The 234,153-nt window shown below is 47.2% G+C and overlaps 5 protein-coding genes, 2 long non-coding RNA genes and 2 pseudogenes across 17 annotated transcripts; 5 read left to right on the top strand and 4 right to left on the bottom strand.

Annotated features, from left to right (window-relative positions):
• The first annotated feature begins 32,715 nt into the window (after positions 1-32,715).
• Positions 32,716-51,562, top strand: RNF34 (ring finger protein 34). The gene is made up of 6 exons (XM_059895110.1): positions 32,716-32,830; positions 44,626-44,844; positions 45,859-46,266; positions 47,704-47,802; positions 48,067-48,268; positions 50,626-51,562. Exons 1-6 carry the CDS (start codon positions 32,825-32,827, stop codon positions 50,814-50,816), a joined length of 1,125 nt encoding a protein of 374 aa, XP_059751093.1. The 5' UTR covers positions 32,716-32,824; the 3' UTR covers positions 50,817-51,562.
• A 668-nt stretch (positions 51,563-52,230) lies between these two features.
• Positions 52,231-56,168, top strand: LOC132348002 (uncharacterized). The gene is made up of 3 exons (XR_009497330.1): positions 52,231-53,698; positions 54,115-54,294; positions 55,433-56,168. It is a non-coding gene; the product is annotated as an uncharacterized LOC132348002 (long non-coding RNA).
• On the bottom strand, positions 54,403-177,941 carry KDM2B (lysine demethylase 2B). Of its 9 annotated transcripts, none has more exons than XM_059895100.1 (23): positions 177,741-177,941; positions 176,349-176,493; positions 173,313-173,391; positions 172,026-172,072; positions 150,574-150,752; positions 150,261-150,367; positions 139,715-139,808; positions 138,454-138,607; positions 130,469-130,584; positions 124,680-124,806; positions 121,702-122,183; positions 105,989-106,075; positions 74,248-74,472; positions 68,901-69,044; positions 67,602-67,688; positions 67,159-67,428; positions 66,869-66,982; positions 66,226-66,264; positions 65,416-66,095; positions 64,575-64,738; positions 64,324-64,485; positions 63,426-63,644; positions 54,403-55,890 (listed from the first exon to the last, which is right to left on the bottom strand). In XM_059895100.1, the coding sequence occupies exons 1-23, from the start codon at positions 177,810-177,812 to the stop codon at positions 55,709-55,711; spliced, it is 3,975 nt and encodes a 1,324-aa protein (XP_059751083.1). In that variant the 5' UTR covers positions 177,813-177,941; the 3' UTR covers positions 54,403-55,708. The 9 variants fall into 9 exon arrangements, with proteins under 9 accessions (XP_059751083.1, XP_059751084.1, XP_059751085.1 ...); XM_059895101.1 differs by having other exon boundaries at positions 67,159-67,419; positions 177,741-177,939; XM_059895102.1 differs by having other exon boundaries at positions 177,559-177,829.
• On the top strand, positions 87,197-89,662 carry LOC132348003 (uncharacterized). Its single transcript, XR_009497331.1, has 3 exons — positions 87,197-87,239; positions 88,505-88,621; positions 88,812-89,662. It is a non-coding gene; the product is annotated as an uncharacterized LOC132348003 (long non-coding RNA).
• LOC132348001 (ferritin light chain-like) lies at positions 156,049-156,489 on the top strand (annotated as a pseudogene).
• LOC132347821 (RNA guanine-N7 methyltransferase-activating subunit-like protein) lies at positions 166,053-166,622 on the bottom strand. Its single transcript, XM_059894682.1, has one exon. The coding sequence runs from the start codon at positions 166,511-166,513 to the stop codon at positions 166,157-166,159; it is 357 nt and encodes a 118-aa protein (XP_059750665.1). The 5' UTR covers positions 166,514-166,622; the 3' UTR covers positions 166,053-166,156.
• A 12,083-nt stretch (positions 177,942-190,024) lies between the features above and the next one.
• LOC132348315 (U6 spliceosomal RNA) lies at positions 190,025-190,120 on the bottom strand (annotated as a pseudogene).
• Positions 190,121-202,538: 12,418 nt separating this feature from the next.
• ORAI1 (ORAI calcium release-activated calcium modulator 1) lies at positions 202,539-216,775 on the top strand. Its single transcript, XM_059894355.1, has 2 exons — positions 202,539-203,098; positions 215,765-216,775. Exons 1-2 carry the CDS (start codon positions 202,796-202,798, stop codon positions 216,371-216,373), a joined length of 912 nt encoding a protein of 303 aa, XP_059750338.1. The 5' UTR covers positions 202,539-202,795; the 3' UTR covers positions 216,374-216,775.
• A 1,949-nt stretch (positions 216,776-218,724) lies between these two features.
• MORN3 (MORN repeat containing 3) lies at positions 218,725-233,056 on the bottom strand. 3 transcript variants are annotated; one of them, XM_059894357.1, is made up of 7 exons: positions 232,805-233,056; positions 230,236-230,408; positions 226,443-226,600; positions 224,691-224,850; positions 221,326-221,510; positions 221,006-221,089; positions 218,725-220,606 (listed from the first exon to the last, which is right to left on the bottom strand). In XM_059894357.1, exons 2-6 carry the CDS (start codon positions 230,378-230,380, stop codon positions 221,012-221,014), a joined length of 726 nt encoding a protein of 241 aa, XP_059750340.1. In that variant the 5' UTR covers positions 230,381-230,408; positions 232,805-233,056; the 3' UTR covers positions 218,725-220,606; positions 221,006-221,011. The 3 variants fall into 3 exon arrangements, with proteins under 3 accessions (XP_059750340.1, XP_059750339.1, XP_059750341.1); XM_059894356.1 differs by having other exon boundaries at positions 218,725-221,089; XM_059894358.1 differs by lacking the exon at positions 218,725-220,606 and having other exon boundaries at positions 221,000-221,089; positions 221,433-221,510.
• Positions 233,057-234,153: the final 1,097 nt, after the last annotated feature.

Below are 234,153 nucleotides of genomic sequence, written 5' to 3'. Positions count from 1 at the left end.
AGAGGCCCGCGCACCACGATGAAGAGAGGCCCCCGCTTGCCGCAACTGGAGAAAGCCCTCGCACAGAAACGAAGACCCAACACAACCAAAAATAAATAAATAAATAAAATTTAAAGAAAAAAAAGTAAGGTAGGAAACAGGTAGTTTCACATACTACTGGAAGGGATATAAGTTGGCACAGCCCTTCGATGTGTTCAGGCACGAAACAGATGCCTCTCCAGATGTTTCAAACACAGGTAAATTAATACAAAGAATTGACTCCACAGGTGATGGAAGATCTGAGAAGCCAAACGGGATAGAGGTTAGCAGTAACAACAAGATGCCACCGGGCTTCCCTGGTGGCGCAGTGGTTGGGAGTCCGCCTGACAGTGCAGGAGACACTGGTCCGGGAGGATCCCACATGCCGCGGAGCAGCTAAGCACGTGCGCCACAACTAGTGAGCCTGCGTTCTGGAGCCCATGAGCCACGGCTGCTGAGCCCGCGTGCCACAACTGCTGAAGCCCGCGCGCCTGGAGCCCGTGCTCCACAACAAGAGAAGCCACCACAATGAGAAGACCGCGCACCGCAACGAAGAGTAGCCCCCACTCGCCACAACTAGAGAAAGCGCGCTCCCAGCAACGATGACCCAACACAGCCAAAAATAAATTAATTAATTTTAAAAAAAAAAGATGCCACCACTCCCAGGAGAGAGGGCACAAAGGAAAGAGATGGTTACCAGAGCCCACAGTCTGAGGCCACTGAGTGGGAACCGGAACTGCAGGTAAATGCAACCACTGCAGGAGGATGTTGCTTGAGGAGGAGAGAGAGGGCAAGAAATACCATGGCCTCTCCCTCCAGTCTCCCTCCAGAGTCTCCTGTTCAACCCAGACAGTTGACCCAGGAGCTGGGAAAGGAAGCATGCAAGGGGATTCCCTGGTGGTCCAGTGGTTAGGACTCGGCACCTTCACTGCCAAGGGCCAGGGTTCAATCCCTGATCAGGGAACTAAGATCCCACAAGCCACGCAGTGTGGCAAAAAAAAAAAAAAAAAATATATATATATATATATATATACACATATATTCAATTGAAAAATAAAGAAGTGTGCAAGCATCACCACTGACTATTCCAGAACATTTTCATCACCCCAAAAAGAAACACCATACCCACTAGCCGTCACTCCCCATCCTGCCTCCCTCTAGCTGCTGGCAACTACTAATCTACTTTCTCTATGGATTTGCCTACCCTGGACATTGCATATCAGTGGAATCATACAATATATGGTCTTTTGTGTACATTTAGCATAATGTTTCTGAGGTTCATCCATGTTGTAGCATGTATCACTACTTCATTCCTTTTCACGTCTAAATGGTATTCCATTATATGGATAGACTATATTTTGATTATCTGTTCATCTGTCAGTAAACATTTGGGTTATTTCCACCTTTTGGCTATTGTGAATCATGGTACTGTGAACATCTGTTTATAGGTCTTTGTGTGAACATGTGCTTTCAACTTTCTTGGGTATATACCTAGGAGTGGAATTTCTGGATCATTTAACTTTTTGAGGAACTGCCAGACTCTTTTCCACAATGGCCGCATCATTTCACATTACCACCAGCAATGAATGAGGGCAGCCACATTTTAACGAGGATCAGGAACTCAGCTTGCTATTTAATCATGAATCATGATTAGCAATGTCATGATTATGAAAGAACTGAATAATCATCAAAGATGTTTAAGTTGTTCTGAGTAATGGATGACTATATCCATGATTTTATGTGTCTCTGAACACTGTCTTCCCCAAGTAGAATTGTGCCAGGTAGAACCAATTGTCCCCATTGCTCATTAGAGAGTACCTCACCAGCAGCTAAGTGCCAGCACGTCCTCTGCAGCTCCCAAGACAGATGGAAAAGCCAACAGTGTTACCAAATGCCTGCTTTACCCACTGATCAGATACAAAACTTCCAAAAATTACAAACCCTAATGGTGGTGGTTGTGCAATTCTAAGACATCATGTTAGAGGAAATAGATAATTGCTCTGATTGCTCTGAACAAGGAAAATATAATGTGTGAACCAGGTCTCCTGTGTGCATGCATAAACACTTTCTTTTGATAATTCAAGAAAATCCAGCTGAGAGGGAAGAAAATATCTCCTATTGAATAAAATGAGCCCCGACTTTGCAAGAGTCATGTAGAGTCTCAGGGCTCAATCAATATAGAAAGTTCTGGGTAATTAACTGAGCTGCTGGGGAAACTTGGCCACTAGCCTGACAAGCATCACTAAGTATTTCCAGACCCAAGGTAACATTCCAGCTTCTCAAAGCTCAGGAACTGAATTGACCTTGTTCCCTGGGGAAGGAAACTCTCCTTGTTTCCTCTGGACCTCCTATGTCCTCCAAAGTAGACATCACCACCTGCAGCTGGAGGGATGAATGGACTAATTAATTTGAGGGTGAGTTTACGTTTCTGTTGTCAACTCTCATCATTTGTTTGCTTGAACCCACTTTCCATATCTCTTAGTGCCAGTAAGCAAAAGATAATATACATTATGTAATTTTCACAAGTATATGAGTACATTTTACACTCACCATTTTCATTTCTTTGCAGATACCCTGACTCACTCCCAATACTCGACTTAACGGCAGTTTCTGGTAGAAGTGGCTGTTTTCAGTAACAGAAGCAGAAACTACATTGACTCATTGCTTTTCTTTCTTTACAGGATGATTAACTCCTTAGTTTGTAAAAACATTTTTATACATTTCAGTTTACAGGAATTTCTGGATCCGTAATGTCTGATGATCATCTAATGCCAAATAGTGGCAATGTGTATCTCTCTACTGTAGCAATAATGCTGTGTAACAATTACAAAACCTTGAAGGTATAACAAGAAGCATGTTTGCTTGCACATCTGGATGGTAGGCTAGGGAGCTCTGCTAATCTTGCTGGGGCTTGATCTCAGATGGCTGATTGGGTGATCTAGAATGGATATGACTGGGGACAACTGGAGTGGCTCTCTCTATGGGTCTCTCCTCCTCTCGCAGGCTACCCCAGAGAAATGTTCTCATGGTGGAGGCAGAGGTGCAAGAGAGAAAGTGGAAAGAAGTATGCCCTAGAGTCCTAAGCTAAGTGATGGCTCACATCAGTACTTCTGCTGCATTCTATTAGCTAAAGCAGAAGGCCAGCCCAGATCCAAGTGTCAGGAAATAGTGTCTCTTTGGCAAGAGGAGCTACATAGCATCAAGTGGGGACAGAAGGAAAGGTAAAGAATTGGAGCCAAAAGTGCAATTCACTAGAGGCTGTCCGTTCTCATCCCCTTAAACCTCAGCTTATTTAGGTAGAGTTGGGTCCAAGAGGAATAGATGTGACTGATTTTTGTGTGTTTAATCTCAACAAACATTTATATAAATAGATGCATGGGCTGTCTTAGTTTGCTCAAGCTGCCATAACAAAATACCATAGATTGGCTGGCTTCCACAACAGGAATTTATTTTCCCTCAGTTCTGGTGGCTGGGAAGTCCAAGATCAAGGTGCGGGCCAATTCAGTTTCTGGTGCTAGCTCTCTTCTTGGCTTACGGATGGCCACCTTCTCACCATGTCCTCATAATTGCAGAAAAAGAGAGCTCTCTGGTGTCTCTTCTTATAAGGATGCTTATCCCATCATGAGGGCTCCACCCTCATGACCTCATCTAAACCTAATTACCTCCCAAAGACCCATCTCCAAATACCATCACATTGGTGTTTCAACATATGAATTTGAGGGGGGACACAATTTAGTTCATAACATGAGCTAAACTTAATTTAAATTTGGTATCTTCATTCCTTTTTAATTCTTTCCCCCAAATGTATTTCTCACTTCAGCTGTGAATGAAACTTCCTAATATTAGAAATCAAAGTCAGAACTTAACTCTGGAGTCTCAGGGATTGATCAGAATATCATGGAATTTCTTAGTCTTTAAAAACATGTCTATCTCTACTAGAGTTAAGGATAAAATATGCACTTGATCTAAAGTTTCACTTGATCTGAAACTTGAGGGAATGATTAATCAGTCCTTGCCACGCCGGATTTATTGGAAAATTCAAAGTGATTTCATGCTTCCCAGCCAAAGCATTGGAGGTCATCCTTCCCATAAGCTTCTGGAACTTCCGAGCATTATTCATTCAATCTTAAAAACTGCATGAATCTTTCATTCTTTATTTTCAGGCTCTTAAAGGCCTTGAACCTTTTTTGAAAAGGTTGAAAATTGAAAGCAATTGAGTTGCCTGAGAACTTCTCTGATAGCCTGTTCATTTTAAGTTCTTTGGACAGGTATTTTATTCATTGTGTGTGTAGGAGAGAAAACAAGGAAACTCTTCTTCAGGATCTCAGTTTGTGCCTATCAATGAATTAAAGAATGGACATCTTGCTTTATTTGTTTATTTGGCTGCGTCGGGTCTTAGGCTCTTCGTTTCAGCGCGCGGGCTCAACACAGGCACGCGGGCTGTAGAGCGCACAGGCATAGTTGCCCCGCAGCATGTGGAATCTTAGTTTCCCCCACCAGGGATCAAACCCGTGTCCCCTGCATTGGAAGGCGGATTCTTAACCACTGGACCACCAGGGAAGTCCGAAGAATGAACATCTTTAAGAAGAGATAAAGGTTCAGAGAAGAAACCCATTATCCCAGAGAAAAGATGCGATTAATTTGTTCACAGAATGTCTTGAAGACAGATATATTCGTGATGTGTTTCTGGCCTGGCTACCCACGCTCCACACCTGGAAAGGTATAGCCCTTGGAACAGGAATTCAAGAAGGCTTTTGTTCAACCTAATGAATATCTCATGACAAGAGCATTATTGATAAATCATCAGTCAGCAAAAGAAATTTTAGAATTCTTCTAAAACCAGTATTAATAGCCCTGTATGAGGAATTTATAAAATAAAAACTAGATTTGGGGAGTTTAACACCAAAATTAATTCCTTTTATCAACTGCTTTCGGTTTAAAGATGTTTCTGACCAGCCCTGACAAAACTTATATATGCCAGAGGAAATAGGTAGGAGGATAACACAAAAATAACAGTGGTTATCAATTCTCTTATTCACCAGATATTTTGTTATCATCTAGTATGTGCTAGGTACCTAGCTAGACGCTGGTAAAATAGTGATGAATGAGACACTAGTTCAGACATAGACAAGCCATAAACAGGGACAACCACAATGAGACTCCACACCCACTAGGATATCTGTAATAAAAAAGATGGACGATAACAAATGTTGGAAAGGATGTGGAGAAATTGAAACACCCATGCATTACCGATGGGAATGGAAAAGTTTGACGGTGCCTCAAAAAGCTAAACTTAGATTTGCCATATGACACAGCAGTTCCACTCCTATGTACATACCCAAGAGAATACAAATATATATCCACGCAAAATTTGTACACAAATGTTCACAGTAGCAGCATTCACAATAGTCAAAAGATGGATGCAACCCAAATGTACATCAACTGATGAGTGGATGAACAAAATGTGGTATATCCATATAATGGAATATATTTCATCCATAAAAAGGAATAAAGCGCTGATACATGTTATAACATGTATGAACCTGGAAAACATTTTGCTAAGTGAAAGAAGGCAATGCAAAAGACCACACGTTGTCTGATTCCATTTATATGAAATGTCCAGAATAGGCAAATCCACAGAGATGAAAGCAGAGTAGTGGTTTCAGGGGTTAGGGGGTGGGGGAGAAAAGGCAGTACTGTTTAATGGGTATGGGGCCTCTTTTTAGGGTGATGAAATTGTTTTGGAAGTTAAATAGAGGTGATAGTTGCACAACATTGTGAATGTGCTAAATGCCACTGAATTGCACATTTTATTTTATTTATTTATTTATTTGTTTGTTTCTGGCTGTGCCGTGTGGCTTGTGAGATCTTAGTTCCCCGACCAGGGATTGAACCCAGGTCCCGGCAGTGAAAACGCTGAGTCCTGACCACTGGACTGCTAGGGAATTCCTGAATTGTACATTTTAAAATGATGAATTTTGTTATTTGTATTTTACCTCAATTTAAAAAATTAATTGAGTTGATTTATCTCATTTTGCAATCATTATGACTGCATATCTATGTATTTATACATGTAGAGTGTTATTGCAAATGAACCCGGCTGGGTTAAGGCACACATGGAAAAATCTGTCTCTTTAGTTCCTTCTTGTACGTACAAGATAGAGCCATACGGTCAATTTCCACTTTTTAATTGGTTTATCAGGTACATACTAATACTTACCCTTGTTATCCTGATCAGGATATATAGAACGTAAGTAGTTTTTCAGTAGAAAAACTGTAATAAAAGCATAGTAGTTTAACAGCTTTAAAAATCACTATCCTGGGAATTCCCTGGTAGTCCAGTGGTTAGGACTCTGCACTTCCACTGCAGGGGGCACAGGTTTGATCCCTGGTCGGGGAACTAAGATCCCGCATGCTGCACTGTGTGGCCAAAAAAAAAGTGTCAAAATAACTTAAAAAAATAAAATCACTATCCTACCTTCAAATTAAACTGATATTGAACATTACTATGACACTGAATTTATTTTTAAATGTTTACATAACCATATATTTTTCAGATTATAAAGTAATCCACGCTTATTGTAGAAAACTTGGAAAATATAGGAAAGGATAAAGCAGAAAAAGCAAAATTACCTATCATATCACAACTGAGTGATAATTTTAATGTCACCTCAGTATTTTCCTTATCTTTGGTCATTGCTGAATCTCCATACATATAGCAGCATCTGGCATATAATAGCCATACGATAAATATTTGTTAAATATATTAATGATTGGATCTTTGTTGAAAGTTAAACCAAGCAAATTTTACCGTGAAATTAATTAAAGTATGTGTATAATTTTGTTGGCTTGATATCTTTCAATTTTCAAGTTTGCAGTACTGAGGAAGTATTACAGACAGATCCAAATCACAGAGCAGAGATGGGTACTCTAGGCCAAGGAACAGTCTCTTTAAAACCATCCAATCAGAATTCACTTCATTCACTGAAACATTTTATTACTTGAATATACTCAGCCACATCTCACATAGGAAGGCGATCTCGTTTGCTGATTTGGAAGCTACGTTAACTTTTACTAGCCTCTGGTACGTGGTTTGGATTGTCAAGACTTATTCTTCCCCAAAGCTGAGCTCATCAAAAGTAATGGGGAAGTCTTTTGATGGTGGATAAATTTTCCAGTGCCTTAGGGGAGAATGCTAATGAAAGACTGGTGGAAAGGATTCAACATTCTAGATGCCAATAAGAACATTCCTGATTCATGGTAAGAGGTCAAAATATAAACATGAATAGGAGTTCAGAAGTTTATTCCAGCCCTCAAGGATGACTTTGAGGGGTTCAAGACTTTAGTAAAGGACGTCACTGCAGATATGGTAGAAATAGCAAGAAAACTAGAAATAGAGGTGGAGACTAAAGATGCGATTGAGTTACTGCAGTCTCATGATAAAACTTGAACGGCTGAGGAGTTTCTTCTCATAGTTTCTTTTTTATTTTTTAAGTGAGACCACGTCGCCTGGGCCTGAGATCGTTTGGTTTATTTTTTTTTTTTTTAAGATTTATTTATTCTTTTATTTATTTATTTATTTATTTTTTAGAATTTTATTTATTTTATTATACAGCAGGTTCTTATTAGTCATCCATTTTATACATATTAGTGTATATATATCAATCCCAATCTCCCAATTCATCACACCACCACCATCCCCCCGCGGCTTTCCCCCCTTGGTGTCCATACGTTTGTTCTCTACATCTGTGTCTCTATTTCTGCCCTGCAAACCGGTTCATCTGTACCATTTTTCTAGGTTCCACATATACGCATTAATATACAATATTTGTTTTTCTCTTTCTGACTTACTTCACTCTGTATGACAGTCTCTAGATCCATCCACGTCTCTACAAATGACCCAATTTCGTTCCTTTTTATGGCTGAGTAATATTCCATTGTATATATGTAACACATCTTCTTTATCCACTCATCTGTCCATGAGCATTTAGGTTGCTTCCATGACCTGGCTTTTGTAAATAGTGCTGCAATGAACATTGGGGTGCATGTGTCTTTTTGAATTATGGTTTTCTCTGGGTATATGCCCAGTAGTGGGATTGCTGGGTCATATGGTAATGTTATTTTTAGTTTTTTAAGGAACCTCCATACTGTTCTCCGTAGTGGCTGTTATCAATTTACATTCCCACCAACAGTACAAGAGGGTTCCCTTTTCTCCACACCCTCTCCAGCATTTGTCGTTTGTAGATTTTCTGATGATGCCCATTCTAACTGGTGTGAGGTGACACCTCATTGTAGTTTTAATTTGCACTTCTCTAATAATTAGTGATGTTGAACAGCTTTTCATGTGCTTCTTGGCCATCTGTATGTCTTTGGAGAAATGTCTATTTAGGTCTTCTGACCATTTTTTGATTGGGTTGTTTGTTTTTTTAATATTGAGCTGCATGAGCTGTTTATATATTTTGGAGATTAATCCTTTGTCCGTTGATTCATTTGCAAATATTTTCTCCCATTCTGAGGGTTGTCTTTTCGTCTTGTTTGTAGTTTCCTTTGCTGTGCAAAAGCTTTTAAGTTTCATTAGGTCCCATTTGTTTATTTTTGTTTTTATTTCCATTACTCTAGAAGGTGGATCAAAAAAGATCTTGCTGTGATTTATGTCAAAGAGTGTTCTTCCTATGTTTTCCTCTAAGAGCTTTATAGTGTCTGGTCTTACATTTAGGTCTCTAATCCATTTTGAGTTTATTTTTGTGTATGGTGTTAGGGAGTGTTCTAATTTCATTCTTTTACATGTAGCTGTCCAGTTTTCCCAGCACCATTTATTGAAGAGACTGTCTTTTCTCCATTGTATATTCTTGCCTCCTTTGTCATAGATTAGTTGACCATAGTGCATGGGTTTATCTCTGGGCTTTCTATCCTGTTCCATTGGTCTATATTTCTGTTTTTGTGCCAGTACTATATTGTCTTGATTACTGTAGCTTTGTAGAATAGTCTGAAGTCAGGGAGTCTGATTCCTCCTGCTGCGTTTTTTTCCCTCAAGACTGCTTTGGCTATTCGGGGTCTTTTGTGTCTCCATACTATTTATTTATTTTTTTAATTTAATTTTGGCTGTGTTGAGTCTTAGCTGCAGCACACGGGATCTTCGTTGAGGCAAACGGGATCTTTCCTTGTGGCACACCAGCTTCTCTCTAGTTGTGGCATGCAGGTTTTCTCTAGTTGTGGCATGTGTGTTCCAGGGTGCATGGGATCTGTGGTTTTTGGCACACTGGCTCTAGTTGAGGCACGCTTGCTCAGTAGTTGTGGCACGTGGGCTTAGTTGCCCCACGGCATGTGGGACCTTAGTTCCCTGACCAGGGATCCAACCCACGTCCCCTGCATTGCAAGGCGGATTCTTTACCACTGGACCACTAGGGAAGTTCCTCATAGTTTCTTGAGATGCAATCTACTCCTGATGAAGATGATGTGAAGATTGTTGAAATGATGACAAAGGATTTAGAATATTACGTAAATTTAGTTGATAAAGCAGTGGTGGGGTTTGAGAGGATTGACTCCAATTTTGAAAGAAGTTCTACTGTGGGTAAAATGCTATCAAACAGCACTGCATGCTACAGAGAAGTCGTCCGTGAAAGGAAAAGTCAACCAACGGGGTAAACATCACTGTTGTCTTATTTTAAGAAATTACCACAGCCCCCTAACCACCCTGATCAGTCAGCAGCCATCATCAAGACTCTCCACTAGCAAAAAATTACAACTCACTGAAGTGTAAGATGATGGTTAGCATTTTTTAGCAGTAAGGTATTTTAAAATTAAGGTATGTGCATTTTTTAGACATAAGGCTAACGCACACCTGATACACTACAGTATAGTGTTAATATAAGGTTGTTTTGTTTTGTTTTTGGCTGAGCTGAGGGGCTTGCAGGATCTCAGTTCCCTGAGCAGGGATTGAACCCAGGCCACAGCAGTGAAAGCACCGAATCCTAACCACTAGACCGCCAGGGAATTCCCTAACATAAGTTTTATGTGCACTGGGAAACCAAAAAATTCACATGACTGGGACTTCCCTGGTGGTCCAGCAGTTAAGATTCCGAGCTCCCAGTGCAGGGGGACCGGGTTCAATCCCTGCTCAGGGAACTAGATCCACATGCTGCAACTAAAGATCCCTCACTCCACAACTAAAGATCCCTCACGCCGCAACGAAGATCCTGCATGCCGAAACTAAAGACGCGGCGCAGCCAAATAAATAAGTATTTTTTTAAAAACTCACGTGACTCAGTTTTATTGTGGTGGTCTGGAATGGAATCTGCAATATCTCCAAGGTATGCCTGTATTACAAAGGAGTTAGTGATGATCAAAAAGAATGTTAAATTACTCCCCAAACTTAAGCCTTGGGGTTAGAGAGCCCTTTCATCAGCTGTGATATACAAGTTAGGAACGGTGCCAGTTTGAAGGATAAGGTGGTGAATTTCTTTGGTTTTACCTAAAGTGTCATTTGGTCTCAGTGTCTGCAGGAGAAGCCACGAGGACAGCTGTATAAACAAGCCTGGAGACACCAGATGGGTCAGGTTGTATCAGGATCTCCCCCAGAAACCTAGACATACTGGAATAGAAAACTTGCCTGGGGATTTCCCTGGTGGTCCAGCGGTTAAGGCTCTGCGCTCCCACCGCAGGCGTCTGAGGTTCAATCCCTGGTCAGGGAACTAGATCCTGCACGCTGAAACTAAAGATCATGAGTGCCACAACTAAGACCCAGTGCAGCCAAATAAATAAATAAATATTAAAAAAAAAAAAAAGAAAACTTGCCTGACCACCCCAGCTGAAGTGATTTCTTGGAGCAAGTCTTTGACACTCATTTGGCACATGTGTGTTCATTTATTTATTCATTCCAAATTATTTTATGAACACCCTTTGTTCAGTCTCACTCAGAGTGAGGTGGGAGTGAACCAAATCTGAGGAATGGGCAGGGAGTAGAGAGGATGTGCAGATGAGGAGGGAGTGGAGACTCACACCAAGCCGAGGGGCTTATCACCAAAGATTTTGGGATACCTTCAAAACTATACACCTGATTCCTGATATCTCTTGCACAAATGGTAAGTATTCCTGCTTCATGCTACACACACACACACACACACACACACACACACACACACACACAATCTCAGGATAAATATTAAAACAGGAAAAATACATTTGGCAAACAGGTGCCAAGCGCAAGTCTTGGAGAGATGATTGAATATTTCGTTTTTTCCCCTGTTGATAATGAATCCATTTTGGAATGTAAATTTCAACTAATCTCTTAACTCCTCTACAGCCACTCTAGAGTTATAGGGAGGAAAATGGTAAGTTTCAGATTTGATTCTTCCTTTCCAGGTACAAATTATCCTGAGAACATAAATTACATGATTTACTTCTTTTTTTTCCAGAGAAAGCCTTTAGGGAGGAAATTAAGAGGGAAAACATCATGCTAGTAATTTTCTACACATAAATATTAGTTATTAAGTAAGCATTGAGAGTAGAAATATGTTAGGGGAAAGAAGTAGTTTGAATATTATTTATGCCCCCAGTTATTAAAGTGCTTATAAAACCTGTGACAAGGCCAAAATGAAAAGAAAAACTAATTTTTTGCTAAAAAAAATTGAGATGACGTTAACCACCTTAAAGTGAACAATTCAGTGGCAGTTAGTACATTTATAATGTTGTGCAATCCCCCGCTCTACCTAGTTCCAAAACATCTTCATCATCCCTAAAGGAAATCTCATACCCATTAAGCAATTTCTGCCCAATCCTCCCTCCTCTCAGTCCCTGGAAACCACAAATCTGTGTTTCTACCTCTGTAGCTTTATCTATTCTGGACACTTCATGTAAATGGACTCATATAATAAGTGATCTTTTGTGTCTGGCTTCTTTCAGTTAGCATGCTTTTGACGTTCAGCTGCGTTATAACATGCATTAGTACTTCATTTCTTTTTATGCCTGAATTAAATATATATATATATGTATATACACATACATCTCACTATTTATCCAATCATCAATTGATGGACATTTGGGTTATACATAACTTTTGGCTATTATGAATAGTGCTGTTATGAATGCTCATGTATAAACATTTATTTGAGTACCTTTTCAATTCTTTTGGGTATATCCCTAGGAGTGAAATTGCTAATTCTTTAAACTTTTCCCACTGCGCATAGAATCCAGCGTAGCCCAACCCTGAGCTGCTAACTGAGGGTGCCTGTTTTGGGGGAGAAACAAAGCCATTAGCAGGGTAGAGGAACTCTACTTATTAAGAACTAGAGTCTGATATATTCATCACACAGTAAAAACAAAAAGATCTTAATGGGGAATTCCCTGGTGGTCCAGTGGTTGGGATCGGCACTTTCACTGCTGGGCCAGGTTTGATCCCTGGTCAGGGAACTAGGATCCTGACATGGCGCAGCCAAAAATAAATAAATAAATAAATAAAAGCAGTTTAAAAAAAATCTTAAGAGATGTATATACAATATGTTTTAGAAGGTATTTGAAAATATGGCTATCTAAGATTTGACAGTTATAGGATCTACCTTTTCATATTCAAGAGTCAGTTCCAAGCCAGTTAAGGCTGAAGGCCTGTTTATCTGTTACAAGATTCATCTGTCCCTAAAGCATATAGACACTGCAATATTTGGCTTGATGAAAAAATGTTAAACTCTACCAAAAGTAACAGAAATGCAGTCAAAACAAGAAAGCTGCCATTATTTAGATACAATATTAGCCAAGATTTAAATAAATTGATAAGTAAGTGCTAATTAAGGTGCAGGGAATCAGGGCCTTTCTTTACAAGACTGGTAAGAATGCAAATTGATACAGTATGTCAGTGGACATATTTAGGAATGCATATCAATGCCTTAAAAAATGTTTATATTCTTTGATTCTACTTTTCTCTTTCTGGGTATTTAACCTTAGAGAATAACCATGAATACTCATGATGATTTATTAATGTACTGTTCATTGTAGTGTTATTATAATGAAAAATTGAGAGCTACCTAAAGTTCATCAATAGAAATTAGACATAAGTTATGGTTCACGCATAGGAAGAATACAGATGCAACCAAATTATTTTGTAGAAAATATTTAATGACTTGGAATAATGCCCATGATATATTTTTAAATAGAAAATAATACATGTATACAATACCAAATTTCTAAAAATGGATATACATGCATAGAAAAAAGTCAGAAAAATTTCCCTCCTCTATAAAATGGGGATACTAATTAAGCATGCACTGCATGGAATGGTTATAAAGATGAAATTTAATGAGAACATTCATATTCCAATGCTCAGCATAGTGTCTAGCATATTTAAAGGCTTCAGTAAATGTTAATTGTTGCTATTGTAGCTGTCAAAGGCTATACATCAAAATGCTAGTCTTAGTTATCTTTGGGTAGTAGAATTATGAGTGATTTTAATTTCGTTAAGTATGCTTTTCCATATTTTCCACAATTAATGTGGGGGGGTTTTTTTTTCTGCAGGGGAAAAAAAGAAGGAAAGAAAACATTAAAAGAAAGAACATTGACTCTCTCCAAGCAAGATAAGTCTGCTCAAGATAATTCTTACTTCCCTGCCAGAGTGATTTGATAGCGGATAAAGGTTTTGATATTTTCGGAAAGGTATCCTAATCTTTGCTGCCTTCTCTTTTGATAAGAGTAGAGATGAACAGTGGTATCAGACAACTAAAAATAAATAAATAAAAAGCTTTCTATTAGGCCAGCTCTCCAGGATATTTCTATTCTTAGATATGAAATAAGATTTGGAGAGCAGTGCTTTAGAGGTTGGGCAAGAATTTTAAAAAGCCAGGGATTACAACAGAGGTCACTCATTTAAAGTCAATCAAACAATCAAACTTGGATTATGTCATTCACCTGCTAGCATTTTTCATAGCAACCCTTTGCCTAACTTAGAAACTATACATTACTCAGCCAGGCATTTGAAGCCATTTCAAAGATAATTTTCAGAGTGAATTAAAACTTTTTTTTTTTTTCTTAATCTAAGTTTTGGAGTTTCCAGCTTTCTACTTTGGGACTTTAAGGTCACACCCAGAGATAAAAGTGTCAAGATAAAATTCCAAGAACTGTTCTTTGGGCATTACTACCACATATATAGTTAAAAAGAAAACTTGAGAAGCTTTCAGAGAAGGATTCTTCTATGTAACAATCCTTAGATATGGTGGGAAATTCCCTGCCATGGGGTTGGGTAGGATTGGTCCCACTCTCAGCCAATGGATGTCTCCTACTCCTCAGCCATAGTGATTGGTTTAGTGATGGGCACATGACCCAAGTTAGACCAATCAGATTCAGCTCCTGGATATTTGTTTAAATTGTTTCCCACTAAGCAGAAAAGAGAAAAGGGTGAGGTCTGGGAGCTGGAGGATGCCTTCTAGAGATTTAAGTGGGAAAACCAGCTTGAAAATGAAGCCCACGTGAAGAATGTGGAGGTGAGAAATGATGAGAAATAAATCGTGCTCTGGTGCCAGTGTGAGAGCACTAGATTAAGCTCAGCCTATAGGAGTCTTGCTAGATTAGCCTGTTTAGTCGAGTTACTATATTACAGCATTTTTTGGGTGGCATATTGGGGTCAGTTACCTGAAACTAAACAATCCTGATTCAGGAGGAAAGAATATAAAAGTCAAGCAAGATCTTAAAAAGATCAAAAAGTGAAAGCCAAGGTCTTAATCATAATTAAAACTACAGTAGATTATAAGTAATTTAATATCAAATGCGACTCTTTAGTACTTTAGTCATGCACATATGTCTTCAATTGTGGCTCGTTAGACAAGATGCTGTATCTCAAATAATATAATATTCCTTTCTTAAATCTACCCTTTTGCCTTGTTTCTAACTTAACCTAGGATTCATCCTGCTTCACAAGAAAGTATTTTTTTCAAGTGTCAAATGATGAAATAACTATTTAAATAAAAGAGGCCATTCTAAATCAAGAGTTACCTGGAATTAGAAGAGATAAGAATCAAGTAGAATTGAGTTAGTTGAAACAAAAAAATCTTCAATTCAAGATCAAAAGAGCTGTTTGGGAAATCTTTCCAATAGTGCTCAAAAGAAAAGGCTGTTTAAAGACATGTGGGGGGCAGTGGTTAAGAATCCACCTGCCAATGCAGGGGACACGGGTTGGAGCCCTGGTCCGGGAAAGATCCCTCATGCTGCAGAACAACTAAGCCCACGAGTCACAACTACTGAGCCTGCGCTCTAGAGGCCATGAGCCACAACTACTGAATCCCACGCGCCTAGAGCCCATGCTCCGCAACAAGAGAAGCCACTGCAATGAGAAGCCTGCGCACTGCAACGAAGAGTAGCCCCTGCTCGCCGCAACTAAAGAAAGCCCGCACGCAGCAACGAAGACCAAACGCAGCCAAAAAAAATTAAATAAATAAAAAATTTTAAAAATAAAATAAAGACAGATGTGGGGACTTTGCTGGTGGCACAGTGGATAAGACTCTGCACTCCCAATGCAGGGGGCCTGGATTCGATCCCTGGTTGGGGAACTAGATCCCACATGCGTGCCACAACTAAGAGTTCACATGCCACAACTAAGACCCGGTGCAACCAGATAAATAAATAAATAAATATTGTTTAAAAAAAAAATACAGATGTGTGTTAGGGAATATCATTCGAAATCATGATCTATACAAAATTGCTACAAGCATCATGACCCTAGAAAGTGTAAGGGTTTTAGAGTAAGGGTGGACAAAAACTGACATTTCAGGGAACAATTATGAGGCACTTATATCTTCTTATATGATTGTCAATGAAGGTAGTGGTGAAGAGAAAAAAGTGCTAAGCCTGAACTTGGAATTTTTCAAGACGACTCTCCTTATCTCAGCATCTGAGTATCTCCGTCTCTGAATGTTGATCTTGTTCATTTATGAGTTGAGGATGTTTGTATTCCATTGTGTCTGTCCAGTTTGTCTGTAATGTGAATGAGCGTCAGCCTGTCTGCCTTGGATTGTAAATTGTTAGGGAGAAGAGGCAAGGCTTAGCTAATTCTCTCTGTAAATCATTTAGCACAGCAGAGCACCACATGCAATTAGAGATTTAATAACTGTGTTTCTTAAGGCCTTTGGAAGGAGGTTTAGTCCCATTTATTGCTTTCTTGATCCTGCTGGCACTTCTTAAGAGTGTGGGGAAAGTCGACTTGATTTATTACATTGTCAGCCTGGAAGCTTCTGCTGAATGTGATGACTGAGGCCTATTGCTGATATCTGTGGGTGAATGTCTGTGTGGTATAATAAATATATTTGGTCTTTATCCCCAGGTTCCTGGCACAGAGCCCTTAAAACCCTTGGGATTTCATGATTGATAGGGGTGTCTTTTGTATTCATAGGAGCCCCTTTTGAGCACACCTTAGTTTATGCTATGAGAGGACTTGGGGTGGGGGTCCCTAGATGGGTCTGGTCCCCAGAGAGATCAACTGATTAGAGGGTTGGGATTTTCAGCCCCATCTACCAACCTTTGGGAAGGTTGGGAAGGTACCCCTGCTTCCATGAGGACAGAAGCTCCTGTGCTCAGGACCCTTCTAGACCTTGCTCTCTGTACCTCTACATCTAGCTGTACATCTGCATTCCTTTACAATATCCTTTATAATAAACTGGTAAATGTAAATAAATGTTTCCTTTAGGTTTGTGAGCCATTCTAGCAAATTATCTGTCCAGAGGAGGGGATCATGGGAACCCCAGTTTATACCAGTACAGAAGTACAAGTGACCACCTGGACTTGCAATGGGCATCTGAAGTGGAGGCAGTCTTGTGGGACTGAGCCCTTAACCTGTGGCATCTGATGTTATTTCCAGGTAGACAGTGTCAGAATTATGTTAAATCTGTGGGACCTCCAGTCAGGGTCTACTGAAAATTGGAGTGTTGCTTGATGGTGTTAGAAAACACTCCAGTCTGAAATGTTATGTTTTCACATTTTTGTAGTTGTTTGATGTGATACTATTATACATATTTGGCAAGTTGACTGAAATATGTTTTAAAATTGTATTCACTTTAGTGTGAAATTCAAATCTTGTGGAATTCAAAGTTCTCTCAAATAAATGGAGAATTACAAAACTTTATTTTGACTTTAGCAACGGTTATTGGGGATGGGATGCTTAACCCTTGAATTTTAACTTTAACAAGAGAAGGCTCTCCTTACCAGCACAGGTGTAAAACCTGCGCAAAGGCCCAGGAAGACAAGGCACTTCTATTTTCTCCATTTGTTACTGACTCGATACAATAACATTTAGTTTTCCTTTATTTCATCTCATCCTATATGCTAATAAGTACTGTATGAGGTTTAACAAACATCTACAAAAGCATTTAATAATAAAAAAGTTTATCTTTTTTAGATTTTTTTTTATTTTTGATGCGGACCATTTTTAAAGTCTTTATTGAATTTGTTACGATATTGCTTCTGTTTTATATTTTGGTTTTTTGGCCGCGAGGCATGTGGGATCTTAGCTCCCCAACCAGGGATCAAACCCACACCCCCTGCACTGGAAGGTGAAGTTATAACCACTGGACTGCCAGGGAAGTCCCAATAAAAAAGTTTTTAAAAAATATCTAAGAAAGCAGGGGTCAGGAGCAGGAAAAAAAAAAATCTAAGAAAGCAGTCAGAGACCCTTGATTTTGAGTCCCTCTAAATCGGAATTAATGTTCTCACTAAGCGTGGGGGGGGTTAGCAGGAGTGAAAAGGAGATGGTCAGATCAAGAGAACAGCTGAAGTTAGCTATGGAACAGAAGGGAAATATTATTCCAAGAAAATTTGTAAACATTGTCGCAGGTACTATTGTTATTAAGGTTAGCAATGTTAACCCTCAAAATATCCAAATCAATCAACAATCACTCCTGTTTTCTATCCATTCTATCAATGTTCCATTTGTGGACCCTTATTTAATGAGGGCTTATTATGTGCTAGATTTTGAAATGTTTAAAGAAGGTAGACACAGTCATGGCCCTCATGGAGCTTACAGTCTATCCAGATAAGAAAGTTACACAGCGGGTTGCCTTGCTGGTGGGAGAGGGTGTTGACTAGAGAGGAACACAGGGGAACTTTCTGGGGTGATGGAAATGTTCTGTATATTGTGGTTGGTGATTACATGGGTGTATGCTGTCACCAACACACTGGATGAAACACTTAAGATCCATGCATTTTACTATATCTTAATTGTACCTCAATTTTGAAACAGAAGCAGCCATCTCCCCCCAAAAAAGCAGTTACAATACAATGTGACAAATGCTTTGACAGAGTGAATGTAGAGTGTTATGTGCACATACATTAGGGTACCTGGCCCGGTGTTAGGGGTTCAGAGAAAGCTTTCCTGAAAAACTATGCAGAGCTGGTATCTAAATGTTGATTAAAGGTAGCCAAGTGAGGAGTTCTTTCCAATAGCGAAATTGCATGTGCAAAGCCCCAGAGGCAGGAGAGAATGTGACCCATACTGAACTGTGCAAGCAGTTCATTATGGTTAGAGTGGAGGTTGTGAGGTGAGGTTGGTGGGAGGTGAGGCTGGAGAGATGAGCAGAGCACAGAACAGGAAAGGCCCTGTAAAGCTATTTTAACAAGTTTGGATGTTATCATGAAGCCATGGGGAAGCCCCAAAGGATTTTCAACAGGAAGAGACAAGGTCCAAGTTACAGTATAGAAAGACAGTTTATCTTTGGGGCAGAGAATGGATTGGAAGTGGGCAAGACTAACAGCAGGGAGGCAGCTGCGATAAAGTAAGAGCTGTGGCCTGAGCATGGGTCATGGCTGAGGGGTGAGAGAAGTGGATGGAGTTGAGCGGAAAGTAGGGCACAGAATTGGCTGGATATGGGATTTAGGGAGAAGTCAAAGTCAAGGATGACTCCCAGGTCTCTGATGAGGTGCCATATGCCAAGACAGGGACCCAGGAAAAGGAGCAGAGGTGGGAGGGAAGTGGGCAGTGAGTAGGAAGATTTGAGGGACATGGTGCAGATGTGCATGGTCTCAGGAGAATGGTTTGCAGGTCTACATGTGGAGTTCCTTAGAATGACCGTGGTGTCTGGAGTCACAGGGCTGGTTGGGGCCATTCAGGGAGAATCTGTAGAGTGAGAAGCGAAGAGACTCACAAGACTTTTAGGAACACCAGAGTTTGAGGGTGGGCAAAGGAGACTGAGAATAAACAGCTCAGAGAGATGGAAGGAAAACCACAGGAGTGGGACAAAATATCCAAGGGAAGAGAGTGGAGGTTCACATCTGTGACTTTTACATCGGTACTTCTCAATAATGATTTTTGATTGTCACAGCCTGGGGGAGGTGTTGCCACTGGCATTAGTCGCTAAAGGCCAGGGATGCTGCTAACATACTACAATGAGCAGGAAATTACCCCCAACAAAGAGTTTTCAATCCAAAATGTCACTGGTGAAGTCGAAAAACCCTTGTTAAGACGTTCACATTATTCTCTGTTTATTACAGTGCTATCCATAGCATTTACTCAGAACCGTATTTCCATGTAGCTACCAATGTATATTGTGCTAGGTACTGTTTAAAGCATTTTTAAAAACAAACACACATATAATTTAGTATTTACTATCATGTGAAGCACTGTTCTAAGCACGTTAATTAACCTTCACAACCTTATGAGATGAGTACTATTATTATGGCTATTTTTCAGATGAGAAAACAGAGTTTGAGTGATTTACCAAAGGTCACACACCTCAGAAGTGGGAAATCTATAATTCAAATCTGAGCTTTCTGTTTTCAGATTCTGGACTCTTAACCATGACACTGTATTGTCTCTCGTTTATGCAGTCTGTATTTCCTTCTGTATTAACTATCAGTTCATCTATTTTAATCAATTATTGAGTGATATATGAGTATTCACTTTATATATTTATATTTGGGGATTTTCCAATTATCTTTCTCTAACTGATTTCTAGTTTAATTCCATTGTTTTCTGAGAATGGACATTGTATGATTTCTACTGTTCACATTTGTTAAGGTGTGTTTTATGGCCCAGAATGTGGTCTGTCTTGGTGAATATTCTATGTGAACTTGAGAAAAATGTGTATTCTGCTGTTGTTGGCTGAAGTAGTATATAGATGTCAATCATATCCAGTTGATTTGTGGTGTCACTGAGCTCAACTATGTCCTTACTGATTTTCTGCCTGCTGGATATGTCCATTTCTTAAAGAGGGATGTTGAAAGCTCCAACCATGATAGTGGATTAGTCTGTTTCTCCCTGCAGTTCTATCAGTTTTTGCTTCGTGTAGTTTGTCAATGTTTTGTTAGGTGCATGCATGTTAATAATTGTTATGTCTTCTAGGAGAATTGGCCCTTTTATCATTATGTAATGCCCTTCTTTATCCCAGATAACTTTCCTTACTTTGAAGTCTGTTCTGTCTGAAATTAATAGAGCTTCTCCTGCTTTCTTCTGATAAATGTTAGCATGGTATATTTTCTCCATCCATTTACTTTTTTTTTTTTTCAAAATTTATTTATTTATTTTTAGCTGTGTTGGGTCTTCGTTGCTGCGTGTGGGCTTTCTGTAGTTGCGGCGAGCGAGGGCTACTCTTCGTTGTGGTGCGTGGGCTTCTTATTGCGGTGGCTTCTCTTGTTGCAGAGCACGGGCTCTAGGTGCGCGGGCTTCAGTAGTTGTGGCTTGCAGGCTCTAGAGTACAGGCTCAGTAGTTGTGGTGCACGGGCTTAGTTGCTCCGCAGCATATGGGATCTTCCCAGACCAGGGCTCGAACCCATGTCCCCTGCATTGCCAGGCGGATTTTTAACCACTGCGCCACCAGGGAAGTCCCAAGATTTTTTTTGATGTGGACCACCTTTAAAGTTGTTATTGAATTTGCCACAATATAGCTTCTGCTCCATGCCTTGGCCTTTTGGCTGTGAGACATATGGGATCCTGGCTCCCTGACCAGGGATTGAACCCGCACCCTCTGTGGAAGGCAAAGTCTCAACCACTGGACCGCCAGGGAAGTCCCTATTATAGTGTTCTTTATCTCTAGCATTTTGGGAGTTTTTTCTTAGGATTTCTGTCTCTCTGCTTACACTGCCCATCTGTTCCTGCATGCTGTCTACTTTATCCATTAGAGCCCTTACCATTTTAATCATAGTTGTTTTAAACTCCCAGTCGGATAATTCCAACATCCCTGTCGTGCCTGGTTCTGATGCTTGTTTTGTGTCTTCAAATTGTGTTTTTTGCCTTTTGGTATGCCTTGTAATTTTTTCTTGATAGCCAGTCAGGATGTACCTGGTAAAAGGAACTACTGTAAATAGGCCTTTAGTGAAGTGGTGGTGAGGTGTGGGGAGAGGGGAAGCCGTCTATAGCCCTGTGATCGGGTCTCAGTCCTTTAAGGAGCCTGTGCCTCTGGGCTGTGAACTTCACAAGTGTTTCTCAGTTTTTTTCTCCCACCTCCCGCAGGATGGTGAGAGTGGGTTGGAGCTGTGTGTTTCCCTGCCCCAAGTCAGTTAGGATCTGATGATACACAGTGGGTTAGGCTCTGGTTAACTAGTTTGTCCTGAGGACGGGCCTTATTAAAAACAGAGTGCTCTGGCTATTTCAAAGTGGTTCCTTTTCCTTGCCAGAAGCCTGAGGAGATTTTTCTTTGATATTTACTGTGGGAACCTTGTCTAACTCCTGGAGGTAAACCTCACGATATTATGGGGGCCCCCCATGACTGGGTTTCCCTGGAGTCTTAAACTCTCAGAATCAATTATAGTTCAGGTTTCCCTGCTCAGGCACTGTTGCCCACTGGCCCCCTCATCTCCTGGGTCTCTGCTCTGGGAAGCCTCCTTGTATTCCCTTGTCTGTCAGACTTGGGGGCAGTGGTTTGCTTTGTGCCCTCTCCTCTCTTGTGGATTCAGAAAGAGTTGTTGATCTGTCAGTCTGTTCTGCTTTTTACTTGTTAGGTAGGACAGAGTGGCAACTTCTAAGCTCCTTACGTGCAGACCTGGAAACCGGAAGCTCTGTTTATAATATTTTGATAGCTGTCGTAGTGCTCATCTTATGTATTTCTCTATGCTCTCACTTCATTTTTTGATTATTTTATTAACATATTTTGGTTTAAAAGTCTTAAGTGTTTATATATCCATAGATCCATAGATATATAAATATCCATAGATCTTGCCTCTGATAGCTTCCACATTGCTTATAATCCTAAACCTATTTCATGTTACATCTGGGGTAAATAAAATAATGCTTTCTCTTAGTTTAAAAAATATACATGTTTAGTTCTTTGTCTGATGTAGACTTTATTGTAGATTGGAGTATAAGATTTGTTCAGGCACAATTCCCAAAATCCACATCAAGCAAAGTCATCAGACAGCTCCAGATTCTGAGGCCTGGATTGTCTGCAAACTTAGAGCATAGATTGATCAGATTTTTTCTAAGTTGCCAGTAAAAAGCATGAACTTGGAAACTAGAGACTTGGCTTCCAGTCCCAGCTTTGCCTGCAGGTAGATGAGCACATTTGACTCTCTGAGACACAGCTTCTTCAACTATAAAAAGAGAAGGTGGGGCTTCCCTGGTGGCGCAGTGGTTGAGAATCTGCCTGCCAATGCAGGGGACACGGGTTCGAGCCCTGGTCTGGGAAGATCCCACATGCCGCGGAGCAGCTAGGCCCGTGAGCCACAACTACTGAGCCTGCGCATCTGGAGCTTGTGCTCCGCAACAAGAGAGGCCGCGACAGTGAGAGGCCCGCGCACCGCGATGAAGAGGGGCCCCCGCCCGCCGCAACTAGAGAAAGCCCTCGCACAGAAACGAAGACCCAACACAGCCAAAAATAAATATAAATAAATAAATAAAAATTAAAAAGAGAAGGGGGTATAAGGTCACCTTGAAGGGTCCTTGTGGCTCAAAAATTCCGTAGCAAACCTTGAAGGTCTCATTATTAAGTCCTGAATCTCTAGGCCATACATAGTAAGACTCTGTTCAACCTATACCATTCCATGAGATAACTGTTAAATAAATGGGATGGCTAAGGGTGGTGATAAAGTTAATTCATATATTGAGACCCACAAAATGGAGGCCACCCCAGTGGCCCAGCCCAAGTCACAAATCTAAACCTAAGTCAGCCTGCATTTATGGGAAATACCTGTCAAAAAAACCTACAATACACCAATCGCAATCCTCTAACTCAGCTTTAGCTACTTTACCTCACCCTAGAAAATAGGACCTGCTAACCTTAAAAGGAAATTCCCACCTCCTGGCCAGTCATGCCCTGTTTCCATGTTGCTGCTTATAACAGCTCTATAAAATTCACTCTCACTCAAAATCCTTTGGGAAGGGTGCTCCACTGCTTGTGAGGTCCTGTACGCCCCCAATCCACAGATTGTTTTCTCTTGAATTAGGGACAGTGAACTTCTTACTAAATTGTTTTAGTTTTGTCATTTGACAGTAGTCAAAAGGTACACACTTCCAGTTATAAGTTCTGGTGGGGACTTCCATGGCGGTCCAGTGGTTAAGAATCAACCTTCCAATGCAGGGGATGCAGGTTCGATCCCTGATTGGGGAACTAAGATTCCCACATGCCTCGGGGCAACTACTGAGCCTGAGCACCACTACAGAGAAGCTTGCGCGGCTACAACAAAAAATTCTGCTGGCCGCAGCTAAGACCCGATGCAGCCAAAAGTAAAGTAAATAAAATATTTTTTAAAAAAAGATAAGTTCTAGGGATGTAATGTGCAGCGTGGTGACTATAGTTAACAATACTGTATTGTATATTTGAAAGTTGCTAAGAGAGTAGATCTTAAAAGTTCTCATCACAAGAAAAAAATGTAACTGTGAGTGATAACTAAACTTATTGTGATAATCATTTCACTATATATATATGTATCAAATCATTATGTTGTACACCTTAAACTAATACAATATTACATGCCAATATCTCAAAACTGGAAAGCATAAAATTAGAAATGGGAGGGAATTCCCTGGCAGTCCAGTGGTTAGCACTCCGAGCTTCTACTGCAGGGGGCGCAGGTTCGATCCGTGGTTGGGGAACTAAGATCCTGCAAGCCCCCAGGCCCGGCCAAAAAAAAAGAAAGAAAGAAAGAAAGAAAAAGAAATGGGAAAATGGCTAACTTAAAAACAATTTTTTTTTTTTTAAGATTTATTTATTGATTGATTGATTACTATGTTGGGTCTTCGTTTCTGTGCGAGGGCTTTCTCTAGTTGCGGCAAGCGGGGGCCACTCTTCATCGCGGTGCGCGGGCCTCTCACTATTGCGGGCCTCTCTTGTTGCGGAGCACAGGCTCCAGATGCGCAGGCTCAGTAGCTGTGGCTCACGGGCCCAGCTGCTCCGCGGCATGTGGGATCTTCCCAGACCAGGACTCGAACCCGTGTCCCCTGCATTGGCAGGCAGACTCTTAACCACTGCGCCACCAGGGAAGCCCAATAATTTTTTTTTAACTCTGCTTAGCATGTTATTTTCTCTTGGTGGGTGTTCCTATTTCGTGCACTTAGTACAGAGCTTGCTACAAGTAAGCAAACCAAGAGTTCTCTTAAAACTTAGAAAGGCCAAGAAATAGACAACCAGAAAGAGCACACGGAATGAGACAAGTTTCACAGTGCGTGGGAAAGTCGTGCCCTTACACTCTGATCTGGATATGGGTTCATCTTCACTTGGTGAGTGATTGTACTTGTTTTCATGTTCAGTGCTACCATTTCACATACCTTCATTGCTGAAGGCCTTAAAAGTAACTGTCATCACCTGATGACATGACCATATTTAGCTGAATCACCACCAAGCATTGTTTCTCTCCAAATCCAATCTGTTTACCCCTCTCTGTTCCCCTTCTGCAAGTGTTCTTGGGCCCTTTGTCCACTGAGTCTCAGCTGAAAGCATTGGTTCTGATTTCCAAAGAACAAAAACAGAGATATTTTCTGTTCCAAAGAGTAACTTCTGTACTCTATCAGTCACACCTGGTGGGGGAGGAAATTGCTTTACTAGTCAAAGAAACCTTGTTCTCAAGGGCACCATGATGGTAAGGAGAATTACAGGATGTTTGAGGAGGCTCATTTCAAAGTACAGAGATGGAGAGACTTCTGGGTTTTTTTGACTGGGAAAGATATTTGCAACAACATGGCTGGACCTTGAGGATACTATGCTAAGTGAGATAAATCAGACAGAGAAAGACAAATACTGTATGATATCGCTTATATTTGGAATCTAAAAAAACAAAAATCATGGGGACTTCCCTGGTGCTCCAGTGGTTAAGACTCAGCACTTCCAATGCAAGGGGCACAGGTTTGGTCCCTGGTTGGGGAACTAAGATCCCACATGCTACGTGGCGTGGCCAAAAAATGAAACAAACAAACAAACAAACCCAGAACCATGAAAGCAGAGAGTAAAATGGTGGTTACCAGGGATTGGGGGTGGGGAAATGGGAGAGATGTTTAAGGGTACATACTTGCAAAGAGTAGATTAGTAAATCCTGGAGACCTAATACACAATTCAGTGACTGTAGACACGATTGTATTGTAGACATTAAACTTGCTAAGAGACTGTAGTCTCTTAATTGTTCCCAACACTAGCGAAAAGAGAATTATTTGACAGAAGTGTTAGGAAAGGCTACAATGGCAACCGTATTGCAATATAAATGTATCTAACCAATATGTTGTACACCATAAACTTATACAACGTTGTATGTCAAATATATCTCAAAAAAAAGACAAACACACTAGAGTATTTTAACACAGACATGATGAATAAAATTACTTCAGTTGTGTGGAATTTTGTCTTAAAACTGGAGAATGAATATTCAGTAGAATACTGAATATATATTTTTCTTTCTTTAGCAGGCTTGCCTTTTATAGTGGGTTGAATGGTGGCCCTCCAAAAGGTATGTCCACCCAGAACCTGTGCATGTGACCTTATTTAGAAAAGGATCTTTGTAATTAAGGATCTCAAGATGAAATCATCCTGGATTATACAGTTGGGCCCTAAATCCAATGACCAGGGTCCTTTTTTATTTATTTATTTATTTTGGCTGTGTTGGGTCTTCGTTGCTGCACACGGGCTTTCTCTAGTTGCCGCGAGCGGGGGCTACTCTTTGTTGTGGTGTGTGGGCTTCTCATTTTGGTGGCTTCTCTTGTTGCAGAGCACAGGCTCTAGGCGCCCGGGCTTCAGTAGTTCTGGCACATGGGCTCAGTAGTTGTGTCTCGTGAGCTCTAGAGCACAGGCTCAGTAGTTGTGGCTCACGGGCTTAGTTGCTCTGCGGCATGTGGGATCGTCCCGGACCAGGGATCGAACCCGTGTCCCCTGCACTGGGAGGCGGATTCTTAACCACTGTGCCACCAAGAAGTCCCTCCAGTGTCCTTTTTTGAGAAAAAATTGAGGTATAATTGAATATAACATTAGTTTCAGGTGTATAACAATGATTCGGTATTTTTTTAAATAAATTTATTCATTTATCTATTTATTTTTGGCTGTGTTGGGTCTTTGCTGCTGCGCGTGGGCTTTCTCTAGTTGCAGCGAGCGGGGGCTACTCTTCATTGCGGTTCACGGGCCTCTCATTGCGGGGCTTCTCTTATTGTGTGGGCTTCAGTAGTTGTGGTGCACGGGTTTAGTTGCTCCGTGGCATGTGGGATCTTCCCGGACCAGGGCTCGAACCTGGGTCCCCTGCATTGGCAGGCAGATTCTTAGCCACTGTGCCACCAGGGAAGTCCTAACTTATTTATTTTATAACTGGAAGTTGGTACCTTTTGACTCCTTTAACCCATATCACCCACCCCGCCACCCCAATGACCAGTGTCCTTATAAGAGGAGAAGATGTTGTACACCTGAAACTAATACAATGTTATATGTCAACTACATCTCAATTAAACTGAGAAAAAAAGTAAAGAAAAAGAAGAGAAAATACAGAGAAGGCCATGTGAAGACAGAGGCAGAGACTGGGGATGCATCCACCGCCAAGGAATGCCTGGGGCCACCAGAAGCTGGAAGAGGAAAGGAAGGGTCCACCCCTAGAACCTTTGGAGGAAGCATAGCCCTGCCATCACCTTAATTTAGGACTTCAGGCCTCCAAACCGTGAGAGAATACATTTCTGTTGTTTTAAGCTACCAAGCTTGTGGGGTTTGATATGGCAACCCCGGGAAACATAGATGCCACTTCAGACATTTTTCTCTCATCATGGCCATTTAAACTCTATGAGGAGAGGGGCTGAGTCCCTCTTTTCAATGCTTGGCACGTAGTGGGTGCTTAATATATATCAAATGATATGAGATATCAATACCAGTGGGAAATTGTATCGACTCCACATTTCAGTGGTAGGTGAATTGTTTCCCCAATACTGTATGATGTTTATAAAGAGGTTCTATGTGAACGCAAATCTAATGTACAAGAATTAATAAAGAATTAACTTGCTTTGCCAGGTCTGTCTCTTTACTAGAAGAATAGCAATACAGTTGAGCATAGTACTGGGCTGGGGATAGGAGACTTGGCAACTATTCTAACTTTCATCACTGCCTCATGAGCCTCAGGCAAGAGGGTTCACTTCTGTGACTCAGTTTCCCAAGCCATGAAAAGAAAATCCTGTCTCCTTTCTGCCTACTAAGGAGGATCATGGGGCTTCCCTGGTGGCGCAGTGGTTGACAATCTGCCTGCCAATGCAGGAGACACGGGTTCGAGCCCTGGTGTGGGAAGATCCCACATGCCGCGGAGCAACTGGGCCCGTGAGCCACAATTACTGAGCCTGTGCTCCGCAACAAGAGAGGCCGCGATAGTGAGAGGCCCACGCACCGCGATGAGGAGTGGCCCCCACTTGCCGCAAGTAGAGAAAGCCCTCGCACAGAAACGAAGACCCAACACAGCCATAACTAAATAAATAAATAAAAATTAAAAAAAAAAAAAAGAGGATCATGGGGGGCCAGGCTGGGCGGGGGTGGGGAGCCTGTAACGTGCTCCAGCTTAGTTAAGAGAAATATGAAATGGCCCTGCGTTATTTTACTCTCTGGAAACCAGTTTAAAGTTCTGTTCCTGTCTCACTTTCTATATCAGGATTCTTCAACCATTCAGCAGAGTGGAAGACAAAAGCTGCTCAGTTAGTAATCATTATCTCCTTTTTTACAGGTGGAGAAATTTAAGGCAGAAGAGGGTTACATGTTGAAGTCAGCAAAGTAATTCACCAAGAGAATTCCAAAAAGATTCTGAGTCCAGAACAAAATGATTTTGTGGAAACATCTGTTCTCCAGCTGCAAAGGTGGTTTGCTAAAGTGCAGTATTGTTGAAACCATTGTTACTGTAGCAGAAGTCGATCAGGCAATCAGGATTCAGATAAGGCCTGAATTAAGCATTCCAGTGAAGAGATGCTTTTTCATTCTAAAGGTGAGCAGATTTTATGACCTATCTACAACTTTGGCATTTGCAAACTCAGATTAAAAGAGGATGGAGATTCCCTTTGGTCTTTTAAGTCATGAAATTTAAGCAGTGGCCACAAAGAAGGTGGATTATCTTGACTGGCTGAAATAGTTATACTGTATTTGTGAAGGGGACCAAGAATAAACAACATAGCAAACCAGATACAAGGCTCAGTTACTTTTGTTTGGCTCATATCTAGGCAACTGGAGTCAGACACTAATCTAATGACGCAGCTTAACTCAGATGAGGGGTGAGGGTGGGGAGGTGGTGGAGAGATGCAAGTACTGGAAGTGAGACAAGAATGGCAGGATGCAGAGAATTGTTAAAACTGGGTGATGGATATATGGGAGTTCATTACACTATTCTGTTTACTTCATATATGTTTGAAACTTTCCAAAATAAGAAATGGCTTAGTACAGCAAGTGGCTAACCAACTCTGCGAAAGGTTCATATGGTCCTTCATGATTTACTATCTTTGAGACAGTCCTTTGCTAGAATAAAATTGCTATTCTTCTACCCTATTGTCTAAAGAGTACACGTGATGTTGAAAGAAATCATTTATTCAGTAACTTTTTTTTTTTAATTTTTTTTTAATATATATATTTTTTTAATAAATTTATTTATTTATTTTTGGCTGTGTTGGGTCTTAGTTTCTGTGCGAGGGCTTTCTCCAGTTGTGGCAAGCGGGGGCCACTCTTCATCGCGGTGCGCGGGCCTCTCACTGTCGCGGCCTCTCCCGTTGCGGAGCACAGGCTCCAGACGCGCAGGCTCAGTAATTGTGGCTCACGGGCCTAGCCGCTGCGCGGTATGTGGGATCTTCCCGGCCCGGGGCACGAACCCGTGTCCCCTGCATTGGCAGGCGGATTCCTAACCACTGCGCCACCAGGGAAGCCCCTATTCAGTAACTTTTAAAATTTTTAATAAACCTTATGCTGCTTCTTGAATTTGAGAAAGGTTTTTGAAATTATTTGACTTAAGAGTGCATTATGGGACTTCCATGGTGGCCCAGTCGTTAAGAATCTGCTTGCCAATGCAGAGGACACGGGTTTGAGCCCTGGTCTGGGAAGATCCCACATGCTGCGGAGCAGCTAAGCCCGTGCACCACAACTACTGAGCCTGTGCTCTAGAGCCCGCGAGCCACAATTACTAAGCCTGTGCTCCTAGAGCCCGTGCTCTTCAACAAGAGAAGCCACCACAATGAGAAGCACGTGCACCACAACAAAGAGTAGCCCCCGCTCACCACAACTAGAGAAAGCCTGCACGCAGCAACGAAGACCCAACGCAGCCCAAAAAAAAAAAAAAAAAAAAATCCTTTCAGCCTCTTATTCCAACCACTACTGCAGTGACCTTTAAAAAATAAATAAATAAAAGAGTGCATTGTGAATTCAATAAAAGAATTTTTTTGACGGATTAAAAAAAGACAAACTCAGAGATCAGCCCCATTACGTATTAAGCAAGTAGTTTAGCTGCAATAAATTATCCCACATGTCTTGGGAATACTTTTACTCTGAAATACAAAGTATTAGGCTGTTGATGATTATGTTAGCAACAGACCACATTTTCTTGAACCCCATTGGTACAGTTAGTACACAGTTGAAAGAAAGGTGTCATTATATAAAGTTTGAAACAAAGAAAAAATTTTGATCACATAATGTGTCTCTTTTACTGAAAAACTATGGTGTTTAAGCACAAAAATGCCTCTCAAGCTTCAGGACATTCCAATTGCAAGTATTTAGCAATAGTGAACTCATGTGTACCCTATTTACTTCCTTATTTGAAAAATTTTTTCTCCCTTATTTTTTTCAATATTATATTCCTTCTCAGTCTTCCAGAAGGAAGAATTCACTCAAACATTTATTGGGAGCTTTGCTTTAAGTTAGGCACAGAATAAGACAAGTCTTCCTCAAGAATTGCAGTTTTAAAATGGTCTTCAATACAATCTCTCCCTACTCCTGGTTTTTTTTGTTGTTTTTATTGCTTTTCTCTGGTCACTCTCCAGCTGCATTAACTCTTTTTTTTTTTTGGTGCTGATTCTCAATATCTTTATTATGATTACAGCTTTATTGAGATATAATTCACATACAGTTCACTCATTTAAATTGTACAGTTCAATAGTTTTTAGTGTATTTACAGAGTTGGGCAACCATCACCACAATAAATTTTAGAACATTTTCATTGCCCCCCCAAAGAAACCCCTGGGCCCATTAGCATTTCCCCCTAACCCCCTCAACCCTAAGCAACTACTACTCTACTTTCTGTCTCTCTGGATTTGCCTCTTCTGGACATTTCATATGCATGGAATCATACAATATGTGGTCTTTGTAACTGGCTTCTTTCACTTAGCATCATGCTTTCAAGGTTCATTCACATTATAACAGATATCAGTACTTCATTCCTATTTTGGCTAAATAATTTTCCATTGTATGGATAGACCATATTTTATTTATCTATTCATCAAATAATGGACACTTGGGTTGTTTCCACTTTTTGACTATTGTGATTATGCCACTATGAATGTTTACGTATAAGGCTTTTTGGTGGACATACGTCTTCATTCCTCTTAGGTTTTTACACCTAGGAGTAGAATTGTGGGGTCATATGGTAATTCTATGTTTAATATTTTGAGGAACTGCCAGACTGCTTTCCAAAGCAGATCCACCATTTTAGCGTTCCACCAGCAATATAATTAAGGTTCCAATTTCTCCACATCCTTAACAGCATTTATTATTATTATTTTTTTTAGCCATCCTAGTGGGTGTGGTGGTATCTCATGGTTTTAATTTGCATTTCCCTGATGGCTAATGATGTTGAGCATCTTTTCATGTGCTTAATCGTTAACTCTTCAGGTAGACCTGCCAGCTTCCTTTCTAATGAGGGAGAAACATGACTTTGTACCACCACCAAGTTTTTATTGAGTTTCTTTGTGCCTGGATCATTAGAAGGATTAGTGCTTTTTCTTCCGTTGAGGCTCAGCTGCTGCTCCCACATGGTGAATGAAAGGCTTTCTTTGCATTTTTCCAAAGAAGAAAATCCAGGACTGTAGATGTTATATTATCTGAGCAATGCTTGAAGCAAGAAAAATAAGTAAGCTAAAAAACAAGTATTGGGCTTCCCTGGTGGCGCAGTGGGTAAGAATCTTCCTGCCAGTGCAGGGGACACAGGTTCGAGCCCTGGTCCAGGAAGATCCCACATGCTCTGGAGCAACTAAGCCAGCACACTGCAACTACCAAGCCCGCGTGCTGCAACTACTGAAGGCCGCGCGCCTAGAGCCCGTGCTCCAAAACAAGAGAAGCCACCGCAATGAGAAGCCCACGCACCGCAAGGAAGAGTAGCTCCTGCTCACCGCAACTAGAGAAAGCCTGCGTGCAGCAACAAAGACCCAACGCAGCAGAAAAAATTAAAAAATAAAAATAAAAAAACCCCAAGTATTATTGCAGCCTAAGGAAGTGGGGTGGCTTTGTGTTTTAAACTGACATAGTACATATAAGCAAATCTATTCAAAAGGAATACAACAGTCAGGTCCTCATGAGACGTGAATTGACATCTTCATAACTCTTTCTCTACTTAAATATTTATTTAAGTACTGGTTGAGTTAGGAGAGGAAGAAGTATCGGAAAACCAACGGAGTGTCATCAAGTCAGGCTGAAGAAATCGATACTTTAATTTACAAACTAATTTTCTCTGTCCAAATGAAGTCAACTCCAAGGGCTCACCCTAATTCTCTCACCGTGCTAGGATTTGGTTATTTTGTATGTCGCTCTAAAAGAGCAGCTGGGATTTGAGAACCGTTGGTTCTTCAAGTGTCTTCAATAAAACGTTTTTTAAAGCCGCGTCCTTGCGTGCGCAGCTGTCACTGCTTATTGGATTCTCCAGAGAGGAGACCTGAGGTCATTACCGACTGTGAGAGGCTTGAATGTCTGGGGAGGAAATCCGAGGCCCTGCTTTGACCGTTATAGCAAAAAAGTTCCAACCCACCGGCGTTTTCAAATTTACCACGCCCTTTCCCGCCTTCATCTCCAGGGTAACTTGACCACCCAGCCCTAAACCCAAATTTCTGCTGCAGGTTCCTAAGGGGACGCTGACTCCGAGCTCAGCGATCCAGCGGAGAAAACAGCCCGGAGACTCCCGCCACGCCCAGACCCGCCCATCTCTGCTTGGGGCGGAACGGATTCTTTCTCGGCCTTCCAGGCTGCGACGGAGGCCCCGCCCCATTCCCGCCACTTCATTGGCTTTGGTGACCGGCCCCCCGAGTGTCGGCTCCGGATTGGCCGACTCGGCCGCCGCTCGGCGCTCTTCCCGGGGGCGCGCGGCGGGCGTGACCACGCCCCTTACGTCTGGACGCTGGGTCGCCTCGGGAGGCTCAGTATCGCCGCCCACAAGGAGGGAGGGTGGTTGTGCTAGGAGCTGCTATGGTGCTGAATTCTCCTGCAGAGCCGACCCAGACGCGGCGGTCGCGGCCATGAAGGTGAGGGGCCGGTGGGGCCGGGCAGTCTCTCCTCTCCTCTTCTATCCGGCCAGTGCGCCCGAAGTGCCTTCCTTTCGCCTCAGCGGTTACCCTGCCGGCACCTCGGAGAGCTCCGCGGAGGGGGGGGTCCCCCGCCGGCTTCTGGGGCCCTGACCCGCAGGGCGGATGTCGTGGGCTCCCGGACGTTTCCAACTCCCACAGCGCCTCCGTCAGCGAGCCCGAGGCCGGGGGAGAGGCCGGGCCCGCCCGCACTCACGCCTGGTGGGCCCCTCTCCGCGCTGGGCCCTGTCCGCGTCCTCGGGGGCCGGAGGCAGACCCCCTGGTGCTCGCCTCACCCTCCATGCCTTTGCCCACAGCGTGCCCTCTCCCGCCCCGAGTCCTTGAACTGACCCAAATGTCGGGAGCACCACGGGACTGTCGCAGGACGGAAACTGCAGGACGAAGGGAAAAGGAGTTGTGCGGGGAGTCGTGAGGCTGGGGCCCGGCTAACTGGTTAGAAATGTCTCGGGGCGGGGATCCCACCCTGAAGGATCTGTTTGCAGGCTTAACACTGGGGCCGTGACCTAGAGCTCTTAGCAAACCCGTTGTGTCTCCATCGCCGCTAGGTACGCAGCAAGTAATTTGACAGCTTGAGTCTTCAAGGTGGGTGTGAGAGCGTGGGAGCATCATTGAGTGAGAAGTTTAAGGAAGAGGGGGGAGGGGGGAGGTTCTGGCCTGCTTTTGGGAGCTGATTCTCTCAACTTGATCGCTGAGAGTTCTAAAGAGCTCTGGGTACAACAATCAATTCACGTATTGATTCAAACCAAGTGGGATGAGTCATAAGGTGATACTCTTTCAGACATAGATGATTTCATTAATCTCAGTGAAGAGGTGTGATTGGCGTGGGTAAGAAAAATAACAGAGTGAACTGCTAGCTTAAAACTCTACCTTCACAAAGCCCCAAGAAGATATTTTGTTGAGCATTTCCTATGTGTTAGCTAAGAGGGATATATCATGCGTAGAAGTAATTCAAAATACAATCCCACCCTTTAGGAGTTTGCCAACCAAAAGAGAAGAGACATTCTCAAGAAACCACATGATGAGGCAGAATTTGATGTAAGGTATCAAAAAAATACAAAACCCTCAGGAGCAGGAAAGGATTTTTTCTGGCTGTAGGAAGCAAGGAAGATTTTTGGAATAGGTAACTTCTGAACTGGGTTTAAAGTATGAGGATATTCAAAGAGCTTACTTTTTAACTTCCCAGTTCAGCTATAAAATATTTCAACTTAGAATACCTCTTAAAATATCTAAAACTAGCTTTCTTTCCTGAAAACCATCATCCCGCTCTGTGTTAAGATCCAAAAACAAATAAGGGATCTTTATACATAATGCCTCAAAGAATGTCAGTACCTTTATTAGTAAATATTAAATTTGTGACCCATCAAGAAACAAGGTGTAGAAGGAGAGAGAGAATTAGGGGCAAGTACAGTGTTGAAATTTTTTCAGAAGTGTTTTTGAATTTAGGTGGAGGATACTGCTTTCTGAGTTGAAATTTTAGAAACAAAGTTGGATGGGATTTGAAAATATAAAAAGGTATATTTTATGAAACAAAATGCAGACCTAAATAGACATCAGTCTGAACAAGATGACAATTATGAAGATACTGCTTTTCATTTAAGTTTTTGTGAAAACTGGATTCACAAAATTTAGGATTGGGGCTATTTATTAACTTTGTTTCATATTGAAATTGTCTAATTTTGCAGTATCTATAGATTTCTGGGCAGGGGCATTGATTTCTGATGTCATGGAATTCTAACATGTGAATGTTCATCTAAGCAAGTATTAAAATTAAATTAAAATTAAAATTTCAGTGGAATTAAAATTAATTTAAAAGCCAAGCAATCAGATAAGTACATCTTCACACAAACCCAGGAGCAGGAGCTGATTTTAGTATATGTGTAGAATGGGTATTTTCTTTACTTTCTTTCTTTAATTTTTTTTGTCTTTTTTTGTTATTGTTTAGAAACTGTTGTTTTGAAATAGGTTTGTCTCAAAGATTCAAGTAACCGTTTTACCTTAGAGTAGCATCTAATTAACTTCCTGTAACGGATTTAAAAAAAAATCCAAATTAGTGTCTTATGTTAATTTGATTTAATCTTCTTCCTGTTTTCCCATATTTATATTGATCTCACCCTTAATTGTACTAATCATGTTCATTCTTCCAAGCTCAAAACGAGACATCAAGAAGAAAGTAATCTGTTTAACATAATTTCCTTATCCTTTTTTTTTTTTCTCTTTTCTCTGAAAGATGGGGGAGTGATGCTAAGGGTCAAGTATACTGTTTTGTTTTTTAATTTTATTTATTTATTTTTGGCTGCATTGGGTCTTTGTTGCTGTGCGCAGGCTTTCTCTAGTTGCGGCGAGCAGGGGCTCTTCTTCGTTGCGGCGCGCGGGCTTCAGTAGTTGTGGCACATGGGCTCAGTAGTTGTGGTGCACGGGCTTAGTTGCTCCGCGGCATGTGGGATCTTCCCAGACCTTGGATCGAACCCGTGTCCCTTGCATTGGCAGGCGGATTCTTAACCACTGCGCTGCCAGGGAAGCCCCAAGTACACTGTTTTTTGTTTGTTTGTTTGTTTTAAGAAAAGAAAACAAAACCCAAACATGAAGAAGATAACATTTATGATCTCCAGAACACGTTATTTGTAAAAATCAATCAATTTGGCCAAATGTCTTACCTAAAAATATTACATTTTTAAGATTAGCATTTGTTTTTGCATCCTGCTTAATGTCCAAATGGTATGAGAGAAAGAACTTAGGATGTAGAATTTCCTCCTTTGTGGTATATAGCCTGATATTTAGTCATTAAGATCGCAGAGTTCCTGGTGTATTATATTTCAGTTGAAGCAGCAGTTTCAGTAAGAAATCCTTTCCCTTTTTAAGGAACTGTTGCTCCAGTGGCTCTAAATAGGGTAAAGATTTTTGCTTATTATCTTAATCGTTTCTTCTGGTTTGCTTTAATTTCTGTAGGGAAGTTTAACCTAATTGAAATTTAAACTGTAAAACTTACTCTCTTATATCACTGGTACTGAGATTTGAAACATCTTTTCATATTGTTTAACACAAGGACATTGAGTTTTAGCAAACTGAAGGTTGTTCAGAGTTTAAAGACAAAGCTTGTGGTGATTGAGTTCTCTGAAGAAGCTTCCACTGGTGGAAGAATTGAATCCCTGCCTGGTCCTTGTAGCTTCTTACAGCATCCAAGAAAATTAATGTTCTTGAAATTGAAACTTCTAGGTTTATCCTTAAAATAACTGTGTAAAATATTACCGTATTTAATTTAGAGTTGAGGCAAGCAACTCTTAGGAGCTGGCATTATGATTACTGCTGTTTACCTAGTTTAATCAAAAGCAAATGATTTAGACTATGATCATTTAGTTTTTTGCTGTTTTCAAACCCATCAACTTCCCTACTCCCCCTTCTCTCTCTCTCTCTCTCTCTCTCTCTCTGGCTGTCATTTAATCTTCATGGAAATCACTATAGCTTTTCTTAGTCTTCATTCTAGTTTGCCTGGCTACTATTACATTTGGTGTAATCATTAAAAGGGATCACATCCTGATGTAGTTTAGAATAGGATTCAAAGTTTGTAGTAAACTTTTTGTTAATTCTGTAAGTTGAGCATTTTGGAAGTCTCCCCGCCCCAACCCCCAGATATTCTAAAAAGCACATTAGATCTCACACAGACACACACACGCACAATCAAAGACAGCTGAACCTTGAGCCATTTGAAAACTGGCACTCTGCCAAAAAGAAGGCTGGGCTACTGCTCTTGCAAAGAAAGAATGCATTCCCTCTTGCTTTTGTTGACTGAAATGATGATTCAGAATGGGCCTCTATTGTGTGAATCTGACCGAGGAACCCAAGAGAGTGCTTAAAAAATTGGTGGTCTGCTATTGTGGAAATAAGTGTCACAGCACTGGAAACTGTCAGTCCCACTCTCCTGCAAAGTGTTTACATTTGTGGGTCACAGCCCCCTCCCCTCCTCTATACTCCTACAGAGGGGAGGGAATTTCTAATTCATTCTTTAGGAAGGAACAATACAGAAGGAACACGTTCAGCCTTTCTGCTACTAGAGAATGAAGAGGAACTTTTATGTTGGTGATTTTAGCAAAGGAGCTGAACATGCTTGCCTCAGTACTTTCCTGGGACCTTCTCAGATCTATCTTCCTGTGGGTAGGGAAGGGACTCTTGTCAACTAGATGGTAAGCTGCTGTTGGTCAGCAGTGCTGGTGGCTGGGTGGCATGTTATCAAGACCAGTTGGCTGCAGAGCTAAAGGCATGTTCTCCAATTGATGTTACCAGTAAAAAAGCAAATATTTAGATTTCTGTTTGTCTTATTTCTTTACTCAGTTTTAAAATGGGAGTGAGAAAAAAAGGTAGTGTTATTGGCTCCCTAAAATCTTGGTGCACTGTCTTTGAAAAAAACATGAAAACTGGCATTGGATACCAGAATAACATGAAGAGATCTAGGTGTCTGGGGCAGTCCAAACAGGAGGCTTTAGAATTTAATTTCTTAACTGTGGGCCATATAAGTTTTTAATATGAGATCTGGTTCTTAATTGATGCCAGGCAGGCCATGGTTCCATGGCTAATCTACTCAGGAACAGTTTTAGTCTGAGAGGGTGTGTAGGAAAGGGATTAGGTTTATCAAGAAAAAGTCATTTATTTTCAGTAGTCATTGATGGCTAGAAAGTCAACTACAAACACAGCTAAATTCTCTGAACTAGGAGTTTTGTATCAGACATAAGTAGATGGTTGCCTTATTTGGTTATTCTCTATGTTGTTTTTGAACTATATTCATGGTCAAGAGAGGAAATGTAGCCATCTTTACATCCTTCTCACCTCTTGGATTCATGTGGTTTAGTCTGTAGAGTCCTGCTGTCAACCATGGTCCCAAGTAGGGTTTAGAATTGTTAGTCACGTAAGCCCAGGTCATAGCAGAGATCCAGACTTTGGCTTTATTCGTGGAAGGGTAGTAGATTTTTTTTTTTTTTTTTTTTTTTTACAAAGCAAGCAACTGAAAGATGGATGGAGACCTTTATATAAGTAATACACCTCTTTCAAAGTGAGGCATAGCAACAACTCAGTGAATTTACTGCAAATCCAAAAACCAAAGGGCTGTGGATTGTGTACTGTCTGCCTAGGAATTGGATTCACTCAGAAAATTTAGGAGGAAATGGAGTAGTTTGGAAAATATGCTTCAATCTTACTATCAAAATGTGAGCAGAGTGTGAATAAAAAAATAACGGAATGCAGGCTGATTAAACTGGTGGAAGATCTTAGAGGATAGGGACTACGGAAGTAGAGAGAACATGAACTTGGGTCTCTAAAGCTTTTAAGGGGAGGGTGCAAAAAGGGGAAGCTTTTTGGTTATGACCCTACCAGGTACGGTAACTGGGCTCTAAGGAAATATAACAAAGACAGAGAGTCAAGAGCTCAGAGAATAAATTCATGTTCTCCTCCCCGCCCCTTTCCCAAGAGCACACATTCAATAAACTGTTGGGAAAACGCTCTCTTAAATTGTTCCCTAATTGCTTTTGTAGATTCTGTCACTTGAAAAATGGGACTGTTATATCAAGTATTAACAGAAATTTGGATAGATTTGAGAGGAGAAAGGTCAGTATAGGACACTTCAAGCATTATTAGGTGAAGGGCAAGGTAATAGTCCTTAGATAGGGATCCCTGTGCCCTGAGGGACACGCAGAAGAAATTCAGGCAATTGGGACTTTAAGGGAAAGTGCAAGAAGATGAAACATACTAACGGGAGGCAGGGAGATGGACCCTAAGTTTGGAAGATTCATCTTCTGGGTGGATTCTTCAACTTGGAGGTGAAGAAGGACAAAAATAGTTTGCCAAATGGCTTTTTGACAGACCCAGAAATCACTGTCTTTCTCCCAGTATTGGAGAGTTCACCCAAGCAAATATGTAGAGGAATAAGTTGGGAAGTAAGAAATCTGAGCCAAAAAGCAAAGAGCAAATAAAATGAAGGAGGGCACCAAATTTCAGCTTAACTTGCAGGCTAATATGTGGTAAAAGAAAGGAACTGATTGGGGACTTCCCTGGCGGTCTAGTGGTTAAGACTCCGAGCTTCCACTGCAGGAAGGTTCGATCCCTGATTGGGGAACTAAAACATGCGCGTGTGGTGCGGCCAAAAACATTAAAAAAAAAAAAAAAAAAAAAAGTTTTTTTAAAAAAAGGAAAGGAACTGATTTAAGAATCAGATTAAATTGTTAAAAACTCAGCTGAGGCTTTCTGAGCTAATCCTTTCTGAAAGGATTAGGGGAAACCAGAGTGGGAAAGGAAACACTAGAGGCAAATCCCACTACTTGGGGATGAGGGTGTGAAGGGGCGGTACGTACACAGGTAGTGAGGAGCACGTGCGGAGATGTAGGTCCTAGAACTCTAGAGGCACAGGCTTCAGAAGTAACCGCAGCCCCTTCCATTAGGGAATCTGAGTGATTCTCCAGCTGAAATGATGTAGGCAGAAAGGAGAAATCCCCTAGACCGAGCAGGTGTTAACCTTTTAACCTTGACTGTACATTCACATCACATGGGGAATTATAAAAAATTCTGAGGCCCAGGTTGTACCCCAGACCTGTTAAATCAGAATCTTGGGGCTGGGACCCAGGCACCAGTATCTTTTAAGGCTCTCCTGGTGAGTCCAACCACTGTCTTTCTTTTTTTTTTTTTTTTTCTGGCTGCGTTGGGTCTCCGTTGCTGCGCGTGGGCTTTCTCTGGTTGTGGCGAGCAGGGGCTACTCTTCATTGAGGTGCGCAGGCTTCTCACTGTGGTGGCTTCTCTTGTTGCAGAGCACGGGCTCTAGGTGCACGGGCTTCAGTAGTTGTGGCTCGCGGGCTCTAGAGCACAGGCGCCATAGTTGTGGCGCACAGGCTTAGTTGCTCCACGGCATGTGAGATCTTCCCGGACCAGGGCTCGAACCCATGTCCCCTGCATTGGCAGGCAGATTCTTTTTTTCTTTTTATTTTATATATTTATTTATTTTTGGCTGCGTTGGGTCTTCGTTGCTGTGCGCGGGCTTTCTCTAGTTGCGGCGAGCGGGGGCTACTCTGTTGCGGCGCGTGGGCTTCTCATTGCCGTGGCTTCTCTTGTTGCGGAGCATGGGCTCTAGGCGCACGGGCTTCAGTAGTTGTGGCGCACGGGCTCTAGAGCGCAGGCTCGGTAGTTGTGGCGCAGAGGCTTAGTTGCTCCGTGGCATGTGGGATCTTCCCGGACCAGGGCTTGAACCTGTGTCCCCTGCATTGGCAGGCGGATTCTTAACCATTGCGCCACCAGGGAAGTCCAACCACTATCTTAAGGGCAGTTTCACAGGCCTAGGCAGCTCCTTAGCAAGAGGCAGTGACAGCAGCCGCTGTGGTGCAGGACTAAAAATACATGCTCCGAAGTTGGGGAGGTCGAATCACTAAAGAGATCACCTTCATTTCAGCACTGGGGTGCCAGAAAACACAGTCTTAATAGGGGAATGGAAATTAAGTTTTTAAAATATGCTGGATGGGAAAGAAAGGTACATCGAATAAAACTGGTGACTGGGGCTTCCACTTTGAAATTTCTGAACTCTTTCAAGAAAGGCTGGAGTGTTGCAAATGCTACTGTCAGAGGGTAACAGTATACACAGGTGGATTTACCCTTCAGTATGATGCTAGGAATATTCTCTTATTGGGAGATTATTCTCTTATTGGGAGATTTTGTCCAAAATTAAATTTACAGCACTAATGAGGCTGAAACAGATTTTTCAGTGTTTCTTTTTTCCCTCTGTTATGGTCTCTGGCTGATTTGTACCAAATATTAGGTTATACAACATGTTTTTGCCTGGGACAACACTTTGGGAGTTGACTTGGGCTTTGTTTTTAAATTTTTATTTTATAATGAAATGGCTGAAAGAAGATGGAAGCATTCTTTTCATTATTTTCCCTTCTGGGGAATGAAGAGGAAATTCCCTCCCCTTTATAGAAACATGAGGAATTGGATGAAATAGTTACCCTCCAATATTGATGTCTACAAAGAGATTCACTTGTTTTCCCAAAACAAATCCTTCTATTCCCTTCACCAGAGCTGTGTATATTTTCAGCCTAGAATTTTAATGATCATACTCATTAACATGGTTTGAAAATTTGTATCCTTCCTTAACTCTCATTGTAAAACTGATTTCTGAGAGAAAGAACAAAATGTGTAACAGTGCTGCTTTTGAAAGGGAGTATCATTTGAGATTTTTGGCCTGCTAGGTTAGAATATTTTTTACCTTTATTACTCTTTATCTACAAGACACAATTTGAACTTAAAATTTAAGTTCAAAAACGAACAAAAAATTTAATTATGTTGCCTTTAAAGAGGTAACATAAAGAAACCTTTTACAGTTATTTTATTTATTAGTCATAATTATGGAACTAGATGCTGTGGAGGAAAGAAGTTCGGTCCACAAGGAACTTTCACTGAAGTTGAGGAGACAACATCACCCAGGCATCAAAAGGAGGATAAAAGCTAAAAGCAATTTAATTGTTCAGTAGCTAGGTCAGCAGGAAGCTGAAGCTTCTCAAAAACTATACTTCTTTAAACTCCTGGAATGAAAAAAGTTTCTCCTGGTGGTACTTTCTGTAGTTGAGGTATTCCCAAAAAAATATTATGCTCAAATTGAATTTTTAAAAACATTCTCAGTTGTTTTAAGAACTCACTGTTTAAAGCACTGCGGATGATTAATTTTTTTAAAAAATGGCACTGCGGATGAATCCTTTGCTAACAGAACACTCACTTTAAATGAACTATTAGTAAATCTGGATTTTAAAAAATAAATTTATTTTATTTATTTTGTTTTTGGCTGCGTTGGGTCTTCATTGCTGCGCGCGGGCTTTCTCTGGTTGCGGTGAGCGGGGGCTACTTTTCATTGTGGTGCGCAGGCTTCTCATTGCGGTGGCTTCTCTTGTTGCGGAGCCGGACTCTAGGCACCTGGGCTTCAGTAGTTGTGGCTTGCGGGCTCTAGAGCACAGGCTCAGTAGTTGTGGCGCACGGGCTTAGTTGCTCCATAGCATGTGGGACTTTCCCGGACCAGGGCTTGAATTCGTGTCCCCTGCATTGGCAGGCAGATTCTTAACCACTGCGCCACCAGGGAAGCCCCTAAATCTGGATTTTTATGCCTTTATGTTTAAACAAACCATGGCTTAGACCCTGAGGTATATATTTATTTAAAGGTATAAACTATTAATAATAACTTAACCTGACTTTTAAAGACATCACTATTTCTTGAGAATTACAGGGTTTGAAGCCATGTAATACTTAAGTCAGTGACTCTGATGCTTAAGAATGTTTGAACCTATATTGTGGTTTCATATTACTTTACCTTCTCCTTTCCCTACATTTAATATAGCATATTACTTCTGGGTAGTAGCAAGAATGGCCTGATCCTTCTATACCATTCCAAATAGACTTTTTTTTTTTTTTTTTTTTTTTATAAATTTATTTATTTATTTATTTATTTATTTATGGCTGTGTTGGGTCTTCGTTTCTGTGCGAGGGCTTTCTCCAGTTGCGGCGAGCGGGGGCCACCCTTCATCGCAGTGCGTGGGCCTCTCACTGCCGCGGCCTCTCCCGTCGCAGAGCACAGGCTCCAGACGTGCAGGCTCAGTAATTGTGGCTCACGGGCCCAGCCGCTCCTCGGCATGTGGGATCCTCCTGGACCGGGGCACGAACCCGTGTCCCCTGCATCGACAGGCGGACTCTCAACCACTGCGCCACCAGGGAAGCCCCCCAAATAGACTTTTTTTTTTTTGGCCGCACCAGGCGGCCTGTGGGATCTTAGTTCCCCGACCGGGGATCAAACCTGCAGTGGAAGCATGGAGTTTTAACCGTTGGACTGCCAGGGAAGTCCCTCCAAATAGCCTTTTTTTTTCTTTTTTAAAGAACTTGAGCTTTATGTATTTTTTTTTAATAAATTAATTTATTTTTGGCTGCATTGGGTCTTCATTGCTGCGCGCGGGCTTTCACTAGTTGTGGCGAGCGGGGGCTACTCTTCGTGGTGGGGCGCAGGCTTCTCATTGCGGTGGCTTCTCTTGTTGTGGAGCACGGGCTCTAGGCACGCGGGCTTCAGTAGTTGTGGCTCGCAGGCTCAGTAGCTGTGGCTTGCGGGCCCTAGAGCACAGGCTCAGTAGTTGTGGCACATGGGCTTAGTTGCTCCGCGGAATGTGGGATCTTCCTGAACCACGGCTCGAACCCGTGTCCCCTGCATTGGCAGGAGGATTCTTAGCCACTGTGCCACCAGGGAAGTCCCATTATTATTATTTTTTGATGTGGACCATCTCCAAAGTCTTTACTGAATTTGCTACAACATTGCTCCTGCTTCATGCCTTGGTCCCTTGGCCAAAAGGCATGTGGGATCCCAGCTCCCCAGCCAGGAATCGAACCCGCACCCCCCGCACTGGAAGGCAAAGTCTCAACCACTGGACCACCAGGGAAGTCCCTCCAAATAGCCTTTTAAGGTTGTTTAAAAAAAAATTTTTTTTTAAGAGCTCATTGGACAAGCAGTAAATGTTTGACAGAATTAGATAATAAAATAAATGGAACAGTGCCTTTGTTATGCCCTTTTAACTAATAGGACCTCACCTACCTGGACTTCCATTACTTATCACATTATCTAGAGTCTAGAATATGCTTAAGAATTAGGACAAGGGGCAAAAGCTCATTGGTTCCAAACAGTGTAGCTTTATATTTTAAGCATGGGAAAATGCCTTGACCCCTCACTGAAAATGTATTTTTATATACGCTTCTAACAAGCTTGGTTATCAGGTTTATGAATGCAGTAAAAAAGGAGAGACAGGTTGCTAGAGGTAGATATAGTGATAGCAGTGGTGATTCACAGAAAGGGAAGAGATGAGAGAAAAAAACATAAAAGGCAGCATATTAGTTTCAAGCCACTTAGTGGAGTGGCAAATAGCCCTTACACCTCAAAATGTCATTATGATTATCAGGTCATCAAAAATTGTGTTCGGTATTCTCAGTTTGCTTTTTTAAAATATTTTCCTTAATGCTAAATTAATATATTCCTTATAAAGATTTGGAAAGCAGGGGAAAACTCCAGAAAACAAATTATACGAGATATACATGAAAACCTAGAGAGCACTTCAGTTGGCATTTTGATGTTTTCCCAGTCATTTTTAAAAAATCAAAAAAGTTTTCACATGCCATAGTTTATTATGCCCAGATACAAATGAGAGGACAGAAGTTTAATGAAATTAAGTAATTTGAATTTATATTCTTTCTGCTAAATGATAGCTAGGAAAATCTGCCTCAGCCTATAGAACGGTGCTGTAGTCAACAGTCTAAGGTTGCCAGATAGAATACAAGACACTCAGTTAAATTTGAATTTCAGATAAACAATGAACAGCTTTTTTTGGTGTAAGCATATCTTAAATATTGCACAACACTTACTTCTATCTAGTCATTTTTTCTCTGTGTGCATGCACGTGTATCTCTAAGCGTATGTGTGTTTTTTGTTGTTTTTTTACGAAATTGGGTTCATATTGTATCTTCTCCTTTTGTTAACAATATATCATGAGTATCACCAAAGCCAAATATTCTTTGTAAATACCAGAAAATTATCCACTTCCAAATAGCTTAAAATTTTGATGCTTAAAAGAATAATCTCGAAATTATTTAGGGCTAACGTGCCTCTCCAGAATGGCATTCCCCGAGAATCCCAGAGAGCCCAGGTTCCAATCAGCTTTAAACTGGTGCCTATTTTTGTTCCTTTTCAGGCGGGTGCCACGTCTATGTGGGCTTCGTGCTGTGGGCTGCTGAATGAAGTCATGGGGACTGGAGCTGTCAGGGGCCAGCAGTCAGGATTTGCAGGAGGCACTGGTCCATTCAGATTTACACCGAACTCTGATTTTTCCACTTACCCACCAGCACCTACAGAAGGGCCTAATATAGTTTGCAAAGCCTGTGGACTTTCATTTTCAGTCTTTAGAAAGAAGGTGAGTTGGATGAAATGTTACATACAAAAAAACACATGTATCAGAATTCTTGATTGTATGTTATTTTGAGTACTAATGAATATTCATTTCTTCTTATACAAATATCAGAAAGTTAGTCCTAATAACCATTTCCCATTTAGAAAAGTACTGAGTTGCAGAGACTGTATCACTGCTCAGGTTTTCTGACTAGACATTGTCACTTCTCATGTTGCTCAGCCATCCTTTCTCCTGGACTCTGACCTGTTCGTACACTTTGATTCTTATGTTCTGAAGCAAGAGATTTAATTAGTCTGCAGTTTTGTTCAGAGAAGATTTACTATAACTTTGATCTCAAGTTTCAAAAAATGTATCCCCACCCACATTAACTCAAGTGAAGAAATGAGTATATTAACATTAGCTACTGTTTAAAGATTCAACATGCAAAATAACGGCTAAAACCGTTATTTTCTTTAGGACAGAAAGTTGTTCTTTCTGAGAACCATCATATTGCTGGGCCATCTCCCAGGCTTGTCAATTCAGTCCTTTGAAATACTTAACAAACAAGGTGTTAGCTTGTGGGAACAATGCCCGTGTCCCCTGCACTGGCAGGCGGATTCTTAACCACTGCGCCACCAGGGAAGCCCGCAGTCCCCCTTCTCTTTAAATGGGGAAATTTTCACATAGGCAAAGGGCAGGAAGAGAGTTTGTGGTTGTGCTTTCTGCTCTGTGTGGTTCAAGTCAGCTCTGTTTTGCTGATTACGTTTGCCCAAAGGGGTGGAAAGGTTTTAATTCATTAACACTAGAGTATGTTTTTCTTAAAGGTCTGTATTCGAACTTCTGTGACTCCAAACTGCCTCAGCAGTGACTGTTTTGATTTTCACCGCTTTTAGAACACGAAAATGCCCATGGGTCTGGTGCCATGGGGGACTTCATAAGAACTAAAATTTAATTTTATTAGAAGGCAAAAGGAAAACTAGTGCCTTCACAATGGCTTATATCTGGCTCTCATTAAATGCTTCTTTCCTGTTTCTTCAGCATGTGTGTTGTGACTGCAAGAAAGATTTTTGCTCCGTTTGTTCGATCTTACAAGAAAATCTCCGTAGATGTTCCACTTGTCACTTATTACAAGAGACAGCCTTTCAGCGCCCTCAGTTAATGCGACTGAAAGTGAAGGATCTACGGCAGTATCTCATTCTTAGAAACATACCGATCGATACCTGTCGAGAGAAAGAAGACTTGGTAGATCTGGTACTGTGTCACCGTGGGCTGGGCTCTGAGGACAACCTGGACACGAGCAGTCTGAATTCCTCAAGGTCCCAGACTTCTAGCTTTTTTACACATTCATTTTTTTCCAACTATACAGCCCCATCTGCTACCGTGTCTTCCTTTCAGGGAGAGCTTATGGGTGGAGACCGGACCTTAGGATCTGGAGTACTGGCACAGGTACGAGGGTGTAATTACCCTGAGGGCCTGGCATGTTGTCTGCTTTCGGCCAGTATGGAGGGGCTTTAGGGCTGAAGACTCCTTGCTGAGCCGGGGTTCCACGTGCTGCTGAGCTCTGCACTTGCAGGCTCTCCTGATGTGAGGCTCCAAGCTCAGATGCCGCCTGAAGGGCCCAAAAAGAGCTCATCAGTCTCTTGACCTTAGTTACCTCAGTTTCCCTATCTTACATAGTTAAATACTAGCTGTCGAAATAATGACTGTCAAATGTAGCATATAAACGTTTGCAGGACTATTTGTGTGTCAGTGACCGTGGAAACTATAAGTTAACCTAATGCCCAGTTGCCTTGCTACCGTAAAATTGTTCTAATTTAGATATTGGGAAACAGCCATCTGAATTAGTGACAGGATATGGTTATTTACTCATTGCAAAGAAACGCCAGTGCAGAATGTTGTCCCAGTGAGGTCCTTGGGCATACTAATTGAATAACATGCCAAGTCTTGTAATTAATACTCAATTTGTATATATGAATGATTCTAAAATGCTGAAAGAATTGTTTTGAACATTTATTTCCACATTTAATTTTCTCCTCTGAGGAAAGAGGTTAGAAGCAGAGGGAAATGTGGTCTAGTTGCTTTCTAAATAGTCATCAATTAGATAAGCCCAAGCTAGAAGTTTTATTATTTTCCCAAATGGCAGCTGGCATAATTATGATGCAAAGATAAGACACATCTGACTTTTGTGTCACTTTTGGGTATATGACACCACTTGGGAGATGTGGGTCTTTGGATGATACAATATGGTGTTTGTGAACTAGTGGGGTGGAATACTTGAAATTGGGCATTGTCCTAGGCTTTCTGTTCTCCTTAAAGAAAAGAGTATCTGATGGTTGAGAAATTTCTGAAAACTAGAAATAGCATCAACCATCAGTGAATTAGTCTAGAAAGCATCGTTTGGAATTAGAATGTCTAAGCATGAGGTAGTAGGATTGAGATCTTTGAAATCGATACCCTTGACACTAGGGCTGATCTTAGAGCTTTAGTTTCTACCTGCATCTTAGAGGCTCCAGTTAAACCAGCCAGCTGCAGGTCCTTTGCTAAGGACACAGTGCAATTCCATACACTTTTGGCTTTGACATTCTGTGATGGGACCTTCTTAACTTCTGGGGAGTTAATACTATGGTTAGATTTTACAAATTCACACACACATAGGAATTTGACTTTTGAGATAACTAGGGAAGGTAAATTGTTTATGGAATCATGTGGTGCCCAACTCCTTGGGAGGGGCAGCCGCACTCAGGATCCTAGGAAGGTGTGGAGTATGCCAGGCATTAGGGTCATTCTTGGGGAGGATCTATTGGAAGGGTTTTCTCCAGTGATAAATATGGGTTGGTGCCATTAGGAAAATGATTCCTGACCTAATACGCATTATGTGTGCAGGTGCGAAGTGAAATAGCTTCAGCAAACACAGAAGATGATGAAGAAGATGATGATGAAGATGATGACGATGACGAGGATGAAGAAAACTTGGAGGAGCGGGTGAGACTGCCTATAACATTTGGTTTCCCTGACACGTCACCTTGGTAGGCAGGGAAGATGCCCATGTGGACTGTCGCTAGATTGATTAGCACAGGATGTTTCTTCTGGTTTGAATGCAGCACAATATATAAAACACTTCAAGAACCGGTGAGAAGTCTGGGGAGAATATCCAGGGCCAGTGATGACTGTAGGGTGAAGGCAGCATGCTATTTTCCTTGCTGGATTTGCAGGAACAGAGGTAATGGACACACTCTGTGATTTCAGACATCTGGCCTCGCTAAGAAGAGAGTGAGAGCTTCTCTGTCTGACCTGTCAAGCCTTGAAGACGTGGAAGGGATGAGTGTGCGCCAGCTCAAGGAAATCCTGGCTCGGAATTTTGTCAACTATTCTGGCTGTTGTGAAAAATGGGAGCTAGTAGAGAAAGTAAACCGGTTATACAAAGAGAATGAAGAAAATCAAAAGTCATGTAGGTTTATTTTTCCTTTGTTTCCCTGTAGTAGCTTTCTTTAGGCCTTTCAAAACTGGCCTGTTTCTGTCAGTTAAGTCCACTTTATTTTTGAGAAACCTATGTATCCTTTTATTGAGTGTGAATTAGTTATATAAACCTGCTTATAGATCTGTTAAGCAGTAAGTTCATTATGTGATGTTGGCTTTGAGATCACCATTGCCAAAGAGTTAGATAATCTTTTGTTCAGTCTGGTTTTTCTGGTCATAATTTGTTAGAACTCTAATGAAACTCCTTGTATCTAAAAAAGGCTTGTTTTCTCACTAACCTGTCTGGCAGGCCAGTACTGAGGATTTAAAAGCTACCATTGAGATAATCAAACAGTGGGGGGAAAAAATTCCCTAGAGCCAAGATGTTAAGTAGTTCTTAGCATCAAGTATCAGTAGGTTTCTTTGTTAAGTCACAAAAAGCTAAGGTTAAGAACTTCTGAACTATTTATTGATGGAGCATGGAGCAGAAATCCTCAGCTGGTAACAGGGCCAAGCCACAGAGCATTTATAGGCAAGAAAAAAGAATTCAGGGCTTCCCTGGTGGCGCAGTGGTTGAGAATCTGCCTGCCAATGCAGGGGACACGGGTTCGAGCCCTGGTCTGGGAGGATCCCACATGCCGCGGAGCAACTAGGCCCGTGAGCCACAATTACTGAGCCTGCGCGTCTGGAGCCTGTGCTCCGCAACAAGAGAGGCCGCGATAGTGAGAGGCCCGCGCACCGTGATGAAGAGTGGCCCCCGCTTGCCGCAACTGGAGAAAGCCCTCGCACAGAAACGAAGACCCAACACAGCCATAAATAAATACATAAATAAAAATTAAAAAACAGGAGCTGTTGTTTAAAAAAAAAAAAAGAATTCAGTGGTGTTCAGACTGACAAATATTATGTTCTTATCTAGAAAACAGTCCTCCCATCATTAACGTGTATCATCTTGAGTTTTTTCTTTAAAACCTGGTTATAATACAGCATTTGTTGATAAACAGGTTTATGCCCAGAATATGCAGATAGTATTTTGGCACACCTATTTCTTTTCTTTCTTTTTTTAAAAAATACATTTATTTTTGGCTACGTTGGGTCTTTGTTGCTGTGCACGGGCTTTCACTAGTTGTGGAGAGCGGGGGCTACTCTTCGTTGCGGTGCGCGGGCTTCTCACTGTGGTGGCTTCTCTTGTTGCGGAGCACGGGCTCTAGGTACGTGGGCTTCAGTAGTTGTGGCTCGCGGGCTCTAGAGCACAGGCTCAGTAGTTGTGGCACACGGGCTTAGTTGCTCCGAGGCATGTGGGATCCTCCTGGACCAGGGCTCAAACCCGTGTCCCCTGCATTGGCAGGCGGATTCTTAACCACTGTGCCACCAAGGAAGTCCCACACCTACTTCAAAGATGATGCAACAGTAGCAGATACAGGCATCTTAATCATTGGAGCCTACAGAGGCTCATCTGTTATCTTATTCATGGATCCTTTCTCCCCACTCTCCAGTAATGGTATGGGCCAGGAACTAGGACCCCAGATGACAAGATTCTCTTGACACGACAGTGTTTATTTCCTTAAATCCAGGAACTATTGGCTTTTCAAGCTTGAATTCCTGTTTGGTTCTTTCTAACCTTCTTCATGATTCCCATTAATGCCTTCTGTGACCTGTAGAAAGGGAAGCCTCACTGTCCATAGCTCTATGGCCAAATCTCAGGCTGCAATGAACTTTTTAAACTCATTCTGAACCTTTCTTATTCAGAACCAGAACGTCCCATGCCTTTTGAGTTAGACAAACTCCCAACAGTACCATCGTAGCCAGAAACACAGATGAATTTTGAGATGATTCCAAGGCTCAGGGGGTGCCGTCCCTCAACTACAGGCTACTTGATGTATGACTCTATAACTTTCCCGTCGGTGTAGAAATAAAGCTCCTCCTCCTACTAAGATGAGGCTCTGGAGCCTGTGACTTTCCCAAGGCCACACAGTTGGGCTGGAAATTCGAATCGTGTTCTGACTCTGAGGCCCATATGTAGGACAGCCTAGGGCTTCTTCATTTTTATTTATAGAAGTAAGCTATCACAAAAACCTTGTATTATATACAGATGTAAAATAGAATTAAATAGGGGCGGGGGCGGGAAAAGAAAACGAATTAAATAGCTAACATGTGTTAGGCACTTCATCCCTGGTCCTGAGATAAGTATTTCTCATTTATTCTTCACAAAACCCTACGAGGTGTAATTATTGCCATTCCTAGTGGAAGGAATCGATGTGCCGAGAAGCGGGGACTATTTCTCTTACAGTGGGGTCACTCTGGGTCACTCAGAGGCTGTGTCCGCAGCCCCAGCTCTCTGTTCCCTTTCAGATGGCGAGCGGCTGCAGCTGCAGGACGAGGAGGACGACAGCCTGTGCCGGATCTGCATGGACGCCATCATCGACTGCGTCCTGCTCGAGTGCGGGCACATGGTCACCTGCACCAAGTGCGGCAAGCGCATGAGCGAGTGTCCCATCTGCCGGCAGTACGTGGTGCGCGCTGTGCACGTGTTCAAGTCCTGAAGCCGAGGACCCCCCAAGCTCGATCCCAGACGTTTCAGTGCACAGAAGGGACTGGAAACTTCCTGTTCAAAATTTGAAGCTATTTTTTAAAATTATTTTCACAACTAACTGGGGACGGGAAAGATTCATCCTAAGTTGGTCCATGCCGTATGCCTGTCAGCTGGAGGACTGGCTCAGTTTCCCAGTTTCTGCTGGGCTTCTTCACACATCTCTGATTACTAATCGCTGAAGTCAGACTGCTTATGGCATCAGCTACTGTTCTCTTTGGAGGACATTTATCCTGGTCTCTTATTTCTCCTTCATCCTATTTTTAACTTTAACTACTCAGATGTTTGAAACTTCTGCTCTCTTTGGATGAGGTCACTGTCTGCAAATGGCCGATATGGTACACGCCGAACAGGGGCACCTCTGAATGTTCATTTTATTAGTCATGTATATTTTAAATGCTACTATTTGATGAATGTAATTTTCCACATTGTTGCTATTTCTGCGTTTAAACGTAATTGGGAACAACTGACATTCTATAGTCAACTGCCAGGGCCTGAGACTAAACATGTCCATTTTTGTTCAGGTACAGCTTTTTATAGCAAGGGCTGCATCTAGCTTCCTTCATTAGAGAAGTGTGTGTGTTAAATTCTTTATTAACGTGTAATCAGTTTACACTGTTTTATATAGTGAAAGTGTATTTTCAGTGCTACCCACTAGCTAGTTTGAACTTTAGGAATAAAATTAGGTTTTAAAAAATGCTTTTGTTTACATTTGTCCTGGTCAGTTCCTAATTTACTTCGGTACAGCATGAATGGGTGTCCAGGCCTGGTCTAGCACATTCTTCATGAGAGAAAGGAGCACCTTCAAAGATGTTGTACCTGTCTACCTTGGCTGCTAATTTACCAGTAAATTTAACTACATGTTTGCCACATACTGTGACCAGGTATTGTGCCAGATGCTTTATGGTTACCTCCAGCATTCTGAAATAGATATTGCCTCACGTCACAGATGGGGAACTCGATATCTGAGAAGTTAAAGAACTTGTCGAAAATCTCACAGTTAAAAAGTCACCGTAGGGAATTCCCTGGCGGTCCAGTGGTTAGGACTCTACGCTCTCACTGCTGAGGGCACTGGTTCAATCCCTGGTCAGGGAACTAAGATCCCATAAGCCGTGTGGTGCAGCCAAAAAAAAAAAAAAGTCACCACATCAGAATTTGAACCTAGCTCTGATGACACTGTTTTTTTCTTAACTCTTCTAATACCACAACTGAGAAACCTGAGACATTAGCTTATGCTAAAAGGTTCTTGGGACATTAATGATCTGAAATCTCTTTTCTTTTAGGTCCAGCTCTAATCAGGGTGGTTTTTTGGTTTAGTTGAGACCAACTGTGGATTCATTCCCACGCCTTGTGGGCAGGTATGTTTTTAGGAAACTACGTAACTTCTTGGCTGAGTCCTGTAGGTTTTTTATCTTCTGACTCTGCAGTGGATAACACATGCCTTCAGGTGCTCAGGGTCCAGAAGTCAATCAACAAGACCTGAAAATTACAGCAAAGGAGGTAAACAGTCTTGCCCCGCTGTGCTTAAGGCAGAAAGTTTGGCTAGCTGTGAAAAAAGAGTTGCCTTTCTACATTTTCTGGTTTTGAGTGTCAGAGCATGTAAATCAAAGCCTTGTGGATATTCTCAAATACCTTTCTCCTCTGCTTGCCTGAAGAGCCCAGGGTGGGTACTGGCTACAGTTCACATGGACAGTAAAAGCTCAGCCCCTGCTGAAGCTTTAGGAGCACTTAGTCTGTACTTCTCCTGAGACAGTGAACTCCAGAAGTTCAACGTTCCCCACAAATCCCTAAATTGGTGGAGAGAAGTCTTCAAATCCAGGCCAGTGGGTGATGGTAAACACACCGAAATAGAAGCTGAGCAGCAGGTGTTGGTGTATCTTAAATTAGAAAATTGAGATTTATTTGCTCATAGTCTTAGCTTAGAACAGCTTGTTTACTGTTTCTTTTAGGACTTATATATAGTTTCAGGTGCTTGTTTCAGCAATGAACAAAAACTCTTAATGGTGGATCTTCTTAGGTAGCATTTTGAAATAACCATGGCTCAGTGATAAGCCAACAAATTTTTAGCCTAATAGGCTCAACACTTAGAATAACTGAATTGCAAGGGACTAACTTATCTGGCAGAGGGCAAACATTCCTACCTGGAATCTGCATTTTCTAGCTGCATGCCATGCCTCTTTTAATTTTCTGAATAGGTCATCTATCATATGGATGAAATTCTGGACGTTCACAATGGAATGCAATGACGTCTCTTTGTCCTTGTCCTCACAGGATGGAAGAATGTCATTCCATGTTTTGGATGGGCCGTGGTGCCTGCCTTTGTAAAGGCCAGGGTGCCTAGAGGAAGAAGGGTTACGGCCTCCCCTCTTCCTGGGTTAAGAAGCTGTGATCTCACACAGGAAGTGGTCCTTCTGGTTTATGGTCCTTCCATTGCTTCATCAGATACAGTGTGTGGGCTCAGAGCAGCTGTTTGCAGGCATCTAGCTTGCCCTGGCCTCATCTAAAGCTCATTTTCGAAGGAATCCGTCTGTTTGACACACCGTGGTGTATCCTTACGGTAACTCCGGCTGCTCAGCCCTGGCAGCCCTTCCTTCACCTCCTCTCTTGGCCGACCTGTGTGCTCCTGGAAACATTATGGGGGAAAGAGGGCCCTCTAATGCCGAGATTCCACTTGAAAACCACTGTCCTCCTTCAACGGTTCCCAAGGGAGAAGATGCCTTTATTGGACATCAGGGTAGCTCTTAACTCGGAGGCTCACAGCACTCAGGCTGCCAGGAAAACTGCAACTTGACCTCTTGTGTGGGCGCTCCACGATGAACGATCAGGCTTGCAAAGGTAAGCCACATTTTTGTAAATAAACCACAGGGTGTTAAACTAATCTTAACCTCTTTTAAATGCATCTCCTGAGTTAAATTCTGGGGTGCAACAGCTTCAGATGTCTCCAATTTGAGTCAGAAAGTATCTCTGGATTTAAATTAATAGGCGGTGGCACAAACTAGATGGGATGTAAAACCATTTCACCGTGGCAAAAAAAAAAAAAAAAAAAAAGGATGGGGGGCAGGGGCAGTATGAAACTACCATAGCAGGAAAGGCTAGTCCCATGCGTCCCAAGTCTGATGTTGCTGTTGATGACTGAGGAAGGAAGCTGGGTTATCTTCATTTTCAGATGACTAGAGCAGTTGTTCCAGTATAAAAATCCTGTGATCTAAAGTCTACTTCTCACTGGTTTCTATGTCTGCCACCTGGGGAAGTTACCACCTAACCAGGTGCCTCCAGCACCCCAGCCCCAGGTTACCAGTGCAGGATGTGGCCTCCTTGAGTTGCGTCCAGTGGCGGCTGAGGAGATGAACCCCTGTCCCCCTTTGGCAGTGGAAATGCCAAGTGGCTGTGGAAGTTATTTTATACAGGTGTGGTCAGCAGCACCCAAACAGGTAAGCCACCCTGCCCCTTAAGGCAGTTCGTACCTAATTCTTACACATGGACATTGGTGTAGCATAGTTCTTTCCTGTTATCTTTATTAGCTACAAACAGCAAGATCTCTTTCTGAAAATGGAAAAAACACGTACCAAGGGGCTGGCGCATTTCTCAGATGAATAAGAAATTATACCTTGTTTGCCTTCAAAACAGTATACACTGGCGTCGAGACTACTGCCTCTGGACTTCCTAGTCAAATTTCTAGTGCACCCCTAGAACAGAAACCCTCCAAGTCCAAGAGTGGTTTTTTTTGTACAATTGTTTATACAAATTCAACAAAGGTAAAACCGCGTCAGGGAAGGTCTAGGAAAACACCACCTTACAACAATGGCACTTATGAATGCATAACTTTACAACTAGGAAACAGCCATGTTATAAACCTTAAACGAGAACTCAACTCACACTTCAGAGAGAAAAAAGGAAAAGAAAGGCTATGCTGGATCATTTATTCAACTTCTTGACTCACTGTATAAATTAGATCTGTGTAGAGTACAAGAGCTCATATGCGGGAGCAAAACCCTCCTGAGTGCAAAGGCTGAAGTCTGAATTTTAAAATTTTGAGAGAAAGGTGAATTCTATACAGAGGAAATTTAGCAAAGTGTCTCACTTTGACTAAAATTTACACATATCCACAACATGCTTATGTAACTTCTTGACATACAAAGCAGGCTCTCAACTTCCAGTTAGACATGCTTTTAACTGGAAGGTCTTAGCCTGTTTTGCCAGATCTGGGCACGTGTGTAAATGGATTCATATGAAGTACAGGTTAAGTTCTCTCCTACCTTAAGGAAACCAGGAAAGTTGGCAATCTCAAAACAATAAAAACACTGGTATGCATTCAAACCTTGCATAAATAACTTTTAAACAATTTGTACAAAAATAGTTCTGCATAATGTAAGATGTAACAAAACCAAACAAACAAACATGTCAAGACGGCAGCTGTGGTGTGTGGTCCATTTTATGTTGACACCAAAACCCCCAAAGTTGCCAGGAATAAGGTGTCCAAAACAAAAAACACCACCACCAAAAAAAAAATTCCTAAGCTCATGCTTCCAGTAAGAGAATTTCTCCCAAGTCCATCCTCCTCTCCGACAGGAATGTCTTCTTGGTAAAGGCTGCCTTAGAAATGGTCCAGAAAGCAGTGCAGTTTTGTTTCAGAAAGACCAAAGGAAAGCGCCTGACTCACTCATCCCCAAAATGGTGGCGGACTGGCTTCTCCCTCAGCGAGACTTGCAAAATGGAATCGTTCTGTGGTCTGTTGTTCCAAGTTCCAAATTGAAAATAAAAGCCCTAGTTTTTGTAAAGTCTTTTACCCTCCCCTGCCGCGTCCCCTCCCCTCACCCACCCCATATTTACATACTTGTCCTTGGACTAACTCAGTTTTTGCAGGAGTTTTTCTTCCACTTGCCCGAACTGGACACTAACAGACATTTCAGCTATGAACTGCTCACAGCCTTCCTTGGTAACTTGCTTGCAGTACCTCAGGTCAATATGACAGATATTCCCACACCGTTTGAAGAAGGACAGGCACTGGTCAGTGACCTTATTGCAGTCTGCAGGGAAGAGGACACAAGGTGAGGTGGAGGAAGCGTGGAGCCGAGGGCCCTCCCCAAGCCCCAGGCACTCAGCAACAGAGCAGCAACTGTCCTTGCTGGAAAGCTCTCTTCAAATGCAGAATGGTTTCATCTACCACTTACAGAAGTTTCATATATGCTTGAAAAGCATCCACACATTCCAAGTGAAATTGCTTAGACTCTTACCCCATGGCCGCCTCTTATATGTATATATTCTCACATCAGTAGGTCCTGTCTATGTTGTTTTATAAAGATAGGATCACACAATATATGAAAATAGCTTGCTTCTCATGTCTACTCTACTGCTGAGAACACCTCTCTCTGCAGGTTCTTGTACGCTGTCTGCTTATTCACAGGGGAGAAGTGCTGGGGGAGTGAGGACACCTGTAAGGTCATCCTGGGATCCTCCCACTCCCCTGGGCACCAGCCCTTTAGACGGAGGCCCCGTGTGCTTGCCCGCCCTCTGTGGGACGTTTACCTCAAACCTATGCAGGAGACCAATGTGCTTGAAGGGGCCGGAGAGATTCTGTCCACAGGGAGCAAAACCAGAATTCAGAACCCTCCACCATGCCCTCACCGGTAGATGTGCTCTTCAACCGAGTATTTCTATCAATTTGGACTTTGCTTCTGTAGCACTGTTTGTTTTCTTTTAGAACTGAATCCTCAGTCAACGGGCTGCAACGCCAGCTCGCATCCAACTGAGGCTGAGTCCCCACCCTGAGCCCAATGATTCCTTCATCTCAGTGGTATATTAAGCTGGAGACCTTTCCTCATCATCACTAAAATTGGTTGTGTGGGGAATATTATGGATAGGCCCATGATGGGTTAAACAAAGTCTGTTTAAGAGTGAAAAATAGATGTCCAATGAAAGGACAATATGGGTTAAGAATTACAAACCTCAGGGCTTCCCTGGTGGCGCAGTGGTTGATAATCTGCCTGCCAATGCAGGGGACACGGGTTCGAGCCCTGGTCTGGGAAGATCCCACATGCCGCGGAGCAACTAGGCCCGTGAGCCACAATTACTGAGCTTGCGCATCTGGAGCCTGTGCCCTGCAACAAGTGACGCCGCGATAGTGAAAGGCCCGCGCACCGCGATGAAGAGTGGCCCCCGCTTGCCACAACTACAGAAAGCCCTCGCACGAAACGAAGACCCAACACAGCCAAAAATAAATAAATAAATAAATAATCCTTCCCTCTTAAAAAAAAAAAAAAAAAAAACTACAAACCTCAAACCATGTGGCCTATACCTCACAACAAAAATTCTAGACAGATCAAAGCATTAAATTTTTTAAAATGATACTTATGGAAAAGAAGTAAAAATATCTCTGCTTGCAGACAACATGATCTTAATGCGATAACTCTAAGGATTACACACACACACACACAAAACTAATTCAGCAAAGTTAGCAGGATATAAAATCAACACACAAATATTAGTAGCATTTCTAAACACTAGCAATGAACAATCTGAAAGAAAATTATGAAAATTTCATTTACAATAGCATCAAAAAGAAAACATTTAGTAATAAATTTAACGAAGAAAGTGAAAGAATTGTACACTGAAAACTAAAAACGCTGAAAGAAATTAAAAGATATAAATGGAAAGACAGCCGATGTTCACGGATTAGAAAACTTAATATTAAAATGCCAGTATTACCCAAAGCAGTCTACAGACTCAATGAAATTGCTATAAAATACCAAAAGCGGTTTTTTTTTGCAGAAAAAGAAAAATGCATCTTAAGAATCATGTAGAAATTTAAGGGACCCTGAATTGCCAAAGCAACCCTGAAAAAGAAAAATAAAGTCAGAGGACTCGCACTTCCTGATTTCAATACTACAAAGCCACAGCATGTGTTACTGGTATAAGGACAAACATATACACCAATGGAATAGAACTGAGAGCCCCAAAAATAAACCCTCAAATGGTCAAATGATTTTTGATGAGATGCCAAAACAATTCAGTGGGGGAAAAGACAGACTTTTCAACAAATGGTGCTGGGAAAACTGGGTATCCACATGGAACAGGATGAAGCTAGACCACCCCCCCCATCACACCATATACAAAAATTAAGATTATTCAAAGACTTAACATAAGAGCTAAAACTATGAAACTCTTAGAAGAAAACATGGGAGATCTTCATGACCTTGGATTTGTCAACGGTTTCTTAAACATGACACCAAAAGCACAGGCCACAAAAGGGAAAAGACCGAACTTCATCAAAATTAAAAACTTTTGTACAAAGGACACTATCAAGAGTGAAAAAACAACACAGAGAATGGGAGAAAATATTTGCAAGTCATGTATCTGTTAAGGAATTAATATCCAGAATATATAAAGAAATCCTACAATTCAACAACACCACAAACAACCTGATTAAAAAATGGGCAAAAGACGTGAATAGACATTTGTTCAAAGAAGATACACAAATGGTAAATAAGCAAACGAAAAGATGCTCAGTATCACGAATCATTAAGGAAATGCAAGTCAAGACCACATTGAGATCTTCATATGCATTAGCATGGTTTTCACTTAAACAGACAAACAAAAACCCCCAAACCCCAGAAAATGTTAGTAAGGATGTGGAGAAGTTGGATCCTTTGCACTGTTAGTAGGAATGTAAAACAGTGCAGCTGCTCTGCAAAACAATATGGTAGTTTCTCAAAAAAAAGTAAACACAGAATTACCATGTGATTCAGCCAGTCCATTTCTGGTTATATACCCAAAGAACAATGAATTTATACACCCATGTTCACAGCAGCATTACTGACAATAGCCAAAAGACAGAAGCAACCCAAGTGTCCATTAGCAGATGAATGGATAAATAAAATGTGGTGTATATATAATAAGCCAGTCCCAAAAGAAAAACTACTGTATGGTTCCACTTATGTGGGGTACCTAGAAGAGTCAAATTCAGGGACAGACAGTAGAATGGTGGTTGCCGGGGGCAGGAGAGGAAAGGGAGTGAGGAGTTAGTATTTAGTGGGTACAGAGTTTCTGACAGGGTGAAGAAGAGGTTCTGAAGACGGATGGCGGCGGCTGCACAACTACATGTCCGTACTTAATGCTAGTGAACTGGACACTTAAGAATTGTTAAAATGGTAAATTTTATGTTATGTGTATCTTACCACAATAAAAAAATTTTTTTTAATTTAGAAAGCTGGAGAAAAGGTAACAATTCACTAGACTTGAGAAAGCTTAACCCCAAACTGGCTGAAGGAAAAGCAGAGAAGCAGATTTCGTCTACAGAAGACCTCAAAGGTACAGGTACTGGAAGCAACAAGTACAACGAAAGTGGGGCTAAAGATGGGGTTAGAGACAGAAGGACTGGTTGAAAATCTATTTAAGGAGCAGTAAGAGGCTGAAACTCCCTTCCCCAGCAAAAGAGGGGAGTTTGTCTCTGATGGGCAAGAGAAAGTCTCTAGACCAGGCACCACCAGGCACCGTGGAAGGTAGGGGCACCCCATGAAAAATGGGGGTTACAGGGAAATTTACCTGCTGACTGTCGAGACCTCCAGACTCCTTCCCTGCCAAGCCCTAGAACCCTGGCAGCCCGGCCTGAGCCCTTCGGTTGGGAGGTCAAGGAAAAAGTGTCCTTTGGCAACCTTGACCAGCTTAAGAGGAAAGACTGACAGATGTCATGTCTGGGTTTCCCCAAAGAAAACAACCCATGCTGACCACCCAATGATACCCACAGCAGACCAGCTCCCACCGTGTCCCCAGAGCCTCCCATCACCTGAGCCGACAACCTCATGTTGACACTAAATCTGAGAAGGGCCCCTTAGGCAGGCCCACTGACTGCATCTGAAGGAATGTATGGTCTATGTGGAGAAGAAAATAAAACCATCAATATCCTCAGGATGGACAATATCTGGATCCAAGAAACAAGAACATGCCACTTTCCAAAAGTTCAGAGAACAAACTATAGCTGTAAAATTAAAAACACAGGCTAAACCATATGAAAACTGCCAATATTTGACTGTTTTCTGACCTACATAAAAAGCAGCTTCAGGGCTTCCCTGGTGGCGCAGTGGTTGAGAATCTGCCTGCCAATGCAGGGGACACGGGTTCAAGCCCTGGTCTGGGAAGATCCCACATGCCGCGGAGCAACTGGGCCCGTGAGCCACAACTACTGAGCCTGCGCGTCTGGAGCCTGTGCTCCGCAACAAGAGAGGCCGCGACAGTGAGAGGCCCGCGCACCGTGATGAAGAGTGGCCCCCGCTTGCCACAACTAGAGAAAGCCCTCGCACAGAAACGAAGACCCAACACAGACAAAAATAAATAAATAAATAAATAAACTTGAAAAAAGGCCACAAGCAAAAATTAAAAAAAAAAAAAAAAAAAGCAGCTTCATATGTTTGAACCTAAAAAAAAGCAGAAATGAAAAACTCACTACAGTTGACCCTTGAACAACACGGGTTTGAACTGTGCGGGTCCACTCATATGCTGATTTTTTTCAATAGTAAATATTACAGGCTACAAATTAGTGGTTGAATCTGAGTTTATGGAGGAGGTGCAGATACCAAGGGCCAACTGTTAAGTTATATTTGGATTTTCTACTGCAAGGAGGGCTGCACCCCTAGCCCCTAACTAGTTCAAGGGTCAGCTGTATATGAATTCTGTGATAAGTGGAGGAAAACCAGATACAGAGGTGGGAAAAAGGAAAAAAAATTAAAGGTATCAAAGGACTACTAAAGAAAGAAAACAGAAGGGAAGGAAATTAAATAATTCAAGGAAATTTTCCAGAACCAAATTGAGAGATTGAAAGCGCTCATGAATGCTCAGTATAATCCCTGAAAATGGACTCAAACCAAGGCTCATCATCAAAAACTGCAAAAAACTTTGAGATAAAGATCATGTCCTACACGGGACTTCCCTGGTGGTCCAGTGTCTAAGACTCCACACTCCCAATGCAAGGGGCCCAGGTTCGATCCCTTGTCAGGGGACTAGACCACATGCCGCAACTAAAGATTCTGCACGCCGCAACGAAGATCCTGCATCCTGCAACTAAGACCCGGCGCAGCCAAATTAATTAAATTTTAAAAATAAATTTTTTAAAAAATTAAATAAAAAGATCGTGTTCTACAAACTTCCAATGAGAGAAAATATTCACTGAAGGATGGAGAATCAAATCGTTTTGGATATCAACTCTGGAAGGCAGAAGCCAAAGGAGCAGTGCCTCCCACTTTGTGAAACAATATGGTTCCCAAACTAGGACTATATAACCAGCTAAGCTATCAATTAAACATGAAGGTATAATACAGCCATTTTCAGACATATAAGGTCTGGAAGATGTCCTCTACCAAATGAGTAGATAAACCAAGAAAGAAGATACGGGACCAAGGAAAGAAGGGTCCCTGCACAAGACAGAAACCAAGGAAGTCCCAGGACGGGAGCTGTGCAGCAGGCAGAGACAGCCAAGTTCAAGTGGGGGCAGGAGGAAAAGAAGTCCAGGAGGGTGGTTTCCTACACAGACTGGTTGAGGGCCTGATGAGTTCACGTGGGGAAAGAATAGTACTCAAGTCTGTTACAGAGTCTGTTTAGAAACTAACCAAACAAAAATGAGGCAATTATTAACTCTAGGGAAAACAAACCAAAAAAATGTGCAAGAAAGGAAACATACCCATAATACACACTTTGGCTCAACAGTGGACAATACTTACATGGCCATAATAAGGTAAATAATAGTGACTTAACCACAAATTGGGAAGATGAAGGGAGAAAAAGGAGCAGGGTAAGAGAATGTAAGAATGGTAATCCTTGTTCTCTGCATAGCAAGTTAACAAACACAGAGCATCTGAATAGGAAAAACAAACAAAAAACAACAAGAAATAGCAATGTAGGCTTGCTGTTTGGAAAAAATGGAGATAAACAGAAACAAAGAGCTCAAGAGTTGAAGGTGGTTGCCTCAAGGTGAGAATCAGGGGCAGGGAAGGGGAAGCCAAAGGGCCACCTCGAGCACCCAATTAGCACTTCTACACGAAATGCAGCCTGAATATCAAAAACTAGACAACCACGGCTTCACTCTGCCACTAGACCTGATCCTCCAACCACACTGAAGGATCTGGAAACATGTCAAGTGCCATCCATTTTGTGGCAGAGACTTATTTTATCATTAACTAGTTGTACTGACAGGAGGGGAAAACATTTTAAAAAGAACTGAATCTAGAAGAGACCGGGTATGAGAGAGATGGGCCTTCATATACATCACAGCTCTTAACGCAAACGCAGAGATCTGTACGTAGGTCCTGAGACAAAAAGATGACCTGAAAGGATTGTGGTGGAAAACAAAATGCAAAAAGATGATTTATACAAACACACATCATGGACTGTGCTGCAGGGGAGGGGGATTTATACTGGCATCTCTGCTACACATGCACGGTAACCAAATGAGAATAAGTGAAGAGTTCATTACTACCAGGCACTTTAGAACAAGATGCTCCCCAGGCCCTCCTCCACGGGGCGGCCCCAGCATCAATTCAAGACCACGAGCTGAGCCTGGAGCTGGGGTCTTGGTGAAAGCTCACCTCAGTGTGGCTCTCTGTTCTCTGCCTCCATGGAATGCAACACCCCCCTGCCCCCCACCTCGCCACCAATACTCCCCAGGGAGGAGGGTGGGCTCCCTAGGCACTAAGGTACAGCATCAGCTCCCACTCGGATGTGGCACTGGTAACAGGAAGGCCTTTCTCAGGCATGAACGTGGGATGGAGAGAGGGAAACAGCTAAACAGTATGTGAATCCTGACCAAGCCAGACATCAGATTGGATTGTGTCAAAATGTAATTTAAATGAGGTGAGGGTATCATTTATTACTTGGTAATTTCTGGAGGAAAAAAGTTTCTTTTCTCCTTCTTTTTTTTTTGGTCGCGTCCAAATCTTACACGCCCAACCTGACCATCCTGAGCGATCAGACGAGAACTGGGTTAGCTGGGCTGAGAACGGGCAGCGTTGCCTCTGTCCACCTCCCTGTTGGTTGTGCCCCAAGTCCTTAGGAACCAACTCCAGCCCCATCAGTAACTGGGGGGAGTGAGGACTCCCCTGTGGGGTTTCCTTCTTGTCAACAACAGGCCCCTTGATAGCAGGGTCAGGAGGGGGACACGTAAGCGACGACAACCATGGCAGAAATCAAGCTGCTTACTCCATTGGCCCGGCCTGGCCTCACTGCCGGCTACTCTCCCACACCCCCTGCTGCCAGGCGCCAGGTCGTCCACAGCACCCAAGGGAAGCTTTTCTAGCCCATATTTTGGGTCAAGATCCACTGCTATGTGCTCATGTGCTCTCACTGCTACTAGCACTATTTTTTGGTAGCAATTATTTAAAATCTAATAATGCTTATTTGTTTAATGTGTGTTTCCCCTCTAGACTAGGCCATGGGTCTGTCTTGTTCACTGGTGTGTCGTAGCGTCTAACACTGTGACCCTATAGCAACAGGCACACAAGTATTTCCTTTCGAATGCAGAATGCCCAGCCTGTCCCCCGGGGTCCTGGGCAGACCCCGATGGGTGCCCCTGACTGACCTGACAGGTTGATTTCGGTTAAGGAGTCTCGGGTGGTGGTGCCCACAGCAGTGAGCAGGTTGATGGACTGGTCAGTGACGTGGTTACAGTAACTAAGGTGGAGCTTGGAGAGCAGGGGCATGTGGCGAATGATAAGCCGCAGGGAGGCGTCTGTGATGTCCAGGCCGGCCAGACGCAGCTCCACAATGTTCCGGAGCTTACTCCGATTGTCCATCTGACCTGAGGGAGCAGGACAGACAGGCAACATGTCACCCTGACATGACACTTTACAAGGCCTACCAGCCAGGTGGAACACCTGGGTTTCATTTAGCCGTTGAGTGTCTCCCCCAAAAGATCAAAACTGGTTCCAACACTTAAAAGTCGGAATATTCCACATCAAGTTTTACACCTGTAGATTCTTTAAAAGTCAGAACACCTAGAAACACAGAGCCTGCATTCCACCCAGCAGTGCTCAGCCAGTTGGAGTACAGACAGCCCAGCACCTCTGGGTCACCACAGATTCCTCATTTAAGGTACTGGTGGGGAGCAGTGAGCCCTGCAACCCGACCTAGGAGGGCTTCATCCCGTGAGGCCCTGTCCGGCCACGCTGACCCCGATGCTTGAGGCTTAAAGCCAACGAAGGACAAATTAACATAGAAGCAGTGAGATGCACACAGAGTTCCCAAAGTGGCATCCTGGGAGCCTCTGCACTCTCACGGGTCCCCTCTTGTACCCAAAGCTAACTGAGAACAGCAGCTGGGACTCAGCTGGGACTTCAGCTCTGCTGAAGCCAGAGAAGGCTTGAAGACATGACTACCAGATGGGGTCTGGTAGTCAGACCAGATCCAATGGCACAGCTTGGTCATACCACCTTCTTGTGACCCCCAGCCTTGGGTACACCCCTGTCCCGGACACTCACCTGGCCTGTTATCTGTAGGCGGGGACAGGAGATCCCGCATCTGGGCGTCCTTTAGTCCTTCTACCCACTGGACATCCAGGGTCCGGAGCAGCGGACAACTGGAGCTACACAGGGCTGAGACTGCGATCCATGAGCAGCCGGACAGCACCAAGTCTCGGAGCCCTGGCAGGGGACAGAGAGGGGGTGGCAGGTCAGGTGATACACACCAGCCCCTGCTACTGCACACTGAGGGTCCCTGGCCCAGTGCTCACCAGGCAAGCGGTTGATGAGCCAGCTCAGCTGTTTCTTGGAGATATTGGTCCAGCTGAGGTCCAGGGAGACAGGCTGTCGCCGGATGATGCCGCTCAGCATCAGGGGTGTGATGGACTTGCAGTGGTTCAGGTCGATGCGGGTCCATAACCGCTTATCACAGCACCTGCGGGCCAGGCCCAGCAGAGGGGGCAACGTCAGAGTTGGGAGCTCTCCTGGGGAGCCCCCCTGCATGGCTGTGGTCAGTCCCCCACCTACCAAGCCCAGGGGGAGGCTCCTTAACTTCGTCCCCTGGACCCCTCTGTTTAGTTTCCGTCTCGCTGGCACCTGAGAGCCTCTGCTCTGATTGTCACAGCCCTTCCCCCCCACCCCTGTGGAAAGTACCAGAAGCTGTAAAGTATTTACTGGGGGCTTAATTACACCCTCCACAGGCCATATCTCAGAACAACCCTGCATCATGCCTGTTCACAGATGAAGGTAAGTAACTTGGCCAAGGTCAGAGACCGTTCCAGCTGGGAACTATCAAAGCAGGGATTAAGGTCAGGAACTGGCACGGCACTCATAACCTGGGCTAGCTCTTTAAGGACAAGGACTCCCCCTGGTCCTCAGTTCATCTTCCAAGAAGCTAAATCAGGAAAGCAAATAGGGTTCCCCTCTTTTGACAAGACCACACTGACTGTAGCTGCTAGACCTCTTTGAGGAGGACACTTAAGCTGGACGGGGCTTAGAAAGAAAGAGCATCACGAGCGACTCCAGTGGGGACGCATGTGCCATCCCTCGTCTAGCCTAAGCCTTAGCCTGACCCCCTGGTGCCCCCATCCGAACTCAGCCGGTGCCCCTCACCAGCGGTTCCAGGTCCTGCAGACCCGCATGCAGACACACAGGTCTTGGTGGCTGAGGTAGCTGAAGACGGCCATCCACACCTCCCTGTGCATAACGTGGGCCGCCCCATCATCCAGGGGCAGAGAGTCGGGCGGGGGGCTGATGGGGGGCGGCCGGATCACATGTCGCTCCATCTGGATGCACTTGGGCGGGGACACGGAGGGAGGGGGCCGGGAGATGACTCGGGGCGGGCTGCGCAGGCTGGGCCCCAGCTGGTGCCGCAGCTCCCGGGGGGTGCCGTTGGGCCCCTTGCTGAAGCGGTGAGGGCGCTCACAGAGGCCCAGGGGCCGCTTGGGCTCCTCGTTCTCGCTCTCAGGCTCCGACTTGATGGGCTGGTGGTTCTCGTGGGCCAGGCTGCTCTCCGTCTTCTGGATCTCCTGGTTGAGCTCCTTGCTCAGCTCCTTGCTCAGCTCCTTGTTGGGGAGTCGCCGCTTCCGGCGCATCTTCACCTTCCTCTTCTCCTCGGGGCCCTCCGCCCCCTCCGTGCTGGGGCCGGCGGTCGGGGAGCTGGAGCGGGAGTGGTCGCTCTCCCTCGTCTTGGGGGGCGCCTCGGGCAGGTCGTCCTCCGGCTCCTGCTTGAAGCGCCTGAGAGGCTTGTTGGCCAGAGCCATTCGGTCCTCAGCGTTCTTCCAGGACCGCCGCTGAGGGAGGAGGGGGAGCGTGGGGGGGTGAGCCCCTAGACCCGGGGCTGCGCCTACCCAGGCCTCCCACCCTCCACCCCAGGACCCATTGCCCCAGGAGCGGGCCTGGGGCGAGGGCGGAAGACGGTACCTTTTTCCTGAAAAGTTTATCTTCTTTGCCGGGTTTTAGCTGTCACAGGAAAGAAAGGATGCAGAGCTTGCTCCCAGGGTTCGTGGGATTTGGTCCCCTCTACACCCAGCCCCACCAACAGAGGCTGGAGGGTCACCTTCCCAACAAATCCCATCTTCTCTGCTCTGACAGATGGGTGGGCCCTGCCTGCTGGTTTTAAGGAAGAAGCTGGAACTGGCGGAGGGTGATCGAGCTGTCCCCACCCAACTGACCTCCCACCCCTGGACAGACCCAGAGATATGCAGTCTCCCATTCAGGTCGGACTTGGCTCGGGGAGCCTGTCCCAGAGGCAGGGTCTGCAGGATTCCCAGCCGAGCCTTAATGGCTAGAGCGAGAAGACAACCAGGCGCCACCTCGTGGCTGATGCTGGAAGGGCCGGTGGGCGAAGAGGGGCCGCCAGGATCCTCCGAGGTTCCCCAGATCCACAGGGCTTCCCCGCGGCAGCTTCAGCTTCCCAGGCCCCACGCCAGAACCACGAGCCAGAGCCTCGGGGCTGAGGACCAGTGGGGCGGGGCGGGGCGGGGCGGGGCGGGGGCGGGGGCGGGGGCGGCCCGGGACTCGTGAGTCTCCCGGGCCTGGGGAGGGCGGGGCGACGTGGGAGCACCTGCTGCTGGAAGTAAGTGAGACTGGATCTCCACCAGGGGCTGAGGCTGCTGCCTAGAGGGGGCCTCGGCGAGAGGTGAGAGGAGGAACCGGGGGACGTTTGAAGCGTCGAGGCCTAAAGGGGTGGGAAGAGGAGTGACTCGCTGGTTTTCCCCTCCTTTCTCTCGGGCCGGGCTCTCAGGACTTCCGTGACTTCAGCTCTCCCCGCCGCCCATCCCCGCCCCCGCCCGCGCGCCCCTGCACCCGGGACCAGCCAGGCCACCCCTCGCTGCCCGCCCCTCCCAGTCGTACTCGCTTGCGTCCACTCAGCTCCTGGGGCTTCTCGTATTTCCGCTTCCTCCTCAGGTGCACATCGTCTGACTTTCGGCGCAGGATGCCGTCAGGGGGCAGCTTCTTGGGGTGCTCGTCCGACCTGCGCCGGGGCGCCTCCTCACACTCACTCCTCCGCCTGGCAGGCTCCTGCCCCTCCTTGCCGTCGCGGTTCATCTTCTGCTCCTTGAGCAGGGAGCCGGGCAGGTTTGAGGCGTACTTAAAGCCAGGGCCACGCTTTTGCTTGTAGGCCAAAAACAGAGAAGGAACACACGAACTGTATATCTTTGGACATGCCCTTGCCCCCGAGTCCGCGGTACCCCTCAAGCCCACATCGCCGTGGGCTGGGAGACAGGCTGGGTCTGTCAAGGCCAAGGTCTACCCCCTCCTGGGCTGACCCCTGGGACTCGGAGCCCGGCACTCACTTTCCCGGTCTTGCCGGCGTGGTTACACTTTGGACACTCCCAGCAGTTTGGAAGCTCATCGTTGACCACGCCCTCTGACTCCTTAATCTGGGAGGGACACACAGCAGTCAGCAAGCAGGGAGGGGGTGGACAAGGCCAGCTCCACCAAGGGCATCAACACCCCCTCCCAAAAGCCATTTCCATACCACCTTTGGCCAAGAGAGAACAACAGTGGTTAAGACGGGCGGCTCTGGATTCAGGTCAGCATTCAAATCCTGATAGTGCCTCTTCCTAGCTCCGTGACCCTGGGCAAATCACTCCACCTCTGTGGGCCAGTGCCCTCAGCCATAAAATGGAGTGTGCCTGTCTCACTGGAGTTATGTGAGAATTCAATGAGGTAACCTGGTGAAAGCAATTAGCTCAGGGCCTGGCACCCAGCAAGGACCCACACCACCATTCAGTCATTTAACAGCACCAAACTGGGTGCGTGGTGTCAGCAAGTCAGATGTGCTTTCCCTGGAGCTTCTGATCCGGGAGAGAGAGAAGTGACCAGGGGCCAGGGGAAAAGCATAGCACCCCTTTTCAGAGGGGGAGGTGTGTGTGCTGGGGAGAGGGGAGAGTCACGACAAACCCCACTACCAGCACCGAGGGAAAGGGGACTGACACCTCAGAGTTGAAGCACCCTTTGGGGCAGGCCCACTCTCATCTCTCTAAACACAGGTACAGCTGGGCTGATGGGAGGTGCCAAGTAGGTTGACATTCTCTTGAGGCAGAAGGTATGAGCTATGTGCCGGCCCAGAGCAGTCTCTTCCTTTCAAAGGTGGAACCTGCTGCCTAAGACAGGCAGGCACAGCACGACGGTCCCCAGGAGGCAGTCCTGCCCTGGGCACACCAAGGGAACAGGTTCCTGGCACATGGGACAGGAATGCAACCACCTGTTGTTACAGGACCCGCCCTCCCCTGGCCCAGGCCTTTTTTCCCAGAAGCCCTGAGAGCAGCCCAACTACCCACTCTCTCCCTCTGGCCCAGGTGCAAGACTCTGGGAACTCTCTGTGGTTCTGAGGTCCTGGGAGGTGGAATGTGTGTGTCTGTGTGTGTGTTCACTCCCGCAAAGACATGGGTGCAAGGTCTGAGCTACTCCAGAACCTTCTCGCCCTCAGCTCATCATCGGACACAGAGAATCCCCCAGACTCAGAGTCCTCCAGGGAGGGAACCTAGTCTCACTCCCCTCCACCCCCCAAACCCCCGGAGCATCGGCACCACCAGAGGCCCAGGGTGAGGCGCCAAGCGGCACAGCCAGATGTCCCCGAGGCTGCTCACCTTAAGGCATCCAGGGTGGATGATTTCGTTGCAGATGGAGCACTCCATGAGCATGAGGTTAAACTTGCCTTCTTCCTCTTCCACTGTGTCCTCTTTTCCTGCCTCGCCACACACTAGACACACGGCGGTGTGGGGCAGCACTGGCTGAAGAGCGGGGAGAACACACAGGAGTCAGCACGGCCGGGACCCCATGGGAAACACATCAAAGGCAATGAGGTGCTGCCCTGGGGCCTTCCAGGAGCTGGGGGAGAACCAGCCCAGGCACTGCGCATCATTCATTCATTCATTCATTCATTCAAATACCTATCTGGCTACTACCTCCACGTGCCAAGTACCACTCCAAGTGCTGGCTATAGCACTGAACCAGAGAGATAAAAGTCTCTGCCATCCTGAGCTTACATTTTAGTGGAGGGAGGCGAGCAAAATGAAGAAGAGTCTGTTAGATGGTGACAAGGGAAATGGAGAAAAATAAAGCAAGGAGGGCCAGGCCAGCAGTGAGGTGGAGGAAAGGAGGGCTAATCTGAAACGCAGGGGTCAGGGACAGCCTCACATATGAGAAAAGACCTGCAGGAGGAGGTGGGGCATGAACTGAGCCCAGATCTGTAGGGGCTGAGGCCACATCTCTCCAGCGGCTATCAAAGCACAGTCTAAGGACTCCGGGTCCTCAAGACTTTACAGGGAGGTCAAACTATCTTCAGAACACCACTAAGACATCATCTGCCTTTTTCACTGTGTTGACACTTGCACTGGTGGGTGAAACTGCTGGCACCTGTCAGGGCAGAGGCTCCAATGTGACCAGGCAGTCACTGGGCCATTCCGGGCCACATGCTTCTTAAAAAGATCACCAGTTTCATTTAAGGATATCTTTAATAAAGCAGTAAGAATTATTAATTTTATTAAAACTCTGACCTCCGAGTACACATTCTTTTAATATTCTGCATGACAAAATAGGAAGTATGCATCAACTACTTCAGCTGAATACCAAAGGATGATGGTTATCTAAAGGAAAAGCTCTTGTGACCAAGCCGTGAACTGAACTGGTCACTTTCTCCATAGAACACCATTTTACTTGAAAGAATGACTGATTATTCAAAAAAAAAAAAAAAAGGGTATTGGCACATCTTCTCAAAGATGAAATAAGTAAGCCTGTCACTTTCAGAAAAATAACTTAAAACATTTGTTGCAGATGATGAAATTTGAATTTTCAAACAAAAATTAGAATTTTGGAAAACTTACATCAGCCACTGTGAACTAGACAGCTTCTCGATACTTAAAGACTTTTCTGAGGACATTGGTGCTGGTGTTAACAAATGTGTTTTTTTTTTTAAACACTGTATAACACTATGTACCCCTATTTGGAAAATCTGTAAAACTCAGTGAGCCAGTGTTTTCCAAATGACCAATATCTGATGTTGTAACATTAGGCATGAGCAAATGAGGGGCAAGAACGACTAATGAATTTTAATGTAACAGTAGGAAAAGTTCACTGATACAGTTTCAGATTCCACATTACAACTAACCTTTAAGCACTTGCCACCTGTTGAGCTCTGGTGGTGGATGAGAAGTATATCCACGATTATCTGAAAAGGCTATTAAAAGACTCCTCCCAGGAATTCCCTGGCAGTCCAGCTGTTTGGACTCCACGCTTTCACAGTCACAAGCTGAGCAGCGCAGACCCACCCACCAAAAAAGACTCCTCCCTTTTTCAACCACATATTTATGAGGCCAGGTTTTCCTCATATAGTGCCTCCAAAACAACATCACAGAATGAATATAGAGGCATATATGAAAATCTAGGTCTTTTCTACTGAACCAGGCATAAAAAAGATTTACAAAAACATATAACAATGCTATTTTTCCTACTAATCGTTTTTGTTTCAGAAGATGTTATTTCTCCTAAAAATGTTATTTATGTTAATATGTAGTGGGTTTCTTGTAATTTGTAAATGAATTCAAAATATTTAAAATTTTTTATTACAGTAATATTAATAAATAAATAACCCACATAGACGAAAGCTCTTTGGGGTTTTCATAATTTTTAAGAGAGCAAAGGGGTCCCAAGACCACAAAGTTTGAGAGCTGATGTACCAGACTATAAACCCCTGTGGACAGGCTCTCAGTCTCTCCTCCTTATACACGTCCACCTCCCAGTACTTGGGATCCAGAGGAAACACACAACCAATTTTTATTAAACTGAGTTAGAATAGCTTCAAATAAGCTGAGATACACTCCACCAATAACTGGAAAAGTCTGGAAAATGGATAGAACACTGAAAGCAAAAGAGTCATCATTCGTTCAGACTCTGAAGTAGGCGAGGAGAGACAGAACCAGTCTCTGCAAAGTTACTGCAGGAGGGGAAACCCCGGCCAGGGCTACAGGGAGAGGGTGCTGGGCAGTGGGAAGGGATAAAGTCTGTGGAGGAAGCCTCCCCCATGGGAAAAGAGAGACTCACTCATCAGGGAAAAGGGCCTGGAAGAGGAGTAGAGGTGGGTCTGCCTGGGTCAGAGGCGGGTAAAACGTGGCAGGAAGTGCCCCAACAGAGTATGGAGCCTGGAAGAAGAGCAAGGACCTCGAGTGAGGGTCGGGCTAAGGTTGCATTTGCCATCAGTCCCAGGTTGGAGAGGAAGACACACACAAAAGTGAGGTTTCCTTCAACCGACAATCCCTGTGCCAGGCACTGGGCCAGACACCAGGGCTGCAAAGAACAGGTGACAGCAGAGACAGCTTCCTATAACTGGACCTGGGTCACTGGAGGGAAGGTGAGGGTGAAAGAGAAAGTATGGCTAAAGAGGAAGAGATGGGGACTTCCCTGGTGGCGCAGTGATTAAGAATCCACCTGCTAATGCAGGGGACATGGGTTCGAGCCCTGGTCCAGGAAGATCCCACATGCGGTGGAGCAACTAAACCCGGGCGCCACAATTACTGAGCCTGTGCTCTAGAGCCCGTGCTCCGCAACAAGAGAAGCCACCGCAATGAGAAGCCCACCCACCGCAAAAGAGTAGCCCCCGCTCACCGCAACTAGAGAAAGCCCACGTGCAGCAACGAAGACCCAACACAGCCAAAAAAATAAATTAAAAAAAAAAAATTAAGAGGAAGAGACGGTCCTGGGGCACTGCTAACATGCCAAGTTTTAGGTGACACTGTTCTCAAAACCCAGAGTCCCTATGGACAACTTCTCTTAAACCATGACAGAATGCAATAAGTCATGGACCCTCACTCCAGAAAAGTGCACATACACACAGGCACACATATAAAAATCTGTATTTAATTTCAAGGGGGTGCTCAAACTCCCTGAAATCCATTCAAATGACCTGGTACAGGTGACAAAAACACAAGCAACGAAACTTCGAAACCTCTACACAGCAAAGGAAACAATCAACAGAGTGAAAAGGCAATGTACATAATGAGAGAATATATTTACAAACCATGTTATCTGATAAGGGGTTAATATCCAGAATATATGAAGAACTCCTATAACTCAACAACAAAATACAAACAATCCAATTTTAAAATAGGCAAAGGACTTCAACACATTTGTACAAAGAAGGTCTACAAATGACCAACAATCACATGAAAAGATGCTCAACATCACTAATCATCAGAGAAATGTAAATCAAAACCATAGTGAGGTATCCACCTCACACCCATTAGGATGGCCACTATCAAAAAAGAAAAAAATAACAAGTGTTGGCAAGGATGTGGAAAAACTGAAACCCTTGTGCACTACTGATGGGAATGTGAAATAGAGCAACCACTGTGGGAAACAGTATGGAGATTCCTCAATTAAAAACAAAATGACCACATGCTCCAACAATCCTACTTCTGGAGATATATATATATAGCAATATGCTTTTAGATATAGCAATATATCCAAAAGAATCCAAAGCAGGATCTCAAAGAGATACTGGCACATCCATGTTCGTTGCAGCATTATTCACAATGGCCAAGAGGTGGAAGCAACTTAAATGTCCATGAGCAGATAAGCAGATAAAGAAAATGCAGCACATCCACACAACAGAATATTATTCAGCCTTTAAAAAGAAGGAAATCCTGACGCATGCTACCATGTGGATGAACCCTGAGAACATTAAAGTAGAGTGAAATAAGCTCACAGAGGGAGACGTCCTGCCTGAATCCACTTACATGAGGTGTCCAGAGTAGTCACAATTAGAAACAGAAAGTAGAAAGGTGGTTGCCAGGGGCTGGGGGAGGGGGGATGAGGAGCTGCTGTTCAATGGATATAGAGTTTCCATTTGGCAAGATGAAAAAGTTCTAGAGATCAGTTTGCACAACAACGAGCATATAGGTAATATCACTGAACTGTACACTTAAAAATGGTCAAGATGGTAAATTGTACAAGTTTTGGACCACAATTTTAAAAAGAGAGACAGACATAAGGAAAACACAAAAACACAAGCAGTACGTGTTGGAGGGAGAAGGGGAAGGTGCCCCAGGCTTGGAGGGGCATCAGCAGCCAGGGAGGAAGCCTCGCCTGATGCCAGGCTGGGCCTGTGAGGGTCTTACCCAGGGCCAAGGATCCTGTCCCTCCTGCTGAGCCTGCTTTCCTGTGGGAGCACGGAGATCACCGCTCCCTCAGGGAGGACCCTGGGGCCCGGAGCAGTGCCCTAAGGAAGGCAGAATGCCTAAGTGTGTGCAGGGGGGATACACGGGCAGAGCCAGGACCCTGCTGAGTTGCCAGAGCCTGAGCCCACTGCCCTGTCCTGGGGCAAGGCCGGAGGCCAGGTGAGATGGCCTGGAGGGGCTGGCCAGGCTTTCCAGTGGCCCAGCTCCTCCTGGACACCGTAAATCAGTCCTCCTTCTCTGGGACAGCCCCCTCAGGAGGGGCACTGACCTTCCACCCAGACCTCTGACTTTGAAGGCAGGACAGGAAGGAAGGGAGGGCCCAGAACCGTCATGAACTGGACCATAAATGTTGGCAACAGGGTCACAGACAGGACAGGCTGCCCTGACATCTTTAATGGCAGAGACTTCAAAGTACTCGGTCATCTAGGGAAGGAAGGAGTTATAAGACCAGCAGACTACGAAGGAAAGGGAGCCTGAGCACATGGCAGGACCCCAGAGTCCTGCAGCGTGGAATCTGCAAACAGCATTAGTCTCCCCTTTCTTCCCAGGAGGGAGCACCCCTCCGGGGTTTCTGCTGTGGCCACATTCTCTTCAAGCGGAGGGACTGGACAGACCAATGAGCAGAGGAACAGACCGGCCTAAGGCACAGGTGGGGCCTGCATTCAGGAGCCCCCGCGTCCTGGAGCAAGGAAGGGCTGCCACCTCCACTCCCGGGGGAAGAAGCACCGCAGCCACTGGGAGGGGCGCCCCTGGGGGCACTCACCGCGATGCACTGCCGCATGATGCAGCTCTGCTTCATCCGCCCGGGGCCCCCGAACTTCTTCATGTCCTTGCAGAAGTGGCACTCTCCGCACTCCGTCCGCAGGCAGGCCTCGCACTTGCGGCATCGCGTCCGGCGCCGGCGAGCTCCCGCCGTGGTCCGGTTGGCGGCCAACTTCACCGCGGAGGCGGGGCCCAGCTTCCCCTTGGGCCGACCTACGGCCCGGTTCTGTGGGAGCACACACAGGACTGGTGAGATGGGGGCCCGCAGGGCCGGCCAGGCCCCGAGTCTGGGGGGTTATGGGTTGAAGTGTGTTCACCCAAAAGGTATGTTGAAGTCCTAACCCCAGAACCTCAGAATGTGACCTTACTTGGAAATTGGGTCTTTACAGACGAAACTTTTAAAATATGGTCACTAGGGTGGCCCTAATCCAATAGGACTGGTGTCCTTGTGAAAGGGGTAAATTTGGACACAAGCACAGAGAAGTCTTATGTGAAGACACAGAGAGAAGACGGCCATGTGCCTGGAGGGATGCCGCCATCTACAAGCCAAGAAACGTCAAGGAAGCCAGCAAATGCCAGAAGCTGGAAGACGCAAGGAAGGGTCCTTGCCTAGAGCCGTCATGGAAAGCAACGCCCTGCAACACCTTGACTTCTGACTTCTAGGCTCCAGAACTGTGAGAGAGTACGTTGTTTTAAGCCACCCAGTTTTTTGGGTTTTGTTTTTTTTAATTTTTATTGGAGTATAGTTGCCTTACAATGTTGTGTTAGTTTCTGCTGTACAGCAAAGTAAATCAGCTTTATGTACAAATATATCCCCTATTTTTTAGATTTCCTTCCCATTTAGGTCACCCTGAGTAGAGTTCCCTGTGCTATATGGTAGGTTCTCATTGATTACCTATTTTATACATAGCATCAATAGTGTATATATGTCAATCCCAATCTCCCAAGTCATCCCACCAGCACCTCTTCCTCCCTTGGCATCCGTACGTTAAGCCACCCCGTTTGTGGTGCTCCACTATGGCAGCCCCGGGAAGCTGACAGGGACACCCTGCTTTGGAGGGCAGCGCGCCTGGCTCAAGAGCCTTCTGCAGCCCCCCCACGTCAGGCCAGGCTCCTCGGGCTACCTGTGCTTCCGCAGGGAGGCCACACACTCCGCCTCTGTTCCCTCTGCCAGGGACACCCACCCCTCCCCACCCCACTCGACTAATGCCTGCTCAGGCTGCAGGACCCAGTTTAAACACTGCCTTCTCCTGGCAGCCCTTCCTGACCGCCCTGCACTGGGCCCCTGACACAGCATAACTGTCTGTTCTCTCATGGGTCTTCCCTTTGAGACAGGGAGCTCAGAGAGGCAGTTATGGAGGGTGTCTTGTCACCACTGTCCCTCGACAAGATGGCTGGCACCTAGCATGTGCTCAATAAACCAGACCCCAAGAGAATGAGACAGTAACCCTAAGGAACTGATTTCTGAGACCTTCTCCCTGTGACTCAGGGAAACAGAGACAGGCAGATGAACAGAAAGTGGTACTAAATGCTGAACAGGGCACAAGCCAGCCACATGTCCTGCTCTGAGGTCCTTACAACCTGGCCACCAGCCCCAGAGCCTCTTGCAAACCAGGATCAGAGACCAGCCGCTGGGACGCTGTCCACCCAGGATGACAAGTAGGAAGGACCAGGATGGTAGGGAGAGTGTCTCATCTGAAGCACCTTTCTGAGTTTGCTGAAAAATGGTTCATCCCTCTGTCAGAGAGACACACTCTCACCGCAAAATTATCTGATCTAATTGGCATCGAATGCTTAAAGCCCTTCTCAGCCAATTAAACAAGCTTCAGTCCACCTCAGGCTTTCCATTTTAATTGCTTGTCATACTTGGATCCCTATACAAAATCCCATCGCTCGCTAGCTCCTGGGTCCAGAAGTGTGGTTACAATGTACCATAGTGCAGAGGATCTTCCTTTCAGGGACCCCCTCTCCCACAATGCACACAGCTCCCCACTCCCAAACTACTGGGGCTGCTTAGAAACTTATAACCACATCAGCAAGGAAAACAGTCCATGGTTCTCCGAGAATCAAGCCTTGACCCCCACCATTTTATCCTGCAGAGCCGTGGTCCCTGTGCATACCCGAAGGTCCCACACACACCTTTTGGTATTGATACCTAAGTGGATCCCTTCCCTCGATTTATTTTCCCAAGAGCCTGCAGCATTCAAGGAAACTGCGAATGCCTCGGGTGGTGAGGCACCCACGTCAGGAAGCGCTGCGGCTCTGGATCTTTATCCCTCTCAACTTGCTCTGAACTCCAAAGAGGAAAGGAGACCCGGCTCTACTGGCCCACATGTCCTCACCTCCCTGTGCCCTAACCCCGCCGCTCCCACAAGCCACACCACCCGGTGGGGTAAGGGGCTGCCCCAATGCAAGTTACTCCTCCTGCAAGCAGTGGGGGGCCTCCCCATGCACCACAGCCCAGGGAGGTCTGGGGCCCCCAGTCATGGATATGGGCAGTTCCGCAGCCGTGGCACTGCCTGTCAATTCAGGTCAGGTCTTGCTGCCAGATGAGTAGTGGGGAAAAAAAAAAAAAAAGAAAAAAGAAAAAAAATCAGTTTTCAGAGACTTTAGATTTGAGAACAGCACGTAAGGAACTGTGGACCTGAAAACTAAGCAGCAAGGAGTGCTGAGTGGAAGCAGCGATGACAGGGACGGTGACAGCAGTGCAGGTGGGTACTTGCCAAGTGCCTGTCATCTTGCTCTTCATTTTACGTATGATATTACCTAATTTCCCAATAATAACCCTATGAGAGATGCCATATTTCAGATGAGGAAACTGGAGCTAGAGGTTAAGTGACCGGCTCAAGGTCACGGAGCCAGCGGAGGATGTGCGTCTAAACACTAAAACCACATCTAAACACTATAAACCACAGTGATGCACAGGCCAAGTAGGACAAGAGACCCCAGAGTCCACGGGAACTGACCACACGCCCTGGAAGGGGCCCACAGCTAGTGCCTTGATGCCCTTAGTAGGACAGGTGCCAACAGGAGGTGCAGAGAAGCACATCAATTTCCAGAGAAATGGAGACCAGGAAGGTTTCTCCCTCTCTTCACAGCCTGGAAGACTCTCTGGTAAAGAGCACACATCCTGTTAGCAACCCACTCCTCAAATCCCTGAAACATGGGCCAAGGGGTGGGCGATTCAAAGCCTCGAGTCAGGTACAGAGAAGGCAGCCTGAGGTTCAGCCTCCAAGGACAAAACCAGAGGTGAAGGGCTCACACTCTGACCCTGGAGCAGGAGAGTCTAAGGACTAGTTTCTTTGGTGAAGGACTGAAAAAAAAAAGAAAAAATTTCAGGAGTCCAAACATGGCTCTTGCCTCCCACTCAGGAGCGTCAGGTATACACAGCAGCTGAGCACCTCTGGCCTCTCTGGCCACTCAAAAGTAAGAGAGTTGGGTCGATCCGGCCACAGTCACAAAGCTCGTACTTGACTGTGAAACAAGCCCACTTTCCTGTGCTTTCCAAAGTTCATTCTCATCTGAAGAGGCACTTTTCCAAACGATGGAAAAAACCAAATCCGCCCGGATCTTGATGGCAGCTGAGACATCCTGGAAAATGACAGAGCCAACGACAGACAACGCCTCGAAGGAAGAGATATAAGGGTGGCTGTTTCCAAAGACCTTGTTTCAGGCCCTCTCTGCCAGGCTGCCAAACAAGCTAGAAAAGCTGCTGCTGCCTGCAGCTTCGCAGGCCAGCTTGCTGGTCAGGAGTCAACTGAGCAACACTTGTAATGCAGGATCCTCCTAAAGACCACTGAGAAAATCAACAGGTAAGAAAGACATCGGAGGGTCTCTATTAGGGAAGGTGAACAAGCCTCGTTTTGGCTTCTGTCCTAACCTCTTTTCGGTGACATCTAAAGGTTCACAAACCAATACTCAATTCCGCTCTATCCTACCTGTGCCTCTATTCATTCAAGTAACCCAGAATGCCCCTTTGTTAATTTCAGCCTGAAATGTTCTTCTCAGCGAAAGGGATGATGGCATCCACTGACTTCCACATACAAACCAGCCTCCCAAACCCCAAAGCCGTTTGTTGATTTTATCAGCCCAGAACTCATATCCTCAGCTCCATCTGGTTAGGAAAATTGAGTCCACACGCCCATACACACAAATCTTAGTATTCCAACACTTTTTCTCCATCAACATCTCACAAGTATCGTCCTTAAAAGGAGTACTATTTTTTAAATAAAATTTAAAAAGGAATACTATTGGGCTTCCCTGGTGGCACAGTAGTTAAGAATCCGCCTGCCAATGCAGGGGACACAGGTTCGAGCCCTGATCCGGGAAGATCCCACATGCCGCGGAGCAACTAAGCCTGTGCGCCACCTACTACTGAGTCTGAGCTCTAGAGCCTGCGAGCCACAACTACTGAGCCCAAGTGCCACAACTACTGAAGCCCGTGCGCCTAGAGCCCGTGCTCCGCAACAAGAGAAGCCACCCAATGAGAAGCCCGTGCACCGCAATGAAGAATAGCCCCTGCTCGCTGCAACTAGAGATAGAGAAAAGCCCGTGTGCGGAAACGAAGACCCACGCAGCCAAAAATAAAAATTAAAAAAAAAAAAAGGAATACTATTGAGATAGTTCATTTCATTCCACAAATATTAACTAAGTGCCTCCTATCAGATCCTATTCTCCAGAATATTCATGGGCAGAACCTTCAATCTCTCATTTCTAAAATACTGGAATTAACATTACTTGGATTAACTAATTCACGTGAAAAGATATCCCATGTTCATGGACTGAAAGATAATATTGTTAAAGGAAACAAAAGGAAGTTTCCAACTAAAGTGGAAACAAAGTGGTCCACAAATTCAATGCAACCCTGACGAAAATCACAGCTGGCTCATCTGCAGAAATTGAAAGGTTGATCCTAAAATTCATGTGGAGGGAATTCCCTAGTGGTCCAGTGATTAGGACTCCACACTTCTATAGCAGGGGGCCTGGGTTCAATCCCTGGTCAGGGAACTAAGATCCCGCAAGCCGTGTGGCATGGCCAAAAATAAAATAAAATTTAAAAATTAAGATAAAAATCATGTGGAAATGCAAGGGACCTGAAATAGCCAAAACAATCTTGCAAATGAAGAACAAAGTTGGAGGACTTACACTTCCTGATTTCAAAACTTACTATGAAACTACAGTAAACAAAACAGTGTGGTACTGGCATAAGGATGGATATACAGATCAATGAACTAGAATTGAGACTGCAGAAATAAAGCCTCACAATATTTATGACCAACTGATTTTCAACAGGGGTGTCAAGACAATTCAGTGGGGGGAAGAACAGACTTTTCAACAAATGGTGTGGGGATAAATGGATATCCACATACAAAAGGATGAAGTTGGACCCTTACATCACACAACACACAAAAATTAACCCCAAAATGGATAGAAGACCTAAATGTAAGGGCTAAAACCATAAAACTCTAAGAAAGCATAAGGGTAACTCTTCATGACCTTGGATGAGGCAATGATTTTTTGGATATGACACCAAAAGCACAGGTGACAAAAGAAGATAAACTGAACTTCAAAATTTAAAACTTCTGTGCTTAAAAGAGCACTATCAAGTAAGAAGAAGAATGGGAGAAATTATTTGCAAATTATACACCTGGTAAGGGTTGTATCCTTAAGGTATAAAACAACTCAACAAGAGAAAGACAAATATCCCAATTTTAAGATGAGCAAAGGAGGACTTCCTTGGTGGTGCAGTGGTTAAGAATCCACTTGCCAATGCAGGGGACATGAGCTCGAGCCCTGGTCCGGGAAGATCCCACATGCTGCAGAGCAACTAAGCCCCTGCACCATAACTACTGAGCCTGCGCTCTAGAGCCCACGAGCCATAACTACTGAGCCCACGTGCTACAACTACTGAAGCCCGTGTGCCTAGATCCCGTGCTCTGCAGCAAGAGAAGCCACCACAATGAGAAGCCCGCACACCACAACAAAGAGTAGCCCTCACTCGCTGCAACTAGAGAAACCCTGTGCGCAGCAAGAAAGACCCAATGCAGCCAAAAATAAATAAATTAAATAAAATGAGCAAAGGATTTAAGCAGATAATTCTCTCCCCCCCCAAAAAAAGATATACAAATGGGCAATAAGCACATGAAAAAATGTTCTACATCACTAGCCAATAGAGCATGTGATCTGTGCTACAGACTCATTCATTCACCCCCTCACTCACACTTTCACCCACCTACCCACCCAACTGTTTTCTGGCTGTGAATTATGTACAGACTCAATGCTAGGTGCTGGGACTACAAAGATGAGTAAGATGTGTTTGTTCCATACTCTCAAAGGCACTACAGTCTGGGGGAAGAAAGACATGTTACCACATAAACACACTGCAATACAGTGATGATAATATCAAAAGCTAACATGTGCTGAAGCAACACTCTTTTCAATACTTGTATTGATAACCTATGACGTAGGAATTATTATCATCTCCATTTAGAAATAAGGAAACTGAGGCACGGTGCATTTAAGTAGTCTCCCCAGTGTCATACTGCCAATAAATGAGAAGCCGAGATACCCAGGCGATGGCTCTAAAGCCTGGGCTCTGGCATGCTGACCCAGAAGGAATGCCTCATCTCACTGGGAAGGGAGGCTGGGAAAAGTGTCAGACACAGGGGGTGGTGACTAAAACGAGTCTTAGATGGAGGATAGGACACTGCAGGCCAGGAGTAGGGGTGGGGTTAGAGAGTGAATATTCTAGGCAGAAGGAAGAGTAAGATAGAGATGTGAAACTAGATAACACATTCAAGGAATAGCTTGATATGGCTGCTGGAAAACTGCCCTGAAGTGGCAGGAGCCTAAACCTGCAGGCCCCGTACACCACATTACAGAAATAGTGGCCCCTGTAAGAGCAGTTAAAGGGCTTTACATGCAGGAGCAACATGATCGTATTTTGGCAACACTGTGGGGAGAGAATTTTTTTGGTGGTGGGCAAGATGAAAGCCAGGGAGATGAGCTGACGATGCTACAGTAGTCCAGGATGAAGGTTACGAAGGCTTGAGGAGAAGCCATAGAAGGAACGATGAGGAGGGGATGATTCATGGATGTTTTAGAAGCAGAGCCGGTTTAGAAGACCCAGGAGGCTGACTGCATAGGGAGCATGCAAGCAGGAAGAGTCCTGGAAGACTCTGAGGTTTCGGGCTTGAGCAACAGAAGAACAAGGGGCTCAGGAGAGACAACACGAAACCACCATGCACACTTGGAATCTGAGGGACCCACGGGACGTCCAAGGAAGGTGGCCAGCAGCAGCCAGGAGGGACTGGCGCTGAGATACACAGCTGGGAATCAGCATCGCGTAGTGCTGAACACTACTTAAGTCCACGAGGTTGTTCAGGGAGAATGGGCAGAGTGAAAAGAGGGTCCTGGGCAGTACCTTCAAGACTGAAAACATCCAAGGGCCGGGTGAAAAACAGCAACCTGCTAAGGAATGGCCAGAAAGGCAGGAAAAGCAGCAGGAGCCTGTGGCATCACTGGAGCCAGGGAAGAGTTTCAAGAAGGCAGCGGGCTAGAGTTTCAACTGTCAAGAGGAGTCAGTGAGAAGAACAGTAAACGTGTCTCTGTTTTTACAATTCAGACAGTTCTTTGTTCCTCACCAAACTGCTGCTAACAGGAGCACACTGACGCGTAGCCCCATGAAGGATAGCCAGAGCCCCCAAACAGCGTGGAATTCCTTGTCATGCTAACGTTGCCTTCAACTGTATAACAAATTTGTTTCAACATCATGTCTGTTCCCAAATCTTCAAGTATAATGGATATCCCAGGAAAAGCTGGATTTTAGCTGCGCTGCAGGGCCCTTAACACACACCTGCAGGCTCCAGGGAGGGCTTCGGTTTGTTTACACACTGAGAGTAAGCAGCAAGAGAATAAAAACACAGGAGCTACCAGAAACCCAGCGGATGGGCAGACCTCTGGAGAATCCAAGGAAAGCTAAGGACCTTTCCCCTAGAAAAATGCCCCTACGCACAAAGTCACAAAACTTTCGTATGTAATTTTGGGAAGGTTCAGGGACCCATATGAAAATTTCACTCTTTAAGCAATTATAATGAGTAACACAGTGGTTATAGCCATATAAATTTCTGAGATCTTCTTCAGCATAATTTCCTAATTTTCTTTTTTTTTTTGGCCACACCACACGGCATGCAGGATCTTAGTTCCCTGATCAGGGATAGAACCCATGTCCCCTGCAGTGGAAGTATGGAGTCATAACCACTGGACTGCCAGGGAATTCCCTCTAATTATTATTTTTAACAAACAGGCAGTAATCATTTTTAGTAAAAAAAAAAAGGAATAATGCTATTTTCATTTCAGGGGTTAAAAAAACACAAGATGGAATTCTCCTTACTAAGAGCCCTTCTTTGAGCGTCATCTCCTCAAACTAAAAAGCAGAGCTGAAGAATTTTCCAGCACGTTCTGCACTGCAGAAGCAAAGGAAGTCCATGGGAGAAGGCCCAGCCAAGGGTCTCTCCCGCCCCGGGCCCAACATCGGGAGCAGTGGAAACCCAAGCTGCTGTGGGAAGGCATTGGGCAGACAGGCCAGCCCAGCAGGACAGGCATAAGGGAGCCTGATACCGCCCAGGACTGAACACCAGCCTCGAGTGGGGATGAGGGAAGGACACAGACTTTTAAGACAGAGCAGGCAAAATTCTGATGAAGGGTGAGGGGCTAGGCTCAGCTGCAGGGACAGACTGGGCAACAGAAATGTCCCAACAGGGTCTCCGCTGGGACCTTTCACGCAGTAGGTGGCCGAGCATACCTGCATGCCTACACTCCAAGACTTCCACCCCTCCTTGAAGGAGACTTCTTTTTTTTTTTTTTTTTTTTTTATTTATTTATTTATTTATATTTATTTTTGGCTGCGTTAGGTCTTCGTTGTTGTGTGCGAGCTTTCTCTAGTTGCACCGAGCGGGGGCTACTCTTCATTGCAGTGCGCGGGTTTCTCATTGTGGTGGCTTCTCTTGTTGCAGAGCATGGGCTCTAGGCGCGCGGGCTCAGAAGTTGTGGCATGTGGACTCAGTAGTTGTGGCTCGTGGGCTCTAGAACGCAGGCTCAGTAGTTATGGTGCAGGGGCTTAGTTGCTCTGCAGCATGTGGAATCTTACCGGACCAGGGCTCGAACCCGTGTCCCCTGCATTGGCAGGCGGATTCCTAACTACTGCGCCACCTGGGAAGCCCGAAGCAGACTTCTTTAGAGAAGAGTGGGGTCTGTAGCCTGCGAGCTACAGACTCCAGAGACTCTGGCTCCAATTTGAAAGACACAGATACCTTAGAGGTCCTTAGAGGAAGCCACTCTTCTCAGGCCCAAGAAATTGTGGGGCTGATAAAAGTTGAGGAAAGGTTAGAGGAGACAAGCAGCAGTGAGCCACCGCCTGGAGGGTCGGCAAATGCAGGGTCCATGACTGACAGCCAACTTCTCTATTGGGACTATGGGGAAAACCTGCTGCCCAGTGGCCTGGCTCAGAGGTCGTCTCCCTCAATGTACCTGAGTGATAGCAACATCTTTTTTTTTTTTTTTTAATTTTTTTTTTTTAATGCTATTCTTGTCTGCTTACATTCTTTTTATGTATGTATGTATGTATGGCTGTGTTGTGTTGGGTCTTCGTTTCTGTGCGAGGGCTTTCTCTAGTTGTGGCAAGCGGGGGCCACTCTTCATCGCGGCGCGCGGGCCTCTCATTATCGCGGCCTCTCGTTGCCGAGCACAGGCTCCAGACGCGCAGGCTCAGTAAATGTGGCTCACAGGCCGAGTTGCTCCGCGGCATGTGGGATCTTCCCAGACCAGGGCTCGAACCCGCGGCCCCTGCATTGGCAGGCGGATTCTCAACCACTGCGCCACCAGGGAAGCCCGGTAGCAACATCTTAAAGTGAACAAGGCGGGCTTCCCTGGTGGCGCAGTGGTTAAGAATCCGCCTGCCAATGCAGGGCACACGAGTTCGATCCCTGGTCCGGGAAGATCCCACATGCCGCGGAGCAACTAAGCCCGTGAGCCACAACTACTGATCCTGCACTCTAGAGCCCTTGAGCCACAACTACTGAAGCCCGTGCGCCTAGAGCCTGTGCTCTGCAACAAGAGACGCCACCACAATGAGAAGCCCACACACCTCAACGAAGAGGAGGCCCCGCTCACCGCAACTAGAGAAAGCCAGTGCGCAGCAATGAAGACCCAACGCAGCCAAAAATATAAATAAATAAATAAATAAATAAATAAATAAATAAATAAATAAAGTGAACAAGGCAACCAGGAGAACTTAAGTTGCCAACAACTCCAGAAGTGCCGCGATTGGGCTGACTAATGCGAGGAGGAGGGAACAAATCCAGCTACAGGACGTATGGGTCCTCACGTGATGGAAGTCTCTCTCAGGAGTGGCAGTAAGTGAAAAGGAGACATAAGGAGTCCTATCTGATGTAGTGTCAAAAATGATATCTATCATAGGCCATAGGGTGTGGTCGAATCAAAAAACCAAAACGAAACAGGTAACAGGAACCTCACCCATGAAACACCAAAGCGCAGTCAACACTGAATACAAGGGTCTTACGAATGACCAGATGCAGAAAGCGTACACTGTTGGCAGGGATTAGGCAGATCCAAACTGAACTGAAAATTTTCAGACCAAGAGTTGAGGTACGAACTAAGCAGCAAGAACTGAGAACCGTTCACATGCTGTCCTACTGACTTGATGAAAGTTCCAAGCCAAAACCGCTTGGGCTGTCTCTGGGTTCCCCTGATCCATAAGACAAGTGAGATTCAGGAACACCTCATAAGATACATAAGCCTGAAAAACGTCCAACAAAACTGAGAAAATACACTTTAACTTTGTCTCTGTCATATAAAACCACTTAATAATATGTGTATTACGATTTAAATGCAGCATATATAGTACTTCCTCAACGACGCCTGATGGAAGGAAAAAACGTTCTACATCTCGGCCTCAACATTCCAAAACATCTTCATTCCACTGAGGAAATGCACCCGGGCTTATATGTAAGCATCTTATTCACCTAGTCATGCCCACACGATAACTCAACCCGTCTAATGCTTTATTCCTCAGACAAGTCTACCTAGCCCGTACCCTGTTTCAAATATCGTGCAGATTCTACTTCGTAAATCCTCAACTTTCTTCCCCTGCTTCCTAAACACGAATCTTCCCGGAGTAAATTCACGCTGTAAACACACCCAGGGCTTTGTTTTATACAGATTTCTCTCCCCTGGTCCCAAGAGAGGTTGCTTTCCCTTCTAGATCCAACGGAGGCCAAATACTGCCATCTGGGGTCACGGCTTCCTCTCGCCGCTGCCGCCGTGGAGCGGACTCGCTGGGTTCCGGATTCCCCGCGCCGGCCCGAGCCTCGCACCCCTTCCTGTCTCCGTCTGCCCACGGTGGGCGGCGGGCGCGCGGCGCCCAGACAAAAGCTCGGGCCGTCGGGCCCACCGGCCCCGGGCCGCCCACCCTCCGGGCCGCGGGCGTCCTCCAGCCCAGAGGCCGAGGGTCCCGGTGCAACTTTGGAAACAGAAAGGAAGGAGGCGCCGGCGCCCGCAGGTCCGGGTGCGCCCAAGGCGGCCGGCACGCGCGTGGGCCGCAGGCGAGGGCGCGAGGGGAGGGCGAGGCGCGCCCGGCCGCCCGCGCCGGCGCCCGCAACTTGCCCGCGGGCCGTGGCCCGCGCCCCGCAGGGCCCGCCCGACGGCGAGGCCCACATTGTCCCCGCGGCACGGCCGGCCACCCTCGCGCACAGACGCTCGCACACGCCCCCTGCCCCAGCCGGCTGCGGGGCTGCGGGGCCCGTGGCGCTCGGGAGACCGCCGGCCTGCCGCGCTCCTCCACGCCCCGCTCGGGCCCGGCCCTGGCAGCCCCGCCGGCGGCGGCTGCAAAACTTTCTCCTCATCGTGGCGGCGGCGGCGTCGCGGCCGCCCGGGGCGCGTCAGTAGGTCGGTGGGGAGGTCTGGCGGGAGGGCGGCGGGTCCCTCCCTCAGCCCCACCCCGAGCCACCGACCTGGTCCGGCTCCGATTCATAGTCGTCGTCCTCGGCGCTTACGGACATGGCCATGGCTCATGGTGGGCCCAGGCTCGCGCGCGCTGACATGGCTGGAGCGGCGCCGCCGCCGCCGCCGCCCGCCCGGAGCAGGCTCGGCTCGCCCTGGCTCGGGCTCGGGCTCGGGCTCGGGCTCGGGCTCCCGCTGCCGCGAGGAGGGAGCCGCGCCGCGCGCCTCACACGCCCGCGCGGGAGGGGGTGGAGAGGGGCCGGCGCGGGGAGGGCCGGGGCGCTCATGCATATGCATGAGGCGATCCAGGAAGGGGCTGGCCCCCCGGACCGGCGGGCCAATGGCGCGGCCGCGGCGCTCGGGCCGCACACAAAGGGAGCCCGGCCTGCGGTGACACGGGGGCGGGCCCGCCGAGGGCGGCCCCTCGCGGCCGGAGCTCCGGGACTGGGGCTGCGTGGGGGCGTGCCCCGCGCCCCGCCCGGCCCGCGCGCCGCGGGGTGCACATGGGTGGCTGCACGCCGCCGCTGCTCTAACAGGAAATGCACGCCCGACCTGGGGTGGGGTCTTTTGTGTGGTCCTGCGGGGCGTCTCGCAGGAGCCCCGGGGTGCACGGTCACAGGGAGCGGCCCTGCACGAGACACCAGGCACGGGTCCCTGTGCCCCCAGTAGCGGGCACACGGGCTCTCGGGTTTGTACAAGCTCTGGGACCAGGACCTGGTATGCCTGCGAACCCGGGAGTCCCGTACCCACTGCAGGCCCGCTGGCCCGGGTACAGTCTGGGGAGCCAGTTCCCCAGGACGCCGGCAGTTGTGCTGGGCTGGTCCCCTAACGTTGCCCTCTTCTACCCTCAGGTTTGCCTTTCCAGGTCGCGAGGGAATCAGCGTAAAACGTGGGGTGGTACAGACGGGAGTTCCAATCGAGCTGCCTGCCTTGGAGGCTGCCAGACAGAACACCATGAATGCACTCTGCCCTGAGGTGGGCGCCCCACTCTCTTGGACAGGAACCCCCGCTTCCTGAGGTGCCCAGCGGTCGATCTCGGAGGGGATGAGGGCAGGCCAGAACCCAGTCTCCTAAAAGACTGGCAAGTGCCTGAAGCTGGCCCAGAAGGTGTGGGTTTCTAAATTCTTAAACTGGAAACATTCCTAATGCTTACTCCTAAAGCAGCCCACCCTTGCAGAAAACTCTTTAACTGGAAAAAAAAAGTCTAGGGGGCACTTATGCCAGCAGCCCTTACTCTGAAGGAGGAGCTCAGTGACCATTAGCTAGAGTGATCAATGCTGTTATAAGCATCAAAACCACAGATAAACTCAAGCTAAGGAGCAGAGTGACTTAGCTAGGTAGCTGGCATACTCATCATCTAACTAGGAATGTCCAAGGTGACACTAAACATGCATACATGCACCAGTTTCTTCATCTGTAAAATGGGAAGGTTTGCGCAACCAAAGGATCAGAGGCTTTCCCAAGAAAAAGTTCATTAGCTGTGAAATCTGGTGACCAATTGTGCAGTGTCGTCCAACTGTTAGTCATGCCCAGGCCACTGGCCATGAAATCCACTCTGAGAACAGAAGGGACCCACAGGCAGGTCATGGCCTGGGCTTTCAAGGAAGGCAGAATGTGTAGTGGATGTAAAACTCAGAAGGCTTCTAGCAGGGAGTCTGCAGGAGTGAATAAACAGGGATGTCAGTTTTACTGAGTGGATTTAAAATCCCTCTGAAATTTATACACCCACTGACACTATGGGGAAAAACTCCCAGCAGACCTGCTCTTTACCTGTTCTGAGTTTCCTTTCTCCCTTCTTACATTTTTCACAATTTACTCAAGGTTAACAAAAACTTGTGGTTTTGAAAAGAATACTCCCCCCTCCATCTCAGTCCACCCCCCAAAGTCTCAGCCTTTATCAAACTACCTTGTCTGGACTGAAGTCTGTATCTGGTGTATCCCATGACCTCTTGGGGGCCACTCCACCCAGAAGGAAGTCCCTTAAAGAAAGAGAGGCTGAAAAAAATGCTAATCATGCTTTCGCTTCACTGTAATTGGTCAAAACTGCAAAAGTACAGAGATACACAAATATCATAATACCTCAAGAGAGGTATGGAAACAGGACTTTTTCTCAAAGGTCTTTCTCATTCCGAATCAGGAGTGCAAGAATATTTAGACTTGTCTTTGGGCTGATTTCTTCTGAGAATTCTCAAAGGCTCATTTCTGTATTTAAGGAAGTAAAAAGTTCTCATTTATCATAGCTCAAAGAAGAGAAAGGGAAAGTGTTGATACACAGAAGCTGCAGCTAACACAAAACTTCCTTCCGTCACATCATTTCTGAGCTAGAAGGGGCCTCACCAGACCCTCTCACTTTACAGGTAAGGAAACTGAGGCTCAAAGAAAATTGGGAGGTAGCTCTGAAGCCCAGGGTTCCTTACATAACACCATCCAGAGACCCCCTCCAGGGATCCGGACAATAACAGCAGCTAATGTTTACTAAGCATGATTGAAGGGCTAGACCCCATGCTAAGTGTGATGTAGATATATCTCATTTATTCTTTTACACAGCCCCGTGAGGAGTGTTCCATTGTTCACCCATTTTACATATGAGGAAACTGAGGCACATCGCTGCTAGGAAGTGAAAGGACCTGGATCTGAACCCATAAGCAGCTGGAGCCTGCAGCCTGGGCTGTTAATCACATCGCACCAATGCCTCGTGCCAGAGACGAGAGGAGGATGCCAAGTGAAACCAGTGTGATCATCCAAGTGAAATACTCAGACTTATGCAGAAAATTAACTGTCCCTTACTAAATTTTGCAAATTCTGTGTTCTTAGTTCAGATATTTCAGGACGGATAGGTATGGTTTTGGTAACCAGTCTGCTGTCTGATGGATCTGTGGGGGCTGATGTGGAAGGAGGTGGGTCCTCTCCAAACTCTAACAAGGCTTCTGCCAGCAGTCACCACCCTAACATCTTTTAAAAATTCCTCTTCTGACACTTGCAAAGGGCCTCTTAACATCTCTACTTCCTCGATCAAGCTTCCTTTAGCTAACTGGTACACACAACTATCCAACGTTTGTTTTGTATTAATAGTGTGCTGGACTGTATATAAAATACATTATGCCAGCATTTGCCCAGTAGAACTGCCACGTTAAAATTTAGCATGTATAGGGGCTTCCCTGGTGGCGCAGTGGTTGAGAATCTGCCTGCCAATGCAGGGGACACGGGTTCGTGCCCTGGTCTGGGAAGATCCCACATGCCGCGGAGCAACTGGGACCGTGAGCCGCAGTAACTGAGCCTGCGCGTCTGGAGCCTGTGCTCCGCAACAAGAGAGGCCATGACAGTGAGAGGCCCGTGCACCGCGATGAAGAGTGGTCCCCACTTGCCACAACTGGAGAAAGCCCTCGCACAGAAACGAAGACCCAACACAGCCATAAATAAGTAAAAATAAATTAACAAAAAAAATTATTATAAAAAAAAAATTTAGCATTTATATTGTGCCTTAGGCTCGTCCTTTCTCCCTTTTGACCTCCTTTTCAAGTGACCCTAAGAACTGAATGGTCTCCCAGCTCCACTTAGCCAAGGCTTACAGTCTTAGAAAGAGTTCCCCAAAGCTGATGCCACCAGGGCATTGATGCTTGTCCTGAACCAGGAGGATCCAGAACTCTCACCAAGTGGCGAGGAAATAAAACAAAAACAGATGGAAGCCAAGTCAGCCTCAGTCACAGCCGTCACCCACTTCCCTGCTTTCTCTCTGAGTATCGTTTAGTGTTCTGGTCGGCCTAGCAGATCATGACACCGGGAGTGATCCCAGTCTGCCCAGAGATTTTGCCCAGACTTAGCCACCAAAGGGCACTGCAGGCTGTCCCAGGGCAGGGAGAGGCAGTGACCTAAGGTAAAAGGAAGAGGGCAGCCATCCCCTCCAGTCCTCTCCATCCCCACATCCAGGAACAGGTAGGAAAAGGGACAGACTAGATAAGTGCCCCCTGGAATCTGGGATCCATAGGGGAGGGTTTCCCTGGCATGTGGCCCTTTTCCTTGTGCCCATGTCACAAAGGGCATGGCTAAAGCTTGGGAACATTATTTTCCAAAGGATCGGGTCAGGGAAAGAGAATGAATTCTCTGTGTCCAGACAAGTGACTGGCTGGCATGCTCCTGAACCAAGGGACACCATTTGTAAGCGTGTCCCTAAGGAAGGAACAGAAATGATACAAAGGGTTGCTTCCTAATACACGTAATAATGTATGTTTAACAGGCAATAGAGAATGCATGCTTCAGCTATTTTACTATTATTTTGCCATTTGTCTCTGTTCTTCAATAGGTTTTTCCCCATTAACAGCACAAGGACAAGGTCTTTTGCAGAGTTATTCTTCTAATAAAACATAGATAAGAGAAATTTTTGCATCGTGTCACACAGCAATTTAGAACTAATTCCAGGGTTGCCTGGATAAAACTATGGTTCAAAGAGTGACCGTATGACAGACCAAGGGCTACAGTGATTTCTCTTAAGGAAATTACTAGTGTTATTTAATTGCTTTTTATTTTCCCCCTGAAAAATCATTCCACAAGCATTTAAAACCCACATATATCTGTCATATGGGTCCTTTAAAGAGACCAAGCTTTCCGTTAAATAGGGTTCCTCTCCTAATACTGTCTCCTTAAATTACCAAGATCAACCAATAAATACTTACGTTCCCTGGAAGATTTGTGACTGTGCACAGGATTTTTTTTAATTAGCTAATTTAACAGGTGACTGGCATTGATCTGAGAAATGCTTCCCGCCATCCACCCCATTTCCAACTCAATCACTGACCCTAGAAACTTACTTCCCTTCTCCATTCATTTCCCTACAAAAATCCAGGCTAAGGCTGAGCCCTCAGACAATTCAGACAAGATTAATGGATGCACTTTACAATCCCACCCCCAACCCCCGGAAAATAGGGGCTAAAAATACATAAAATGCCAGTATAATTCGGGCCTACAACCGGGACTTTTGTAATTTAAAAATATTTCTCTTAACAGGACCAAATCTCCCCCTTGGTTTCCTTCCTTACCAGAGCACCCAAAAGACCAAATCCAAAGCTTACTCAAAATGGGATGATAAAGCATACAGTAAAGAGGCGAAAGAGGATTAAAGTTAGCAGCTCTGTTCACAATGATCAAATGGTGGAAACAAATCAAATTCTGTGCATTGATGAATAGGTAAACAAAATGTGGTCTCTATCCATACAATGGAATATTATTCAGCCATAAAAAGGAATGAAGCGCTGACACAAGCTACAATGTGATGAATCTTGAAAACATGATGCTAAGTGGAACAAGCCAGACACAAAAGGCCATAGACTGTATAATTACCTTTATATAAAATATCCAGAATAGACAAATCCATAGGTACAGAAAGCTGATTAGTGGTTGCCAGGGGCTGGGTGGGGGGAGGGGGAATGGGGAGTGACCCCTAATGGGAATGGGGTTTCTTTTGGGAGTGATAAAAATATCTTGGAATTTAGAAAGAGGTGATGCTTGCACAACATTCTGAATATGCTAAATATTACTGAATTCGTACTTTAAAATGGTTAGTTTTATGCTAGGTGAATTTTACTTCAATTTTTAAAAAGTGTGTATGTGTGTGTGTATATATACATTTTTTTTTTTTCTTTTCATCAGTCATCATTTAAGAGTGATCTTAGTTCCTATTCCTAAAAGGTAACCTGGTTAGGAAATGTAGCCCCTAAGTCCTGGAGCAGGTTGAAATTAACCAAACCAAAGTGACAGCTGAATCACCTCTTCAATGAGCTGCTAACAGTCACTGTGGGGATCTGATGGGCTCTGACTGCACTTGAAAGCCCTTCACTTAGGGACCCCTGACAAATGCAAATACACACAGGTTGGTATGGTCAGGAGTAGGGATGGGGGGGAACAGACACACACACACTGATACACACTTTGGCTGCTCCCTAGGGACTCTCTTCATTTACATTCTTGCTTTCCTTTAAAAATGGCTCATCTCCAGCAGGCCAATTTGCCTCTAAAAGCCCCCTGGATCTATGAAAATTCACGAGTTTACCATGACACTCAAAATAAAAAAAGTCTGACAAAACTCATCTGTCACCATTTTAAGCAGCCATTATACCAACTCCTTAGTTTGAAAATTGGTATTTAAAGGGAAAGAATTAAGCCTGTGTACTGCCTTATCAGGAGGAACTGTATTTAAGGGTAGCTCCAATTGATGAGGGAAAGCTCTACAGAAAAAACTTCAAAGCTTCATTTTCTTCTTCTTCTTCTTCTTTTTTTTTTTTTTTGCCTGTGGGATCTTAGTTCCCCCACCAGGGATCGAACCCGCGCACCCTGCAATGGAAGTGGGGAGTCTTAACCAATGGACCGCCAGGGAAGTCCCAAAGCTTCAATTTCATCTCCTGATAAAATTATTGATACAGGAAAGAATGATAACTGGTATTGAAACTATCAGTGAATGGTAGAGGGAAGCACGGGCCCCACATATTCCCTTCCAGATTATGCTCTGGAGGAAAAGAGGGATGAACATAACTGAATAATGGGGGAATAATCAGACCACCATCACCTTAATCCATGATATTTAACTTCAATCTAACCAAGCCTTTAGACCTAGTTTCCAATTTACAGAAATTACAAGAGACAGCGAATAAGCTAAATGACACCACAAGAAAGCAATCAGACAAATGCATAAAGTGAGATATTCTTCAGGACATGATTCCATCTTCTCTACCAATCAATATCCTGAGAAAGGTCAAGATTAAAAGAGAGAACTAAGAACCTGGATTGGATCCTGGTTGGGACAAAGTAGCTGTAAAAGATAATTTACATGACCCAGCATTAGGAGGAATTGTCAGTTTTGCTAGGTGTAATAATGTTATTTCAGGTATGGAGAAAAATATTCTTCTTTTTCAGAGATGCAAACCTAAGTATTTAGGGGTGGAATTGTCATGATGTCTGTAATTCTCTAAAGAATACTTCAGCATAAAAAATTAAGTTAGTTAAAAAGAAATAATATACCCATTAGGATGGCTATTATCATAAAACAAACAAACAAACAAAAAACAGAAAATAACAATAGCAAGGATGTGGAGAAACTGGAACCCTTGTGTATTGTTGATGGGAATATAAATTGAAACAGCCGCTGTGGAAAACAGTATGGCATTTCCTCAATTAAACATATAATTATTCTATGATTCCAGCAATTTCATTTCTGGGTATGTACCCAAAAGAATTGAAAATGAGGACTTGAAAAGATTTTTATACACCCATGTTCACAGCAGCATTATTTATAATAGCCAAAGGTGGAAGCAACCCAAGTGTCCACTGACAGATGAATGGTTAAATAAAATGTGGTGTATACATACAATGGTATACCATTCAGCTTTAAAAAGGAAGGAGATTCTGGTGCAAGCTACAATATGGATGAAACTTGAGGACATTATATTAAGTGAAATGAGCCAGTCACAAAAAGACAAATACTGTATGATCCCACTTATATGAGGTACCTAGAAGAGTCAAATTCACAGAGACAAAAAGTAGAATAGAAGTTACCAGGGGCTGGAAAAAGGGGGAATGGGGAGTTAGTGCTTAAGGGATTAAGAGTTCCCATTTCAGATGATGAAAAAGTTCTGGAGACTGATGGTGGTGATGGTTGTACAACAATGTGAATGTACTCAATGCCACTGAATGGTTAAAATAGTCAATTTTATGTTATGTATCTTTTCCCACAATTTAAAAAGATGTGATAAAAGATAAAATTAAAAGATGAACCTAAAGATTACCATACTAAGTGAAGTAAGTCAAAGAGAAAGACAAATATCATATGATATCACTTATATGTGGAATCTAAAAAATGATACAAATGAACTTATTTACAAAACAGAAACAGACTCACAGACATAGAAAACAAACTTATGGTTACCAAAGGGGAAAAGAGGGGGGAGAGATAAATTAGGAGTTTGGGATAAGCAGATACAAACTATTATATATAAATAAAAAACAAGGTCCTACTGTATAGCACAGAAAACTATATTCAATATCTTATAATAACCTATAATAATCTATAATGGGAAAGAATCTGAAAATTATATAATATTTATATATATTAAACGGAATCCCTTTGCTGTACAACAGAAACTAACACAACACTGTAAATCAACTATACTTCCATTTAAATAAATAAATAAATAAATAACAAATAATAAATAAATAAATGAAAAGAAATCAAAGAAACAACACCCTCCCGCAGAAGAATCAATCAATTGGGAACATTCAAATCAACAAGCTTCCTCAGGGCAGCCCCCAACCCAGCCCCTCCTGCCATCTTGTACCATAAACATTAACTAAGAGAGAAATGAATCTAAATAACAACAACAACAACAAAATCAATCTTATAAGTGAGATTATCTCTTCACTCCTGCAAAGTGCTTTGCTGTTCAGTCCTTTACATTCATTGGTGGAGAAGTTCAGTGGTTTAGAGCAGGTATTACTATAGCGTTCACTTCCCACCTACTCTCTTTTCGTATAAAGTTCCCCTTGTCCCAATAAATATACTTCCCCTTCCCACCTTTGTAACAAGAATCAAACTTAAATAATGCAAATGTTTCACCTGTGTTCACATAATTGTGCCCCTTTTTTCTCTAGATCACCCAAATTTGGGGAGCAGATTATCTCACAACATCATTTGGTTGCACACATATCCACTGTCCTAACAAAGCCAAATTAGAGAGGCGGGTTAGTGAGCGTGGCGGGGAGAACATGACAACTTATTCCCAATGTCAGTGATCAAGTATTCTCCTTTAAAATAGGAAATATACAATGGCATTTGACAAAAAGAAAAGTTTGAAGGATAGACCAGTGTTCCAGAAATATAACCATGATAATGGCAAGCAATCACTTACAGTGCCTGCTTGGCTTTCTAATTACTGCACCAAAGGCAGGAGCCCTCAATATCTCAATTGCTTTCCAAAAATTTGTCTTTGGCATTATTAACACAGACAGCCGAGCAGGTTATCAGACTAAGAAAGAAATCCTGGGCTGCAGACTTTAATTACAAGATATTTCAGCTGAACGCTGTCTTAAAGTTCCAATAAAGTGGTTCTAAAATGATACAGATGATGGCTGAAAAATTCCAGGTGAGGGGCTTCCCTGGTGGCGCAGTGGTTGAGAATCTGCCTGCCAATGCAGGGGACACGGGTTCAAGCCCTGGTCTGGGAAGATCCCACATGCCGCGGAGCAACTGGGCCCGTGAGCCACAGCTACTGAGCCTGCGCGTCTGGATCCTGTGCTCCGCAATAAGAGAGGCCGTGATAGTGAGAGGCCCGCGCACCGCGATGAAGAGTGGCCCCTGCTTGCCGCAACTAGAGAAAGCCCTCGCAGAGAAACGAAGACCCAACACAGCCATAAATAAAAAAATTAAAAAAAAAAAAAAAAAAAAAATTCCAGGTGAGAGATAAGATCTTTTTAAGTCCAGGAGGATAAACGGAGATGCCTAAATGTGAGGGACAAAAGGGTCCAGGGAATACCAAGAGCCCTTCTTAGTTCTCTTCTATTTACCATTCTTTTAACAGTTGGCTGGGACTGGGACACACAAATTAAAGTAAGGAGAGAAACTTATTCTCACCAACGAGATGACTCAGAGGCATTTGCAGAGCAGGTGAAAGAGGGCAAACAGAATGAACTGATTGAATACAACTTCATCTTTTAGAAGCTCTGGGGAAGCTTTGCTATCAAGTTCATTCATTCAATAAACATTTTCTGGGAGCAATCTTGCATGACAGGATACAAAAATGGATAAAGAAAAAATTAATAAGACGAGCTCCAGTCTCAAGAAGATAACGGAAGCTTAAGACAGATATGCAACAAAATGCAGACTAGAATGTGGACGTCCAGCAGAGGGAGAAATGGGGGAAGTCTATCTATCAGTCAGGATCTTGGCAGGAAATGGATGGCATCCTGGTACCCTCACACCAGGTCATGGAGGGGAGTTTAACAGAGGCTCAATTTGCAGAGTACAAGTGGGGTTAACAGAAGCCAGCAAGGCATGGTGATGCATCCCAAGCCTAAGGACAGTGATGAGCCATTACCTCCCTTTGTTACCAGAAATTCAGAGAGAAAAGCTGGAGAAGGCCAAGAAATAGGAGCCGTGGTCCCCAGTGGAAGGAGACAGCCAACCTGCAATGATCCCATAGGGAGAAAGCTGGGGGAATAAATACCCCAGCCTCTCTCTCCTCCTGTCTTCCCATCTCCTGCCGGTACCTCCCTCCCTAGGCTGAGCCCGACCAGAAGCCAGAGATGCAAGGAACCTCTTTGATGCAGCCCACACAGCAGGCTTGAGGAGGCTGGAGAGGATCTGGAGGCACAGCTAGAAGACATCCAGCTCAGGAGGCTTCCTGGCAAAGAAGGAATTAGGTTGGGCCTCGAGACAGAGAGAACTCGTATGTGGGAAAATAAGATGGGCATTCCCAGAGGGAGAACAGTATGAGCTAAGGCCAAGACTGTCAAGAAGATGGAAAATATGGAGTAATTCAGTTCCCCTGAAATGTAGAGAGGCCAGCACGAGATTCTAAAGCAGAGCGACATCTGGGGTCATGGGACCTCAAGGCCAGGGTAAGTATTTGGGAGATGACTTTAAAGAAGATGGAGGGACTTCCCTGGTGGCGCAGTGGTTAAGAATCCGCCTGACAATGCAGGGTACAAGCGTTCGAGCCCTGGTCCAGGAAGATCCCACATGCCGCAGAGCAACTAAGCCCGTGCACCACAACTACTGAGCCCACGTGCTGCAACTACTGAAGCCTGCGCATCTAGAGCCCGTGCTCCACAACAAGAGAAGTCACCGCAATGAGATGTCCACGCACCCCAACGAAGAGTAGCCCCCGCTCGCCACAACTAGAGAAAGCCCGCGCACAGCAATGAAGACCCAACTCAGACAAAAATAAAAATAAATAAATTTTAAAAAAAAATAAAGAAGATGGAGAGTCACTGAAGGTGTGACAAGTTTACAGGCTCAATTGTGTCCGCCCCAAAATTCACATGGTGAAGCCCTACCCCGCCAACACTTCGGAACGTGACCATATTTAGACACAGGGTCTTTTTTTTTTTTTTTTTTTTGGTTGCGTTGGGTCTTCGTTGCTGCACGCAGGCTTTCTCTAATTGTGGTGAGCGGGGGCTACTCTTCGTTGCGGTGTGCGTGCTTCTCATTGCAGTGGCTTCTCTGGTTGCGGAGCATGGGCTCCAGGCACCTGGGCTTCAGTAGTTGTAGCGCACAGGCTCAGTAGTTGTGGCGCACGGGCTTAGCTGCTCCACAGCATGTGGGATCTTCCTGGACCAGGGCTCGAACCCATGTCTCCTGCATTGGCAGGCGGATTTCTAACCACTGCACCACCAGGGAAGCCCCTACACACAGGGTCTTTACAGAGATGATGAAGTTAAAATGAGGTCATTAGGGCCCTAATCCAATATGACTGGTGTCCTTATAAAAAGGAAATTTGGACACAGGCACATACAGAAGGAAGACAATGCAAAGACACAGGGAGAAGACGGTTAAGACTATCTACAAAAAGCCATCAGGGGACTTCCCTGGTGGTGCAGTGGTTAAGAATCTGCCTGCCAACACAGGGGACACAGGTTTGAGCCCTGGTCTGGGAAGATCCCACATGCCACGGATCAACTAAGCCCATGCGCCACAACTACTGAGCCCACGTGCCACAACTGCTGAAGCCCATGCACCTAGAGTCCATGCTCTGCAACAAGAGAAGCCACTGCAGTGAGAAGCCCTCACACCACAACAAAGAGTAGCCCCAGCTCGCCACAACTAGAGAAATCCTGCGCACAGCAACAAAGACCCAATGCAGCCAAAAATAAATAAATAAATTTATTTAAAAAAAAAAAAAGCCATCAGGGAAGGTTACTGTTCTCTCCTGCCTGGATCTCATGTCTGGAGACTCTACAAACTTCCACTTTCTGGCTTCAGTTCACACCACTAAAAAAAGGGGGGCCCTGATGGGATTCTTGTCATATGGTTCAGACACTAACGATTTTGGAATCCGAGCTCAAGTAACTGGTCAGACCTGGGTCTCAGCTTGTAAGAAACTGTGGCATCCCTTGACCGCCAACAATCTTCTTTCAATGGGATTTTTCTGTTGCTGATGTTGGAGAGAATATTACCCAGAATGAGCAGACCATCTTTCGTGGGTATTCTTTTTTTTTTTTTTTAATTATTATTTACTTATTTTTGGCGTGTTGGGTCTTCGTTTCTGTGCAAGGGCTTTCTCTAGTTGCGGCGAGCGGGGGCCACTCTTCATCACGGTGCACGGGCCTCTCACTATCGCGGCCTCTCTTGTTATGGAGCACAGGCTCCAGACGCGCAGGCTCAGTAATTGTGGCTCACGGGCCCAGTTGCTCCGCGGCATGTGGGATCTTCCCAGACCAGGGCTCGAACCCGTGTCCCCTGCATTGGCAGGCGGACTCTCAACCACTGCACCACCAGGGAAGCCCTTGTGGGTATTCTTTGATCAGGGGTTTCTGCTGCCTGCACTCCTGGGAACCTGCGGGCTTCCAAACTCCACAAATGACTTAGCTGTCACTTCAGGAAGCCCTGGGGATTCCAGACTAGGGTCCCATACTGTTGTCCACTTGGCTCCCCTCACTACACCCTCCCCGCCGTCCACTCTCTGCTATCCTGGCCCTGTGGTCCCTGCTGTCGGCCTCCCCACACCTGTTGAGCATCTCCTGTTCCCGTTCTCCCACCAGGCTCTCACGAGGCCTCTTTTAGCACATTCTAAGACAACAGTTACCCTACCGCTCACAGGCCTAGGACTTCTCCCTCGGGTGGAGTGCGGAGGATCTAAAGGAGAAGCACTTTATTAAACCAGCCCCATCGCAGGAAACGCCAGCTGTGACTACTTCCGCGAAATTAAGCCATTCAGGCCCTTACTTGAGATTCAGTGTTTGTCCCAGCCAGTAATAATTTAGGGATGGGAAAGGTCTCTAAACAAATCACCCCCTTCTGATCCATCTCCTCCTTCAGTGTCTTCTATTTCTGCCTTCTGGGTGAGCAGATTCAGAATTCGTGTTTACTTATAAACCATAATTATGAAAAAGTATAATTGCTATCACTGACTGATAGGCTACTATAGAGGTATTTTACAGACAGCCTCTCACAGCGAACTTGTAAGAAAGGCACTATCGGCCCTTTTTACAGATGAATAAACTAAGCCTCAGACTTGCCCACGACCACACAACTAGTAAGTGGCCGAGCCAGGAGTCAATCTCCAGGTGCATCTGACCCCAGAGTTCACCCTAGTTGTGCATGAGAATTACCTGTGAAGCATTTAGAAAGTGCAGATTCCCAGGTCCCACCCACCCCTACTGAATCAGAGTGTCTCAGTGGGGCCCAGGAAACTGTATTTAAAAAAAAAAAAAAAAACAGAAACGTTCCCCAGGTAAAGCAGATGCCACCAGGCTGAGGACCGGTCCTCATTAGGCCACACTGCCTTTCTAGAAAATTATCTGGCCCTGAGTAGGCAACAATAAATGGCAGTCATCCTCCCCCTCCTCCTCCTCCACTGTACATCACCAGCTTAATTACTCGGGGGAGACAGGAGTTGGGAGCAGGGCAGAGTGGGAACAGGAAGTACATGGGGGCCTCTTTTACAGACTTATGTGCCTGTCCTTCAGGGAAAGGCTGTGTGTCACTCCCGGGGGACCCCAGACTTCTCAGGCCTCCCAGATCTGAATGACCAAGTGTGGAGGAAGGGGAAGAGAAACAAAGCAGAACTGAGGGTGACACAGACATCAGGTGTGCGTGTGTGAGACTTCCTCCCGCGGTTCCTGTGACGTCCCCGTGAGGGAGGTGATCCACTAACTGCTGAAGAGGGCTGTCCCCACGTCCCCGGCAGGGTTCTCACTGGTATACTCTCCAGCCTCTCTGCTCCTCCACGCAGGAAAACTTGCCAGTAATTGAAATTCAAGAAGCAGCCTGGTTTGGCCACTAGAGATTAAGAAGCAAATGCAACAACATGCTCGCTTTCCAGGAAAGCTTCATCTCACCTCCTTCCTCGGTTTCCTTCTCTGGGAACCAACCCACAAGCTGGCTGAGTACAAGCGTCTGGCTGGTGGGCAGAAGGTCAACTTGCTAATAAGGCTGAGGTCAGAAGTCGGGCCTCAGAGAAGTTCAGTTCCCTCAGCTTGGTTCTAAGGTCACAGACAGGCCCCCAACTCCTACCACTTGGTCATAAAAGGAAGTGGCCAGAGTACAGGCGGATCAAAACAAATCCATCACCACTGGGGAAAACAGCCAATCAGGGGAATTGTGACAGAGGGTGATTCAGTAGCATCTTTGATTTGAAAGACACCACATCAGAAATGACCTCACGGCACCTAATCAGTTCCAGAAAGGGACTTTCTTCTCCAGGAGGCAAGGTGGGAGATCAAAGCATTTCTTGCTAATCATCATTTAGCATTAATTACTTAAGTAACCTGAGCCAGACCCAGTACCGATCCCGACTTTGCATCCTGACAGCCTCAATGAGCACCCTTGATCTTTCAACCCAACCTGCATCAAATTGGGAGGAAGCCGACTGCAAACCTGGGAATCAAGAGACCCCGGGCGGCCCAGGCAGTCAGTCGTTTACTTACTTCTTCCCTTCCTGTTAACTTTTTAACCCCACCAGCCAGGAAATGCATAAATACAGCAGCCAGCCTCCCCTCCCCCTACCCTCCACCACGTTTCATTGAGTTCCTCAGGCGCAGGGACAAATCTGGGGACGAACACCTTAGATTCACAAGCTGTGTGGCCCCAGGCTTACCAGCCTACCTCTCTGAGTCCCCAGTTTCAGCTGCATCATGAAGACAATCCTAACCCCCTCCCAGCCTCGATGTAAGAATTAAATAAAATCTAAAAACTGTTGCATACATTTAGAGGGAATACCCAGAGGGGTTTTGGTTATACTGGCAATAATTTATTTCTAGAGCTGAGTCGGGGCAGGGGGGAGTCATGGTATTCATTATTATGTTATTTAATCCCTTTTTTATAATTTATAATACATGTTACGGGCTTAAATTGTGTCCTCCCAAAATCCGTATGTTGAAGTCTGAACCCCCAGCACTTCAGAATGTGACTGTATTTGGAGATAGGTCTTTAATGAGGTAACTAAGTTAAAATGGGGTCATTAGGGTGAGCCCAAATTCAGTATGACTGGTGTCCTTATAAGAAGAGGAGATTAGGACACACACAAAAGGAAGACCGTGTGAAGACACAGAGACAACAGCCATCTACAAGCCAAGGAGAGAGTACTCAGAAGAAATACATCCTGCCGGGCTTCCCTGGTGGCACAGTGGTTAAGAACCTGCCTGCCAATTTAGGGGACACAGGCTCGAGCTCTGGTCCGGGAAGATCCCACATGCCGCCGAGCAACTAAGCCCGTATGCCACAACTACGGAGCCTGAGCTCTAGAGCCCGCAAGCCAGAACTACTAGCCCACGTGCCACAACTACTGAAGCCCGTGTGCCTAGAGCCCGTGCTCCACAACAAGAGAAGCCACCGCAATGAGAAGCCTGCACACCGCAACGAAGAGTAGCCCCCGCTCGCCACAACTAGAGAAAGCCCGCGCACAGCAACGAAGACCCAACACAGCCATAAATAAATAAATAAATAAATTTTTTTTAAAAAAGACTCTTCAGCTCTATTAAAAAAAAAGGAAGAAAGAAATACATCCTGCCAACTAACACCGTGATCTCAGATTTCTGGCCTCCAGACCGGTGAGAAAATTAATTTTCTGTCATTTAAGCCACTCAGTCTGAGGTACTTTGTCACAGCGGCCCTTGCAAACTCATACAATAAACTTCAAATAATTTATAGAAAACTAACTAAATTAAAAAGAAAACGATTGTGCTTGTATGGCTCTAATCAAAAAGACAGATAATAGGTGTTGGCAAAGATGTGGAGAAATCTGGAACTCTTATAATTGCTGGGAGGAATAGAAAATGCTGCAGCCACTTTGAGAAACAGGCAGTTCCTCAAAAACTTCAACGTAGAGTTACCATCTGACTAGTCAATTCTATGCCTAGGTTTCTACCCAAGAGAAATGGAAACATATGTTCACATAAAAACCTGTACATGACATAGCGTCATCAATCACAATAGCCAAAAGGTAGAAACAGCCCAAATGCCCATCGACAGATGAAAGATTAAACAGACTGTGGTCCATCCATAGAGTGGAATATTATTCAACCCTATAAAGGCATGAAATACTGACAGATATATAACTCGGATGAACCTTGAAAACGTTCCTCTAAGTGAAAGAAGTCAGTCACAAAAGGCCACATACTGTACAGTTCTATTTATATGAAATGTCCAGAATAGGCAAATCCATGGAGACAAAGTTTCCAGCAGCTGGGGGAGGGGTGGCTTGGGGGAGTGGGAACTGACCGCTGATGGGGCTTCTTTTAAGGGGGGTATGAAAATGTTCCAGAATTAGATTGTGGTGTCGGTTGCACAACTCTGAATATTTTCAACGTACTAAAAACATTTCATTGTACACTTTAAGTGGGAGAACTGTAAGGTATGTGAGTTCTATTTGTTTCATTATAAGGTGTTTAAAAAAAAAGCCTGGCGCTCCACAAGCACTGTTACACGTCAAAGGCTCTTACTTCTTCTCCCTCCCACCCACTCCTTCCCAACCAGCCTAAGGGCTCCGATTTCTCCCACCAGTGTTGATACCAGCCACGCCCAACTTACGTACAGACCAGTGCTTATAAACCAGTCCTCCAAGGGAATCTTAAATAAGGGCTACTCCCGCCAGAAGCCAGCTTCCTGTTTCCAGGCCTTGGGAGGAGAAGGGGCGGAGCTTTCTTTTTAAAAAAGAAAATGCTTAGAAGCCCCTGAGGAGTGGGCTAAGGGTCTCCAGACAGGGCACATTTGTGGTCCTTAAGCGATTTCACCCAGAGGCTGGTTTGGACCCCTCCATTAATTCTGAGATTACAGTGAGTAGTGGCAAGTGTGTTTCTTTAAAAGCCCATGCTCTCAGATGTAGAGAACAAACGTATGGACACCAAGGGGGGAAAGTGGCGGGGGGGAAGGGTGGGGGGATGAACTGGGACACTGGGATTGACATGTATACACTAATATGTATAAAATGGATAACTAAGAAGAACCTGTTGTATAAAAAAATAAATAAAATTTAAAAATTAAAAAAAAAAAAAAAAAGCCAAGCCCATGCCCTCTACAAACCCTAATCTGTCCTGTGGAGCAATTCCTCAGCTAGGAGGGAAGCAGGCGGCAGCAAGGCAAAGCCACAGTTTCCTCTGCAGGTTCAAAGCAGCCGTGGGACCTGGCTGGGCTATTTCAAGTTGCTATGTCTGCAAGCACGGTTTGTGGTCTGATAAATGACATTTATATTTATGGCCCATGTAGGGGAAAGTCAACTCTAAAACCCCACTCACATCCACAGATTGGGGAGCTAAAGGCAGATGTGCAGGCAACTCCTTTTCATTCCTATGGCCACCTCAGTTCCCACCAAGCTTCAAAGAGAATTAGAATTCAATACCCACAAGTACTTTCCCTATTAACAATCCCACATTTAGGAATATACCCTAATGGGAGTTCCCTGGTGGTCCAGTGATTAGGACTCGGTGCTGTCACTGCCGTGGCCCCGGGTTCAACCCCTCGTCAGAGAACTAAGATCCCACAAGCCGCACAGCGTGGCCAAGAAAAAGAAAAGAAAGAATATACCCTAAGAAGATAATCAAACAAAAGTGAAATGAATAACCCAGAACAGCACTGTCTAATAGAAATATAATGTGAGCCACATATGTACTTTAAAATTTTTTTGAAGCCACATTTTACAAGGTAAAAAGAAACAGGTGAAGGGAATATTAATAATCCATTTTGTTTAATATATCCAAAATTTTATCATTTCAACTAGGGTTGCCAGATTTAGTAAATAAAAATACAGTATGCCCCATTACATTTCAGATAAAGAACAAAAACTCTTTTTAGCATAAGTATATCTCATGCACTATATGGGATATACTTATAGTAAAAAAATGTATCTGCTGTTTATCTGAAATTCAAATTAATTAATTAATTTATTAATTTATTTATTATTTATTTATTTTATGCCTGTGTTGGGTCTTTGTTGCTGCGCGGGGGCTTTCTCTAGTTGCAGCGAGTGGGGGCTACTCTTCGTTGCAGTGCGCGGACTTCTCACTGTCGTGGCTTCTCTTGTTGTGGAGCATGGGCTCTACGCAAACGGGCTTCAGTAGTTGTGGCACGCGGGTTCAGTAGTTGTGGCTCGCGGGCCCTAGAGCGCAGGCTCAGTAGTTGTGGTGCACGGGCTTAGTTGCTCCACAGCATGTGGGATCTTCCCGGACCAGGGCTCAAACCTGTGTCCCCTGCATTGGCAGGTGGATTCTTAACCACTGCGCCACCAGGGAAGCCCTGAAATTCAAATTTAAATGGGCTTCCTTTTCAAAATCTGGCAACCTTAATTTCAACAGGCAATCAATACAAAAAATAAATTAAATTGGTATTATGCACTGTTCTTTTTTGTACTAAGTCTTTGAAATCTATTGTGTATATTATACTGACAGTACCTGTCAATTTGGGCTTGCCTTATTTCAAGTGCTCAATAGCCACATATGACTAGTGGCTACCCTTTTGGACAGTAGAGATCTAAAAAGTTCCTCTCAGTGTTCTTTATAACAGTAAAAAAAATCAGAAATTAGCAAAATACCCATCAACAGGAAGGCTGCTTAGGTTACAACTGACATTTAGAGCACTTACCATCAATCAGCCCTTGTCCTACGGACTCTGCATGCATTATCTTGTTTAGTCCTCACAATGACCATTTGAAGTAGGTACTGGTATAACCCCTTTTTACAAATGAGGCAAGTAAGGTTCTGGGAGCTTATATAACTTGCTCAAGAAAGTGGTGCAGCTGAGGTAGGGCACTGGTTGAAAGTTTGGTCTCTGCTGTCAGACTGATCTTTGCATCCTCGGCTCTGCCAAGTAACCTAACAAGTAACTTCGTCTTTTTAAGCCTCAGTTTCCTCATCTGTAAAACAAATCACAAGTGTCTATCCCACAGGATTGCTGGAGTCTAAATAAGACAGGGGATACAGAGGACTAGGCAAGGCAACCTGCCCCTGGTAAGTTCTCAGTGACGTCACTACTATTCTTCCCAGCATCTTTGTCCTTTCCTGTTTGATCAAATTTTTCATGGTGAGCACCAACCCTTTTTTTTTTGGCCACACTGCAAGGCATGTGGGATCTTAGTTCCCCTACCAAGGATCGAACCCGTGCCCCCTGCATTGGAAGCGCAAAGTCCTAACCACTGGGCAGCCAGGGAATTCCCCAGCATCAACCCATTTAGAAAGAGAAAAAAACTACTTTCAAAAGAGGAGAAAACAGCCCACAATGCAGCTAGAGGTCAAGGGAAGGAAGGAAATATAGAAGAAAGGAGAGAGGGGAGGAAAGGAAGAAAGGTGAGGCATCACTTCCCCAGTTTTCTGAGTGACCACCAGGGGGCAGTGCCTGCAGTTTCCACAGCTAGGGAACATGATCCCTTTTAAAATAAAAAAGTTGCAATGAACAACTCACCAACACCATTCATCTTAACTGGGGTGCCCTCTCCCAGGAATTCCCCCTGAAAGGCTGCCAACATTCATCTTACAGGAGATGTGAAAAAGCAGTGGATTTATGGTCTCCCAGCTGTGGGTGATCTGTGTCTTACCTTTGGAGTCTTCTTTGGCCAAGTGACTACCGGGACCCCAGTGATGGCCAGATTGGGGTCGTCATCTGCGTGCTCCTTCAGGACATTCTGTGGTGAAACAAAGAAGCCATATTAGCCCAGGGTAGAGGGGATGTCTCTGAAGGGGGCTGGAGGCTGCACCTTACCCAGCGGAAGTCTCTGCAGAGTCACTGCCTGTCCCCCCAACTCCACCAATACCCACACACTCAATAGAAACCAAGCAGCCAGGCTTCCCCAGGATCCACAAAACACAGAACATCCCCTTCTCCAAAAAAATTTTTAAAAGCAAATCACACACCTCCCTACGACTTGCATGAATGTATCACTCACTGATCATACTTTTGACACCAAACATTTGTCCAGAGCTCCAGGGACCCTCACGGACCCAACCTGATTTAATCCTTACCAAGTCCTCTGGGAGGGGGCTGGGCAGTGACCCAACTGATCCTCTAATGTACACAATTCGGCTACATACTCAGAGAAACAAAAGCAACCACGAGGTCTCACCCATGAGCCCTGCCTCTGGTTTTCCATCAGTCAGCAAGCCGTATGTATTCTCATCCTGGTGTGTAAAGACATGGCATTGTTTTTTGCATCAAGGGCCCTAAACACAAGTAGATACTCAATCTGGTCTGACCAAGCCTGGAGTCTGCTAGCCATGTGCTGGCAGAAAAATGGGCTGTGATGGACATACTGCCAGACTGTGTGAGGGTCCCCCACACAGGCACTTTGTGTTCACTCCTTTGTGGGTGGTTTCAAGGTTTTTCAGGATAATCCTGACTCTACCAGATTTTGGCCTCGTGTGCTGCTAACTTTAGAATCTCATCAAGGTGTAAGATGTCACTCCACTGAATCATCCCTAACTTATTGGTGAGGCAACCAAGGTTCAGAAATGCTCAAAGCACTTGGATGCCGCCCCAGACCAGGAGGACAGAGCCCCTGGACCCTGCTCTCTGGCACCAGACTACCTGCCCCATGACCATGTCACACATGGGTTTTTTGGCTGCATCTGTAGCATGCCATAAAAAAGTGTTTAGGGATGGACACAGATGTGTTACTGGCCTATTCATTACTGGCCTACCTCGACCATTAATTTTTGGATTGTACAAAACATTCCTGCAGAGACATTTAAGAACAGAGTAAGTTGCACAGTAGCACTTAACAGGAAGAGCAGAAGAGCTGAGAAGATAAATGTAGGTGAAGATGATTTTAACTCACTTTCCCAAATCTTTACCAGAAAGAATCTAACTCACTTCTAACTTATCTACTTATTTCCTACTTTTATGATCATCATTTGGTTGCCCGATTTTTCAAAATGTTGGGACTTCCCTGGCGGTCCAGTGGTTAAGACTCCACACTTCCACTGCAGGTGGCACGGGCTCGATCCCTGGTCAGGGAACTAAGATCTCACAAGCTGTGCGGCGGCAAAAAATAAATAAGTAAAAATAAAAAGTAAAATAAATAATTTTTTAAATAAATAAATAAAAATTCTTTAAATGTGCCTATTACCTCAAACCCACCTGAACAACTCCTTCTTCTCCCCACAGAAGGGGGCCAACAGCACCGTGGTCAAGGGTTTGGCCTCTGGGGGTGCCTGGGTTCAAATCTCAGCACGTACAACCTTCTCCAAGTCCCAGAGTCAATGTCAATGATTTATAAATGCTATCTATAAAATGTCTTGGTTCACTGCTATATCCCCAGCCTCGCACAATGACTAACCTACAGTAAGTCTCCAGTAAATGACTTAAATAAATAAATAAAGCCACAAATCCCCGAAGAGGGACTGTCTACAAAATGCCTAACCCGTACACCTTAAATCTGTCAAGGGAGACAAAAACAAGCAAACTCTGAGAAACTATCACAGACAAAAGGAGGGAGAAAGGACATTAGGTAAAAATTGAGGAAATGTGAATAAATGATAGCCTTTAGTTAACAATAATGTACCAGTATTGGTTCATTAGAAGTAACAAATGCAGGGCCTTCCCTGATGGTGCAGTGGTTATGAATCCGCCTGCCAATGCAGGGGACACGGGTTCGAGCCCTGGTCTGGGAAGGTCCCACATGCCACAGAGCAACTAAGCCCGTGCGCCACAACTACTGAGCCTGCGCTCTAGAGCCCACAAGCCACAACTACTGAGCCCAAGTGCCACAACTACTGAAGCTTGCACTCTAGAGCCCATGCTCCGCAGTAAGAGAAGCCACCTCAATGAGAAGCCCGCGCACCACAACGAAGAGTAGCCCCCGCTCACCACAACTAGATAAAGCCCGTGCAGAGCAACGAAGACCCAACGCAGCGAAAAATAAATAAATAAATAAATAAATTTATATATATATAAAAAAGGTAATAAATGTACTCTATTAACGTAGGATGTTAATAACAGGGGAAACTGAGTGTGGGGGTTATGTGGAAACTCTGTACTATCTGCAGAATTTTTCTGAAAATATAAAACTGTTTTAAAACATAAAGGCTATTAATAAAAAATAAGTTTTAAAATGCCAATCAGACAGTAGAAACAGCTACAATAAAGGAAAACAGGATTCTTAGGCTGCCAATTTTTCTAACACCTATGCAGCATATTTTAAAAGAAATACAACAGAAAGGAAACAAGTATACAGACACGATGCAACTCAGGTGTGGAATTCACATGGAGTGTATGAGGCAACCAAAGGCTGGCAGCAGTGGCAACGATCGCTCCCTGGATCGTGCCTGGAGGGAGGAGTATTTCATCACTGACGTTGTTTAGAATTGCCAGTTCCTGATGATAACAAAAAGCAAACCAACTTTTTATCAGCTTTGTTCTTTCATTATTGTTTTTACATGCACTGCGGACATTGTACCTCTCACAACTTGCACTTGAGTGGGTCATTCCCACGGCCCTCTACCCACCTGGTCACCACTCGGGGTAGGTGAGACTAGCCAGGGGAGGGGTAACTGTCAACGTCAGGAGGCGAGCAGGCACCACATGTTCTGCTGAATGAACGTATGAGAGTAAGAAGTACTGAGTGCTTACTTTGTGGCTGGTACCGTACTAAATATTTCATATCTACACTCTCACCCAATCCTCCTGACCACCCTGTGGGATGAACTATCATCATTTCAAAAGTGCAGATGAGAAAAGCAGGGCTTAGGGGATGAAGGGAATTGTCCAAGACCACTCAGCCAGTAAGGGGTGGAGACTCCTCCACTCCACAACCTGCGCTCTTTAACGACTGCATCATTCGGCCCATCTCTGAAAAAGGGAAGGGAGCCATGTTCATATCAACACTGTTCACAGCAGCAAAACAGGGCACTTCCCTGGCGGTCCAGCGGTTAAGACTTCACCTTCCAGTGTAGGGGGTGTGGGTTCAATCCCTGGTCAAGGAGCTAAGATCCCACATGCCTCACGGCCAAAAGACCAAAACATAAAACAGAAGCAATATTGTAACAAATTCAGTAAAGACGTTAAAAATGGTCCACATCAAAAAAAATTAAAAGAAAAACAAAAACCAGCCAAACGGTAGAAACAACTCAGGTGTCCACCGATGGATGAATGGATAAATGATATGTATAATATACATACCATAGAATATTATTTAGCCTGAAAAAGGAAGGAAATTCTGTCACATGCTATAACATGGATAAACCTGGAGGACATTATGCTCAGTGGAATAAGCCTGACACAAAAGGACAAGTACCATATGATTCCACTTATATGAGGTCCCTAAAGCAGTAAATTCATACAAGCGGAAAGTAGAAGCGTGGTTGCTGGGCTGGAGGAGGGGAGAAATGGGGAGTTATTATTTAATGGATATAGAGGGGGTTTTCTTGTTTGTTTGTTTGTTTGCTTTATTTTATTTTTTTCTGGATACAGAGTTTTAGTTTGGGAAGATGGACAAGTTCTGGAGATGGACGGTGATGGTTGCACAACAGTGTAAATGTACTTAATGCCACTGAACTGAACACTTAAAAGTGGTTAAAATGATACATTTTATGTTATGTATATCTTACCACAATTTTTTAAAAGGGGAGAAAGGAGTGGGGCAAGGCAGTCCCTCCCTAAGGAGTGGATTCAGAGGTTCCAGAAAGTACAGATTGGGGACATACTATCTCACTAGTTAAACTTCTGCTGTTATGCCTGGGACAACACTAGTTCTAGACTCAGAAGATCTGGGTTCAGGTTCTACAACTTACAACCTGTGTCACCTCGGGTGAGCCACAGCTTCCTATTGTGTGTCCTCGGAGTAGAACAGTGACGTCTACACCTTGATTGTAGGCTATGAAGCTGGATGCGATTTTACTACCATTCTTAGGAACATTTGTTGAGTGCTTGCTCTAGACATTAAAATAATCCTATCTGTGGGGTAGGGCTGATTCTCCCCATTTCACAAAAGCAGAAACTAAAATTCAGAGAGGTTCAGTGATACAGTTCAAGGTCACACAGCTGAGAGGTGGGTGAAAACTGGCACTGACCTGGTCCATCTGACAACAAACCTAACGAGTAACACTGAGTGATAAAGCCTCAGGAAACCATGCTAGCAACGTCTCGAACTGATCCCTACCCCACTATTAAAAAGACACCTAAGAGACTTCCCAGGTGGTCCAGTGGTAAAGAATCCGCCTTCCTTGGGCTTCCCTGGTGGTGCAGTGGTTAAGAATCCGTCTGCCAGTGCAGGGGACACGGTCCGAGCCCTGGTCCAGGAAGATCCCACATGCCACGGAGCAGCTAAGCCCATGTGCCACAACTACTGAGCCTGCGCTCTAGAGCCCACGAGCCACAACTACTGAGCCCGTGTGCCACAACTACTGAAGCCCAAGTGCCTAGAACCCGTGCTCTGCAACAAGAGAAGCCACCACAATGAGAAGCCCGCGCACCGCAACAAAGAATAGCCCCCGCTCGCCGCAACTAGAGGAAGCCCCCACGCCCAGCGAAGACCCAACACAACCAAAAATAAATAAATAAAATAAATTTATTTAAAAAAAAAAAAGAATCTGCCTTCCAGTGCAGGGGGCGCAGGTTCAATCCCTGGTCAGGGAACTAAGATCCCACATGCCGCGGGGTGACTAAGCCCGCGCGCCTCAACTAGAGAGCCTGCGTGCCCAACTACAGAGCCCACGTGCTCTGGAACCCACGCGCCACAACAAGAGAGAAGAGCCTGCACCACAACAAAGAGCCCACATGCCGAAACTAAGACCCGATGCAGCCAAAAATAATAAATAAATAATTAATTAATTTAAAAAAAAAAAAAAGACACCCAAGAGACAATCTGGGCTCATATTTACCATTCGACTCACAAATACAGAAGTGAATTATTCCCACCTATTCCTTGCAAAACAGAGAGAGGGACTAACTAACACCATTCAGCCACTAACACCTTTATAAAGCCTTTCTGAAACATTCCCCCCCATCACAGAAGAGGCTCGTGTGACCAAAGTGGGCCTGCACAGGAATGAAATTTTGTTGACATTTCATGGTTCTTAATAACCCATATGAATTTCACACCCTCCTCCACAATACATCAGGGTTTGTCTTCTTCTAAAAATAATGTTTCCTGCCCCCCCCCCACAGCAATCATTAAGAAAAAAGCTTTTCAGGAAGATGCACCATGTTTAGCCAAAGCTATATACATATATCTTACCCTACAGTTGGGGGGGCAGAGGACTTCCACAGGATTTTCTGCCCCCTTATCCCAATCTCAAACTCTATGCTGGGGGGTGACAAACTCAAATGCCTCCAGAAACCAAGCAGGGAAAGTTAAAAATATAAATGGACTCTTAGAGCGATAGAGAGTAGTGCAGCGTATGGCAAACTAGAGACCACATGCCCAGTTTAAAGATGGCAAATGTTTCTCAATTTCAACTTATTAACCTCCTGTGGAAATGAACCCTACCAGATCTCTGGTTTTTCAGAAGAAATCAAAGATCCAGAGTTTTATTTAAAACCTCTCCAATTTCAGGACTTCCCTGGTGGTCCAGTGGTTAAGACTTCACCTTCCAATGCAGGGGGTGCGAGTTCAATCCCTGGTCGGGGAGCTAAGATCCCACGTGCCACGCAGCCAAAATACCAAAACATAAAAAAAAACAGAAGCAATATTGTAACAAATTCAATAAAGACTTTAAAAACGGTCCACATCAAAAAAAAAAAAATCTTAAAAATAAAATATAACAAAATCTCTCCAATTTTAAATGTTGGCAACTGACTGAAAATTTCAAAAAAACACTGTGAGCCAAATATATCTGTGGGCTGGCCTGGGCCATGGGTGACCAGTTTACAAACACTGCTCTGCATGTGACTGAAAATAATGCCCACTTGCCTTTGAAATAAATTGTGCTGAAGGGAGGGAATCTTGTCACTGACTTCCCTGGGCTCTGCTAGCATTTACACACACTCCCTGGGGCTCTTGGAAGCAGAGACTAGGAAGCCTTGGTGCCTGTAACAGCCAGCACTCATTGGGTTATACCATACAACCCTTCTGAGCAGGAAAGAATAGGGCAGGCTTTCTAGAAGAGAAAGACTGGGGCCACCAGGCCCTTTCTGATGCAAACTGCCCTGCTTTTGACTTAACAAGATAACCACAGACAATGGACGGGCTGGGCCTCAGCTCCTCCTTATGCCAACTTCTCTCAAAGAGCTTTATTAGTTAACACTGGATTCAGGCCCCAATGCTCCCCAGAATGGGCATTAATCATTAGAAACTCCATCTATAACTGTGACTAAAAATACCAACACTGTGACAATAAAGCAGAAGCAGGCATCAGGAAAAAATCACCAACCACAGGCCAGTAGAGGGAGAGTAACATGGCATGGAGCAGCTCGGGCTGCTGTTGTAGGGAACCCAGCAGTCTCAGGGGTCCCTCCTGGCCATAGGTAAGGACCCCTGCAACCAGGCATCAATGCACCTTAGATCTCCCAAGATCCCTGCCTCTATTCCAGCCCAACCATCTTGTGCCTGCCTGTAAAAACCCATCTGTACTGGGTTGAACTGTGTCTCACAAAAAAGCTATGTTCAGGGAATTCCCTGGCGGTCCAGTGGTTAGGACTCCGTGCTTTCATTGCGGGGTCAATCCCTGGTCGGGGAACTAAGAACCCACAAGCCTCACGGTGCGGCCAAGAAAAAAAAAAAAAGCTATGTTCAAGTCCTAATCCCTGGTACCTGTGAATGTGACCTTACTCAAGGAAAAAAGGCTTTGCAGATATAATTAGTTAAGAATCTGGAGATGAAATAATCCTGGATTTAGGGTGGACCCTAAATCCAACGACTGGTGTCCTTATAAGAGAACGGAGAGGGAGATTCAAACAGACATAAGGAAGAAGGCCATGGGAAGACAGAGGCAGAGATTGGAGTGACACAGCCACAAGCTAAGGAACACCAGGAACCACCAGCAGCTGGAAGAGCAAGGAAGGATCCTCCCCAGAACCTTCCAAGGGAGGACAGCCCTGCCAACACCTTGACTTCTGACTTCTGGCCTCTGGGACTGTTAGAGAATAAATTTCTGTTGTTTCAGTCCACCAAGTTTGTGGTCATTTGTTATGTCAGTCACAGGAAACTAACAGACCACACTTGCCATAGTGCATCATGATTAAAAGCTTATTAGCGGGATTTCCCTGGTGGGCCAGTGGGTAAGACTACGCACTCCCAATGCAGGGGACCTGGGTTCGATCCCTGGTCAGGGAACTAGATCTCGCATGCATGCTGCAACTAAGGGTTCGCATGCTGCAACTAAAGATCCCACATGCCGCAACTAAGACCCCGTGCAGCCAAAAGAAATAATAAAATAAATAAATTTTTTTTTTTTTAAAAAAGCTTACTGGCTACATGATTTGGGCGAATCACCACATCTCTCTGAGTCTCAGTTTCCCGTCTAAGAAATGGAATAATAACAGTCCCCACCTTGCCAGCATCATAATACATGCAAGGTATTTGGCATGTGGAAAATGCTCAACAAATGTTAGCCAATCCCTTTTGGCTTACGCCGTATTTCCTGTTGGGATACACAGTCCCCATCCTCTGTTTGCAGAATTCATCCATTTAACAAGTTCTAAGCATAGGGAAAAAATTTTAAGTTTATTTAATTTTGAAGGGCAGTTTAAAAGCTGATTTAGCTGCATAACTAGTGGGGATAAAAATGTGATTCAGGGACCCAGAAGTCAGTTTTAGGCTAAAAGGAACCCCAAGTGGCATGGATCAACCCACCCATTTTTCAAGTCTAGGGTTTGCACAGGTGTCTGGAATTCAAGATCTCTGGCCCCTCACTGCTCTCCTTCGTTCTCCTGAGGTGGTACCAGCAGCAGACTCAGAAAAACACGTAGCTTGTTTGGCTCCTTAGGTGACAGGATTCATCCCTGTATCAACCCTCTATCCACTCACAGCCCAGCAAAAATACCAAACACAGGGCTCAATATTACATGCAGCCCCCAGTAGAAGAGCCTTGGTGACTTCTGGAGGGCTGACCCCCTGGCCAGGCTGCATCTGGTTGTTCCCTGTTTTCTGTACTCTGGATCATCTTCAGGGTGTGAGAAAGCCAGGCTGCAGCCCTCCCACTGGCTTCCCGCCTTTTGGCTCCTCTGAAGCAGGAGGGGTGTGAAGATTTTTAAAAAGCTGACAGTGCTGGAGGTCTGGGCTCTACGCCTCACTGTTTTGCAAAAGAGCAAGACCCAGAAAGGGCAACTTAGATAAGCAGGTGTGTTCTGGGGTCCAGACCTGACGACCCCAAGGGAGAAAAGCTGTACACACCTTCCTTTCACAGTCATGGGTTTCACAGACTCTCACACTTGACCCTAAATGGGCCTGTTCTTACTCCACGGTGTCTGAAATAATAATATCAGCTCTAGCTCACTGAGCACTTAAAGGCCCTGTGCTAAGGCTTTCTTTACCCATGTCACCTCACTAATTCGATGAGGCATGATTCTTACTATCCCCATTTGACTGCATTCCCCCAGAGCAGTCAGCTGGTTAATGGATGGTACAAGGGAGTCAGCCTGGCTCCACAACCTTTGATCTTAAAAGATAACACCTGTTTGGGACGATGTACTCTTAATTTAGCATTATTTTCTTTCCTATTTGGGTTTTGATGAAAGAACAATACAATTGATCTCTTTTTTAGTGGGGTTTTTTTTTTTAAGTAACAGCTGAAAGCAGTGGCCCCTCACTGTCTCTTCCAGCCCCTTAATTCCATTCTGCCCCACAATTCTATGTGGCTCATAATTCTATGCAGTCCCATAATTCCATGCAGCCCCATAATTCCATGTAGACCCACAATCCTATGTTGCCCCATAATTCCATGCAGCCCCATAATTCCATGCAGACCCACAATTCCATGTGGCCTCACAATTCCATCAGTCCCATAATTCTGTGAGGCCCCATAATTCCATGCAATAAGAAAGGTGGCTGTCTATAGTGAGCTGACCATTTCCACCCCTAGCTGACACTCTGGCAGCCAGAAGAGCATGGAATGATAGGAAAGAGAGCCTGGCATTATCTTAATTGACCAGGACAGCTGCAGAATCACCTTGCAAAAGCATATCTGACAAAGACCCTCCCACTTCCTATATTGGTGGTCACTGCGCACTTAGGCCCAAGCCTTCACAACCTTGTAATGCATCTGGTTATTTTCAAGTCATTTACAAATGATTAGACGAATGGCCTCATGCCCTCCTTCCCTCCCATCAGGAGCCTCAGCTCTCTGGAGTTCTAGCTGAAAGTATAGACTCCTCTAGGAGGGACGGCATGCAGGGCAACTCCCATCTCACTAGGAATTACTTTGTCCACCGATTAATGCTTGCCAATCCAAGAGATAAAAGGGGAAAAAAGCAATGCAATGAATTGAAGAGTGAGCCCCTCAAAATTCAAGTTCATCTAAAACCTCATAATGTGACCTTATTGGGAAATGGGTCATACTGGGTTAGATGGGCCCTAATCCACAGACATCGTCCTTATGAGAAGAGAAGACACACAGAAACACACAGAGAACACAGACTGCCAATGTAAAGACTGTGGCAAAGACTGGAGGGATGTAGCTACAAGCCAAGGAGCTCCAAGGATTGCCAGCAACCAAGAAAAACTGGAAGAGACAAGGAAAGATCCTCCCCCAGAGCCTTCAGAGTGCGCATGGCCTTGATTTCAGACTTCTGGCTTCCAGAACTGTGAGACAATAAACTTCTGTTGTTTTAAGCCAGTTTGTGGTACTTTGTTACAGCAGCTTTAGGAAACTAATACAGACGGTAATCGTTAACCTAAAACAGGGATGGGGGAAGCTGAAAGGTGGTGAAAGAGCATGGGAAGGGTGGGGAGCTGGTCAAAGCCAGTCTGACTCTCCTTTGCCTGTTACCTAAGCACACCTAATTTTTTTCCAAGAACTTACTAGGAGAGCTAAGTGTTCATTACCTCATTGTTCCACAAAATAAATCAGTGACCTAGGTCCCTGTTATTATCCCCATTTTACAGTGAGAATACTCAGATTTCAATCAGTTATGCACTTAAGAATGGCCAAGGAACCAACAGAATCTGATCCCTGAAAGGACAAAGCACATTTAGTCTAATATCTTAGATTTACATACATGTAAACAGAAAGGTGGTGTGACTTGCCCAAGGCCACACAGCAAATAGCTAAGAACAGAAACTGAAATTGAATTCAAGCATCTCTCGTGTCCTGATTTCTTGTTTTTCCCATTACGCACAAGCCAGTATCCTGCACCCTCCGCAGAATAATTGTCTTAAAAGAAGGGAGTCACTTAAGGCACCTTAATGCCAAATCCCAAAGAGTTTCACAAAAATGGGGAAGGAAATGGCTTTCTTAGATTTTTACAGGATGCTGGCATCTCCTTTCCTGTCAAAAAGCAAAAAAGTAGATGGTCATTTTGACTTGAATCTAAATCAAGACCCCACCCCCACCTCCAGTCAAGTTTTCAAGGTCCGACTGAGCTCACTTGGTCTTGCTTAAACCATAGGGTCACTGAGGTACTCTCATTAGCATGGCTGCAAGGAAAAACTCAACTTTCAAAAGTCCTGCCCACAAAAAGGAGTAAACTAGAACTACAGAAACAGACACAAAAAAGCAAGCTTTAAGGGACAAAAGCAAGTATGAACTAATTAAAAACAAATTCATATATGTTTGTATACATAGGAGTGAGGGGGAAGCTCCAGAAGTACATTCAGTCAGTGATTAACAAAGGTTATTTTCCAGGATGTGAGAATTGAGGAAGGGGACGTTTTCTATCCTCTAGCCTATAATGTTTACTTTTTTTTTTTTTTTACACTTATCATTTAACAACATTACACTTAAAACTCTTTTTTTTGCTTTTGGCCACGGCACGCAGCTTGCAGGATCTCAGTTCCCCAACAGGGACTGAACGCAGGCCACAGCAGTGAAAGCCCTGAATCCTAACCACTGGACCACCAGGTAACCCCCTACACTTAAAACTCTTAAATAGATGAAATATCCAGAATCAGTAAATCCATAAAGACAGAAAGCAGACTGTGGGGGAGGGGGAAATGGAGACTGCTGATGGGTACAAGGTTCTGCCTCAGGTGATGAAAAAGTTCTGAACTAGATAGGGGTGGTGGTTGCACAGTATTGTAAATGTACTTAATACCACTAAACTGTACACTTTAAAATGGTTAAAATGGTATATGTTTCTTCCTTCAAGATTCTAAACTGGTGATCTGGTAATTATAATTAATTAACTAATGAATATGATAAATGTTGTATATAATTTACCACAATTAAAAAACATAGGGACTTCCCTGGTGGTACAGTGGTTAAGAATCCGCCTGCCAATGCAGGGGACACAGGTTCGAGCCCTGGTCCGGGAAGATCCCACATGCCACGGAGCAACTAAGCCCGTGCGCCACGACTACTGAGCCTGCGTTCTAGAGCCCGTGCTCTGCAACAAAGAGAAGCCTCCACAACGAGGCGCCCGTGCACCACAACGAAGAGTAGCCTCCGCTCGCCACAACTAGAGACAGCCCACGCAGCAATGAAGACACAACGCAACCAAAAATAAATAAATAAATAAAATTTAAAAAAAAACAAAACACCATACATTAAAAATGAAAGGAAAAAATGGGTTTTTGATAAAAGCTAAAACCTAGCCATCTGGAGACTGACTTATTTTGGGGACTGTCTCTAATCCCAGGGGCTCTGGTTACCATGAGCCACCATTAGCAGCAGTCTCTGAGGTCCCAGAGAAAGAGAGAGAAGTAAAGAAGACATCATCTTTTTGCAACACAAGCCAAAGATCATAACTGATCAACCGTCAAGGGTGAACCACGACTGGTGAGAAACACAAATCACTCAATGGTAGTGGAGGCAGTGGGCATCAGCTAAGAATTCTGTCTTGGACCCACATTCCTGAGCTGACTTTTAGTTCTCAGCCAGTGTAAAAGAAACCCCAACATCTGAGAAGAGTGAACAAAGGGACCTAAGCGTGCAGCCAGGAAGAAGCTGCTCGCTTTCTGTGACAACACTCACTCTAGAGGCCAGTCTTGGGTTCAAAATCTCCTCTGGGTCTCCAGGGACTGGGAGGGACTGGGGCTAATGGCCTGGCCAGAGAGCAAGGAAGTAGCTCTATCTACCTACTCTGGAAAAGACGAGTGGTCCACTTCCCCCATACAGGCCACACAGCATTCAGAGATGCTAGCAGAGGCTCCAATTTTCCTGGGGCTCTAAGGAGACCTGTCCACCCAGCTTATAAGCTCTTTAGCCTGAAAAAGGACCTCCTCAGACAAGGCTCAAGACCATAACTATCTCTGGAGACAGGTAAGTTCAATAAGTAAGCTAAATGGTTAGATTATACTAAAAAGAGATGTGTGAGCCAAATGGTAAGTAGACATTAGGGAGACAGTAGGGAGTGGTGGGGACTGGGGTGTATGAGATCACCTGCTACTCACTTCCTGCTGCTTGTAGCCAGTCAGGAACATGAGCCAGGATAGCCAGGATATTTTATATAACTTTCTTGACTTTAATTTAGTCTCCTGATTTTTTAATGTTAGCAAGTAATTACAAAAATATGTTCAACACTATACAGGCCAAATGCAATGCCTAGAGGCTGGATTTGGCCCTGGGACTGCCAATTTACAACTTTTGTCCCAGGACCAAACAAATCTGTTGCTTGTTCTGTAAAGGAAGTCCAAACAGTCACCTTATTACCTTCCCCCTAAATTCAGAGTCGCCTCTGAGAAGAGAGAAAATCACTTTCTCTATAGCGGCCAAAAAAGCATAGTCTAGTGTGTGAGCGCATGGACTCCCCCATCGAGCAGTATGTGTGGCCTTGGGCAAGTTACTTAACCTATCTGTACCTCAATTTTCTCATCTGTAAAATGGGGGTAACAAAAGTACCACAGAGGATTGCTAGGAGGTTTAAATGAGTTTATATATGAAAAAGATCTACAACAACAGACAGTAATTGAGATTCATTACCACATATTATCATGAGCTGCCACTGAACCCCATGGTGGCGGTTGGGGAGGATGGAAACTGGGATCCTTGAAATTTGTCTAAGCCCCTACCCCAGGCCTCCTTCACACCATCACGGAGCCTAGGCTGAATCCAGTCTCAGAGGTCGATCAGGTGGGTACAGGTGAGGGATACAAGGGTCTGAGTCCTACCCCTAGAAAGAAATCTGACCAACCAGGAACACTGCACATAAACATAACAAAGTAAAAAAGGCTCTTCACAAGCACAGAACAACATTTCCTCTTCAGATGAATGTGGGGTTTTTTTTAACTCATTTACAACATTTTGGAACCTTAATGCTATTAGTGATTTTATTATTGATGAAAAATAGCTTGCTTTCACTTTATAGGATCTTAGAAGAAAAAAGTAGCCACATGACAGAAGTCTAAGGTTTCCTTTAGGAAACCCAATATTTCCTTTAGGAAACCCAAAAACTCCATTCCACAAGATAAGAGGTTCTTATTCTGAGGTCCAGGAATAGGCTCAGGAGTCCAAGACCCCCTGATACTGCACACAAAATTTTGTGTGTATAAGCGTATTTTCACAAAACTCTCAAGAGAGGTCAGCAACCTCCAAAACAGTCAATGAAAAAGACCTATTTGAAAGTAAAGATTTGTTTTGTCGGGACATTCACCACAGAGTTCTTTTACCTGGCAATTTCCCAGAGTTATAAGATTTTAATTTTGTGGCACCTGTAGGGGGTACACCTGCTATATAAAGTAAGACATAACCTGGATTAAAGATCCTGTACACCAGTTCCCTCTGCTGGTGGTACCTGTTAAGCTACCTGATTGGGCCCCAGGTCTCCCCTCCACTAGACCCCAAGAGTTCAGCGCCTCATCACTGAGCACCTCAAGGGCAGCAGAACAGTCTTAATATTTCTAGATTCCAGGGCCTGATGCAATGTTTTCTAAACAAACAAATATACAAATGAACTAATTAACAAGTCCTCGGTTGAGTCTGCAGCCATCAAAGAAGAGACAAATTCAGTTTCCAACCGCAGCGGGCAGCTGGATTCACTTGAGAATCAGACATTGGAGAAGGAAGCCCAAATGTCTCTGAGGCCTCACATCAAAAAGCCTTACCAATGCTGAGACAGGAGGCAGTTCCAAGTAGTGATATCCACACAGGCACTCTGGAGGCTTCATCCCAGCCCTACTATCTACCTGCTCTGTCACCTCAGGCATGTCCCTTAACCTCCCTGAGTCTACTTCATCATCGGTTAAGTGCAGATAATACGGGTACCTACCACTTCCCTAGCACTGGTACCCGGCAGGTGGTAAGCTTTCAACAAATGTTATGATTACCACAAGACAAGGCCTCCCAATGTATTTCCTGTTTCTTAAATACATTGCACGTTTGCACTCTGCCTAGAACAGCCTTCCCCATCTGGAGGACTCCTACGCAGTCTCTAAGGCCCAACTCAAATTCCCACTGCATAACTGTCCCAGAGCCCTGACCCCTGGTGTGGCCAATAAGTGTCCCCTCACACCACTCCCATGCCCTGGGTACACACTGTGGCACTCAATTCCCTGTCTCCTAATTTCTTTTTTGTTTGTTTGTTTTTGGCCGCACTGCACGGCTTGCAGGATCTTAGTTCTCAACCAGGAATTGAACCCAGGCCACAGCAGTGAAAGCACCGATTCCTAACCACTGGATCACCAGGGAATTCCCTCCTGATTTCTTTATCTGCCTGCTTCCCATTCCCCCATGGCCAACACAGCTGGTGCTCAATGAGTTTGCTCAATAATTAGGCTCTACTTGGAGACCTCTGAATCCTGGGTGGCCAGGTGGCCCTTAACTGGCCACCTAGAAGACAATCAGGATGTACAACCTGCTCACATGAAACAGAAGCATGCTCCGGGGGAAGCCAGCCCAGAGCAGCAAGTCCTCCTGACCAGGATGGAGGAGTCTGTCCCCAGGCCCAACAACAGCATCACCGGTGCACTGTAGGCAGTAACGCCTACTTCCCATGAAGCCTCCAATTTTCAACAAGTCCTGAGAGAGTTCATTGAGAGAGTTCATTGTCAACTGCAGAGCCAGCTTCCACCACGAGATACCCCTGCAAGTCTCAACAGTGGCCTCTGCTGGGACACCCTAGATGGGCTTGCTTAGACCAAAGGACCCTCTCCGCACATGGACGTACCCCCAGGACAGTCTGCACCAAGCCCCCCGGAGCTGAGCTGCCTTCAGGAACCTGCTTGTTAAACAGAACCTGCCCGACCCTCCTCAGCTGCCCAGCCCGGGGTGACCCCCTACCCACCTTCACACCCTCCAGGAGTGCCTGGGGGTCCTCGATGCCCTCAGGAACACACTTCTTGTTCTCCGGGAGGGATTCAAGTTTCTCCACCAGAGCTTTCAGGCCCTTCAGTTCAAACTCGGTGAGGTGGGTCCATTTGGCAGAGACCTCGGTGGCGGGAGAGCCGGTGGGCGTCTTCGGGTAGTCTATGGGCACTGTGGCGGACTTCACGCTGTCTTCTGACTCATTCGACAAAGTCCTTTTGAGGAACCGCATGGCAGGGGCTTTGGGCTTCTTCCCGGGGGCCTCCTGGTCCTCGGAGGGGGTGCTGGTGGGCGAGGCAGGGCCATCGGTGGGAGCTTTGGGCGTCTTATCTGCACCCTCCTCCTCTTCCTCCCCCTCCTCCTCCTTCTCCTCCTCCTGGGGCTGCTGCTCACAGGACTCCTCCTCCATCTCCAGCCAGGAATCAGATGAGAAGCCGTCTATGCTGGGCTTTCTTGGGGCATCTACGGGGTGGGGAGTGGGGGAGAATGTCACAAGAAAGACTGAGATGAACATCCCAAACTCCCTGTTGGAAGTAACCGGGACCCCCACGCACTACCCCTCCCCTTTACCCTGCAAATCGAGTTCTTTTGACAATTCTAATGGCCTCTGCCTCCCTCAGGCTCTAGAAAGGCTGGGGTCAGTCAGAGCTCTGCTTTTCCCCAGCCATGTGTACCCTGACAGGTTGCCTCACCTCTCTGAACACACCTGGCATTGTACCTTTCAGTGTGTAAAAATAAGGCAAAAAGAGTACATATTATATGATTCCATTCATATGAAATGTCCAGAACAGGAGGAAATCTATAGAGAATGAAAGTAGATGAGTGGTTGCTTAGGGCTGAGGGCATGGGCATGGGGTGAGAGGAGGAGGTGGTAGCTCAAGGGTACAGAGTTCCTTCTGGGATGATGAAAATGTTCTAAAAATTGACTGTTCTGATGTTTGCACAACCCTGGGAATAGACTAAAAACCACTGAATGGTACACATTAAATGGGTGAATTGTATGATATATAAACTATATCCCAAGAATGTTGTTTCAAAATATAGGCAAAGAATACTTCCCCTGAAGGCTTGTAGTGAGGATTAAATAAGGCATCACAGAGCACAGTTCTTGGCACACAACTAGCACTCAAAAAAGTGAGGTGTCTCCCGAACATCCCCCCTTCTCTTTGGCAGATGGACTGGAGAGGCAGGGGGAAACAGTGGCAAGAAAATTTGAGAAAAAAATGGGCACCAATGACCCAAACATTGCCTCAACATTTCCTCTCAAGCCTGGAATGAAATCGGGAACTTTCTTCTATGGCCCTAAATTTCCAAATGAGAGAAGTGGGGCTTCCCTGGTGGCGCAGTGGTTGAGAATCTGCCTGCTAATGCAGGGGACACGGGTTCGAGCCCTGGTCTGGGAAGATCCCACATGCCACGGAGTAGCTGGGCCCGTGAGCCACAACTACTGAGCCTGCGCGTCTGGAGCCTGTGCCCCGCAACGGGAGGGGCCGCGATAGTGAAAGGCCCGCGCACCGCGATGAAGAGCGGTCCCCGCACCGCGATGAAGAGTGGCCCCCGCTTGCCGCAACTGGAGAAAGCCCTCGCACGAACCGAAGACCCAACACAGCCAAAAAATAAATAAATAAATAAATAAAGTAGTTATAAAATTAAAAAAAAAATAAATAATGTCTTTAAAAAAAAAAAAAAACAAAACAAATGAGAGAAGTGACCCTCAGTTGCCTGGTCCTGGGGAATGCCACAAAATCAAGCCTCTGGTCCCCACGGGAACGTGTAGCTACTGCAACAACAGAGGTTATCACACTACTTCACAGTCATTTCCCATCTCCTACCGGCTGGAAACTTCAGAAGAGCAGGCTGTAGGATTTTGGTATTTTTCAATGCCTGAATCATCTAACAGGAATGAAACTCACAAGAGAACCACCCCCACCCCACCCCACCCCAGCCGACAGAACTGAATTTCCAGGAGGCACTCCCCAGTAAAGACCCCGGGAGAAACATTTCCCCATCACATGTCTGCCCTGAAACCCCTAAAGTCAGGAGGGGAGTCAAGGGAAGGAAGGAAGAGGCTTAGAGTGTGAAAAAAAAAAAGAATCTAAAACTCTTGGAGATTGCAGGAGAAATCGTGCAGACCCTAGCGAAGACAGACCAGTCACATTTTTCTATCCCATGATGAGAAAGATGCAGTGAATGAGGCACAGTGACTCTAGCATCCAGGAAAAACCCTTCGGCAGTAACAGCGCAGAGGCAGAGGGGAAGAAGCACGTTCTTCCTACAGATCGCTCTTCGGGGCTGTCACAGCTAGATGCAACTTTAGGGTGGGTGCCTGTGAGTCAAGATTCAAGGACTGAGCCATTTTTGGGGGATGATGTCCCTTTAAGTAATGGCAGCAGGGCAGGGCGTTGCAGCTGTGGCTTATAAAAGCTCTCTCCCTGCCTCTGTCAAAACCACCCACTGCTCTGCCAAGCTTGCATCCCCAGCCCTGGTCACCCCTCCCTCTAGCTTTTAGCTGGCCTGGGTTTTGAGGGACTGGCTGCATCTCTTAGGCCTCCTTCTATATAGACAAAAACCTAACCCCCAACACAGGGAGAAAAAAGAATCAGCTGGTGGCCAGGGAGGGGTTAAAAAAAAGAACCAGGATCCTTTGCTCTGTAGGGAGCCTGTCTCAGCAACCATGCCCGGGACTGGCCCCACCCCACATCTGCATAGTCAACCAGCAAGACCTGGGGGCCACCAAGATGACTCTGTTGGGGTCACAATTTCCTTCCCTTGGACTCTGTATTCCAAGTGGGAAACTGACAAGGATGGCTTCCCCTCCCCTCCTCAAGGGTCTCTAGGAATCTGCTGACACTCAGGCTCAAAAATTCCCAGAACCCAGGACTCCCAAAGCCCCACTGAAAAAAATTATTCCTGCCCCAGCTGAGCCGTCGAGGCGGCCAGACTGCAAGGCTCACTCACCAATAAGCATTGATTCTCTCTGGTATTCCTGAGTGAGGTAGGACCGCTGGGTCACACAGTACACGTATCTCTCCAAGACATACCAGCACATCTCATAGTAGAAGGGGTAACGGAATTTGGGCTGCACCTGAAAGCAAAGATCCAGGTGCAGAGGTCAGTTTCTGGACGGCAGAGGGGAAAGGAGGGAGAGAACGGCACTGGGGTCGGGGGAGGGGAAAATTCCTGGGGGTGAGAGTTATTTTCATCATCTTAGCAAGAGCACAAATGATGGGAAGGAAAAATGGGGGTGGGCTGGAGGGAAGTGCTGGAAGGGGCAAGATACCAGCATGCACAAATGAGGAGGAAGAGCGGGTGAAGAGGCCTACGTAAGAGCATCATTTCAAAGGTCCCTGAGCTTTGCGCAGGGAAAGCTGTACGGGGTCCACTTTGTGCTTCTGTGAGATGCAGAGAAACAGAGTTGTCTCCTGACCTGCTAACGGAGGGTGCGGGTACCTGCGGATGCGAGCCCCTGCCTGATTCTAGCTACAACAGGCACAGGCTCCTTGCTGGTTCTCCAAAATTCTACTACCCCTCCCTCCCCCCTTGAAAAACAGAAATCAAACCCCAAACCTTAACCATTTGCAGAGACAGGCAGTCAAGCATATCCAGTACCCAAAGAGGGAGGCCGCAGGAGGCGGACCAATGAGGATGGAGGGGGCGTGGCCTCTCCTACCACAGGGGTGGGGCCTCAGAGGGGTCCACCTCCTGCTCCTCCCTTACAACACCTGGCACTTCCAGCCTGTATCTCCACAGATGACTCCCTCTGACACAAGTTCCTGGTGTGACCCTGGACCATCCTAACACTGGGGGACACAACCCCGAGTCTGGAGCAGCAGTCCAGCTGGAGATTCCCTTTTGGCTGTTTCTTACAGGGGAGGAAGTATAGGTGCAGAGAGCTTTGTGCATCAGAGCTGTGAAAGGCCCAGCCCCAGGGGGATTCTGATGGGTGGCAGCATGGGGTCTACACCGATGAGATGGCAGCAAGAGATGGGGAGGAAGAAATACCACTGATGGCCCTGGCACAGAAGAGCCTTCCAGAAACTACATCCCGAGCAGGCAAGGGTGGTGGGAGGTGGTCCCTGTCTCCCATGTCTGGGCCCTCTTCTGCGAGGCTACACATGGATCCCACATGTCCACACTCACTCCTGGACCCTCTCACCAAGGGTGGGTCTGCCTTGAGGAACCTGTGCAGGAGCCAGAGACCCCTCCTCACCTCTCCTGTCCTCCAGGAACTCAGGGAGTTGGATGTCAAGGAAGCACACTCTCCCACCTTGCTTTGCTCACAACCAACAGGCGACATTCTATATCTGGGAGGAAGGCGAATTGAATACAAGCTGACCTAGGTGCTCCATCTGCCCTAAAATACTATTTTCCTGCATCTCTCAGTGCCCACCTGGAAAAGGCCCCCACCCTGCCCTCTGAGAGTCTCAGCTCCAGATCCCCATCCACCCCAGGCCCCACTGACTCAGTTTCCAGCTGCGAGGCCTTTTTCCCACACTGAGGGAGCCTCGCTTCTCCCATCTGCGTCCTGGGTCCATTTGACCTCCCTGCCTCTGGTGGATGGTGTGCTTTGGAATGAGATCCTGGCCGCCACATGCTTTTGAGCTCTTCAGGGGGATGCATGGAGTTGGGAACATCATCTAGCGGTTTCCTTGGCTCCAGCTACTTTCCCGAGAACCCCAGTTTTATCGCTGGGAGAGTATTAATCTTTTTTCAGTCATTGGATCAGTGTCCTCCAGAGTCTGAAAAGGAGAAAAAGGCTCTTTGGCCTGAGGCAGACCCTGTCCTCCTGTGAAGAGAGTTTGGGGAGGGGGCAGTTCTCAGCCCCACCCCCACTCCAGAACAAGGGCCAAGCAATTTTGAAACAAATCATCAAAACCTACAGAGCAGGCTGAGGACAGGTAGGCCTGCCTCTTCTCAGACCCTCACTCACATCTCCTGACTCGATTGGTAAAACACTCAAGTTGCTTTTGACTTTTCCAATTTGGGAAACCGTCTGAGCCACTCTGCCCTGATGGGCACCATGGCGCCTGAGAATCTTTCTAGGTTAGGAAAAAAAAAATTTTTTTTTTTTTTGGTTGTAGTTCAGGAGAGGAAGATAAGTCTCCCCTCACTGTTGCTGAACCCAAGGGAAACCAGCTGGGTGAAAACAAATGCTGATGAAGGAATTCAAATTCTTTTTCGTTTTTTTTTTTTTTTTTTTTTTTTTTTTTTCCAAGAGAGCACCACAGGGAACAAAACTTGCAAAGAATTGACTTACAAACAGGTTGTCGCCTTCCACCCTTCTCCTTCAAAAGGTTTCAGCCACATGCCTGGGAACATTAAACACACGATTGCTCAACATTATTTGTTGACAGCTTCGGAGCCTCATCAAATTGAGTTGTTCACCGAAAGGCAAGGCAGTCAGAAAGCAGGCCATGCTCCCAGCCTGGAGGTGGGTAATCAATCTATCAGCGGGTCTCAAGGGGTCTGTTTGAGTTCCCCAAGGTCCATTTGAGTGGCACCTGGCCTAAGCCCTTCCTCTTGGAGCTGAGTGACCTCAGGATATCAGAACCAAAGATGTTTTGGTGCATCTACAGCTCCCAGGTCTCAAGGACTTGAAAAACTAAAATAGGGTGGGTGGGAAGTGTCTTAAAATTTGTTTTTCTCCTGGAAAAAAAAAAAAAAGTCAATGGAAGAAAAAAAAAATCCAATGGTAGGGGAAAGGTGAGAGGAAGGGTAAATTATTTGCAATTTCCAAATAGAGTCACTGGCTGAGAGGGAATAGGGCATGTTGGCATTACCTTTCCTGAGAAGGCTGCTTTCACTAGAGCCATTAGGGAAAAAAAAAAAAAAGATAAATATAAGAGAGACGGCAGTTTAATGATCAATTGGACCATTCCTATCCCTTATCAAGCTAACTGGAGTTAAAAATATGTAGTGAGAGTTGTCGAGATGTTATCTTCAAATAATAAACATGCAACACAACCATTCTTCGGTGTTATCTCTTCACCCCTCTGCTTACCTTTAGAATGAGAGGGGAAAGATTTAATCTACAAAAGGGGGTCGGGAAATGAAAAACCCCCCAGTCCCAGAATGCCTGCACCTGTGCGTGCTTGCCTTATGGACAGCAGGGTAAAATCACCTATCATGCAGCCCAGAAAAATTCAAATCATGAGAGCAAGACATGCTTCCTACACACAGGAGAACACTGGGGTTCCCCTGGTCTCTATGGGGTGGTCCCCCACCTTGGGCCACAAAAGCAAATTCATCTCTCTAAAACAAACCCACACCATGGGGCTTAGAGACTGACAGTTTCCTTTGTCCCACCCTCAGCATTTGGTTTCCAAGCAAAGCCATGTTTTAGGACTCTTGAAAAACTATTTTTAAATGGCCATAACCTTCTTAAGAAAGCTCACAGGGATATAAAGAATTAAGTTGTAGCGAGCTGACAAGGAGCCCTGGCATTTTATCTGGCTTCCAGTGCTCTCTCTCCCCAGCATCTTTTGTCTGCCTTGGCTCCTAAGACATAAACAATTGGGCCTTGTAGCCAAGCCCTCTCCAAAGACCAGAAATCAAAGCAGATTAAACAGCCTGCCGCTGGTTCCCGCTCAGCCTGCCCGCCTGCCCCCCCCCATCCACCTGCTTCAGGAAACCAGATGGGGTGCCCACTGAGACAACAGGGACAGTGGGCCTTGGGGGAGGGGGCGCTGCCATACTCGTGTCCACGTGGGTGCGATATTCCATGGCAGCTCAGCATGGTGCTCAGGGTTCTACTCCATTACCCTCCCTCCCACCTCCTGCAGACGGGGGAGGGGGATCTGGGCTCCTAACGGAATGATGGGGCCCAAATCCACTGAGATGTATGATCCAGATTCCCTGGGGGAGGGGGACGGCTGCCAAGTGAGTTCCTGAAGCCTTTAGAAATCCCAGCCCGACTCTGGCTTTCAGGAATTGCCTGGAAAGTTGTGGGCTTGACTTTTTTCTCCTTTTCTATCCCACACCTACTTGTCTGCTCACAAACAAACTGGCCCATTCTTCAGGGCTGGCCAAAGAACAGTTGGCCAGAGTCCCAGACAACACTTGACCCAGATGATAGGATGACCACTCACACCCAAATGGTGCCTTTCTCTAGAACGCCACAGGGCAGCATCCCCCAGACCAGGGCTGGGACTGGCCTCCCCGCCAGACCCGGAAAGGGATGGTAGGCAGGCAACAGAAAAGAGAGGCACAAAAATCCACAAAGCAAGACCCAGTCTCTGCAGATCTGGGCATCCCAGCAGCAAACTGGCCTATCTGAAGAATGTATATTTGACCTTGTTAACACACCTACCTGCCCACTGAATATGGTTCAAAGTGGTCCCCAGGAAACCCTTGGACAAGGTCCCTCAACACTGGGGCTATTAAAAAGGTCAGATGCATACACAGTGGCTAAGACTTTGACTCATGTATGTGATTCCATGCAGACCAAGGCCTGGAAACAAGACCAAGAAAGGCACGAACCCTGGGCACAGAGCATCTGCTTCTATGAGATGTTTCTTTAGGGTCCAGGCATGACAACCCTCTCTGGGAAAAAAGTCAACTCCAATGCAAAGCCCAAGAAGACCAGGTGTGGTCTATCCATACAACGGAATATGATTAAGCCATAAAAAGGAACAAAGCACTGACAAATACCACAACGCAGATGAACTTTGAAGACACGATGTTAAGTGAAAGAAGCCAGACCAAAAGGACATTTTATATGATTCCATTTACATAAAATATCCAGAACAGGCAAATCCATAGAGATAGAAAGCAGACCAGTGACTGCCAGAGGCTGGGGAGGGGGGAATGGGGAGTGACTGCTACTGAGTATGGGGTTTCTTTCTGGGGTGATGAGAATGTCTTAGAATTAGAAGTGATGGCTGCACAACATTGTGAATGTGCTCAATGCCACTGAATTGTGCACTTTGTGTCTGTGGATTATATCTCAGTTTAAAAAAAAGAGAGAGAAGAAATATTTGAAGAACTGTAAGAGAAAAGAAGACGTAGGCCCTTTTTGCCCCAGTTTCCCACTCTCAGACCTGTCTCAAATGCCTGGGGACGCTGGGTCAAGTTCCAGCAAGGAAGAGCCAGTGCTTTTCAGAGGAACCTCATGGAATGGAACAGAGCACAGCAGAGGGCCCATGTCAGGTGTCTGAGCCTTGGCCCCTGCTCCTAGGGCATGGGGCTGGGGGTGGGATGCAGTGTCTGAGAAACCATCAAGGAGAAAAGGGGACCCTCCCCCAGCCACAAGCAGACACTGAGGCAAAACTCAGACAGTCCCTAGGGGACTCACAGACACTGGCTTCCTCGGGGTCCTACATCACATCTGGGGTCCCCACATGGTCAAGACCTGACCTACCTTCCAAGGTCCAGCCTCCCCCGCTCCAAACCACCACCACAACAACCATGAAATCCCCCCACTCCCTCACATCCCTTTATACACGTGGGAAGAAGGAAGAGGCACGGTTCCTGACATCTCACGGTGCTTTCTCAAGAGATACTTCCTCTTCAACAGGGGGTTTCGGCTGTCACCGGCCTGGAGGTGAACAGAAACTCCCGGGGCTCTGGGTGGGGCTCTCGCGGGCACCCCCTGCCCTGCAGAACCAGGACCAAGACCCGGCTTGAGGCAGGGAGCAGGAGGGACAAGGGACCAGGAAGGACTTCGGAATGACCGTCCCGTGCGCCCCAAGCACCAGGCAGAGCTCGGGGGCCGGTGTGGCCACGAGAAGAAAAGGAAGCCGCCTCACCCGCGTTCTGTCCTCGATCTCGTAGATCCGCAGCTGCATGGGCACGTTGAAGCTGTGCAGAATGTTTCCGCCGAACACCAGAGAGTCTACGGGGGTGTAGACTGCATGGATCCAGCCTGGGGTGGGGAGGGCACAGAGAGGGTCAGCCACTGGCCCTTCGGGGCCCCTCACTACGCCCACATGCAGGAGGGCGCAGGAGGCCCAGGTGAGCACCCAGGGCCAGAGGGAGGATGCTTGGGCCGCCTGATGCCAAGGGCTGAGCTCCTGGCGGGCCTAGAGGACCCAGACCCGCAGCCCCACCGACTGCTGCTGGCAGTGACCCCTGGCTAGCTCAAGTCGGTCCTGGGCAGCTGCAGACCAACCCCCTTGTCCTGAAGACCTTGGTGATGAAGCGTTACAATGGACCTGGCTGCAGCAGCCAACAGAGAGGCAGGCCGTGTCCCTCTCCCCTGCAGGCCAGGGAGCTGAAAACCCCTCACTCAGGCTACTCATATGTCCTTAAGCCTTTTCCTCATCAGGAGGTGTCAAGGATTGCTCGGGGCCACAACTAAGGGTCGTGACATCCCGCCAGAACCTAGATGCCTCCTCTGCCCGAAGCCACCCCCTGCCATCAAAATCCTCCAAGGCCCATTTCCAGGTGGTCTCCTCAGCCACACGACACCTGCATCCCCATATCAGTTCTGCTTCTGCTCTGCCCTATAACTGCTGACAAGTCTCTCTCCTGCCGACTGCAGCTTATTAACACCTTGGGGCATGGCTTTTTCATCTCCCTGAGCTCCTGGCCCAAAGGCTGGCACTGCAATCATGAGAAGGATAATTGAGGACTACCTTTGTGCCAGGCACTGGCCTGAGGGCTTTACAGGGCTCCTCTCATTTAATCCTCACAAGACCCCTACAAGGTACATGCGATATTCACCCCCAAATTACGGACGAGAAGACTGAGGCACAGAAAAGTGAAGTCACTTATAAGGATTGGAACCCAGGGAGTTGGCCTCTGCTTGGTCCATGAAGGCTAGAGACAAAGCAAGCCGCCTAATTCCTTCAATGATGGACTGAACGTGTGTCCAGTGCTCAACAGTCCTCCATGCGGCTCCTGGCTACCATACTGGACAGTGCAGAGCGAGGGGAGGGGTGGCATTATAACCCACTCCCATTTACAGATGCTGAAACCGAGGCTCCGAGAAGGAAGTCACTTGCTGAATGACGTCACAGCAGGTGAGTGACAGCGGCTCCATTTTTAACCGCCATGCTGCACTGCCGCTGCATCAGAGGCTTATTTGCACAGGCCTGGGAGTCCCGGGAGACAGGCCTGCAAACACGGAGGGGAGGCAAAAAGGGAACCAAGAAAGACAGAGGTGAAGACAAGGACAGACAGAGGCCAAGGGACTCACGGTGAAAGACAGAGGGTCAGCAGAGGGGAAAGGGGACAGACAGGGGCAACCTGAGATCCCAAGCCTTCTCCACAACCCTGAGCCTAATTCATTCGCTCGGAGGCTAAGTATAGAGGCCTCCCCGCCCACGCCGAGCAGGAGCAGTTCCAGCCTCTTTCCTCGGTGAGCCGAACACGCCAGCCCTGAGTCACGGGCAGCCACGGGTGGCCACGGCTGCCGGGAGCCGGGCTGCCACCTGGGAAGAGAGCTCGGAGGCTGCGAGGCCACTGCTGGCATCTGTGTCAACACTCTGGGCGGCGGGCCCTCCCCTGCTGGGGACCATAGGTGGGACAGAGCTGGTGGTGCTCAGGGGAGGGCAGGGGAAACCCGCCAGCCAGGAGCACAGGAGCAAAGGTTTTATGTAACCCGCTTCTGCAGTTACCCGCCCACAGCTCTGCCCGCCGCTCTGCCCGCCAGGTGTGCCCTTGCGGAGCTACCTGGGATCCTTCCCCACCACCTCCCTGCCCCCCGCCCCGCCCCGCGCAGCAGTGCGGCTGCGTCTCTAAAGTCCCGGTTTCCCGGTTTCCCGGTTTCCGGGACTTCCCTGGCGATCCGGTGGTTAAGACTCCGCGCCTCCACTGCAGGCGGCACAAGTTCTATCCCTGGTCCGGGAACCAAAATCCTGCAGGCCCCGCGGCGGGGCCAAAAAAAAACAAAAAAAAACAAGTCCCGGTTTCCACATCTGCTTCAGCCTCTTCGCCTCAGCTGTGTACCAGCTGATATCCTCAACTGTACATTTTTTTTTTGTTTCTACCAAGCGGAGCCACACTGTCTATTACTATTGTTGTTACCACCACCAGCATTATTTAAGCAACATTTCCTAAGACTGGGACCTAGGACGGCCGGGTTCAAGCACATGCTCGTGGTGGGGTGAAGCCTGAATGGGACAAGGATTCCTGGGTCCCTTTCCTATGCTCCTCGCATGCCCACCTAATGCCTATGAAAGCCCACGTCCAGGGGCCCGTGTTGGAGACTGTCCCCAGTGCTGACTCACCACGTGGCCCGGGGCACCTGACTGTCCCCTCTCCCGGCCTCCACGTGCCCGTGTGAAATGAAGAAGACCACTGCTTCCCTTGTAAGAACTCAAACCGTGTAAGCAACTGCCGCTGATATTCGTGGTAGCCCCGTCCATCACGAGGGCTTTGGAAAGAACGGCACCCTCGTGAATCTGCATTCATCAGCCCCGGACTCTCCCTTCTGGAAACGCAGACTCACTTGACTTACACCTATTCCCCTGATGTGAGAGGTGCTGTTGCGAGGAGAGGGGCAGGGAGTCTGTACTGACATTCCAGGGGTTCTAGAAGCTTCTCTCCACTCTCCTCTCCAGGCCGGTGCCTCGCAGGTAGGTCAGGCAGCCTGGCCTGGATTAGAGTAGCTGCCCAGCCCCTGCCCCCAGCCCTCCTCACATCTGCTCCATTACTTAAACGCTTGCTTCTAGGACTTCCCTAGTGGTGCAGTGGTTAAGACCCGGCGCTTCCACCGCAGGGGGTACTGGTTCCTTTCCTGGTCGGGGAACTAAGATCCCACATGCCGTGCAGCGCGGCCAAAAAATTTTAAAAATTAAAAAAAAAAAAAAAAGATTAAAAACAAATTTTTTTTAAATAAACATTTGCCTCCAGAAGAACCAGGGAGTGGAAATAACAGCGTTCAGAAGCCCCATCTGAACCCACCCTCCCAATACTCGTTCATTGCATCCCAGGAAGCATGAGAGAGCAATTGTTCCCAGACTGGTGACTGCACCGGGGAGGCTGGCATCTGCCTCCTGCTTCCAGGCCAGAGTCCCCAACAACACGAAGGCGATTAACAGAGGCTATCAGGCCAAGCGACAAGGGACAGATCCAGTCATGGAAGGAAAGCAGGCAACCCACAAAACCAACTGACGGGTATTCTCTGGGACGGGAAGGGCCGAGAAGGCCGCGGGGGCACATGGTGTCTGACCCACAGCCCAAACGCTCAGGGTTCGGAATGAAAAGGCCCCTGACCCACATTTGTGTGGCTGCTGCAGGGATAAACCCAAAGGTCCCAGAACTCCGGGGTGCCTCACAGAGGCCCACGGCCTGCTTCCTTCAGGAGCACCCATGAACTCCCTGTGCTGGCCACTGGGGGCTGGGCACTGTGGCTGCCAGGATGAAGCCAGGAGGGCCTCTCCTCTCTGGGACCTCAGAGCTGGTACCAGGGGCCCAAACTGCCAGGCCACGGGCTGCATCAGACCCAGGGGCGTGTATAGTTTGACCCACCTGTGTTATCAAAATGGGGAAATTTCAGGCTTCCCTGGTGGCGCAGTCGTTAAGAATTCGCCTGCCAATGCAGGGGACACGGGTTCGAGCCTTGGTCCGGGAAGATCCCACATGCCGCGGAGCAGCTAAGCCCATGCGCCACAACTACTGAGCCTGCGCACCTATAGCCCGTGCTCCGCAACAAGAGAAGCCACAGCAGTGAGAAGCCCGCCCACCGCAACTAAGAGTAGCCCCCGCTCGCTTCAACTAGAGAAAGCCTGCACACAGCAACAAAGACCCAATGCGGCCAAAAACAAAAAATTAAATTAACTAAAAAAAAAAAAAATGGGGAAATTTCACAAGGCTATCTGAACTCCTTTCCTCTCCAGAAAAATGAGAAAATGGGCCCACCAGGCTGGAGCTGAGCAGCAATTCCCCAGTTTCCCAGAGCCCCTCCACCCCAGCCTGCTTCACTGCCAGCCTTTCTCTGCTCTGTACCCATTTTACAGATAGATCATCTCAGGTCCAAGCCATGTTATACCATTAAATAGCTAGGAGTTACTGTTTCTCAGACTTGCCCAAGTCTAAGGAATACCTGGGGCTACTGTGAATTTTACTACAAGGCAAGGATGGGAAATACTTTCAGGCCAGCCCAAGCCACGGACCCCAGGGTCCTTCCCAAGCCCCTGTACTGGGCTCCACCTGCTGCTACCTGGCTGGACATACACTCACAATGGAGTGTACATCTCACGTCCTCCCCAGCACATTCTGCACTGCCAAGTGGACCCTTAAGAAAGTTTATTAAATGAGCACATAATTCTCCCAAAGTCACACAACCGAGAAGGGGGACCAGATCCCAAGCCTGCTGATTCCCAGGCTGACAGGGAACCAGGTGGGTTCTCAAACTAGACACACCTGGGTTCTCATCCTGCCCTGTCACTTATTAACTGTGTGACCTTGGACAAGTTTGTTCACCTCTCTGGGCCTCAGGAAACTTCACTTTTAAAAAGGGGGTGGGAGTGGGGGTAGGGGGATGTTTCCTTACATTCTTACGGAGAAGTGATGTACATAAAATGATTGTTGCTCAGTAATGCAAGTTATTACTATTAACTACAGTTCACCTGGGCAGGTGAAGCCAGAGGGGGAACTGGCCATAGGTCAGGTCAAGGGAAGGAAAAAGATGTCACCAGTTCCACTGCTGAGTTCCAACTCCAGCTTTCCTTACTCCTAATGATCAGGCTGAATCTTGGTGACTCCCGGGCCACTCCCAACTCTGACTCTGACTCTGTGTGCCCTGGCGAGGCTACTGTATTCCCACCTCCTCCACCTTCGAGAGCTGGCCAGCTCAACGGGACAAATCCAAGCCCCTTTCTCCAGGTCATCTTACTCCTCAGTCACCTTCAACAGTCTTCCTCTTCCAGGCAGCTTTCCTGGACTAACCAGGAATGAGGCCTGAAGAACCACCACCTCTGAAGCATAGCTAGCACCCAACCCCTTCACCCTCAGACAAAAGAAGAAAAAGATAAACCAAGTCTCACAAAGATACTGTGACATTTAAAATCTTCCTAACCCAATGGCATCCATGAGCTTTCACAGAGCTGATGGTGAGGCTTGAGGCCAGCGTGAGGTAGGGCACATCTGAGGTCACACTGTGGAGGTGAAAACCCAGGTCAGAGGTGGGAAATGCCAGAATTAGATTCTCCACTTTCCACACCCAAAAGCTCACGTGCAGTGGTGGGATTCCCCAAGGCTCTCTCCCCAAAGCCACATCCCAGCTACCAAAATCTCAGATGTGCGTCTGGTTCAGAGGGTGTGAAGACCCAAGATGCTCAGCTAGTTCAGTGACTCCAAAACTCTGGTCCTTTAGTCTTCACTGGTTGACAACAAAATAAGAAAAATGAAGATGGTATAGATTCTCATAAACTCAAACCCATCAAATTTCAAGTAGTAACTGTCCTTTATTTTGGAATTATGTACTCCCACCTTTTTTAGTGTCAGAATAGTCCTCCTTTCATGAAGCATCAGCAAAAGTAGCTGACAGGTTGTTTTTTTAAATTAATGCCCATATTTAGCAAAACTACAAGATAATAACGTTGATATCAGTTCCCAACTTTTTTTTTTTAACTTCATGAAATCAATGTCTGGGAATCACATGTACACCCTGCCCTTGAGAAGGTGACAAATTCCAACTGTCCCGTTTTTGCTTCCCAAAACCCAGGAAAAAATTCCTAGTGTCTCACTCAAGACTGTTAGGGTCAAAAGTCTTTGCTGAGTTCTAAATAGACTCCTACCAGCGGCAGTTCAAATCACGTCCCCTCTTCCTACCTTCAACACACAGTCACACCCCTGCTGGGGCTTAGATGCTGCTTCTTGAGACCTTTTCCAACTTGCTTAAGGCACCAAAATTAACACCCTTCCCATCCCAGATCGGGGGAAAGCAATGGGCCACCTCCCAGTTCTGAAAAAGGCCCTGCGAGAGAAAAACGCCTGTCCTCCCAGGGAGGCTAAGGAGGCCTGCACTCAGGGGACAGAGTTGGGAGGGATCTTGAGGATCCCAGAGTTCAGCCTCACCCTGCCCCCACTGTAGAGATGGGACAGTTGAGGCACAGAGAGGGGTAGAGATCAGCCCAAAGTCACAAAGACAGCAGCAAGGCCAAGAGCACGCCAGCCTCCCTTTGACTCTACCAGGGCCAATCTTCCAACACCTACAGAGTGGCCTTGGACACGCTGCAGGATACCACCTCCTTCCAGGGTGTGCTCCATAAATGCTGCCCACCAACTGCAATTCCCTCCTGTCCCAAGCAGCAGTCCCTCCCCTCCCGGAGTCAAGCAGCTCCAAGGATGGACCTGAGGCCCTGACAATAAAGTCACCCCCACTAAACCCCGCCACCTCCAAATCCCAAACTTCCCTAATAGTGAAATCTCTGCCCAACTTTCTAGAAGAGCCCGCGTGTGCAGGTCCCATCCCCATGGTGGGAACTGCCACCACAACCGCTCCCCCTTCAGTTGACACTGACTTGATGTCCAGACCCAAGGCCAACTCCAGTCCAACTCTCAGAAACTTAAGTGTGACCAGCGACCAGCTTCTCCATCCAATGGATCTTAGTGGCCTCAAAGGAGGCCTTGGACCCTAAGATCCAAGCTTCCTCTCAGTGGCAATCTCCCTGCAGGCTCCTTGGCATATGGCCTCTACTTGTGTACCTCCAGTGACGGGGAGCTCAGTGCCTAGCAGAGCAACTCATTCCAATACCACTTAGCTATACCTCGTCTTCCAAGATATGATCCTTCAACTGGCTGATGGCCGTTACCATACACCTTCACTTCCTGGGTAAAACAACCCAATTCCTCCTTCAAATTCATCTCACCTGATGTGGTATCCAGACTCTTCTCTCTCTCGAGGTTGACTTACCCACGAGGGTAAGTAATTACAACCCACGAGGAACACAATCTCCCACATGTGGCCCAACCCTCTCACTCTATACAGTGGGACTGTCACCTCCCTCATGCTGGGTAAAACACTTCCACTAAAATGTAGCCTAAGATTCCCAGGTCATCTGCCACATCCACTAGTGACTCAGCCTGTAACTGGCCAAAAGCCCTCAGCCCATCTCCCAGGAGCTGTAGGCAAATAGGTCTCGGTTCACTCAGTCCTCACTACCACCCTGGGAAGTCTTCCATTTTACAGATGAGAACATTGAGGCACTGAGATTAAGTCATTTCCAGGAAGTCACGCTTGTAAGCCGCAGAGCAGGAATTTGAATTAGGGCGGGGTTTTCTGGCCCCAGGGCCCATGCTCTTAATTATTGCCCTCTTCTATAGTTGTAGTTAATTTTTTTTTTTTTTGAAAGGGGAGAGTCCAAGTACAGAAATTGACCTTGATCCCAATTACATTTCATCTTGTTCTGCAGGAAGGAAGCTGCCACTCTGGGCGCATTCCCCTCTACCCTCTTCCCCTGGGCCAACTCTCCCTTCTCCTCTCCCCAGCCATCAGGATAAAGTTGCCCCTCCCCTCCCCACGGGACCATCCTCAGAAATCTCAGCAGGACATCTTGGAGGAAGGCATTCAAACTTCCCCTGAGGGAGGGCCCTCAGGAGGCTTTCTCCCCAAGAGAGAATTCTAGCCCACAGGCAGGAAAAAACAGGTAAGATGTGAGAGGCTACTTTTCCCTGCAGCCTGAGGCCTGCTTCTCTCCTTCTCTCAGGGACTGCCAAGGGCAAGGAGGCCCAGAGAAACCCCATCACTTGGCCTAAACACCGGGCTGAGGCCACCCGGCCAACAGGAGGCTGCTAAGAGTCAGTGGCCGAGCAAGAGCCCAGAGCCAGTCTCGCGGGAACCTACCGGAAGGGATGAAAAACGTGTAGCCCTGTTTCAGCTCAATTCTTTGGCATCGCTCCACACGGTCTCCCAGGAAGATGTCGCTCTGTTTGCCTGACAGCACCCACTCCTCGTACAGTGCCAAATTGTGCAAGGTTGGAGGAATCAGCCAAAAGATCTTAGGAGGAAATGGAAGCAATCAGTTAAAGATCCAGGCCAAAGTCTCTCATTTCTTCCAGGTTCTGCCACAACCCAGAAGACAGCCCCACCTGCCTGGGAGCAGGGAGGATGGGGGAGGACCCATCCCTGGGGACCCTTCCAGGATCAGGCCCAAAGGGTCTCTGGGGTGGCAGGGAAGGCTGTGCCGCCCTTCTGGGACACCCCTTGCCCGCCTTTAGAGAATCTCCGTTCCAGCTGAAACACCAGGGTGGGAAGACTTCCTGGACTGAGTGGAACATTCTTTCTCCTGAGCCGTGGGCTTGTCAGGGAGGTGGGGGAAGGAGAAGAAGGGGAATTTCCTAAGTTGTAGGATAAAATGGCCCAATAAATAAAACCAGCTTGTGCTGGCTCTGGAGAAGGAGGAAAAACATCTGGAACCAAGAGGGATGACTTCCTACCCGGAATTTCTTCCAACACATTCGGTTAAGACAAATGCACACGCAGACCCAGAGGAGCAGGGCAGCACACACGTATTCTCAAGGAGCACCCACATCCGTGCAGGGACCCCTATGCCCCCACGTGGACATGCACACAGGAGCAGACACAGCAGGAGCACCCTGAACACATGCCTCACGTCCTTCCTCTGGGTGATGTCTGTCCCTAATGTAAACTGTTCTTGCAGGCAACTAGACTTTTAAGTTAAAAGGTCCCAGTGCTGGAGCTGAAATTATAGCTGGGGGAAATGAATGCTGGAGGTTCTTGGGAGCCAAATCTGGAGTTCTAATTTGGCCTAAGATGCGTAGGACACTGGACTGGGTAAGCAGGTGTGAAAGGCTGACCAGATGTGATACAAAAGAGTTGACCTTGACCTTTCCCTCCAGAAGAAGACAGAGGGTGAGGAGTTGACCTTGATCTTTCCCTCCAGAAGAAGACAGAGGGTGAGCAGTTGACCTTGATCTTTCCCTCCAGAAGAAGACAGAGGGTGAGAAAGTCCTCACAGGGCGGGGTCTGGCTGGAGGCGGGGGGGGGGGGGGGGGGGGGGGGAGGGCAGAAGCAGAAAGGTGAGCGAGCCCCTCCATGCACAAACAGCCAGGCATGCACAGAGATCTGAAGAGACTCAACTCACCTTCCCACCCCGGAAAACATGGTACCAAACGGAAGTGCCTCCAAAGTCGATGTGGAAGTCAGTGAAACAACCTTTCACGCTCATCAGACAGTACCTGCAGCACAGAAGTGGGGAAGCAGAAAAACAATTCAATGCCTGAATCACAGGAGGTGAGCAAACAGCTTCAGAGATGCTTGACCTGCTGCCCTTTTATAAATGCTGACACTGGGGAATTTTCTTTTTTTTTTTAAGACCCAAATCTAATCGGAGTTCCCCATGGGGGAAGCCCCTGTGATCAGGTGGCGAATCTCAAGCATTGGCTACCTGCCCCCAAGGCTGGGAGAGGCATTTTTGTTTTCAGGTTCCCAAGAGAGAGCTGGCAACCCACAGGCCACTTGGTTCCTTCCTCGCAGACGGTTTTTACTCTTGCCCCACCCCTGCCTCCTACCCAAGCAAGAGGCTTCATTTCTGCTCCTTTCAGCTCCTATACCTGCAGTTCTCCCAAGCTGCCAGGCCCCTTTGCAGCAGCTGGGCCCTCTGGAATTCAGCTGTAAACCACCTGTATAGCTTGCCAATTACTAGTCCCCATTCATCTCCTCATTCATTCAACAATCATGTACTGAGAGCCAACCAGTGGTCCAGCCCAGAGCTAGGCATGGCACTTAGAGAAACGCATAAGACTCCTGCCATTAAGGATGAAACACTCTTAAGGGAGCACTACCCTGGGAAAGTTAAATGGCAAGACGAACTGCAAATGATTGCAAAGTAAGCAATGCAGCTGAAAGTGTATAATTCCACGTATGAAATGTCCAGAGTAGGCAGATCTACAGAGACAGAGAGCAGGTTAGTGGTGGCCAGAGGCTGGGGGTGTTGGGAGGAAATGGGGAGTGACTGCTAATGGGTACAGGGCTTCGTTGTGGGGTGACAAAAATGTTCCAAAATTGATGGTGGTTGCACAGCTCTGTAAACATACTAAAAACATTGAACTGTACACTTTAAGTGGATGAATGGTATGTGAACTGTCCCTCAATAAAGCTGCTAAAAAACAAGTAAAGTGATAAAGACCCTGGGGGTGGGGTGGTGGAGTGGCAGAGAGGGAGGGAAGGAGACAGAGAGAGAGAGCCTGGCCCTGAGCGGCTTGGACAGAGGGAGGGCATTCGGGAGAAGAAACCTGCCAGCAGCCCCCCTTCTAAGCTCTAGCAACTGCCAGACAACCCACCCTTCCTTACAGGAACTCACCCGTCCCCTCCCTCCCCCCTCCACTTGCTGCCCTCCTAGGGGTGGGCAGAGCTTAGGAGGAGGGGGGACAGACAGGCTTCCAGGTTCGGGCCTGGCAGACGGCAGTGCCAGGGCCCCCTCCCTCTCACCCACCCCTTCCCCCAAGAGCCACAAGAGCAGGGCTGGGGCAGTCCCCCACAGCTCATGCTCCCACACCTTGGCACCTCCGGAGGCCCGCATACACATGGTTACCCCACTGACCTCTTTTCCCCGCTGCACTTTGCTTTTCCATGGTTTGGGAAGAGGAGAGGAATGGGGCGGGGACGGGCAGGGAGGAGCCAGCAGCCTGAGAGGAGATAACGGTGGGGGCCAGGGGGGACGTGGGCTGAGCTGGTTAGGAGGCTGGAGGGTTCCAGGCGCCCCCTCCCTCTGGTTGCCTTTTGCACCTCACATTCAGGTGGACCCGGGGCTCGGCAGTATGCAGGCGGCGTGCCCCGTGTCCCTCCTCCGGATAGGCTGGAAGGAGCCTTAACCATGTGTCTGCAGGAGGCTGACAAATCAGAAGGCCTTCCTGCACATCAGAGCCCCGCTGCCTAGCAACCCCATCGGAGGGGTGTAGTTGACAGCACAGGACGCAGCCCTGTCACGAAGACAGGCGCGGGCTGTGGTGCTGGCGCTGGGGTTGTTAAAGTCCCAGCTCCGGCTCCGGCTCCGGCTCCGGCTCCGGCTCCGGTCGCACACCCTGTTGCCTCCTCCCAGCCCACCCAAGCCAGGTCCCCACTCTGAAGGCCTGGGTGATTCTCTTCTCTCCAAGGAACTGGAGGGGTAGGGGGCCTGCTAAAGCCCCAGTCCACCCCACCCGCATGGACCACACCGGCCTCTTCTCTCCAAGCACCACTTCAAAATATTAGTCCTCATTTTCCTAAAACCACCTCTTCCTCTCGGTTATCTTCTTCTCTTTCTTTAATCTAACCTTGGTTTCCCACCTCCTCCAGGCCTGAGCAGAATGGTCTGGGGAAAACAATTTAAGTGTTTGTGGGGTAGAGAAAGGTGAGGTGCTTCCTTCGGTCTGCAGCTGGATACCCACCCAGGGGCCCAAAGCAGAAAGGAGAGGAGCTTGGCTCTTGGGCTCCAGGACCCAAGTCGCCCTGGCCAAACAGGTCGTCCACCTCCAACCTGCCAATCTCCTGCCGCAGCCCCAGCCTGCCCAGCACACGCAGAAACGGAATCCCTGCGAGCTGCGGCTGCTGCGTACGAGGGAAAGTTCTCCAAGTTGAGCCTGTGTCTGCTCTGCCCTCCCAGTCACCCTTCAGCACCCTCCGAGGCCCCTCGGAGCTTGGGGGCGCCACTTCCAGCCCCGCCTCTCCATGAAAGGCCCCTCCTCCCATGTCCCTCATTTCCTGGCTGCCAGGCCTGGGCCGCCCCTCCTGCCGGGCAAGTGCACGCTTTAGGGTGGCCAGGGTAGCTGGGACGGGGCGGCTTTTGTCCCGGGGCCCTGCAGCCGTCACCCCGCCTGCCTCCTCGCCTGCCCCGCACTCATTCCGCGTTTCCCCCCTCACTCCTGCTTCTCGCTCGCTCTGGCGTGACGCCTTTGCACTGACCTCTAACAGCTTCCTCTTCCAAAGCACACCGCAGTCACATGGGCACCCCGGCTCGGTGCCACGGCCGCTAAGCTCTCGCCGCTGCCGGCCAGCCGGCCTGGTTTCCGCCTCGGCCGCCCCCTGCCCGGAAAGCCGCGCCCCTCGACACCCCCACTCACGGCGCGGGCGGCTTCTGTGTAGGACACCCTCCAAGTTGGCGGCTGAAAATCCCGCGCCCCCGAGCTAAGCCTTTGGGGGGTTCCCGCCTCCCAAGGCCGGGGCTGGCTGGGGAGGAGCGTGGTAGGAGGGGGCGCTGCACCTGCAGCACCAACTTTGGGGCGCTGCCTCGGGTCAGGGGAGGCGGGGCAGCCCCACCCCGCCCTTTTCCCTCCAACTTAGCGAAACTCCCCCGGCAGCCCAGGCGGTGTCCCCTCGGGCAAAGGTCTGGCGGGGGGACCTGGAAAGCTGGCACCGGGTGACGGGGCTGGAGGCGCCGAGCGCGCGTGCACACACTCTACACACTTACACGCAGCCCCGGGAGACACAAAGAGCGGCTCCGTGACGCCGGCCGTGCAGCCCGCGGGAGGGAGGCGACCCACACCCCGCCCCGGCGCGCCCCGAAGGAGTGGGGGGCTCCAGGGCGGCCCCGGGCCCGCGGGGCGCAGCGCAGAAACGCCCGCCCGGCCCCGCCCGCGGTTACCCTCGACTGTGGCGCGGCTCCCGGGCGTCCCCTTTGGCGGCGGAGGCTCGACGCTCGTCCGGCCCCGGCGACCAGAGCCGAGCCCCCTCCACGGTGCTGCCAGGCCCCGGTCGAGGACCGCGGAGCCCTCGCTCGCTTCGTTCCTTTCTCGGGGAGCCGGGCGCAGCCTGCGCTCATCCCCGCGCAGAAACTGAACACCCGCGCGGCACGGCGGCTGCCAGGGAGGCGGAGGGAAGCGCGCCCGACCAGCGCCAGGGGACGCCGCCGCCGCCCACGGCCGCCCCCTCGCCCGGGCTGGGTGGGGGCACGAGGGTAGCTCTCCCCACCTCCGTTCTACTGGCAGGCGCTCGGGGACTCCCGCACGCCCGTTTTCAGGGAGTGTGGACGCCGTCCTGCTGCTGAAGGCGACGACCCAGCAAAACCACCTTCCTGAAACGCACCCCTCGGGGCAAAGCTATAGAAAGGACCAGTGCCAGGGGTTGGAGGGCTTGTCTGATTCCGGGCATGGCAGCCCAGAGATCAGGGATGCGGCTCTGGCCCTAAAACAGACTAGCTGTGACCTTGGACAACCACTTCCCCTCTCTCAGCAGTTTCCTTGCCCTGGGGGCAGGGAGGTGACCTGACGTTCATCTGCAATCTAAGATGCTCTTTTGCTGCGCCTGCCCCTACCTGACCCCTTAGTAGCTGTGTAACCCCACATCATAGAACTATTGTGGGAATTCATTGAGATAAACACTTTGATTACTTAATCCAATCTTCACAACAGCCCTGTAAGGTCATTTGCAGGACTGTACCCATTTTACAGATGAGAAAGCAAGACAGGCTCAGAGGTGGTGACTCACCATGATCACTACCCTCGTAGTGGGGTGCTTACCCAAGCAGCCTGTCTCAGAGTTTCTCAGCCCTTCTCCCCAGGTCTCCCTGGTAAATCCCAAGATCTCAAGAAGCAGAGTCTGCAGGCTACAGCCAAACCTCAACCACTAACTGAAGAAGTCAGTCCAGCTCAAATCAGAAGTCACCCCTCCAGGGCACGCTCATCAGGACCACAGCCCTCTTCCCATCCCACCCTTCCCCCATAATCCACAAGGGGGGCCAGGAGATGGTGGTATGGCGTCTGCAGGGGCAGAAATCAAACTTCTCGATTCTTTGGCCAAATCCCATTCCCTGGGCTACCCAGAATTATTAATTAATAGGTTCCAATTATCAAGTGCTCATAATAATAGCTGCTTACATGCATGATATCATTTTACCCTTAAAACAACCTAATAATCCCCATTTTAGGGAACTGAACATTAAGCCATTTAAAGGTGGTCAACGCCCTGGCCCAGGGTGTTGCTTCCTTGTGTCATTTACTGGATGGCTCACCCATTAGTACCTCCCTGATGGCCTGCTGTGAGGTTAAACTGTAAACTCCCTGGAACTGTTTGAATTTTTTACCTTATGTATGCTTTGCCTATTTAAAAGAAAAGATAGTAATGACAAAGACTATCCCCGACCTTGGATTTGAGCACCAGTCACTGAATTAAATGAACTCAGAGAGGAGAAGGCCCTGACAACAGGATCAGGCTGTCCACATGGGAGACATATTACTTTTTTCTTTTTTTTTATTTTGTATTTTGGCTGCACCACCCAGCATGCAGGATGGTTCCCCGACCAGGGATTTGTTCCCCGGGCCTCCACGGTGAAAGCACCGAATCCTAACCACTAGATCACCAGGGAACTCCCCCATATTACTTTTTAAGTCACAAATGCCCAGATCCTTGTGAGTAGGGACCACACCAGATTCATCTGTGTAAGTGCAGCACCCAGCAACAGCCCTATAATTATTCTAATCAGCTATGTGACACTGGACCAAATCTTTCCCCCTTCTGGATCTCTGCATCCCATTTGTTAAAACTAGTCAGGGCCCTCTAACTGGTGGCCCTTACAGATCAAACCAGGCCCTAGATATGCTTGGTTTGGCCAGTACTCTTTAAAAAAAAAAATTTTTTTTAAAGGCTGCCTCTCCAGTTACCCAGAAGCCACACCAGCCCCTACTGTCTTACACTCAGCTGCTACATCCATTACTGCATTGAACCACTAAGATTTCCAGCTTCCTTGTCTGTTAAATGGGGATAGTAACTTGCTTCCAGTATCACTGAGATCTGTGTGCTAAGTGTCTAACACAGCACCTGGGGCCATACATGGCACCACAGGAAAGGCTGGCTCTCTCTGTTCTTCTTTTCGAGGTAGAAGGGAAAAGCCAGGAATCCAGAGACCTGGGTCCAGGGCGTGGCCCACATGTGACATCAGCAGCCTCTCTAGGTCAGTTTCTCTATGTGATATATTACACAGGGACGATCATTTATGATGCCAACAAACACGGTTGATGAGAGTGAGAAGGTAAATATCGGCTGTAGAGATGCCCTATGCAAATGTGAGGGAGGGTAGATTAAAAAGCAGAGGATGCCAGGATTCCAATGGCAGCTGCAGCCCCTGTGTGTCTACAGGAGGCCACATAGACAAACATCTTCTCCCAACCACATTTCACATCCACTGCAGGCTCCATCTTCCCCACATCATGGGAGGGAGGCAGGGCAGGGATGACAGGATCACCACTTTGTAGAGGGAAAACTGAGTCTCTAAGAGGAGATAAAAGATTTGCCGTAGCTCAGGGAGAGACAGAGGCAGCCCCGAAACTTGGTCATCCCAGTGCCTGCCTCCATCCTGTTTCAGCTGCGTACCCCCAGAAAGTACGTGGGAAGAAAATGCAGTCAATTTTCAATTTTGGGGGGCCAAATGTAGGCTTTACACGGGATCCCCTTTTGGCTGGGCTTCTGAGCTCTTTCAGTCCACTGTATATCTCTAATACACCAGCAAACCTCATTTCTGCAAGCCCAGTGGGCTACAGGAGCAGATGAGAACAGAAAGGACTCACTAATTTCTTTCTGGAATGTGTTAAAATACCCAACGGTCCTAAGTGAAAAAGGTGTGCCCATGTCATAGACCCAGGAGATTGTAGAGGTTTTAAAACCTGTCCACAAAGTCTTTGAGAGCTCCCCACCCCTTCCAGAGGCAGAGCCAAATTCCCCTCCCTTGAGTGTGGGCTAGACTTCGTGACTTGCTTTTAACTACTATAATATGGCAGAAGTAAACAGTATGTGACTTCCAAAATTAGGTTTTAAAAGGCACTGTGGCTTCCTCCTTGCTCTCTCTCAAACCATTTCTGGCGGAGGGCAGGAAGCTGCCATGTCATGAGGACACTCAAGCAGCCCTATGGAGAGGCCTACATAGTGAAGAACTGACGCCCAGCCCTAAGTTTTGGGTTTTGTTTTGTTTTGTCGTGCCGCGCAGCTTGTGAGATCTTAGTTTCCCGACCGGGGATTGAACCTGGGCCCTCGGCAGTGAAAGCGCAGTCTTAACCACTGGACAGCCAGGGAATTCCCCAGGTCTAAGTTTTGACACAAGCTTATGCAAGACTCTGAGCCAGAATCACCCAGCTAAGCCACACCCAGATTCCTGCCCTACAGAAGCTGTGAGCTGATGCTGCTAAGACATAAAGTTTTTTAAGTTGTGAGGTTTTAGGGTAATCTGCTATGCAGCAGTAAACAACCAATACAGGGGTACCTCCAAATCATTGTCACTGTTTGTACGATTATGGAATTTTCCAAGACAAATAATTCTGTACAGCCAAAACATTTCTGTGGGGCAGCAATTAGGGGCGGGGGGGGGGGGGGGGGTAGGCCGCGGCAGAAATGCGTGGCGCAGCCGATATGCAACCTACCCTGCCATCATCTTTTCCCTTTATCCTGCTTCTTCATGACACTTATCACCTCCTAAGTTATATTATTCACTTGTTTGCTGGCCTGTCTCTTCTCCCAGCCAGAATACAAGCTCCATGAGAAGAGGGACTTTGTTTATTCACTGTATTCTACCAACTACTTAGAAGACTGTCTTGCACAAAATACAAAGTAAATGCAGCAAGAGGTATAACTAATACACTAGTATACTTTTTCTTTTTTTTTTTTTTTTTTTGGCCCCGCCATGCGGCTTGTGGGATCTCAGTTCCCCAACCAGGGATCGAACCTGGGCCACAGCAGTGAAAGCACCAAGCCCTAACCGCTGGACCGCCCAGGAATTCCCACACCAGTATACTCTTCAGAAATCTTTGTCTCCCACAAAGTTGCAACTACCCCTTCGACAACTGTCTCCACCCCTTGTCTTAAACACCTGAACCAAAACCCATTAAAATTCCTAACCCCCTCACCATGATCAAACGACATAAATCCTGGAACCAGGGAGAAGTCAGTCATGGGTTTGTAACCCTCCTCTCGTCCCCCCTGCAAACCCTCGGTTCAGGTGGCCCTTCAGCTGTCTCCACTCTCCAGGCACCTCCAGCATGGAGGCTCTGTGATTTCTAGAAAGTGTCGTTTTAATTAAATTCCAAAGAACCATTCTACGATCCCAGAGGACTTCATCATCATGGGATTTTTACCTTGCTTATTAACTGAAATCAGCATTCTTTTCAGCCGAACAAGTGGACTACTTCCAAGGTGACAATTTCCTTCCTAACAAGGTTCAAATCCTACAAAAAGCTCCCACGGCCACTGACAGGGTTTGTAAATCTATTTGCCACATAGTCCAACCAATATGTCCAAGACATGCGGTTCTAGAAAATTGTGTGTGAGCCTTTTTCTGGTAATTAGATAGAATTCTCAATGTATTAACAGAGCTTACTATTTAAAGGAATCTTTCAATAAAGTGTAGAATATACTGAACATCTCAGAGAGGCAAAGTAGATATTAATTGAAATCTGTCACCCAAGGCTGTCTATTTTACCTTCCTAAATACAAGTCCTGTTTGTCCTCTGCTCTCCTCTAACCCTCATCTAGATGATGCAGTGGCTCCTCTTACCAGTCTGCCCCCACCTCCTTCAATCCACGCGGCAGCTGCAGAATTTGCAGAATACAAATCTGAACACACACCTCTCTGCTTAAAATCTCAGAGGTTTCCGACTGCTCTTAGGAGAAATACAGACCCCTCACTATGACACTCAGGCCCTGTCAGCCTGACCCACCCCGCATCCTGCACCATTGACCTTCCCTTGATCTGCTCCAGCCCCACTGGCCTTTCTTTGGCAAGTCCTTCAGCCCCGCCCTGTCCCCAGCCCTCCCCACCATCCCAGGCTCTCTGCACACAGCCAGAAAAGTTCTTCCCAGGCCTCTTCACTTAAGTAACCCCTCTCCCCTTTAGACTGCAGCTCAGGGTGGCCTGCCCTGCCCTCCCTAACCTGGTGAATCCCCCGGTACATGCTCCCATAGCACCGTGGGTCTCTGCCTTGTGGCCTCATCACAGCTGCAAATTTCCATTTGTTTCTCTGACTGTTGGATTAACATCTGTCTCCTGAATAGACTGTAACCTCCATGAGGGCAGGGAGCTCATCTGGTTTTCTCCCTGCTGTATTCCCGGTACCCAACACCAATCAGATGTTCAGTTTATAGGCTGAATCAATCAATCACTCAATCAACAAGGGTCAGGATCTGCCTCTCACTAATCTGAGTCTCACACTCTTTCCTCAAGCTCTGCCTCTGTGATTCCATCAAGGACCTTGGCACTTGCCTACTGCCATCCCTCCCCCACTTCCGTCCCATCTCCTCTGTCCTTTAAAGTCCAGGTCAATATCCTCTCCGAGATGATTTCCTGATGCCAGCAACCCAAAAGGATTCCTTCTCTCCCCATTTGCCTTCTGGGAACCCGTTTCCCTCTGCCTAGGATGAGAGGTGCACCTTACCCTCATGTTAATGGCACATTCTCCAGCAGGTAGGGGCTTTTAGTCCTGTTCATCTTTTACTTCCCTGTTCCAAGGGCTCCATAAATTTTGATGTGATCGGATCGGAACAAAACAGAATTGAAAACCCTCCTACCAACCCCTCCTTGAGCCCAATCTTTCCCTTTGAGGCAGCCCAGATCCAAGGAGTGTAAGGAGCTTCAGCTTTGAGGGGAGAAAAAAATGTCTGAGAGGTAATTAAAGAGAGAGAGAGCCTGAAAGCAAAACCTTGAGAAGCCCAGGGCCAGCGTGCTAGCCTCCCTTACAAAGCCTGGCACAGAGTTTGCATTCAGTATGCACTGAATGAAGGGCTGAGTGAATGAAAAGTTCACAGCCTTTAAGCTCCTAGGGTCACTCCTGGCAGCAGGGCTGAGCAGAGAGATGCTAATGGATTTGGAGTCACCAGAGCCAACTCTTCTAGGAAGCCCAAAGCAATAGTTCTGCCTGGGCCACCAGCATCTCCTTCTCATTTTAAAGATGGAAACACAGAGGGCCTGAGATGGTAGGGGCCCCAAGGTGACTTCCTCATCCCAAGGGTCCGCCACTCAAGTCCTAGAACATGGAAGGTGCTCGTAGCTACCTCTGCCCATGTTAAATAATCAGTCTCAGGACTTGCTGGTCACACCACATGTAGTGATGTCCCTGCAATTAGATGTGGCCACGTTCCCAGCCCACCATCAACCTCCCGCTTAGAGGGCACCGTCTCTCTAAGGAATGTCTGGTGAGGAAGTGGCCCCTGGCTTTTTTCAGGAAAGGTTCTTCTCAATCAGAGGTCCCAGGTCTCAACAGCAGGAAGCAAAAAACACCAGACCCCTACCCAGCCCTTGGCAAAGGTAAAGTGTCCGTGGCGGACCCCTAAAAATCCACTCCCAGGACATGCTGTCACTTGCAGGGAGAAGACGAATGTTTGACAAGTACACATACACACACGCGCATGCACACACACACACGCACACACAAATGCACACAGAGATGGTTCCCATTACTCTTCCTCCTCTTCAGATCACATCCCCACAGGGAGAGATGGCAGGGAGGCCAAAGAACGATCTGGATGGAGGATCCAGACCCGGAGCAGAATGCAGAGCCCCTGCATTCCAGGGAAGCAAGACGCCAACCTGCCCACACCAAGGACCCCCGGCCCTCACGTCCTAGCGGCGAGCCCGCAGGGCCGTGGCCTCAGCCCAGGCTCACTTCCAGCCCCCGCCCCCCACAGGGCTGAAAGCCACCCCCTCCCGGGTCCCGCCGCCAGCCGGGCAGCCTTACTTCTTCACTTTCGGGTACTTCATCTCCGCAATGGCATTCGTGGCTTCCGTCTGCTTCTCCTTCAAGTGCTGGGGCCACATGTTATCAACCCAGTCCACCAGGTCTACCTGCAATCCAGCCAGGCCGCCGTCAGCGCCTCCTGGCTCCCAGTGCCCTGAAGCTGGGCCCCATCACCACCTCCACCCCTCCTCCCGCGCCCAAACGCCTCCCGCCCTCCCCCTGGGCCAGCGCAGGCTGGCCTCGAGCAAGACGAGCAGGCGGAAGGTGGCCGGGGAGGGGACCGCGGCCGGGGAGAGGGGGGGGTGCTGCCTACCACGGTGGGACGCTTGACCAAGTGCTCCAGCTTGGTGTGGCTGAACTCAAGGCTGATGACGTTGTACAGCTTGTCCCGCTGGGCCTCGGGCGTCTCGTAGTACCGCACAAACTGGGACATGCTCATCTCCGCGCCCTTCTGCGTGTTCACGTCCATCACGTCCACCAGCCGCCGGCTACCTGGGGGCAGAATCCACAGGCTGGTGGCTCCAGCCAGCTGGGGGTGCAGATCCTACTCGGGAGGCCCCGTAAAACAAAACCTGCCCCTGCCCTAGCATCCCCCATATGCCTCGCCCTACGCCCTGTCTGCTCAATTACCTGGTCCTATCAGTTTTCCTCACCAAGTCACTCTCCAACCTTAAAACGAATCCCTCCCCAGTCCATCTGCTTCCCTCCACCACAACTAACTTGCCCCGAAATGCTCAGTTATTGAGCTGCAGAGCTGGGATTGGAAGCCAATTCCATCTTATGCTGGAACCCAGGTTCTTAATTCTTAACCCCCGACCCCCACCTCTGCCCTATGCAATACTGAATCTTGATCACATGCTAAGGTTGAAAAATGATCCCCGCCTTCAGTGGCTGGCTCCTCGCCCCACAGATCCAGGGAAGCCTTGGAGAACCGCTTTGTTTTTGAGTCAGGAGTGCAAATCCACCAGGGGGCATCCCTGAACTTTGCTGGAAATTCTGGCCATGCTCTGGGCACTGCTGGCTCCTTCCTTACCAGGGCTCCTGGAACGGGTGGGCTCTGCTCAGCTGTTCTGGAAAGCCCACCTGTCAGAGAACCTGCTATGTTAGAGTGGGGGAGGGGAAGAGAACAGGCCCCCAAGCTCTCTCCGCTTCCTGGCTGGCCTCCAGCCTTCCACCTCCCCTGCCTCTCCTCCTTCTGCCTCTCCTCCCTCACCTTGCTCAGGGTCCCATCTGCAAAGCCCCCTGAGGAAGGGGATTTGCTGGGCAGGTAGGTGATGGGAATCACAGCCCTAGAGGCTGGTGCAAGTCAGCATTAAAGGCCTGGAGCTCAGCTGCCCCATCAGTACAATACAGTGGTTAAGCTAAGACTTTGTGGGTTTGAACCCCAGCTGGACCTCGGACCTCTTAGCGTCTCTCAGTTTCCCCATCTGTAACATGGGACAAAAATGGCAGCCAACCTATGGGGTTGTCCTGTGACTTAAATGAGATAATGTACATGAAACATTCCTGAGAAGTGCCTGCAAGTAGGAAGTGTTACCTAACTGGCCAATTTCTTTTATAATTACAGGTGGAGAAAGTGACGTGGCGGGAAATCAGAGCCAGTTAAATCTCTGCCAGCCAGTCCAAAAGGACTGACCACTTACCATCCTAAAACATAATCAGGATGGCTAAGGGTGGGGGATGGGGGGCTTATGAGGGGTGATGAAAATGTTCTAAAATTGACTGTGGCAATGACTGCACAAACTCTGTGAACAAATGAAAAACCATTGAATTGTACACTTTAAATGGGTGAATTGTATGGTATGTGGATTATAACTCAGTAAAGCTGTTATTAAACAAAAACACTAGGCACTAAATGACCAACAAAGTTGGTTTTTCTAAAAAATATTTTTTTCTTTCAAAAGTCTCCTATCCACTTAAAACATACCTAATAAAAAATATAAATTATTCAGCCATAAAAAGGAGAGTACAGACGGTCCCCGACTTACCATGGTTCAACCTAGGTTTTCCGACTTTAAGATGGTGCAAAAACGATACACATGCAATAGAACTGTACTTCGAATACTGAATTTCGGTCTTTTCCCGGGCTAGTGATATGATCCTCTCTTGTGATGCTGGGCGGCATTAAGGAGCCGCAGCTCCCAGTCAACCACAATCACAAACAACCGAAACACTTACAACCATTTTGTTTTTTCACTTTCAGTACAGTATTCAATACATTACATGAGCTTTTCAACACTTTATTATAAAATAGGCTTTGTGTTAGATCATTTTGTCCAACTGTAGGCTAATGTAAGTGCTCTGAACACATTTAGGGTAGGCGAGGTGCGGCTATGAAGTTTGATAGCTTAGGTGTATTACGTGCATTTTCAACTTACAATTTACAATGGGTTTATTGGGATGTAATCCCATCATAAGTCGAGGAAGATCTGTCGTAGCGATACATGCTACCACATGGATAAACCTCAAAAACATGATGCTAAGGGAAAGAAGCCAGACACAAATGGTCACATGTTGCATGATGTCATTCACATGAAATGTCCAGAATAGGCAAATCCACAGAGACGGAAAGTAAGTGAGTGGTTGCCAGGGGCTGGGAGTGAGGGAATGGGAGTGACTGCTAAGGGGTATGAATCTCCTTTCGGGGTGTTGAAAATGTTTTAGAACCAGCAGACGGTATGGTTGCGTAACACTGTGAATGTACTAAATGCCACTGAATTGTACATTTTTAAATGATTAATTTCGGGACTTCCTTGGTGGTCCAGTGGGTAAGACTCTGCGTTCCCAGTGCAGGGGGGGCCCGGGTTTGATCAGGGAACTAGATCCTGCATGCCGCAACTAAGAGTCTGCATGCTGCAACTAAAAGATCCCACGTGCTGCAACCAAGAGTCCGCATGCCTCAACTAAAAGATCCCACATGCCCACATCTAAAGATCCCGCATGCCGCAACAAAGATCCCACGTGCTGCAACTAAGACCTGGAGCAGCCAAAATAAATAAATATTTTTAAAAAAAAGAAAACGGGAAAATGATTAATTTTATGTTATGTAAATTTCACCTCAATAATTTTTTTTTTTTTAAAGCAATTCTTCTCCTGAACAGAAGAAGGATGTGGGTAGAAAAGGCCTGTTTTTTACTTTTTTGAGCACTAACAAGGCTTCCAGACCCCCTCTCCCCAACACAATCCCCAGGGCTCCCTGTGCACCCTCGCCCCACTCTGCTCCTAGCCAGGTGCAGGTCCCCAGTTGACCCACCTCGGCCTGCCCCACCCTCAGCCAAAAAGGGAAGTCAGGACTTGGAGTGGTTAGAGCTGTGAGGAGCAGCTGGGGCTGAGCCGGGCAGGAGGGAAGAGGCCCGGGGGTGGGAGAGGCCGAGGGACTGTATCTGGAGCGCTTCTAAGAATAGCTTCCTCAGTGTGCAGGGAGCTCCATCCGGCTCCCCAGGTGTCCTGGAAGCCTCAGCTGGTGGGAGGAGTTGGAGTGGGAACAGAGGGAGGAGGAAGGAAAGTCGGTTCTTCTGGGTGCCTGGGCTCCACAAACCTCCAGGGAAACACAAGTGCACCAGTAACCAGATTCAACCCCGCTGGGTTCCAGCCCGCAGGTGAGGATGAGAAATGCAGGAACATTAGCACACTTCCTAGGGAAGCAGAACAATAAGAATTGAAGTGACCAGCTTAGGAGTCTGATGAATCTGAGATAAAGGCCAGCTCTGAAGCAAACAGCAGTTGAGGAAAAGTTTCTCTCCATAAATATATTCCAGCCAATAAATGGCAAAGGAGGGACTTCCTTGGCGGTCCAGTGGTTAAGACTCTATGTTCCCAATACAAGGGCCCCAGGTTCGATCCCTGGTCAGGGAACTAGATCCTGCAGGCATCAACTAAGAGCCTGCATGTGGCAACTAAGAGCCTGCATGCCGCAACTAAATATCCCATGTGCCACAATTAAGACCCGGAGTAGCCAAATAAATAAATAAATAAATATTTTTTAAAAAAAAATACTCTGTGCTTCCACTGCAGGAAGCACAAGTTCGATCAGATCCCTGATTGGGGAACTAAGATTCCTGCATGCAGTGTGGCACGGCCCAAAAAAAAAAAACGGGGCAGTGGGGGAGGAATGACAGAATTAATCAGACCATCACCACCCTGCAGCCCCTGATACAATAATGGAGATAGACATCAATGACTGCTAACAACAGAGAGAGAGAGGGAGAGAGAGAAAGAACCTAACATGTGCCTCCTGATGGATCTATGAGGCAGTCAGAATAAAATGAATGGACTAATTAATGAATGAGTGAGAGAGACAGACTGAATCTGATCAAGCATCTATATCCAACTACCAATCTACAGAAACGACAGAGAATGGAAGAGCATGTTAAGCTACTCCAAGGCAAAATCCAGGCAATGAAAAATTCTACAGGTCAAACAATCCAAAGGGGGATGGAGGGAGAGCCCAGAGATTATAAGAGACTGAAAAGGCACCTCAACCAATCACAATGCAAGACCCTTATTCACATTCTGACTCATACAACTGTTAAAAAAAAAGAAAAAAGTAGGGAGACATCCCTGGAGGCAGAGTGGTTAAGAATCCGCCTGCCAATGCAGGGGACATGGGTTTGATCCCTGGTCCAGGAAGATCCCACATGCCGCGGAGCAACTAAGCCTGTGCGCCACAACTACTGAGCCTGCGCTCTAGAGCCCGCGAGCCACAACTACTGAAGCCGGCGTGCCTAGAGCCCGTGCTCCGCAACAAGAGAAGCCACCGCAATGAGAAGCCGGCGCACCGCAACCAAGAGTAGCCCCCGCTCGCCGCAACTAGAGAAAGCCTGCGCGCAGCAACAAAGACCCAATGCAGCCATAAATTAAAAAAGACCTCTTTAAAAGAAAAGTAGGGGGGCTTCCCTGGTGGCGCAGTGGTTAAGAATCCGCCTACCAATGCAGGGGACACGGGTTCGAGCCCTGGTCTGGGAAGATCCCACATGCCGCGGAGCAACTGGGCCCGTGAGCCACAATTACTGAGCCTGCGCGTCTGGAGCCTGTGCTCCGCAACAAGAGAGGCCGCGATAGTGAGAGGCCCGCGCACCGCGATGAAGAGTGGCCCCCGCTTGCCACAACTAGAGAAAGCCCTCGCACAGAAACGAAGACACAACACAACCATAAATAAATTAATTAATTAAAATTAAAAAAAACAAGAAATCTTTCTATAAAAAAAAAGAAAAGAAAAGTAGGGACTTCCCTGGTGGTCCAGTGGGTAAGACGCCGCACTCCCAATGCAGGGGGCCCAGGCTGGATCCTTGGTCGGGGAACTAGACCACACGCATGCAACTAAGAAGTCCACATGCCACAACTAAAACCTGGTGCAGCCTAAATAAATAAATAAATATTTTTTTAAAAGAAACATTTATGCTATATATGAAACAACTGGAAATTTGAACAATGGCTATGGATATTTACACATTTTAAGGAATTTTTTTAATTCCTTAGTTTTTAAGGTTCCTAGTTTTTAAAAGACTAGGTGTGAGAGTGCACTCCATGGTCCCGAGGATCTGTCTCTTGCTTCAACGATGTTTGGAAGGAACAGACCCAGCGACGGCCCTTCCCCCAGCCTCCAACCACCCTCCAACCATTTTTCCAGTGGTAACTTTCAGAACGAGCCACTCAGGCATCCTGGGCCTCCAGGACCAACCAACACCATTTTTTGCGCTTAGCTCCTTATTACCTATCAACCGTGAGCTCCCAGATGTGTCAGAAATATTCTACCGCAGTGGAGGCCGCCATCAACCGCCTGGTAAACATGCATCTGCGGGCCTCCTACACCTACCTCTCTCTGGGCTTCTATTTCAATGGTGACGATGTGCCAGGGGGTGGCTCTGGAGGGCGTGGGCCACTTTTTCCACGAATTGGCAGAGGAAAAGCACGAGGGCACCAAGCATCTCTTGAAAACGCAAAACCAGCGTGCAGAAGCCATCCCAAGATGAGTGGGGTAAAACCCAGGATGCTACGGAAGCCACCATTCTCATGGAGAAGAACCTGAACCAGGCCCTTTTGGATTTGCATGCCCTGGGTTCTGCCCATGCAGACCCCCACCTCTGTGGCTCCCTGGAGCCACTCCCTAAATGAAGTGAAACTCATCAAGAAGATGGGTGACCACCTGACTAACCTCTGCAGGCTGGCTGGTCCCCAGGCTGGGCTGGGCCAGGATCTCTTTGAAACGCTCACCCTCAAGCAGGACTAGGAGGCTCTGGAGCCCAGCAGCCTTTGAAGAGCGCCTCTGGTATCAGGGCTTCTGCCTGAAGCCTCTCAATGCAGCCACTAGCCGGCTTTTTAACCACCTTGGAGCCCTCTCCCAAGCCTTGCACCAAATGGGAACAATTCAGCTTTTTGAGGAAAAACAAAAAAGGCTAGGTGTGATAACGCTATTGTGATTACGTTTTTAAAAACCCCTGCTCTTGTAAATCAACTATACTATATACATTTAGAACTATATACTGAAAACTTTTGGGATGAAATGGCATGATGTCTCAATATGCTTCAAATATTGCACAAAAGGAGGAAGTGGATGGGGGTATGGAAGGGGCAAGACCACAGATTAATGGGTATTGGGGCTGAATGATGGGTACACAGGAGTTCATTATACTTTGTCTATTCTTTTTTTTTTTAGATTTTGTGATCTAATAGAATTTTGTTTCTATTTTTTGTTTCTATATGAGTGTATACATGTCAATCCCAATCTCCCAATTCATCCCACCACCACCCCCCGACCCCATCTGTCTACTCTTGTTACTTTTCAAAATTCTCTCCAATCAGAAGTATTTTTATAAATTCCAGCGGTTACCAGCTCTATGGCTTCAGGGACTCGCTTACCCTTTCTAGACTTGGACGGTCTTTATTTGTAAAACAGGCCCTTCAATGTAAGAGAGCCTAACACCATGTCTGGCACACGGTAGGGTCTGCAACACATTTACCCACCAGCTGCTAATAAGCAGGTCTGGAAAGATCCATGTGGCTCTGAATACAAAGTGAATCAGACAGAAAGGGAAAGGGAGCTCTTTCTCCCCCATACGTGGACTGCTCAGAGAGACCAGTTTTAGCGCTGAAGCCACAGCCCCATGCAGGCTCTTTATGTCACTTGAAGAGCCAGGCTGGAGGCATAGGTGCCTGACTTGCTTCTCCATCAGTGATGGCGCACAGGAGACCCCAGAACGTGCAGTGGGAGCCTCAAGGGCCCCTGGGACAGTGTCAAGAGCGCTGGACTGAGCCCTATAGGCCCAGCGACCCTGACTGCCCCTGCTCCAGGCCTCAGCTGCCTCGCATGTAAAGGCAGGAAGAAGTTGGCCTTTATAATTTTTTTTTTTCGTTGCCGCAGATCTCTTCCTTCAAACAGAAGCTTTAATGAGAGCCAAATACATAAATAAAAACAAGCAGCTCAGGCTGAAGTGGGAAGGGGGTAGGCATTCAGAATTCAGAGCTGGATTCCTGGGACTTCCCTTTGAAAACCACTGGGTTAGGTCATTTTTAGGTCCTCTTCCAGGGCCAACACACTGATTTTTAGCCTAGTTTTTTTTTTTCTAGTTACTTTTTATTGGAGTATAGTTGCTTTACAATGTTGTGTCGCCTAGTTCTTAAATACTCAGATCATATCCCTTAAATATGAACTGGGCAGAGTAGAAGGAAGGAAGAGGGAAGAGATGGAGACGCTTGCCCAAGGGGTCACTGGGGACACCTGAGGCCTGCCAGTCCCTTGCAGTCTGAGCTGGGAGATTAAGCACCAGGCCTCCATCTTCTCAGGTTCCAGCCCGGTCTGCCACTGGTGGCAAAGGGGAGCTGGGCCTAAGTGCTGGGTCTCCCAGCAGGAAGCTCAGCCCCAGGCAGGAGGCAAGTGGCCCAAATGGACAGAAGGGACAGATGGGTGCTAAGAATGGAATGTGGTACTCCAAGCTCTGGGGAGCAGCCACCCCTGGGGCAGGTAACAAGGTCAAGGTGCCTTTTGCAGCCTGCAAGGGATCCACAGCGCTGAAACTCAGGCTCCTGAAGTCAAGGGGTTACAGGAGAAATTTTCCACATCAGAGCGGTGCCTGGAGTTCCTAAGTAGGCCACCTGCTCAGCGGCAGCCCCTCCCCTCCTCATTGGTTCTCTGAGCTCACAGGCTACACACACATCCAACAAATTCCAGCTGCAGAAATTAATCTGTGGCCCCATGGCCCTTGCTTTGAAGGCTCCATCAGTCAGCTCCAAGAGCCACGGGCTCAGAGCCAGAAGGAGGCTGTGGAAAGTCACCTTGAAGGCTAACATAAAGCATGCACGGGCACTGACCCCAAACCCCCACTGAGCCCGCTCTTCAGAGACTGCACACAAGTGTCCCACATCATAGTTCTGGAACCTTCTCTATCATCCTCAAGTTTCTGGACTGGTTTTTTTCTGCTCCTTGGGAATATCTCCTCATCCACCTCATAGAGCCAGAGTTTATTATCAAGAGCACCGGCCACGGTTCAAATACTGCTCCACTACTTCCCAGCAGTGAGACCTTAGGTATATCCCTGAACCTCTCTGGGTCTCAGTTTCCTCACCTGCAAAGTGGAGATAATAGGACCCGCCCTAGTGGCTTCACACAATTATTGGAAGCACTTTGTAAACTTAAAAGTGGGGATCCTAGTGAAAATGCTGTCCCAAATTAAAGGTGCAAGGGTACAGGAAAGAGAGGACACAGGGCTGAGTCACTGCACAACTTGGGACAAATCGTTTCCCAGATCTAGGCCTCAGTTTCCTCTTTGTGAAATAAGAGGATGCTTGCAAAGGTCCGCAGGTTTTCCCTAAGCACTAATATCTTCTGACTCCCTCACCTTTGCACCTTTTAAAATTATCCCCAAGACAGGGATTTCCCTGGTGGCACAGTGGTTAAGAATCCGCCTGCTTAATGCAGGGGGCACGGGTTTGATCCCTGGTCCGGGAAGATCCCACAAGCTGCGGAGCAACTAAGCCCATGCGCCACAACTACTGAAGCCCGCGCGCCTAGAGCCCGCACTCCGCAGCAAGAGAAGCCACCGCAATGAGAAGCCCTCACACCATAACGAAGAATAGCCCCTGCTCGCCGCAACTAGAGAAAAGCCCGTGAGCAGCAACGAAGACCCAATGTGGCCAAAAGCAAATAAATAAATAAATTTATTTTTTTTTAAAATGGGGCTAGTGATAAATAGGGTTTTATGGGATCGGACAAAAAAATATAGGAAAGATCCTCAGCTTATAACAAGATCTTAGTAAACAGTAGTTAATACTATTATTTACACTCTAAGGAGCTACCCCACAGGGGAGTGATTCCTATTAGGCAAATAATGGGCAGAAGCAAATACAGTTTCCCTAGGCCCCTAGCACAATCAAAATCAAGATTTTGATTATAGAGCACTAGATTTCTAGGAAAAGGGAAACAGAACAAATCAGTGAGGCGGGTGTTTCTCTTAGAGAGAATACATACCTGAGAACATAACTGAACCCCTCTGAAACCCTCCTCCCTTGGGATTCTCAGCTCTCCTGACCTCATGTACCTTCCCCTCCTAGCATTTCTATCTGTCCTATCAGGTGGATGCCTCCTCCACATATCTGTCCAACCTTAACATCACTCCTGAGCTCAAATTCAAAGTGGCTAGAACTGGACTCATCTATAACCCCACCCAAGTCTACTTTTCCTCTTGGGTTCTGTTACAAGCATCATTTCCCAACTGCTGACATTCAAACCTACGTTTGAATCTGATGTGCCATCTACTGTCTGGGCAACTTACAAGTAACTTCTCTCCAGGCCTCAGTTTTTCTCACCTGTGAAATGGGAAAGCAAGACTAGGAGAGTTCTAAAAACTCTTCCAGAGTTTAAAATTTTTTATTTTTTTATTATTTATTATTATTTTTTTTTTTGGCAGCACCACACGGCTTGCGGGGTCTTAGTTCCCCAACCAGGGATCGAACCTGCACCCTCGCTGGTGAAAGCGCAGAGTCCTAACTACTGGACCTCCAGGTAATTCCCTAAAATTTTTTGAAGTCTATGATTTTAAACCAACTTTAAAAGGTCTAGGAAGGAGGGAGGGATAAATTAGGAGTATGGGATTAACAGATATAAACTACTATACATAAAATAGTAAGCAAAAAGGATTTACTGTATAACAAAGGGAACTATATCCAATATCTTGCTTTTTTTGTTTTTTTATTTTTTTATTATTATTATTTTTTTAATCTTATTGGAGTGTAATTGCTTTACAATGTTGTATTAGTTTCTGCTGTACAACAAAGTGAATCGGCTATAAGTATACATATATCCCCATATCCCCTCCCTCTCGAGCCTCGCTCACACCCTCCCTATCCCACCCCTCTAGGTCGTCACAAAGCATCGAGCTGATCTCCCTGTGATATGCAGCAGCTTCCCGCTAGCCATCCATTTTACAGTTGGTAGTGTATATATCCAATATCTTGTAATAACCTATAATGGAAAATAATGTGAAAATATATATACGTATACATATATATATGTATATATATATATGAATCACTTTTCTATATACATGAAACTAATACAATATTGTTAAGTCAACTATACTTCAATTTTTAAAAAAAGATTAGGAACTTCCCTGGTGGCGCAGTGGTTAAGACTCTGCGCTCCCAGTGCAGTGGGCCCAGGTTTGATCCCTGGTCAGGGAACTAGATCCCACATGCATGCCACAACTAAGAGTTTGAATGCCACAACTAACGAGCCCGCCTGCCGCAACTAAGACCCAGAGCAACCTAAATAAATAAATAAATAAATATTAAAAATAAATATTAGTAAAAATAAAAAATAAAAATAAGGTCTGGGGGGCCAAGGATAAATTGGGAGACTGGGATTGGCATATGTACACTACTCTATATAAAATAGATAACTAGTAAGGACCTACTGTATAGCACAGGGAAACTCTACTCAATACTCTGTAATGGCCCATATGAGAAAAAGAATCTAAAACAGAGTGGATATATGTATACATATAACTGATTCACTTTGCTGTACACCTGAAATTAACACAACCTTGTAAATCAACTATACTCCAATAAAAATTAAAAAAAAAAAAAAACAAGGTCCAAAAAATAAAATAAAAATAAGGTCTGGGGACAAATCAGCTACCTTTGATTTCTAAGGTGTGAGAATTTAGTCTTCTCCCTAAACACAGCCAGTCAAGGGCAGAGCCCATGTCTGACGAGTCTCAGCACTTCCCGCAGGGCCAGACACAACACAGACACCTGGTGAATTTGTGAGTGAAGAATGAATGGAGGGGGCTTCCCTGGTGGCGCAGTGGTTAAGAATCTGCCTGCCAATGCAGGGAACACGGGTTCAAGCCCTGGTCCGGGAAGATCCCACATGCCATGGAGCAACTAAGCCTGTGCGTCACAACTACTGAAGCCCGCACGCCTAGAGCCCGTGCTCCACAACAAGAGAAGCCACCGCAATGAGAAGCCCGCGCACCGCAACGAAGAGTAGCCCCCGCTTGCCACAACTAGAGAAAGCCCGCACACAGCAACGAAGACCCAATGCCAAAAATAAATAAATAATTTATAAAAAAAAAAGAATGGAGGAGGGTTAGGATTAGAGTAGGAAGTCATAAAGCAAAAGCATGAGCTTTGGAAGCACCCGGGGCTGGGTTTGGATCCTGTCTCCACCGCCCACTAGCTGTGTGAGCAGCTCCCTCTGAGCTTCAGATCCCCCATCTGGAAAACAGAACATAACACTTACTTTATGATTATTGGTGAGGACAAAATGAGGTCATATGGTAAACATACAGTAAAAGATAGGTGATTATTATTCTAATGGGATGAATAAATGAATACTGAATGAGGTGATTTGTCATGAAGATTTTTTAAGAAAAGGGGCCAAAGAAAGCATCAGTTGGCTTGGGTACCCTCATTAGACAGAAATACAATAAAGAGACAATATGCAAGTCTCCCCATAGCCATGGGCCCTCCCAACCCTCAGTGACATAAGTACAGACAATGAGTGGGGACACTGTACTTTATGGATACGTTTTCTCAGAGGGTTTAAAGCATCTTCAGAGACAACAAGAATTATCTCTTCCCCAATCTCCCTATCCCCCCAACTCCCAACCCATAGGTGTGAAAATATCCCAGTCTTTTTACATGAACTCTCCAGAATAGCGATCCTGGGGGTGGGGGGCACAGATTACAGCATCAAACAGACCCACACAAATGCAGTCACCTGATTCACAACAAAGTCACCTGATTCAGTGCCATGGGGAGAGGGTGTTTTTTCAATAATGGTACTAATCAACCAGATAGCCATATAGGAAAAAAAAGGATCTTGACCCCTATCTCATACCAAACACAAAAATCAATTCCAGATGAACTACATATGTACATGTGAGAGTTCAAACACTAAAGCTTTTCAAGAAAAACATATGAATATCTTTGTGACCTCAGAGTATGCAAAATTTTCTTAATTTGATGAGACACAAAACAAACTAATGGACCAGGAAGAGCTAAATGGTCTATGTTAAAATTAAGACTGTCTGTTAGTTCAAAGACATCTTTAAGAGTGTGAAAAGTAGGAGATGATTTTGGAATATGTACTAACATCCATAACAGAAAGAACCTTTAAGTTATGGGCTGAACTGTGTCCCCAAAAATTTATATGTTGAAGTTCTAACCCCCAGTAACTCAGTACGTAACCATATTTGGAGATAAAGTCTTTAAAGAGGTAATTAAAATGAGGTCTTTAGGGTGGCCCCTAATCCAGTAAGACTGGTGTTCTCATAAGAAGAGGAGATTAGACACAGATACAAACAGAGGGAACACCATGGGAAGACACAGGGAGAAGACATCCATCTATAAGCCAAGGAGAGAGACCTTCAAAGAAACTTAACCCTGCTGACACCTTGATCTTGGACTTCCAGTTCCAGAATTATGAGAAAAAAATTTTCTGTTGTTTAAGTCATCCATTCTGTGGTACTTTGTTATGTTTGGCCCTAGCAAACTGATACACCTTACAATCAATAAGAGACAATCTTTACCATAAACAAAACAAAAAGACAACCTGCAGACTGGGAGAAAATATTTACAAACGATGAGACCAGCAAGGGCTTAATTTCCAAAATATACAAACAATTCATACAACTCAATATCAAAAAAACAAACAAACCAATCAAAAAATGGGCAGAAGACCTAAATAGACCTTTCCCCAAAGAAGACATACAGATGGCACATGAAAAGATGCTCAATATCACTAATTATTAGAGAAATGCAAATCCAAACTACACTGAGGTATCACCTTACACCAGTCAGAATGGCCAGCATCGAAAAGTCTACAAATAATAAATGCTGGAGAGGGTGTGGAGAAAAGGGAACCCTCCTACACCATTGGTAGGAATGTAAATTGGTGTAGTCACTATGGAGAACAATATGGAGGCTCCTTAAAAAACTAAGAATAGGGACTTACCTGGTGGCGCAGTGGTTAAGAATCCACCTGCCAATGTGGGGGACACAGGTTCGAGCCCTGGTCCAGGAAGATCCCACATGCCGTGGAGCAACTAAGCCTGTGCGCCACAACTACTGAGCCTGCGCTCTAGAGCCCACGAGCCACAACTACTGAGTCCATGTGCCGCAACTACTGAAGCCCACGTGCTCTAGAGCCCATGCTCCACAACAAGAGAAGTCACTGCAATGAGAAGCCCGTGCACCGCAACAAAGAGTAGCCCCCGCTTGCCGCAACTAGAGAAAGCCTGTGTGCAGTGATGAAGACCTAACGCAGCCAAAAAATAAATTAATTTAAAAAAAAACAAACACTAAAAATAGAGTTACCATATGATCCAGCAATCCCACTCCTGGGCATATATCCAGAAAAGACAGAAAGCTCTATTTAGAAAAGATACATGCACCCCAATGTTCACAGGAGCACTATTTACAATAGCCAAGACATGGAAACAACCTCAGGGTCCATCAACTAATGAATGAATAAAAATGTGGTGTGTGTGTGTGTGTGTGTATATATATATATGTATTATATATATATATGCACACACACAATGGAATATTACTCAGCCATTAAAAAGAATGAAATAATGCCATTTGCAGCAACATGGATGGACCTAGAAATTATCATAGTAAGTGAAGTAAGTCAAAGACAAATATTATATTATATCAATTATACATGGAATCTTAAAAAAATGATACAAATGAACTTATTTACAAAACAGAAACAGACTCACAGACATAGAAAACAATCTTATGCTTATCAAAGGGTAATGTGGGGGAAGGGATAAATTAGGAATTTGGGATTAATAGGTACACAGTACTATATATAAAATAAACAACAAGAACCTACCGTATAGCACAGGGAACTATACTCAATACCTTGCAATAGCCTATAATGGATAAGAATCTGATATATATATACACACACACACACACACACACATATATATAGGTATAACTGAATCACTTTGCTGTACACATGAAACTAACACAACGTAGATCAACTATACTTCAATAAAAAAATTTTTTTTAAATAAGAAACAATCTTTAAAATAATGAAGAAAAGACTTGATCAAACATTTCATAAAAGAAGATATCCAAATAGCAAATAAACATATGAAATGGAGCTCAATTTCATCAATCATTAGAAAAATGCCAAGTGAAACACAGTGAAATAGAACTATACTCCCATCAGCGTGGAGGCATGACTACAATGAACATGATGGACACACCAACTCTGGGTAAGGATATGGGGCAATCAGAACCAGAACAATCCGCTGGACAATTACTTGACAGGATCTACTAAAACTGAACATATATGTAAATTCTCTGACCCAAGCAATTCTGCTCTTAAGTATATGCCCAACAGAAATGCATCCATTTGTTCACCAATCATGCCTAGAATGTTCATAGCAGCACTATGCATACAGTTACCCAAGTGCAGTTAACTGCACTTAAACTGGCAGTTACCCAAGTGCCCACTAATAGAATGAATAAATCAATTGTGAAATAATCACATAATGGAAAACTATATAGCAATGAAAATCATCTACAACTGCACACAACAATATGGATGAATCTCGTAAACACAAGGTTGAGTGATAAAACGCCAAAACCAAAAGAGGACAGACACCCTGTATGATTCCACTAACACAAAGTATGAAAACAGGCAAAATTCATCCACACTATTAGAAGAAGTCAGGAGAACAGTGGAGGGAGTGACTGGATGGGAATTCAAGGCGGGTTTGATCCTGGGCTTCCAATTACCCTGGTGTGTTCAATTTGTTAAAATTATACAAATTTTAACTACAGGATTACTATATGTGCACTTTTCTATATGTATATTAGACTTTTTTTTTTTTTTTTATAAGCCACAACCTTTTTAGGGGAGTATTTATTGATATTTCCAGCAGCCATCATATCTCTCCAGTAAGATCTAATTTAAAAAATGTCTCAAGGGGCTTTCCTGGTGGTGCAGTGGTTGAGAGTCTGCCTGCCAATGCAGGGGACGCGGGTTCGAGCCCTGGTCTGGGAGGATCCCACATGCCGCGGAGCAGCTACGCCCGTGAGCCACAATTACTGAGCCTGCGCGTCTGGAGCCTGTGCTCCGCAACAAGAGAGGCCGCGATAGTGAGAGGCCGGCGCACTGCAATGAAGAGTGGTCCCCACTTGCCATAACTAGAGAAAGTCCTCGCACAGAAACGAAGACCCAACACAGCCAAAAATAAATAAATAAATAAATAAATGGATTATCACTAAAAAAAAAAAAAAAAAAATGTCTCAAGTTCCAAAAAAATCAATCCACTCTCTACAATCAGATGTAAAACTATGACCAACAGAAAATACAACATAAACTTTTGTCATGTTAACAGAGTAAATGGTTTTACTAAAAGCTGCTGACATTTCTATCAGTAGTAGCCATAGGGAGGCCGTTGGTTGTAACCATAGTGTCCATATTGATGGGGGTAGTAAGATTCTTGTCTGTGCTGCGGGTAATTGTTACCCCAGGATCGTCCATGCCACTGATTGGATCGATTGTCACTTGGCCACCCCCGTCTGCTATCCCTACCCCTAAACTGTCTGTTATCTTGCAACTGACTGCCTCTATTTCTTTGGTTCCCACCAGCTCTGCTATTCCATTCCTCAACAATTGGAGGGGACTCAGGAGGGCGTTTCAGGTATTCCTGGTACTCTTTGTCATCTTCTGTGACTCTACTGGCAAACAACTCTTCAAAATTTGGAACAGCTTCAGAAGTGTCAGTCATTCTGAAATTCCCAGGGATTTGAGGCAGCTGTACTGTTTAATGTTTAGATTGTTTAGATCTCCGGCCCAGAACAGCGTCACAGGACCTCCGGACCCCTTCAGCTCTCCAAGGTAACAGCTGTATATTAGACTTTAATAAAAAGCTTTCATTTTAAGCGTACAGTGCCAAAGAAATGGAAAGTGCCACTTTTTGTTCTGGTTCTTTAGAGGTGAGGAGCTAAAAACAGAGGCTAGGTGCCTGTCTTCCAGTGGGCAGATAAACAGGGCTGAGAGAAAAAAGCCCAATTTTAGGAGATTAGAGAAGAGTCTGTAGCCCCAGGTTGTGGCCTAATAGCTGGCTGTGCACCAACCCGCTTCTCAGACAGTCGCCTCCCAAGATACAGGGCCTGGGGAGGGGACAAGAGGCTGGAAGACAGGCTGAGATGCCCCACTAACTTCGAGGGATGGTCCAGCCTCCCCCATACTCTGCCATCCAAAGCAGAACTCTCATTTGTGGGAATTCCCTGGTGGTCTAGTGGTTAGGACTCCACGCTCTCACTGCCGAGGGCGTGGGTTCAATCCCTGATCGGGGAACTAAGATTCTGCAAGACATGTGACATGGCCAAAAAAAAAAAAAGAACTCCCATTTGGGTTAGGGACATGGTTACGTCACCCAGCAACCCTGGGGAGTCACTCCTTCCCCACTCTCAGTCCACATGGTTCAGCTGGGCTGGGTGTGGGGTTTTGCTCCCCATTTTTGCTGCCATGTGGGGAGAAACTTGCCGGAGAATGAAGCAGAAAGAGGAAGCAAAAAAAAGGGAAGCAAAAATGAAAAGTAAGAGCCAAGATCTTGAGATCTTCTTGGAGTACCTAGATCTAGAAATGCCTAAGGTCACATCCTGAACTTATTACGTAAACCGCTGAATTCTGCTTTGCTTAGGGCAGATTGAGTTACATTTGTCACTTATGTCACTATGACAAATCTTCCCCTTCGCCACTCTCCAGAGGCCTGTGTGCACTCTCAGTGGGAATAACCCTACCCGCTGCTAACTGCCATCACAGGCATCCTTCACGGGGCCATACCTTTACAAAGCACTTTCATATTCACCAATCTGTTCGATCATTACAGAAATGCCAAGAGACATAGGCTGCAGGTATTACTATTCCCACTTTTTTGGGGGTTTTTTTGGCCGCATTGTGCGACATGCGGGATCTTAGTTCCCCGACCAGGGATTGAACCCGTGCCCCCTGCACTGGGAGCAAGGGGTCTTAACCACTGGACCGCCAGGGAAGTCTCACTATTCCCACTTTCTTTGCCATCCTAGACTTTTCTGAGAGCCGGCAAGGACATCAGGACCATCTAATTGAATCCTCTTGCTCTCACAATGAGAAGAATGAGGCTCAAGGAAAGAAGAGGCAGCCTGGATACAACCAGAGAATAACAAAACTACAAAGGGCTTGAAAATTCTTCAAAAGCACCGAGGGCAACATTACTGAGCTTGTGATGTTCCCTGATCCCCAGATTTGAGAATCTGGCTTTAATCCTTGTCCATAAAGAGAACCTCATCGGGGCTTCCCTGGTGGTGCAGTGGTTGGGAGTCTGCCTGCCAATGCAGGGGACACGGGTTCGGGCCCTGGTCTGGGAGGATCCCACGTGCCGCGGAGCGGCTGGGCCCGTGGGCCACAATTTCTGGGTCTGCACGTCTGGAGCCTGTGCTCCACAGCGGGAGAGGCCGCGATAGTGAGAGGCCCGCGCACCGCGGTGAGGGGTGGCCCCCGCTTGCCACAACTGGAGAAAGCCCTCGCACAGAAACGAAGACCCAACACAGCCATAAATAAAATAAATAAAAAATAAAAATAAAAAATAAAATAAATTAAAAAAAAAAAAAAAAAAAAGAGAACCTCATCGGATCCACATCCTGCCATTAGAATAATAATGGGGGGCTTCCCTGGTGGCCCAGTGGTTAAGAATCCGCCTGCCAATGCAGGGGACACGGGTTCGAGCCCTGGTCCAGGAAGATCCCACATGCCGCGGAGCCACTCAGCCCGAGCGCCACAACGGCTGAGCCTGCGCTCTAGAGCCCGTGAGCCACAACTACTGAGCCCACGTGCTGCAACTACTGAAGCCCGCGCGCCTAGAGCCCGTGCTCCACAACAAGAGAAGCCACCGTAATGAGAAGCCAGGGCACTGCAACTAAGAGTAGCCACCGCTCGCCGCAACTAGAGAAAGCCCGCGCGCGGTAAGGAAGAATCAAAAAGCAGCCAAAAATAAATTTAAAAAAAAAAGAAGAATGGGGACCATTTCGCCATCCGCCATAATGCTAAGCATTCATTCATTCTCTTACAGGACCCTTCTTTGAGGCAGGTTCTGCTCTTAGCTCCATTTTACAGCTGAGGAGTAGCTTGCCCCAAATCACTCAGCCAAGCAGCAGAGCTGAGTCCCAACAACAAAGGCTGGGGGTGGGTTGAGGCACCAGAGAGAGTCACCTGTGCCAAGATTTGATCTACGGGGTCCATCGCCCCATCTTCTGCTCTGACGTCCACTTCCTTCAGCATTTCTAGAATCCAGCTTTAAAAAAAAAAATCTATCTCCTGAGGAAGCCCTCACCAGTTAACTGAGATCCTTCTGTCAACAGCAGCACCTCCTTAGAGCCAACTGGTCCTCCCTTCTTCTTTTTTTTTTCCGCCACATGTCATGTGGGATCTTAGTTCCCCAAACCAGGGATGGAACCCGCGCCCGCTGCAGTGGAAGTGCTGAGTCTTAACCACTGGACCGCCAGGGAAGTCCCTGGTTCTCCCTTCTGAGTTAACACATCTCTGGGTCAATAATTCAGGCTGGGGATTTCCCTGGTGGTGCAGTGGGTAAGAATCCGCCTGCCAATGCAGGGGACACAGGTTCGAGCCCTGTCCAGGAAGATCCCACATGCCGCGGAGCAACTGAGCCCGTGAACCACAACTACTGAGCCTGCGCACTACAGCCCGTGAGCCCATGTGCCACAACTACTGAAGCCCGCACGCCTAGAGCGCGTGCTCCGCAACGAGAGAAGCCACCGCAGTGAGAAGCCCGCGCACCGCAACGAAGAGTAGACCCCACTCGCGGCAACAAGAGAAAGCCGCGGGCAGCAACAAAGACCCAACACGGCCAAAAATTAATTAATTAATTAATTAATTTTTAAAATAATAATAATAATTCAGGCTGGATCTCTGCACACCCACTGGTCAGCTGCCTTCATTCTCCATACAACCACAAGAGTCATCTTTTATAGAACTTAAATCAGATCACATTACTTCACACCCGCCAGGATGGCTACCATCAAAAAGACAGACAGGGCTTCCCTGGTGGCGCAGTGGTTGAGAGTCTGCCTGCCAATTCAGGGGACGCGGGTTCGTGCCCTGGTCTGGGAAGATCCCACATGCCGCGGAGCAACTAGGCCTGTGAGCCACAATTACTGAGCCTGCACGTCTGGAGCCTGTGCTCCGCAACAAGAGAGGCCGCAATAGTGAGAGGCCCGCGCACCGCAATGAAGAGTGGCCCGCGCTTGCCGCAACTAGAGAAAGCCCTCGCACAGAAACGAAGACCCAACACAGCCAAAAATAAATTAATTAATTAAAAAAAAAGACAGACACACACACACACAAGACAGACAATATCAAGTGTGGGTAAAGATGTAGAGAAATTAGAACCCTTGTATGTTGCTAATGGGAATTTAAAATGGCGTAGCTACTTTGGAAAACAGTCCGGCAGTTCCTGAGGAGATTAAATGTAGTTACCCTATGACCCAACAATTCCCTTCCTACGTATATACCCCAAAAAAGTGAATATGTATGTTCACACTAAAACTTGTACACGAATAGTCATAGCAGCATTATTCATAATACCCAAGAAGTAGAAACAACTAAAATGTTCATCAACAGACTAATGGGTAAACAAAACATGGTCTATCCATATAATGGGATACTGTTCAGCCATAAAAAGTAATAAAGTACTGAGACATGTTACAACACAGATGAACCTCGAAAACATGAGGCCAAGTGAAAGAAGCCACACACAAAGGACCACATATTATGATTCCACTTATATGGAATATCCAGAAGAGACAAACCCACAGGGCAAAAAGCAGATTGGCTGTCAGGGGATGGAGGGAGAGGGGAATTGGGAGGTACAGGGCTTACTTTGGGGGTGATGAAAATGTTCTGGAATTAGTTAGTGGTAATGGTTGCACAACATTGTGAATATATTAAGAACCACTGGGGAATTCCCTGGCGGTCCAGTGGTTAGGACTCGGCACTTTCACTGCTGTGGCCCAGGTTCAATCCCTGGTCAGGGAACTAAGATCCTGCAAGCCATGCAACGTGGCCAAAAAGAAAAAAAGAACCACTGAATTGCACACTTTAAAATGGTTAGATGGTGAATTTTATGGTATATGAATTCTATCTCAATTTTAAAAATATTTTTAATTCCCCCCCGCAAGAAAATAATCAGATCACAAAGCTACCGCCTCACCACACTTTAAAACTCCCCAGTGGCCTCCCATCACCCCAGCAGTTAAACCCAATTCCCCACCAGGGCCTAGAAGGTCCTACGTGGGCCTGGCCCTGCAACTTCTCCCACCTCTCCTACTACTTCCCCCCTCACTCCTTCCATTCCTCCCCCACCCTTTGCCCTTGTTCATTCCTCCGTCTGGAATGTCCTTTCCCACAGCTGGCTTCTCATCAGTCAGGTCTCTGTCCAAACGTCCTCATCACCTCCACCCAGAGGCCCTCCCTGACCACCCCCCATCTAAAACAAAACACAGCTCCAGCAAGCTCCATCCCATTACCCTGCTTTACTTCTTCATATCCCTTGTCACCCTCTGAAAAGATGTAAATTTTTTAAAACTATTTATTTCTTTGTTGCCTGTCACTCCAACCAAGAGGGCAGGGGTCTTGCCTGTCCTGCTCACAGCTCTGAATTAGCCTACCACGTAGGAGCTACTTGAGAAACACTTTTGGAAAGAATGGATGTATTGAACAACTTCCTGTAAAATCTGAAAGGCAGCCCGCTACCTGGTCAGGAGTCCGGGGCACTCAGTGAGTCCAGCCGAGCTCTGTAGGTGCTCAGCACCAAGCTCTGCCCTAGACCTGTCTGGAACCCTGAGGAAGCAGGAAGAATGATCCCTCCCCTTGAAAGTTCTGAAAGTCTTTCAGGGGTCACACAGCACCCAGTGTTTACCCAGCAACCCACAAACAAACGCAAAGGAGAGATCTAAGATTGCCTTGACGACACCCAAGCTGGAGGCTAGGGTCCAAATCAGCCTCATAAAACTGCACTGGCAAACACTCTCTAATACAGCTTCTTACAGCTTTGCAATCTGACCTGTTCTCCAGAACGAGACGGTTGCAGCTCACACCTGCTCCTGCCTCCTCGCATGGGGACTTTCTTTTCAGAGGCAGCTAAATATCCAAACAGGCAGGTGGTACAGGCCTCGTCCCCCGCCACCACCACGCCCCCCCAATTCAGCATCTCTGGGCCACGCACACACACAGCAACTTACCCACTAGGAGTTTGACATCTCGGACTGTGAAATCAGAGTCAGGCATCCTCGAAAAAGAGGAACACAGACATTTGATGAGAAGAAATAACAGGGTTAGACCCAACAATGGGGGCAGAGGGAGGCCATTTTTCCAAGAGAGTTGCCTGGTTCTCATGCTGGGAATCCAAAATGGGATAACTCAGCGGGAGGGTCACCCCCCAAAACGGTCAGCAGCTTCCTCACCTCAACGGCAAACCAAACCCCTCACTCTCCCTGACACCTGAACTCAGCATAGCTACAGAGAAGAGGATGGACATCCACTGTCCCCCTGCCGCTTATCCGGGGAAGACTGAAGTGTACCGTCAAGGTAAGCGCCAGAGTTGGGCATTCAAACACTTGCTTTCTTTTAGGGTGGGTAGCCCTCTCTGTGGCTCCTCTTCTAGAAAATACTCTCCATAAGGAGTTGTATGGAGGGTGGGAGGGACCCCTTTTAAGTTTAGAGGAAAAAAAAAACATATCGCATCAATTCCAGGGATTGGGTGACACTGGCTATGACGACTGTGATGAGGTTCACTATTAATTAATAGTGATGCCAAAGGTTTAATTTCTGTTGGTAGGAATGACTGGCAGTAGACGCTGTGGAGGGAGGGAGTCTGTGATGAAACCCTCAGCTTCCCCCCCCCCCCCCGCCCACCCCTACCCAAGGGACAGAAACCTGTTCTTCCATCCAGCCTCCGGATGGCTCTCTCCCCCAGCGGAAGCTCTGACAGATCTCGAAGAGAATGTAAACCAGACAGGACACCATGGGAGGCAGGTGCTGGGGCCCGAGCCGAAAGGGGAGACGAGGGCCTAGCATCCTAGGAAACACACCCTCCACAGAAAAGGGCCAGTTTCCCACATAGTGTGAGTCTGAGTAGAAAATATGCATGTAGGCGTCCTGCCTCTGGGCCCAGAAGCTGGCCAATCCCTTTGCAGCTCAGGCCCTGCCTCAGTTTCCTGATTCAGGGGGAGGACACAATTCTCTTCAGGAAGTCACTGCGTGTAACTGGGGTGGGTCAGGGGAAAAAGTCCACGCTGTTTAAGTACCCTGTGACCTCTCCATCCAAATTCTCTGAAAATCCAGACTCATCTTTAAAGAGTTTTTCCCCTCTGTCAGGCCTTGAATAAGGAGATACAATCCCCAAATAATGAAGAAAAATCCTTCTCAGTGATGAGAGGTAAGGAAAAGGGTGGAAGAAATCCATCCCAAGCTACAAACTGTGTTAGGGAAGGAGACAGGGGAAGAAGCAATTGGTTTCAGCAACTTACTTAATTCCCAGGCCATCCTTTTCTCGAAATATCAGGGGAACTCTGAGAGCTTCTCTCTGCACGTACTCATAGTTGAAATCTGTTTGGAGATTGGAATTAAAACAGGTTGGTTAAGTCATGAAGGAGCAAATGAACCATGATCCATTGGTTAGGGGAAGAAAAATGATGGAGGAAGGGGCAGGGGTTATACTAGATGCAGGCACCAGCTCAAAGGGCAAGAGCTCCCTAGAAAATGACAAGGAAATGGATTAGGCAAAGCCCAAGAGAAGCCATGCCAACTGTCAGCTCCTCTGCCTACTCAGTCATTGCCTGCATGCCCCAAGGGTCAGAACTTGTCAATGAACAGCCCAAGGCCGAAGAGGACTGGGGAGGGAGCCTCATGAAAGAGCCCCACACAGCTAGCTCAGTTATCATGGCAAGAGAGGGACGGATGGAGAAACACATCCCAAGCTGAGCTCAGAAAGTAAAGGAACTGCAAAATTGAAGAATGCCACCTGGGAGGATCTGAAGCCCCAGAGAGGAGGCTGGGAGGAGGGTTCTCATTGTAGCTGAGCATCAGGGAAGATCTTATTGTAATATCCTGCATGGTGAAGGGGAGGGGGGAAAAGCCGGTTTCCCTGGAAACTGTGTATCTGGTGCCAAAATAACTAGGGAACTGGGCACAGCTTTGCTGTCTTAATAGTGAAATTCTGCTGCAGCCATCAGAACACTAGCTTCAGCTGGATAACCAAGAGGGATTCTCCCCAGGTGGAGGCTGTGTGAAGGGGACATAGTGAGGCCTGAAGAAAATACACCGCGTAGTTTCTCTGTCTGACTGACGCTTGTCTAGTGTAGACCCCCAATATCCTTATCGAAAGCCCTAGAGCACGAAGGAAGCCTTAGCTTCTATCTTCCTGAGTTCCAAAAGTAGGGGATCTGACCCAACCATATCCCTAAATATGGAGGTGAGGGAGGCGGAGATAAATCCTCACATCCCCAAATCCTCAGGTAATTGAAGCAATTCACAAAGGCACAAGCCCTCCCTGGCCAGTCAGAAGGGAGATAGAGGAGATCCCAGGCCACTGAAGCCCCTGCCCCAGGGAACAGTTCACTAGGGCAGCTTGGGGGAGTGGGGGTAGGGAGAGGCCAAGGCAACTCTGCTCAGAGGAGAGAGAACAAAACCAGAGCTGGGGAAAGTCCTGACCTTAGCAGCTCAGATCCCCAGGAGCTCCCAGTGAATGGGGATTCCTAAGGATTTAAAGGCAGAGAAGTTTAAGAAGCTTCTATTTTGAATCCAGGCTAAGGGCTCCTTCTGTTTCTCAGCTCCTCCCTCGAGTTTTGGGGCAAGATCTGAATTAACAACCAAAAACCCTAGAGCCCTCTCCTTTGAAAGGAGCCTGGACAGCAGATTTAAGGGCTCTCCCTCGCTGGAAACCCACCCCCAGCCCACCCCATACACACACACCCAGAGTCCACCCCCAGGGTCAGCTTCAACTTCCTCAAATGAGCCTGAGAAAACACTGAGATCCTGGGCAGAGAATTCCTCACCAATGACCAGGAAGAGTTGCATACTGTTTTCTCCTACGATCTGCCAAACGACTCAAGAAAAATGGGGAAGGAGAGGAATTAAAATCCCATTTGTGCTAAGGAAATTTAAATGTAGTTGAGACTAGACCCCTGAACTGTCTGGCCTCTGGGTGCAATGCTCTTAAGACCTGGCAGGCTGGAAGAAACTTCTTCTTCCCTCCCCTCACAACTACCCCCTACCACCGAAGCCCAGCACTCCAGGAAGCAATGGGCACAAAAGAGAAACTTCAAAAATGCAAAGCTAGGCGGTCTCTCCTAGGGGCTAACCCTATAGCCCTAGCCACTCAACCGGAACCTGGAGGCGGGAGGCGCTGCCCAGTGATCAGCTCCTGAGGGATGGGAGGGTTTTCCAAGGGGGAAGGGGATAAACAAAATGGAAACAGAGTAATATAAAGGAAACCCAAATGTCTGAGGGGCAAAAATGAACTTACAAACCCCAGAAGGGCATAGGGAGATGCTTAAGTAGGCAGGGCAAATCCAAAACCCCAATCCCACAGGTCAAACCAGGGGCCTTACAGGCCTTAGACCCAAGCCAGAGCATCACCTCAAAGTCTGGAAGACACTCCCAGACACTTTGCTAGTACCAGGGTCAGGGAGGTAGGCTCTGAAGGTCTCAGGCTAGGGTGACATTCCCAAACCCCAGAGGCTTCTCCAACTTCTGCTCTAAACTGTCAGGGCCCACAAGAGGGACAGAGCTCGCAAGGCCTCAGCCCTGGGAAGAGACCCTGCTTCCCAGGGGGGGTGCCCCAAGTCTTCACCTCAAACTGCCACGGGGCAGCCTGAAGCCTGATGGAGGGATAACCCCCTTACCCACAGTCCCCACTTCAAGCATCAGGGCTGCAGGGCTAGAGACCTCAGGCTTAAGCGGGGGCCAGCCAACAACTCCGGCTCACCCACCCTGCTCCAATCTAGCAGGGTTCACGAGGTGATGGAGCTCAGCAGACCCCAGGCCTGAGGAGGTGTCACTAAGTGACCGGGGGCGTCCCCAGCGCCAGGTCCTAACTGGCAGGGCCCGAAATGGCATGGGGTTTGGGAGGCCACAGGCCTGGGGGTCCCCCACCCCACTGCCCCTGGGGTGCCCCAGCCCCGCTCCAGCCCATCGGCTGCACCTCGTGCAGCGCAAGGAGCTGGCCCGGCTCCGGGAGGGGTAGAACGCGGCGCACCCGCCCTCCATCTGTCCGCCCGTCGGTCCCCAGGTCCCTCAGTCCGCCGGCCCCCTGGCTCTACCCACCCTGGGGCTAGTGGTGGGCGCGGGCCGGGCCTAGGCCCACGCCCGGCCCCGGTTCCCGCCTGCCCTCCTCCCTCGCCACCCAGCCCACCCCACCCCCCCAGTGCTCGGCCTCGTTTCGTCACCGGATCCCCTGGAATGGGGGACGCGGGCGCGAAATACGAACCCAGCCACCGGCAGCTCCCTCCCCACGTGCGCTCGGGCCGCGCCGCGGAGGACTGCCCGAGGAGGGGGCGCCTCACCTTTGCCCTCCATGGCGTGCACGAAGTCCCCCTGGTACAGCTGGCTGCGCAGCTTCTCCTCCAGGCTGAAGCCGCGGACGCTGACGATCTCCTCCACGTCCGACAAGTCCTCGTTCTCGTCGTATCTCTGGCGGTCAATCGGGCGCTGCAGGGACCCAAACCAGAGAGCCCGGGACATTACTGGGGGAAGTGGGGGTCGCCTCTCACCCTGGGCGCAGCTTGAACAGGTGCAGGAGCCGCGCGCCCCCTGCACCCCACCACTGCGACCGGAGCAACTTTGCGCAAAAGCCAAAGATGCTGAAAATGGGGATAATGAGAGGGGCCCGCGCCCCCAGGGTCAAGCTGCGCCCTAAACAGGGCACTCCCCTCCTGCATCTTTGGAGGCCATGGGAGGGATATCTGGGGGAGTCTCCCTTGCCCCCCACCCCCGAGAGGTGTTAGGTTTTGCCCACTCGGCCGGGAGCCTGGTTATGTAACCCGCGAGGGGGGCTCGGCGCACGGGCTGGCGGGGCATTTGTAGGCCCCGGGAGGAGCCGCCGCAGCGCCCGGCTCGGCGCTAACAGCAGCCCTGGCGGCCACAGCGGCAGAGCCGGGAAGCCGGAACCGGGGGCCGGCGGCATTTCTAAGCCTGGAGCCGCCCCCGAGCTACGGGGGAAGCTGGAAAGCTGAAATGGAAGGGCTGAGACCCCAGCCGCCCCCGCCGACCGACCGCCAGTGCAAGAAGAAGAGATGGGAGGGGGGGTTCGGGGCTTGGGAGGGGGAGAGGCAGACGGCCCGCCACAAAGCTCCCATCGGAGACCCCAAAACGCACCAGCAGCTGTCTCATCTCCCCACAAGCGCGCGCGCACACTCACTTCCTAAGGAGAATCCCCCGCCACTCCCCGCATCCCCTGCCTCCTCCCTCCACCGCCGAGCGCCCAGCCCCGCAGCCCCCCAGATTCCGGGCGAACCCCGAGCCCGCTGAGCCCCCCCCTCCACGCCTTTCCCCGCTACCACCTCCCCACTTAAGTGTCTGAGACTCTGAGCCTCACAAGGGACTGGAGGAGTAAGCTGCTTGCTTCCTTTTGCATGCAATTTATTATATTTTTTTTCCGGTCCTCTTGCAAAATACAGAAAAGGAAAGAAAAGGCAGCAAGAAACAACAACAAAAAAAATAGATCTATCATATACCAGATACAGATTTGGAAAAAAAAAAAAAAAAGCTACACACCAATCTTCTTCCAGAGTCTTTCTCTGCCTCCATTTTTTTAGGAGAGTTCACCAATTAATTGTCAACACTCCTGCCCCCTGCATTTTGGCGGAGGGGGGAAGGAGGGAAGACCAAAGAAAACAAACCAAAAAATAAATAAATAAAGCTAGCCAGAGCCGAGATCTACAAAGTTTTGCACCAACACTTAAGCAGATCCGTTTGCAAAGTCCTAGGAAACCATTTTCAGCAGTTGTGGGGGGAGGCGTCGACGTCATAATCCCCGGAACGTAAACATTGTTGCCGATCGCGCTCCGAGCCCGCGGCCCGGCTTGGGGGGGGCACTCGGCCCGGGATGGGGGTGGGCGGGGGCGGTGGCCTGAGGAGGTGTGGGGCGGGGAGGGCGCCCGGGAGGCACCGGGCGCCGTTAGCGCCCTGGCATCGCTGTTTTGTTGTTGGGTCACGAGTGCGCCTCTGCACGCAGGCGCCGCCGCCGCCCGGGAGTTGTGTGCAGAGCTGACTTTTGGAAGGGCTGAGTTGCAGGCGGCGGGCGCATCCCGGAGATGGCGGGGCAGGGAGGAAGGGAAGGAGGGAGGGGGTGGGGAGGGAGGTGCAGATTTGCACGGCTGGCCTCAGCGGGAGGCGCGGAAATGCAAGACGAGCATGCTGGAGTGAAAGCCCCCGGGGCCTGGCACCCCCCAAAAACGACCTCCCACCTCAATCCCCCTGCCCCCATTGCCCACGGCCCCCACGGGCTACCCCTCTTCCTCTTCCTTCACTCACCCCACCTCGTTACCTACGTGGCCGACCCAAATTCAAAACATTTTGTGTATATATAATTTTTTTTTATTTTCTACTACGTCTTTTTTTGGGGGGGGTCCTCTCTAGATCCCCATAAGCGGACCTGCCATACGGAGGAGGCATTTGGGGGCTCAGGAAGAAATTAGCGCAGCTCCATACCTGTACGGACTGCATAGCTTTTAAACTCCTGGACTCAAAGATAAGGATCCACATACACACAGGTACAGGAAATACAGCCAGACCAAAGCCTTTTCAGACCCGAGCTGACCGGAAGACGTTGCCTTTCATTCATTCACTCTGCCCGCGTCTGTGGAGTCCTTTACTAGGCGACAAGCCCTGGAAGAGAAGTTGGACATTTTTTAAAGGTCCCTGCGCTCGCCAAGCGGAGGAAATAGATGCTCAGGAGTGAACTACCGAGAGAATCGGATCTGGCGCCTCCTAACGCAGCTGGCAAACATGCGAAGGGTAAGCCCTTATTGGCGGTTTACAGGAGAAATGTCGGTGGAAAGGTGCAAGGCGCTGGGATGGGGCGCGGGGAACTTTGGGCACCCCTTGATTAAGCCTACAGCGCTTCTTGGCGGAGGTATGGGCACCCTCTATACAAATATGGAGTATCATTAGATCTCGGTATGCTGTCCACATACCTAGTTCACTGTGACCACCCCCAAAACTGGAATCCTAAACGTGTTATCCTGTTAAGTCCATCATGAACAACAGTCAGGTCGACTTTAGTTGTGAGGAAAGCTGGCCCTAAACATTCTTCCAGCCCAACTAGGCCTGATCTTGGAGGTAAAGATCACGATGAGATGACATGGCACCAGCGCTACAGTAAAGGAGTCTTATACCTGCTCATAGCAGGCTTTGCAAACAAACTTGCCATACTTTTAATTTTGCTTCTCTCATGAACCCTGTGGGATAGTTGGAGCAAATCATTTTGCAGATGGGAAACTGAGGCTCAGAGAAGTTTTGAATCTGGATGATTGCTCTACCCTCATATCCTCCCCGTGTCAACACAGTGATCAGACAGATAAGTGGAGAGGAAGTGGCTTCCCCATCAGAGATCAGATGTGAGCCGTCAGCTCAGTATTGGTCACCGTAAGAGACAGCTTCCCCCTCACTCACCTTGAAGTTTCCTGTCCTATCTTTCTGTATTTTTTTCCACCTACCCTCCAAAGACGACTCTTTGAAGTCTGTTTTAATCCAAGTCCACTAGCTGGCGAACATCAACATTTTTTCCAAACTGAAATCGCCCACCTTGGCTTAATGCGCGTGAGAAGGGTTTTGCCTTCAGCCTCTGTCAAGAACCAGGGACCGTTTTATTTGCTTCTCTCTTTCTCACAAGAACCCTTTAAGGGAAAGAGTTTTGTTATTCCTCATTTTGCAGATAAGGAAACTGTAACTCAGAAAGGGAAGGCCAATCACCCAAGATCACACAGCTTATATAAATGGGGTTGCTGGGGCTCAGACTGGAGCCTGGCTGTGCCATCACATCCTTTTTTTGGATATTGACCATCTTCACTGCTCCCACATAATGAGATAAACGTGTTCAAAGGAGGGTGCAGTGGGCTGGAAGGTCATGAGTTAAGTGCAGTAAAGCTAAACTGTGAAATAAAACACTTGGTCTTAATGCTCCTTTCCTCCCAAAGACCCTACTGCCTCCCCATGTGGTCTCATGGTGCCCCCAAAAGCTGGTATCAGGAAAAGACCCAATGGCAGACACCTTAGTGTAAAAACAGTTAAGTCCATATATCACCCCGATGGGGAGTTCCTGGCCTGTCAGAGTGGGAAGGGGTTGAGTAGTCACCTAATTTAATCCCCTCCCTCTACAAACCGCCAGGAAACCACAGACCAGAGAGAAGAATGGGCCAGCCGGGGGTTTGTTCCCCTTTGACGCCCCCAGAATGCCTACCCTGCCGCCCGCTACCAAGTGGTCACTCAATAAATGTTGGGCCCTTGATGGATCACCTTCCCAGCAATATTTGCATTTTCTCTTTATCAGTAATTGGCAGATGAAAGGCTTTGTCCTCCCGTTGAAAGAATTCCAGGCATTTGCTCAAAGTGGGGGGAGGAGGTTATGTTGGGCCGAAGGGGGAAGGGCCAAGACCCTTGAGCTCCTTGGCTAATTGTCCCCGAGGAGTGGACTGTAGGTGAGAGAGCGGAGGGAAGCTTAAGGTGATTCCCCAGGAGAGGGTTGTTTGTTTGTTTGTTTGTTTGTTTTGTCTTGCAGGAAAAAAAAGACCAGGCCAGTTGTATTTGAAACATAATAATAATGACTTCCTGGAGCCTCTTGCTCTTTCTTAACAAAAGGCCCAGTCAGATCCTGGCTGTATTGGCCCCCTTCATTCATTTCTTCATTCATCAAAGGTTGATTGAGCAGCTCTGTGCTCTAAAGACAGAAGATAGAAAAACCAGCTCCGACTGTAGGCTTACTCCAGGCTGGGCAAGGGGTGGGCCGCCAGCTTCCCAAGCAAGTTAGGAAGGGCTGATACTCTATGGAACTCTCAGAATCCAGCATTTTCACACTGTGAGAAACTGAAGCTGTCATATTCATGTATAATTATAATAGCTGCTGATTTTTGAGAGCTTACTATGTCTTTGAGCAAAGCCTCTCACATTTGCTATCTCTGAATACTCATCAAAGTTCTATGAGGGAGGGTCTGTAATTGCCCACTTTTACAGCTGAGGCTCACAGAGAGGTCAAGTAACTTGCCCACATTTTAGGGCTGTGAAATGGCAAAGACAGGATTTGAACCCAGGGCTTGTAGGAATCCAGAGCCCACAGGCTTCTCACTATAACTCCCTGCAGGGCTGTCCCATAGAACATAAAGATGGAAATATTCTATTTCTGTGCTGTCTAATATAGGAGCTTCTAGACACATGTGACTGTTGAGCACTTGAAATGTGGGTAGTGGGATTAAGGAACTGAATGTTGAATTTTATTTAATTTTAATTAAATTTAAATATATGTAGCTAGTATCTATCTTACTGGACAGTGCAACCTTAGAGTGTTTTCCAGAGTTTATCTTGGGGGAAGGAGGCCAGGGATATCTGCAAAGGTTTTCTAGAAGGAGCCATCTGGTACAATGTGAATGTTTGGAGTGTTAGCCCTTAAACCACCCATTCTGAGTGCCTGCCAAGAGCATGGCACTGTAGGCACCTGGGGATGCCAGTCAGATATAAAATTGTCCCACCTACGCAGATCTGACAAATAAACTTCTCAAGGACAGATAATTGGTGATGGGGCAGGAAGCCTTAGAAATGGATAACTACTTCCTGATATATATCCTCTTGTCAGACTCAAACCCAAAGATGCAATTCATTGTAGCCCTGTTTCCAATAGGAAAAGATTGAAAACGATCTAAAAGTTGGGGAACTGATTAAATAATTCTTGGACCATTTATCTGCCCAATGAAATGCTATCAAATCATTAAAAAGAATAAGGTAGCTCTATATATACTGATGTAAAATGATTTCATGATATCCTTAAATTAAAACAAGGTGCAGAATAATACTAAATTGTGATGACCACTTATGTAAACCAAAGGGGATATATCTATAGCTACATATTTTTTTTATATGCACAGAAAATTTTCTTTGGAAAGAAATACAATTTTTGAATGGGGAAAAGAACTGGGAAAAGAGAAGAAAACTTTTTCTTTGGAACAGTGTGAAATTTTTACCATGTATATGCATTAGTGTTGCCTGATTTTGAACCTTATAGATTTAATTTCATTTTATATGTGCTTTTTTAAATTTTATACTATGTAGATGTATTACCTACTCAAAATTGAATTTCATTTTATTTGTGCTTTTTGAGCCTATGAGTTTCAAAATCAGGCCAGTCTAAACCAAATAAATATTATTTAGTTATAAATACATAAGTGGTAAAGCATAAATAAAAGCAAAGGAGTGATTAACACAAAATGCAGGAAAAAACTCAACTCTGGGGCAGGGAATATAAACAGTGAAAGGTACTGGTGATTTTCTGTTTCTTAATCTAGATGGTGGACAGCTGAGTGTAATTCTTTAAGAGTACATAAATATTTTATAAATTCGATTGTATTTATGAAATGTTCTACTATTTAAAAATTGTTTTAAAATTGCTTTCTTTCTCTCCCACCCCCAGTTTCTCCTCTCCACACTCCCATCCCCAGAAAACTTAGCAAGTCTCTTGGGTATCCTCCTAGAAATGGTTTATGCTCTTACGAACATCTACATGTATCTTCTTTCATTGTTGTGTCACACAAATATACACACTGTCCTTCCCCTTCCTTTTTCACTTAATGTGATCTGTAGAACTGCCTCATTCTAAAATATTTAAGGATGAGGTAAATCTGAATGTTGTGATACAGAAAAATTCAAGATTGGTTAAGAAACAAAATAAGTCACAGAATAACATGTATGTAATGATCCCATTTATATTAAAACAAACTATATATAGGTAACGTATAGATATGCAAAAGAGAAAAAGAAAGAAAGGAAGAGAGAAAGAGAAAGAAAGGCTTGAATAGAATAACAAACCATTGTTTGATCACTTCTGAGGAGAGGAGAAAATTTTGAGGGGGTTATATAGTCTATACTTATATATTACTTGCATTTTTAACAACCAGTATGCCCTTTTAAATTTATCAGATATTTCAAACATAAAGAAACACATAGAAAATAAATATATATATAGCAAGGATTTGTGTATCCAGCACCTACTTTTTCCAAACCTTAGAGTTTTGCCATATTTTGTGTTATTTTTGCAATTCAGTAAGTACTCTGGGACAACAGACCACACACTATTACAGTTAAAGTGGGTGTAGTTCCCAGAGACTTTTGTTTGTTTTGGTTTTTGTTTTGCTCCTCAGTCCTTGTGGATTGAAGTATCTGAGTAAGAAAGAGCAGAATTACACATGGCCTTAGTGTCGGGCTTTGGTCATTTGGGGAAGACAGGTTTATGTCTAGAGTTTTGCATATTCTAATATCTCTCTTCCTGCGTGAGAATTGGAAGGAATCTTGGAAATAACAGGTGAGTTAATCAAGGGGTTAACGCCAGGAAGAGAGTCATAAAAGTTCAAAGATACTTTCAAAACTTGCATCTTTGGATTTATGGACAAGTGTGTTAACCAATGGAACTCAAAATGCAAGCATTACTTCATCATGCTAAGTTATCATTGGTTGGCAATCCTAGAGGGCTGGACAGCCGGGCTGGCAGTTAACCCTTTCAGGGACGATCATGCCCTTTGCATTCACTTCATTTGGAAAGATGAAGCAGGGACAGATGAAAAGCCTAGAAAGGTCCCCAAACCTTCCAGTGCCACCTTTGGTTCTCACCCCAGAAGAAAGAGTTTCGCCCTGCAAAGAAACACCCGGGGACAAATTTCCTGGAGAAAAGTTTTGAACTTTTAAAATGCAGAATCAGCTGACCTTGCTTAGTAAGAGGAGAAGGGAGGAGAGAGAAGCTTGATTCACTTTTTGTGCTGTCAGAATAGAGACCAATGTTGGAGATGATTCCATTAATCTTACAGAGCGATCAGTCATTGAGAGGATTGAATTGCATTTCCTGCCCAAAGATGTAGAGACAGATGACCTTTGCAGCAGCCCTCAGACCCCCCAGTTCACAGCTGGAGAGAGGATGTGTCAGCATTTACTTTCCGTCTCACCCTGCCCTTTGTTCAAAATTCAAACTCTTTGTGTTCAGGCTGCTGCAAGGGTTTTTAAAGTTGTTGATGCTGCTGGTTTTGTTTTTTGTTTTTTTGTTTTTTTGTTTTTAACCTCCCATGTCTTGTAACTTCTGAAAAACAAACTCTATTTGGCAGAAGGTAACATCTGGAGGTGCCCCAGAGAGGGAACCAGAATAGACGTGGGGGAATATTAAGAGAGGCCATTGGGGCTTTTGGTTTTCATTATTGCCCCTTCCTGGGCTCCCTGAATGTTGCAGGCTGAACTGGATGGAGCCAGAAATCCAGCAAAACTAATAATAATGCTTCATGTTTACATGGTTCTATTACAAAAAAGCTTTTACATGCGTTACCTCATGTAAAAAAACTGCTAGAACAGAAGTATTTACATAAAGGAACATTCTAAATTCCCAAATGTGGGACTTCCCCGGTGGTCCAGTGGCCAAGACTCCACGCTCCCAGGGCAGGGGGCCTGGGTTCAGTCGCTGGTCAGGGAACTAGATCCTGCATGCTGCAACTAAGAGTTTGCATGTCGCAACTAAGATCCCCCCACGCAGCAACAAAGATCCCGCGTGCAGCAACAAAGATCCCACGTGCCGCAACCAAGACCCGGCGCAGCCAAATAAATAAATAAATAAAATAAATAAATTCCCAGATGTAATGAGCTACATGACCTTGGACCAAGGGCCCAAAGTGAGCCTCAGTTATCCCACCTGTAAAATGGGAGTCGTGATATCAAATGTATAAGACTTAATATGACAATTGAATGAGTCAAAGTTCTGCAACAGGGTGGTCAGTAAATGGTGTGTCTTCAGTAAAATGAAGGCGACCACCTGGACTTCATAACCCTAACTAGTTGGGGAATCAAGAAATCTGGTTTTCGGGACGTCCCTGGTGGCCCAATAGTTAAGACTCCGCGCTGCCTTTGCAGGGGGCGCGGTTTCAATCCCAGGTCAGGGAACTAAGATCCCACATGCCACAACTAAGACCTGGCGCAGCCAAATAAATAAATATATAATAAATATTTTTAAAAAAAGAAAGAGTGGACTTCCCTGTTGGCACAATGGTTAAGAATCCACCTGCCAATGCAGGGGACACGGGTTCAAGCCCTGGTCCAGGAAGATCCCACATGCTGTGGAGCAACTAAGCCCATGTGCCACAACTACTGAGCCTGTGCTCTAGAGCCCGCGAGCCACAACTACTGAGCCCGCGAGCCACAACTACTGAAGCCCGCGCGCCTAGAGCCCGGGCTCTGCAACAAGAGAAGCCACCGCAATGAGAAGCCTGCATGCGCACTGCAAGGAAGAGTAACCCCCGCTCACCGCAAAAAAAAAAGCCCACGCGCAGCAACAGAGACCCATCACAGCCAAAAATAAATAAATAAATTAATTAATTATTAAAATAAAAGGAAGAAAGAAATTTAGTTTTCAGGAATTCCCTGGCATTCCAGTGGTTAGGACTCTGCCCTTCCACTGCAGGGGTCACAGGTTTGATCCCTGGTCCCGGGAACTAAGATCCCACAAGCGGCGTGGCAAGGCCAAAAAAGAAAAAGAAGAAATTTAGTTTTCCCCCAAGAGGAAGGCTGCCTGAGATGAGTGCAACAGCCCTGCTTTTCTCTCGAACATTCTTTCTCTCCCCAACAGGTCTCCTTCAAAGCCGAACTATTTTGAGTCCTTTGAATAAACCTGCTTTCTCTCCTCCAGACCTTTGCCTATGCTCTCTCCACTCAGAGCACTCTCTCCTGCCAGCCCTCCTCCTCTTATTTATAATAGAATAATATAATAGCTCTTATTTATCCTCCTGGCATCAACCGAGATGGCTTCTCTTTGCTGGCCCCTCATAATGCTTATCACATTATTTTATTGTTGCTTACGCTCTCACCAGACAGTGAGCCCTGGGAGGGCAAGGACCCTGTCTCTCTCATTCATTGATGTATCTTCAAGGTAGCACAGTGCCAGCACCTACTCTAAAAGTGTCTAATGGAAGTCCAGCACCCCTAACTTTCCTACCCTAGTCCCCAAATTCCTCCCCTTCAGAAAACTAGCAATAAAAGTGCTAAGATTTTCTCTTTTCCTAGCGATCCATTGTATAACACCCTTTGCAGATGGAGTCAGTGGCTTTTTAACCCTCCTCGAAATGACAGTCAGTAATTCACCAATTATTTATTAAGTGCCTCCTAGATTCATACACAGAGCGGACTTTATAGGAAACCCTCTTCTTCACCCCGCAACACCTATCTATGGCCGAGAGCAGCCCTTTTATCCCAGTGAGAATAGGATGTTCTGAAATGAGATGGACCGTTGGCTCTTATCCCCAGCCTGAAGAGAGAAATCTTGCCCATTGCAAATTGAGAGCAGGTAAGTTTGCCCAGTTTACCTTAGCACAAAACCCTTTCTCATCCAGAGCACTTCTCACAATTATAATAAAATGCTCATGTATTAATAGTCTACTGTCTGTCTGTCCCACTGAAAGGAGAAGTCTCTGAGACGTGGTCTTGCTCACTGCTTATCCTCAACCCCTAGGGACGGGCTCATAAAATATACTCAACAAACATCTGTTGAATGAATGAGTCCTACAAACTCCAAAATATGTCTGTTTTCAGCTTGATCAACTAAACCTTAAAGTGTACCTCTTTGAAGAAGAGGCAAGGGTTCTAAGAGGCCCTCTTGAAGTGCAACAGACAAGGTGGTGGCCTGGGGGAGGCAGTGCTCTACGCTTTTCTAGCTCCAAAGCCCAGGCTTCCTTCACTCTATTCCAGACTGCCTCCCGGGTTCAGGGTTCATGAGATCTGCTGGGCAGAAACCGAGCCGCTGGGCCACCAGGGGGCAGGGGACCAGCTGTCAACGCTGGCAGCTGAGGCCTGCAAACACGCATCCCACCCCAGACCCCGGACCCTCGGAGTCTGGGAGGCCCCTCAAGCTGTTAATGCTGGATGGGGTGGGGGAGGCCCTATTTGCATGTGAGTGTGGCTTTCGGTGGGGTCGGTAGCACTCTGTCATAGCCACTTTCTAGATCTCCCAGCTTGATGGCCTGGAGGCTGGAGAACTAAGGCAGAAGGGGGTGGGGCAGGCCCTATTTGCATGTGAGTGTGGCTTTCGGTGGGGTCGGTAGCACTCTGTCATAGCCACTTTCTAGATCTCCCAGCTTGATGGCCTGGAGGCTGGAGACCTAAGGCAGAAGTGGGTGGGGCGCAGAGCCAGCTCTGGGGGCAGGGCAAGGACTGGTGGGCCTCTGGGTCACTAACAGCCCCAAAACGAACCAGGCGGCCTTCATCTTCTGCTCCTAATCTCTAAAATCGATTCGTCAGCCTGAGCTTCGAGTCCAGTCTCAACGTCGGCATCCCCCACAAGCGATCTTGCGCTTAATGTCTGCCCCCGGCAAAGCATAGACACCTGAATACAGCTTTGTGAGCCCTCCACTCACCTGGGTTAACTTACCAGCCTTCCAGATCTTCAACTCTTGGAACTGGAACAAAGTTTGATGCTCCTTTTGTTTCCAACGCAAGGCACTCAGTAGGTGCACAGCAAAAAGTGCATGATGGGTTCCTGTGTTTTTCCAGACTTAGCCTGTGAGCTGTGTGCCTTTGGGGGAAGTGACTTCACCTCTCTGAATCTCATTTCTATGATGGGAAAAATAATAGATTGTTGGGGGGATGAAATGAGATCATGGAAACACCAGCCATAACACTCCATATTTCCTTTTTCTGCTTCCATTTGCTCTGTAGCACTGATCACCATCTATCATATATTTTACTTGTTTTGTTTAGTTTTTTTTTCTCCTCCCACTAGGATGTCAACTCTGCAAGGCAGGGATTTTATTCTGTTTTGTTTGCCTCTGTACCCCCATCCTCTCAAACAGAGCTTGGCATGTTGTAAGTTTTCAGTAAATATTTGTTGAATAAATGAATGGATGGATATAAAGTGATTAGTACTCAATAAATGCCCCATAATGGTAGCTATCATAGTTTACCATTCTGATTAAGAACTCAGTCTCTGGAATCTAACTGAAAGCAGCGTAACTGGGACAGGGGAAGTTTAACATTGTGATAGGAAGTTAGGCACTCTGGCTGAGAAACCCTGTCTGCACCATTTACTAGCTGTGTGATCTGGAAAAAGTAACTTCACCTTCCTAAGGCTTAGTTTCCTCATCTGTAAAATGGAGGTAATAATACTACCTCCCTGGTAGGATGTGAGGATAGAATGAGATGGTAAATGCAAAGCACTTAGTAGAGTGCCTGGCACATAATAAGTGCTCAATAAACAATGGCCATCATTACTCATTATAGTAACACTCAGACTAGGGGTAACTTCTGAGCCAATTAAACAGTTTTAAGTGCTTAGCTCTAAGCACTTAAAATAGGTAAGGGTCCAGCAAGCTCAATTAATGTTTGTTAAACTTTATCCGTGAGTTCCTCAAGGAACAGGATTTTGTTTACATTATCATGATCTTGGCCCCAGTACATGCTAATTAATGTTAAAACATGTTGGAAAAATTACACACTGAGCTCGATGAGTGAGAACATAGAATAGCTATTAGGATAATAATATCAATTGCCTACTGTGTGCCAGGCATGGTGTTGGGTGCTACAGATATGGCAACGAGCTGAAACAAACATGGTGGTCACGACTTTCAGGCTAGTGAAACTTAGCAGAGGGGAGACTTTGTACCAACAGTTGCACAGATAGAACATTGCAACGGATCAGTGAATCACAGCAGAGAAGTATATGAGGCTACGAGATATATAATATGGGTGGGATGAGGAGGGGGTTGACCCAGGCTGGGATTGAGGAGGAAGTCAAGGAGCTGTTCCAAGGAAGTGAGGCACAGAGCTGAGCTCTGAGGAGTTAGGCTGAGTGTGGGGGAAGTGTTCTCAGCAGAAAAAATAGCAGATGCAAAGGCCTCATGATGGGGGAGCACATACAGTAAAGGAACTGAAAAAAGGCCCATATGACCCAAATGTAGTGAGCTGCTGGTGGGGGTTAGGGATGAAATAAACTGGAAAAATAAGTAGGAACTTTAAGAACTAATTGGGCAGTATTTGATAAAGCTGAAGGAACATGCAGCTTATGATCCTGCAGTTCTGTGCTAGGAACCTTCTAGAGAAACAGACACAAGTTCACCAGGAAGCATGAACAAGGATGGTAGCCCCAGCTGCATTGTATGCAATCTCAGAAAACTTGGAACAACTCAAATCTTCATCGACAGGGTAGTGGACACATTACAGATATGTCTTTCTTGGGTTCCCCAGAAAGCAGAGTCTGAATCAAAAGTTTGCATTATACTTTATTGGGAAGTGCAGTCCAAGGAAGCAAGAGTGCAGAAAAGGGGGAGTGAGGCAGGGAAAGCGGGTGAGTCAATGAGAGTACGGAGAAGAGGCCATATTTACTATGGCAACTTAGGACAGTTCTGGGGAGAGGAAGAAGGGAGAAGAATTATCTACTGGCTCCTGATCAAAGGTTTGCCCCATGGGGTGTAAACTTCCTTCTTCTTCAGCATTACCCACATGTGAGCACCTAGGCCGTCACTCAGTGTCACACAGGAAAGCCCAGATGGAGGCCATTTGGTCAGAGCCCACGCAGAATCGGTCAACATAGTAATTAATGGTTAGGATGAAACAAGTGGCCAAAGGAAATCACCTGAGAGGGGAGGCGGAGAGGCTCTGAAGAAGCCTGTGACAGGTACCTTGTAAGGTGGAATACTGTGCAGCAGTGAAAAAGAGTGACCTAGAGCTCCTTGTGTCTACAAGATGACTCTGACCAAAAATTGTTGAACTGGAAGGCAAGTTGCAGAAGTAGGCACACAGTAAAGTTTATATAAAGTTCAAAAACAGGCCAAAGTAAACAGTGTATATAGAAAAGCAATGTTACAGTAAAGGATAAATCCAAAACCGAGGATAGTAGTTACTTCTGGGGAGTGAGAAGATTGGGATGGGGTGATGGAGAATTTCAATGAGAAATGTTGGTAATGTTAGGGTTTTTCTTGTTACTATTGTTCTTTTTTCTTTTTCTTTTTTTTTTTTTTTTTTTTTAGTGGAACACTTCACAAATATGCATGTCATCCTTGTGTAGTGGCCATGCCAACCTTTGTATTGTTCCAATTTTAGTAGACTGAGGTGAGCACTTTTTTTTTTAACTGTGGCAAAATACGTATAACATAGGATTTATCATTTAACCATTTTTAAGTGTACAGTTCAGTAGCATTAAGTACATTCACATCGTTGTGCAACTGTCACCACCATCCAACTCTAGAACTTTTTCATTATCCTTGTCTTAGTTAACTTGGGCCAGTATAACAAAATTCCATAGACTGAGTGGAGTAAACAATAGACATTTATTTCTCACTGTTCTGGAGGCTGGGATGTCCAAGGTCAAGGTGCCAGCAGATTCATTTCCCGGTGAGGACTCACTTCTAGGTTAGTAGGCAGCTGCCTTCTCCCTGTGTGCTCATGGAGCCTTTGCTCGGTATGTGTGTGGAAAGGGACCTTTCTCTCTCTCCTCCTCTTATAAGGGCAGTAATCCCATCATAAGGATCCTGCTCCCGTGACCTAATCTAAACCTAATCACCTTCCAAAGATTCTATCACACTGGGGGTTAGGGCTTCAACATAAGAGTTTTAGGAGGGGCTTCCCTGGTGGCGCAGTGGTTAGGAATCCGCCTGCCAGTGCAGGGGACACAGGTTTGAGCCCTGGTCCAGGAGGATCCCACATGACATGAAGCAACTAAGCCCGTGCGCCACAAGTACTGAGCCTGCGCTCTAGAGCCCACAAGCTACAACTACCGAAGCCCGCGTGCCTAGAGCCTGTGCTCCACAACAGGAGAGGCCACCACAATGAGAAGCCCGCGCACTGCAATGAGGGGTGGCCCCCGCTCGCTGCAACTAGAGAAAGCCCTTGTGCAGCAGTGAAGACCCAACGCAGCCATAAATAAATAAATTTATTAAAAAAAAAGAGTTTCGGGAGGAAATAAACATTCAGCCCAAACAATCCCAAACAGAAACTCTACACCTAATGAGTAAATAACTCTCCCCAAATCCCCGTCCACCCAGTCTCTGGAAGCTACCATCCTGTTTTCCATTTCTATGAACTTGACTACTCTGGGTACCTCACATAAGTGGAATCACACCATATTTGTCCTTTTGTGACTGGCTTATTTCGCTGAGCACAATGTCTTCAAGTTTCATCCATATTGTAGCATGTGTCAGAATTTCCTTCTTTTTTAAGACTGAATAATATTCCATGGTATGTATATAGCACATTGTTTTTCCATTCATCCACTGATGGACATTTGGATTGTTTCTACCTTTTGGCTATTGTGAATAATGCTGCTGTGAAAGTGGTAAAGTTTTGTTTCTTAAATTGATAACAATAATATATTATTATTTTAAACCATATATATGTTTATTCCCTATTTTTTTTAAGCTTAGAACTGCATAGTATTCTTCTTTATTTTTTTACTTGCTCACAGTGGCACAATCTTTATTACTTTGCATGGCAGTAACTCCAAAAAGTAATTTCACGACTTCATTTTACTATGACAAACTCCATATTAGCCATTTCTTATCAAAACAATTGGTACATTATTAAAGTTATCTTTGTAAATATTCAAACGAACTGATCATTAACTGTAAGACCCCAATAAAAGACAATGAGCAAATAGTGAATTTTTAAATTATTATTAAAAAAGAAGGGAAGGATGCTGGTGATGGTGACATAGCAGTGGGAATATACTTAATGACACAGAACTGTACACTTTAAAATGGTTAAAATGGTAAATTTTACGTTATGTATATTTTACCACTATTTTTTAAAAAAAGAAGAACGGAAGGAGGGAAGGAAAGTGTCAGATCAGGCAAAGTCTTGTGACTATGGTGAGGATTTGTTTTGTTCTGGTTTTTGGCCGCACTGCATGGCTTGTGGGATCTTCCCCGACCAGGGATTGAACCCAGGCCACCACAGTGAAAGCCTGGAATCCTAACTACTAGGTCACCAGGGAAATCCCTTATGGTGAGTATTTGAATCTTTAACAATTTCTATGCATTGCCTGAATTTTTATAAGAATAGATTATATAGAAGTCCAGGCAAGGTGTTACACCAAGGAAGGAGACCAAATCCTTCACTGATGGCTGGAAAAGTCAGGCCAAATGGGAGGGTGGGTAGCCTGTCAGAGGCTCCCAGCTCACTGCCAGCAGCACCAGGGTTAGGACTGAGCTGCTGCCCTCTTGCCCGGGGTATGAATGAAGGAACAACTGCCAGTAGGGGATCAGCAGTAATCAGACAACAGGCATTGCCTGAGCACGTGCTACAGGCAAGATCCTTCCTGGGTGCCCAGGGGATGGAGAGGCAGGTGAATGAAGGGTGAGTCTACCTGACCTTCAAAAAGCTAGTTCCCAGGTGAGTAGATAAGACTGGGAAAGGTACCTGCCAGTACAAGGTGATAAGGGGCCCCTCTGCACTCTGAACACACCCATGTTATAGGCTTATCTTTGTGTGTTAGAGTTATTTATTTACAGGCCATTTTAGCAGGAAGACTGGGGACTCCTTGAGGGTATTCATTGATTCAGACATTTCTTTAACTACTGTGTACCCAGGCACTAATTTGGGGCAGGTGGTATACAGTAGAGGCTTATTAAATGTACATTGCCTAGCATTCAGTAGGCACTCAAATGCTCCTAGAATTGAATAAATAATGCATGAATAAGTAACTTGCACCAGCCCTGGCACACAGTAGGTGTTCAATAAATGTTGAATTGCATAAAGGAAAGACTAGCACAGGGCCTGGCACACAGGAAGTACCCTCTTGCCTTTCTCACCTACCTCCATCCTGAGCCTGAATCCTGGACACTGAAGCCCTGAGACCAAATTGGACATCCAGACCATCATCATCATCCATCCATCCATCCATCCATCCATCCATTCAAAAAACATTTATCAAGGATACTGTGTACCAGTCACTGGGGATACAGCAGTGACCAAGGCAAGGAAGGGTTTTTCTCTCTCATTTGCTCACATTCTAATGGAAGAGAAAGACAATAAATAAGTAAACAAATTAAAAACAACGACAACAAAACAGTAACATTAAGTGCTTATGTTGGCATTAAGTGCACCTAGGTGATATGAGAGACAGCAGGGAGCGGTGGGTGATATCAGGGAAAGACCTCTCTGAGAAGTCTCTTTAGACTTGAGCTAAAGTCTAAAAGGGAAGAAGTGGCCAGCCATGTGAAGATCTGGGGGGAAAGCAATCAAGCAGAGGGAACAGCATGTGCAGAGACCTCGAGACAAGAGTAGACTTGGCTGTGGGAAGAACTGTGAGAAGCAAGTAAGCTAAAAGGGGTGGGGTGGGGCAGAGCATGGTGTTGGAGCAGTAGGAAGGCACTAGATCAGATGAAGCTTTTTCATACCTCTTCTCATGGGTAAGGAGCTTGGGTTTTATTCTAACTCAGATGCAAAGCCATTGGAGGGCTTTAAGCAGGTGTGGTAGGCTGAATAATGACCCACGAAGACATCCACGTCCTAATCCCTGGAACCTGTGCATACATTACCGCGTACGGCAGAAGGGGCTTTGCAGATGTGATCAAGTCAAGAATCTTGAGGGACTTCCCCTGGTGGTACGGTGGTTAAGAATCCACGCTTCCACTGCAGAGGGCACAGGTTCAGTCCCTCGTTGGGCAGCTAAGATCCCGCATGCCGTGTAGCAAAAAGGGGGGAGTTTGAGATGGAGAGATTATCCTGAATTATCCTAATGAGCCTAATGTAAACACGAGGGTCCTTATAAGAAGTAGACAGGAGGGCTCAAGAGAGGAGATATGACAACAAAAGCAGAGATTGGACTAATACGCTTTGAAGAAGGAGGAAGGGGTCACAAGGCAAGGAGTACAGAAGCTGAAAAAGGCAAGGAAATGGACTTCTCCTCAGAGCTTCCAGAAGGAAGCAGCCCTGTCATCACCTTAATCTTAGCTCCTTATGATTCATTTTGGACTTCTGACCTCCAGAAGTGTAGGAGAATACATTTGTACTGTTTTTAAGTCACCAAATTTGTGTAGTTTGTTACAGCGGCAGTGGGAAAATAATACAACCAGAGCAGGGACAGGGTCAGATTTGTTTTAGAAAGATTTTTGTTTGGTTGCTGTTACAGAATGGCTTTAGAAGCAGAGATATCAGGGAGCAGGTTACTGCAGACCTCTTGGCGAGCGATGATGGTGGCCTGGATAAGATGGAAGAGGTGATGCTGACAAGAGCTCAGATTGTAAGAAAATGTGACGGGCTGCAGTCGACCGGGTTTTCTGATGGATTAGATGTGGTGGAGAAAGGGCACAGTGAAGGGAAGCAAAGACTCAGGGGTGACTCCTAGGGTGATCAGAGCCCCAGTTTCCTCACCTTCTCCAGGGCCTCTGGAGAGAACCGCAGAACCACATTGCACTTGACAAGCCGTTCCTGGGATGCTGGGCATTTTTATGTGATTAGGCTGGAATAGTTCTTTGGGAAACAAATGCCCTCGGTCTAAAAGGCTTTTAAAAGCAAGGGCAGGGGATTAAAGGCGGCCAGGCTGAGGAGAAATTCCAAGGTCAGGAGACAGCTGGGCATGGAGACTTTTAATCTAAACCTTAAACATTTTTATTTTTCACTCCCTGAACCCAGGGTGTCACTTTAAATACGTGTTTGGCAACATCTGCTGTTCTATTTTTCTTTTTAATTATACAAAGAGAGATCCTGGAAACAGCTCAGCCCCAGGCCGGGGGAGGTAAAAAAAATTTGGCAGCAGTTGGATGCAGAGACACCAACTTAAAATCTAGTGGACTGAAGTCCTTTTGAAGGAGTGTGGAGACTACCCTGAACTTGGTGTGGTGAGCCCTGACTCAGGGTTTCTAAAAGGAGAATGACAGTCACCAGCTTAGAACAGAAAGAGGACAGATGGGCACGTCTGCAAGATAAAAATATCACTAGCACCAGCTCTGCTCCAGCACCTTGAGTTTATTCCCAGGCCTCTGTCCTCTTCTTTCCTTTCATCCTCTGAGCAGAGAACAGCTAACTAGATGATTCATTCACATTTACAGGGTACTCCCTACTATATGCCAGGCACCAGGTTCAACTGTTTCTCCGTGTTATCTTGTTTTATGCAGTCAGCTATTCTGTGAGTAGATACTCATAGATATCATTATCCCCATTTTCTAGATGGGGGATCTGAGGCTTAGAGAGATTAAATATAACTCCAGCTCCCCAGTGTCGGACCTGGGCTTGTTTGCCCTCAAATCCATTCCTTGCCCTTCCTCTGTTTAGCTCTGTATCACAGGGAGGCCAACCTCTGCAGGCTGCCAAATCAACTGACTTCCTGTATAGATTGACCAATGGGAGTCAATGATAGGAGCCTGGTGGGCGGGAGGAAGGGAGAAGCCTGGGTATTTCTCCCTCTCTCTGCCTCAGGTAATATTTCCAGTAGCAGCTACAGTTCCTATGTCTCCACCTCCCACCAGACAGGCCCACTGTGGGTCCACCTTCTGTTGGTGACCTCAATCCTTCCTGGTTACCAGAAACACCACCTCCTCCCTGGGTCCCTCCAATCCCAGGGGTGGTACTGGCCTTCCTGCTGTTGCTAATCTGTAGGTTCTTTACCCTCCCTCCCCTGTTTGCCTGCTTCCATGGTTCTTCCATTACCTAGGAAGCAATTCTTTGCATAAATTCCCCTATTCTAGTGTCTGTTTTTCCTGGTTGGATTCTCACTGATTTTCTGCCTCTTGTGAACACTCACAGATTAGCCAATTCATCAGGTTCGGAATGAAACGATCCCCTCTCCCTGAGCACAGCACATCCCACAAAAGGGCAAAGAGTAACCACCATTTACCGAGCGTTGCACTCGTTGCCAGACAAATGTTCTTTTGTGGAACAGTCATAGCAGCCCTTTCTGCCAAACCCCATTAATTACTATTCCCATTTGACAGGTGGGGCTCACAGAGGTTGGGTTGCTTGCCCAAAGTGGTACAGTTATAAACTGACAAAGCTGGGATTCTCATCAAGGAGCTCCTAGCTCCAAAATCTGCTTGTCTTTCTCTAATCTCTGCTGACATCTTGAACATACTTGCAGCTCCCTGATAAACCTGTTAGAACTCAAGTCCCTTGGCTGACTGAAGATCCCACCTCAACTTACTCTAGGGTATGTATATGAGCTTCCTAGGGCTGCTGTAACAAAGTACCACAAACTGGGTGGCCAAGAACACCAGAAATTTATTGTCTCACGCTTTGGGAGGCCAGAAGTCTGAAATCAAGGTATCAGCAGGGCCATGGTCCCTCTGAAGTCTCCATGGAAAGATCTGACCCAGGCCTCTCTCCCAGCTTCTGGAAGCCTCAGGCACTCCTTGGCTTGTGGATGGCCATCTTCTCCCTGTGTCTCTTCATATCGTCTTCTCTCTGGGCCTGCCTGTGTGTCCAAATCTCCCCTTTTTATAAGCACACTAGTCATATTGGATTTGGGCTCACTGTAATGACCTAATTTTAACTTGGTTACCTCTCTAAAGACCCTGTTTCCAAATAAGATCACGCTCCGAGGTACTGGGGGGACACAGTTTGACTCATAACAGTCCTTCTTGACCCAGGTGCTCAGTCTCTACAGTGTGACCTAGTTGGTCCTATTTTAATTTTTTTTTTTCTTGGTGGCTCTGCACAGCTTGGGGGATCTTAGTTCCCTGACCAGGGATTGAACCCAGGCCCACGGCAGTGAAAGCGCCGAGTCCTAACCACTGGACTGCCAGGGAATTCCCGGACCTGTTTTTCTAATGGAGGATGCTAGATTTCCAGGAAGACCCCACCCCTTTAAGAGATGCAGTGATTCCCAAGTCATGTATGTATTCCAAAATTTATCCCAACATTTTACCCCAAAATATAGAGAGAGATGTAAAGTACCTAATATAGCCAAACCAATTTGGAAAAGGAGGACAAAGTTGAAAGACTTAACCTACTTGACTTCAACACATTTTAAAGCTAGAGTAATCAAGAAAGTATATATTGGCATATTAGCAAATAGAGCAATGGAATAGAATAGAGAATCCAGAAACAGACCCTCAAGTATTGTCACTTGATTTTTGACAGAATGATCCATGCATTTCAATGGGGAAACTTTACTCCACTCAAAAATCAGTTTGAGATGGATCGTAGACATAAACATACAAGCGAAAACTCTAAAGCTTTTTACTTTTTAAAACTTTTTTTAAAATTAATTATTTATTTATTTGGCTGTGCAGGGTCTTAGTTGCGGCATGCATGCATGTGGGATCTAGGGCGTGCGGGATCTAGTTCCCTGACTAGGGATTGATCCCGGGCCCCCTGCACTGGGAGCGCAGAGTCTGAACTGCTGGACCACCAGGGAGGTCCTTCTAAAGCTTTTTAAAAATCTACGTTTTAAAATTTTAAAACATAGGTGAATATCTCCCTGACCTTGGGGTTGGCAAAGATTACTTAGCCAGGACAGAAAAAGCACTAACCATAAAAGGCATGAGCACAGACACACAGTTCGAGCAATGGCTTCTGACCAGGGAGAAGAGTGAACCCTAAAAACCCAGGGCCTGGGGAGCAGGGAGGCAGGGCAGGGGTTCCCCTGGACATGGTCTCTGAGCTTCAGACACAGAGAATCATTTTGAAATCAACACAAACCCTAATTCTGAATCTTGTAACCAGTCCCCTGCTTCCATCACCCAATTCTTTGACTCTGAAAGCCCTTGGATCACTCACTAATGCTGCCTTCCAGATGTCCTGTGGAGGTGGCACCAGGGCTGGGCAGCAGAGGGATTTCACACATTCTGTGTGACACATAGAAGGAGTCACAGGGAGGCCTATACCAGCTCCACAGAAGGAGAACTTTTGAACTGTTAGAAATAACTGGTACAGAAGGAGGGCACTTCCCATCACCAGAGGTATACAAGCACTGGTCTATAAAGGCATGAGCTTAAGAAATGATGCCTCTGGACTTCCTGGTGGCGCAGTGGTTAAGAATCCGCCTGCCAATGCAGGGGACAGGGGTTCGAGCCCTGGTCCAGGAAGATCCCACATGCCGCAGAGCAACTAAGCCCGTGTGCCACAACTACTGAGCCTGCGCTCTAGAGGCTGCGAGCCACAACTTCTGAGCCCACACGCCACATCTACTGAAGCCCCCGTGCTCCACAACAAGAGAAGCCACCACAGTGAGAAGCCCGTGCACCGCAGTGAAGAGTAGCCCCCGCTCGCCGCAACTAGAGAAAGCCCGCGCGCAGCAACGAAGACCCAACACAGCCAAAAATAATAAATAAATATACATAAATAAGAGACGATGGGGCTTCCCTGGTGGCGCAGTGATTGAGAATCTGCCTGCCAATGCAGGGGACACGGGTTCGAGCCCTGGGCTGGGAAGATCCCACATGCCGCGGAGCAACTGGGCCCGTGAGCCACAACTACTGAGCCTGCGCGTCTGGAGCCTGTGCTCCGCAACAAGAGAGGCCGCGGTAGTGAGAGGCCTGCGCACCGCAGTGAAGAGTAGCCCCCGCTCGCCGCAACTAGAGAAAGCCCTCGCACAGAAACGAAGACCCAACACAGCCAAAAATAAATAAATAAAAATTTATAAAAAAAAATAAAGGGCTTCCCTGGTGGCGCAGTGGTTGAGAGTCCGCCTGCCAATGCAGGGGACAGGGGTTCGAGCCCTGGTCTGGGAAGATCCCGCATGCCGCGGAGCAACTGGGCCCGTGAGCCACAACTACTGAGCCTGCGCGTCTGGAGCCTGTGCTCCGCAACAAGAGAGGCCGCGGTAGTGAGAGGCCCGCGCACCGCAGTGAAGAGTAGCCCCACTCGCCGCAACTAGAGAAAGCCCTCGCACAGAAACAAAGACCCAACACAGCCAAAAATATAAATAAATAAATAAATAAATAAATAAATAAATAAATAAATAAAAATTTTAAAAAAAAGAGACGATGGCTCTTTTATTATTATTAATTTAGGGGTTTCAAACCTAGAGCAATCAGAGGGTAAGGCAGAGATGGGGGAAGGAAATAGAGGCAAGCAACCATGATGGGCTCTGACAGAATGCTCTCTTTTCAAACTGAAAGTGGGGAACTCTTTGAGGCCATTTTGGGCAAGAACGGGCAAGGTATTTCCTCTTTAGCTGGGCATCAGATTTACCCCTCCTAAAAATCTGCCTTGGGAAGGTGACTGGGTGTCCAGACTCAGGGTCCATGAATAGGTATTTGTAATATCTTTATTTTTGCTAAGGGTATTGGTTGCTCAGAGAGGTTAAGTAGTTTGCCCAAGGTCACACTGCAACTGAGTGGCCAAGGGAACAGCCAACCTTAACCACTGCAGAAGACTAAAAGTACTTAAAAACTAAAGCTCATCTAGTTTGGTGGTTCTCAAACTTTACCCAAAAAACTTGCTAAAACTGAACTGTTTGGGTGGGTTTTAGTAACTTGCATTTAAAAAAATAGCTCTGGAGATTCTGATGCAGGGGTAGGGGTGACTTTGTTGGTAGTTAAGCCCCAGACTCTGGAGACCCACCAACTGGGTTTAATGTCCTGTACTACTACTTACTGGCTCTCTGTGCATTTTTCTCATCTGCAAAATGGTGATATACACCTGAAGATAACACGATATTGTAAATCGACTACACTTCAATTTTTTAAAAATGGTGATATTAATACGACAGGTTGTTGTAAGGAATTCTCGAGTTCAATATAATATATTCAATACAATAAAATAATAATAAACAACAAAATAATTTAACATACTTAATACAAGATAATATAGATGTATTAACATAACAATGTATTTAATAAATGTATCAATTATTCTATTTTATTAATATATTTTATATTATATATTTCTTTATAATAAGTATATAAAGTATTTACTAATAAAGAACTTGGAATAGTGCCTGTCACTCGTAAGTACTACTTAAGTGCTAAGTATTTTTTTTACCCCATGTGATGGGGAGCTTGCTACCACCCAAGGCAGCTCCTGCCGTCTTTGGTCAGCCCCAGGCTGTGCCCACTGGCCACAGTGGTGAAGCAGTTTGCAGCAGTCCCTTCAGCTGGCTCTCTATACCCTCATACACAGAGTTGATTGAAAAATTCTATTTGGCTTTTTCAAATACAAACCCCAAAAGGCTAAGAGCACACACCCTCTAGCCACTAGGGGGAGCCATACATGGTGCTTGGAGGCACTGCCCGGGTGGGCCTCTGGGGTTCCCAGGCTCATTCTCCACTGGCTTGTTTGGTGTTCTTTGGGAAGGTGCTTTCTCTCTGGGGCCTCAGTTTCTGTTAAGTAGAGGCTTGGAATGGGGTGGGTGTATCTCATGGCCCCAACTAGCTCTAACAATAGTGGGGAAAAGTTATTAACCACTGGCCCTTCAGGGCTCTAGGACCCTAGAGCAGGAAACAGGAATTACTCAGATGCTCACCCCTCTCCCAAGCCACCAACCCAAGTCTTGATAGTATTTTTGTTTTTCTTTTCTTTTGCTCTGTGCACGTGGTAGGACTCAAACCGCACAGAATTAGGAGAGTGGGAGGGGCATGATGTAGGATCTGGAGAAAGGAAACCTGGCCCCATCCCCACCCCAAAGCCCCCTGCTGAACTGCCACTCCCACCTCTTTTGTTCCTCCTTAATCAGCAAATCTTTCCCCCCAGCTTCCAGGCTCTTCCCTTCCAGACCTGCTAGCCTCCCTCAGGCCCCATGGGCCCTCAAAACGTTGTGTGTACCCAGTTCTGAGCTGGGGGGCTCTTAGAACCAAGGACATTTCATTATCTTTTTCACTGAACCTGTTCCTATTGGGAATCTCCGGTGTGCCATATCCTGTGAGAGGCCCTGGGTGATAAGGAAGTAATTTAAACAGAGGGGAACTTTGCTCTCAGACACTCATCTCCTGGGGGAGCCGGGGCGGGGGCGGGGCGAGGGGAATACAGACAAACAGGTCAGTACATAAATTAAGTGATTTCAGATACTGTAGTGATCGAACTATAAGGGAAATAAAACAGGGCGAGGTGACAGAACATGAAATGGGGGCAACTTTAAACAGAGAAGGAAGGTCTCTCTTTGGAGGTGATATTTGAGCTGAGACACAGATGGTAAGTGAAAGAGGTAACAAGTACAAAGGCCACCAAAGAAACAAGCCCAATGGGGTGAGATTTAAAATTCCAAGTTTCCCGGTCTCATAAAAACAGAAAGGTCTCTGGGAGAATCCCAGAGACTTTTGGGAGGAGGGGCCCTTCAGTTTTATCCCATAATGTGGGTGAGTGGAGGGGCGCCCTCTAGTGGTGACAAGAGTTAAATTTCACATAGCTGACCTGGAATGCCTCATGCTTGTGACTTGACTCTGGGCTAATTATGAGTTTCACTCATTCCTTTCTCTCCCACACTTATTCATTCAACAGATATTTACTGAGCAGTGTGCCAAGCAATACTCTAGATGCTGGGGGTAGAGCTGTCAAACCGACAGTGAAGGTCCCTGCCCTCCTGGAGTCGATACCCTAGGGAACATTTCTTAGCTCACTACTCTACCCCCACTTCCCCTCTGCCCTCCACTATTCTGCAGCTTAGCTGGCCTCCTAATGATCCAACGGGCAGATATTGTTGCTTCAGCGTCTTTGCATCTGCTGTTCCCTTCCGCCCCTGGAAAGCAGGTCCCTGCTTATTTGTATTGCTGGTTCGGGTCTCAGCTCAAAAGTGACCAAGTCAGAAAGATGTGAACTTATTTTGTTTGTTGTTTGCCTGTTCTCTTCACTAAAATATAAGATTCCATGAAAGTTACCATTTTCTTGGAATCCCTCAGCCTAGCGTTTGATAGGTGCGCAGCAAACTTACTGAATGGGTTTATGATCCTGCACCTCGGCTTGTTTCAGAAGATAGTGAACTGTAAGTGAAAGAGTTGGACAAAACAGACCAAAAAAACCCCTGCCCTAAAACAACAACAACAAAACGCCTTGTCCAGAGCATTTTCAATTAAAATTGCAGCCCCCGCACTACCAGTGCCCCCTTTCCCTGCTTTATTTTTTTCTATACATGTATCACCTTCTAAACTATTATAGTTTACTCCTCGGTGTTTGCGTGTCTCCGCCACTAGAATGTAAGCTCCACGAAGGCAGGGGATTTTGTCCATTTTGTTCACCAGACTACCCTCAGTGCCCAGAACAGTGTTGGCACCCAGCAGGTGCTCAATAAATAGAGAATGAATGAACTCCAGATCACAGTCTGCTCTTTTTTTCTTCAGACCTTGAGTCACCTTGTTCCAAGGGGGAAACGGGCTTCAGGAGGCGCCACCCAGGAGTTCGAGCTCTGGGAGAAGGGCCATTGGGGCAGCTGCGGAGATGGGAGGCGCCGGCAGCAGGAGAGCGGTGAGGCCCGGGTGCTGGGGCACTTCCAGGAAGAGGCGCGGGCGCTGACAGCCCGGGGCCAGGGACTGTGGGCGGTACCGCCCGATGGGACGAGTCACCTGACTCGCGCAGGCCACGCCCACCTCCTCGTGGGCGGGGCGCATGCAAATCAGCCCGCGGCGGCGGCCAATCGTGGCGCGCGCCGGGGGTCCAGGGCCCGGGGATCCGGGACGCTGGCTCGCGCGCAGGCTCTCGTCTCTGCAGCCCCGGGCTTTTGCAAGTGGCGTGGCGGGCCTGTGAGCTTGTGCTGTAGTAGCTTCCTCGACCTCCTCGTCCTCGGCGGCCGGCCGGGTCAGGCCGGACCCGCGCAGGGGGCCAGGCGGCGGCTGCCTCAGGCGGAGGCGGAGGCGGAGGTGCGGGGAGGTGGGGGCCGCTGCCTTCGCAGGCGCCTGGGCCGGCCCGCGCCTTTTCAGCGTGCTCCATGCATCCGGAGCCCGCCCCGCCCCCGAGCAGCAACAGCCCCGAGCTTCCCCTCAGCTGCGGCAACACCACCAGCGGCAGCCGCCGGAGCCGCCGCCGCAGCGGGGACGGGGAGCCCCCGGGGTCGCCGTCGCCCCCGCCGCCCGCCGTGACCTACCCGGACTGGATCGGCCAGAGTTACTCGGAGGTGATGAGCCTAAACGAGCACTCGATGCAGGCGCTGTCCTGGCGCAAACTCTACTTGAGCCGCGCCAAGCTCAAAGCCTCCAGCCGGACCTCGGCTCTGCTCTCCGGCTTCGCCATGGTGAGCTCGGGCCACCCTGCCCTGCCCCCTTTCAGGTCTGGCCACTGTCGCCCGCAGCCCTGACGGGGCCCACAGGGGAGCTGGCTGGGCGGGCCAGGCGGGCTGGGGGTGAAGGGAAGAGCTGGGAGAAAGCTGTCGTGGACGCTGGAGGGGTCCAGAGGTGCTGGACATGAGAGGTGGGCGACAAGTGACACCCGATGTGGGAGACTGTGTATCATACACATGTCCAGGGTTGGGGGGCTCAGATACCTTCAGATGGGCAAGCTTGATGCAGCAAGGAGGGAGAAACAACAGGATCCTCGACGTAGATCTGTAAGAAGACATTCCCACATATGTTCAGGGGGAAAGGAAAGACAACGTGGTCTGATCTCTTTGGAAGCAGGTATCAGGAGGTTGGGAGGTCAAGGACCCCTGAGCCGTCTCCCTACTTCCCCCACACTTGGGGCCAGGTTCTTTTATTACCTAGTAGAGGGGATTTCCCGACACCCTGTCTCCTATGGCATTTTCCGAGGCCTCAGCCTGGGGGTTTGACAACCGCTCCCCACCTCAGTTTCTTCTCCAGAAACTTGCCACTGAGTCACTGGGTGTGGGGGAGGAGCGTGGGACATGTTCCCGTTGAATGGGCTCTTTCTTGATGTAGCCGGTGGGCTTAGTTTCTGCTCCCCATTCGGGCTGGGTCGGAGTGAGAACCAGCCTCTGGGGAGTGGGGTAGGTGAGGCTGCAAGTTGGGCTGAGAAGTGGCCCCGAGGATGCCTTCATGCTGGGGATCTTGGAGTCTCCCCAGGGCAGGGAGCTACAGAACAAGTCCTGATTATCACCTTTCAGTGACCTCAGCCTGCCTGAATGGGGTCTGCTCCCCCTCCCCCAAGGTTTTTAGCCCAGAGCACTCTTGCCTCACCAGTGAGTGAGGTAAGCTCCTGGCCTTGAGGGAGGGAGTGGCTGCACCCTTCGTGTTTTCTTGGGAAAGGAGCGTGTCTGTCACTCTCCTTGTGCTCCGCAAACTAGTGGGCGATGCACGGGAGCAAGAGCTTTTTAGAAGCCCTTAGCAGTCCCAGAGCACCCTGGGGCCACGGTGGAAAGGCCAGGTGATTGAGGTTGGGGAAGAGCTCTCCCGGCTCTGCCACTTGCTGCCTGTGCGGCCTCAGACTAATAATCCCTATGTGGGCCTCGGTTTCTGAATTGGTGAATGAAGGCTGCTACTCAAGTTTCTCTGACTTTAAGAATTTAATCGAGGAAGACTTTGAGAGGGGAGGAGAGAATGTGCGTTTGTAAGAAGTGTCACTCTAGCTTTTAATTTAGATCTATATGAAGGGATGCTGTTCTATCAGCTAAGAATTTAATCGAGGAAGCCTTTGAGAGGGGAGGAGAGAATGTATGTGTTTGTAAGAAGTGTCACTCTAGCTTTCAATTTAGGTCTATATGAAGGGATGCTGTTCTGTCAGCCCCAAATCCTAGGAATAGCTGACACTTACCAAGCACCCACTAGGTGCTTGGCACTGTGTAGGTTCCCTAACTTATGCACTAAGTCCTCGACCACCCTTTGAGGTAGTTTTGTCATGGGACTTTCCCGAGGCCACACAGCTCACCTGCTGGAGCGGGATTTGAACCCAGGACGGCTGACGTCCAGAACTCTCTTGGACACTTGTGCCATTTGTGGTGTATGGAGCTTTGAGCCATGTCCTGCCAGGGACCTGTTAGGAGCAGGCCTTGTAGGGAACGAGAAATAGAGCAGAAAAACTTCTCTTAAGCAAAATAAAATGTTACAGTTAGGGGGAAGGGAGTGACACCAGGGGGTGTCGGCTCTTCACAGCAGCTCTCTGGGTTTCAGATGGTGATATGCCTATTCCTCTTTTTCTTGGGGTCATAAATTCACAGCTGCCCAGGCCCCTTCCCACTCCAGGAGAAGTAAGGAGCTGATGGGTGAAGCTTTCCTGCCTTCTTGAATCGTCTCTTAGAAGCCGGGCCTTCTAATCAGATGTCACCTCCCTCTTCCTCTTGCTATAAACAGTGTGGGGAAGTCAGGCAGCAGGGGCGGCCAGCGGCACTTGGTGGGCCTTGACTCAACCTAGGCTGTTTCTTGGGGACCTTTATTTTACCCAGTCGGGGTGGAGAAGGCTTCCTGGCGCCACTGATGAAATCCCCAAAATTCTGCCAGCAGGGAAGGCTAAACCCCATGACAGCCTCCGTTCTGCGGAAGCAGTTACAGGAGAGTGACTGCCTTTGCCATGAATCTGGAAATGAATGGGAGAGATGGCGTTGGGGTGGAGAGCGGGTGCTCAGCAGGGCGGGTCTGCCCGCACCCCGCTCCCACCAAAGACACCCAGCCTCGTGAAGGATACCTGGAGAGGAAGGGGCGCCACGCAGCCAAGCGCCGTGGAAGCTAGAGTGAGCAGGTTTCCTGGACTACTTTCCCGTGGCCTGTGAGTCAGCACAACCAACTTCCTGCCCCCAGAGGGCTTCCTTCCCAGAGACCTGGAAAACCAGAAGAAGTGACATGACGTGACCTTTGATTTCCAAGGGTGGGAGAGTTGGTGAGGATGCCAGACTCACCTGCGCACAAGGTGAGATTCAGGGAGGGTCTCCCAAGAGCCTGGAGGGGATGGAGAGACTCCCCTTTCATGGGTGGAAGGGCCTGGCCAGGTGCCCTGATGCGCTGGGGAGATAGGCCATGGGACCTCAGACAGCGGCTTTACTCTTTGGGGCCAGTTTTCTCATGTGTGCAAAGGAGGCACATATCCTGCTCTCCCATGGACTTGCATGCGGAGCCATTACAAGGTCCCACTGGGCCCACGAAGGATTGAGGAATTATCAGGATCTGATGACGGACACCTTAGCTGGACCCTCTCTAGTCTGCAGACAAGATTCCCATTCCTGATGGCATTTCCAGAAACAGCAGGCCTTGTCTGGGCTCAGCATCCAGACTTAACCAGGGGCCCTGGATGTAGCACATGATAAGCAGCCTGCAAGTGCTCCTTGAGCCGAGGGTGCCATAACTCAGGCCATCTGTGCCTCAGTTTACCTCTCAGCAAGAGGCAGCCAGCCTCGGCCTGACCCTGTCCCCTTGGGGCCGTGGTGAGCACACGCAGCCATCGTGGTGTGCTGGGGCGGGCAGCCTGTAACGTTAGCCTAAGCAGTAGATAATTGGGAAGGGTAAACAAAATGCTTTCTGTGACCTGGGATCAATTATTTTTGGATTATCTGCCTCCTCAAGTTCTCCACCTGCCAGCACCCTTTTGTTCCCAGGTTCCAGAGTGGGTTCAGAAGCTGCTTGGAATTTCTCTGAAAATGAGTTGGAAGGAAGGGCTCAAATCATAAGACATTATTGAGCCTCTGTGACATGTTCCGAGTTCAGGGGGCATGGAGATGAGCAACAAATTACTCCTATGGTGCTCATTACTTTTTTTTTTTTTTTTTTTTAGTATTTATTTATTTATTTTATTTTTGCTGCATCGGGTCTTAGTTGTGGTTTGTGGGATCCTCCACTGCGGCACGTGGGCTTCTCTCTAGTTGTGGCCCGCGTGCTCAGTAGTTTCGGTGTGCGGGCTTAGTTGCCCCACGGCATGTGGGATCTTAGTTCCCCAACCAAGGATCGAACCTGCGTCCCCTGCTTTGGAAGGCAGATTCTTTATTTTATTTTATCTTTTTATTTTTGGTTGCATTGGGTCTTCGTTGCTGCGCGCGGGCTTTTCTCTAGTTGCAGCAAGCAGGGGCTACTCTTCATTGTGGTGCGCGGGCTTCTCATTGCGGTGGCTTCTGTTGTTGAGGAGCACGGGCTCTAGGCACGCAGGCTTCAGTAGTTGCCGCTTGTGGGCTAACTCAGTAGTTGTGGCTCTTGGGCTCTAGAGTGCAGGCTCAGTAGTTGTGGCGCACGGGCTTAGTTGTTTTGCAGCATGTGGAATCTTCCCGGACCAGGGCTCAAACCCCTGTCCCCTGCATTGGCAGGCAGATTCTTAACCACTGCCCCACCAGGGAAGTCCTGGTGCTCGTTACTCATGGTAATCATTGCCATTGTTGATTGGGCTCTTGGAATAGGCTAGACGTTGTACTAAGTATGCTCCTTGTACTATCTCTTGTGATCTTCACAGCCTGGGGAGTGAGGGTAGGTGTGGTTCCCCAGTGAATGACTTGTCTGAGGTTACCTGGCTGGTAAGCTGCGGGGCCCTGTGACCATGGTGTGGCCCCACTGCTACGGGAGAGGAAGCACCAGAGAGAGTGGTGGGAGGACAGAGCTGGGAGGCTCGCGTATTGTAGAGCAGAGTAAGAACAGGGACTCTAGAGCCACACAACTTGGGTTCAAATCCCGGCTCTACCACTTATAACTGTGAGATCCTGGGGAAGTTGCTTAATGTCTCTGGGCCTCAGCTTCCTCTTCTGTAAAGTGGGGGTAATAGTAATACCAACCTCATAGGCTTGTTGTGAGGATTCATTTGTATTTGCAAAACACTTAGAATGTACCTGGTCCCGGTATGATGGAAACTCTCTCACCCTTGTTCCCATGATGTTGGGAATGCTTTTTTTTTTGGCCATGCTGCGGCATGTGGGATCCTAGTTCCCCCACCAGGAATTGAATCCGGGCCCACGACAGTGAAAGCACTGAACCTTAACCACTGGACCGCCAGGGAATTCCCAGGGCTTCTTTTATAAGGGTTAACTGATTTAGAAGAATGTGATTCCAGCTAAGCCTTGAGGGTGGTAGAGTTAGGACTTGGGGAAGAACCCTCTATCAGAGGAAGTATTAGGAGCAAAGTTACTAAGGCGAGGAATTATAGGGTCTCCAGGAAAAGGCAGAAAGTGTGGTGTGGCTGGAGTTGAGGGTGTGTTGGGGATAGTAGAGGAAGATGAATCTAGCCAGACTAGATGGTGCAGGGCCTTGACTTGCTGTTTGAGACGTTTGAACTCTGGTATCGGCAATGGGGAGCCATGGAAGGTTTTGGAGCAGAGAAGTTCCATGATGCATTCTTGAATAAAGTTGAAGATGTTACTATTTACTGAACACCAGGCAAGAGCCTGGACCCTTTTCTTTCATTCTTACTTAAGCCTCAGAACAGCTCTTAAACATATGTACTGTCGCCTCCGCAGAGGCTTACAGAGGTTCTGATCACCCAGCTAGTAGAGTTCAAGCCCCAGTCCGTCTGACTTGGAGTCTTTTCTACTCAACCACCCTCTCACCATTTCCCTTGTTGTTAGTTGAAAACTGGGCCTTTGAAGTCTTCCAGATGTGCAGTTCTGCACTCTGGGCCGTGTACAAATGGAATTTTGCTGAATGCTCCAAGGGGAAGGCACTCCCTGCCTAGCTGAGAAGCCTTTTGGAAAACTTCACAAGTGCCTGTGGCACGTGTCTGGAATTTTCAGCCAGGGTCTGTGTTGAGCTCTGCTGATTTCTGCTGGGTCCAGGGCTGATGAAGAAGAGCTCTAGGGCTTCCCAAGGTGGCACTGTGGTAATTAATGTTGGGAAGGCGATTCCCTGGAGAAATGAAACTGAGAAAGTTTAAACAAGAGCAAGTTTCTCCCTGGTGGAACTTCTTCTGGGAGGCCTTTAATATGCTCCCCAGAAGGGATGCCTTAAGCTGATAGAACCACGGGAATTCCCTGGCGGTCCAGTGGTTAGGATTCAGGGCTTTCACTGCCAACGGCATGGGTTCAGTCCCTGGTCGGGGAACTGAGATCCCGAAAGCTGTGCGGTGTGGCCAAAAAAAACAAAAAGAAAACGGATGGAACCACAAACTCTTCAGAGGAGAATCTTCTGGGACTGTGGTTTGACAGCCCTCTTTGGGAGCATTGGTCTAACCCAGGAACGGACCAACTTTTTCTATAAAGTAAATATTTTCAGCTTTGCGGGCCACACAGTCTCAGTGGTAACTTACGGGTGTCCCCTACTTTTCGAAAGTTCGCTTTACGCCACCTCGCTTTTACGAAAGACCTACGTTAGTACCTGTTTTCACTAACCTGAAGAAACCCAAAGAGAATTTTTACTTTTACCAAAAAAAGGTAAAAAGTGAAAATAGCATGCAGCATTTGGTTTGCAGTGAGCCGTTACAGAGGCAGCAGGCACCCCGAGGGGTGAGACTGGCACCGCCAAACTCCTTTCCCGGGAACCGCACTCAGCATCTCTGCATCAAGCCGCCAGAGCTTTGAGCTGTGTCTGTGAGCATCTGTGCTTTAATCTCGGTTTATTTGTGCGTCTGTTAGCAAGATGTCTCCTAAGGTAATTGCTCCATCCCTTTAGTCCATTTCCCCTTACAAAAGGTTTCAGAGGTGCATTATAGGGGGAAACCTGTACTCAATTCTGCTATTTTAGCTCGAAAGCAGCCACAGACCTTAGATAAATGAGTAGGCATGGCTGTGTGCCAGTAAAACTTTATTTGCAAAGAAGTACACTGAAGGCCAGTTTGGCGACCCCTGATTTAAGTGGTCTCCAAACTTTTTGAGTGCACACCCCGCTCAAAATATTGTCAACACTAGGCTCAGTATTTGTATACATATGTATGCACACTATGTGTATATGTATACATAGGTATGCACACTATGTGTATATGTATACATATATGTATGGTAATGAATGATATGTGTGCTATAAAACATGAGTATTAAAAGGTACATAGGGGACTTCCCTGGCCGTCCAGTGGTTAAGACTCCACACTTCCACTGCAGGGGCACGGGTTCAATCCTTGGTTGGGGAACTAAGATCCCACAAGCTGTGCGGCCAGATAGAAAAAAAAAAAAAAAAGTACATTAAGACAAATCAAAACAACAACAAAAAAAGTACATAAAAATACAACATTGAAAAGTTGAAAGGATGAGCTGAAAAAGGAATGTCATGAGAGTTGTTAGGGTTTCCAATGGATTACATAGGATTGTCTTTGGACACTTTAGAAACCCTGGGCTGAAATACCCGAAGGTCAAGTCTTGCCTTTAATATTCATTTACTGAGGCCCCTAGAGGGACAAGGCCCAGTGCTGGAAGCTGGAGAAACAGGGAAGTAGAGTGGAGGAAACCAGACGTGTCATTACATCTTCAGAACGTGTTTGGCAAGTGCAGTGGTGGAGGAGCGTTGGTGGAGGGACACTTATCACCGTCTGAAAATACTTGCCTAAACGTTTAGTACCTGTCATCCTCGCTGGGGCAGGTATTCTGCTGTCTTCCTGCTTTCTCTCCAGCGGAGCCACAAGATCCTTAAGGCACATAGTAAGTTCTCAATGAAAGTTGTCCGTGAGGGGAATTCTCTGGCGGTCCAGTGGTTAGGACTCCGCACTTTCACTCCTGAGGGCACAGGTTCAATCCCTGGTTGAGGAACTAAGATCCCTTAAGCTGCGCAGCGCAGCCAAAAAAAAAAAAATGTACGTGAACGAATGAATGGCCCCGTCCTCACCTGGGAGGTCATGGAACAGGGGTGACTTGGAAGGTAAAAACCTGAGGACGTCAAAATTAGCCAGATGAAGAGAAAGGCTAGGCCTGTTCTCTACCCCCTCCCCGCAACCTGCAGGTTCAACCTGTTAGTGGCTTGTGACATTGAGTGAGTCGCAACCAGCAGGTTTTTCGTGCGTGTGTTTTTGTTTTTTTTTTTTTTTTTTTTGAAATAAGAGTGGAATGAAATAGAAAGCAGCAGCATGCATCACGTGTTGTGAGAGGAGCCTGGATTAGCATGCTTTAAGGATAATTATTGTTTGGGGAAACTTGTTTCTGTTATAAATGGGTATGTGTCTATTTATGGAAACCTTTGGAATACTGGTCTGTGGTGGTCAAAAGAGTTTGCAAATTACTGGATGAGCCCTCAATCCTCTCTTAATAGATAGTTTGCATCGGAGGGGGGGCCCGCAGGCTCAGGCAGTGCTGGGTGACCCAGGGTGACCGTGGCTTGGCGGCGCCAGTGAACAGGAGAAGCCCAGGCTTGGGAAAGGAGAGTTGTGTCTTCCAGCTGTTGGGCGCCCGGGTCAGGCCAGGCATGGGAAGGCTGCCTCGGAAGGGCCTGGCCTCGGCGCCAGGTGGCAGGGGTCTCCATGGAGCCCAACGGGAGTGAGAAGAGTGGTTGGCATCTGGGCGTGGTGGGCAGACACCCAGCAAGGCCAGAGAGGCCCTACCCTTCTCAGGAGCCTCTTCTTGGCTCGTGCTTGAGGTTTGGTGTCCCCGTGGTGGGGTGGTGGTGTCAGAGGTCCGCGGACCAGAGTGAGGTGGGGCTGTCCATCCCTCCGCCCTTCCTCACCCTTTAGGACCCACATGGCCAGGTTTAAGCAGGCCCGTGGCTGGCTGGGAGCTGTTTATTTTAGGTTAACGGCCCAGCACTCTGGCTATATTTACCTTGCGAAGCTGCTTGCAATCTGATCTGATCTCTCTGGGACTCAGCTGGGGCCCTGGGAGTCGCCTGCCAGATTCCGAGAGGCCCCCCCCTGGCTTTACCCTCCCTGCCCTTGGGGAGGTTTCCTAAGTGGGACACATTCTGAAAAAAGCAGTAGTTTTTATTTCTGTGAAGAGTTTTCATGAGGAGCCGTCATTTGTGCCAGCCATTCGTTTGCGCAGCCCCAGGACACTGAGCTTGGTCCCCAATGTGGGAACGGCGCACACAGCCCGCCAGCGTGCTCCAAGTTCCAGGAACGGTAGAGTCCGGCGAGGATGATGGGGTTTCTTCCGGAGCACGGCAAGGCCCCTTCCTTCTCCTCAGAAGGCCCAGCGTCACAGGCTGAGCTGCCCAGGCTCCCCACCAGCCCAAGACCTCGGGGGAAATTCTGGTGTCCCCAGGCCAGGTGTGTCCCAACAGCCGTGTGTACGGCTCTGGAGCCTGGGGGTCCGGCAAGGTGGTCTCTGTCCTGCCAAGGTGGCCATCTCGCCAGCTGTGCCGTGGGGCACACATTCTCCTTGTACCCAGGGTTTGGAGCTGGAGCAGGCCAGGCGCAGAGTGGGGGTCTGAGCCCCTCACCCTCCCCAGGGAGCAGAACACGGGCACACGGGGTCAGCTCTCACCAGCCTCAGCTGAGGGCGTGCAGGGGCTGTTTGTCTTCCACTTTAAGCCCTGCGTTTTTCTTTTTAACTAAGATTTGAGTACCTTCTGGGGGCTGGCCCTTTGTTAAAACCCATGTCAAGACCTCATTTAATCCCCTCAGTGATTGTCTTAGTCTGTCTGGGCTGCTATAACAGAATACCACAGACTGGGTGGCTTATAAACAACAGATGTTTATTTCTCACAGTTCTGGAGACTAGAAGTCCAAGGTCAAGGTGCCAGCAGATTCAGTGTCTGGTGAGGGGCTGGCTTCCTGATTCATAGACACTGACTACTGTCCTCACCTGGCAGGAGTGGTGAGGGGGTCTCTGCTGGGGGTGACTCTCCTATAAGGGCACTAGGGCACCACCCCCATGACACAGTCACCCCCAAAGGCCCTACCTCCTCACACCATCACCTTGGGGGTTAGGATTTAAAATATGAATTTAGAGAGTTTACAGACATTCAGTCTGTAGTAGCAGGTGTGAGGAAAATGCTATTACCCCTTTGCACAGAGCCTCAGTTTCCTCATTTGTAAAAAAGTAATAATAGTGTTGCTAGTAATCATTGACACTTTATTAAGCATATATATATATATATATATATATATATATATGCGCCAGGTCTCGTGCTAAGGGCTTTGTATTCATTAATCTGTTGAATCCTCATAACAGCCCCTATTTTATAGATGTAGAACCTGTGGCATAGAGAGGTCACCAGCTTTGTAAGTGGAGGAGCCAGTTCACTCTTAATGGCTCTGTAGAGGTAGAGATACCAGGCTTAAGGGAACAGATTGGTTACCTGTATATGTGTGTGTCGTTCCCCCTGCCACCGTATAGACCCCCAGCACCCAGCTCAGGGCCTGATGCGCCTAATGGGTCCGGACATTTCAGGTGAGTGAATCGGTAGCCAGTGGACCTGAGGCAGCCAAGCAACAGACTCTCCTGCTGGTCCCTTCTCCGGTTTCAGGTTCCGGGGCAGCAGGCCAAAACAGGAAGAGGAAGTGCTGGGGGTGGGGATGTGGCAGGAGGTACGCCCTGCCGGAGGTGCCCCCCTTTTCCAGTGTGGTCAGGCCTGAGGACAGAGACCAGGGAGCCCGGGGTGCAGCCCTTAACCTGCCGTGCCCTGGTGGCCTGCGTCCCTCACCCGCATGTGCTAAGCGATCTCAGCATTGGCCTTAGGCCACCAGTGAGTGATCCTAAAAATGGTCAGAATCCTCATGGCACTGCCCCAGATTTATATGGGCTTGAAACATTTTACAATCTCCTGGGATGAAAAGTTTATACAATCATCAGTTGTGGGAATTCTAAGACAAAAGTCTGTGACTCCTGTTGAAATTGTCTGCAAAGTCATATGACTGTATATACCTGGCTGTCTTAAGGAGTATCCAATATTTTCACCAAATTCTCAGAGTGTCCAACCCCAAATCAGCTCTAGACGGTGACCTTAATTTTGCCACATACCCTCCTTTTTCAGAGACAACAGGGAAGGTCTTGACCAAGGTCACCCAGGGAAGCAGGGGTGTTTCTGGAGCCAAAACCCAGGGCTGCCAATTTGGCTTTGGTGTTCTCAGGCCGGACAGGAGGATAGAAACCCAGAGGGTTTCATATCAAGACACTGGGATTGAGGGTGAGGTTTTCAAACTGAATAACAATAATAATAGTAAAGCCTCTTTTTTTGAGGGTTTACTCTGTGCTAGGCACTAAGTATTTGATGTGGGATTAACTCAGTCCTCACAACTCTCTGAGTTATGTACCAGTCTTTTTTTTTTTTTTTTGGCCACACCGCGCAACTTGTGGGATCTTAGTTCCCCGACTAGGGATTGAACCTGGGCCTCGGCAGTGAAAGCACCTTGTCCTAACCACTGGACTGCCAGGGAATTCCCCCAATTTTCTATTTTTTAATTATTAATTAATTAATTGATTAATTTTGGCTGCTCCGGGTCTTAGTTGCGGCATGCGGGATCTAGTTCCCTGACCAGGGATCAAACCTGGGCCCCCTGCATTGGGAGTGCGGAGTCTTACCCACTGGACCCCCAGGGAAGTCCCACAATATTCTGTTTTTTTACAGATAAGGAAACTTAGGCCCAGAAATTTGAAGGAACTTGCCAGAGCCTCACAGACTAATAAAGGGCAGAGCAGTCAGGGCTCAAAGCAGGCAGCCTGGCACCAGAGCCCATGCTCCTAACCACTGCCCTACACTGCCTTTCCAGGCCTAGGAAGGCTGTGGAGGTACAAGAAATGAAGGCAAACAGGGCCAGGCATTACAAACAAGAAAGCTGGGAAGGAAGGAGCCCACCCGCTCCCCAGGAGTAAGGAGGGGTCGGGGCAGGTGTGGGGCTCGTGGGTACATTTCAGCATCAGGCCTCCCCCTTCTGAGCCTGGCACACACAGCGAACCCTTTATGAAGGGTCATTCTCCTTAATGCTGTTGCCATTGGCACTTGCTTCCCCACTCCCTCCAGCCTCGGCAGGCAGACCCTGGCAGTGTGCCCACTGCCCGCTTCTCCCGGCCCATATCTGATGAGCTGGCTTCTTCACATGGGGGTGATTTGCAAGGCCCAGGTGAGAGGAGGTGGGTGGCCGGCCTGGAGCATGCCCCTGGTGACCCCGGATCCACAGGTCTCCAGGAACTGGGGAGCAGCTAGTGCATCAGCCCTGGGGCTTGCCGACTGCACCGCAGCACCCAGCCAGAGCCCATCTCTTCTGGGAAGCCTCTCTTAATTCCTTCTTGGTTGGTGCACTGTGTTCTCAGAAAGGGCCTGGGCATGACCTGGGAGGGCCTTCATCCCTTCACCCCACCCCTCTCCTTGTCCCCAGAGCAGGGCGTAAGGAAACCTCTGCTTGGGACTTCCGTGGTGGCGCAGTGGTTAAGAATCCGCCTGCCAATGCAGGGGACACGGGTTCGAGCCCTGGTCCAGGAAGATCCCACATGCTGTGGAGCAACTAAGCCCATGCACCACAGCTACTGAGCCCGCGTGCTGCAACTACTGAAGCCCACGTGCCTAGAGCCTGTGCTCGGCAACAAGAGAAGCCACCGCAATGAGAAGCCCATGCACCACAATGAAGAGTAGCCCCTGCTCGCTGCAACTAGAGAAAGCCTGTGTGCAGCAACGAAGACCCAACACAGCCAAAAATAAATAAAATAAATTTATTTTTAAAAATAGAATTTTCAAAAAGAAACCTCTGCTTGGGAATTGGGAGTGTGGTGCCAACAGGGAGGGAGCCTTTTTTCATTCATGTAAACTTTTTTTGTCATAGTGAAATTTACATAAAACTTACCATTTTAACCATTTGTGATGATTACTATTTGGGAGGTGTTTGTCATCTACCAGGAGCTCTCATTTAATTGTTAAAATAATCCTATGAACTGATACGATATCCCTACTTTACAAATAGGAGAGTTGAGGCACAGAGAGGTTCAGTGACTTTCCCAAGGACACATAGCTCGTGAGTGGCAGAACTGGGATTCAAATCCAGGCAGCCCGGGCTCCAAGCCTGCGCTCTCTACCAGTACTTTCTGCCACTTCTCAACCCTAAGTGGGTGGGTCTTATAATCCCCATTATACAGATACGGACACTGAGGCTCAGAGAGGCCAAGTGACTTACCCAGGGTCCCAGAGCTTGATGGGAGGAGAGCTTCTGAGCCATGACTATCCTGTCACTTAGCCCACCTCTTCCTCCCCCCCAACCCCAGGTGGCGATGGTGGAGGTGCAGCTGGACGCTGACCACGACTACCCTCCGGGGCTGCTTATCGCCTTCAGCGCCTGCACCACGGTGCTGGTGGCCGTGCACCTGTTTGCGCTCATGATCAGCACCTGCATCCTGCCCAATATCGAGGCGGTGAGCAACGTGCACAACCTCAACTCGGTCAAAGAGTCTCCCCACGAGCGCATGCACCGCCACATCGAGCTGGCCTGGGCCTTCTCCACTGTCATCGGCACGCTGCTGTTCCTGGCTGAGGTCGTGCTGCTCTGCTGGGTCAAGTTCTTGCCTCTCAAGAAACAGCCGGGTCAGGCGCGGCCCACCAGCAAGCCCCCGGCCAGCGGCGCGGCCGCCAACGTCAGCGGCAGCACCGGCGGCATCACCCCAGGCCAGGCCGCCGCCATCGCCTCCACCACCATCATGGTCCCCTTCGGCCTCATCTTCATCGTCTTTGCCGTCCACTTCTACCGCTCACTGGTCAGCCATAAGACGGACCGACAGTTCCAGGAGCTCAATGAGCTGGCTGAGTTTGCCCGCCTGCAGGACCAGCTGGACCACAGAGGGGACCACCCCCTGACCCCCGGCAGCCACTATGCCTAAGCCCTCCTGGGCTGGGCACTTCGGAGCTTTGGCCTTACGCCCTTCCCCACGACCTTGTCCTGGCCCAGCCTCAAGGACAGCCTGTGTAGGGGGCTGGGCTTTTGTCAGGGGGCAGAGAGTGGAGGGAAGAGGCCTTTTTTAAAGAGAAATTACTGCACTTTGAAACTTTCCTCTAAGAGAATAAGCACTTCCTGTTCTTCCAGCTCCAGGTTCACCTCCTGTTCGGAAGCCACCGGTGGGAGCCAGAGAGGGGACAAACGCTCCCTTTGTCCCTCCTCCTCCCCTGTGCCAGTGCCACCTGGATGCCTCCTGTCCTTTCCGTCTTGACCCCCCTCCCCGTTCAGTGTCGATTGTGTGCGTGTGTGTGCATGTGCGAACACAGAAATATACTCATAAGGGACACCTCCTCTTGTGTCTGTATTTGTTGGGTCTGGACTGCCTGGTATTTCTCCTGGTGCCCCAATAGGTGAGCCTCTAAACAAAAAAAATTTTTTCAACATTTTGGGAAATTTCAAACCTACCCCCAAAAGTTCCATGAAGAGTAACTGAAATATATATACAGTCAATTCTTATTCGCAGTGGTTCTGTTCTATAGTCACAGAACACTGAATTAGTGAGTATTTCTCCTAAGAGAAATATGGGGTTATATTCCTGCAAGCCTCTGGTCACAACATTTTTGTCAACCAATCAAAACACAGCCTTGTTTTTTGTGTGTTTCTTTTTAAAGACGCCTTAATATATGTTATATATAACATTGAACTTATATGCTATCGCTATCACAACAGCACTATCACTCATTTGTGACTGAAACTTACATAACACACGTATTTTCTCCGTAAGGCACATCACAGCCTTCCTGTGCTCTGAACACTAGACAGCACTTCATTGTTACCCTTGGGGACCATTTTAAATAGTGAAATCACCAACAAAAAGCACCAAAATGTGAAAAATGTAGCACTAAATAGACTGTGAAAAGGATACTTGTTTACAGCATGAGCTGAAAGAAGGCAGAGGGTCACCCTGTTTGACCTCAGCAAGTAGGCAAATTCACAAATACTGAAACCGTGAATAATGAGAATGACAGTATGTTTTCCCCCTGAGGCATATGCATTAGTTACAGATTTCTTCCTTAAACCAAGGACATTCCTCTACATAACCACAATTCAATGATCAAATTCAGGAAATTTGACATTGATGTGATACTATTATCTAATACAACATTCGTTTTCAGTTTCCCTGTTGTCCCAATCATGTCCTTTCTTGAAGTGATTTTTCCATCCAGGATCATGCATTGCATTGAGTTGTCATGTCTGTTTAGTCACCTTTTATTTGGGACAGCCTTTCTTTGTCCTTTGTAATATCAACATTTTTGAAGAGTCTGAGCCAGTGGTTTTGTAGAATGCTGCCTCTGTCTTGTTTCTCTGATACTTCCTCATCTTTATGATCAGGTTGTGCATTTTGGGAGGAATTTTTTCTCCATTTTGCAGATGACAAAAATTGATGTCCAAAGAGGATAAGTTTTCGAGCCTGGAAATCTGGCCCAGAGCCTAGACACTCAAAAAATCTTATGTAGACTGATTCTGGCTTTGCTTAAGAAATCGGAAGATCCAGCAGCAGCATTACTGGGCCCGCCTTCTTGCAGAGCAACAATGAACAGGAGCTGAGTTGCAGCTACCTCTTACCCAGGATATGTATTTGCCACAGTCCCCACCACTCCCTATTGTCTGATACCAGCCCAGCTTCATATGTTACTTACCTGGCCCCAGAGGGCCTTTGTGTTTGACAGCTCATTCTGTCCCATAAACCTGATATAGAAAGTGGTTTTATAAAAACAAAGTGCTCTGGCTGAAGTGAAAGTTGGTTGTGGGAAAGTGTGGCCTTAAGCTTTTGTCCTTCTGTGCAGACTTGGACATGGCCACAGCAGCTTGGTGGGCTGAGTGGGGGAGGGGGGCCCTCCTTTATCCTATTGCAGCTTCTTGCCTCCATCCTGCATCACATACACCAGGACCCACCCTCCCCTGTCCCCAGAAGGCCCTCTGACTGGGACCGAGTAGGGTGGGGCAGGTGCCCCTGTGTGAAACGCTCCACTGCTCCCCAGAGAAAACCTGGGCATCTTCCATCCTTCCCCTAAGATACCCACCTCCCTGCATCTGCAGAGATCTGGGATCCTGCTGGAATAATTTCTGGGCTAAACTTGCCTGAACTCACGAATCATCAGATTGGCTTGTAAAAAGTGGATTTCCAAGCTCTTCTGCAGATTCCAGTTCAAGTTGGTCTGGGTGTCTTTGGAATCTCTTTTTCATAAGCACTTAAGGTACTCAGACTCAGGCAATTTAGGGAAACACGGACAGTTAAGAACACAGTCTTTAATTTCAATTTTATGTTTTGAATAGATAATACATTCATAGGTTCCAAACACAGCAGTGAAAAATTGCTGTCCCTCCCCTGTTCCCAGGTTCCCAATTCTCCCCAGAGACAACCATTGTTGCCAGTTTATTTTGTTCCCATCTAGAGATTTTATACATAAACAAGTACACATCCTACCTTTTCTGAAAAAATGGTAGTTTTCTATACGCACCACCACCGTTCTCACCTTAAGAGCAGACAGGCCTAAGTTTAAGCACAGTCACTTTCTAGTTTGGTGACTTGTGAGTCTCCCTGAACCTCAGTTTCCTCCTCTAAAATGACATGAATAATAGCAGGACACCTCATAGGTTGTTGAGGGGTCATGGGAGAGCACCCGTGTAAAGCTCTCAGTGCTGGGCCTAGCACTGAGTGGCTCTGTGTCTGGTTAGTTATGTGTCCAGAGGCAGCCAGGCTCAGCTTCCCGGCTTCAGAGGTACCAACTGAGAACCATGCCGTGGGTCGGGCCACCTGCTTGGGGTTTAGACGGCAGAGAGAACTTCAGCATCAGTGAACGCTTTACTACATGCCGGGTACTTGCTGAGGGCTTTATGAACATCGTGGTATTTCAGGGTTATTTCATGGTATTACACCATTGAAGTTGGGTTGAATAATTCTTCTGTAGAGTGTTTACATCATAACATGTTTAGCAGGATCACAACCTCTACCCACTGGGTGCCAGTAGAATTCTTCCCTGCCAGTTGTGACAACCAAAAATGTCTCCAGACTTTGCCAGATGTTCCCGGGGAAGGAAAGGGGACAAAACCACCCTCCCTCAGGTTAGAACCACACCTTATTTCATTCTTCCAGTAACCACAGTAACCCCTGGCGGTAAGTACTGTTATTGTCCCATATTAGAGGAGAGGAAACTTGAAGCACAGAGAGGTTGAGTGACGTACACAAGAACACACAGCTAATAAGTCAGTGCTGGGATTCACACTCAAGGAGTCACTGCAGAACTCCTGTTCCTACCCATTATGTAAGAGTTCCTCTTATCTTGCAGGAATTTTGTCTAGAATTATGCAAAGCCCTTCCCAGAAATCTGCTTTACAACTAACCTTAATACGTGTTATTTGTTATTTTTACATCTGCTAGCAAATCCTCAAAACACCTCTGTGAGATCTCTGAAGTCCCATTTTACAGATGGGGCAACTGAGGTCACTTACTTAGGATCCCAAAGCCAGTAAGTCAGAGGTTCTCTGCCCCAGCTGCACATTAGAGTCAGCTGGGGAGCTTTTTGAAGGCCCAGGCCTCACCCCAGACAGATGAGAATCTCTGGGCATGGGATCCGGACATTCCTAGCTTTTAAATCTCCCACAGGATTCCAAGGTTGGGAGCCCCTGTGTTAAGGCTGAGAAGCCACGTCACATTTTAATGCCAAATCTTAGTGACCAATGTAACCAGATGCAGGCTCTATCTTCTCCTCGGAATATCTCGGAGATCAGAGACCTGGAGGCACTGCCCCTTTCTGCCCCAAGGTAAATTCATGCAACCCATGGGGACCCCTCTTCTCTACCTGAAATCCCTCCTGAGGCTCCCTCGCACCCCGGCCACCCACCACAGGCCCCGGGCTCACGCTGCCAGGCTCTCCTTTATTCTGGGTTGCTCAGGGATGGGGTCCAAGAATAAAGGCGTCCCCAAGGCCAGCAGGGGAGAGAAGCACTGGCCTCCTACTGGTAAGGAATGATCCAGTGCTGCAAGGAGTAAGGTGCCTTCTGAGGGTGCTGAGGGTGTGCCCAAGTCCCCCCTTGCTCCACCAGTGGGAGCCGCACCGGTCCGAGCAGTTGGGTCACTCCGGTTTGAATTCCTCCTGAAGCGCTGGTGTTCTTTCTGCAGGGGCAAGGCGTGGGGTGGGGGGTGGGGGTGGGTGGGGCTGGCGTCTCCAATATGCTGTATCAGTGCTCTCTCCTCGACCCCACTTATACCAACACCAGGAGGGGTAGCACTGAACAAGGCCCCACAAGACAGATAGGCAAGTGGAGGCCCGGGGCCCTCCAGGGCGAGCAGACCACCTGACTCCAATCCGATTAAGCCCAGGGTGCAAATGGGAGGATTTGGCAGGACTTCTGCAGGGAAAAGAGTTTTGAAGGGGAAGAAGCAACGACCAGCAGGACTGCAGGAGGCAAGAAACTCACCCTCTCTGGTCAAGCCCCTGAGCCCCTAGGCCAGAGGAGACCCCAGGAGCTGCCTGGACCACATCAGAGGGTGGCAGGTGTGCCCACCTCTCACCTGGCATCAATCTCCTTCTTCCTCTGTCTTCTTGAACGTGGCCAAAGCTTCCGCCAACACGCCGTCAGGATCTAGAATTTTGACCTGGAGGGAAGCAGCAGGGGTTGGTTTGAGGAGCATGGAAGGCCCAGGCTGCCAGCCTTCGGGGCGCTGCCTGCTTTGTGGGGTACTGCCAGCCTCCCTGGGGTCGCCCTGACTGAAAACAAAACCTTGTCTGTTTCCTGACCAGGCTGGGCTCGGCCAGGCTGGGTGTGGCTGTGGGTGCTGTTTTGTCTCTCCCTGGGCTGCGTGTGGCCCCAGGATCCGGGAGAGCTTCCCACCTCAGGAATGGGGAACTGGGTGGGCTTGGGGGCCTCATCACGGCCAGAGTCAATCATTGTGCCACACTTGGCTATGTTGTCAACCCAGAGGCCTTCAAACAGCTGACCATGGTCCAGGTGGAAGAAGCGCCCCGACCCATTCTTCATGCCTCTCTGCCAGTTGCCTTCGTAGCGGTTCCCGTTCTCTGGGGGAAAGAACAGGGAGTCGGGGGTCTTGGCCCACAAAACCAGGCCAGACTACATATACCCGGGCTGGACCCTTGCCACTGCCAGGCTAGACATGCCCACCAGAAAGCCATAGAGCCCTGGGGTGTGAGCAACTTCTGGTTTCAGACATGGTTCACATCTCACCTCCACTACCTCCCCGAACTTAGATGAGCACCATAGTTTCCTAGCTGTAAAAAATATAGCTAATAATACTGACAGGCAATGTTTTCTCAGCACTGACTCTGTGCCTGGTTCCATGCTGTTTCTGACCTCACTTCTCACAAAAACAGTTCTGTGAAGGATGAAGGATTCCATTTTATACATGGAACTTGAAAAGCTCCAGGAATTTGACTGATTTGCACAAGGTCACAGAACTAGGAAGTGGCAGAGGCAGGGTTTCAAACCAAATCCTGTTCATATCAGGAGCCCCAGCTCTTAATCGGGAATCAGTTCCACTTCCCATTGGATCACGGTGGTGGTGGTATAAAAATAATAATAAAGCCAACATGTCTCAGCTCAGACACTTACCAGCCGTGTGACCTTGAGCAAGTCACTGAACCATTTTGTCTCATTTCCTCATTTGTAAAACGGGGACAAGAGTAGCTCCTCACTCATAAAATTATTCTGAAGATTAAATGAGTCCATACACAGACAGGACCTAGAAGAGTATTGGATAAACTCTAGGTCAGAGGTCAGCAAACTTTTTCTGCAAAGGGGCAGATAGTGTTTTCGGCATCGCGGGCCATAGGGTCTCTGCTGTGCATGGTCAATTCTGCCATTGCAGCACAAAAGCAGCCCATGGACAATACATAACTGAACGAGCACATCTGTGTGCCAATAAAACTTTATTTACAAAACACGTGTTGGGCTGGATTTGGCCAATAGTTTGCTGAGCCCATACAAGGATGTACTGATACTGAGCACTTACTATTCCGTGTCATGCTAAGCATTTTACAAATATAAACCTCATTTAAGCTTCACAATAACTCTAGTTAAGCTTTATTTTTTCCTTACTTTACAGTTGAGAAAACTGAAGCATAGAGAGTGTAAGGAAATTAATTGCCCAAGGTCCCACAACTAGTAAGAGCTTGAGCTAGAATTTGAACCCAGGCTGGCCAGCTCCAGAGTCCAAGCCTTAGAAACAGTGCACTTAGAGGTCCTTCACTGTGCAGACCACAGAAGGTGCTCAATGAAAGCAGGCTATTACTACCAGGAGATGCACACTGAAATCAGGCACGGACGCGGATGCACGGGGGATTGAGAATGACAGAGTGGCTGCCCTTAACCCTCCCCAGCTGCCCAGTGCCTTGGTTTAGTCAAATCTCTTTGGAGGGACTTCCCTGGTGGCGCAGTGGTTAAGAATCCGCCTGCCAGTGCAGGGGACACGGGTTCGAGCCCTGGTCTGGGAAGATCCCACATGCCACGGAGCAGCTAAGCCTGTGTGCCACAACTACTGAAGCCTGCGTGCTTAGAGCCCGTACTCCGCAACAAGAGAGGCCACCGCAATGAGGCCCATGCACAGCAACAAAGAGTAGCCCCTGCTCGCCGCAACCAGAGAAAGCCGGCTCACAGCAATGAAAACCCAACGCAGCCAAAAAAAAAGAAAATCTCTTTGGAAGTTGGAATCTTGAGTGTTCAGGAGACTGGGCTCTGGTTTGTGTCCTCACCAAGAGTATCTACTTACTACCTGGCAGGCCCTGGGGAAACAGTGGGGAACAAAACAGACACATTCCCAGTCCTTCTGCAGGCTCACAGTCTAGAGGGACAATGATACTAGCTTTATCGACAGCCTACTGCGTGCCAGGCCCTGTTCTAAGCACTTTACACAGACTCCCTCATCTAATCCTCCCCATAGCCCTATGAAGTGGGTACTGCCATTATTCCCATTTTACAGGAGAGGAAACTGAGGCACAGAGATGCAAAGTAGTTCGCCCAAGATTATACACCTAGTTCTAAGAAGCAAAGGAAGCAAGTGCTGAGAATAATGAGAAGAATGTGCTTTAGGTGGAATGTACAAATGCAAAGATCTGGGGGAATCTCCTTTTTTTTTTTTTAATATTTATTTATTTGGCTGCACCAGGTCTTAGTTGCGGCACGTGGGATCTTCCTTGAGGCATGCAGGATCTTTTAGTTGCAGCATGTGGGATCTAGTTCCCTGACCAGGGATCAAACCCAGGCCCCCTGCATTGGGAGCCTGGAGTCTTAGCTACTGGACCACCAGGGAAGTCCCTGGGGGAATCGTCTTTCTATTCCAGGAAGAGGGAACAGCAGTGCAACGGCCCTGAGGCAGAAAGTGGGAGGAATTGAAAGAAAGTTGTATCGCCAAAAAGAAGGGAGTCCAGGGGAAGAGGGGAGGTGAAACTGGAGTGGTGAGCAGGGCCAGATCATGCTGGGCCCCACAGACCACAGTCAGGCCTCTGAACTCAGTCTGAGGGCAATAGGGAGCTATGGAAAGGTTGAAAGCAAGGCAGTGACAAGGTCCAATTTATGAAAAGCTCGGTCTGGTTGCTTTGTAGAGAATGGATTAAGTCCTGATACAAATGCGAGCTTCTCAGAACTCTTTCCTCTGCCTGGGAACGTCCTTCCTCAGCGCAATACATATCCCACTTCCTCTCCTCCTTCCATTCTCCATTCAAACAACACCTCTTCAGGGAGGCGTTCTCTGACCGAAAGCCAATCTAAACAGCCCTGACCCCAACTCCTTTGTCATTCTCCAACACGTCTTCCTGTTTCCAAGGGGAAGTCCTTAGCACTTCTGACCTCAGAACAGACTGCGTAACCTTGAGCAAATGACTTAACCTCTCTGTGCCTTTGTTCATTTGTAAAGTGCGGATGATGAGAGCACCTATCTTATAGGATTGCATTGTGGATTAAATGAGCTCAGGGCTGTATTAGTGTAGGCTATGATTATTACACCATAAGACAATGTCTTAATTGTTTATATTTATTGTTAGGCTCCCCTTTTAGAGTATAAACTTCCTGAGGGCAAGGACCGGGTCCTGTCATTCACCTTAACCCAGCCGGGACAGGGCTATGTGGGGTTGGGGGGGGCTTGGCCTGATGGGGCGTGGCCATGCAGGGCCCAGAGGAGTGTGACTTGAGGGCGTGGTCGGGTGGGCATGATCAACAGGCCATTGGGGGCGGGGCTAAGCACTCACTCAGGCGTAACATGCCCTCCCCTTCTGGCTTGTCGTTGCACCACTGGCCCTCGTAGATGTCTCCGTTGCTGTAGTACATGCGGCCCCATCCGCTGCGCTGGTTGCCACACCAGTCACCCTCATAATACTCCTTGGGTCCGAAAAACTGGATCCCATAGCCCTGAAAGCACGAAGGTGTCCTTGTTCACGACGTCCCACACCGCTAGGAACTCCCACCATCCTCCCTGGCACCCAAGCCACACACCTGGGCTTCTCCCCTGCTTCCCCCCCCCGAGCCTTACATCCAAGCTGACGGTCGTGTATCGAAGAATCTCCCAGGCCGTCCATTCTCCTCTATCTTTGTGCTACCACCTTCCTGCAGCCCACCATCATTTCACCCCTTCTCACTGGTCTTCCTCCTCCACTCTCCCGTTCTCCCCTGACCCCATGCATCTGCCATACAGCTCCTAGGAGGATCTTTACGTCGTCTATCCGATCACATTTGCCGTGTCTCCCCAACTCTGATTTGACCCTATTAAAAGTCGCAGATGCCTGACAATCAGATCAAAGCTATGGACTTTCTCCCCAGAAAAATGGACATAAGCACTTATCATGCAGCCGCAGAGAATCACCACAAACTCCCTGCAGATCACACCTGAAGAGGTTGGGTTATGCAGCCCAAGTCTACTCTTCAAAATCCTGATCCCCTACATAACCTTCAAGGCCTCACTCCCACCCCTGTGGGCAGACACACCTTACTGTTTATTATATCCTTCCTTTTGCTATTTCCTCTTCTCCTTTTTTACTCCCTAACTCCTTGCATCTTATGGTGTCACCTTTTACAGGAAGCCTGCCCTGAATTCTCAATGAACTGCCTCTGGACTTTCTGTAAAAACCTCTATCCTAGCACCATATTATATGTAAAATATTTATTTTGGGAGCTTTATCCCCAGTGGCCAATAAACATTTTGAGAGTAGAGATCATGAAATGCTGGGCTCTACAACTTGCCAGTGGTGTGACCCCAAGCAAGGCACTTCACCTTCTGCGCCTTTCTGAGCTTGTTTCCTTATCAGTAAAACGGGAATAATAATAATGACGATGATGATGATGTTGTTGTTGATGTGAGAGTTTACAGTATATCATGTTCCCGGGTTACAGTAGCTGCTGTTCGATAGCAATACTGTATTATTATCTGTCTCCATGACCTATGGTGAGGATTCAGGTGTTTACGGGTTGGGGGCGTGCCTCTGGCTAGTTTCTATCCCTCAGGACCTTCCTCTCTTGGCCAAGGGTGTGGCCCCTGCTTTCTTTCTTGCTCCCACTCTTCCAAACCCCCGCTGCCACCTCTTATCCAGTCCCAACAGAAGTGGGGTTCTCAGAAAGGGTTGCCAGGGGAAAAGAAAGCCAGGAAATGAGTGGGGAGGTTGGGAGGAGACTTTGGCCCCTCACAGCCTGGCTGGCTTCTTGTAGCCACAGGGTTTCATGGGCTCCTCCCTGGGCCCTCTCCTCTTGCTTCCTGTTTCCTGGGTTTTGTTCTGAGAAGCCTTGATGTTCCCCCACCCCTTCCTTCTCCCACCCACACAGCAACCCTGTTCTCCTCCCCTAGATCCCCCCACCCTTTTCTCCCAGGCCTCTCTGACTGCTCCCACCACCACCACCACCCCCCCACCCTCACACACACACACACACACACACACACACACACACACACACACACGCACAGCCTGCTTTCAGCCTGGCCCACACCCCAGGGCATGATGGGAACCACTCACACATTTCTTATCGCCCTTCCACCAGCCTGAGTAGACTCTCCTGTACTTTCCGGTCTCTTGGTCAGAAAGGCTGAGGGTGCCATAGCCATCTCTCTTCCCAAATTTCCAGTCCCCCTCATAGATGGCTCCGTTCTTCCTCCAGACCTGTGTTCCTTTCCCTAGGGACACAAAGATGCGCCAACATGGTAGACACGGCCTTTATGGGGCTGGGGGTGCCGGGAGGCAGGTGCTGTGTCTGCCTGGACCTCAGGGGTCTCTAGACTGGACAATTCTCAAGAACTAGGTCAGGGTCTGTGCCCGGTCTCTAGACCCCCAGCACCCAGGAAAACCCCAAAAAAGTTCTATTTCTACAGCCTTTTGCCCTGAAGCCAAACTGACATAGCAGACCCCAAGTAGAAATCTGCCCCTTCAGTGTTTCAGCTTCATCTTTTTTTTAATTTTAATTTTTATTTATTTATTTTTGGTTGCATTGGGTCTTCGTTGCTGCACGCGGGCTTTCTCTAGTTGTGGTGAGCGGGGGCGACTCTTCATTGCGGTGCGTGGGCTTCTCATTGCGGTGGCTTCTCTTGTTGCCCAGCACGGGCTCTAGGCTTTAGTACTTGTAGCACATGGGCTCAGTAGTTGTGGCGCGCAGGCTCAGTAGTTGTGGCGCATGGGCTTAGTTGCTCCACGGCATGTGGGATCTTCCCGGACCAGGGCTCGAACCCGTATCCCCTGCATTGGCAGGTGGATTCTTAACCATTGCGCCACCAGGGAAGTCCCAAGCTTCATCTTTTAATAATACTGAATGGATACACCAGATGGTCAGGATTTTTAGAAAATGTTCTGCATATTTCTTCAGTTCTCCTGAACACACATGGAGACCCATCTCCTACTACTCCAACCCCTCTGTGTCCTCCACTCCCGTTTTCCATTCTGCTCTCCAACCACTGTGGTTTCCATGCTGTTCTTGGAACCCACCTGTTATGCTTTCGCCTCAGGGCTTTTGTACCTGCTTCTCCTTTAGCCTGGAAAACTCTTCCCTCTATATATATATTTTTTTCTTCCCTCTATATTTGCTCACTCCCTACCTCCTGCAAGTCTTTGCTGAAATCTCATTTTCTCAATGAGGCCTACCCTGACCATCCCGTTTAAAATTATTCCGTATAAGCTTCTTTTAATCCCTTACCCTGTTCTGTTTCTTTCCATATCACTTGTCAGCTCTTAACATAATAGATAATTCACTTATTTATCATTTATTGTCTATTGTCTGTCTCTTCCAGGAGAATGTACACTCCACAAGAGCACAGACTGATCTGTTCTGTTCACTGCTCTATACCCAGCACGGAAGAACAGTGTCTGGCATGTTGTAGGTGACCAATATTTGTTGAACAAAGAGATGAATACAATATTTGTGGAGTACCTATGCACACCAACTCATGTCTTGGTCCTTGGTAGCTCAGGAACAAATCCAACATTGTCCCTGTGAGCTTTTTGATCTAGTGCAAGTAACTTAACTCTCTGGGCCTCAGGTTCCTCGTGTGTAAAATGGGGATAAGAATATCTCATGGGGTTGTTCTGTTCACTAAATTCATTAATATATGTAGAACACTTAGGACAATGCCTGCAAATAGAAAAGATGATATCAATGATTTTTGCCCTTGAGGTAAGGTCCAGTCACATTGCAGGGGATGAAGGGTTGTTTACATCTGTCCTTCTTCTAGTTTATTTCCTTTGGGGACGCAGCCCTCCCTCTCAGTCCTTGAGGTTTGCATGGGGCTGACTTCTCCTCCTGGCAAGCCTAGACAATCAGTGTATTCTATCCACCCAGGTCTCTGTGATTGATTCAGTGAAGGGCATGTGACCAAGTTGGTCCAATGAGACTGTTTGTCTCCCAGATGAAGGCAGAACTTACCAAGGCGTAAGAGGCCCTATATGATTCGCCCTCCTAACCTGCCCCTTTCTCCCCTCCTTCTCTGTGTTCCAGCCCACTGGCTTCCAGTCCGTTCCTTGAACAAGAGGTAACAGTGAAAAACATCCCCCCATCTCTGATTCCACTATCTAGAAGACATGCTCCCCCCTGCCTGGCTAATCATTTTCATCCTCTGGGCTCGGCTCAAACATGTTCTCATGGCTCCTTTCATGGCTTCTCTCTGGTCCCCTTTACATCCCGATGATACCACTTTTAGCTGTGTGGCCTTGAGTAAGTCACTTCCTCTCTCTGAGCCCCAGTTTCCTCATCTGTAAAATGGGACATTACCTACTGTGCAGGTTGTCAGTGAGACTGGAAGGACCCTGAGTGTTGGGATTATTCCAGATGCCCAGGATAGGGCCTGGCACAGCCTAGGAGCACAATGAGTATTAGTGGAGTGAGTGGTCTGGGTAACCACTGGGGACACCCTATCCTTGCCCTGAATGACGGCTCTCTGGACTGCTTCCAGCCTGCTTATACGACAGCAACCCACTTCAGCTTGGTCGAAAGGTGAGTCAAGAGAGGGGGCATTGGACCTGGGTTCTCTGACAGATCTGCTTTCTGCAGCCCCAGCCCCATCAGCTCTATGCCTCCAGGGTCTGAGGGGAGGCAGGACTCACACAGGAGGGCTCAGAGGGCCACACCAGCCCACAAGGTCATATCACAGGTAGGGCAGCCAAGTCCAGAGAAAGGGAAATGACTTACCCAAAGTCACACAGCTACTCAGTAATAGAGCCAGGCTCAGAACTTCAGGGTCCTGACTCCTAGTCCAGGGTTCTGTCCACACCACAGGCTGCCCACAAGGATTGAAATATGCAGGCAGACATCTTTAAGCGCACATAGAGCTCCAAGCAGCTGCTTAAACCCTGGCCTTTAAGTCAGTGCTGAGGGTGGGTGTTGTGTTACACACTGGGTGAGGTCAACTTTGGGGGCCTTCTTGGACAAGGAAGCTCTGAGTAGTGATTCCTGCCATGGTCAGCCCTCTGAGAACACTCCAGAAGTTCCCTTCTGCACAGACCCTTGGCTAAATACTTGATAGATGTCATCTCTTAACAGATAGGTATTATTCCCATTTTACAGATGGGGAGACTGGGGTTCAGAGTAGTGTAGTAGATCTCTCAAGGTCATAGTTACTGGAGCTGAGATTCTGACCCAGTTTTATGGACTCAAGCGCTTAACGCAGGAAGGTAGGAGAGAAGAATGGTTAAGAGCAGAGAATCTGAAATTGCAAGACTGGACTGAGAAGCCATAACACCTTTTTTGAATAAAAACTATTTTTTTTTCTTCAGGGCTTAGTTTGTATCACAAAGAGCCCCGTATTCCCTGCTAGTTAAACTGAGCCCAGCCCAGTTAAAGTCAGAGCCCCAGCCACTTGGGGTGGGGGGTGGAAGTATAGGGGGTGGAAGTATAGGGGGTGGGGGATGGCGGGTGTCCTCCCTCGCCCCCTACTGGTTTGAAGGGCTGAGTTTGAAGACCAGAATCCCAGTTGCAAGCTGCTTTCTGGGGGCCACCTTTTCCTCCTGCTAGCCAGCCCCATGCTTAGCCCAGGTGTCAGAGGTAGAGAATGAGCTGGTGTCCTGAGAGTCCCGGCTGAGGCTGCGGCTGGTGCCTAAAGACTGCTTTGTCCCCAACTGGTCCCTTTGCTCAGTTGAAGCCAGGGCCGAGTTGGGTTCCAGAGCCCCAGCAGGAGGAGGCCCCTGGTTGGTCCAAGTCGGCATTCACTCCTCAGAGACACATGTTATATCCCCAGTGAGCCATGCAAGCTGCTTCCTTGGCCCCGGTTGCCCACCATGGCCCAGACCCCATACTCACCGCCTGAGCCCCCGAAGGTCCCCCACTTACCGTGTTTCATGTTGTCCTTCCACTTGCCCACATAGTGATCACCATTGACAGCGAACACCTGGTGCCTCAGTCCGTTCTTCTGGGCCTTCTGGTCCCACGCCTTCCACAGGGGCTCTGACTTTGGCGGGCACTTGGAGATAGGCATGTTGGCTGCTTCTGTGGGCCAGAGGGTGCTGGCAAAGGGTTAGGGACATCGGGGGCTCAGTTTGCCGTAAGTAATACCAGGATCCTGGGGCTTCCCAGGGAGACACTTGTCTGAGGTCAAGTGGGATGAGTCATGTGTGTTCTGAGTCCCCAGGGCAGATGAGCAGCCCCTGGGGGGTATCCTTTTGTGCTGGACTGACCCTCGGAGGCTCTCTCTTCCCCTGCCTCTCCAGGGGCCCCCTTGGGGCGGGGGATCTGATGGCACAATTGCTTGGGATGGGAACCCAGGGAAACCAACAGAGCAGAGGGGTTTGTGATGACATCAGGAAGAAGCTGCCCCGGGGGAGAGGGTGAAAGTCACATATTTAATAACCAGTATGACCAACCAGAGTGGATGCTGGCCTGGAGCCCTCAGTCGTGAGCACTACAACCCACTCTGGGGAGTTGGGGCCTAGCCAGGCCACTCTGTCTGGGCTGGCAGACAGCCGTGATGGCACAGCCCACAGGGGCACCCCCGCTACCACCACTGGCTCAACACCCAACACTTTAGCCCCTGGGGTCCTGCCCCCTATGCCTGGTGGACAGGATGGTAGAAAAGCCTAGGGGCTGGCTTTGCAGGGGTTTGTGAGCTGTCAGGAGAGCCCATCAACTAAAGAGACTGCCTCTTGGGAGACCCCCTGTACCGGTTTGCCCGGAACTGAGGGGTTTCCTAGGACATTGGACTTTCAGTGCTAAAGCTGGGACAGTCCCAGGCACACCGGGATGGTTGATCACCCTCTGCCTCTGACCTCTGCCTTCTGCCTAGGTACCCTTCCTGTCTGCCTGGTTAGGTTTTTTTCATCAGACCAGGGCTCTCTCCTCCCCACCCTGCCTGGTGGGGTTGCAGAGAGACTTTGGGTCTCTCCCCAGACTGGAAGCCCCCCATCTATGCTCTTCATGTCCCCAGGATCTCCAGTGCAGACATTCTTGTTTATTTGTCTGTCTCCAGGGGACTTGTGCAAGGTGATAAAGATGGTCTCCAAATCTGGGGATCCCTGTTTCCCCTCAGCAGGTACCATCTATCCTGCTCCATAGATGGGAAATACACAAACACACTCAAGCAGTGCTAGCAGCCAAGGATGGGGGGTGGGGGAGTGGAGGGATGGGGGAATGAGGGGATGGGGGTGGGGGACTAGAGTGAACTATTTAACCATCAGCAGGCAGAGGTCTTTTTTGGTTTTGTTTTTGTTTGCCGCACTGCGTGGCCAGCGGAATCTTAGTTCCCCCACCAGGGATCGAAGCCAGGCCCCCTGCAGTGGAAGCATGAAGTCCTAACAACTGGACCGCCAGGGAAGTCCCAGGCAGAGGTATTGACCAATGAGAATGACCTCAGGGCTGAGCAGGTTTCAGGAGATCTTGGTGTCCCTCCCAGGCATCCACCCACCCAGGACCAGCGTCACAGGTGTGCAACCTCAACAGTGGCACAGGGCCTGGTCCTTAGAGCGGCATGTACTTGGTCTCGGCTCTGTCGCTGTTTTGAAATTCTTAATACTTTATGAGCTACTGCCTCACATTTTCATTTTGCACTGGGCCCTGCTTATCAAGGAGTTCCCTGTAGGGCCACAGCAGGGGCCTCAGTGATTCTGACTAAGCTGGCCAACTGTACTGGCTAGTACATATTTTGACAATCATGCCTAGGAATTGGGAAAGTCACTCCAGGCAAGGAAAACAGCCAGGGTGAAAACTGGGCAGAGGGAAACAGTCTCATGTCCTAAATTTAATGTTTTTCTTTTTTCTCCCATTTGCATGTACCATGTGTACTATGATTAATCTTTATATTGAAGTTAATTCACTTAAAAAATCAATACATTTATCCAAGAAAGATTTTGCAAACATTACTTAAGTCTTAGCTAGACACTGGGGCTTACAGTTGACATTAGCAAATGTTCAGAAAGGTGTTGTTAATGCCATATTAGCCCCAAACTGACACTTTCTCCTTGGCTTACTCAGAACTGTAAGAGAACTCAGAATCTAATAACTTTCTTACGATGTCATTGGGTGATACTTAATGCTTCATCAGTGTAACTCATCCTCTGTCCCACACTTTCAGGAACGTAGATTCTACCCTAGAGGAGGTTGTGGTCTTAATACATAGAGCTCCTGATAGGAAAAGAAAGCTTTGGGGAATTCCCTGGCGGTCCAGTGGTTAGGACTAGGCGTTTTCACTGCCAGGGCGCGAGTTAGTTCGTGGCCGCAAGCCACGCTGCGTGGCCAGAAAAAAAAAAAAAAAGGGAAAGAAAGCTTTGCCACTCGGTGCGCGTACTCTACTCGTGTTGTTTTCATACTGAATAACAATAATTACCACCATGGAAGGTGGAAGGAGCAGGGCCCAGGCGGCTGGGGGTCAGTCGCTAGCCCGCGCCTCGTCACACCTACGCCGGCTCACCTGCGCTCTCCTGCGGGGCGGATCCTGCATCTGGAGTCCTAGGCCGAGAGCGGTGGAGTCGCCGCCCGCAGCCTCCAACCTCAATCGTCGTCCGCAGCGCGCGTTCCGGCGTCCCAAGCCGGGCCGGGGTCGCTATGGCAACGCGGGGCCCCAGCAAAGCCAGCCGGCAGGTCCCGCCCCTTCCTGCGGAGACTGTGAGCTCGGGGCCGCGTGTGGGGAAGGCTGCAGATCCTCCTGCGACGAGGAAGGACGTCTTCGGGCCTGCGGAGGTCGAGTACTGGCTGGTGCACCGGCCCGGTGGCCAAAGGCTGGTGGGCGAGCCCGGGAGACCTGATATCCGCGGAGCTTGGGCCACGGTGTGCCCCGGGAGGTTACTGCCCTCCCCACCCCCGCTTCCCTCCCGTCCCGGTTTCCCCAGAGCAAATACCACGCCCGATGCTGGTAGGAAAGTGTCAAAGGCTTTTCTGCCTTGTTGCAAAGACAAAGGGGCAAAATTAAAGGGAAAGCCAACATTACACCTGTTCTTTGTTTTTTGATGGTTTATTAGACTCCTCTGAGAATCTGAGGGAAGCTATATTGCCCCTCCACCCCGGAAGATGCATCCGATTTACATAGACACAAGTCGGCCCAAGTCATTCCTCAGCTCACTTCCCTACAGTGGCTCCCCTGACCACTCAAAGTAAAAGCCACAGTGCCTAGTGTCTTCAAAGCCCTGTGTCATTTGCCCACCTCCCTCCCCCTTCCTCTCTGAGTTTGTCCCCTACTCTGTGCGCCCAGTCCCACTCTGCTCTAGCCTCACACTTGCTTCCTTGCGGTTCCTGGAAAATGCTAGGCGTGTTCCTGCCTCAGGGCCTTTGCCTCTTCTGTGCTCTCTGCCAGGCCATCTCTTCCTCCAAATAGCGGCCTGGATCACGCCCTGCCCTCCAGGGCTTTATTCAAATCACCTCAGTACGGAGTTTCTGGACCACCCTATTTAAAACTGGAATCTCCATATATACTTTCTGAAATGTTTTCCTCTTTCCCAACCTCATTCCTGTTTCATGTTCTCTGTAGCACTGCATGCACACACACACACACCCCTTATTTATTGTCTGTCTCTTTGAAGGCAAAAAAAAAAATTTTTTTTTGGCTGTGCCAGGCCGTTTGCAGGGATCTTACCCAACCAAGGATCATTGAACCCGTTCCCCCTGCAGTGGAGGCGTGGAGCCCTAACCACTGGACAGCCAGGGAATTCCCAGAATATTTGTTGAGATATAATTTTTGCTCTAGAGTTCCCCACAGGATCAGGCTGTACTCACTTGGCTTCTTCACTTACTTTCCCCCTGTGTATTAGCCAGTTTCTACTGGAA

This window comes from Balaenoptera ricei, chromosome 14, assembly GCF_028023285.1.
Source record: "Balaenoptera ricei isolate mBalRic1 chromosome 14, mBalRic1.hap2, whole genome shotgun sequence".
NCBI classification, from domain to species: Eukaryota; Metazoa; Chordata; class Mammalia; order Artiodactyla; family Balaenopteridae; genus Balaenoptera; species Balaenoptera ricei.
This window is presented reverse-complemented; position numbering and strand designations above follow the sequence as displayed.

What these genes read in the sequence shown, in the direction of transcription:
- RNF34 (XM_059895110.1), top strand. An exon ending in TTTCAGTCTTTAGAAAGAAG is followed by an intron (nt 44,845 to 45,858) that starts GTGAGTTGGATG and finishes CTGTTTCTTCAG; the next exon opens with CATGTGTGTTGTGACTGCAA. An exon ending in GATCTGGAGTACTGGCACAG is followed by an intron (nt 46,267 to 47,703) that starts GTACGAGGGTGT and finishes TTATGTGTGCAG; the next exon opens with GTGCGAAGTGAAATAGCTTC.
- KDM2B (XM_059895100.1), bottom strand. Translation starts at nt 177,812, where the DNA reads ATGACGTCGACGCCTCCCCCCACAACTGCTGAAAATGGTTTCCTAGGA. An exon ending in TCCACCCTGGATGCCTTAAG is followed by an intron (nt 67,689 to 68,900) that starts GTGAGCAGCCTC and finishes TGTCCCTCCCAG; the next exon opens with ATTAAGGAGTCAGAGGGCGT. An exon ending in ACGCCGGCAAGACCGGGAAA is followed by an intron (nt 67,429 to 67,601) that starts GTGAGTGCCGGG and finishes TCTCTGTTTTTG; the next exon opens with GCCTACAAGCAAAAGCGTGG.
- ORAI1 (XM_059894355.1), top strand. Translation starts at nt 202,796, where the DNA reads ATGCATCCGGAGCCCGCCCCGCCCCCGAGCAGCAACAGCCCCGAGCTT. An exon ending in TGCTCTCCGGCTTCGCCATG is followed by an intron (nt 203,099 to 215,764) that starts GTGAGCTCGGGC and finishes CCCCAACCCCAG; the next exon opens with GTGGCGATGGTGGAGGTGCA.
- LOC132347821 (XM_059894682.1), bottom strand. Translation starts at nt 166,513, where the DNA reads ATGACTGACACTTCTGAAGCTGTTCCAAATTTTGAAGAGTTGTTTGCC.
- MORN3 (XM_059894356.1), bottom strand. Translation starts at nt 230,380, where the DNA reads ATGCCTATCTCCAAGTGCCCGCCAAAGTCAGAGCCCCTGTGGAAGGCG. An exon ending in GAAGGACAACATGAAACACG is followed by an intron (nt 226,601 to 230,235) that starts GTAAGTGGGGGA and finishes TTGTGTCCCTAG; the next exon opens with GGAAAGGAACACAGGTCTGG. An exon ending in CCCAGTTCCCCATTCCTGAG is followed by an intron (nt 221,090 to 221,325) that starts GTGGGAAGCTCT and finishes GCTTCCCTCCAG; the next exon opens with GTCAAAATTCTAGATCCTGA.